This window comes from Neoarius graeffei, chromosome 14 (genome assembly GCF_027579695.1).
Source record: "Neoarius graeffei isolate fNeoGra1 chromosome 14, fNeoGra1.pri, whole genome shotgun sequence".
Lineage (NCBI taxonomy): Eukaryota > Metazoa > Chordata > Actinopteri > Siluriformes > Ariidae > Neoarius > Neoarius graeffei.
The window spans coordinates 55,097,819-55,386,176 of record NC_083582.1 but is presented as its reverse complement, the minus strand read 5'-3'; the positions used below and the strand labels follow the sequence as shown (position 1 = coordinate 55,386,176).

The following is a 288,358-nucleotide window of genomic DNA, read 5'->3' as shown; positions in this document are numbered from 1 at the left end:
GGTACAAAATAAGTAGGGCTGTCGAAGTTAACGCGATAATAACGCATTAACACAATCTCAATTTATCGCGATTAAAAAAAATAGTGCCGTTAACGCAAATTCTAATTTGGCCCTGCGAGTCACCTGTAGTTCATGTTGAGGCTTGTCGCGCGCTGCTTCAATAAGAGTAAGGGCCAATTTATGCTGACAACCTAGTCCTCGCAGATGGCGTCGCAGACAGCGTCTGCGTAGCCCCTCCACCTTCGCAGATGCTCTGCGCGCACCTCCCAAAAATTGTGACCACCGCAGAAGCCTCGCAGACAAGAGGGCTCTGATTGGTCCACTCTGCATCCACTGTACACGCACTTCCGCTTCCCTACTTTCCCGGTTTGTTTTGTTTTCACGACCGCCATTTTTAAAAACACGAGCGAAGATGGAGCAGCACTGTAACAGTTCTAAGCAAGGGTGGAGCACAGAGGATGGCAGGACAGAGATCAGGTTTCACAAACTCTTTTATTTTTACTTTTCAGTAAACTTTCACTCTCTCAGCCACACACGCACGCACACACTCCAGTCGTCTGATTGGGGAGAGAGCCCCTCTGCTCTTGCTCTCCCTCCTTAAATAGGGCACAGTCACTGGGAAGACGCACACAAACACAGGTTAATTGCCATCAGGTGTAGTGATTCTGCCACTTACCTTCCCTGACTCCGCCCTCCTGTCACAGACCGGCGCTTGACCACGCCCCCGCTGCCACATACCCCCACCGCCCGACTCAGGCCGGGCAGCCGTCCGGCCCGCAGCCGACCCCCCCCCCCCCCCCCTTGACGGGAGAGGAAGTCCGCCACGACCATCTGTGCCCCCGGCCTGTGGACCACCTTAAAATTGAAGGGTTGGTGTGCCAGATACCAACGGGTGATCTGCGCGTTGGCATCTTTCATGCGGTGGAGCCACTGGAGGGGCGCGTGGTCCGAACAGAGGGTGAAAGGGCGCCCCAGCAGGTAGTAACGGAGGGCGAGGACCGCCCACTTGATCGCCAGACACTCTTTCTCTATTGTGCTGTAGTGCCCCTCACGCACTGACAGCTTCCTGCTGATGTACAGGACGGGATAGTCCTCCCCCTCCACCTCCTGGGACAAAACTGCCCCCAGCCCTCTGTCCGATGCATCGGTCTGCAACACAAAGGAGAGAGAAAAGTCAGGGGAGTGTAGAAGTGGCCCCCCACACAGTGCAGCCTTTACCTCTGAAAAAGCCCACTGGCACTGCTCCGTCCACTGGACCGGATCTGGTGCCCCCTTTTTAGTGAGATCAGTCAGCGGGCTGGTGACGTCCGAATAATTAGGTATAAACCTATGGTAATAGCCAGCCAGCCCCAGGAACTGTCTCACCCCCTTTTTGGTCTTGGGCCTCGGGCAGGCCGCAATTGCTGCCGTCTTATTAATTTGGGGACGCACCTGCCCGTTGTCCAAGTGGAAGCCCAGATACCATACTTCCACCCGCCCAATCACACACTTCTTTGGGTTGGCTGTGAGCCCCGCTTGCCTCAGCGACCTAAGGACGGCCCTCAGATGTTCGAGGTGCCGCTGCCAGTCATTACTATAGATGATGATGTCCTCTAGATAAGCGGCCGCATAAGTGGCGTGAGGGCGGAGGACTCTGTCCATCAGCCGCTGAAACGTAGTGGGCGCCCCAAACAGCCCAAATGGAAGTGTGACGAATTGGTGTAAACCAAACGGTGTGGAAAAGGCCGTTTTTTCTCGGGATAGTGGAGTCAAGGGGATCTGCCAATATCCCTTCGTCAAATCCAGCATCGAATAAAAGCGAGCAGTGCCGAGTCGATCGAGCAACTCATCAATACGAGGCATTGGGTACGTGTCGAATTTAGACACCGTGTTGACTTTTCTGTAGTCCACACAGAACCGGACCGACCCGTCGGCCTTGGGTACCAAGACCACCGGGCTGCTCCAGTCACTGTGGGACTCCTCGACGATGCCCATTTCGAGCACGGTCTCAAGTTTTTCCCGAACCACCTTTTTTTTGTGTTCAGGTAGTCTGTAAGGGCGGCTACGCACTACCACCCCCAGGGGCATCTCTATGTGGTGCTCTATGAGGTTAGTGCGACCGGGCAGGGGCGAGAACACATCCGAAAACTCGGTCTGCAACTGGGCGACCTCCGTGAGCTGGGTCGGGGAGAGGTGGTCTCCACAGGGGACCGGAGAGGTACGTGATGTCAATGCCCCTTTTTGGACCTCCGGCCCCAGCTCCGCCTTCTCTGGAACCACCAACACCAACGCCACGGGGACCTCATCCCTCCAGAGTTTAAGGAGATTGAGGTGGTAAATTTGTAGTGCCCCACCCCTGTCCGTTCACCTCACCTCATAGTCGACGTCCCCGACTCGCCGTGTGACCTCAAAGGGACCTTGCCACTTGGCGATCAATTTAGAGCTCGAAGTGGGCAACAGTACGAGTACTTTATCTCCCTGGGTGAACTCCCTAAGGTGCGTACCCTTGTTGTACAGGCAGGCTTGCCGTTCCTGGGCCTGCCGCAAATTCTCCTGGGTTAGTTGGGTGAGCATGTGGAGTTTTGCGCGCAGTTCCATAACGTACTGAATTTCGTTCTTGCTTTGTGAAGGTCCCTCCTCCCAATTTTCCCGCAGCACATCTAGGATGCCGGGCGGCTTACGCCCATATAATAGTTCGAACGGGGAGAACCCGTGGAGGCCTGGGGAACCTCTCGCACTGAAATCAACAAGGGCTCAAGCCACTTATCACAATTACGTGCGTCCTCACTTACGAATTTTTTAATGATATTTTTGAGGGTGCGATTGAACCGTTCCACTAAACCGTCTGTTTGTGGGTGATACACACTGGTGCGGATCGGCTTAATCCCCAATAACCCATACAGTTCACGCAGTGTCCGTGACATAAATGTAGTGCCTTGATCAGTCAGAATCTCTTTCGGGATTCCGACTCGGGAGATGATGCCGAAGAGTGCCTCTGCAATACTGCGTGCTGAGATATTGCGCAGAAGCACTGCTTCCGGGTATCGTGTTGCATCGTCCACCAGAACTAATATAAAGCGGTACCCTCGTGCTGACCGATCTAATGGCCCGACGAGATCCATCCCAATTCTCTCAAACGGGGTCTCGATTAATGGAAGAGGGCGCAAAGGCACTTTTGGAATGGCCACTGGATTTACTAACTGGCATTCGCAGCATGCCATACACCACCTACGAACATCGCCGCGAATCCCCGGCCAATAGAATCGGGCCATTATTCGGGCTAGTGTCTTGTCCTGCCCTAGGTGTCCAGCCATGGGATTAAAGTGAGACACCTGGAATACCAATTCCCAGCGGCTCTTTGGAATTAAAAGCTGCGTGATTTGCTCTTTCGTATGAGTGTCCTGCGTCACTCGGTATAATCTATCCTTCATAATAGAGAAATAGGGGAAGTACGGGGTGGCATTTGGCGGGAGCGTTTGACCATCGATTACTCTCACTTGGTCAAATGCATGTCGCAGAGTCTCGTCTCGCAATTGTTCTAATGGAAAATCCGCGAGGAATTCCCCGAGAGAGAGAGGAGGAGCCTGGGGCTCCTCACTCTGATGTGGAGATGACGTAGACGGCTCTGTGACCGCTGCTCCCGCCAAAGCGACATCGGGACCTCCCCCTGCTAAATGGCAGGACCCACTCTCTACTAAGCGCATCATCAAACCCCGAAATCCTGGCCAATCAGTCCCCAAAATTAAAGAGTGGGTAAGGCAAGGATTAACCGCCGCCTTCACTATAAATTTTTCCCCTCTGAAAAAAATGTGGACTGACACCAAAGGGTTACTGTGAACATCCCCATGCACACACAACACCTTCACCCCCTGTGCTCCCCCCAATGCCTCGTTTTGCACCAGGCTTTGGTGAATTGAGGTCTGGTTACAACCAGAATCCACCAACGCCTGATATGTATCCCCTTGGATACTCACCGGTATGCGATACGCTCCGGCCCGATCGAGGGCAGCCTCTGGCGCGTCGGGGATCCGAACCACCGCGCCCACTTCCATTGCCGTGCACTGCTGTTGAGGGTGGCCCAGCTCCCCGCAGCGCCAGCAAACCAGCCCGGGCTTTCCCTCTGCACCGGTGATCTGGGGCTCACTCACCTGAGGTGGGGGAGAGACAGACACAGAAGGAAGAAATGGGAGGGCACCGCGGGTGCGGCAGGCCGGCTGGGGTGGTGCCGACCGCCGCCTCCGCGGTGGGGGAATGGGGCGAGGACGGGACACAGGAGGAGGGGGAGAGAGAGAGAGAGAGAGAGAAGAGGAGAGAAGAGAAGATGCCATCTGCTGTCCTGCTGCCGGGACAGCCGCCAAATGGTCCTCCGCCAGCTCGACTGCCTGATCCAGCGACGCCGGGCGGTAGCACTGGACCCACTCCACGGTTCCTGCTGGCAAGCGCGCGACGAACTGCTCCAGCACCACCTGATCGACGATCTCCTCGGCGTCGCGGTTGTTGGCCCTCAGCCACCACCAGCAGGCGTCCCGGAGTTGCTGGCCAAACGCGAACGGCCGGCCGACTTCCTCCAAGCACAACGCGAGGAAGCGCTGGCGCTGCTGTTCTGGGGTGCGCCCCACGCACTGGAGGACGGCCCGGCGGAGGTCCGCGTAGGCCAGCCGGCGGTCGGCGGGGAGCTGTAGCGCGGCCAGCTGTGCCTCTCCCGTTAGCAGAGGGAGGAGGCGCGCCGCGCGCTGCTCCATCGGCCACCCCGAGGCTTCGGCGACTTGCTCGAAGAGCGTGATGAACGCCTCGGGGTCGTCCTGCGGGCCCATCTTGGTGACGATGAGGGGAGACGGGCCCACGGTAGGAGCGCTGGTGGACCCCGCCGATGCGAGGAGGTGCCGGAACGCCTCTCGATCTTCTTGTTGGGCCAACACCAGGGCCTCGAACCGCTGTTCCTGCTCCTTTCGGAGGGTGAGTAGCGCCTGGTGCTGGCTCTGCTGGGCCGTGGCGAGGGCATGGACTAGTTCAGCGAACAGGGAGGACTCCATGGGGCTGTTAGGCTGCTGTGCTCCATGCTCCCGGGTTTCGGCACCACTGTAAAAGTTCTAAGCAAGGGTGGAGCACAGAGGACGGCAGGACAGAGATCAGGTTTCACAAACTCTTATTTTTACTTTTCAGTAAACTTTCACTCTCTCAGCCACACACGCATGCACACACTCCAGTCGTCTGATTGGGGAGAGAGCCCCTCTGCTCTCGCTCTCCCTCCTTAAATAGGGCGCAGTCACTGGGAAGACACACACAAACACGTTAATTGCCGTCAGGTGTAGTGATTTTGCCACTTACCTTCCCTGACTCCGCCCTCCTGTCACAGACCGGCGCTTGACCACGCCCCCGCTGCCACAAGCATGAAGAGCAGTTGATTGAGGAAGTGAGGAAGTACGTACATCTATACGACTCCAGTTCTAGTCATTATAAGTAACCGGAGGATAAACACTCTACTAACCACACCCACCAACTACTCCTAGCGATTTCGCGACTTCGCGCCCCCTTGCGTTGTGGCGGTGAATAACATCGCGCACGCCTATTACTCCCCGCTCAACGATAAATTACAACTGTCTGCGAAAAGCTATCTGCGAAAGCCTTGTCGCAAGAGCATGCAGAGGCCTTTAGTGTGAGTGATGGAGAAAGGTCTGTTAAATGGGAAGTTTCATTTCAAAAGAAGAGTGTGATTGAGTTGGTTTTGGTATGCACTTTGCAGTTCTAAAATACTTTTGTAAAGTGAGATTTCAGTATGCTGTAGCACTGTGATATGACACTAAATGTCTTTATTGAAGTCCAACTGCAATTTATTTTTGTTTGCACAGCACTGTGAAGTCCTATAGGCTGTGACTGAATACAACTCCAGCACAATTGAAGTTTTATTTCATTTTTATTTTCTTTTGTCACACATGTCTGAACTGAGACACAGTAGTATGTGACTACATGTTTTATATTTGATACTACAGCTCCCTAATCCATCACAAAATCCAATTTTGTGTTTTGTATGTTCAGTACTGCCTAGTATGTGAGCGAATAAACTCCCTTACCATTTTCTCTTGTCCCAGCAGTTTTTAACAAGTACTTTTAGCATGTGTTCACCATTTTAATTGTAACATTTCACTTTAAAAGCCTTATTAATTTACATAGATTTAAAAAATGTGATTAATCGCGATTAACTATATGAAATTCTGAGATTAATCGCGATTAAATTTTTTAATCGTTTGACAGCCCTAAAAATAAGCTTTCAGAAAAGGGCTAGTTTTTGAGGAACAAAGATGGGCTAAGGATCTCCAGTTTATCAACAAATGCATGAGAATTATTGAAATGTCTAAAAACAATGTTCCTCAAAGAAAGATGTACAGGGACTTGGATATTTCACCCTCTACATGGCATATCATCATTAAACAATTCAAGAAAGCTGGAGGAATCTCGGTGCATAAAGGGCAAGGGCGCAAGCCTAAGCTGATCACCCATGATCCTTCAGATGGCAATGTATCAAGAACCATCATTCATCTATAGCTGAGAACCATATGGGTTTGGGATTAATTTGGCAAACCTTTGTCAAGCACGACACTATGGAGTTACATCCACAAATGCCAGTTAAAACTTTTATGTGTGTTTTATCTCTAAATATCTGAATAAAAATGGTGAATGGTGCATGCTGCCTTTTTTTTTTGGGGGGGGGGGGGGGGGGGGGTACTGAAAGGGGGGTACCGAAAGGTGGTACCAAATTCAAGCTGCCACTGAATGTACGAATGAATGAATCACTTTTATCGAGAATTTCATAAACCAGTTTTACAGAAAACCAGACATAGATTTAGATCTATAATGAGTAAACCAGAGGTAACAGTGGCAAAGAAAAACTCCCTGAGATGACAAGAAGGAAGAAAAGCCAAGAGGAATCAGACTCAAAAGGGAATCCATGCTGTTTTGGGTGACACTGGATAGTTGGGTAAATCAATAATTACACTTCTACAAGGCATTCTGCAAATGCAAACACTAGTTTGGGTGATGAAAGGATATTCATTCATTTTCTATGCCACTTATACTTTGCGGCTCATGGGTGAGCTGGAGCATTGCATAAAAAGCAGAATCAACTTAGAGTAGCCAGCAAACCTAATCTGTATTTCTTTGAACTATGGGAGGAAACTGGAGCACCCAGTAGCACCTGTACAGTTAGAAACGGCAGGTTCAAACCCAGAACCTTCTTGCTGTGAGGTGACAGTGCTAACCACTGCACCACCATGCCTCTCAAAAGTATATTTATTATGAGAATATGGTCTCCTGGGACAGAGGATAATGTCTACACAACAGTTTTTAAAAATGTCCTTTAAATAGTTCTATAAATACAAAATACATTATTGCCATAAAGGGGACAGTAACAATTCATCTTAAAATTCTGTGTTATGGATTGCAGAAACTATTTTAACACCATGGCTTTCTGAACCTCCATCTAAAAATTTAGAACTGCTAGATTTGCACAGTACACATCAGCTGTCACTGGCAATCAGGAAAAGGGCTGTGTGCAAGACCTCAGTGTCCATTTTAATATTCCAAACAGACAGAAAATCAATACCTTCATTTTTCTTTTCAATATTACAGAACGAGAGAAAACGGACAAAGCCTCAACAACTCATAAAATCTGAGATTGGCTTTAAAACTCATTTGCCATTTCATCTAAGACTGAGCTATACACAAGCCTCTGGGGCATTGTTATTTAATTTTGTGCAATCACACATTTTTTCTGGTTTCATTTTAAATGATCAGGAATGTTCAGTTTGACTTGCTTGGCTCAAAACTGACTTGACCATCTATATATACTCTATCTGCTCTGTTTGTTTGGTGCTCCAAATATTCATAGCTACGGTATTTCTGTATTCAGATTTAAGCTGGGAGTTGGTGTGGCCTAAAAATGAAACATGAACTCTTCAACTATGCCCACAGAAACCCTGAAAAACACTGAAAAAATGTATAAATGCTAAAACTGTCAGCATGGTCTGTGAATTCTGACTCTGATAATTCCTCATCGAATATCACTTGACAGATGTGTGCAGGACTGTTAATCCCACTCACACAGTTTTTTTTTATTTGTAACTAACCCATGATACAGTATTTTCTTGCAAATTTATTTGGTTCTATTTCCCAAAATATCCAGGAGCCTAAACCACTGTGAGCCTGACCAAGCAGTTGCTAAAGTCCATTGAAGGTTCTCAACTCACTCATTCCCACATGAAAATAAAAACCTCTTGTCTGTGCAACTTTTTTTGCATTCTTCAGCATCCTGGGGCACATCTCTCGTCTCAACCAGATGCTCTGTGAACCTTCAATCTGAATAATGTATTTGTATTTAGTTGCATCCCGAGTATATAGTGTTAAAATTCCTGAGTAATACAGTATATTGTTTGAGGCCATGATTGATGTGTGTGTTGACATTACAAACAAGCAGTGATTATGTACCCAATCAGATGATATGTGAATGGACAGCAGAGGATATGTGACTCAAATTTGCAACATCTAACATATCCCTTCAATGATGTGGGTTATTTATTATAGTACTGAGAATTCAGTCACGACTGAACAGTTTAGAATGTTAAAGTTAAGTTAAAGTCCTTCCCATGCCGTGTGGCGCATCGGGCGGTGCCGATCTCCGTTTCCACAGCCCTCAGCCTCTCACATAGCTAGGGTTACAGTGGGGGGCTAGTCCTCTGGTAACCACGAGAGTTTACTGTAACTCCCCACTCGCATCTGTATTGCAGCATGCCTTGCCAGATGGTAGTAGGTACCATTTTTATGATGGTCTTTGGTATGACCCGACCATGAATAGAACTCACGATCTCACGATCGAGAGGCAGACACGCCATCACGGCCACTAGCTGGTGAACAGTTTAGAATAGCAAGACATTTTTCAGTCAGGCCAATAATTGTTCCCACAGCCTTGAAAAATAATCTGGTGAACAAAAAATATATTGGAAGATAACTGTTTACTCCAACTTCTAAAATGTATATCAAGTCTAAAAGGTATAGACTTGATATACAGTGGTGCTTGAAAGTTTGTGAACCCTTTAGAATTTTCTATATTTCTGCATAAATATGACCTAAAACATCATCAGATTTTCACACAAGTCCTAAAAGTAGATAAAGAGAACCCAATTAAACAAATGAGACAAAAATATTGTACTTGGTCATTTATTTATTGAGGAAAATGATCCAATATTACATATCTGTGAGTGGCAAAAGTATGTGAACCTTTGCTTTCAGTATCTGGTGTGACCCCCTTGTGCAGCAACAACTGCAGCTAAAAGTTTCCAGTAACTGTCGATCAGTCCTGCACACCGGCTTGGAGGAACTTTAGCCCATTCCTCCATACAGAACAGATTCAGCTCTGGGATGTTGGTGGGTTTCCTCACATGAACCGCTCGCTTCAGGTCCTTCCACAACATTTCCATTGGATTAAGGTCAGGACTTTGACTTGGCCATTCCAAAACATTAACTTTATTCTTCTTTAACCATTTTTTGGTAGAACGACTTGTGTGCTTAGGGTCATTGTCTTGCTGCATGACCCACCTTCTCTTGAGATTCAGTTCATGGACAGATGTCCTGACATTTTCCTTTAGAATTAGCTGGTATAATTCAGAATTCATTGTTCCATCAATGATGGCAAGCCGTCCTAGCCCAGATGCAGCAAAACAAGCCCAAACCATGATACTACTACCACCATGTTTCACAGATGGGATCAGGTTCTTATGCTGGAATGAAGTGTTTTCATTTCTCCAAAAGTAATGCTTGTCATTTAAACCAAAAAGTTCTATTTTGGTCTCATCCATCCACAAAACATTTTTCCAATAGCCTTCTGGCTTGTCCACATGATCTTTAGCAAACTGCAGACAAGCAGCAATGTTCTTTTTGGAGAGCAGTGGCTTTCTCCTTGCAACCCTGCCATGCACACCATTGTTGTTCAGTGTTCTCCTGATGGTGGACTCATGAACATTAACATTAGCCAATGTGAGAGAGGCCTTCAGTTGCTTAAAAGTTACCCTGGGGTCCTTTGTGACCTCACCAACTATTACACGCCTTGCTCTTGGAGTGATCTTTGTTGGTCGACCACTCCTGGGGAGGGTAACAATGGTCTTGAATTTCCTCTATTTGTACACTTTCTGTCTGACTGTGGATTGGTGGAGTCCAAACTCTTTAGAGATGGTTTTGTAACCTTTTCCAGCCTGATGAGCATCAACAACGCTTTTTCTGAGGTCCTCAGAAATCTCCTTTGTTCGTGCCATGATACACTTCCACAAACATGTGTTGTGAAGATCAGACTTTGATAGATCCCTGTTCTTTAAATAAAACAGGGTGCCCACTCACACCTGATTGTCATCTCATTGATTGAAAACACCTGACTCTAATTTCACCTTCAAATTAACTGCTAATCCTAGAGGTTCACATACTTTTGCCACTCACAGATATGTAATATTGGATCATTTTCCTCAATAAATAAATGACCAAGTATAATATTTTTGTCTCATTTGTTTAACTGGGTTCTCTTTATCTACTTTTAGGACTTGTGTGAAAATCTGATGATGTTTTAGGTCATATTTATGCAGAAATATAGAAAATTCTAAAGGGTTCACAAACTTTCAAGCACCACTGTACCTACAATCAGTTGGGTAGCATCTCTCATTCCTATTCTTAATTGATGAAATGTTCATCACTGGCAACTTTTATACTGCTGCCATGAAAGTCAAAGCATGAAGCCAAAGCAGAAAGTAAACACGATCTGAGCTCCACTTGTCTATGCCATAGATGCTATGGGTTTTTTTGTTTGTTTTTTCCTCCCCTGACATCTGACACAGAATATGAACAGCAAACAAAAACTTAAAAAAAAAAAGACATTGACCATTTAAAACATATTGGCATCATGTAAACAGATTCAGGTGAACCTTTCATCAAGTATGAAGTGTTTCAAAGCTTTATGTACATCCAAGTGCTGGATTAGTCTTTTTTCAATAAAGACACCCTCCTCCCAGTCAAGACACGACAGACTGACTGTCTCTGTTGAATAGCACTGTTTAATTTACTTTAAGTGGATATCAGGTTCTAAGGTGATGCGATCAGACTCCTTCGAACCTGACTGTTTCCTTGTCTGGTCATGAACTCTGGTTCATGCTGTCTCTCTTCAACTGAAATGAGAGCAAATCTCTCTCTCCCTCTCTTTCTTTCTTTCTTTCTTTCTTTCTTTCTTTCTTTCTTTCTTTCTCTCTCACACACACACACACACACACACACACCTTTCTACTCACTTTCCTTCTCTCTTTTTTGAAATATATAAATGACATTTGTACACATCAATAATGCAAGTATGCGCCTGTATGTGGATGACACCATTATCTATTGCTCTGCCCCTTCTCCTTTGGAAGCACTGGTGAAACTTCAGAAGGCATTAATAATATAGATGACTTGCAACCGTGTGATCAAAATGTGCTACGTCATGAGCGTCCGCCATAATGGTGGATATGCAAAGCAACTAGGATGGCAGCCGCTGAAAGCATGTCTGTCAACAGTGCTGAATTTTCTCAGTATGACCACAATTTGAACAGTCAAGCAAAGAATCGATACAAAGAGAAGATAGATATGTGTGGTTTTGACCCATATTATTTTAAAAAGTCAGATTTTTCTGAGGATAAGACATTTCTCCTGACCATCAAGTACCCAGATATCGCGTTCTATCTTGTTTGGCAGACTTCATGGGTCAACAAATCTCAAATGAAGGCTTATAAGTCCATGGAAGCCTATAACTTCTTTGTCTCTGGATGGGTTAATACCTTGTTAATTAAACCAGTCAATGATGACAAAGCAGTTGTACTTGCAAGGGTAAGTTAGAGTTTCTTTTGCATTTAGTTTACTTCCATGTGTAAACAACAGACGAAGTGTGAAATTTTGACAAGTCTCTAGCTTTATGGCTCACAAATCACATTTCAATTTATTTCAGATACAATTTTTCTGGCGCTCCTAGAACTGAAATGGTAATACACGTGCTAAAGTTATAACAACGACCGAGTAAACCACGACAAGAGAATGCTCATTTTATAGCAAAATTCTATCAACACGAAATAAAATTCTTCCATGATATTATTGAGAAAGCTTTTGAATCTCACCTGAGAGAAAATGATTACTGCAAACATGAGCTGTTTTGGTTTTAGTCTCTGTTAGATCAGCCCTGCTGATGTTGTTCAGCCATGCTCATCTCCTCTCCGTACTCAGAGTTTCCTCACCCTCTTTACGAATCACGGACGTAATTCTAAATAATCGGAACGTGCCCCAGTCACGAATACTGTTGTGATCACAATCATATACAGCACAAAGATATGACATAGCTAAAAGAACGCTTAAAGTAGTGGAAAAACAGTTGCACACGTGATTATGTTTTGTATGGAATGTCACTTGACCCCACATTTGTATATCCACCAATATGGCCGATATCCAGGTTTCTATTTTGCTTTGACATCACTTGCAAGTCAAGGATTGGAAGAAAATTTACTTAAATTAAAATTGTTGTTAAGTTTATATATGTTAATTACTAATTCCCACATTCAATCTTTGCCTCAAGTTACCACCTTGCAGGGACAAGAAATAGAGAAGGTGTCATCCTATAAATATTTGGGGTTTTTTTATTGGATGAAAATATTTCTTTTAATTCCCATGTTGCTAACTTGGTAAAGCAGCTTAAAGTAAAGCTAGGTTTCTATTTTAGAAATAAGGCTTGTTTTAATTTAAAAGCCAGAAAAGAACTTGTTGCAGCCACTTTTTTGTCTGTTTTAGATTATGGTGACATTCTCTATATGCATGCTGCAAAGACTGTGTTGCGCTCACTGGACTCTGTTTATTATTCCACATTATGTTTTGTATAAAGCTGGGTTTTCCACTCACCACTGCAATTTATACACTTTATTTGATTGGCCTCCACTGTCAATACATAGACAGCTTCACTGGCTCATTTTCATTTATAAAGCAGTTATTGGTTTGTTACCATCTTATTTATTCAATTTCTCACAGATAACTAACAACAGATATAGCCTCAGGTCTAACAATAGCATCCTTTTCAATGTACGGTACCAACTGTGAAATCTGAATTTGGTAAAACAGCTTTTCGGTACAATGCCCCTTCATCCTGGAATGCACTTCAGAAACAGTTAAAACTTGACATACTCATTCCACTTTCTGATTTTAAACTTTGTGTTGGAAACACTTTAAATTATTATTGTGAATGCTTATAGATTGCCATTATATTTTCCTTATTCTGTTTACTTGCTTATTTTCTTTGCATGGTGTATTGTGTTTTATATTTTAGCTAGGTGCTGCCCTTTCTTGGCCAGGGCTCAGTCAGAAAAGAGGCTTCTGTCTCAATGTGATTTACCCTGGTTAAATAAAGGATAAATAAAATAAAAAATTTGCTCTGACTTCATGCTGAGTGGCCTAGTGGTTAGCATGTCTGCCTCTTGATTGGGAGCTTGTGAGTTCTACTCATGGTTGGGTCATACCAAAGACCATCATAAAAATGGTGCCTACTGCCATCTGGTAAGGCATGCTGCAATACAGATGCAAGTGAGGAGTCAAACTCTCATGGTTACCAGAGGAACAGCCCCCCACTGTAACCCTAGCTATGTAATAGGCAAGAGGCCAATGGCTATGAAAAGGAGATTGGTGCTGCCAAACATGTCATGTATGGTGCAGGAAGGACTTTGACTTCATGCTTTCTCTAACCATGTGTGGAGAACCAAAAGAAAATATTAAAAATAATTGATATCATCATGGACAGGTCAAAATATCATCATGGCTCCAGTATTTCATCAGTGACAACTTTAATATACTTTTGTTCAACATATGAGATAACTGCCTTACTAATGCAGCATAGGTGGCACGGTGGTGCAGTGGTGAGCACTGTCGCTTCACAGCAAGAAGGTTCTGGGTTTGAGCCCTGCAGCCAACTGGGGCCTTTCTACGTAAAGTTTGCATGTTCCCCTTGTGCCTGCATGGGTTTCCTCTGGGTGTTCCGGTTTCCTCACACAGTCCAGAGACATACAGATTAGATCAACTGATAACAATAAATTGCCCATAGGTGTGTGTGTGTGTGTGTGTGTGTGTGTGTGTGTGTGTGTGTGTGTGTGTGTGTGTGTGTGTGTGAATGGCTGTCTGTCTCTCTGTGTTGGCACTGGGGTGGATTGGTGACCTGTACAGGGTGTACCCCACCTCTCGCCCAGTGTTGGCTGGGATTGGGTCCAGCTTCTCTGTGACCTGCAATGGATAAGTGGTATAGAAAATGAAAAGTAAGGCAGAATATCACTAATGTGAATATCAGTCATAATTGTGCCAGCTAAGGGACGCCTATAAATACATTTAGTTAGTTTAAACAGACTGCAGATGTAACGTACTAATTATGATGCTGGTTAGCATTTGTTATCTAATTCTATTTTAAAAATTCCTAATTTTTACATAGTTAGTATGGCTAAATTACAAGTAAACAAACATCATGTTCATGGCATAGTGAAAGTGATGATCTATGATGACAATGAAAGGTGCTTGGTACATATGCAGGCCTTTTGTTCCTCGTTAAATACAGTATTGTATAATAATAATAATAATAATAATAATAATAATAATATATACAGTGACAAGTAATTATTTGTGATTAAAATTATCTGCAATTATTGTGATTTTGAAATGATTTTAAATTCAAATTGTATACTTCCCATAACCTAGGTGACCCACAGGTATTTTTAATTCCAGTTCAATCATGAAATCCACTGAGGGTGTAAAGAAATCTGAAATATTAATATTACTGAAATACCCTTACTGTTTTGCATACCATTTATAGCACAGCAGATGATAAAATAAAATAAATACTATTTTGTGTCAGCTATATAATCCTGGTCATGTTAATTTATTTTCATGTTACTACGGTATATAGAAGGAATTATATAATATATCTACAGTACTGTGCAAATGTCTTAGGCACCCTATTTTTTTTATACAAACTTTGTTATAGATTGCTATTTTATAACTTCTACATTACTGAGTCAGTCCAAAACCATTTTAGAGTTCCAAACATTCATTTTCCAGCACAAAATTAAACGTTACAGAAAAAAGAAGTTTGTATCTGAGCAGCATATTACATAAGAGAGCACTTTTCAGATTAAAAAAGAAAACATCATGAAGGCTGCTGGGTTTTGCTGCAGAATTAAGAAGCGAGTGTGACAAAGTGTCCAGAAGAACTGTGGCTGGTTCTGCAAGATGCTCAGTAAAACCAACAGCTCATTTCCACATAAAACTGCACTCACTGTACCTGAAACTGAAATTTAAATTTTTTTTTAAGCAAAGAGTCATCTCACACCAAATATTGACTTTGTTTAATTTATTATGGCTTACTGCTGTTTATAGTATTTTTTTTAATGTTGAAACATTTAATTTCATTATTTTTAAGCCATTTTTGGACTACAGCATTTCTTTACACATGCCTAAGACTTTTACAAAGGAATTATATCTCATCTCATCTCATTATCTCTAGCCGCTTTATCCTTCTACAGGGTCGCAGGCAAGCTGGAGCCTATCCCAGCTGACTACGGGCGAAAGGCGGGGTACACCCTGGACAAGTCGCCAGGTCATCACAGGGCTGACACATAGACACAGACAACCATTCACACTCACATTCACACCTATGGTCAATTTAGAGTCACCAGTTAACCTAACCTGCATGTCTTTGGACTGTGGGGGAAACCGGAGTACCCGGAGGAAACCCATGCGGACACGGGGAGAACATGCAAACTCCGCACAGAAGGGCCCTCGCCGGCCCCGGGGCTCGAACCCAGGACCTTCTTGCTGTGAGGCGACAGCGCTAACCACTACACCACCATGCCGCCCATATATATATATATATAATGTGTGTGAGAGAGAGAGAGAGAGACCTCATTCCCTTAATACAGAACAATACAAAGTATGCACATATTTGTATTCTAGTAAAAATACCGACCAGGGTGGTAGTAATATTTTGTAATAAAACAGACAAACCATCATAGTGGGCGGCACGGTGGTGTAGTGGTTAGTGCTGTCGCCTCACAGCAAGAAGGTCCGCGTTCGAGCCCCGTGGCCGGCGAGGGCCTTTCTGTGCAGAGTTTGCATGTTCTCCCCGTGTCTGCGTGGGTTTCCTTCGGGTGCTCCGGTTTCCCCCACAGTCCAAAGACATGCAGGTTAGGTTAACTGGTGACTCTAAATTGACCGTAGGTGTGAATGTGAGTGTGAATGGTTGTCTGTGTCTATGTGTCAGCCCTGTGATGACCTGGCGACTTGTCCAGGGTGTACCCCGCCTTTCGCCCGTAGTCAGCTGGGATAGGCTCCAGCTTGCCTGCGACCCTGTAGAACAGGATAAAGCGGCTAGAGATGAGATGAGATGAAACCATCTTAGCCATTGTGCATGTATGTTTTTTTTTAATTCTATGCATTGTAGTTATATCTATGTGTATCAGTTTAATCAAAGTATCCCTCCCACACAAAGTGTTCATGATGCCATTAAAGCTGAGATGAAAAAAAAGTAGAACTAAATACGACTAAAGTGTGTTTCTCATGCCTTTAAGCACTTTGTCAAAGCAGCATCAGATTACAGATTTCATGCTTCAGTGTGACAGGGCTTTCTTTTAAAAAAAAGATTTCTGCAGGCATTGTAGGGAAAAACATTGTTGCATTTATTGAGGATCAGAGATTACAGAGTACAAAACCGCCATCATTTATTACAAACTTCCCCAGGGCTACTGGATCACATTCCAAACCTGAAAAGAGTCGGAGTTAAGGGTCCCTCCACATAAACAGACATCAGTCCACAAACAAACGTAGAAAGAGGTTAGAATCTATTGACAAACTGTTTTCCTATTCAATTAATTGAATGAGAAGAGGTATTGTACAAAGACATTTCATTTGGCTGTACATTTGTGTCAAGGAATTTGGTTTATTCTGGTTTTACATTTGAAGAAGCAAACTCAGCCAGCTTTTGATAATGCACACTGAGTTTCTTGTTATTAATAGAACGAATTGCTCCATTATTACCATGTATTCTGTTACAGTAAAACAGTAAAACTGTATTTTTCCAAAAGGCAAAGTGAAATTCATGCATTGTATCTTTGTAATATGTACTACTTGGGCAGATAAATTTGGATTCATGGCTTCCTAGTTCACAAAGCTTTCAGTAAACACACGATCAGGGTATTTGCAGTACTAATTCCTTTAAAGAAAAAATAATGGGGAAAAAAACCTAAAGGGTCTTTTTTCTGTAAACCACCTAACACATTAGAATGTGATTAAAATGTCTAAACATAGCAGGTCAGACACAGGGCCTTTTGATCCACATGGTCTTCTCTTGAGTGTTTTAAAAATAACAGTGAATTATGTTGCTCTTGGTTACCACAAGCTCATCAAAGCCTCTATAGTTATACTTAGAACTATACTGCATTAAAGACATGATCTATATTTGCCTTATTATGTTACTGTTATTTTATTTAATATTTCAACCCTCACATTTTGCATCATACACTCAGTACTGGCAAGCTGTGTTGGAACTGTTAATGAAACTTTGCACACAATTTGAGCTACTCTACATATATGCAGATGTGGTCAGAAGTTTACATACAGTGACATGAATGCCATCTTGGATATAAATGTCACAGCAATATTTGGGCTTTCAATGATTTCTCTGAACTGTTCTTTTTCTGTGGCAGAATGATTCTACAACATACATCTTTAAAAAAAACTACAATTTGGTGTACAATTTTCTTTGAGTTTTCTGAAATCAACACAGGGTCAAAAGTGTACATACAGGGTCAAAAATTTACATACAGCACACCTAATATTTGGGTAAAATGTCTCGTCACGTAGGTGGCACGGTGGTGTAGTGGTTAGCACTGTCGCCTCACAGCAAGAAGGTCCGAGTTCGAGCCCCGTGGCCGACAAGGGCCTCTCTGTGTGGAGTTTGCATGTTCTCCCCGTGTCCGCATGGGTTTCCTCCAGGTGCTTCGGTTTCCCCCACAGTCCAAAGACATGCAGGTTAGGTTAACTGGTGACTCTAAATTGACCGTAGGTGTGAGTGTGAATGGTTGTCTGCGTCTATGTGTCAGCCCTGTGATGACCTGGCGACTTGTCCAGGGTGTACCCCGTCTTTCGCCCATAGTCAGCTGGGATAGGCTCCAGCTTGCCTGCGACCCTGTAGAACAGGATAAAGCGGCTAGAGATAATGAGATGTCTCTTCGCAAAATTCACCTTGAACAAACATTTTTTGTTTACCATGAACAAGCTTCTGGCAGAATTCTGGTTGGATATTTCATGATTCTTCATTGTAGAATTGGTCGAGTTCAATTAAATTTGTTTTTTGTTTCTTGGCATGGACTCGACTTATTAGCACAGTCCATATATTTTCAATAGGATTGAAGTCAGGGCTTGTTTGAAGCTTAATGTTAGCCTGCTTTATCCTCCATCTCTGATGCGTATTTGGGTTCATTGTACTGTTGTGACTCCCAATCATATTCAAGTTTCCAATGGTTTGAGGTTATGCTGAAGAATTCTGAGGTAGTCCTCCTTCTTCATTATTCCATCCACTTTGTGCAATGAACCAGTTCAACTGGCAGTAAAACAGCCCCAGAACATGATGCTGCTACCACCACCACCAGCTGGTACAGTGTCCCTCTGTACTGTACATGGTTGTCATTGTGGCCAAAGAACTCAATCTTTGCTCATGTGACCATACAGCTTTCCTCCAGAAGGCTTTTTCTTTGTCCATGTGGTCAGTTGCAAACTTTAGTTAAGCCTGAAGGTGTCAATTTTGGAGCAGGGGGTTATTTCTTGGATAGCAGCCTCTTAGTCCATGGTGATATAAAACTCACTAAACTGTAGACAGTGATCCATGAGCTTCCAGTTCATGGCAGGGCTGTGCCATAGTGGTTCCTAGGTTGCTCCTGACCATCCAAAACAATTTCCTTTCAACTGAGGGTGACAGTTTGGGTTTTCTTGAAGCAAAGTGGCTTGGCAAAGGTGACTACACCTCCCAGTAACTTGCATACAATTGTTTGAACTGATCTTGGGATCTGCAGTGTGTTTAGAAATGTCTCTAAGAGACATTCCTGAGTTGTGTACATCTGCAGTCCTCTTTCTCAGATCTGCACTGAGCTCCTTAGACTTCCCCATTTTATTGTGTGTTGGTCAATCCAGTGAGTGCTGTAAACAAACCATTTTATGAAGGCACAGAGAAGCTACCAGCTGTAGTCAATCATAATCACTAACAGGAAGTTAGGAGGCCTTGGCCTTGGCAAGATAAGAGACATTTTGGAACTCTCAGCACCTCTGAATTAATAAGTTGTGTGTATGTAAATTTTTTACCTGTATGCATACTTTTGACCCTGTGTTGATTTCAGAAAACCCAAAGAAAATTGTGCACCAAATTCTAGTTTGTTTGTTTTTTAAAAGATATATGCTGTACAATCATTCTGCCACAGAAAAAGAACAGTTCAGAGAAATCATTGAAAGCCCAAATATTGTCATGACATTCATATCCAAGATGACATTCATGTCACTGTATGTAAACTTCTGACCACATCTGTACTTCATTCTGAATACAGGTTTGCAAGGTTTTCTTGCAGTAATTTCTGTGTTAACCTGAATGTAAGTTTCGTGTCATTATCTTGTGAAAAACACTTCTGTGACTTCCTGGCAAAGTTCTGGACTTCATTTTTTTTACTGCTGACAAATATGCCTTGGGCTGTCCTCTTTTGCTAGCTTGTAAGTTCCTGCTAATTATTCATGATTGCTAATGTTTCAACTGCTACAGATCATGAAAAGTGAAAAAGGAAAGTGGTAGTTGTTTTCAGATCGGGGAAACATGAGAAGTCAGAATACAAAATATAATCTAGTAGCCTAACTGTGAATGGTTCTTGCCATAAAAATGCTACTTAATGTTAAATATTGTGTTGATACAAAATGTATTTTCTAACATTAGAGAAAAATCCCTGACCAAAACCTAGCTAGATGATATTGGAAGAAATTGCTCAGCATTCAATAAAATAATACTATGGAGGTGTGAATCGAGATTGGGATCCCATGGAGCTTAACAGATTGTCAAGAATTTGAGAGCTTTTTACTCTCGAGTGATATTTAAGCTCAGGTGACTTTTTTTTTTTAACTTCATTAAAAATCTGAAAAAAAAAAAACCCTACTTAACTGCATTGTTTAGGCTGTCATTTTAAAAAGCCCATTGCAATGATATTATTTTTATGATGAAGTTTCCCAGTGTATGGTGACAAGCAACAAAATCACTGAGAGGCTAAGCAAGGGAGTTTTACCTGCAAACAATTCCAATATCTGCTTCAAGGGGTTCCGTTTATGTCTCACAAGCAGGTTAAAAACATCCTCATGAATCTGATCAATAGATAGATAGATAGATAGATAGATAGATAGATAGATAGATAGATAGATAGATAGATAGATAGATACATACGTACATACGTACATACATTATTAATCCCAGAGGGAAATTCAAGTAACATTTCCGCATTGCACAAGATCAATACAAAATTAAATAGCATTATACAAGGAAATTGTATTAAAAACTAAAATACCAAAGAAATAAAACATTACCAATAAGAGCAAGTAATAGAATATACAGCTCTCAGTGTGGGAGGCAAGGGCGGCTGGTGCATAAGGGCGATTGGGCGACGCACTGCCAAAACGAAAAAAAGGTTTTTTTCTTTTTTTTTAAAACAAACTTTCACCAGCGCTGCTTGAGGCCGTTTTAATCTGTCTCTGGGTATCATTGTCCAATCAGGGTGATCTTTCTTCTAGAGTATCGCCCCTTTTGGGGCGATTTCAGTCACGCTGAAAATCGCCCAGGAGTTCACTGATAGAGTCCCATGTTAATATATTTTTTTTCTCCTGACAAGGGGGGGAAATCATATACTCGAGGTTTTACTTCAACATGGTCCCAGCGCAAATCCTGGCGAGCTGGCTGCAAGGACGCCTCAGCGGTTCAATGCAATCTCTATGGGTTCCGGGGGGGCTTGCCCTAACGTGCTTACGTCACTGCGAAGCACGGCAAAGTTGCGTTCGATCCGCTCAGTTTCTGAGGTGAGATGGATGTGGAAAGCAATTCAGTGTGGTCCTTAAAAGAAGTTCCATTTAGTCAGCGATCAAATCGAGCTAAATTGGCAACAAAACAAGCTGAACCCCCTCGACCAACTCTAAACATAAAACAAATTTCGACAAAGGGGGGAAATCATATATTCGAGGTTTTACTTCAACATGGTCCCAGCGCAAATCCTGGCGAGCTGGCTGCAAGGACGCCTCAGCGGTTTTCTGCTCCCCCTGCTTACTTTTCCACCCTGGAGGTGGCTCCACGGACAACACTGCTTGGACGGTCACTGGAGTTTCGGACATGCATCATATGTCGGAGAAAATAAAAAAACATGAGTCATCAAAGAGGGCGGCACGGTGGTGTAGTGGTTAGCGCTGTCGCCTCACAGCAAGAAGGTCCTGGGTTCGAGCCCCGGGGCCGGCGAGGGCCTTTCTGTGTGGAGTTTGCATGTTCTCCCCGTGTCCGCGTGGGTTTCCTCCGGGTGCTCCGGTTTCCCCCACAGTCCAAAGACATGCAGGTTAGGTTAACTGGTGACTCTAAATTGACCGTAGGTGTGAATGTGAGTGTGAATGGTTGTCTGTGTCTATGTGTCAGCCCTGTGATGACCTGGCGACTTGTCCAGGGTGTACCCCGCCTTTCGCCCGTAGTCAGCTGGGATAGGCTCCAGCTTGCCTGCGACCCTGTAGAAGGATAAAGCGGCTAGAGATAATGAGATGAGATGAGATGAGTCATCAAAGATTCACATGGGCAGCTGCCTGAAATTTTCGGCTTTTGGGAGAGTGAACATCGCTACACAACCGGATGAGGGCTACAGGCTAGCAGTTTGCCGCCACAACGATGAGGTGAGCAAGAACAGGCACATATTAAACCGGCTCATCCAACGCGTGAAATTTTGTGGAGCGTTCGAGTTAGCTCTACGAGGCAAAGACGAAACTGAGGGCTCCAGTCACCGTGGTGTTTTTCTGGGTTTGGCTGACTATTGACTTGCTACCTAGGTCAATTTACTTCAGTCCTGTGGACATTTATGGTCTGTGTAGACATAACGGGGGAAAATTGCCCCCCTGAAAAAAAATTCAGGAGCCGCCACTGGTGGGAGGTAGTGAGGTAGTGTAGTTGGCAGTAACCAGTCACAGTGCAAATAAGAGTGTAATGAGCAGTGCAAATACTTTGTGGACAGTTACATACATGTGCAGTGTGTTTAGCGGTATATGATAGATAAAAAGCATAGTATATTACATGATAAGCATAGTTAAAGTATATATCAGTACATATAGCATATATAATAGTATGATAGTATACTATATATAATATTAAATTAATATATAAATATTAAGTTAGTATATATAGCAGTATGTACATATAATAAGTAAGTAGTACATTATAACAGTATATAATAATAAAGTATATAATAAGGTAAAGTACAACATACCGGCTTATCTACAAATATCTGTATATACCCATCTATGCAGCAGAAAAGTGCAATGGACATGAAATGGGCAGTGTAACTAGTCCTGAGTACAGCAGAGTCACAGAGTCTTATTTTTGCTGAGCCAGGAGGAGTTGAACAATCTAATGGCCCAAGGGACAAAAGACTTCCTGAATCTGTCCATGGTGCAGGGCAGGGACAACAGTCTGCCACTGAACGAGCTCCTGATGATGGCGCCGTGCAAGTGCTTCTATGCAAAGTAGCAATGTTAATAAATAAGTCAAAGGATGTAGAATAGGCTATTAATTGCAGTTCTAAGTTTCAGTAAGTTTGCGTACAAGCAGTAAACAAAAAATGTGCTCTCCATCCTACCGTACCAGTGCCCAGATATATATATATATTTATTAATTTCCTACACCAATACCCATGTGACTGGCCTACAGGCCCACGAACACCAAAATAAAAGCAACAGTGGAAAGGCACAGACAAATTATACAGGACATGGCGTATGGCCGCCATACCCAGCAACAGCAAGAAAGTGATATGAATCTAGCACTGGTCAGTATGTAGTATAAATGATGGGTAAATTGGTTTAAATAATTTATTTCTTTATATTTTGTAAAATAAAACCAATGATGTTCATAAAATCACAGGTGAATATCCCACAGAATCACCTTCACCTGCGATTTTTATAGGCCTATTTAAAGGATTTTACAAGACTAATACAAGTAAGAAAAAAAAAAACATTGTTTGCTATCAAACTCAAATGTGTTGCCAGATTAAACAAAATTCCCATCATCCAGGTTCATATGGAAACTAGCTGTCACAACTAGTCATCCATGCACATGCAGCTAAGTTCCTCAAACAATAGGACTCTGGATCACACGGACTCTGCAGCATGGCCATAAACCCTGCCAGTCCACAGAGTGTAAAATAATAATGGCAGTGTTGCAAAAAGCAAGCTGTGATAATAACAACCTCTAATGGAGCGCTCTTATCGGCATCGAATTCCAATAATGGACATCATATAAAATGTAAGTAATTACACTGTGCAAGCAGAGGGTGTCCTGGGCAAATATCATTATTATAAAATTAGAGCAGAAGGCTGGAGAGGATCATGCACACATTTGGATGGAGGGCCCTGGGGATGCTGAATGGTATAGGGTACACAAAGTACTGAGGCGAAATTCTGCTCTAGAACTACTCAACCTGTAATGACATGCCATTTCCCAAAGCTTTAAATGCAGATTAGTAGCACTACCAGACAAGCAAAAGGTCTAAGAACAGTTTCGCCCAACAGTATCTTCAGTCACAATAACAAATAAAACAGCTCCAGCCAAAATAAAAATGTGTTTTTTTCTGTGGCTCTAATTTACTAAGATTCTAGATAATATGCATTGACATGATGGGCTATGGTGTAATTGCACATGAAAAAAAGTTATTTAAAAGGATTAATTGTGTGAATTGCACTGAGGGCAAAAGCAGAAGGAGGTATGAATGTAGGGCAAATGTCTTGGATGAAACCTTTATGATAGTATTTAGTGATCATTTTAAGAAGTGTTTTGATCATTTTTATTTGCTAAGGCAAATTCTTGATTTTATTCATAATGGATTCTTATTTTGATGTTAATTGGATGCTTCCTTCATTGTAATGATGTTCCCTTAGTTGTAGTGCCATCACCTATAAAAATACCAGTACTGAAATGTGAGACATGGGAGCAACACAGTGTTTTTTAACTATATGCCAGAATGTTTTACAACCCCGATTCCAAAAAAGTTGGGACAAAGTACAAATTGTAAATAAAAACGGAATGCAATAATTTACAAATCTCAAAAACTGATATTGTATTCACAGTAGAACATAGACAACATATCAAATGTCGAAAGTGAGACATTTTGAAATTTCATGACAAATATTGGCTCATTTGAAATTTCATGACAGCAACACATCTCAAAAAAGTTGGGACAGGGGCAATAAGAGGCTGGAAAAGTTAAAGGTACAAAAAAGGAACAGCTGGAGGACCAAATTGCAACTCATTAGGTCAATTGGCAATAGGTCATTAACATGACTGGGTATAAAAAGAGCATCTTGGAATGGCAGCGGCTCTCAGAAGTAAAGATGGGAAGAGGATCACCAATCCCCCTAATTCTGCGCCGACAAATAGTGGAGCAATATCAGAAAGGAGTTCGACAGTGTAAAATTGCAAAGAGTTTGAACATACCATCATCTACAGTGCATAATATCATCAAAAGATTCAGAGAACCTGGAAGAATCTCTGTGTGTAAGGGTCAAGGCCGGAAAACCATACTGGGTGCCCGTGATCTTCGGGCCCTTAGACGGCACTGCATCACATACAGGCATGCTTCTGTATTGGAAATCACAAAATGGGCTCAGGAATATTTCCAGAGAACATTATCTGTGAACACAATTCACCGTGCCATCCGCCGTTGCCAGCTAAAACTCTATAGTTCAAAGAAGCAGCCGTATCTAAACATGAGCCAGAAGCGCAGACGTCTTCCCTGGGCCAAGGCTCATTTAAAATGGACTGTGGCAAAGTGGAAAACTGTTCTGTGGTCAGACGAATCAAAATTTGAAGTTCTTTATGGAAATCAGGGATGCCATGTCATTCAGACTAAAGAAGAGAAGGACGACCCAAGTTGTTATCAGCACTCAGTTCAGAAGCCTGCATCTCTGATGGTATGGGATTGCATTAGTGCGTGTGGCATGGGCAGCTTACACATCTGGAAAGACACCATCAATGCTGAAAGGTATATCCAGGTTCTAGAGCAACGCATGCTCCCATCCAGACGACATCTCTTTCAGGGAAGACCTTGCATTTTCCAACATGACAATGCCAAACCACATACTGCATCAATTACAGCATCATGGCTGCGTAGAAGAAGGGTTCGGGTACTGAACTGGCCAGCCTGCAGTCCAGATCTTTCACCCATAGAAAACATTTGGTGCATCATGAAACGGAAGATATAACAAAAAAGACCTAAGACAGTTGAGCAACTAGATTCCTACATTAGACAAGAATGGGTTAACATTCCTATCCCTAAACTTGAGCAACTTGTCTCCTCAGTCCCCAGACGTTTACAGACTGTTGTAAAGAGAAAAGGGGATGTCTCACAGTGGTAAACATGGCCTTGTCCCAACTTTGAGATGTGTTATTGTCATGAAATTTAAAATCACCTAATTTTTCTCTTTAAATGATACATTTTCTCAGTTTAAACATTTGATATGTCATCTATGTTCTATTCTGAATGAAATATGGAATTTTGAAACTTCCACATCATTGCATTCCATTTTTATTTACAATTTGTACTTTGTCCCAACTTTTTTGGAGTCAGCGTTGTATTTAAAAAATAAAAAAATGTAAAAAAAAATCTTCGAAATGAATATTCTTGGACTCATGTGATGTGCATACATGAGATGAATTAACAGTAGTATCATAAAAGTTTACAAAATGATAAATTTCAGTGTCTTTACTAATAACTTTAAGAATTCATATAACTTTAAGTGACTTTTCAGGACTTCTTAAAGATAACAAAATGCTGTAAAAAAGAACGTTTAAGATGTCACTTAAAGTTACTAAATTTAACATTTAAATGTACTTAGTCATTAGTACTTTTAAGAATACCAATAATTAACAATTATTTGCCAAAGGTGAAGTGAATATTGATGAAGAATAACCGAGACAAAGTTGAGGTGATACACAGGTGATTATTTTAAAAAAAAATTATTTAAAAAATCAGCATACAAATGTAATGCACACAGACTTGTGTCACTTATCTATGCAGGTCAAATAAAATACTTTGTTTTTAAATAGATAAATCGCAATTCCATCTTACATTTGAATAGTTTTAGACCAAATTTCGAGGTGATTATTGAGAAATAGTCCAAATCTCTTGACCAGTCAGCGCATGTGATTTCCTATAATTACTTCCGTATTTATAATAAAGGGTCTTAAAGTTAGTAGCATATTTAATGAATTTAAAAAAAAAGTTCAGTAAAGGTATTTAAATGTACTACTATATGTAAGGGCTGGTCTTCAAGGTAACTTAAATACACTATTCAAATTAAGGTTCTTTCAAGGTTTAGATTAAATGCAATTACAGTGTCTTGCAAAAGCATTCATTCCCCTCAGCGTGTGTCCTGTTTTGTTGCATTACAAGATGGAATTAAAATGGATTGGGGGGGGGGGGGTTGGTTAGCACCATTTTATTTACACAACATGCCTACCACTTTAAAGGTGCAAATGATTGTTTTATTGTGACACAAACAATAATTAAGATGAAAAAAACAGAAACCTGGAGTGTGCATAGATATTCACCCCCTTTTATATGAAACCCCTAAATAAGAGCTGGTCCAACCAATTCACTTCATAAGTCACATAATTCATTGATTAAGATCCACCTGTGTGCAATCAAAGTGTCACATGATCTATCACATGATGTCTGTATAAATCAACCTGTTCTGGAAGGACCCTGACTCTGCAACACTACTAAGCAAGTAACATGACAAAGTTGTGGAGAAGTACAGGTCAGGGTTGGATTATAAAAAAATATCCCAAACTTTGAATATCCCATGGAGCACCATTAAATCCATTATAGCAAAATGGAAAGAATACAGCAGGCACCACTACAAACCTGACAAGAGAAGGCCACCCACCAAAACTCACAGACCAGGCAAGGAGGGCATTAATCAGAGATGCAATAAAGATACCAAAGATAACACTGAAGGAGCTGCAGAGATCCACAGCAGAGATGGGAGTATCTGTCCATAGGACCACTTTAAGCCGTACATTTCATAGAGTGGGGCTTTATGGAAGAGTGGCCAGAAAAAAGTCATTGCTTAAGCAAACACATTTGGAGTTTGCCCAACAGCACATGGCATACTCCCCAAACACATAGAAGAAGATTCTCTGGTCAAATGAGACTAAAATAAATCTTTTTGGCCATCATGGGAAATGCCATGTGTGGCGCAAACCCAACACCCTGAGAACACCATTCCTACAGTGAAGCATGGCGGTGGCAGCATCATGCTGTGGGGATGTTTTTCATCTGCAGGGACAGGAAAGCTGGTCAGGACTGAAGGAAAGATGGATGGTACTAAATGCAGGGCAATTCTGAAGGAAGCCCTGTTTGAGTCAGCCAGAGGTTTGAGACTGGGACGAAGGTTCATGTACCAGCAGGACAGTGACCCTAAACATACTGCTAAAGCTACACTGGAGTGGTTTAAAGGCAAACATTTAAATGTCTTGGAATGGCTTAATCAAAGCCCAGACCTCAATCCAGTCGAGAATCTGTGGCATAACTTAAAAATTGCTGTACACCAACACAATTCATCTAACGTGAAGGAGTTGGAGCAGTTTGGCCTTGAGGAATGTGCAAAAATTTCAGTGGCGAGATGTGCTAAACTAATAGAGACATAACCCAAGAGACTTGCAGCTATAATTGCAGCAAAAGGTGACTCTACAAAGTATTGACTTTGGGGAAGTGAACACCTATGCACACTCCATATTTCTGTTTTTTTTCATCTTAATTATTGTTTGTGTCACAATAAAATGACAATTTTCACCTGTAAAGTTGTAGGCATGTTGTGTAAATCAAATGGTGCTAACCCCCCAGAAATCCACTTTAATTCCAGCTTGTAATGTGACAAAACAGGACAAACACCAAGGGGGATGAATACTTTTGCAAGACACTGTAAATCCACATTTCTACCTAGTGATACAATTAATGTGTTTCCAGCAGCTCTGTTGTGTCACAAAATTCCAAAAATTACTGATGGCATGCCACTACATTATTAATGATGAATTATTAATAACGTCCTTAAAGGGTCAAAACAAACTTGTGTAAATATAATATGTAATTTCTGGTCATACTAATTTGCAAACGTACGATCACAAAAAGACTTTTAGGCTACAGGAGATAATAACTAATATAATTGGTACTAAATTAATCTGTTGGCATAGACACCACCCTATATTTGTCTGAAGTTGCAGATTCCTTCAAGGAATCCCCAAGCACATAGTATTTTGCTCATATGAGCAATGCAATTCTTGATCTATCCTGTAAATCAGTAAGTCAGCTTGTGGGTTTTTTCAAGTTATCACACCTTGAGTAAATCAGTATATAGAAGAGTGTATTAGAGTACTAAATAACTAAATGTTTTTTTAAAGAACAATAAAAAAGTCAGCACAATTATAATTCTACATAATTATAATAAATCATTATAATAAAATAAGCGACCATGATAGCAGCACATGTACATTGTGAGGCTCTGCATTTCATTGGCTTTGTACTTGTATTCTGCACAATGACAATAAAGTTGAATCTAATTTAATCTAATCTAATTATACAGTTAATGCAATTGAAGATAAAACATACATTCATTTCATGCTTTTTTGCTCTGTATTCTGGATATATAATTGGTAAACATCTTTGAACATGGGCGGCATGGTGGTGTAGTGGTTAGCGCTGTCGCCTCACAGCAAGAAGGTCCGGGTTCGAGCCCTGTGGCCGGTGAGGGCCTTTCTGTGCAGAGTTTGCATGTTCTCTCCGTGTCCACGTGGGTTTCCTCCGGGTGCTCTGGTTTCCCCCACAGTCCAAAGACATGCAGGTTAGGTTAACTGGTGACTCTAAATTGACCGTAGGTGTGAATGTGAGTGTGAATGGTTGTCTGTGTCTATGTGTCAGCCCTGTGATGACCTGGCGACTTGTCCAGGGTGTACCCCGCCTTTCGCCCGTAATCAGCTGGGATAGGCTCCAGCTTGCCTGCGACCCTGTAGAAGCATAAAGCGGCTAGAGATAATGAGATGAGAAGATAAAACATACATTCATTTCATGCTTTTTTGCTCTGTATTCTGGATATATAATTGATAAACATCTTTGAACATGGGCGGCACGGTGGTGTAGTGGTTAGCGCTGTCGCCTCACAGCAAGAAGGTCCGGGTTCGAGCCCTGTGGCCGGCGAGGGCCTTTCTGTGTGGAGTTTGCATGTTCTCCCCGTGTCCGCGTGGGTTTCCTCCGGGTGCTCCGGTTTCCCCCACAGTCCAAAGACATGCAGGTTAGGTTAACTGGTGACTCTAAATTGACCGTAGGTGTGAATGTGAGTGTGAATGGTTGTCTGTGTCTATGTGTCAGCCCTGTGATGACCTTGCGACTTGTCCAGGGTATACCCCGCCTTTCGCCCGTAGTCAGCTGGGATAGGCTCCAGCTTGCCTGCGACCCTGTAGAACAGGATAAAGCGGCTAGAGATAATGAGATGAGATCTTTGAACATACAGTAAGTACCAAATTAAGATCATTCTATAAGCCATAATTCATAGCCTAAAATATTTCAGGGCACTAAAGCAGAAACCCAAACTCTCCTGTACTCATGAGTGCCCCACCACATCCACACTGACTCACATGCAATGAAAATCACCTCATACATTTCCTTCTCTTTTTTTCTTGTATTACCTGTTCAAGTTACATAAACATTGGACAATGATGCATGAAGACATGTAATGATTCAACAAGCCATGATGATTTAAAATGCTTTTTCACACACCTTCCCATAATTGCATTTACATTTATTTGACAGATGATGTATTCTCTTCATTTTGTCAATGCATTAATCCCTGAGAAAAGAAGAAAAAAAAAACTGTATGATAACCAATTTATGCCATGCATCCTTGCAGGCCATAAACATGTAGAGAAGGGGATGTGACCTCGGATGTAGGTGCCAGGATGAGGACTCACAGCTTTATTGCATCAGTGATCAAGGCAGCCGCACTAGCATTCCATCAAAGTCATTGTGCCATTATTAATTACAAGTATTTGTTTTATTAAATCATAGCCCTGAGGTATGTTGTTTGTCCCCTCAGCTCAAGTGCATCCATGCACACACCTCCGGTAAAATGGTACTTGTAAATGAAATCAGACTTAACCATGCGTTGGCTTTTCATCAATCTCTTTGTGATGGCTGCTCACCCTTGATTCATGGCTACCAACCTCTTCAGCTCCTCCCCGTGTGCTCAGATATAAGTAATGGCCTTCTATACTTAACTCCCAGCTGAGCTGTTGACCTGCCTTAGGGGCAAGCACTGAGGGACAAGGATCACCCCCAGCCATTAGCACCTATATACACGTTTATAATCGCTCAACATATACACCCAGATGCAGACCCAGCAAAATATTTTTGCTGATCCAGGTTTTTATCACAGCTTCTGCAGCACATCCTCTTTGTGGCCTGTTACAGCCAATAGGGTAAATCGTTATTTATGAGCTGAAGGCAGCTCATCAGGAAAGTTAAGAGTTTTCACAGATTTTCAGAGATTTTTAATTTCATGATTAGTGTAGTGGTGAAATGGCTTATTAAAAGAAAAAAAATTTAAGACTTTTGGACGGGGAAGTATATGTTTATTCTCCACTTCAAATTTAAAATAGACGTTTCTGCTCAGAGTCTGTGACGCTAGTTAAAAGTGGTAATGGGAAGAGAAACATGAGAATATGAAACGAACCTTTAAAGTGTCTTATTTATTAGTTATGAAGGAATCATTGCTATTGTCGTGATTCAGTCATGTTAGCTGCTTATCCAAAATTAAACAAGGAATTTTATGTTGGTGAACCTTCACAGTTCTTTTGTTGAATACCTCTGAAATATACAAATCTGAAATATATTATGACATTATAAATATATAATACGACATATGACAGATTGTGAATTAGTATAAGTGTAAGTATACATGGCAACTCACAATCCAATATGTTCATAACAGTTCTTCAAAAATTGCTTGTGATGCCACTGAATTTCCTCCCAAACAATGCTTGCTGATAAACATGATGTGTCTGATTTTATAGGTGTGATTAGTGTCCTCCGTCCAGGGGCTGCTCACAGATCAAGGCGTTGCAGGTGCTGGAGTGTGTATGTGAGTGTACTCAGCTCTGCCCAACACCCACAACATCTCTATCTGCCCAGTCGTGACACACCATTAGCATAAACAAGCGACGGTGGCCATGTCTGGCTGTCAGGGCCCTGTCAGTGGCTGCAGAAGAGACCATGGTGCATTAACCCGGCCAACTTATCTCCCACTCTGTCCTCAGAGGGGAGGATTACTGCACCAGAATTGCTTTCAGGAGCCCTGTCACTCCTGGCTGATTAGAGGCCGTCTGCTCTGCCATCAGCTGGCAGACAACAGGGAATCCCGCCTGTTTGCATGGCCCCCACCTGTTGAGTCATGTCCACAGCGCTAATTGGCTGCTGTCATTATCCCAAATCCAGATAGTTGGATGTGACTAGTTGGGAACTGGCACCTCTACCTCTCTATTCATAAAGGCTGGCACTCTCTGCATACACTCAACAGGCAGGTGATACACGCTTGGCAGAATCTGGATGCTGTGCAGCTGCACCATTAGCACTTGGAGGCTAATCCATGACGAGAACCTAAAGGTCAAATGAAACTACTTTCATAGCAGTGATTCTACACCAATCACTTAATTAAGCTAGGTACAAAACCCTGACTGATATACATTTCTCTTTCAGCCAAAAAAGTACGTCCAAAGAGAGTGACACAAAGCAAATAAACCATTAACTGGGTTGTTGTAAAGTAACAGTGGGAGAATTTTAAAGGCATAATGTGACAGAGGCCTCTGTCTCCGTTCACGAGCGGCATCTGTAGCGCTGCCTATTGTTTCATTAAGCACGCAACACACGCTTGTTGTTTTCCCGTTTACACGCTACTTTCATTAAACAATAATATTACGGCTACGACAGCGGGGGTGCACACCTAAAGTTAGTAGCAGAGAGTAACATACACGCACACACATATTGCCTTCATCTTTAGTGGTTCGTACTTTTACACAATAAAATGGTCATTGTTGAATGTTGTTTGTACTTATCTTTGAGCGCTCTTTGTCTTCTTGTATTTTGTGTTTAGCGTTTCTGTGTTTGGTGGGTTGTTTGAATGGTCTGCGTAATTCCAATGCAGGGAAATGAGAGCCAAACCGAGCAGTTCAAACTTGGGGCTACTTTAGTAGTGTCTGGCCTGCGCAATGCATCGTGGGATTGGACTATACTATGGGAAAAAAGGGGGGGGGTCAGTGAATGTGTTATTTATACATGCTAGATGGGCAAAAGTGCAATAATTTTTATGGTAATGTGCAATGTTTATATGAATGTGATTATTGCTGCACATGTAATCCATTATGCCTTTTGTGACAATAATCGATTAATGTGCAGGGTTGGTATGACCCAGGGGAGGGGCTTAGGGCCTAAAAGGGGATCCTCATTCAGTGTATGAGTGAGATATGCCCCTTTTCCACCAAATCAGTTCCAGAGCTGGTTCACAACTCATTCAACTCACAAGCCAGCTGAGAACCAGTTTGCTTTTCCATAGCTCGGGAAGACACGTCAGTTACGTCGCTGTATACGTCAGTTACGTCGCTGTATACGTCATTACGTCGCTGTATACGTCAGTTACGTCGCTACGTTTGCATAAACCTTGGCGCGAATATCGAAGCAAAAACAACACAGAAGAAGCAGTAGCAGCAGCAACAACAACAATAATAATAATAATAATAATAATAATAATAATAATAATAATGGATGACTTCGCGTTTGTACAGCTGCTGCTTCTCGTCGTTTAAAAATGGCGATCTTTCGCGGTCTTGTTATTGTTGTTGGTCTTAACAACTCCACCCCCCCGCTGATGTAAGCGGTTCTTTCCTCTGGCCCAGCAGAGAGTTGGTGCTAGCCTGGAACCGGTTTTTCTGGCCCCAGAGCCAGTTCTTTGTCAGTGGAAACAGAAAACCCGGTTCCAAACTAAGCACTGGCCCCGAAACAGCCCTGGAACTGCTTTGGTGGAAAAGGGGCATGAGAGGGGACAGCAAGGGTAATGTAAATTGTGGCTCTCAAAGTTCCATATGGTGTGGACGTGCTATTTCTCCTACGTCTTTTATTATTATTATTATTATTATTATTATTATTATTTGTAATTTATTAAGGTTTTTTTTGTATTATATAATCTACCTTTTCACCGCTTTTGGCAACTTTTGCATGTTTGCCTGTATGTTGGGTGCACTGTAAATAAAACACCTTGCACTAAAGTGCTATTTGTGGCGGAGCCAGTTGTTTTGTTTTTTTTTTGTGAACCTGGACCTGGCGATTTGGCCTGTTTTACCACACATATATTGAATCAAAAATCTATAAAGTTTTTTCAGAAGATAATTATTTACTAATGAGTAAGAATGTTTCAGCAGACTATGTGTAATGATATAATGAGGGACAAATTACATTAATTCATTCATAGAAATTTCAATGGCACTTATCCATCGCAGGTTGTGGGTGAGCTGGAACCTATCACAGCTGACATTGGTCAAGAGGCAGGGTACATGCTGGACAAGTCGCCAGTCTATTATGGGGTTATCACAGAGAGACAGACAGCCATTCACACTCACATTCACACTCACATTCACACCTTTGGGGAATTTAGAAATGCCAGTTGACTTAATTTGCATGTCTTTGGACTGGGAGGAAACTGGAGCACCCAGAGGAAAGTCGCACAGGCATGAAGAGAACATGCAGACTGGCAGGTTTGAACCCAGAACCTGTTTGTTGTAGGGCGAAAGTGCTAATCAGTGCATCGCTGTGCTACCAGAACAAATTAGATTTCTAGTTTAATATAATTAAACAGTATCTTACATAGGTTATACTCGTGTTTGAGTTATTTACATATATTTATTATAACAGATGTTATGGAGCAATTAAGGCAGCTTCCACCAGTTTGCAGAGTGACACACTCTTCGCCATCACACTCAGCAAAGAATAATATCTTGAACCCATGCCACTTTTACAATTGTCTACAGTCCAGTAAAATTCATTTTGCTTTGTGCACAGTCTTTAGCCTTTTTGCACATGGTTTACTAAGGTTAAAGTCGAAGAACTCAAGTGACCTGCACAGAGTTTTAACCTCAACCCCACTGAACACATTTGGGATGACCTGGAACGCTGACTGCACCCCAAGCCCCCTCATCTGACATCATCACTGTTTTGACCTGGCTAATAATCACATGGCCATGCTTCAAAATTTAGTGGAAAGCTTTCACAAAAGAGTGAACATGATTTTAACAGCAAAAAGGGGTATGGAATGTTCAACAAGCACATGCAGGTGTCCACAAACTTTTGGCTATAAAGTGTGTCATCCTAAACATCTGAAGGATTTTAACCTTTTACTAAAACTTTCCAATGTGTTGTGTGTGCTTATTAAGCAGAAATTTTCATTTCACATTGTGAAGGGACAGACCGGAAGGCAGATGGAGGGGTTGTTTGTTAACGTACATGGATGGAATGTCAGAAGGATGCAGCCAATTTAATGCAGGCCTGATTTGCCTTAATCTGTAAGGTAAATTTAAATTAGTTTTTTTTTTCCTCTAACTGTAGGGGAACAAGCCACAGATGGATGCCCTCTCAGCAGCCAGCTGCTTTGAAAAGAACGACTTTTTAAATTACCCATAAATCACTGTCAGCACACAAGGGGCCACTGTTCCAGTGGCCAGTCAGCAGTCAGAGGAGGGCACTAAGGTGGCACTGCAATCTCACACCCTATGGCATGCCTCACTGCACCATTCCAGGTACACAAAAATGCATATAAATAGACAAATATATACACTGACGCACTGCAAAACAAATATGCACACAGTACACATATACACACATAAAGCAGTACACAAACTAGAAAATAATAAAGAATGAGCAGAAAATAAGTTAATTAATTGATTAAACATATCTTAATCAAGCTACAAAATAAAACTTAAACTTCGACCCCTTACTATTTAACTCACACACAAGCAGACGTTCATACAGATATACAAGGAGTAGAATTTAGATCTTCATGGTGAAAGCTGATTATACAACTAATTACACATGTATGCAGTTTTTAATATTGTATTTGATTGCATCTACGTGTGCTTTTCTGGAAGCCAACAAACCTCTTAAAAAGATGAACTAACTGGGGATGAGGATGAGCAGAGGCACGTTGACGTTGTCTTCTCCAGACAAGCAGATGGCAGTATGTCTCATGCTTGTATGCTACAGACTAGCTTTGTCATCATGGACATATCTCATGCTTGACAGTAATTACTACACAACAGTCTATGGCAGCCATGTTTGATTTCCCTGCATAAATTAACATGATAAAACTGGCTCCATCTAATCCACTCTGTCTAATTCTACTAATATAATTATGACATGTCTGATGCAAATCGGCAGTGCACATCTTCAGTACGCTACATCAGATATTCATGAAGCAAAAACCAAAACAGCAAACAAGGCCAGACATGCACACACATTTCCAGCTGAGTGTGTGTCTACGTGGAGTGTGTTTAGAGCGGGTTCAACCTTATGACAGGTAATTAGTCAGCTGCAGCTTTGGTGGAGTTTGAAAAGCTGATCTCCTCGTGATGAAAAGAGTTGTGCAGGAGAGAGAGCTTGGGGGAAGCCAGCCATGCCATATTCATCTGTCACACTCGCAATTAACACACTTAATTAATTGGAGAGATATCAGTATTAGATCTGTATGTGACTGCCGCTGTGTAACAACATTTGCCGCTAAAAGAAATTAAGCAATAATCGTTGATTACAAAGTAGTACAGCAGCAGATTTGATTCTTACAAATTACTATGAAACACAAGTAGGATGTTATTGTACTGCAATAGGAAGACAAGTCGTTTCCTGACAGTCTAGGCTCAACTATTCCTAATATGTACTTTATCCACTGGCCTATATGGCTATATTTTTTATTCATATTAAACTCAAATACAGCTGGAATGGAACATGCTATAATTGATATTCATTTCTGGTCAAATGATTACTTTTAAATTACTCTAATATCATGCTATTAGTACTGAGAGATACGTCCTCTCCCAAACAAGCAAATATGAACACACTATGTCCTAAAATTCTGCACTTCTCATGAAGCAGTTTATGCCTGAGTCATGCCATTCACTCTCGGAAATAAAGGTACCAAACTGTACTCCTTTTTGGCTCTGGGGTGGTTCCATCAAGAATGCATCTTTTCTTTTATACCTTTAGTATGTATTGTATAGGTACATCATCCATCCATCCATCCATCCATTATCTGTAGCCGCTTATCCTGTGCAGGGTCGCAGGCAAGCTGGAGCCTATCCCAGCTGACTATAGGTGAGAGGCAGGGAACACCCTGGACAAGTCGCCAGGTCATCACAGGGCTGACACATAGAGACAAACAACCATTCACACTCACATTCACACCTACAGTCAATTTAGAGCCACCAATTAGCCTAACCTGTATGTCTTTGGACTGTGGGGGAAACCGGAGCACCCGGAGGAAACCCACACAGACACGGGGAGAACATGCAAACTCCACACAGAAAGGCCCCCATCGGCCGCTGGGTTTGAACCCAGAACCTTCTTGCTGTGAGGCAAAGTGCTAAGTACTACACCGCCGTACCACCACTCCAATTCACAATATGGTCATTCTGAACATCCCTTCAACACACTTTGTTTGACTATATATACAGTTATAGAAAATGAATTATTCATAAATCTCACTATCCAGCATTGTATAGAAAAGGATACGCTCCCTTTGGAGTCATCTCAAGGTTTCTTCCTCATGTCACTCCATGTTATTGCTGCCTCTGGATTTCTTATTAGGGGAATCTACATCTATGCTATACAATTAAAATGCAATTTGGAAAAAAAGGAAAAGAATATGAGTATGAATATGAATAATAAATGTATAGTCTAGAATATACATGTACCATTCATACATTGGTTAATTGTGCATGAGAGTTTCCTTTGCGCGCAGATGAATTTGGGTTGGAAAAAATATTGATCAAGTCCTCAACTTAACAGGAAAATGCATTTTAAAATCTCAGCTGTGTGTTACAGGTTCAGGGTGGTACTTCAGGGATATTATCAAATTGTCGCCTTCATTCAGCTACATTAATACAGAGGGCTTAATTTGCGAGAGCACTGTTATGAGAAACATAAACTTTCCACTCAAACCCATCTGTGCCAGAGAAGAAGTTCCACCTGCTCATATGTGCAAAGCAACCCACTGGTTCTATTCTAGTCGATAATTATATTCAGTCTAGTGTTTTTAATAACTCTTTATTTCTGCAGACCATGGCAATGACTGTATGACAACCTACAACTATAGGCTTTCCACTTCACATCAAACTATAAACCCTTCAATCTTTTAAACTATGGCCTCTGTTATCCCCAGATCTTTAACCAGGTTAATATAAGGCACTGGAATTATCAGAGGCTTACCTTGTGTGTTACGAAGTGTTTTTTCAAGCCTGTAATAAATGTGAATCTTTGACATAGGCTCTAGTAGTATTTGCAGCCTTACTCAGAACAGAGCTTTATGATGGCTTAGTTCTAACCCCACTTGTACAGAAAGACACAGACACACAATCATTTGCCAAGCTTTCGTTTATAGCACTCCTACAGATTTTTAGTTCCAACTTTAATCCAACATACCAACTGCAGTTAATCTGTCTATCTGTGCACCTGGATCAGACCTACTGGAAAGTAGATCCAGGCTGAAATACAGATGAAATACGAAACCCTTTGCAAATGATAACAACACCAAAAGTAGGCCAGTGTGGACGGCAGCGTGGGGCAATTCACCATACTCAAAGTTAACTAATTTACCTTTATTCATTAGGCAGACACTTGTATGCACTTTTATACTTTTAGACTATTCTTCAAGTTTAATTCTGATAGTCTTATTAAACCACAGCCCTGGGTATACCACATAAATATACCGGTACATCTTAGTTTCCCTTTATTATGCGGGTAAACATGAATAAGTACAATTCGTGCCAAATTTGGAAATAATAATAGTGCTAGGCGGCGTGGTGGTGTAGTGGTTAGCACTGTCGCCTCACAGCAAGAAGGTTCTGGGTTCGAGCCCAGTGACCGATGGGGGCCTTTCTGTGTGGAGTTTGCATGTTCTCCCCGTGTCTGCGTGGGTTATTTCCTCTGGGTGCTCCAGTTTCCCCCACAGTCCAAAGACATGCAGGTTAGGTTAATTGGTGGCTCTAAATTGACCGTAGGTGTGAATGGTTGTTTGTCTCTATGGCCAAGTTTACATTAGACCGTATCTGTCTCGTTTTCTTCGCGGATGCACTGTCCATTTACATTAAAACGCCTGGAAACGCCGGGAAACGGGAATCCGCCAGCGTCCACGTATTCAATCCAGATCGTGTCTGGTCCGGTGCTGTGTAAACATTGAGAATACGCGGATACGCTGTGCTGAGCTCTAGCTGGCGTCGTCATTGGACAACGTCACTGTGACATCCACCTTCCTGATTCGCTGGCGTTGGTCATGTGACGCGACTGCTGAAAAACAGCGCGGACTTCCGCCTTGTATCACCTTTCATTAAAGAGTATAAAAGTATGAAAATACTGCAAATACTGTTGCAAATACTGCCCATTGTGTAGTTATGATTGTCTTTAGGCTTGCCATCCTTCCACTTGCAAGTGGTAAGTGATATGCACTGGGATCACACACACAGCGGCTCAGTCCCGAATCACTGGTCGTGCGCTATACTCGCGCGCTCTGTGAGCTGCGCAGGGCCGGAGTGCGCACCCTCCAGAGGGCACTCGCTGTTCAGGGCGGAGTGATTTGGAGCGCAGGATGCCTGCGGAGCCGAGCGTATCCGTGTATTGGCGTTGCTGTGTGCACGCGAATCGTGTATTGGTGTTGCTGTGTGCATGTTAATCGTTTTAAAAATGTTAATCTGATGATCCGCTGATACGGTCTAATGTAAACCCTACCTATGTGTTAGCCCTGCGATGATCTGGCGACTTGTCCAGGGTGTACCCCACCTCTCACCCATAGTCAGCTGGGATAGGCTCCAGCTTGCCCACAACCCTGCACAGGATAAGTAGTTACGGATAATGGATGGCCGGATAATAGTGCTGTCTTCATCTTTAATCTTTTTTGAAGCACACCACATACCAAGCCTGCGATCTATGAGGATTTGATAGATTTCAAAACAGCTTGATTATGATGACCATGAGTGTTCTCCTACAAACACATGAAGATTCATTATTGCACACTACTGGTTGCACACTAACTACTAGATTTCAGCCTGAGAATCCTTTTATAATGTCATCATGTGAATATGACCACATTTTATGCCAGATAAAGCATGAAGCATTATGTCCAGTGCCCATATTGCTTGTGTCATAATTTTTGTTGCTTGTTTTATATGTGATACTCTTATACATTTTTTTCCCCAATTTAGTGGGAGGATATTTACAGGGTAAAAAGCTAGTCAATTTGACAATATTTTATTAGTCATGGTTCCCAATTTAAAGCATATACGCAGAGCCATGGTCTCACTTTCGTTGATAAATGCCTTGAGACCTCACGAATGGCACAGGAATAGTTTTAAGCATTAACAATAAATTTAATAGAGTAATTTTTGCGATTAAAGTGATTTATATAGGTAGCAGTCTGAGTGAATGACCTTGACGTCTGTAACGTCACAGCAGGAAGTCTATCGGTCTCATCACCATTTCTGCTATACTAAAACACAGAGCTGACTGCAACTCTGATCTTCCATTTTGAGCCAATTTATCGCCATGCCACATAGATGCGTTGCTGCACCCTCCAGCAACACGACAGAAGGTGGATTTACGTTGCATTCATGGTCCAAGAATGCTCAAACTGCAAAGATTTGGACGCGTTTTGCGAGAAGTTCACGGACACATTGGGCGCCTATGAAGTGGTCTCTCCTCTGCTCTGCACATTTTACTGAAGACTCGTACGAGACCTCTGATCTGTTGAGGAGCGTTGGCTATAAGCCCGTATTGAAAGAGGGTGCAGTACCAACAATTAAAGAAAAAGAAAACTACAAGAAAAGGAAAGTATTTATTTTATTTTTATATATTTTTTTAAAGCAAAGTTCAGTTGCACCAGTCCTCCCAGAATGAGCTGAGGGTTGTTGCTAAAACCCGGGATGGAACGGGATGGGACAGGACATATCGCTCGGGCAGTGACCTCCCCGCGGTTGTTGCTAAAACTGGTAACGTCCCGTTCCATCCCAGGTTTTAGTAATTGCCTGAGCAGTAATGGCGGAGTACTCAGTATGGACAAAATAGAGAATGAATGGACCAGCCATCTTATTTCTCATCTCATTATCTCTAGCCGCTTTATCCTGTTCTACAGGGTCACAGGCAAGCTGGAGCCTATCCCAGCTGACTACGGGCAAAAGGCGGGGTACACCCTAGACAAGTCACCAGGTCATCACAGGGCTGACACATAGACACAGACAACCATTCACATTCACACCTACGGTCAATTTAGAGTCACCAGTTAACCTAACCTGCATGTCTTTGGACTGTGGGGGAAACCGGAGCACCCGGAGGAAACCCACGCGGACACGGGGAGAACATGCAAACTCTGCACAGAAAGGCCCTCACCGGCCACGGGGCTCGAACCCGGACCTTCTTGCTGTGAGGCGACAGCGCTAACCACTACACCACCGTGCCGCCCACATCTTATTTCTAAACTGGATATTGCTGCCATCTCACCCTTATGTGGAAGAAGTAAATGAACAGAGAACTGAAAGAACAACTGAAAGTCAGATTGTTTCAAAACAGTTGGCCACAAGATCGGCCTTCAAGAAGCAAGAACACAGGCGGGTAAGCGCCAACTCTCATGTGGATAAAAAAGCAACAAAAACAGCATGTTGTTTACCTGCATTTAGATTAATGCATGTAACTTGTATTCTGTGTTTAAGTTACCGGTATAAGATTATTTAATTTGTTTCAGAATGTGATTGCCTCAGTTCATCTGATTATTTAAGTAGCCTTTTATGTTTTATCAGTGAAAATGCATGCATGTACATGTATGTTGCAGAAGTTATAACACCTATCCTGTTTTAATGAGAGTCAACCCACAATCAGTGAAGTCAAATCAGTCTTAGTTGAACAAGTCGGTAATGGTATTTCTTATTTTCACCATAAATTATTATTTATATGACTTTGGTCTATAGCTGTAAAAGGCCTCGGCCTTAAAACCGGTTACCACTGTGATGTCACGGACTCAGGCATGGCTGGCTCAGCACATACATGTCAACCTTTGGTCAATCAAACCTATATAACCAACCTCCAAAACCCGTATTTCCCTTATAAAATCTGTATAAGATGCAAATTAAAATAATTTACTTAAAATTTGAATGATAATTAACAATGATATATCCCAGTTACTTTTTATTCAATATTAATAACAATAAACCTTCAGAATGAATACAAAGCTCCAATGTTTGACAAAAACACAAAGTGTTATCAGCTTAGTTACAAAGGAAATACTTCGTTGTTTGGAGACAGGTTTCACCGAGCGGCTATTATGCACGAGACTTCATATTAGCCACAAAGTCAGGAAAATCTGTTCGTAAAATTACGTTATAATGACCAAATACAATGAAAAGTATTTTTCCAGTCTTACCTGTGAAAGGTAATCCCATGTGATCTCGTTTGGACGGTAAACCTGTTGGTACAGTTAAACGCAGCACATGAATGAGGCATCTTTATTCTCGGCTACTGTTTAGACGCTATACCAGAGACGGTTGAAGAATCTCCACTTTGCCACATCCAATATGGCGGCGAGGATGATGTATGATTCTACGCAGAAGGCGGCGTCTATGTTTATATGTCTATGGGCGGGATTCTCGCAATGCGGTGTGCGCATGATCAAAAGTGGAACGAAGTCTCGCTACCACAAGATAACGAGCGATTTCATAAGACTCTTCACTGGCTGTCTGTGGTGTACAGTGCATTTGTAAATGTTATGCGCTCTTTTATCATTGTGGGAATTGATTATAGCTCTAAATAAATATTGAAGTTTTTTTTAAAGAATCCGTATAACTTTATTTATACGCCCGTATACTACGTTTATTGAATCAAATCCGTATAAAATACGGACATTCCGTATAGGTTGACATGTATGTCAGCAGGGCAGCTCAAATGCCAACTTTGCAGTTGATTTTAACTCTCAAAAATATATTGTAAGATTGTGTGTGTTCTCGTGCATAGCTGTACTGAACTTATGACCCTTTCACACCCTGGTAAACGTGCATAATCGCGAGAACATACTCTTTTATTTTCTCTGTACCTTCTAGTTTCGCTGAAACCACATTCCTGGTTCCTCCTGTTCTAGGGGGTGTATGGTCTGCTCTTTCATGTATAATAAAACAACTCCTTATATGGTGAGTTGACCTTGTGCCCCCGAGCCCCTTACTTATCTTGTCACGCAAGCTTCTGATGTATATAAACCCTGCTCTCTCTGTGTATCACTGAGCAGTGCTTGATGAATAAACCAGATTGATTTAACTCGTGTGGTTTGTTTCAACCCTGCTCCAGAGCGCTCTTACGTCAACGCATCTGAACTGAGACAGACACAGGTTCTAACAATTTGGTGACCCCGACGTGATACTCTCAATCAGGTAAGACATGTTTGATTGACTACCTGGTTGGCAGTAGTTTCGTAGTGTCCTACGGAGGACAGTTTTCCCTGGTTCGAGTCCAGGAAGAGCGCGCTATACAAATTTGTACTATATTTGTTGTCTGTTCCTCTTCAGATCCGTTTGTTGTCATTGTACGATGGGAAGCTCGTTCCCTAAGCCTGCGCCAGGGGAAACCCCGGCCGAATGGATGACTAGGTGCGGTTTCGCTTATTATGTTTCTCCCTGGCTCGATAATTTGGCAGGTTGGACCGAGGCCAACCCTCAAATTCCTTCATATCCTCGCCGAGGTACTTTCGATCCTGGTTATCTTGCATCGGCCCATCGCATGATTTATGAGGGATTAGGGGACCCCGGATGGGATCGCCCGTATATGCGGGAAGGATATGCCAAATGGTATGATATGAAGAAGATTTGGGATAATTTTAAACAGGCTTATACTCCCCGTTCAGTCCTGAAATCCATCCCGAAGCCTCGGGCTGCACCTGTCACCAAGGAAACGGAGGAGGCGGCGCTAGGAAAATCCAAATCTCATTCTGCTCCTCCAGCCTCGTTAGATAGTAAACCTCCACCTTATAGTAAGGCTGGAAAAATTACTGGTAAATCGCCGTCAGCTGCAAAAACGATTCCTAAAATTTATCCGTCCCTGGCTGCTGTGTCTGCGTGCCCCCCCCCCACGGTTGACAGAGGGCAGCGTCCCGGAGGGATAAAGGGTGCGCCTGCATCAGCCAAGAACGGCAAAGACGAAGAAAGTAGTGACGATACCGATGATGACACTGATGATGACGATTGGGATAATCCCGATGGTGTGGGTCCAGACGCCGGCTCGCGTCCTTATCCGCCACAAAACGCTGCTTGTGTATGGGTTGCAAAGCGCAGTGGTATTGATATAACTCCTCCGTCCCCGTCGGCTCTTAAGGACATCATCTCGCTTCTTCCGTCACCCGATAAGCCCTTGCTTTTTGTTGATCAGTTAATTAATGTTTCTCGTAATTGTCAGCTTACGGGAGCTGATTACCGGTTTATTCTGCAAAATAAATTAGGAGGCGCATATGATGAGACAGCCCTGTTAGAAAACGTTCAGGTTCTCGCCCCCGTCAATGATCAAGCTGAAAATATTAAGGAAGAGTATGAAGGGGATGACGGTCGCCCGCGTCGGCGCACCGTGACTACCTTCTTTTGGAAGGACACGCCGAACGCACTGCAGCAGCTTCGTGAGCAATTGACGCGATACCTGCTCGCCTTAAAACAAGCAAATAGAGACCTGTCACAGGTCACTAATTGCAAACAGGAGCGTTCTGAGCTGACGTCGGCTTTCTGGAAGCGCTTTGGGGAAGTTTGGCAACATTTGGGAGGTCTCGAACTCAATTTGGCAAACCCGAACCCAATGTTCTTGTCCACCTTTTTGTCTAATTGTCGCCCCGAAATACAGAGCGTTTTAAAACATCACTGGAGTGACCGGAATAATCTGGTCCTCCGCCAGGCCGGGGAGCGAGTACGCACGCTGGAGAGCGATGGTCTCCTAGACTGTAAGATGAATAAAGCATGTTTATCTGTTGTGCCGGGCGGACGGGTGGATGGCCGACAGGAGAGGGGTCGCCGAACGGGACCGCGCGGCGGGGGAGGGAGGAGAAATGGAAAGTGCCACTATTGTGGAAAAGAGGGGCACTGGATAAGAGAATGTCATGCGAAACAGCGAGATGAGCAGGAACGCGAGAAACCCGTCATGCGCGCCGGTTCAAGCCCCACAGGGCAGAGAGATCCTGCCCGCCCATAGGGCTGCCCTCAGAGCGATGAAACCCCGACCGTTGCTATGTTAAATCTTTTATTCAGCTCCCCTCTTAACGAAGATCTTCCCACTATTGTTTTATGCCTGGCAGGGACTGAATATCCTTTTTTACTCGACACCGGGGCTACCATGTCCTCAGTGGGGAGGAAATATGCGGGTCCTTTATCTACACGGTCTGTAAGCTCTGTGGGAATAGAAGGGGTTCCTTTCCATTCCAGTTGCACGCCCCCCCTTTCTGTTACTTGTGCCCTTGATCCTTTACTGAAGTTTTCTCACTCCTTTGTTTGCATGCCTGATTGCCCTTTTAATCTTTTAGGTCGCGACCTCATGAGTCTTCTCGGACTCTCGATCTCCTTTAGCGGCTCACACATGATTGTTGATACTCCGGACGGTGCTCCGCCTGATGTTTTTGCTCTATCCAGTTCTGTGCTGCCACATAACATTCTGAACGCTGCTTGTACGTCCCAAGCTTTTTCCCCTGTTCTCTCTGCTCTTCCTAACACCCTGTGGGCGGATCATAAGGATGAGGTGGGCTTTGTTAACTGTACCCCTTACGAGGCGGTCATTAAACACTCTTCGCCAGTATATGTAAAACAGTACCCCCTTTCCCCAGCTAAACTGTCTGGCATTGATGATGTTCTGTGTTCTCTCCTAGAGCAAGGTGTGGTTGTTCCCTGTGTCAGCCCTTATAACACCCCAGTGAATCCGGTGCAGAAGCCCAACGGCACGTGGCGTTTCACCCAGGACTTGCGTAAGATTAATGAGTTAATTATCCCAGTCGCCCCATTAGTTCCAGACGTTCCCTCTCTTATGGCCTCGATTCCGTGTGAACATGCGTTTTTCTCTGTGATTGACCTCTGTTCTGCCTTTTTCAGCGTCCCTGTGGGCCACGACACGCAGCCCCTGTTCGCTTTTACGCACAGGGGAAAGCAGTACACATGGACCAGGTTACCCCAAGGATATGTCGATTCCCCCGCGGTTTTTACAGCCGTAGTGAGGGACGCCTTGGCCGGTTTGTGCCTCCCCTCGGGCTCCTCCGTGCTCCAATACGCGGATGATCTTCTGGTAACGGCGGAGGACGAGGACCTTTGCGCTAAAGCCACACTCGCTCTCCTCTCTCTTCTGGCGCAAGAAGGTTTCAAGGTCTCACGAACTAAGCTTCAGTTCTGCCTCCCCACTGTTCGATATCTGGGTCACGATCTCTCCCAGGGCTCCCGCAGGCTCAGCCCCGAGCGTGTGCAGGTCATCCTAGACACTCAGGTGCCTGCCACCAAACACGCCCTCATGGCTTTTCTGGGACTTATCAATTACTGCCGCCAGTGGATTCCTGACTGTTCCACCTATGACAAGTGTCTGCGCTCTGCAATTCTGCACTCGGACCCTTTGACTCAGCCCTTGGTATGGTCTGACGAGATGCTGACGGCCTTCAGGGCCTTGAAACAGGCTTTATGCTCGGCCCCTGCTCTCGGACTTCCGAATTACCGTTTGCCGTTTCATTTATATGTGTGCAACCAGCAGGGAACTGCGTCTGGGGTTTTGGCGCAGGAGCACGGGGGGGGTATGCGGCCTTGTGCGTTCCTCTCTAAAACTCTTGATTCTGTGGCACAGGGTCTCCCTGCTTGCCTCAGGGCGGTGGCTGCATGTGCTGTCATGGTCACGGACGCTGAACGGCTGGTTTTGTCTCACCCGCTCGTTCTCCACACCTCACATGATGTAGTGCACGTTTTAAAGAACCTCAGTACCCAGCATTTATCTGCGCAGCGTCGCTCTGGATACGAGTCTATTCTTTTGGCCACCGAAAACCTTACTGTTAAGCCCTCCTCCTCCTTTGATTCTCTCGCGCACGCGCTTCAGCGCCTCCTCAATTCACAGGATGATTTTCTTCCTTCTGAAACACACGACTGCATTTCTAGCATTCTTTTCGAGACAAGTATCCGCCCCGACTTACGCTCCACCCCGTTACTTTCAGGTGATTCGCTGTTTGTGGACGGCTCGTGCTCACGCCCCTCTGACGGCGTTTTCGTGTGTGGTTATTCTGTGTGCCGCCTTCCTGATGAAACTGTTGAAGCTTTTTCTCTTCCTTTCTCCTCGGCTCAGGCTGCCGAACTATACGCTCTAACCCGTGCATGTGTTATTGCCCAGGACACAGACGTCACTATCTACACTGATTCACGTTACGCTTTCGGCGTTGCTCACGACTTTGGTCGGATTTGGGCTTCGCGTGGGTTCACCACTGCAGACGGTAAGCCCATTTCTCATTCTTCGCTTGTTACTGATTTAATCACCGCCTGTCTTCTCCCGCGCTCTTTAGCCATTGTTAAGACTCGTGCTCATTGTATTGGGGACTCTTTTGAGATCAGGGGAAACTCTCTCGCCGATCGCATTGCCAAAGCCGCGGCTGCCTCCGGTGTTTTTCCGCCTTCGCTTACTCTCTCCCTGGTCTCATCCAGTCGCATGATTAGTGCCGTTCTTCCGGACATTGACTTGATCTCCCTCCAGGCCTCCGCTTCGGCCTCAGACAACCATTTCTGGGACTCATGCGGCGCGCAGCCGTCTGAAGGCGTTCGGATCGATGCTCAGGGCCGCCTTTGTTTGCCTAGACATTGCACTCCATTTCTCGTCCGCGAGTTTCATGGTCCCACTCACCGCGGACGAAGGGGGGTAGTGGAGGATTTATCCAAAATATTTTGCATCGACAAAATACACACCGATGTACATCACATTCTAGACAGATGTTTAACGTGCGCCCAGAATAATCCATCTAAACCAGGCGCGGTACATCAGCACCTTCCCATACCTGACACGCCGTTCCAGGAATGGCAGATTGACTTCACTCACATGCCAAAGCAGGGCCCCTTTAAGTATCTTTTGGTCATGGTCGACAAATTTTCACGATGGGTGGAGGCTTTCCCTTGCGGGAAAGAAGACGCTCGCACGGCGGTAAACAAATTGACGCAAGAAATCATTCCGCGTTATGGTCTCCCGGTAGGGATAGACTCTGACAAAGGGACGCCGTTCACCTCTAAGGTGACCCAAGAACTATGTAAGGACCTAAAAATCCTTTGGCGATTCCACATCCCGTACCATCCACAATCCTCCGGCATTGTGGAGCGCGCAAATAGAACAATCAAGGGTAAGCTGCGCAAGGCAATGCAAGAAACCGGCACTAAAAATTGGGTACAAGTTTTGCCTTTAGTTCTCGCTGACATGCGAATGACCGCTCAAGTGGCCCTCGACAACCTGTCTCCGTATGAGCTCGTGATGGGCCGGCCTTTTCCTACACCCTGGCGCAGAGGTATGCAGGCTATAGGAACGAGTGATCTTGATGTACATCTCAGTGAGTACGCCGTGGGTCTCATGCGGGTGTTGGATGAGTACTGGACGAGACTAAATTCCAAGAAGCCTCCCATTCCTGAGGCACCCACTCACCCCTTTGAGGTAGGGGATAAAGTGTTGGTAAAGAAATTCGCTAAATTAGGCGCTCCTCTAGAGGAACCGCCCTACAGTGAACCCACGGATGTGCTCGCTGTAACTCGAACGGCTGTACTAACTGACCTTTTTCCACAGTGGATTCATGCCAGTCGAATAAAGAAGGCTCCAATGTAATAGAAATCTATATTGTTGATGCTTAACAGGTTTTTGTGTTTCAGAAAGTTGCTGTGACAATAGCTGACGGCCTTTTCAGGGATCCCCTTTCCAGCATCCGGAGTGATCCGGTTTCGGCTGATCTACAAAGAGGGGATGGTCGGTGCGTCCCGCAGACTTCTGAACTGAGGAATCTGGAAGACACGTGAGCCTGGGCTACCTTCAACTATCTACATCCTGTGGACACAGAAAGAACAAAGTCAGTGACCAGTATGACTTTCCTTCTGGTATTGGTCTTAGCGCTTGGAGCAGGGAATCCCGCTCAAGCCAGCCACGAGGACAACGTTTTTTGGCGATTTGCCAATTGGACTGCTAAACAACATACTAATCAGTCTTGTTATGTCTGTCAATACGTTAGAGTCTAAATTGTAGTTATACTCTGTAAACAAAGTATAAAAGAGGGGATTGTAAGATTGTGTGTGTTCTCGTGCATAGCTGTACTGAACTTATGACCCTTTCACACCCTGGTAAACGTGCATAATCGCGAGAACATACTCTTTTATTTTCTCTGTACCTTCTAGTTTCGCTGAAACCACATTCCTGGTTCCTCCTGTTCTAGGGGGTGTATGGTCTGCTCTTTCATGTATAATAAAACAACTCCTTATATGGTGAGTTGACCTTGTGCCCCCGAGCCCCTTACTTATCTTGTCACGCAAGCTTCTGATGTATATAAACCCTGCTCTCTCTGTGTATCACTGAGCAGTGCTTGATGAATAAACCAGATTGATTTAACTCGTGTGGTTTGTTTCAACCCTGCTCCAGAGCGCTCTTACGTCAACGCATCTGAACTGAGACAGACACAGGTTCTAACATATATATATATTTTTTTTATTCCCATTTACGCAGCATACAAGAGTCAAGGATGGAGATACTATCCACTCAGAAATGTATTTAAAAATAAAGGTTCTGTGTATCTGCTTTAAGGTATGAAGCTACAGAAGAAAAAAAAAACTCTTGACCATGGAACCTTTCTAAAAGTGTATGATGTCAACAGCTCAGCTAATCATTTATCTTAAAAAAAAAAAGAATAAATGATTAGTTGAGACTCTGGTAGTTGTTACTGTGTACTTTTTCAAACCCAGACGTTCATTGTTGATATTCAGTGTTACACTATTGCTTCTTAATTCTTTATCTTCAAGAGTCTCATGTTTCTTAAGATCAAGACCTTAAGATCAAGATCAGAGGTTTGTCTTCAGACTGAACATATTCAAGGTCACCACAGTGTGTTTATTCTCAGTTTGATTAATAATTTATGATAAACATATTACTTTTTTCTGGTGAATCTCTTTGACTTGGCTTAAGTTCTCCACTGGGTATTTTACAATAATTTCATCATCAGTTTGATATCTATTACATACAACATTTCCGTATATATTTGCGGACAAGGAGTAAAATGTACAGTCAGGTTCATAAATGTTTGTACATTGATGAATTTATTGTTATTTTCAGTGTTTATCACAGTATTAGAGTTAAAATTAAATAATGATTATGAGCTCAAAATGCGGACTTTCAGCCTTAATTCAAGGGTACGGATGGATTTGGCATTTGAATGTAAATACCCAGGATTAAAGAGGAAAGTATGGATTTTTAACTCATATTTATTGTCTCTCATCTCATCTCATTATCTCTAGCCGCTTCATCCTTCTACAGGGTCGCAGGCAAGCTGGAGCCTATCCCAGCTGACTGGGCAAGAGGCGGGGTACACCCTGGACAAGTCGCCAGGTCATCACAGGGCTGACACATAGACACAGACAACCATTCACACTCACATTCACACCTACGCTCAATTTAGAGTCACCAGTTAACCTAACCTGCATGTCTTTGGACTGTGGGGGAAACCGGAGCACCCGGAGGAAACCCACGCAGACACGGGGAGAACATGCAAACTCCACACAGAAAGGCCCTCGCCGGCCCCGGGGCTCGAACCCAGGACCTTCTTGCTGTGAAGCGACAGCGCTAACCACTACACCACCGTGCCGCCCATATTTATTGTTTACAGCTAAAATAACAATAACTAATGTTATTAAAAACAATGACAAAAATGTGTAAATATTTGCAGACCTGACTGAATGCTTCATGTAACAAAATGTTAAACTAGTAGTGGCTGTAGGCCATTGTAAATTCCTGAGATACTGTTTTCATTACTATATGGTTACAGGTCAGTAACTTTAATATCTTATACACTCCTCCAAACTTCCAATGTGATCAAAACAGAAAGCCTTCTCACACTATGAATTAATTAAATAAATATATCACTTTTTTGTTGTTTGTTTCCTGTGGAATCTGCCAAATATACCATTAATTGTCTGTACTTCTCACATTGTAAATGTATTTTAAAATGTTATTCACTTGAACTGACACACACCGGATTGAGTGCAGGCCAGCGCATACATTTCACCTGGACATTTTTTTTCCACAGACCTGATTTTAAATCACTATTGTATCCAGAAAATAAATGCAAAAAAAAGCTTTTTATCATGTTACTTTGCCAATCATGATGCTCATTTGTGCAGAAACACAAAAGAAGACATTTTATATATATATATATATATATATATATATATATATATACACACACCAATCAGTCATAACATTATGTCTTCTGACAGGTGACATGAATAACACTAATTATCCCATTACAATTGCACATGTCAAGGAATGGGATATATTAAGGGCTCATTTCACCGAGTACAATCTGGAAAAATCGCACGCGACTATGATCGCAGCTATGTTTTCCCCGTAGTCGCAGGCAAAATCTGTGCTACCTAAACCCATTATTTTCTGTGTACGCTCTATGTTCGATGTTATCTCGTTCGACCTTCTATGTGTACGCTCTACCTGCGTCCTATACGCTCTGTAGACGCTTTACATACGCTCTACTTGCGTCTATCCACTCGATCTGATGCGATTTTAACACGACCAAGGCTCGTTCTGTTCGACCAATCTGCGACATAGCGTCAATCTCTCGGCGATCTATCCTCGCAAGTGCGCGACCTCGGCCGATCGAGGCTCAATCTTGGCCGATCTAGCTACGTACGAGTTGCAACATACCCTCGATCAATATGATTTAGCAAGCGATATAAACGTTCTAGCCTCGCTCTGGATGCTCAATTCTCGAGCTTTTCTAGACAGATTCTCGCCTGAGCTACGCGCAAATTTGTCACGGTCGCCCGGATTTGCGTGCGTCCCACTGTGACCGTATAAAAAGGCCTGGCGATCGGTGGCCGACCATCAGTTTTTGACCAGCCTCCGAAGGGACAACATGGACCCAATCGCTCTGCATCATGCTATTGCACCCTATTTATATGACGTTCAGTAGGCGTAGCTTATGCGCCCTATTTATGCACCCTATTTATATGACATTCAGTACGTGTAGCTTTAATAGGATTAGGCGAAGGTAGGTCGCAACTTAAGTGATGGTCGATCTTTATTGGTTGAAGTAGGTCGCACCTTAATCCTCTTTAGAATCCAATCGTGGGAAGAATAGGGAGCGTATGGGTCTAGGGAAGGTCTGGGACAGGTTGCGTGGAGCGAGGCTTGATCGCAAAAGAGTGAAGCTAGATCACACGGATCGAGTGAGTGTCGAGGACGGGCCGAGCAGCACAACCATGCGCGCAATCAGTTCTCGCTCGAGAAGACTGAGCATCGCTCATCCCCGTTCTAGCCTCGATTGTCTCTCGACCAATGCATCCTTTCCTCGACCTTGTTCGCTCTTTCGACGCTTTCTGTGCGACTTTTAGGTCGCTCAGTTTTTTGACATGTCAAAAAACCGAGCTACGATCTCTTTGTCAGGGAGACCATTCCTCGACCATGTGCAACCACGGAAGACCAAGGCGTGACCAACCCTCGGTCAACCGTCGACTGCATACGACCTGTGGCGACCAAGCCACGCTCTGAGATTGCAGCGCATCAGTGAAATGACCCCCTTAGGCAGCAAAAAAAAAAACACCCAGTTCTCAAAGTTGATGTGTTGGAAGCTGGAAAAATGGGCAAGCATAAGGATCTGAGCAACTCTGACAAGGACCAAATAGTGATGGCTAGACTGGGTCTGAGCATCTCCAAAATGACACATTTTGTGGGGTGTTCCCTGTATGCAGTGGTTAGTACCTACCAGAAGTGGTCCAAGGAAGGACAACCGGTGAATTAGCGACAGGGTCATGGGTGTCACATGGGGCATGAAGGCTAGCCCATATGGTCCAATCCCACAGAAGAGCTACTGTAGCACAAACTGCTGAAAAAGTTAAGGCTGGCTAAAACAGAAAGGTGTTACGTTCTGCTGAAAAATAGTACACCATTAGGCCTATAATTATCATTTGGATTAACGATTTGATTTGGATGTTTTACATTTTGAATAGAGAAATGGAAAATCGGGAAAAAATTCCCCAGTGAAATCAAAAACTAAATCTGATCAGTCTTCATTATACCAGTATGAATCATTGTTCTCATTTCCTTTTAAGTCAAGCCAAGTCAAAACCACACCAGAAACATCTGTACAAATAGGAACACCACTGACATGCTATCTAAAACACGTACTGAAATATCAGAATGTCAACAGCAGTATGTCATGAGTCATTAAAAATGCAAAACTTATATAATACGTGCAGTGTAGGTGTTGCAATAAAACTACCGATAAGTAAATGTGTGTGCCACTCTGGTGTGCAGTAAAATATGCAATTCTTGTAATAAATAATCAGCTTGAGTTCCTACAGTCTGTCATTCAACATAGTCAAATACATAACCTGCTATATTGCCCATGTCTGTCAAGCCTAGTCAATACCCCAAAAGTAAATACCAAAGTATGACCAACAAGCAAAAGTAAACAAAAAGTCTCTTGCTCATTTTCCTCCTAGCAAAACATGTCAGCTTGAAACAAATCCAGCTGTCTGACAGTTCTATGGCCGTGTGATCATTTTACTGAAGATAGTGTCTTTTGAATGGCAAGGCCCCTAACACATTCAAGGCTTCCCTTTGAAAGGTTTCAAAGTGGTCTCACGTTGCCATCACAAATTCCCGCAGTGAAGACAGGAAGAATGCTGCTGTAAACAAAACAAATGTCAGTAATCTGTAATTGAAGATTTGTAGCCTAGAACCAGTTAAGTATGCCATGAATACTACATTCACAATGTCTGGAGTGGCATTGAGTGGATAAGCATCAGTCTCTGTTTCCTGTTTCTCATCCACATCATTAGATATATTATGTAAGGCCTCACTAATTTGTGCATAATGTCTCCAGAGTGTCTTGGCTGACTTGGCTCAAGTGCTCCACTGAGGAATTGATTGTGAATTTGTGCTATGCCAGATAGTGGATGTAGGCTGTTCTCACTATCCCAGGATACGTGTGATGTTTGTGTTAGTATTGGAAAACCGATTGGATTTTGCTGTGGCTGATGAAGAATGAGGCATATGATGAGACATCTAATTTTAGAAAATCTCATCTCATCTCATCTCATTATCTCTAGCCGCTTTATCCTGTTCTACAGGGTCGCAGGCAAGCTGGAGCCTATCCCAGCTGACTACGGGCGAAAGGCGGGGTACACCCTGGACAAGTTGCCAGGTCATCACAGGGCTGACACATAGACACAGACAACCATTCACACTCACATTCACACCTACAGTCAATTTAGAGTCACCAGTTAACCTAACCTGCATGTCTTTGGACTGTGGGGGAAACCGGAGCACCCGGAGGAAACCCACGCGGACACGGGGAGAACATGCAAACTCCACACAGAAAGGCCCTCGCCGGCCACGGGGCTCGAACCCGGACCTTCTTGCTGTGAGGCGACAGCGCTAACCACTACACCACCGTGCCGCCCATTTTAGAAAATACATTTCACTAATATTATGTGGAAATGTTTTATTTACGTTTGTATTTATTTACCCTTTAACTTTTTAACCTTGTCTTGGTATCTGCTAGGATCAGGCTGGTAGTACCCGAGTCCGACTCATGCCCTAATTTTAAGGACTCATGACTTGAGCACTGATGACTCGGACTTGGACTCAGACTCATGCATTAACTGCATTCGGACTCGTAAATTGGATACAAGGACTCCGATTTTTTCTTTATTTTTTATAACATGCCATAATATTTTGGCATAAGATATTTATGTACTATATCTACATTAATTTTTATGCTAATTTTGTGCAAGAGAATCCACGTTCACTTTTTCATCCGTCATGTTCAGGAACAAACTAACATTAATGGCACAAAAATGCCTGGAGAGAACACCCCTAGGATTGTCCACTTTGCTTATACAAAACTTCTCGTGCAGTGGGAAAAAATGCACTGCTACGGTATGTGTTCCACATGTAGAACTATTGAGGAGATGATGGGGACAACCTCGAACTTCAATCGTCATTTGGCAAGACTCCACCCAGAGAAGTAAGTGACATGCTATGTTCATTGCTCTGTTGATAGCAGGGTTTGCTTGCTGACCGATGAACTAGCTAGTGTTAACCCTCTCTCATGTTATTTGCCCTGTTGATAGTGGGTGGGGCTTGCTGAGTAATGAACAAGCTTTTTATTTGTAGCCTATTAACTAAAATGGGGCAGTCAAGCAACAACATTAGTCCAACATAGCAGCAGAGACAGTTCCACATAAAGGTAGCAACAGCCACTGCCAAATGGTGCAGTTGGAGTCTTGTTCGCAGACTCGACTCGGACTCGACTTGGACTCAACTTGAAATTTTCTTTAATAACTTGGACTTGGGGCGGCACGGTGGTGTAGTGGTTAGCTCTGTTGCCTCACAGCAAGAAGGTCCGGGTTCGAGCCCCGTGGCCGGCGAGGGCCTTTCTGTGCGGAGTTTCCTCCGGGTGCTCCGGTTTCCCCCACAGTCCAAAGACATGCAGGTTAGGTTAACTGGTGACTCTAAATTGACCATAGGTGTGAATGTGAGTGTGAATGGTTGTCTGTGTCTATGTGTCAGCCCTGTGATGACCTGGCGACTTGTCCAGGGTGTACCCCGCCTTTCGCCCGTAGTCAGCTGGGATAGGCTCCAGCTTGCCTGCGACCCTGTAGAACAGGATAAAGCGGCTAGAGATAATGAGATGAGACTTGGACTTGAACACTGGGGGCTCGAGACTGGACTCTGTCTCGAGGTTTAGTGACTCAACTACAACACTGGCTAGGATCATATAATTAAGGGCACAGTTTCACAAACGCAGATGTAAAAATGGTCTGTCTAACGATGTTTAAATTGCTATCTTGCTAAGTGTGCTTTCATCATAGAGTAAATGTCATGCTTTAAACTGGCATGTAAATTTTATAACACAATGAAATAGATATAAGCCTAATAGATTCAGTTTGTAAACTGAATAAATGCTATCTGTCAGATTATCCATGATGGACATGCACATTCCTTTACTGTACATCTGGGAACAGACAAACATGTAATGTTTAAATACTCAGCAACTAAATGTAAAAATTATGCAACAAAATATGTATATTCTGTTTCATGTCCTGTTCTTCTATCTGTTTTCAGTCACTAACCCTCCAACACTGTGCTTTTTGGAACACTGCTTAGATATGAAACTGTACACATTATACATTACATTGGATATATATACTGTAGATAGCAGATTGTTCAAATACTCTGTAAGCACGACAGACAAACAGTTGTTTCTCTAGTTGTTTGTGGATTGCTGTTAAAAATATGTCAGCCTGTGCTATTAAGAGTAAATAAGTGTTCTGTTGAAAAAACGGCTTGTGGAAATTCTTAAACCATTTGATATGTCTACAAGGGCACAAATAATCCAAAATGTTATATTTTCTATTTTGCTTTCTCCTCAACTGAGTAAAGAAAGCTATCATTAGCTGGCTAGCTAGCTTTGTCAATTGCTGTTTATTATACATGTTTCTATTTTGTTACCGTAGCTGTCTGGCAAAGTACCATTTACAATTTATCCTGAGCATTTGATTGTCAAACTCAGTTTCTGCCTGTGTCCATCCATCCATCCATCCATCCATCCATTATCTGTAATGGCTTATCCTGTGCAGGGTCCTGTGCAGCTGACTATGGGTGAGAGGCGGGGTACACCCTGGACAAGTCACCAGGTAATCACAGGGCTGACACATAGAGACAAACAACCATTCACACTCACATTCACACCTACGGTCAATTTAGAGCCACCAATTAGCCTAACCTGCATGTCTTTGGACTGTGGAGGAAACTGGAGCACCCGGAGGAAACCCACGCAGACACGGGGAGAACATGCAAACTCCACACAGAAAGGCCCCCATCAGCCACTGGGCTCAAACCCAGGACCTTCTTGCTGTGAGGCAACAATGCGAACCACTACACCACCATCTGCCTGGGTCACATCAACATTTTTGTGAGACAATAAAGGGCCATAATGTAAAGCTATAGAGATCTTGCAGTCACGTGACCGGAAAGTACACAACCACCATTGTGTCGGTCAAAAACACCGCTGAATATTGCTGCACTCGTGTACAGAATGGATCAATTTCAACCGACGGACTACACGGCTCATTTTTCTAATGAACAGATAACTAGATATATGTCTAAAATAAACGATTACAGATTTGTGACCCTTATGGCTTTCCGGACAGAGTTTTCACGACCGGATTTTGAACTGCCAGCAGAATACCCGGACGTGTATGATTACCTCATCAACTTTCTCTCGCTGTTCAGTGGTGAAGCACTGCGTGCTTATAAATCTCTGGACAGTTTTCTTTACAGAAATTCAGGATTTGTCAGCGACTCAGATGTGGCATCTTGTAAACAAGAAAATGATCCTCACTGGATGGGTAAGTCACTTAAGTATTGAGTACTATAGCACTGACCAGCCGATTATAGAATAAGGTAATTCCAAATCGTCCGTGTTGTTTACATGGATCTGGCGTTGGAGAGGTAGAGGCTTGGCAGTGGAGATTTGAGTAGCTGTTTTCTGAGCTTAGTCAACAGGCCGGCTCTGCCTGCAGCCTCGCTTTTGCTTCGGCTCCCGGCACCGCCTCCTTCGCTTTGCTTCCTATAACAATCCACGGAGACCCCGCTGGTCTCTCAATCTGGTCTCGTCCGGAATGTTTTTTTTTTTTTTTCTCGTCCGGAATGTTGTGCATGCGATGGAAATCGCTACAAACCGTCATTTTCTGCTGGAAACCAATGTCCAGTAAGTCCATACGGTTGTAGTGGATATTGAAGTCCGGTACAGACGAACAACATGCAAAAATACACACAAAAAGCATAAAAACCATGCACAGGTAGGGAGAGCTTGTAGCCGCAGCCGTTGTAGTAGAATTGTATATAGTAGGGTTTTCCAGAAGAAAAGGTAGAAGTAAAAGCAGAAGTAGAACTAGAAGTAGAAGGCGGAATATGGCGTTTGACCGACACGATGGCGTCTGTCACAATCTGGATCGGCTGTGACGTCACATGCAAGTGCTCCATTCTTTTGTTTTCCTTTGGCAAGGCCATTCAAAACACATTATTGATTTGATTGCCTAACATCAATAACCTACTGTAAGCAGGGTTGTGTGGGGCAAATGAAATAGGACAGAAGGTTGTGTTTGGGCTGCAGACCTTTTGACACCCAGTTTGACACTCTTAGAGCAGCACTTAGATATATTGGAAGCTTACATATATTTAATACAACCGGTACAGTATATGCTATTGGACATTAAACTTACATCTTACATTTAATACAAAGACTTCATACTGTAAAAGATCAAAAGATCAGGCTAGCTACGGTATTATCACACAACTAGCTAATGGCTTACCTGGACCTGTTTTCAAAGCTTGGGTGTTGAACTACAAAATGTTGATCTCTCCATGGGTTTTGGCTAATATAATTTGCAGATCATTATCATTCAAATTCTTTTGAAGCATTTCAATCTGAAGACTCTTGATAAATTGGGCCAGGGACACTCATCTGTCTCCACTGTCTGCTGACTAAGCATTTGGCCCTTGAAGTATAGAGTTTTGGCAGGAAACTGCTTTCTTTTCATTGCGTCTCAGAAATGAATTATTTAAAATTTGCACATACTGTCTTAATTGGCTTACAGTCTTCTGGCAGTAAATACATTATTCATTTTCCCTTTTATAATGATGACCATAGATAAATGTAGCAAAGCTGATTTTTTTTTTTAAACAGAAGTAAAAGTTAAAATACTATGTACACAAGTTCTGTAAGGAGAGTACATGTAGTGTTACTTGCTACCCCTGGACATATTTAGAAAATGCATTTCACATTTGCAGTTCTCTGACTTGTGGATAGATAGATAACTCAGAAGCTCTGAGGTATTGGATGGACAAGTAACTTTTACTTTATGTACATATTCAAAAGCTACACACACCTGTGACTTTAACAGGGACACCAGTATCCCCACTCCTATGTAATTATCCAAACATCCAATCATGTAGCAGCATTTTCATAATTGCTGCTATTATTATTATTATTATTATTATTATGTCAGAGAGGGATTGGAGGCAGATGCACGTACAGATATGTGGTGCTATATTAACAGCTACACACAAGCACATCCAGAACTTGGTTCAAGAACATGGTCAAGAGCAAAATCCAAAAATACAAAATACCAAGAACAAAGTAAAAACTAGATAGAACTCGACGCCAACGGCGTCGATGGGGATGCCTCCGCCTACACACCTACAGTACACGCCTTATTAAGTTGTGATTTGGGGATGGACATTTGACCTCACAGTAATCGTGACCTGGTGAAATTACTTGTATCAGCCTTGGAGACATTGTGTTCACAAGGTTTTTGGACAGACATTTGACCTCACAGTGACCTTGACCTTAGACCTTTTGATCTCAAAATCTAATCAGTTTATCTTTGTCCCCAAGTCCACAAATGGTGAAAGTTTGGTGAAATTCCTTTCATTCGCCTTGGAGATATTGTGTTCACAAGGTTTTTGGACAGACGTTTGACCTCACAGCGACCTTGACCTTAGACCTTTTGATCTCAAAATCTAATCAGTTTATGTTTATCCCAAAGCGCACAAATGGTGAAAGTTTGGTGAAATTCCTTTCATTCCTTGGATATATTGTGTTCACAAGGTTTTCGGACAGACATTTGACCTCACAGCGACCTTGACCTTAGACCGTTTGATCTCAAAATCTAATCAGTTCATGTTTGTCCCAAAGCGCACAAATGGTGAAAGTTTGGTGAAATTCCTTTCATTAGCCTTTGAGATATCGCGTTCACAAGGTTTCGGGACGGACGCACACGCACGCACGGACAGACACACAGACAGACGGACAACCTGAAAACATAATGCCTCCTGCACCTTATGGTGGCGGAGGCATAATGAGAAGATAAACCTAACAGTCTATGTCTTGGTTCCACGAAGCAATAGTTAACTATGTGTGAATGCAAAGTGCTTAAATAGTCTCTTCCTGTGATTGCGAGCAGGTATGCATAATCATGGGCATTGTAGTCTGTGGCATCCATGCCCACAGGCCATGGTGAACATTAGGAAACACAGTCCGGCAGCACATTCCGGAAGCATAGCTCAGAGTTGTATTTTGACAGCACAGTCCAGAAGCGTAGCTTGGAGGTGTATTCCAGCACCATGCAGTCTGACACCGATATGCAGGTCCCCCCCTCTAAGGCACAGCTTCCAAAGTTCCTACCTTGAACATGAGGGGGATAGCAGACCACTGGTGAGTACACCCTGCAAATTCAGCCATGGAAGTAACAGACATGACGAGGCCTGAAAGGCAGGGTGGGCAGTCGATTACATCCTTGCCAGTATTCAGAGTTGAGATGGGTCGGACCTCCGTCTCAAGCATCACCAGAGTAGGTGCACCTAGCAGCTCGGGCCATATTGTTGGGGGCTGCCGTATCAGGCTTTGGTGTGGGTGTGGCATCAGGGGCCATCACATCAGCTTCTGGCATGGGCATGACATCAGGGGCCATCACATCAGCCTCTGGTGTGGGCATGACATTTGGCATAGTGTTTGCACTGGTCACCTCCACCCCCCAAAAAAAATAATAATTTTGGGAGCCGCTCTATGAACTGGCTCAGTACGACACTGATCTGGTCAATGTCCCGCTGCTCCTCGCAGAGCTACCTTTACTGAACCAGGAAGCACCTACAGAAATCTGTTGTATTCACTTGTGCTGGTGATGTATTCTGTCAGAGAGGTGCTCGAGGCACAGTCGCTACCAGTGGCGGCTGGTAGTCTTTCAAACAGGGGAGGCTGGTCGGTTACAATATTTCCAGATTTTAAAAGAAAAAACACATCAATTTTGCCCATACTCTTGCCTCTGATCTGGCTGATTGTTGGCAGGTCACAAACTGTGAAATAACAGGTTCTTTTGGCCCATTAGCCTACTGTCCAATATACATGATGGTGGTGTTGGGGGGGGGTATATTTTAACATTTTATATTTTAAAATTGTGGCATGTTGTTTAAAAATTGACCTCGGCTGTGTTTTTGTTTAAAAATGTTTTCCAAATTGTAGCGGTGTTTAATTCATATCCAGAAAAACATATATTCCAATATAATATACTCAGCATGAACATTTTAAATAGATTCTATATTTTTGGTCCATCCATGACATATTACTAAAGTAGCCTATTTACTGTTGTTGATGTGGGTCACTTGCTGTTAGCCAATTCACTTTCTCGTACCAGGAGAGCTGAAAGGAACGAGTATTATTCCCTACCTTTTTCACCAAGTCAATTTGAGGCGTTGGTCTACCCTGCTCTTTAATTTTAATTTTTTCCTCAAAAGGAAGACTGGAAAATGGCTTCGCCAAAATTAAATCAGCAATGCTTGGCATCCATGTGCAGCTTTCTTGCTAGCTGACTAGCCCCCTCAAGTTCAAGTTCAGTCACTCAAATAAACAAAATTTCTGGAACTAAGATAGCAAACTTGACAACACTATATTTACACTTTATTTACAATGAAAATATATACAAACTAAAAAAGCTGGTAGAAACCGTATGTAATGAATGAAATCGAAATGTAAGCTGATCTCTTACAATACACCACAGCACTTGCGAATCCGCATGGGACTGAACTGATGTTGCCAGATACTGCTGACGTTATCCAGCCCAAAATATGTTCAAAACCCGCCAAAATGCACTTAAAACCGTCCAATTGGGAGGGAAACCCCCAATCTGGCAACACTGTCCGCTGCCTGTCTATAGTTGAAACGAGCTGTCAATCAAAGAAAATATCCGGCCGCTTTCACCAATCACCAGTCTCCTCGCGGAAACTGCCATGTCCCTCCCATGTGAGGCTCGGAGTCCGTGGGCGGGTGTTTTCGCAGTACTTGTCCAATAACCGTCTTGCATTTTGAGATTGAAAAGCGCATAGCTCCCAAATGCCATTGAAGTCCATTGAGGCTGGGAGTCCGTGAGACTCCGTGGGCGGGCATTTTCGCAGTATTTGTCCAATAATCGTCTTGCATTTTGAGATTGACAAGCACATAGCTCCCAATCCACTGAGGCTGGGCTGCATCGCGCTGTCACGAGGGGGAAAAACTCATGCACACATTACGCGAACGGGGGAAAGTTATAACGGAATGATTTCGCACTGTAGTTGGGTTGAGCACATATATTTCTATGATTCTGGATCTGAAATAGCAATGTTATAAGGTCGGCTATAACATAAGCCTAGCACAATTCATCCTACACGATGTTCGTCATTTTTAGAGGAGGCTGAGCCTCCCTCGTTGTCTTAGAGCAATCGCCCGTGGTCGCTACATGCCCCAATACACAATCCTCCACAGTCTTCTTTTCCTACAAGTTATGACACAAAAAAAATCCCAAAACTGGGGGTTTCCCTGTTAGAAGTTATGTATTTCATAAACTGCTAGCTCCATGGCCAGTCTACCAACCTTTTTTTTAATCATGAATCAATAAAGGTTACTTGGCCCAACATGTTATTCAATTCAAGTCGATAATATTGATCCAAACGGTCGACTTTTTTTCAACTAAGAAGAAAACTTCCAGTCTACTCCACCAGCACTGCCATTTTGGAAATCACATGATGCACTGCTGCACACTGATTGGTTGAAAAGTGAGTGACATTGAATTTGTCTGCTAGAAACCATGCAACCATGTTTTAAATGTGAACTGTCAAAATGAGTAACAAAAACAGGACTAAAGGCTCACAACACACCATGTTATTGTATGGAAGACTTGGAAATCAAACAAGTAGTTCACAAAGTCTAAATTTATGATACACTATGTGGCTTCAAATCATTATTCTCAAGTTTATTTTGGTGCGCTGATTGGGGGATACTGATAGGTAAAACAGCACAGCACGTAAGGTTCACGAACACTGTTCGAGCTTTGGCCAGTCTGGTAGCATCCCCCAGCATTAGATATGTTGGTGTTAGTATGGTTAGTATGGATATTTGCTTAGCATGATACTATTCTGAGTTGTGTGCAATACTCGTGTAAACCTTAACTTGCAACATGAAAAAAAATGGGAACAGGTCTCATGGCTAACAGGAAAACAATGTCTCAGGCTACCATGCAAATAAATAAATTCATCTCATGCCAAAATGTGGGGGAATGTCAGTCTTTGTTTATCTCTTTTTTTAATCTCCTTTTTAATCCGTTTTTATTCAGTCTTTGTTAATCTCTCTTTGTTAAATGTCAAATAAGCCTTGAAAACTTGCAACTTTGCAAACTTATCTCAGCTAGCTTGTAATAAATTACACTGCCTAGTGTATATGTGCCCAAGGTATATGTGCAAAATGTGCCTATATCATGTCAATTAGACACATCGTCCACATTCAGATGCTTAGCAAAGAATGTATATGGCCTGAAAATGCAAACACGTTATTTCAGCAAGACTAAAACTTTATTATTTTTGTTGTTAGTGGTAATTTCCGATATCACAATAAATAAACGCAGTCATATTTGTGTGAAATCCTGTAATATTACTCTATCTTGTTAGTCGACATGTTCCTTTTGTGGCTTCTGCTAGTTCCGTGCCCTTCACCTTTAAACAAATGTGTAGAGCAAGACCCATTTTTGAGTACAGACTCCAGTGCCTTCAACATACACACTGTCTTGAGAAAAATTCTGCCATAACATTGTACAATCCTGGGAGATGAGTTGCTCTCATTTAGAATAGATGTGGATGGGCCCACGTGAAAGGGTGGCATGGTGGTGTAGTGGTTAGCACTGTTGCCTCACAGCAAGAAGGTTCTGGGTTTGAGCCCAGTGGCCGACGAGGGCCTTTCTGTGTGGAGTTTGCATGTTCTTCCCGTGTCTGCATGGGTTTCCTCCGGGGGCTCCAGTTTCCCCCACAGTCCAAAGATATGCAGGTTAGGTTAATTGATGGCTCTAAATTGAGTGTGAATTGTTGTTTGTCTCTATTGGCCCTTTTCCACTACCCTTTTTCAGCTCACTTCAGCCCGACACAGCTCGTGTTTCGACTACCAAAGAACAGCACGACTCGGCTCGCTTCAGCCCTGCTTAGCCCCTAAAACTCGCACCGTTTTGGAGTAGGGCTGAAGCGAGCCAAACCGAGCCGAGTGAGGCTGGGGGCGTGAGCAGACACTCCCCTGTGCACTGATTGGTGAGGAGGAGTGTCCTCACATGCCCACACATGCCCCGCGAGCACGCTGGGATCTGTAAACACCGTAAACCCGGAAGAAGAATAATTACGAATTACGAGAATTTCTGAAGTCTTATGTGCCTCGCCTCATCTATACGCTCTTGCCAGTATCTGTTGGCGTTGTCGGTGACTACAAGCCACAGAACCAAGACCAGCAACACTAACGACTCCATGTCCTCCATGTTTATTGTTTACTATTCGGGGCGTGAGACTACCGCTTAAAAGATCACTGATGTCACTGTTTGCGCTGCTTAACGACATCACGTGATGTCCACCCACTGTCGCTAACTCCACCCAATGTGTCCACCCACTTCCAGCCAGCACGGTTCAGCGCGGTTGTAGTCGAAATGCAACTCCAACAGCCCCGCTCAGCTCGACTCAGCACGGCACGGCTCAGCCCGACTCAGCCGCATTTGTAGTGGAAAAGCGGCATATGTGTCAGCCCTGTGACTTGTCCAGGCTGTACCTTGCCTCTTGCCCATAGTCAGTTGGGATAGGCTCCAGCTTGCCCACGACCCTGCCCAGGATAAGCAGGGTTATGGATGGATGGATGGATGGATGGATGGATGGATGGATGGATGGATGGGCCCACAGGAGGAGATTGCATGGCAGAGCAATATTGGTGAACCAACAAGAAGAACAAATTTCCAGCTAGTTGCTGTTGTGTACCTTACACCAGAAAGCCATGGCACCACAGGGCTTCTAGAATTCTAGCAAGCCTAGGAGATTTGCTGATGTAGCTACCATCATCAGTACTAGCATACTGACAAGGTGAGGTGTAAACAGTTTGAAAACACTCTTGGTGCTAGGGAGAGTCTGAAGGGTAGGGTTTTGAATTGGAATGCCTATCCTTGAAAGAAGCATCTCTCTTCCAGAATAATGGAAATGTGAAAATAGGTTGCAACACTCTAGTAGCTTGGGGAATGAGGAACTGGGAGACAGGCTTCTGACAACACAACGTACATTTATTCTCAGGTTACTTTTGCTTTTTCAGTGACTTTATCTCAGCACGTGCATTCGCGTGCACACACACATGGTGCCAGGTTGCTCAGCTCTCTCTCTGGTTACCAGCTTCTGCCTGCAAGAATACAAGAGACACACATAAAATAAAATTGCCAGTAATTAGACACAGGTGAAACTCATCACATGTTACTTGTCAGTTCTACCTGTTGGTTCCCTGCCCACAACCTACAGTGGTGCTTGAAAGTTTGTGGACCCTTTAGAATTTTCTATATTTCTGCATAAATATGACCTAAAACCTCATTAGATTTTCCCACAAGTCCTAAAAGTAGATAAAGAGAACCCAGTTAAACAAATGAGGCAAAAATATTATACTTGGTCATTTATTTATTGAGGAAAATGATCCAATTTTACATATCTGTGAGTGGCAAAAGTATGTGAAACTTTAGGATTAGCAGTTAATTTGAAGGTGAAATTAGAGTCAGGTGTTTTCAATCAGTGGGATGACAATCAGGTGTGAGTAGGCACCATGTTTTATTTAAAGAACAGGGATCTATCAAAGTCTGATCTTCACAACACATGTTTGTGGAAGTGTATCGTGGCATGAACAAAGGAGATTTCTGTGGACCTCAGAAAAAGCGTTGTTGATGCTCATCAGGCTGGAAAAGGTTACAAAACCATCCCTAAAGAGTTTGGACTCCACCAATCCACAGTCAGACAGATTGTGTACAAATGGAGGAAATTCAAGACCATTGTTACCCTCCTCAGGAGTGGGCGACCAACAAAGATCACTCCAAGAGCAAGGCATGTAATAGTCAGTGAGGTCACAAAAGACCCCAGGGTAACTTCTAAGCACCTGAGGGCCTCTCTCACATTGGCTAATGTTAATGTTCATCAGGAGAACACTGAACAACAATGGTGTGCATGGCAGGGTTGCAAGGAGAAAGCCACTGCTTTCCAAAAAGAACATTACTGCTCGTCTGCAGTTTGCTAAAGATCACGTGGACAAGCCAGAAGGCTATTGGAAAAATGTTTTGTGGATGGATGAGACCAAAATAGAACTTTTTGGCTTAAATGAGAAGCATTATGTTTGGAGAAAGGAAAACACTGCATTCCAGCATAAGAACCTTATCCCATCTGTGAAACATGATGGTGGTAGTATCATGGTTTGGGCCTGTTTTGCTGCATCTGGGCCAGGATGGCTTGCCATCATTGATGGAACAATGAATTCTGAATTATACCAGTCAATTCTAAAAGAAAATGTCAGGAAATCTGTCCATGAACTGAATCTTAAGAGAAGGTGGGTCATGCAGCAAGACAACGACCCTAAGCACACAAGTCATTCTACCAAAGAATGGTTAAAGAAGAATAAAGTTAATGTTTTGGAATGGCCAAGTCAAAGTCCTGACCTTAATCCAATCGAAATGTTGTGGAAGGATCTGAAGCAAGCAGTTCATGTGAGGAAATCCACCAACATCCCAGAGTTGAAGCTGTTCTGTACGGAGGAATGGGCTAAAATTCCTCCAAGCCGGTGTGCAGCACTGATCAACAGTTACCAGAAACATTTAATTGCAGTTATTGCTGCACAAGGGGGTCACACCAGATACTGAAAGCAAAGGTTCACATACTTTTGCCACTCACAGATATGTAATATTGGATCATTTTCCTCAATAAATAAATGACCAAGTATAATATTTTTGTCTCATTTGTTTAACTGGGTTCTCTTTATCTACTTTTAGGACTTGTGTGAAAATCTGATGATGTTTTAGGTCATATTTATGCAGAAATATAGAAAATTCTAAAGGGTTCACAAACTTTCAAGCACCACTTTGGAGGAATTTTAGCTCATTCCTCCATACAGAACAGCTTCAACTCTGGGATGTTGGTGGGTTTCCTCACATGAACTGCTCGCTTCAGATCCTTCCACAACATTTCAATTGGATTAAGGTCAGGACTTTGACTTGGCCATTCCAAAACATTAACTTTATTCTTCTTTAACCATTCTTTGGTAGAACGACTTGTGTGCTTAGGGTCGTTGTCTTGCTGCATGACCCACACCCGCTGCCACATAGGTGTTTCAGAGGTCCACAACTATGAACAACTGTTGTATCTGTTGCAAAACTAAAAGGAAAGTATTCATGAACTGGTTTTACCCTCCCAGATCAGGAATTGAAAGGAGACCATCCTTTTTCTGAAAAATAAGTTGAAGAAAACACTTTATTTTGAACCATGAGATATATGTTTCCTTTGTTGAAAAGGGAATAAAGTTTCAGATACAGGGTAATACCTTTTTGTTGGGACCAATGGATTGATGAGGCATCGATCCCTAGAAAGTATGGCAGCAGAAGTGTTATATGTGTGTATTACGTCATTGTCATCAGAACTCACTGAACCGATGTAGTCATTGTCCAATGGCATTTTAGCTGTAAAAATGCCTCATTGCAACCCCCTATCTAAAGGTAGTTTGATGTAGGTGGACCCCCTCCAAGCAGTGGAACATGGAAATGAGGTGTGGCATTCTACACAATGACAGTCCATTTAGCCATGCTGGATTTTTGATGTCAAATTTTTCCTGCTCCTATCGAGGGCCTCTTTGGTGGCAGACCCAAAGAGTGACCACAGCAGAGAAGGCAGATTCCACAGGGATAATTTGGTTGCATAAACATAGTTTCTGAAATGCCAACCACGCATGACAGGGGGTATTAAACGAGTTACGAAAGAGTCACCCACTGGCCTGGCCCAGGTGTCTCAGTATCAGGAGTGATCTGTCAGTCAGTCCCCTTACTGAGGGATCAACAGCTTCAGACTGAAGGGACTATTCCAATGCTATCAGCAGAAAAGCTATCATATGACCAGTGTGTGAACATGGTCTTCACCTGTGCATCTGCACTCAGTACTCATATGGCAGTGCAAAAAAGTGTATTTTCTGTTGTTGGTTACAATGCATCATCCAGTCTTACTCAAACCACAGCTTGACTCAATATGACTGCCAGCAGTATTTTTAAAGACTGCCATAGACTTCGACAGTATAAAGTTATACAATATAAAAGCATAAAGTTGACATTGGTGGCTTAATTAGTAGGTAATTATTCGTCTAAAAGAGCCTCTCAGATGCCTCTTTAGACAAAAAATGCTCATGCTACTCTGAGAAGTGGATAGAAGGATGCCTGGATTTTAAGCTATAAGGAGGTTTCTGTTGAGAAGCCTCAGGCTTGTATGGTCTCAATTCCTGTATCATTGATTTCAGCTGAGCTATGCCTGCTGCCAAGTTCTTAATTCCTCTTGAGAGTAATTCAGGCTGTTTTCTAGGCTTCTTGTTGTGCTTGCTGGTCATTGCTGGGCCTGGGCCTTTGTGACCAGCAAGCTGTTTTGACTGAGGGATTTGGGCCAGATTCTACTCTGAGCCAGGATTCAAATCTGCCAGCCAAGTGCATCATGTCAACATTGGCATCACCATGAATTCAATGCAGGGAATGTGCAAGTCAGACACAGTGTCCTTGAGATGATCAAGTCCAAGGCAGGGAGTACATGCTGGTGCCAATCATTGCCTTCCAAGAGATTTATACACTGACTACAGACACACAAGTCTTTTAGCATGGTTATTTATGGCTACTCAATCAGTATATCATGAACTATGGGAGGGATCTCACCCAAGTGTAAAGAAAAAAATGTACATTATGTGGAGACAACATGTACTAAGCATTAGCAAGAGTCCAACGAATTTTAAAGGTTCAGCAACGGACAGTGCATTGTACGGTATGTCAAGAGAATACTACTCAATACTAATCCTTGCAGGCATCAACCTCTAACTTTATATTTACAAAATGCAGTTGGTCAGTAAAACTTGAAAATTGTTTCTTTGTACTTTTGTCTGTATAATAAAGGTTTAATAAATAAAGGTTTGTGTGAATCAACAAATCACAGATTTTTTTTTGTTTTTCTTGCATTTTGGAAAATATACAAACTTTTCTGGAAATGGAGGGAGTACGGTATGTTTGTGTGTGTGTGTGTGTGTGTGTGTGTGTGTGTGTGTGTGTGTTCACATATGCATATATACGTACATACATACAGTTAGGTCCATAAATATTTGGACAGAGGCAACATTTTTCTAATGTTGGTTCTGTACATTACCACAATGAATTGTGAACAAAACAATTCAGATGCAGTTGAAGTTCAGACTTTCAGCTTTAATTCAGTGGGTTGAACAAAATGATTGCATACAAATGTGAGGGGCGGCACGGTGGTGTAGTGGTTAGCGCTGTCGCCTCACAGCAAGAAGGTCCTGGGTTCGAGCCCCGGGGCCGGCGAGGGCCTTTCTGTGCGGAGTTTGCATGTTCTCCCCGTGTCCGCGTGGGTTTCCTCCGGGTGCTCCGGTTTCCCCCACAGTCCAAAGACATGCAGGTTAGGTTAACTGCTGACTCTAAATTGACCGTAGGTGTGAATGTGAGTGTGAATGGTTGTCTGTGTCTATGTGTCAGCCCTGTGATGACCTGGCGACTTGTCCAGGGTGTACCCCGCCTTTCGCCCGTAGTCAGCTGGGATAGGCTCCAGCTTGCCTGCGACCCTGTAGAAGGATAAAGCGGCTAGAGATAATGAGATGAGATGAGATGACAAATGTGAGGAACGAAAGCATTTTTTAAACACAATCCCTTCATTTCAGGGGCTCAAAAGTAATTGGACAAATTAAATAATTGTAAATAAAATGTTCATTTCTAATACTTGGTTGAAAACCCTTTGTTGGCAATGACTGCCTGAAGTCTTGAACTCATGGACATCACCAGACGCTGTGTTTCCTCCTTTTTAATGCTCTGCCAGGCCTTTACTGCAGCGGTTTTCAGTTGCTGTCTGTTTGTGGGCCTTTCTGTCTGAAGTTTAGTCTTTAACAAGTGAAATGCATGCTCAATTGGGTTGAGATCAGGTGACTGACTTGGCAATTCAAGAATATTCCACTTCTTTGCTTTAATAAACTCCTGGGTTGCTTTGGTTTTATGTTTTGGGTCATTGTCCATCTGTATTATGAAACGCCGACCAATCAGTTTGGCTGGATTTGAGCACACAGTATGTCTCTGAATACCTCAGAATTCATCCGGCTGCTTCTGTCCTGTGTCACATCATCAATAAACACTAGTGACCCAGTGCCACTGGCAGCCATGCATGCCCAAGCCATCACACTGCCTCCACCGTGTTTTACAGATGATGTGGTATGCTTTGGATCATGAGCTGTACCACACCTTCGCCATACTTTTTTCTTGCCATCATTCTGGTAGAGGTTGATCTTGGTTTCATCTGTCCAAAGAATGTTCTTGCAGAACTGTGCTGGCTTTTTTAGATGTTTTTTAGCAAAGTCCAATCTAGCCTTTTTATTCTTGAGGCTTATGAGTGTCTTGCACCATGCAGTGAACCCTCTGTATTTACTTTCATGCAGTCTTCTCTTTATGGTAGATTTGGATATTGATACGCCTACCTCCTGGAGAGTGTTGTTCACTTGGTTGGCTGTTGTGAAGGGGTTTCTCTTCACCATGGAAATTATTCTGCGATCATCCACCACTTTTGTCTTCTGTGGGCATCCAGGTCTTTTTGCATTGATGAGTTCACCAGTGCTTTCTTTCTTTCTCAGGATGTACCAAACTGTAGATTTTGCCACTCCTAATATTGTAGCAATTTCTCGGATGGTTTTTTTTTTTTCTGTTTTTGCAGCTTAAGGATGGCTTGTTTCACCTGCATGGAGAGCTCCTTTAACTGCATGTTTTCTTCACAGCAAAATCTTCCAAATGCAAGCACCACACCTCAAATCAACTCCAGGCCTTTTATCTGCTTAATTGAGAATGACATAACGAAGGAATTGCCCACACCTGCCCATGAAATAGCCTTTGAGTCAATTGTCCAATTACTTTTGGTCCCTTTAAAAACAGGGTGGCACATGTTAAGGAGCTGAAACTCCTAAACCCTTCATCCAATTTTAATGTGGATACCCTCAAATGAAAGCTGAAAGTCTGGACTTTATGTCCATGTCCATTATATACCTATAACTTGAATATGTTTCAGTAAACAGGTAAAAAAACAAAATTTGTGTCAGTGTCCAAATATATATGGACCTAACTGTACATACATACATACATACATACATATACACACACTATCCATATTCACTGGATATGAGCAATCGCGTGCTCTGATTGGGTACTCTACTACTAGGCTATCAGCTCATATAAAGTAAGTACAGAAAAACAAAATGACAGAGCATTTTGCTCAACCAACCGAGAATGAAATAAAAACTCTACTTGAAAAGAAAACACCAAAAAATACAAAAAAGCAACAAAATATGGAAGAAAAGTATTTGATGGTAAGAACGTCTCTTTTCTTATTTTTCAAGAATTATTATTATAGCATTTTTCACAAATTGCTACTGTCATTTTGCTAGTTTGTTTACATTCTAAGCGGAAATAATTTTGTTGGATGTTTTGTATAAAGTTTTTATTTAGTGAATTTGCAAAAAGTAAAAATGCCCTGTTTCTCAAAATCCAGTGAATGTCAATATAATAAAACAACTATTCCTGTCAGTCTCATCATACATAGCTTACGTCCAACTCGGCGCTACACTTCTCATCAACTATCAGCTGATGTACGACTTGATTTCATGGAATAACTATATATATATATATATATATATATATATATATATATATATATATATATATATGGGTCCGTCTCAGAAACCGGTCTCTCATTTGGGACGTTATAGTCAAAAAATAAATTTTCTAATTTTACTTTTTTTTTTTTTTGCATTTACCTAACACTCAATGTTTCTTTTGCCATGTTTAATAAGAATAAAGATAGTATCTTGCGTTATCTGGCCTCCACTGTGGAAAATATTTTTGATTACAATTCAAATGCTTTTGGAAAATTGATTTACATATAAAATAACTACATCATGAAGAATTAAAGCCCCTCCTTCACAGATGAGTGAAAATATTGAATAAATTTCCTCTTTTTGATTGCTTGGGCTAAAAATGCCAAGTTATGATGACTGAGTTGATTATTCACTTAAATATGAATAATATGATACATTTTGGGTATTTGATATGGCAAAATAGGACAATAGGACACAATGGAAAAATCAAGAACACACCGGAAAGATGAGAACAGCGGCGGTGGTAAAAGAACAGCGACTGTACCGGCTGAAGGTCGCGCGGGTCTCTGCTGCGGCGCGTGAGCAACGGGACATCACTACCGCACCGGACGGAGCGGGGGCAGGGCAAAATGACTGGCCGTAGATTCTATCAAAAGTTCGATCTAAATTGACCATGGTTGCAAAATATTGGTCAAAAATATGCAAACACTACGAAATATGAAAGTAAGATGAAAAAGAAACATTCTATTGCCTTATACTGCAAGACTAAAACAAAATAAAACTGTCAAAACTCACCTTTTCAGTGATAACATCTGAACAGATCACTCGCGTAACAGAAAGACCGCAAATGGAAGCGCGATCAACTTCTAACTGTTGGAGTGGAAAATTCCATTCTACACATGCAAATTGTTAATGTGTGTCCTTCCCCGCACACAAATAACACGCTACGGTAAAAAATAGACCACGACTCATTTTATAGCTCAGAAATTCATACAAGACCAGCTACCATCGTAACATATTCTGTAAGAAACATATTCTATACCTAACTTTCAGCTTTCGTTTTAAAAAACAAAATCGCAGATTTATAACTAAATTTTTATATGGCGTAGTGATTTTAAGTTACTACTTTTGGTGAGGTAGTGACCTTGACCCTGAGGCTTTCCGTTTAGATCCAAACACACGATCGTATTGGTTTTGGGTCTGCGGAAAATGGAGTTACAACGGTGATCAAATATTTTGCATGATGTTTTATTACGGTTATGATTATTCTGTGAGCGCGCCAATCCTTAGGTGTATAAAGTTACAACTTAAACTACAATTAGTGATAACTGTAGACTTTTCAGTGGACTACAACCTTTTTAAGGGAATGCGATGTAGTCAACTATTTATCATGTCCCAGATCAAGCTGCCATTTTTCCACAAATTTGCAGATTTTTTGCCAAATTCTGAAGAGTATTCACATCAAAGATTTAGTTTTATCTGTATTATTTCTTTCATCATTTTATTTCAAATTAAAACCAACATCACCATTCAAAACCGTATAGTTTATTGACTGTGAGTATATTTAGTGGGGTACCCCCAAAGTACCCAGTTTCTGAGACAGTATATATATATAAAACATTCACTCCAATGACATCACTCCCAGTGTTTTCCCATTGACTAGATACATGTTGTCAAAGTGGCGATCCGGTTCAAAATTAAAATTCTTTTGATTAACTTGCAGGGGGTTTTGAATATTTATTTATTTATTTATTTATTTATGTGGATGTGTCCATATACAACCCCGATTCTAAAAATGTTGGGACAAAGTACAAATTGTAAATAAAAACGGAATGCAATAATTTACAAATCTCAAAAACTGATATTGTATTCACAATAGAACATAGACAACATATCAAATGTTGAAAGTGAGACATTTTGAAATTTCATGCCAAATATTGGCTCATTTGAAATTTCATGACAGCAACACATCTCAAAAAAGTTGGGACGGGGCAATAAGAGGCTGGAAAAGTTAAAGGTACAAAAAAAGGAACAGCTGGAGGACCAAACTGCAACTCATTAGGTCAATTGGCAATAGGTCATTAACATGACTGGGTATAACAAGAGCATCTTGGAGTGGCAGCGGCTCTCAGAAGTAAAGATGGGAAGAGGATCACCAATCCCCCTAATTCTGCGCCGACAAATAGTGGAGCAATATCAGAAAGGAGTTCGACAGTGTAAAATTGCAAAGAATTTGAACATATCATCATCTACAGTGCATAATATCATCAAAAGATTCAGAGAATCTGGAAGAATCTCTGTGCATAAGGGTCAAGGCCGGAAAACCATACTGGGTGCCCGTGATCTTCGGGCCCTTAGACGGCACTGCATCACATACAGGCATGCTTCTGTATTGGAAATCACAAAATGGGCTCAGCAATATTTCCAGAGAACATGATCCAGAAGCACAGATGTCTTCTCTGGGCCAAGGCTCATTTAAAATGGACTGTGGCAAAGTGGAAAACTGTTCTGTGGTCAGAGTAATCAAAATTTGAAGTTCTTTATGGAAATCAGGGACGCCGTGTCATTCGGACTAAAGAGGAGAAGGACGACCCAAGTTGTTATCAGCACTCAGTTCAGAAGCCTGCATCTCTGATGGTATGGGGTTGCATTAGTGTGTGTGGCATGGGCAGCTTACACATCTGGAAAGACACCATCAATGCTGAAAGGTATATCCAGGTTCTAGAGCAACATATGCTCCCATCCAGACGACGTCTCTTTCAGGGAAGACCTTGCATTTTCCAACATGACAATGCCAAACCACATACTGCATCAATTACAGCATCATGGCTGTGTAAAAGAAGGGTCCGGGTACTGAACTGGCCAGCCTGCAGTCCAGATCTTTCACCCATAGAAAACATTTGGCGCATCATAAAACGGAAGATACAACAAAAAAGACCTAAGACAGTTGAGCAACTAGAATCCTACATTAGACAAGAATGGGTTAACATTCCTATCCCTAAACTTGAGCAACTTGTCTCCTCAGTCCCCAGACGTTTACAGACTGTTGTAAAGAGAAAGGGGGATGTCTCACAGTGATAAACATGGCCTTGTCCCAACTTTTTTGAGATGTGTTGTTGTCATGAAATTTAAATCACCTAATTTTTCTCTTTAAATGATACATTTTCTCAGTTTAAACATTTGATATGTCATCTATGTTCTATTCTGAATAAAATATGGAATTTTGAAACTTCCACATCATTGCATTCCGTTTTTATTTACAATTTGTACTTTGTCCCAACTTTTTTGGAATCAGGGTTGTAATATAAAGAATATTACATGGTTGTGCAAAAATATAAAGTTTATCTTCTCATATTGAAAAATATTTCACCAGTTTGCTTCGCTCACTCATTCACCACTCGAAGATAAACTTCATATCTTCACGCCAGCACGGTGGTGTAGTGGTTAGCGCTGTCGCCTCACAGCAAGAAGGTCTGGGTTCAAGCCCCGGAGCCCGTGAGGGCCTTTCTGTGTGGAGTTTGCATGTTCTTCCCGTGTCCGCGTGGGTTTCCTCCGGGTGCTCCGGTTTCCCCCACAGTCCAAAGACATGCAGGTTAGGTTAACTGGTGACTCTAAATTGACCGTAGGTGTGAATGTGAGTGTGAATGGTTGTCTGTGTCTATGTGTCAGCCCTGTGATGACCTGGCGACTTGTCCAGGGTGTACCCCGCCTTTTGCCCGTAGTCAGCTGGGATAGGCTCCAGCTTGCTTGCGACCCTGTAGAACAGGATAAAGCGGCTAGAGATAATGAGATGAGATCTTCATGCCACCGTGTAATATCCTCTCTCTCTCTCGTATATATACAGGGGGCTGCAAAAATAGGTATACAGTAATGGAAAGCAAAATGTTAGTATTAAATGAAACCTAGCATTTTGTAATACTGGAATAATCCTTACTGTATGCCTACTTTTGCAGCCCCCTGTGTGTGTGTGTGTGTGTGTGTGTGTGTGTGTGTGTGTGTACACACACGTCCATTTCAAACATGTATAGCAAACGTATGTATGTATTTAAAATCTTGTCTTCTTTAAAAAAAAAATGTTCATTCTAAACGTAGTGAACACTGCCCTCTGTTGGAAATTCAGCGACCTCAGCCTTTTGGCTCCTTTTAGGCACTGAAAGATTCCCCAACTTCACAGACTGATGAGTTAATTTATATCTTATTTCTACTATAGATTTTCAATCAAAATTTTTATGTTATTATGCCATGTAAAGATTTGCTATTTCTTCTTCCCACCTCCCCAGTTTATAACAGCAATTAACACTACATCCCACTATTATTATGTATGTTATGTTTACATTGCGGGCGGCATGGTGGTGTAGTGGTTAGCGCTGTCGCCTCACAGCAAGAAGGTCCGGGTTCGAGCCCCGTGGTCGGCGAGGGCCTTTCTGTGTGGAGTTTGCATGTTCTCCCCGTGTCCGCGTGGGTTTCCTCCGGGTGCTCCGGTTTCCCCCACAGTCCAAAGACATGCAGGTTAGGTTAACTGGTGACTCTAAATTGACCGTAGGTGTGAATGTGAGTGTGAATGGTTGTCTGTGTCTATGTGTCAGCCCTGTGATGACCTGGCGACTTGTCCAGGGTGTACCCTGCCTTTCGCCCGTAGTCAGCTGGGATAGGCTCCAGCTTGCCTGCAACCCTGTAGAACAGGATAAAGCGGCTAGAGATAATGAGATGAGATAATAATAATACAAAAAGATCTAAGGATAAAACTTTATTACTCATATTAAACCTGAATACATTTGCTGGGTAAAGTACTACGGTACTCTGGCTTGATCTTATGATCTTATACTGGGTTTATTAAGACAGCCATCTTTCCTTTAGGTACATATCGATTGCCCTTGTTGATTAATTTCTTGAAACTGTTGATGCATTTAAAGACTGATACACCTCACATACATGGAGCTGCAATTTATGTGTCCCTTTGCTTGTTTTACAGTACACAGTTAAAAGGTCTTTCCCCATAAATCTTTTCCCACATTAATGCTAATTTAATATATAATCTCTTTTTTCCAAGGTGGCTAAGTGTAAAATAAAAAAAATATTGAGAAATATGCTATCTATATGCTGTACTATGTTTTGTTTTGTTTTGTTTTTGTCACATTGTTTCGTACATTTAAATATCACAACACAGTGCACATTGTACATTTAACCCTAAATGAGAAAAAGTTGGGACAAAATGCAGTGAATTCTAAATTTACTTTGAGTTGTATTCCATTGCAGACAGTATGAACCCAAGATATTTTATGTTTTGTGTGGTCAACTTCATTTCATTTTTTAATATACATCCTTTGCAGTATTTCAGGCCTGTAGCACATAAAAATGTAAAACAATTAAATAATGATGCGATTTAAAACAGGTGATGTCAACAGGCCATTGTATTCCTGATTTGGTAGCAAATGAGTATCCAGGAAAGGCCAAGACTTTGAGGAGCAAAGATGGGCGGGGATTTCAAGTTTATCAACAAATTATTGAAGTATTTCAAAACAGTGTTCCTCAAAGACACACAGGAAGGGATTTGGATATTTCACCCTCTGTGGTGCATAATATCATAAAACAATTCAAGGAATCTGGAGGAAGTTTAGTGCACAAAGGGCAAGGGCGCAAGATTAAGCTGAACACCCATGATCTCCGATCCCTCTGACAGCACTGCATCAAGACTCATCATTCACTTATAGCTGATATAAACACATGGGCTTGGGATTACTTTGGAAAGCCTTTGTCAAGCACTAGAATATGATATTACATCCACAAATACCAGTTGAAACTTTGCTTTGCAAAAAGGAATTCTTATTTGGGCGGCACAGTGGTGTAGTGGTTAGCACGGTCACCTCACAGCAAGAAGGTTCTGGGTTCAAACCCAGCGGCTGGCAAGGGCCTTTCTGTGTGGAGTTTGCCTGTTCTCCCCGTGTCTGCGTGGGATTCCTCCGGGTGCTCCAGTTTCCCCCGCAGTCCAGAGACATGCAGTTGGGTTAATATGGGACGGCCTTGGGCTGAGGTGCCCTTGAGTGAGGCACCTAACTCCCATCTGCTCCCCGGGTGCTGTTAGCATGACTGCTCTGGGTATGTGTGTGCGCTCATTGCTCGCGTGTGTGTACGTGTGTGTTCACTGCTTCAGATGGGTTAAATGTAGAGAGGAAATTTCACAAGTGTGTGATGAATAAAGTTGTGCTTTCTTTCTTTTTCTTTATTTTTACTGTGTCCAGAAGCACTGTCAACTTCTCAAGGCTTGGAAGCATCTGGAGGCATGAGCCATCACACAGTGGAAATGTGTATTGTGATCAGACAAATTAGTATTGCAGGTCTTTTTTGGAAGAAATGGACACCGTGTGGCCTGGACCAAAGACAAAATAGACCATCCAGACTGTTACCAGCAACAAGTCCAAAAGCCAGGGTCTGTCATAGTATGGGGTTGTGTCAGTGACCTTGGCAAAGGCAACTTGCACTTCTGTGATGGCAGAAAAGTATACAAAGATTTTGGAGCAGCATATTCTGCCTTCAAGCTGACAGCTTTTCCAGGGACATTTCAACAAGACAATGCAAACCCACATGCTGCAGACATTACAAAGGCATGGCCATGGAAGAAGAGGGTGCATGTCCCCTCTGTCCCCAATAGAGAATGTGTGGCGAATTTTACATTACATTCCAGGCATTTAGCAGATGGTCTTATCCAGAGTGACATACAACAACAACACAGTGCTCCTGGAGCAGAGAAGGTTAAGGGCCTTGCTTAAGGGCCCAGCAGTGGCACCTTGTCAGTGCTGTGACTTGAACCTATGACCTTCAGATTAGTAACCCAGAGCCTTAACCATTGAGCCACCATTGTGAAAAAGAAAAATATGAAAACCATGACCCTGTACTGTTACACACTTTAAGACCTGTTTCATTCATTCATTCATTATCTCTAGCCGCTTTATCCTTCTACAGGGTTGCAGGCAAGCTGGAGCCTATCCCAGCTGACTACGGGCGAAAGGCGGGGTACACCCTGGACAAGTCGCCAGGTCTAAGACCTGTTTGCAAGAAGAATAAGAACTGAAATGCTTCATCACTTGGTGTATTCAGACCCTAATATCTTTTAATTGTTGTGAGAAGGAATGGCAACATTACAAAGTGTTAAATGCTTTACCGTCCTTTATTTTTTTTTAAGGTGTTGCAGGAATCAAAATTGTAATTTTTTTTTTAAATGAATGCGCTAAAACACCAAATAATGTGCTTCCCAACTTTTTCTGATTTGGGATTGCATAACCTAATAATTGGAATGAGTCTTTAATTAAATTTTTAGGTGGGTTATTTCAAATCAGATACAGTTTGTGCTGGAGTAAACTGTCTAATAAGCATGTTCAAATATTCTGTATCAGATGCACGTTATCACTGTAGTACAAAATCGAACGAAAACATTTGCTTCAACATTACCCGAGTTATAAACCTGCAGAAAAGTGCTGAGTGAAAACCGCCCTGTTATTAACCTCTGATATACCAGTTGTGATAAGATAAACTGAGGTAATCGATTATAAAAGTCAAGGTGAAGTGAAATATCATAAAGTGTCAGAAAGACTGGCAGCAGCACAAAGAACTAAGCACTTAGTGTACCAGAAGTCTTATAGCCATGTTGTTGACAATAAGTCTTTGGCTGTTTGCAGTTTCTCCAGCTCTCTTTGCTCCAGTCAAAGAACTCTGTACAACAGGAAAAAACAAGCTGCTACTCATCTCCTTTGACGGATTCAGATGGGATTATGACCGAGATGTGGACACACCAAATCTCGACAAGATGGCTCAAGATGGTGTAAAAGCTACTTATGTCACCCCACCCTTTATAACAATCACTAGCCCGAGTCACTTCACTCTGCTTACAGGTGAGTGAAAAAACAGAATAGCAGAGCAAGTAACATCATGAAAGGATGTACAGAATGGTGTGTGTGTGTGTGTGTGTGTGTGTGTGTGTGTGTGTGTGTGTGTGTGTGTGTGTGTTTATGCAACTCTCAAGCTATTCAATTTAAATTTTAAAGAAAAAGTTAAAGAAAAGCTTTACTTTTATTTTTCTGTTTAAAGGACTGTATGCACTCCCTGAACCGTAAACCTTCTGCAAAACCAACACTTGGATGACCATTAAAATTTTCGTTCAGTTTTATGTGCTGAAAAACATGCCATTTTGTTTTGTACATTATGTAAGCTGACGCCATCAGAAAATAAAAGGTACTGCCTCCTTGTTTAAAGTGTGAAGTTTCTTTAATTGCCACAGTATTTTAAAAAAAAATACACTAATTTGGCAGTTTATTACCTTTATATACTACTTGTACTTTTCATACAAGCTACATCGGGGACATGGAGAGCCAAAACCGTGACATAAATCTCTATATGTCACTCGTGAGGAAATCAATTAATTGTTTTGATAAATTTGGGTACTTTTTGTTTGTGAATGTGTCTATATAATAAAAAGAACATCACAAGTTGGCTTGAAGATATGAAGTTTATCTTCTCGTGTTGAAAAACTCACATTTTTTCAAATGAATTACATCGCAGACCTGAGTGACAAATTTCCTGATTTTTCACTTCGATGACGTCACTTCCAGTGTTTTCCTGCTGACTAGATGTGCATTGTCAAAATGATGAACCAGTTCAAAATTTTTATTTTTTTGATTAACTTGCATATTTTTGGTGGATGTGTCTATATAATATAAAGAACATGACATGGTGTTGCAAAGATATCAAGTTTATTTTCTTGTGTTTAAAATATTTTCATTCACTGCTCAAAAATTAACTTCATATCTATATATACACATATATACATATCATATATATATATACCGTACGTACATACAAGATGTGTGGATTAGGTCAACTGGCTACTCTAAATTGCCCATAGTTGTGTAGTTGTGCATGTGAGTGTGAATGGTTGTTTGTCTCTATATTAGCCATGTGGTAGACTGGCAACCTGCCAAGTGTGTACTTCTCACATGAAGTCAGCTGGGATTACCAGCTTCCCTGTGACCCTGATTGATAACTGGTATAGATAATGGATGGCTGGATGGGCAAAATTTATCATATTTCTTTTTACTTATCTGTATAGGACGTTATGTTGAGAATCATGGAGTGATTCACAATGTATGGTTCAACACCACCACTCAGGAGAAGAAGCAATACTACCATGCACAGTTTGTTGATGACTACTGGGACAATGGCAGTCTACCGATATGGATTACAGCTCAAAGACAAGTAAAGAATCACTTAACCAGCTAGAACATTTACAAAAGATCCATTTGGTGTTCATTCTGTAGGTGCAAAAACTTTATTCTAGGTTTCAACGTTTCACTGAGGTACTTGAGGTGATAACTCACTACATGTAGATTTGAGGCAGTTTACCAAAGCTTTCATAATTTTCAAATATTAAAAATGTTCTTGCTTTATTGCCACAGTTACCAAGTTGACTAACAGTGAATTGTCTCATTAAACATCTTAGCTTTTCCTTGAAAACTCACCTTTTTTTTTTTTCCCCAGGGCCTGAAAACAGGCTCTTTACATTTTCCAGGCACGGCTGCCGAATATCAGAATGAGAGGGTGAATGTGAGGGAAGTGGAACCTCCGTTTTATAACTACACCAATGAGGCAGATTGGAGCATGAATGTGGACAAAGTGATGGGTGATTGGTTTAAAACACAGGATCTGGAATTTGTCTCACTATATTTTGGTGAACCAGATCTGGCAGGCCATAAGTATGGACCTGACTCCCCAGAACGGCATGATGCAGTCAGGAAAGTGGACCGCACCGTTGGCTACATACGTGACGCTGCGCAAAAACATGGTCTTGCTGACCGCCTGAACATCATCATCACTGCTGATCATGGGATGACTACTGTGCTGAGAGGGAATGGAACAAAACAGATTATTCTTTCCCAAATCCCTGGCTTCTCATTTCAGGATATTAAGTTCCAGTTGTTGGACTATGGCCCTAATGGGATGCTCTTGCCTAAAGAGGGTATGCTGGAAAAGGTTTATCGTGCTCTCAAAGGTGCCCATCCTAACCTCCACGTCTATAAAAAGGAAGACATGCCTGGTCGTCTTCATTATTCAAATCATCCACGTATTTTACCACTCGTTCTTTTTGCTGACCCAGGATATGTAATCAATGGGGTGAGTGTTTGGATGTATTGGAAAATATATATTTAGATTCTTTCAGATGTTTGAAATCTATTCACAAGTTTATACTTCATGAACCATCTTTTGATCAAATCGTTTTTCAGTTTTTTCCAGTTCAGAACAATAAAGGAGAACATGGATTTGATAATCTAGCCTTAGACATGAAGGCTTTCTTCAGGGCAGTGGGGCCTGACTTTCACAAGAACCGGGTAGTGGGACCGTTTGAGACAGTTCATGTTTATCCCTTAATGTGTCATCTACTAGGAATAAAGCCTGAGGTCAATGATGGCTCTCTTGATAAAACCAGACATCTTTTAGTCTCTGGTGGGCAACAATGTGCCAGCAAAGGTGGGTTTGGTTTGATTTAAGACCTTTTTTCTTTACTACCATTGATAATCAAAGGACACCAGCACCAAAAGGTGAACCCTGACGGTATCATATTGAACTTTGGTTATATCAGATTAGATCCATCTCTGGATAAAAATCAGACTATCTTGACAGGGTGGTGGTGGTGTTCTTTTTGTAGATTGCACAAGATTATTTATTGTCAGTAGAATACATTTATGAAATATTGTGGTGTGGTGAATGATTTCCACTTTATTTTAGTCAAGTCAGTATATTAGAACAAGACTGAAGACATCAAAACACTGAAATAACATATAGAACATATATGGAGTAAAAAATATTCTTCATATTTTAGATTTTTCAAAGTAGCCACCGTTTACCTTGATGATGCTTTGTACATTATTGGCATTATCTTAACCAGCTTCATGAGGTAGTCACCTGGAACGCTTTTCAATTAACAGGCGTGGTTCGTCAAAAGTTAATTAGTGCAATTTTTTACCTTCTTTATGTGTTTGAGACCAAACGGTAAATAGTAAATAATAAAATGCAGTAAATAGCCCTATTCCACAACTGTATTAATCCATATTACATCAAGTCTGACAGTACATCATTACTTTAAGACATGATGTGTCTTATAATGAATAAAAATAAAGAGAAACCTTTGAACTAGAAGGTGTGTCCAAACTTTTTCTGGTACTGTATATGGTATGGAACTGTATACACTGTATAACTTTATTCAAACAGCACTGAATGTCAACATGTGCTGAACATACATTGTCTGATGTCTAGCATCCAATTTGTCTTTTTTATCAGAACCATACCCGATGAGTATTGTCATTGGCCTAGCTACAATGGTCGGGTTTCTGGCAATTGTCTTCATCGTTGTTTCTGCTTGTACTGTCAACAAGCGACACAAAACAGATACAAGGTAAGTAGATCACACACTTACATTTATTATAAACCAATCAAGATACAGTTTGAAAACTCACCTCTTTCCCTCCTTTGTTTCCCTAGGTATGATCTCAAAGTAATATCTGGAGTAAAAATTGATTCAAAGCAAACATCAGTGTGATTATCATTCAATTACGTTAGAATGTGAGCGACAAAATAAGAAGACCACCATGTTGCATGCTAACTATTTGACTGGGAAATCAGTATCATCATTTACAATAAATGAAATTCCATTATAGTTAGCTTGTCATACCATCCATTTTGTAAACAGTTTAATGTATTCTTCTAACTAATATTAATTTATGAATTGTCTGTTCATCAAATTTGATTATGGTAGAACAGAAACACTAAATATTGTCAAGATACCTATTAAATTCTGCTGTTTGTTCCCAAAATAAAAAAGATGTTACAAACTAAAGATCATTTGGATGTTTAATCGGATATAATAATTCATGATCAGGGCAGCACGGTGGTGTAGTGGTTAGCGCTGTCGCCTCACAGCAAGAAGGTCCGGGTTCGAGCCCTGTGGCCGGCGAGGGCCTTTCTGTGCGGAGTTTGCATGTTCTCCCCGTGTCCGCGTGGGTTTCCTCCGGGTGCTCCGGTTTCCCCCACAGTCCAAAGACATGCAGGTTAGGTTAACTGGTGGCTCTAAATTGACCGTAGGTGTGAATGTGAGTGTGAATGGTTGTCTGTGTCTCTGTGTCAGCCCTGTGATGACCTGGCGACTTGTCCAGGGTGTACCCCGCCTTTCGCCCATAGTCAGCTGGGATAGGCTCCAGCTTGCCCGCGACCCTGTAGAACAGGATAAAGCGGCTAGAGATAATGAGATGAGATGAGATGAGATGAGATGAGATGTGAATTGTATCAGGTTTGTGTTCTCGCTCTCTAGTGCCATCTAGTGGAAATAGTAACTATAACCTAGCACTAGCTTTCCACAGAAAAGCTTTAATTTATGTATATTTTAAAAATAATAAATAAACAATTTTTAAAAATTTGTCTAAATACAAAATTTTAACATTTAGAAACATCTAAGCCACATCAATGCACAGCTCTGATTCTTAAACTTACCTATGTTGTGTTTAAAAAAAAAAAGGCAGTTCAGGAGGTGTAAATGACTGACAGAAGTTATCATTACACAAAGCTGCAGATTCAATGATTTATAGTGAAATCCTGTCCAGTCATGTGGAATTTTCCCAAAATAAGTTTATGTAAACAGCTCATGACAAAGAGCCACTCAGAGCAGCCTGGTATGCATAAACAGTTTGAACAGTGCGCTGCAGTGTAACCCCCATTTGGACACGGACACACACACACACACACACACACACACACACACACACAGGCACCCGCCAGAGTAGAACAGAGTCAGTCTGGAAATGTGTAGTCTCCCCCTTGGCACATGTGCCAGACTCCAATCCATCTTTCAGTGCAACAACATCTCTGCTTCTATACATGGCCTATAATTAGACTTAGTAGCTGCAGCAATCTGATTTCTACCTGTAGCTTGACCCTTTTCAATATCTATAACATAGTGGGAGATACCACCTCTATTGCTCTTATCTCAGTCATTATAAGTGTGTATGCAGTGCCAGATCTCAGCCTTGTGTTAACTGTCTTTGTAAAGCTGTTATGACTGTGAAGTCTGCCACTGAACGTCATAACGTAAACAAAAGGGAATTTCGCTCTGAAGCCCTGGATGAGAGAACAGCACGTTTACACTATGACAACAATCCGACACCAGACTGGGACACACTAATATTCTCCCGACTCATCCATCAACTCTGACAGGACACGTCAAACATTCCCATTCTTTGGATCCTTTCTCTCTCTCTCTCTCTCTCTCTCAATGTTCTTTTGCTTTTCTCTTTCCATATGTTGATGTTGAATGCCAGATCTGTCATGAAGTATCACCTACTTCTAAGAGACTAAAAAGCCTTCTGAAACTTTCACGCCAGCATGGTTTCGAGCCTGAGTAGACTTGTAGTCTACCTTTCTCACTACAGCTTCACAAATCTGACCTTATAGAATATACCATTCGCTCATCTTTCATTGATATTTATTATATCACACGTCAAAAAGAAAGGAGACAAAGCTCTGGGAACCCAAGGTGCTGTTTGTTCATGTTAAAGTGTAATTTACAATTTCACTTACTGGGAATATGTGCATTTCCCATGAGCTGGGTGTCTCTAAAGTACTGTGAATCTCAGGGTAGATGAGGTTTGAAACCATGTGAGCTATTTCACAGGAACTGGCCAGGATGCTTTGGTGGTCTTGGTCAAACGCCATGTCTGCCAGCAGCCTTGTCCTGCGGGGGCTGACAAGAACCGTGTCTCCTTGCACTCGGGTGAGAGGAGCTTGTGACGGCAGATTTACTCCAGCAGTCTTGCCAGCCTGGCTGGCCGCGGACACCACGACATACCTGTCAATGAGGTGTCACTGTGTAGTGCGCCTGCAGGGCTTTCTTTCTTCTGTGGCTAAAACCACGGAAAAACTGACTCGACACCTCCACATCCACACACAGCATGTGTGAGCTCAGTCCCGTCCCTGCCATCCTGCCCAGGCAGTTATGGCAAAGGCATGCCTTCAAGCTGAAACAAGGCGTTAATCCATGATAACTTTTCCCCATGCCAACATGTGGGTGCAGGCCTCGCCCCCGCTGCCTGGCCCTCTCCTGCCAGCCTGAATAACTCTACCATAGCTGCAAGATTTAGGAGGTAATATCGACTGACTGTGTGGGGGGAAATGGTCTCAGTAGGAGGTTATAAATCTTTTTCTCTTTTTATTATGACAGACACAAGACTTAAAATGCTTTGTGCCAGCCGGTCCATGAGAAGACTTTAATCTGCCTGAACATATCCATATGGATAATAAGAGATGCAATTCAACACTAGACTGCCAGCTGGTGACTGCTATGACGTTTAAAGTCTAATTCTTTCAAATCTCGAGGTAATTTTTTCCCCATGCATTTAAATTTTCAAATTCAAACATTTCAAAACTAATCCCTCACACAAGGTTTAGAGATTGGCACCTCAGCTGAAGTAATCTAAGATTTCCAGCTTTCTTAGTCACTTTGTATAATTATACTTCAGAGTGTGACATTTGCTATTATTTTTGTCTTTGACTCCACGTATCAGATTCTTGCATTGCCAGTGCTCTCAGAATGATGTATATGTATGATGAGCACATTAGAAACTCTGTGTTTTGTGTTCAAGTTTAAAGAAGTGATGCACCTAGTAGACCACACAAAGATGCCTTGTTTGTGTTGAAATAGTAAAATGCTAGTGGCTGCTAGAAGCATGTTTGTTCTCTAGTGATTGCGCACATAAACTATTCAAACACATGCTAAATACTTCTGTAAATATTTTATTGCATGATAAAGTAGAGAGAGAGAGAGAGAGAGAGAGAGAGATGAGTTTGGAAAATGCTGTCAACTACAAATCTACAACAAAACAATGTCTTGCTTTTTCCACTCTCATTTTCTCAAGCTGGTCTCTCTCTCTCTCTCTCTCTCTCTCTCCTAACATATTTCATCTGGTTGTTAATTTTGTCAAATTTTAGCATCAAGTTAATTCAGGTAACTAAAATTAAACATGTAGGCTATGAGCCAAAACTGAGCACTGCTGAGCTCCTCCATCCAATACATTCACTACATAACCACTAGGGGGCGCATTGTCATTGACATAGATGGGAAAGCAGATTACAAAAGGCATTTTTGATTATTGTCTTTATTTTAAAATAACTATAATTATTAGAGGGGAAAAATAAGGACATTAGCCTCAAGAGTCAATGCTCATGATATTAATGAATGTCATATAAAGACAATAACGGCAAGGCTTTATTGGTATGCATTTAATGTCTTTCATCAACAGGATTGTAATTCTTTTTTTTGACAAGGTTGGATCACTTGCACAAAGTGTATGCTGAGACATGTCAGAGGTGTCAGAGGGCTCTGTGTCAAGATTCCTAAAAGCCAAAGCTATTCGAGCAACTAGATAAACCACAGAAACACTGAGCTGTCTTGTTTGATTGGTTTTGTTGGCTGTGAAAGACTTAGGGATAAAAAGGGGATTAAAATAGATATATTCGCTTTGAAAACTGTATAAGTAAATTTTATACTGTCTCTATCCATCAAACCGTGAAACGTTTACTTTGAAACATACACAACACAGACTCTACATGCCAATATTCTTTATGACTGTTCTCTTCTTCCATTACTCCACATGCTGGAAAAGAGCACCGTCTCAGAATGTATAATCAGAAGTTTTCATATAAGGGCATTTTAGAAAGTGGTCTATCATTCTTGCTGAAACACCTAATTTTATACAATTGTAGACAGACAGAAACTTTCATTTGCACCCACACCCACAATGCATGCTCTCTCTCTCTCTCTCTCTCTCTCTCTCTAATATAGTACAGACAGCAGATATGCACATACACACTTACACATAATACAGAAGTGGCGCCACAGTCTGCTGGGTGCATTTATTATGGATCAGCGCTGCCAATACTTTCAACACCAGTCCAGCCTTCTCCAAACAGCTACAAGCTGATACATGATGGATCTCATTCCACCACAGATGACTGATGCAGACAGTTCCCATGTGTTCTCTGCCAATCCTGGAGTACAGCAATCCTCACAGTCCAACACCTGAATCATCCGAATGATGAATTTGGACAGGGAACAGAGCAAGTTGAGATTTTGACCTGAGACCCTGAGGCTTTGGTTTACTGCAGATTTCTCTCCTGAATAAATGTAATTTGTTTCACTCCATTATAAATTAAGCTCATATGCCTTCTGAAGTAAGCATACATAACCGCGAAAACCTGGATCTGTGAAGCTCCATCCAACTTGCATTTTAAAGCAACTTCTGATAAAATGTCAAAAATTATTGTGCAGCAGACAGCTGGAGGCTTGGAGAAATGCTATGAGTGAAGAAGGAAATCTGTTGCCAGTGCTGTAGAAATTATCCTAGGGGTACAAAAGGAATAGGTGGAATGATGGCATGCAGCCCACACAGGCCTGGCCACAGGGAGAAAATTACAGGGGGAAGCTGCCAGTTTCTGCTGCCATAAGCCAGACAGAACAAAGGGAGATGCAGCTTGTGGTTCGATTAAGCCAAATTGACTCAAGCATAAGATTTTTTTTTTCTTTCTGAGAATAGAAATGGAGAATTCTTGAGTTGATGATAAATAAATATCCATGCTGTCAATCTAACATGCAGAGAAATTTCAGACTGTTTTTTTTTTCCCCTAGCTTACTGATTGATGTTAAATTAAGTATACAAATCTGATGTTAGGTATGTCGTAACATATTCAAGCATCATTAGATACATTCTGTGGATGTTTTATATATGTTCAGGATATAAAATAGTTATATCAGACCCCTTTGCTAAATTAGTAACTGATAATTGACTAAATTATCAGTTTTAGTTCTTTTTAAATCCATCTTTCATTATGATAGACATTCATGCCAGAAACATGTTCATCTCTTCCAGCCATTATGACCTGGACAATTCATCCTGGGGAAAACTGTCTTACCGGTGAATCAGATGCAGAGTAATCTCATCCATGACCACACTGAGCAGTATGAGACGTTTGAGTGGCAACCATTTTTAACACCTGTGCACTTCTCTGATTCATTGGAAGAAAATGATAACCTCGCGCATGACTTATCCAAATGGCAGCTCAGGCCAGTGCCAGTTTAAAGGTAGACAGCCTTTCAGATTTTTCAAGTGTAGGTCATAAAAAGAATTTTCCCTGACACCCAATTATTTTTGTTTAGTGGACCGAAAGCTACTGAATTCCAATTGCAGACTTCCAATTTTATTAGTTTTTTTTTTAAATAGAACAATTAATGGGGCGGCACGGTGGTGTAGTGGTTAGCACTGTCACCTCACAGCAAGAAGGTTCTGGGTTCGAGCCCAGGGGCCGATGGGGACCTTTCTGTGTGGAGTTTGCATGTTCTCCCCGTGTCTGCGTGGGTTTCCTCTGGGTGCTCCGGTTTCCCCCACAGTCCAAAGATATGCAGGTTAGGCTAATTGGTGACTCTAAATTAACCGTAGATGTGAATGTGAGTGTGAATGGTTGTTTGTCTCTATGTGTCAGCCCTGCGATGATCTGGTGACTTGTCCAGGGTGTACCCCGCCTCTCACCCATAGTCAGCTGGAATAGGCTCCAGCTTGCCCGCAACCCTGCACAGGTTAAGCAGTTAGAGATAATGGATGGATATAACAATTAATGAATTTAGAGCCACGTGGCCCTAAATTCTCTGCTATTTTTTCCTGCCTCACCATGACCCAATTCAAGATACTACATCATGCATCATGTGGTGGGCTTTCCCTGTTTGCGCAAGGCATTGTGGGGTACAAATTTGAAACAGGAGAGGAAAATGGAGGACGTGAGTGTGCGAATGAAACGTGAAAGACTGACTACAGTAATGGAAAGTGAGAAGAAAAGACGTTATGTTGCGAAGGAAAAAAAACGCAGGACATTGTGGATGCCAGCTGCTGTAAAACCCAAAAGAAGAAGAAGAAGAAGGTAAACATGCACATGCGCACATGGAGTTCCTCTGTCTGCTTGACTGCGCGAACCAAGCGATTTCATGCACATTATTTGCTAGTGAATCCCCTCAAATTAAAACATTTCCCAGCCACAGAATTGCCTGATGTTTTGTGAGATATTACAGAAATATACATATATCACAATGACCAAATTTCAGAGGGAACTAAATTTCACCGATTTTATGAAATCAAAAGGCCGTCTAGCTTTAAAATGCTAGGGAGATAAAGCATTCGTTACTGTCAGTAAAGTTCAAACTACCTGCTTCTTCATTACAGTACTACTTAATACCTGGTCTACTAACTGATAGTCCAGTTTACTACATGATATTCTGGCTGACTAAATGGCATTCTGGTTGACATAAGTATTTTAATAATGTGATAAGATCGTAAAAAGCAGACATAACTGTAAATACCTCTAGGTCATACAAATGTAAGTGGTAGAGTGCATAAATAGCTCATTAAAAATGATCTTTTATTATGATACACCAGACTGGCTCTAATTATTAATCAGAAGGAAGGTAGTTATTATACTAATACACAATAATTGAGGGCCTTACTGGAGCCCAGGAGGCATGCATTGTACATATGCTGCTCATCAGAAGCTTTTATTATAATACAGTATTCTGTGTAAAGACCCTCGTGACTGAAAAATAGCTTGTATTGATGCATGTTTCTTCCCAAGACTTGCATGACATATGGGTTATAATTAGTTTTTTGGGGGGTTTTCTCATTCACCACATGATGCTCTGACAATGCATCCCACCAGCTTTCACTGGTGGGTGCAAATATATACTTTTTTTTGGGGGGGGGGGGGGGGGGGGGGTAAAGTGGTCTATTTTCTCCATTACTCAAATAAAAATTAAACATCAGACTAATGATGCAAAGCATGTGTTCTAATTGGCTAGATTTTCTCATTTGGCCGTCTTGAGATCTACCCGTGATGTAAGTGCAAAGGTTAAATTTCATTCAAGGTTTATTACAGTTCACTGGCTTTATACAAATTTTATAAAGGCCTGGTAAAGCTGGTAAAAAAAAAAGGAGGTGTAAGCTTTGATAGCTTAAAATAAACAATATACGATATACCAGTCTTTCTCTCTCTCTTTTTTTCTTTTTTTTTTAGGCATCCACATTCTGGTATCCACATTCTAGGCGGAAAGATATTTAGTCTAGTTACTAAGCAACAAACACCAGCAATAAGAATAAGAATCCGTTTTGTTGCCAAGGCGTGGCTGGAAAAATCCAGTGTGAAAGTTTAAAAGCAGTGATTTTTACCACTCTGGCATGGTGAAAGTGAAATTGTGGGTGGCCGAGCAAGCCCTCCTCATGGTTGAGGCCCTGACACCTGATTGTTAGTGATTCCGGATAAATGCCAGTGTCTGGGTGGCATGCTGTGGTTTAATGATACAGAGCGTTCTCTTATATCACCAGGAATGAGATGGTCTCAGAGTGGGGGAGACACGGTCTCTAAGAATCTATCAGCATTTAGCTTAAGGCTGCAGAACTTAATGATACCATTGTTCGGAGGGATTTTTAACGCTGCCTGCTAATGTGGAACAGCGTAAATTACAAATGACGAATCAGTAATGCTGCACTGATAATCAGCAAGGGGGGAAAGGGGTGCAATTATAATAGAAGATGGTTATTAAACAGCAGACTGTAACCTTGTGATCTTATTATATGGGGTAGAAAGAAAGGGTGATATTTATAATGCAGTAAGTTATGAAGAAGAAAAGATCTAACAGCTAGCACAATCTCCTGTGCAAATCTGATGAGGGCCGAGATGCTTTTGGTCATTAATAAAATGAATTAAAAAATAATTTAAAACATTGTTTATGATTCTTGATTTAGCTAAATATGTTTGTAACCCATGAGGCCAGTGCACATTTGCCAGTTTTTTTTTTTTTTTTTGGCATCATGTACACAAAGAGAGGCAGTGTTTCTCACTCTGCATGGGGGAAATTTAAAGTCTGTTTTGAAAACTGCCAAACACCCACAGCGCACTAGGCCATGTAACATAGTCCCGAGCATGTTATGACTACCCTCTCAGACGACTATCAATATGTCAAACTTGCAACAAATCACTCAACAGCATAGTTTCATCACTTCTCAAACTGTATGCATGGAAAAAATTAAGCTTATCATTAGGCTAATATTATTTTTAGGACTTACATTGCTTTGATACTAATCCCTCCTAATTTAAGGTTGCTTTAAAACGGACTGGACTTATACAGCAGCACGGCAGCCTTCTTTCGGCTTGTCATATAAGAAGCTTTAAAGTTAATCGATAGAGAAAGAAACTCTAGTGTCTTCATTCTTCACCAGGGTCAAGTTGTTCTTTTCATGCCAATAGACTTTAGGCTGCAGACAGTGCAAGAATGTTTTTACATGTGATCATTCATCCACTATGTGTTTCAGGCGCCACACAGATTAAATGAAAGAATCTGAAAATGAAGGTCTTTAACTTTTAATCCTTTTACAAAGACCCTTCAGACTGTCTGAGGATGGATGGCGTCTGTGTGGGGGGGGGGGAAAAAAACCCCGAAGCCACTGATCCACTCCTTCTTGGGCATAAGAATTAAATCCTAACACCTAGACATGTCACTTGCTCAGTAGCTTTGACATATACAGTAGTTCAAGCAGGCTGAATCATATTAAAATCAAGATATCAGATTTCACATTGGCAGAAGTACATGGCGTTTACAGAAATGAATGACTTAACAGACCAAAAAACAAAATAATAAAAAAAAAAACAATAATGCAGTTTAAGTGGTTTTATTTCTTTGGACTACATGGAAATAAAGAATAAATAGGTGTTTCTCTTAATTTACAGGTTTATGATTATTGCCACTTTATTTATATTCACAGCTGTAACAATTAAGCTGTAACAATTACACCGTAATTCATACTTTATTTGAGGTCTATAAAAAACGTACATGGGTGTTTTTTTTTCCGAACAATGGAAAAAAAAAACAAAAGCTTACAATTCCTTCAGTAAAAATGTCTTTTCATTTTTCGCAGAGCGAAATTTTCTCCACATAAATACATTAACCCAGAGTATGCTCAACAAATACAGTAGACGCCGGATATAAGTAAATACTGACCTCTTTTACAAGGTATAAACAAACAAACAAACAAACAAAATGTTAAAATAACACCACATATACATCGCAGAGACATTCCTACACTTCAGGCAGTGCTTGAGAGACAGGGGAACCCGCGGCTTCAGGTCGGACAGGAGCACTTGCACTCGGATATGACTGGGTACTGCACGGGGATCCATGTGCACTTGGATGTGCGCCGGGACATGCAGTGCCAGCGCAGCAGCGTGAAGAGCCCAGACTTGGAAGGTTTACACATCATGCCCTCGGGCACTGAACACGATCGCTTGGTCAAGCAGCTGCCCACTTTGACATAGCGTGGCCAGAAACGGCTGCCCAAGTCCTGCCACGCGTACACCACTGGACAAAACGCGTACGACCAGAGCCACGTCTGGAGGCGCCTGCGCAGCTTCTTGTTGTGTTTCTTGGCGTCGTGGGCCGTCTCGAAGTCCAAAGCGCGGATCTCTTTGGGCATCGGACGCTGCAGAAACTGCTGTCTGAACCCGTCAGTGTCTGTCGCCGGGTCTTCACGTTTCTCCTCGGGCGACACGACGGACATGAAGCGCGCGTCGAAGTGCGCACCCAGCATGCTGCGCAGCTCCGTCTCATTCAGGTCGCGCTCTTTGGGGTCGAGCACGGGATCGGGGTCTTCCTTGAGCACCACGACAGGCAGGCTGTCGCTAGGGATAGGACGGAGGAGGTAGTGCATTGATGTGTGGTGCTGACACGAGCCGCCTTCTATCCGGAAGCCGAGAGCGAAAAATAGCACGCACATGGCTAGAAAGTGAGGCACGTTATCCATGTTATCCATTTGATCTGGCTGGCGCGCGGGTGTAAATCCTGGAGGTGCAAGCAAAGCGCCAAATTCCTGATCCTGGCTCTGAAGCACGATTAAACAGTGTCCTGCGCTTGAGAAGTTCGGGTTGCTGCTCCACGCGATTTGGCAGGAGGACACGCAGTAGGTCAGTGCGCATCCACCAAGTCACCTAGTTGAAGGTCATGCCAAGCGCCAGTGCAGTAGGAAGCGCATGGCTCCGTGACACGGCGCGCGCTCGGCGCTCAGCTCCTTGTTGCTGCGTCCGCGTGTCTCCGCACCGCCCCGTGTCCGCATGGTGCTTCCTCGCGTCGCGTCGTCCAGCGCCCGACTGAGAGTCGCCATGGCTCGTCCGATTTATGCTCGCCGCTTGTGATGTAACGCAAAAAAGCCCAGTGTGAATGCCGGGGGTTTTGCCAGGGCTCCCCCAGCGCCTCCTTCTCTCAGAGGGAGGGGTGGATGGGATTATGGAGGGTGCGTGCGCACGTCATTATCACAACCTGCACCACAACCTGACACCTAGGAAAAAAAAAAAAAGAAAGACTTGAAGGGTCTCATGAAATCAGCATTTTTCTTGCAAACAAACAGGTCATCATGCAGCTAATCTGAATTCATGAACTCATCCATTGACATTTTAACACCTGATACAGAGGCACAGCAAGGATTCAATTTATCTTCTAGTTTTCTATAACTCTTCTTCATCCATCCATCCATCCATCCATCCATCCATTATCTGTAGCCGCTTATACAGGGTCGCAGGCAAGCTGGAGCCTATCCCAGCTGACTATGGGTGAGAGGCGGGGTACACCCTGGACAAGTCACCAGGTCATTGCAGGGCTGACAAACAACCATTCACACTCACATTCACACCTACGGTCAAGTTAGAGCCACCAGTTAGCCTAACCTGCATGCCTTGAGCATTTTTTAACAAATGGTCTCCCAGTGGCCAGATTTGGTCTCCTAGTCAATGCCAAACCAGCTTCACTAGGAGACCAAATTTTAAACCGAGTTATGTCTTATCATTTGGTTCATCTCATCTCATCATCTCTAGCTGCTTTATCCTGTTCTATATAGCTGGAGCCTATCCCAGCTGACTACAGGCGAAAGGCGGGGTACACCCTGGACAAGTCACCAGGTCATCACAGGGCTGACACATAGACACAGACAACCATTCACACTCACATTCACACCTACGGTCAATTTAGAGTCACCAGTTAACCTAACCTGCATGTCTTTGGACTGTGGGGGAAACCGGAGCACCCGGAGGAAACCCATGTGGACACGGGGAGAACATGCAAACTCCACACAGAAAGGCCCTTGCCGGCCACGGGGCTCGAACCCGGACCTTCTTGCTGTGAGGCGACAGCGCTAACCACTACACCACCGTGCCACCCTGATCATGAATTATTATTATTGCGACGAAGACCAGATGCCTTACGGATGATATCAAGTGCAGGCGTATGAGGTGGTTGGGGCATGTCCTCCGTATGGAGCCTGACCGTACCGCCAAGATAGCCCTAAGGTGGACTCCTCCTGGAAAGAGAAAACCTGGGAGGCCAAGAACAACATGGCGTCGCACAATGACATCAGAACCCGCGGAGAACCATCTTACCTTAGGAGAGGCACAACATAGGGCTAGGGATAGGCTATGGTGGAAGCAGTTTGTGGCGGCCTTATGTCCCACCAGGGACGAAGAGGCATAAGTAAGCATGTCTTTGGGGGAAACCAGAGCACCCGGAGGAAACCCACGTGGACAACATGCAAACTCCACACAGAAAGGCCCTCGCCGGCCACGGGCTCGAACCCGGACCATCTTGCTGTGAGGCGACAGTGCTAACCACTACACCACCGTGCCACCCTCATTTGGTTCAATCAGTTGCAACTTATTAACCAAGTACCATGTAAGTATACATTTAACAAGGAAAACTTGGCACTGCATTAACTATGTTGATATTATGCTGGCTGAAACGAGGATTCGCAATGTGGCAATTTGCATCACAGAATATGCCGCAGCGGCGCAGCCGCATGGACTCTGGGGCCTGTGATTGTATTGCCCAGACCAGTTGGTCTCCTAGTGGAAAATCCTTAAAAAATGCTCTGCTTTGGACTGTAGGGGAAGCCGGAGGAAACCCACGCAGACACGGGGAGAACATACCGTACAAGCTCTACACAGAAAGGCCCTCACCGGCTGCTGGGCTCGAACCCAGAACCTTCTTGCTGTGAGCTGACAGTGCTAACTGAATTGACTAGATGTGCTTTGAAACAACACTTCTGCCTGTGCACAAGACTGAGCAAGAACTGCAATGGTCATGAGGGCATGCAGGGTTAAAAAGGTTCTGTGTTTGGAACTCCTGTGGGCGGTGTTTCCGATATTCCTGTATTCCCTTTAATGTCTAAATTGACCTTGGAGTAATTTTCTGGCCTAATACTGTGACAATATACGTCCGGCGCCAGTAGGATGTGAGGTCTTACTCGAGACAAAGGAAATGGGGTGAAATTATGTTTCCAAGATAAGAGTGCCAACCAACTGTAGTGACAGGGAGACTGGTGGCCCCTTGCCCTAAGGCAAATACTGCAAAATAGTTTGAACTTTAGTTGGATAAGAATCAAAAGTCCGTCAATGAACAAAGACATATTCTACAGGTTGATTATCCAGGTCATTTGCTAAAGTTTAACATCAAGCATCTTTTAAAAACTAAGTGAACTCTGTAGTCCCGTTAGATGCTGTAATAATTCTAATGTGAAAAAAAACTACCATGATCGTTACTGTAATTTTTTCCACCATAAACAACGATACTTTAATATAATGATAGATTGGATCATTTTACAATCCAGCTGTACAGTAGGTCATTAAATTGGCTGCTGTCTGTTTCGGTTAAGGGTCAAACATTGCATTATTTAATTCTGCATCCATATATCACTGACAATGCTTTCATATTTAGCACTACTCTGTGCTTCAAATTTTTACATTAGCAGGCCCATTATATTTTGACTTTAATAGAAATATCTGGGGGCGGGGGCTTGAAATGTACTCATAATGAGCATCAGTGGTCTCACACACTCCATGCAAAGTGCTCAGTGCACTCAATCTTACTGATGGATCAAAAGGCCCTCCCAGGTTGAGGCACAAATATTCCTGATTCTTTCATGATCCAGCTAGATAAAAATGTAATTTGTTTTTGTTTAATTCCTCAACAAGACCTTTGATGATCTAACAGGAGGCCAATTTGAACGCTCGATTTACACGCTATGGTTTCACTGTAGCTGGCTTAAGGTCAGTTCAGTCTTAAATGCAAACATATACACAGACTCTCTCTCCTTCCTGATCTCTTTCCCTTTCTCGTTCAGTTTGGACACTTTTTTTTTCCCCCACCTGATATCATCGAGTCAATTCATCAGTCATGGACGTATCGCATCATCACCCAAAACTAATTTAGACTAACTTATACCAGAAATATTACACCACAAATCATAAAAAAGGTCCAATTTATTTATATTTTTATTCGAACATAATACATTTAGAAGTACCAACATTCATAAATCGATTCCTGTCAAGAAAATGACGAAGGAAAAGTACTGTTATAAGAGATTCTCTTTTTTTAAGTGATGCCAGACAAAGAACAATTCATAGCATATCTACAATGAATTGGTGATTTATTTTTGTTTATAAGTACATAAATACATCTGCCACATGGTCAGATTCAGTTGCATTGCAAAAGCTAATGAGTAACAATAGAAACATGGATAAAAGACAATAACTGTCAAAAATATGATACACAAATATATTATTCAGGTCAATAAATGCATAATTCAAAAAATATACAGATATGATACTCTTCGATGCTTTTGGCTTGCTGTGTGCACAGTATAAAGGTATCATGACAAAGACGTAGCATTTAAACTTATCTGGAGTAACAATTATTTCAACAATATTAATTGCAGTGATTTTTTTTAATTTTATTTAAACGTTTTACTTATTAGGGAACAGGCAAAACACATCCTGTAAATTGTCAGGGTTGAGTCCAAACACACACACACACACACACACACACGATAAAGTAGTGCATTTCATCATTAGTTCAACTGATATCACTGTACAGAACTTGGAAGGATGAAACAATTTCAATATCTTTAAAAGGACAGAAGTGCAGTAGAAACGTTTTTGTTTTTGAGGAAACAATGGTGCAAATACATACTTGCAATACACTGTAACATCAGCAAGTCATAACAGTACAACAGACAAATTCACAATGTTGCTCACATCAGCTGCCCTTGCTGTCTCTTTCATCCTGACAATCACTTTATCTCCAAATACTTCAATATGCAGCATCCAGTCTATTCTACATACCCTTATTAAAGTGAAACTGCATGGATAAGCCATTATAAATTTACAGAGAGGTACATCGTGGCTGAATGTATACAATCCCTCTATCAGTGCAGTACTGGATCCACAGACAGCATTGTTTTTAAGAATATAATTGTCCATATACTTAAAATCTCTATGGCTTTGAAGACACTAAGAGTCATTTATCCTTTATAACCGACTACGACAGTCACAAACAGCTATCCAAAAAGTGGTACATACCCTTCATATAAAGTGGTACAAATGTCCAGTACCAAAATTAAAAACAAAACAAAAAGGTGATACTTTTTTTTTTTTTTTAAACCAGGGCTAACAGGAGAACATCAAATTTCCTTGCATTTGCTGCACAAAGGGTGTAAACAGGTCTCTAAAGTGCACTTTTTTTTTTTAATATGTGCCTGTTTATAAAACATGATGAGTGGTTTTGAGTTGTATTAATGCTGGCGAGTTAGCGATCACCTGAAGAAAAACTTCACACTGTTGGTTAGCACTTCAGATCACAACAAATGCACACCCCAAATCATACGGTAGAGGTAAACAACATGCAATTCGAGCCATTTGTTTGTCACGGACCTCTGCCTCTTCATTAACTTTAGCTTCTGAAATAAATTGGACAAGTTAAAAGCTTCCAAAACGGGGAACATATCCCACACTGCATGTTTCTAAAGGATTGTCACTCACTCATACCTTCTAGAGCAAGTCATTTCAGATCCTTTCTAAAGATGATTTGATAGTTAAAGATTCAGAGCCCAGGATCACTTTCCATGGCTTATAAGTATTTGGAAGCCAGACTTTAGTAATGTGAACTGTTTGTTGTTATTTAGCACCATCAGGCCATGACAAAATTGGGGTTTAATTACAGTACCAGTCAAAAGTTTGGACACAGCTTGTCATTCAACGTTTTTTCTTTATTTTTACTAATTAAGAAACACTTCATGTCTTAAAGTAATGATGGATGTCGTTTCTCTTTACTTAGGTGAGCGGTTCTTGACATAGTACAGATTATTACAGTTATGGAATCAGGCTATTTACTGTGTTTTTATTATTTACTATTTACTGTTTGGTCTCAAATGCATTAAGAAGGCCAGTAATTCCACTAATTAATTTTTGATGAGACACACTGACGAGCTGGTTAAGATAATGCCAATAGTGTGCAAAGCGTCATCAAGGTAAACACTGGCTACTTTGAACAATCTAAAATCTCATCTCATCTCATTATCTGTAGCCGCTTTATCCTGTTCTACAGGGTCGCAGGCAAGCTGGAGCCTATCCCAGCTGACTACGGGCGAAAGGCGGGGTACACCCTGGACAAGTCGCCAGGTCATCACAGGGCTGACACATAGACACAGACAACCATTCACACTCACATTCACACCTACGGTCAATTTAGAGTCACCAGTTAACCTAACCTGCAGGTCTTTGGACTGTGGGGGAAACCGGAGCACCCGGAGGAAACCCACGCGGACACGGGGAGAACATGCAAACTCCGCACAGAAAGGCCCTCGCCGGCCACGGGGCTCGAACCCAGGACCTTCTTGCTGTGAGGCGACAGCGCTAACCACTACACCACCGTGCCGCCAGAATCTAAAATATGAAGCGTATTTTGTTTTTGTAAAACTTTTTTGTTTACCACATAATTCCATATATGTTCCATATGTTATTAGCTAGGCGGCACGGTGGTGTAGTGGTTAGCGCTGTCGCCTCACAGCAAGAAGGTCCGGGTTCGAGCCCCGTGACCAGCGAGGGCCTTTCTGTGTGGAGTTTGCATGTTCTCCCCGTGTCCGCGTGGGTTTCCTCCGGGTGCTCCAGTTTCCCCCACAGTCCAAAGACATGCAGGTTAGGTTAACTGGTGACTCTAAATTGAGCGTAGGTGTGAATGTGAGTGTGAATGGTTGTCTGTGTCTATGTGTCAGCCCTGTGATGACCTGGCGACTTGTCCAGGGTGTACCCCGCCTTTCGCCCGTAGTCAGCTGGGATAGGCTCCAGCTTGCCTGCGACCCTGTAGAACAGGATAAAGCGGCTACAGATAATGAGATGAGATGTTATTAGCTCATCCGGCTGACAGGCGATGAGCTTATGCCATCATGTGTTGTCTGGCATCTGTCCGGCGTCATCCACATTTCATGAAAATCGCTTCTTCTCTCTCAATTCTTCACCGATTTTTATTCTTTTTGGCAGGAAGGTCGGTCTGCCCGGGGTGCATATAGCTTCTACCCAAATTTACATAATTGCAATTAATAATTAAGATATGGAGTAATAAGCACTAATGAGCAATTTCCATACAAATTGCTTCTTCTCCTTCAATTCATCACCGATTTTGATTCTTTCTGGCCTGAAGGTAGGCATACCTAAGGTGCATATAACTTCTACTCAGATTTGCTTAATTACAATTATTAATGAAGTTATGGACTAATTAAGCCTTAATGAGCAGTTCAACAAAAATCACTTCTTCTCGGTCAATTTCTGGCAAATTTCTGGCCCTAGGGTGTATATACTGTAGCTTGCAACATTTATTGCACAAGGTGGCCCACTTCAGATCGTTCCTTTTGAACTAGATGGGGTCGGAGTGCACTATGCCACCACTGATGGTCTTGTTTTATAGTTTTGACGTCTTCAGTATTGTTCTAGAATGTAGAAAACAGTCAAAATACAGAAAAACCTATGCATGAGTAGGTGTGTCCAAGCATTTGAAAGGTACTGTTTATCCGATACTAATACATTTTTCAGGTGAGACTTTAGTGTATGCCAATAGGAAGCAAACGTATACCTGATTAACTCACAGGCATATGTTTATACCTCAGATGTAAGAACTAAATCTGAAAGCCGATTCTAAAGACTGGGAGTTAAAGTACTACTTTTCACCTGTCATATCAGTCTCTGCAGAGGCAGTTTCAAGTTCAAAAGTTAAAGCAGCATGTTATTTCATGTTGCATTAATAGTAAGTATATTAACAGTCATAGCCACTGTTTATGAGTCCTACAGAGTTGACCAGCAACTTGTTTTTTTCTTCCTGCACATTCTTTTAATGGATTTTCCACATACTAGAACACGAAGAGTCTACATGCCATAACTGTATTCACTTAGAGGCTGTCTAGTGGCAATATGATAAAACACATCGACATGACATACAATAACACAGGATGGCTCGTTCTAGAGAGTGCTGCTGAGTATGTCAGAAACCAGTTCATTGGTTTGGTCGTCCGAGTCCGCTTCCTGAGCTGCCGTCCCTCCTGCTGCAGCTCCTTCATGTGCCTCATCCTTTTCATCTGGCCATCGAGCACCATCTCCACTCAGGTATGTCTCATTGCATGACTCCACAAAGATCCTGTGCACAGTGCATTTGCTCTCACTCTTATTTTCCTTCCAGTTGTCCATGCTGTAGGAGGAGCGTGGGAAAGAGACAGGGAGCTCTAGAGGCAGGTCCAGCTCGTTCTGCCGGGTGTAAATCCCCTCTGAAAGTGAAGGTGTCTGGTTCTCACTCTGGACCCTCAGCCAGCGATGTGTTCCACTGAAGCAGCTCCTCTGGGGCTGACTCCTAGAGAGCAGCTTGCGCTTGTAGCGAGACGTCTTTTCTGATGATCTGCTGGAGTAAGAGGACAGGGACAGTTCCTCCAGGTCTTTAGTGAAGGAGTCAGTCTCCAGTATTGGCTTAGAGCAGGCGCTGGGTTTGAGGTCGTGCATCTGCAGGACGTCAGGGGCGCTGCCGCTCAGTGTGTGCACAGCCTGATGGGATAGATCCTGGGCTGAAGAATAAACCAGGTCTAGATCTCGTGGGCTCAGAGCATCACTGGAGTCATAGTCGCTGTCTGTCGGGAGGAAGACCTCAGAGCAGCCTTCTTCATCAGAGACTGCCTGGGAGTCTGGAATGAAAAATGTGCTGATTTTTAAAAAATATATATATATTTTCAATACTTAAAACTATAGTTGCCCATAAGTGCAGAACACATTAACAAGCAAAAAACAACAGCAAAATCATGTCAAACTTGAAGCCTGTCGAAATGAACTTGAAATGGAAAAGGAAAGTCTGTATTGAACATTGCATGCTTGTTGTGACTGGTTACAGAAACCGCGGAAAGTTTACAATTAAAGGAAATATGCGCATAAATAAATCAACTAATGCTTTGTGCTCATCTTTTATCAAGGGCATTGCTATGATATTTAAAATATGCTAGCTACTTGGTATGATGTTAACTATGTGTGTGTGAACACTGAAAGGCCACCTAAAGAAAGAATTAGGGTACGCTGACACTTGCACGATTCCGTGGCATGCATTGGCACGACTCGAGTCGTGCCAGTGCGCAAACTAGTCGTAAACTGGCGTGAAGTGTGCGTAAACCCGTTGTGACTGCGTGCCATGTCGGGACGAGAATTCTGAAATGTTCAAAATTTTGGTCACGACAAAATTTCGCGATCGGGTCGTGAACTATGCGCAAACTGTTCATGATCTCGTCGTGAACTCGTCGGGACGATGCGGGAGGATGCGTGCCAGTGCGTGGAAGTGCGCGCCATGCCACGACTGTCACGAACTGCCACGAATAGTTCACGAACAGCTCACGTCGAGTTCACGAGTAGTTCACGACATGTTCACGAATTGGTGCGCGTCGCAGCGTGGCCGTGCCTTCCCACTGACACGGTCACGCATTGATGGCACGAGCAGTTCACGACTAGTTTACGCACTTCACGAACAGTTTGCGCATGGCATGAGCAGTTCACGACGAGTTCACGAGCAGTTCACGACTACTGCGCGACAGTGGCGCTCGCGTCGGTGCGGGGGTATATATAGGGCTTCCCGGACACTTCTCGCCATTCGCAATTTTTTTTCTTGCTTTTTTTCTTTAATGTCTTTTATTTTCTATTCCTTCATGACTTTTTTTTTTTGGGGGGGAGTTTTGTTTCTTTTATTTCAAAAATGGAACAACTGTGGATGCAGCTCATGAAGCTACTACCATTCTTTCTTGCCAAGGGACAGCACCAGCAGAGGACATGTAGTAATGTGACAAGTAGTCTCGCCGATCCTTTGCATCCTTCTGGGTATGATGGCCGGTTAGAGGCAGCAGCCCCTGCAGGTGTCGGTCAGTCCTCCATCCACCAGGGATCAGATCATGTGTGTCCGGATCTTCGCGGTCCACTTCTGAAATTGCGTGTGGGTATCTGATGAGGATGAGGTTGTGCATGACACAGGCGTGCCCAAGTCGGCACGACACCGTCCGAATTGCGCAAACTCGTCGTGCCAATGCGGGAAGTGCGTAAACTATGCGCAAACTATACGTGAACTCGTCGTGCCAGTTCGTGAATGTGGACGGGCACGCATTCGTGAACTCGTCGTGAACTATGTGTGAACTAGTCGTGAACAGTGCGGGAGCCTCCCAGTTCGTGCCCCAAAATGGCACGACTTGCCACGACAAAATCGTGGCCAAAAGTCGTGCAAGTGTCAGCCTAGGGTTACTCTTCAAGATAATAACAAGTAACTTCATATTAAATTGTTTCACTAGGCTAACTAGAAAGTGGAATTCTTTTTCCTGAGCTTACTTTAAAAGTTTTCACCTTTGTGATTTTTTTTGTTTTGTTGTTGTTTTTTCCAATTTGATGTTGTAATTTTATTTTGGTCTGTTACTAATTCGTATTAGAATGCATTAGTTTGGCACAATGTAACTTGCATAAAGTCTCTGGTAAGATGTCTCATTAAAGGCTCACCCTTCCCAGAAGCCTCTATGCTAAGTCACGAATCATCATTTTCATTGCCATCGATATTCCATTGTATTTCATTTGAAAAACAATCCGCAACAACGTGGATAGGCCATAGTTCATACACCGTAACATGAAATTGAAGATATTTTGTCAAAGTAGTTAAAAATACACGGACTTTCGATTTCATAAAATCAGTGAAATTTAGTTCCTCTCAAATTTGGTCATTGTGATGTATGTTTATTTCTGTAATACCTAAAAAAAAAACCCATGTCATTCTGTGGCTGGGAAGTTATTTAACCTGAGGGGATTCCCTCGCAAATAATGTGCATGAAATCACTCACTTCGCACGGTCAAGCAGACAGAGGAAGTCTGTTCACGCATGCGCACGCTTACCTTCGGCAGCTTCTTCTTCTTCATCTTTTGGGTTTTACGGCAGCTGGCATCCAGTGTTGCATTACTGCCATCTACAGGTTTACCTTGACTGTGCATTGACAGTTCCATCATTCTGTCGCTAAATGAACAGCTGATCACACCGAGGTGCTCGCTGAGCGCTAATATTTATTAGTTTGGTCCTGCGTTTCCTTTCCTTCGCAACATAACGTCTTTTCTTCTTGCTTTCCGTTACTGTAGTCGGTCTTTCATGTCTCATTTGCACACTCACGACCTCCACTTTTCTCTCCCGTTTCAAATTTGTATCCCACAATGCCTTGCACGAACAGGGAAAGCCCACCACATGATGCATGACGTAGTACCTTGTATTTCATCATGGTGAAGCAAGAAATAATAGTGGAGAATTTTAGGGCCATGTGGCCAAAATTAATTAATTGTTCTATTGAAAAAAACCCTAAAAAAACTACTAAAATTGGAAGTCTGTAATTCGAATTTAGTAGCTTTCGGTCCACTAAACAAAAATAATTGGATGTCAGGAAAAATTATTTTTGACCTAAACTTGAAAAATCTGAAAGGCAGTCTAGCTTTAAATTCTTTCAACTGATTAATTCCATTATCGTATGGTTATTCCATTGTAATGGATCAGAACTGGCCTTGGACATCTTATAAATATTGGCCATATTGTGTTCAAACTTGTGTGCTTTTTATTCGTGAAAGTTTTCTTGTAAAGGCCTGGTACTCAGCTAGGTGAACCCAAATGAAGAGAGCTACAGTGGCGCTTGAAAGTTTGTGAACCCTTCAGAATTTTCTATATTTCTGCCTAAATATGACCTAAAACATCATCAGATTTTCACACAAGTCCTAAAAGTAGATAAAGAGAACCCAGTTAAACAAATGGGACAAAAATATTATACTTGGTCATTTATTTATTGAGGAAAATGATCCAATATTACATATCTGTAAGTGGCAAAAGTATGTGAACCTTTGCTTTCAGTATCTGGTGTGACCCCCTTGTGCAGCAATAACTGCAACTAAACGTTTCCGGTAACTGTTGATCAGTCCTGCACACCGGCTTGGAGGAATTTTAGCCCATTCCTCCGTACAGAACAGCTTCAACTCTGGGATGTTGGTGGGTTTCCTCACATGAACTGCTCGCTTCAGGTCCTTCCACAACATTTCGTTTGGATTAAAGTCACGACTTTGACTTGGCCATTCCAAAACATTAACTTTATTCTTCTTTAACCATTCTTTGGTAGAACGACTTGTGTGCTTAGGGTCGTTGTCTTGCTGTGTGACCCACCTTCTCTTGAGATTCAGTTCATGGATGGATTTCCTGGCATTTTCCTTTAGAATTCGCTGGTATAATTCAGAATTCATTGTTCCATCAATGATGGCAAGCCGTCCTGGCCCAGATGCAGCAAAACAGGCCCAAACCATGATACTACCACCACCATGTTTCACAGATGGGATAAGGTTCTTATGCTGGAATGCAGTGTTTTCCTTTCTCCAAACATAACACTCCTCATTTAAACCAAAAAGTTCTAGTTTGGTCTCATCCATCCACAAAACATTTTTCCAATAGCCTTCTGGCTTGTCCACATGATCTTTAGCAAACTGTAGACGAGCAGCAATGTTCTTTTTGGAGAGCAGTGGCTTTCTCCTTGCAACCCTGCCATGCACACCATTGTTGTTCAGTGTTCTCCTGATGGTGGACTCATGAACATTAACATTAGCCAATGTGATAGAGGCCTTCAGTTGCTTAGAAGTTACTCTGGGGCCCTTTGTGACCTCGCCGACTATTACACAGCTTGCTCTTGGAGTGATCATTGTTGGTCGACCACTCCTGGGGAGGGTAACAATAGTCTTGAATTTCCTCCATTTGTACGCAACCTGTCTGACTGTGGATTGGTGGAGTCCAAACTCTTTAGAGATGGTTTTGTAACCTTTTCCAGCCTGATGAGCATCAACAGTGCTTTTTCTGAGGTCCTCAGAAATCTCCTTTGTTTGTGCCATGATACACTTCCACAAACATGTGTTGTGAAGATCAGACTTTGATAGATCCCTGTTCTTTAAATAAAACGGGGTGCCCACTTGCACCTGATTGTCATCCCATTGATTGAAAACACCTGACTCTAATTTCAGCTTCAAATTAACTGCTAATCCTCGAGGTTCACATACTTTTGCCATTCACAGATGTGTAATATTGGATCATTTTCCTCAATAAATAAATGAGCAAGTATAATATTTTTGTCTCATTTGTTTAACTGGGTTCTCTTTATCTACTTTTAGGACTTGTGTGAAAATCTGATGATGTTTTAGGTCATATTTATGCAGAAATATAGAAAATTCTAAAGGGTTCACAAACTTTCAAGCACCACTGTAGCAGAGTAGCCGTTGTGTCCTTTCAAACCCCAGTGACCCATATGTAAACAAAAATAATGAATTGGATTCTGGGAAGAGTGAGCTGGCTCCTTTAAAATACTTTAATTATTAAACACCACTACAGATATGATAACAAACATGCTTTACCTTCTGTAGCCTTTCTTCTTAACTCAGGTGAGGGAGAGGGAGTAGGAAGGTAGTCTGCGCTGGAGGAGATAGAGTCATACTTCTGTGGTACGGATTCTGAGCTAGCATCAATCAGCCACGTGATGGGCACACCGCCCAGAGGCTGTTTATAGCGGGCATACTGCAGGGCATCAGTGATCCACCGGATATCTCGCCACATCTCATCCATTTGCTGTGAAACAACACATTAATAATGCCGTTGTGAAAAGAGAGGTTTCATTCATTGCTCTTCTAGCTGTGCTCTGATAGAATCTATGACTCGAAGAGAAAAACATTTTCTGTGATGCTTATCTGCAGTTATCCGGAGTTAGTATGTAGTGTGCAAAAACTGCATTAAAATGGCAAGTTGCAGCGAAAGAAATCGATGCCATGACAAGACCTAAGAACGAGACAGGACGACCTGACAATGTGTGATGTGCAGATGTCGAGTCATAAATGTTTTCAACCCTCAATACGGTGAAAGCAGATTCTCTTTCCAACTTTATATACACTACCGTTCAAAAGTTTGGGGTCACTTTGAAATGTCCTTATTTTTGAAAGAAAAGCACTGTTCTTTTCAATGAAGATCACTTTAAACTAATCAGAAATCCACTCTATACATTGCTAATGTGGTAAATGACTATTCTAGCTGCAAATGTCTGGGTTTTGGTGCAATATCTCCATAGGTGTATAGAGGCCCATTTCCAGCAACTCTCACTCCAGTGTTCTAATGGTACAATGTGTTTGCTCATTGCCTCAGAAGGCTAATGGATGATTAGAAAACCCTTGTACAATCTTGTTAGCACAGCTGAAAACAGTTTAGCTCTTTAGAGAAGCTATAAAACTGACCTTCCTTTGAGCAGATTGAGTTTCTGGAGCATCACATTTGTGGGGTCGATTAAATGCTCAAAATGGCCAGAAAAATGGCTTGACTAGATTTTCTATTCATTTTACAACTTATGGCGGTAAATAAAAGTGTGACTTTTCATGGAAAACACAAAATTGTCTGGGTGACCCCAAACTTTTGAACGGTAGTGTATATTTTATACTATTAATCTTATTTTAGTGGAAAACTTCTGACATTTCTTCAATGCCACATAAATACCCTCGCTTATAAAAATGTCATCTAGAAGCTACTAATTGTCAAAGTCTTGATTAGATGCCACCAAGATATTAAATTTGAGTGCCTTAGAGTGGCTCTTTGAATCTTCAAAGTTTAATAAAGCTCAGTTCGTGCTAAAATAAAGTGAGAAGCAGAATGTGTTTTCAATCAGAGCTGTTGACTTCCACATAGTGAATCTCCTCAATTCCCACTTTCATATTTTCCATTCTTGAATCTTACTACGCAATTGTATTTACAAGGAACTCATTTCAGAATGGCGAGGAAAATGTAGAGAAAAAAAAAAGTCAGGGGAGATGAAAAAAACGCTGCAATTTGAGCTCCTCCTTGCAAATGTCATGTGAGATTCAACTTATGAGAATGAGGTTTGACACCAGAGGATGACTGCTTTGGAAAATATGCTGGGGCTCTGATGACAAAAGGAGGGACTAGAATACGACAAGTGAAATAAAATGGAAGGGGCAGCTTTCACTAGCGAGAGAACTCAATTCAACAAATCAGCGTTCATTTTGATGTTGGCTTGGAGATACTACAGCAACTTATAAGGGGAAAGTACTCAAAGGATGGCGTAGTCCATACAAGAGCATTAATTCACTGTATTTTAGAATAAGGGTCGTTTTTAAAAAAAAAAAAATCTATTACTAACTTACTACGATTTCTGAACCGTTTAAGATTTTCCAAGCATTTCATTTTTCTTTTTAACCTGATTTCACACAAGTCATGTCCGTATCACTGACTTGTTGCTGACTGGAAATGATTCAGAGATTGCAAAGCTTCCACACATTAAAAGGCTGCACAAGAGTTTTAAAAGCTACGATGATCAATAACAATTTTTGATGATTTAGTGAATGACACAACGAACCTCTCCCAAGTAAAATAGCCAGCCTTGTAAATTAAGAGAATGTGGTTCCTACTTAAGAAAAGAAATATGTCACGGAACCTTCATCTGTAAATGACACGATATGGCTCAAATATTTAAAAAGTGTATGTTTTTGTGGCCAATCTGTATTAGTTCCTTGACAGAACCTGACAGTGGAAAAATCCATCTCTCATACAAGAGCAGAACCTTAAGTGCTTTGCGTTAATGTGCCATTTTGACAGATATGGCCCTTTTTTTTTTCATGCTCCTCTGTGGAACATTAAAATGTTTATGCTAATTGGTGCCACATTGCGTAGCCACACACAGGCCACGCAGTTCCTCACATTGATCGGTATTCTTTCTCTCCCCTCACCACTCTCAGGCAGTGTGTAATCTGCGGTCAGTGTACCACTTTTTTCCACAGCCTCTTGGATCCGACATCACACAAACACTCTTGTGGTTTTGTGGTCAATCTCAATTAATAGTCCAGACCGTGGTGGCGAAGAGGGATTATTTCAGCCCAGTGCGCTGAACAGACAGCTCTCTTTCAAGTCCTGTACTGAGACTCTGTTAAGCTCGTATTGAAATTTCTACACAAGAAAAACAAGCCATTTTACAGTTTATATGTCTAGTAGTTATACTTTACAGCATCAATAAACTATTCTAATTGGATTATTAGCTTAAGTTGTTTTTGTAGTTTGGCATTTCGCACACTTCGGTGTGTCTGGGAATACGTGTAAGAGCCATCACCACTGTGTAACAAATCACATTTCGCTCAATCTCACTGTTGGTGTTGAAGTCATAGATGTGTGATAAAATGATGAAAGTGCAAAACAACAAGCAAACAAACAAAAAACATTAAATGACATCTGAATGTGGTGAAGTCCAGTGTGCAGAAGTACGGGTAATACCTGAATATAGTCAAGTATATGTTGGTGTCTTTGTTTAGCAATGGACAGTTCAGTATCTGTAATGGCCTCTCTCAAAGCCTGCTGCGTTATCAAGGCGTCCAGGTCGAGCACAGAGGACAGACGGCAGTACAGGCTAATAAACTTCTCCTTATATGCACAGAAGTGAACTGAACACAGAGACATGGAGAGAGGAAAAAAAAAAAAAAAGTAATTCAGTAAATGTTGTATTACGTAATATGTAATAGCCAGCCACATCAGAAATCTCAGTTTATTTAGTCAGTTTTATGCTGTGAAAAACAAATCCTTCTAAATTATCTTGTGAAGACTCAAGCACGTTAGGAAGCTATAATTAATATACCACAGACACCGATGATTCTTTGAAAAGTCTTCCCTTAATCTCTTGGTGGTCTACAAATGTATTTAGACGTAATCTGCTCCACAGGATCACATTTCAAATAACTGTTCAAAACCGTCCAAATAACATCAAACCGTCAGCTAAAGAAGTAACCGAGCATTCTAAATTACAAGCACGGCTTTGCACATCAACAAGATTTGCTTCTTCGCACAAATTTACAGGCTGATTGAAATAAAAATGATTTAGTGGTGTTTGCACAGATCTGGTTCAATTACAATATCGATTACTTGCTTAACCTTTCTTCATTTTTACCCAGTCTGGAATGGGAGGGGGTATTTGGCTAGCCGCAAAGCAGACTTCTCCCCTGCTGGCGTGTGTATTTGTGGGTCTGTGTGATTTAGTGAGGCTCCACTGGGAGTGTGATTGGACGCAGAGGAGGGGCTGGGGGGTGGTGGGGTGGGAAAAAGGAATCTGTGGATTTTATAAGGCCAACTGAGCTAATATTGTAGAGCTTGAAACAGAAGCCAGTGTACCGAGCTCAAACATTTGAAGAGGGAGGTTGAGGAAGCCCGAGTGGGGTGTGTAGGGATTGGCCTGGCCTGGGGCAGTGCACACGGCGTCTGAGGCAGGCAGCAGCAAAAGAAAGGACACATTGTGACCCAACTCGAGCACCTCCTGTGTGTAGAGACGGAAGTGCTTAGCCTGTTCAAGAAATAGACACACACAAAGGAACACACACACACACATTTCAGTTTAAATGAAACAATGGCAGGCCATTTTAACTTAGTGGCCAATAGAAATCAGAGGCAATGCTTTTCAATAAACAGTGGTGCAATGGGATGAGCTGAATTTAACACAATTGTTGCAAAGATAAGTGCGATTCAAAATATTTCCTAGATATTCCTGTATTTTTATACTCAAAGCGTTACATATACATATGTGTTACATTACCCTCCAACACGGTCTATACGCACAGTGTAGTGTATAAGATTTCATTTCCTTTTTGGTTATTTATTCCAGTGTGATCAAGTGAGAAAACAATGCCTAAATGTCAGCTTCAGATGAATACTCCAGTGGTTTTCAGCTTAATCTCTATTTACCACATCTGAAATATATGGTTGATGATCACAAACAGGAATTTTAACACATTACACTGTACCGAGAAAAGAACCAAAAGGACATTTACTCAAAACTCAGTGATGATGGAAGTCTGAGGGCAATAAACAGTTTTGGGAGACATGTGTTGTGGAATGTGTTCATAAAATATTCAATAGTCTGTGTTACGATCTAAATTTGCAAATTAGTCATTCTTCAGAGGAAAGAACTTGTGTTTATGCGTTACTCAATGTAATTGTGTGGGACTGATAGCACACATATTAGATGCCAAGAAACATTGCAGAAACCTCGAAAGACTTTTCAGTGCATTGTTTCCATTTGTAAAAGTTTTTTTTTTTTTCATGAAAAGCTTCAGGGTTACACATTTTAAATGCCTACTGATGAAGTAAAAACTGTTGTGCATTTGGTTATGGTGAATTATAGCTCATCACATTTGTGATGAGCACAAGTCTAACCTTTAGTGATTCATTGGTTGGTTAAAAGCAATGTGGTGACCAAACTTATTTGCATAACGTTGAGCCTTTCTAACCCTTTGCTGCTGCTGTACAAGTGCCAGATTTTTCCACACTGCACGTGCCATACAGTGAGCTCTCCAGTGGCGTAAACAGCATGCAGGTTGGTGAAATTGGACATGGACGCATACCAGTAGGCTTCCATTATAGGACTGCACGAAGTAAACAGATTTTATGTTCTCTTCTCAGTACAGGGACGCACAGAAATTCTTTTCAGTGGTAACTGCACACATGCTACAAATGTGGTAGATAGAGTTTAGATTAAAAATTCTGAAGTATTAAGCAGAAGTTAGAAGGTAAGAAGCTATAAGGTACTGTATATATGTGTATACACACACACGGGCTGCAAAAATAGGTATACAGTAATGAAAAATAAAACGTTTGCACAAAACATTAGTATTAAATGAAACCTAGTACCACTATAATACTAGTAATACTGGAATAATCCTTACTGTATACCTACTTTTGCAGCCCCATGTATGTACGTGCATACATATGGTTAGTCAAAATGATGTTAACACTTAAATGGTAGAAACCATTTATTCGCAAAACATACAGTACATCGTATGTGCAAGATGATTTACAGGACGGTCTCAACCTGTTCGCCATCGTGTTCAACACACGAAAACCAGCGAGCAATGGTATCATTTAACGCCCGGACACACATTTCGCGGGGAATAGATGATACCACAGTCTTTATTCTGTGTCCTTGAGGTCATTGATATCACGAACTTTCCTGTTATACACGTGCTCCTTCACCATACCCCATCACCAGAAATCATAGGCCGTCAAATCAGGGGAGTGTGGAGGCCACGGCAATGGTGCACCACGACCTATCCATTGACCTGGAAACGTGTGGTCGAGAAAAGCACGAACAGTACGGCCAAAATGCAGTGGTGCGCCATCCTGTTGGAAATACCCTGCCAATCGTATCTGTAGTGGAAGTTCATCAATGCCGTACTGCTGCACCATCTGTAAGTAGACGTCTGACGTCACTGTCGGGGTGTCAAAAAAGTAGGACCCAATTACGCCAGCAGCGGTCACGGCGCACCACACATTCAGGAGAAAAATAATCCATTAGTGTTAACGTAATTTTGACTAACCCTGCATATACACTACCGTTCAAAAGTTTGGGGTCACTTTGAAATGTCCTTATTTTTGAAAGAAAAGCACTGTTCTTTTCAATGAAGATCACTTTAAACTAATCAGAAATCCACTCTATACATTGCTAATGTGCTAAATGACTATTCTAGCTGCAAATGTCTGGTTTTTGGTGCAATATCTCCATAGGTGTATAGAGGCCCATTTCCAGCAACTCTCACTCCAGTGTTCTAATGGTACAATGTATTTGCTCATTGCCTCAGAAGGCTAATGGATGATTAGAAAACCCTTGTACAATCATGTTAGCACAGCTGAAAACAGTTGAGCTCTTTAGAGAAGCTATAAAACTGACCTTCCTTTGAGCAGATTGAGTTTCTGGAGCATCACATTTGTGGGGTCGATTAAATGCTCAAAATGGCCAGAAAAATGGCTTGACTAGATTTTCTATTCATTTTACAACTTATGGTGGGAAATAAAAGTGTGACTTTTCATGGAAAACACAAAATTGTCTGGGTGACCCCAAACTTTTGAACGGTAGTGTATATATATATATAAAAAACACAATACCTTACAACTTCTTACTTTAGAACAATAGCCTTTATTTGTTACATGCACACTCGAGCACTGTGAAATCCATCCTCTGCACGTAACCCATCCGAAGCAGTGAACACATGCATGTACACACAACAAGTGAGAGCAATGAGCACACACACATACCCAGCGCAGTGGGCAACTATGCTACAGCGCCCAGGGAGCAGTTAGGGGTTAGGTACCTTGCTCAAGGGCACTTCAGGCTAAGGCCGCCCCATGTTAACCTAACTGCATGCCTTTGGACTGTGGGGGAAACCGGAGCACCCAGAGGAAACCCACACAGACACGGGGAGAACATGCAAACTCCACACAGAAAGGCCTCTGTCAGCTGCTGGACTCGAAGCCAGAATCTTCTTGCCGTGAGGCGACAGTGCTAACCACTACACCACCGTGCCACCCACAAGTTCTGTTTAATATGCAATATATAATTGGTGAATGGTGTGGAAATTGGAGCCTTTTTATACATGGTGTCTCCCAATTACTCATCAAATTACTCATCGGTCCGGAAGCGCCAACATTGCTAGGAAGAAAATCCGAGCAGGCAGAGTGGAAAAACTGACTTTTACAAAAAATAAATTAAATAAATAAATATATCCAAGAGTATGTTGTTGGATGGGAATTTTTTTTTTTAAAGATGTGCTCCAAGCAACAATAAGAAAACACTGAGACATAAGCTGGTTTGAGCACTACTTAATAATAGTAAGCTCCTCATTTTTTTAACAACCAAAGAGACTACAGTCACGTCTTCTTTTTTCTGTGTAGCTCAAACGACTGAGGCCGGTGAACTGACAGGTCACAGTTCACCTATGAATGAATTGAAACCAACCACAACTAGTGAATTCTACTTTTCATTTCAGTAAATTGGCTTTAGCGTTGGGTTTACAGACTGCTATTTCAGCTGAGTTGTGTAGTTTACATGCGTGTCCTTGATCACCAAGAGGTCAGAAATTGCAAATACCACCATTAAACCATGGATGTTGGCACCTTTGTAGTTCATTAGGGGACCAACAAAGAAATAAATTTGTCATGTTGCAGTTGATGAGTGCCTTCAGTCATTCATTGTGTAACTCACACTGCATTCACCAGAGTCATAACCATTCACAAAGTTATTTAAACTTCATCACGATTAAATTATTATATGTGCTCCTGTGGTGTATATTGATCTTTTGAAGGTCACCTTTTTGTTTCGTACCTGGTGCAGAGGTAGATTGATCTGGCGGAGCAGATTCTTAATGGCTGTCTGGAGCTCGCAGAAGAGCAAGGGAGCGTTGCAGTCTCCTGCCTGACCTGCACTTTCCACATCCTCAGGGCCAGACAGAGTATTCAGCCATTCCCACTCATCTCTGGGTGGGAAGATATGGCACTCAGTAAAGACACATACACACATGGAAAAACGCTATTGACACATACGTCTCTGCTGAGGTGCCCACTATACCCTGTGCCACTCCGCACTCCCATTATATGACGGCGGAGTTTCCAGAAGAAAGTGAGCAGTTAAGGAGCCACACCAGCTCCTGATATGCAGAGCGAAAGCTCGGAGAGTAAGTAAAATGCCACCAACCACCAGACACCCCATTATTTTCAGTCTGAACGTTCTTAGCCAAAATGTGGGAAAGTTCCATCTATGCCACCCTCACACCGAGCAGGATGCTTTACAGAATTTAAAGAAAGGCTGTGTGAGAACATGTGGATGCCTGGAGGGTAACAGACAGCTCATTCTTATAATCTCTAACATGCAAGGCATTTAACAGTGAGAATACTACCACTTGGCATCAAAGAGGTGGGAATGTCTGACATTTGAGGAAAAAAAACCCTGCTACTGCTTCTGTTCTTGTCTAAAGTTTGTGTCTCATCAGCACAGCCAGAGGCTGATAAGCCACAGATGGTGTAATAAGGAGTGTTTTGGTGTAGCTCATAATGATAAATAAGTGTCTGGGGGCTAAGATGGTGGAAAAAAGAGAATTTCTTTGCTCCAGAGATTTTCCTCGAGCCGTGAGTGGGCATCATCCTGTGTGAGCCTCCTGCTAGCTTCCACGCTCCGGCCCCATAGTAAATTTAGTTTTACTACCACACTGAGCGGCAGGATAATGCTCTCCCTGTCTGGACCTACCTACTGGGGTCAACAACATGACCTGAGATGAAAATAAATAAATAGCTCCTTTACCGAACAAAAACAAACAGGAGTTTTGTTTTGCTCATAAAAAATGACCACGTCAAGAAAGTATGTGCTCCTGCGGTGAGGGGGAGCATTCTATGACAAGCCAGCGCTTTAACATATTTCAATATTTCATCTTTACAGGCACACGCACTCCTCGTTTATGCAACGTACCAATGAGGAATCTGTTTGTCCAGTCCTGCGTTATACATCGTGTACAGCTGGACTTATTCATCAGACATACACATATCTCTTTTGGGTGTGCAAGAATATTACACTTAATACATCAGAGGGTCATTTATTAATCTGATCATAAACTCCCTGAATTTGTATTCTGTCTGCTGATTCCAAAAGTAAATGGTTATATAGATTTTTTATTAGTTACTGCCAATCCTGGCAAGCAAGAGCATCTCACTTGCCACTCGTGGCAAGATATATAATACCTGCGTGAGGAGTGCCATGATCTATGCCAGTGAGTGCTGGCCCCTGAAGTCCAGTGACCTGAAAAGGCTGGAGCGCAATGAACATTGTATGCCGAGGTGGCTGTGCCACATTAAGCCCGAGGACAGAGTGAGTACCTCTGCCTTACGGGAGACACTTAAGCTTCAAGACCTGGCTCTCCGGCTGAGGTGCTTAATGTGGTGCGGCCACGTACAGAGAAGCAATGGGTGGACGGGACAGATTTTGGATTTCCAAGTTAGAGGAAATAAGAAGAGGGGTAGACCCCGTAAGACCTGGGGTGAGCGTGTGACAAAGGATCTCAAATGCCGCTTTTCCACTACCAACGCGGCTGAGTTGGGCTGAGCCGTGCCGTGCTGAGTCGAGCTGAGCGGGGCTGTTGGAGTTGCATTTCGACTACAACCGCGCTGAACCGTGCTGGCTGGAAGTGGGTGGAGTTAGCGAAAGTGGGTGGACGTCACGTGATGTCGTTAGGCGGCGCAAACAGTGACATCAGTGACCTTTTAAGCGGTAGTCTCACGACCCGGAGAGTAAACAATAAACATGGAGTCGTTAGTGTTGCTGGTCTTGGTGCTGTGGCTTGTTGTCACCGACAACGCCGGCGCATAAGGCTTCAGAAATTCTCGTAATTTGTAATTCTTCTTCTTCCGGGTTTACGGAGTTTACAGATCCCAGCGTGCTCGCGGGGCATGTGTGGGCATGTGAGGACACTCCTCCTCACCAATCAGTGCACAGGGGAGTGTCTCCTCACGCCCCTAGCCCCACTCGGCTCGGTTTGGCTCGCTTCAGCCCTACTCCAAAACCGTGTGAGTTTTGGGTGCTGAGTAGGGCTGAAGCGAGCTGAGTCGCGCCGCTCTGAGATAGTCGAAACGCGAGCCGTGTCGGGCTGAAGTGAGCTGAAAAAGGGTAGTGGAAAAGGGCCATAAGTGTCAGGTCTCAGAGCTGTTGAGACTAAGGAGCGACAAGTATGGAAGAGGGCGTTACGTCACCATGCAACGTCAGACCCGCTAGGAAGTGGAAAATGTGACGTTAAACCGGATAGTGAGTGAGTGAGTGAGTGATGGACCTCAGCAAAAGGCAGAAAATATGGAAATACGGTCTTAATATTGTTCATGATTATAATACCGAATGTTATCATCAATGTCATTTCATTTCATCCATCCATACATCCATTATCTGTAGCCGCTTATCCTGTTCTACAGGGTCGCAGGCAAGCTGGAGCCTATCCCAGCTGACTATGGGCGAGAGGCGGGGTACACCCTGGACAAGTCGCCAGGTTATCGCAGGGCTGACACAGAGACAAACAACCATTCACACTCACATTCACACCTACGGTCAATTTAGAGCCACCAATTAGCCTAACCTGCATGTCTTTGGACTGTGAGGGAAACCGGAGCACCCGGACGAAACCTACGCAGACACGGGGAGAACATGCAAACTCCGCACAGAAAGGCCCTCGCTGGCCAGTGGGCTTAAACCCAGGACCTTCTTGCTGTGAGACGACAGCGCTAACCACTACACCACCGTGCCGCCCCATTTCATTTCAATATTGATTTTTTTTCTGAAGTGCATTAAAGCCAGGTGCATACTTCACAAGTTTCAATATGTTAGAATCGCTGACCTGTTCACACTACGTAACGTGATTACTCGCATAAAAAGGTCACACAGTAGACAATCTTTGACTGCAGACGAGCGCACTGAATTCTCAAATCCCACTTTCTCAGAAAAATAACTGCAAGAACTGTGTATAATGTGATTGTCAGTATTTTGTACGGAAACAAGAAAAAAGAGGCGAAATAGGAGAAAAATATGGACGAAATATTGGTTGAGGAGAAGCAGGCAGAAAGGAATGTCTGTTCTCCAAAAAGAACTGGAGGTATACGACAAAAAAAAGTAGCTATTTTTATTCTGTGCTTCACCAGGAATCAGGTCGTGTTTGATTTTATTTTTGCTGTTCTCCACAACCGTTTGAGTGTTACATACTAAATCATTTCTGACAGAAGGCATTATTCCTGTGCTTACATTTTGCCTTGCCGTCCCACACAAATAGATGGATGATAAACTAGACTCTGGGATCAGCTTTGCATTTCAGCAGACGAATCTGATTTCTTTTTGGACAGTCTTGTTTCTCAGCTCTGTTCTTGCTACTAATCCCAGAGGGGCTTACATGATGTGATTCATTGCTGAGAAAATTAAACATACTTGAAAAATTTGGAGCAAGTGGTGAACACTTGCAGACTGAGAAAACCATGTTGCTGAACTGTTCACACTACATGAGTGGTCTCTGCAGGAACGGAGCAGCAAGTGGTCAGCTAGCTGTGGGGGGTACGCCCCAAATTATTCAACGACTGGGAAAGTGGTGACGACAGTCACGTAGTGTGCACTAGGCTTCAATGCAATCACAAAAGAGATCAATGTAATCAAGATAAAAAATGAATAAATTATCTCATCTCATCATCTCTAGCCGCTTTATCCTTCTACAGGGTCGCAGGCAAGCTGGAGCCTATCCCAGCTGACTACGGGCGAAAGGTGGGGTACACCCTGGACAAGTCGCCAGGTCATCACAGGGCTGACACATAGACACAGACAACCATTCACACTCACATTCACACCTACGGTCAATTTAGAGTCACCAGTTAACCTAACCTGCATGTCTTTGGACTGTGGGGGAAACCGGAGCACCCGGAGGAAACCCACGCGGACACGGGGAGAACATGCAAACTCCACACAGAAAGGCCCTCGCCGGCCACGGGGCTTGAACCCGGAACTTCTTGCTGTGAGGCGACAGCGCTAACCACTACACCACCATGCCGCCCTGAATAAATTATATTTATGAGAAATAAACAGGTTTGAGTGTGAAGTATGGATGAAATACGGAGCTAACCTGGAGACATTCCAGTTGTCCCGTATCCTGGAGTGGCAGAGCATGCTGGGTGTTCGCTGTGGCACCAGCACTTTGATCTGATCCACAGAGCTGCTGAGCTTTAAGTAGCCCAGGTACAGGCCTGGAGACAGATGGTGCTGACTTCGCCGCTGATACGCCAAGATATCCTGTTTACACATTGTCCATATCCGTGTCCAGCATTAATAAAAGTTTAGAGTAATCAACTCTAGCCATGCTCAAGCTTCAAATTAGAGGGGTGCAAAAACAAAGTTTTCTTCGAAAAACAATATTGCTACAGCAGGAATTTCATCTAACCCCATTTAATCCAACAGTTATTAAACAGAGTCAAGTGGTACCTGTATGGTGATGAGCAGAATATCCAGGGCGTAGGGCTCTTCAGGGGTGGACAGAGACTTTCTCTGGCTCTGAAGTTTGGACACCTGCATCCACTTTCCGTTGAAGAAGGAATAAGAGCTGTCCATCTCCCTGACGGTCACTAACAGTACATTGCCATGGCGGTCTTTAATCGGCTCGTAGTGGACACGGCCCAGGTTGTGCGTGCCCAAAAGGTTCTGTGTGGACGAAAAGATGCACAGCTGTGATTATGAAAGCTTGTACTCTCGAATATTACAATACTGGCTTAACAGTGCTCTCATGTGCTCCGTGGGTCTGCAGTGTTAACAAAGTGAGTATAAGAGTGCAGTAAGAGTCAGCTCTTAATCATGAGTGGCTTTGGAATAAATAGCACAAACTGGTAGAGAGCAGCAGCTATAATTGCCTCATTTCACACAGCATGTACACGCAAACGGCACAGCCATCTACACATGTACACCAAGCAAAAAAAAAAAAGTTCAAAATTTCTCACTGTGGCTCTTCAAACTCAATTCAATTACTGTGTTGTGAGCGTAGAATTTCATTAGGCTAATTAGATGTTAGAGAGGCTAATTGAGGGCTGGCAGACCTGTAGCTGGCCGGTGGCAGCCAGCATCTTCTGCCTGGACTGCAGTGTGGAAGAGGACGAGGCGGAAATAGCCATGCTCTGCCGGAGCCATCGGACATCTTCCCACATACACGAAAGCTGTAAAGCATATGCACAGTACTATCATTGGAAAATTGAATGCGCTACCAATAGAACTTAGTTTTGCTATGACAGATTTAGTGGAGGAAACGTATAATCATGATAAATCAGTGAGCAGAATGGAATAACACACATTAATTTACTTTAATATGATCGTTTAAAAATAGAATAAACCTTTGCGGAATATTTTGACATGTCTATCATTGTGAAATAATCCATGCTTATAAAAATACCAACAAATGTGCCATTACTTAACTCGAGTCATTCTGCTCCTTCCATTACCAGGGCATAGCGGTCAGCTGGAGTGTTTGTCATACCTTGGTAAACCACAGAAAGTCCTGCATGAGGGAATTGCTGTAGGAGTCCTCCACCTCCACGATGGGTATCTGATCCTCATTAGTCACCAGTAGACTGTCCTTATGATAAAACACTGCGGCTATGTAGATCCCCCTAGAGCCCGAGCGAGAGCGCACAGTCGGTGCATGAGGGATTACCCAGAATGACAGAAGGCAGTAACACATCTCACCATAAGTGCTGATTTAAGCACATAAAGTATACTGACCTTTTCAGAGTTTTGACAAATTTTGTGGAGGAATGAAAAAGATGTTTCAGGCTTTTAGAGACGGACTGCTTGCGACTGGGGTTCTGCAGCTTTGACGTGTCTGAGAGGAAAAGGTAAGTAAGGTCACTGCTCGTACACTCGAACCAGGAACAGACTGAATCAGAAACGCGAGACCTTTTGAAAGCAAAAACGTTGAACTGAACAATAAACAGGAGCACGATATGTAAGAAGGCTGAGTATCTTATGAAGCTGCTTTTGTACATTTTGCGTGCTGCTGTTACGAAAGACAAAAGCAAACATGTCTGGAGGCCGACTAAGACAGCACGAGGTGTGCGTGTGTTTTTCGTGAAACAGAAATGGGTGAAACAGAGGTGCATCGTGTGTGTGTGTGCCTCAGGGCTGCTAAATCGAGCAGGTCAGGAGGGACATGCCACAGAATGAAGTATTATCTACAACTTTCGAGCTGCGTATCTCCTGCTTCAAATGCAGTCCTATCAGTGGTCCTTTCAGTGATGCCTATCTTCAGACGACCCTGTTTTCATGAAATTAAGCGTCACATAATTGCCCCCCGTGTAAACAGTACGGCAGACTGAACAATTCTGGAGGCTGAGAAGCTGTTTACAGCATGCAAGTGACCATCAGTAAGACCCAGTCACCGCAAGACTAATCACGCTAGCTCTAGTCTTGCTGTCTCCATCGGAGGGGGAGGACAAGGGGAAACTTTCCATTTACACATCGCTATGAGCCAGCATATGGACTTGTATGGAATACAAGCCCCAAAAAGGCTTCATTACGTCTATGAACTTGGTGTCATAATTAATTCAAACAAGGAAACTGGACAACTGACATTTATTTTAACAGCTCGATTTATTTGCTTTAGATGTAAGAGCAGAACATATACCATCCTGAGACTGCTACGGTATGGAATTTATCCATATGTGACACTACAGGCTTTATGTCCAGCACATGAGAAAGCTGTAGTAAATTAATGAAAGGGAAGCTCATAAGGTAGTAAGCATGGCTACTGCTGCTGCCGCTGAACGTGCTGATAATTCGGTCTCTGAATTTGTATTTCTCGCTCTGGAGGTTAACTGACTTTGACAACTGGATTATACGACATGAGTGCACTGGCCTCCTGTGCCGCCAAACTGTCACCCCAAATAAACATAGAAATGCATTTTCATTTATGAAAATAAAAAAAAAAATGGATCAGGTTTGATTAATGACTTGGCAATCCATCTGTCTGCTCTACCTACCATGAAAAGAGGTGAGTGGGAACGTGTGTGAGCTGAGTGGAGTACTGCTGGTAGCATTTCTCCATTTTCAAAGTCATTTAGTAAAGGTCAGAACAGGCTTTTTAAACATATGGGAAGCTCACAAGCTCATCCATAATGGCCACTGCAAGACTTTCCAGGCGCTCGCTCGCAGCAGCAGCAGCTTATAGCTGAGGAGGCATGTGTGTGTGTGCGTGTGTGGGTGTCACTGTGTCTCATGTGGAACACAGAGCGCTGTGTGTAGCACACACACCCCTCGTTCTGTGAGCACCCTCTCAGCTCCACATGTACACATCATAAATTAAGATAACCTCCCCTTAAATGAGCAACATTTTTTGCCGTGGTTTTTATAGTGGTGGCATTGTACCAGCGCTGATTAATTTTGTAGATTTATTTTCAAACACCATCTCTCCAAAAATAAACTGAGTAAGTACAGCAACGTCTTCCAGCATGTGTGCTTGCGAGCACAGGACACACACACACACACACACACACACACACACACACACATACGCACGCACACTCAGTGAGACAAACAGACGTGAGAGAGTACTGTGTCTCGAGCACTCAAATTCAGACAGCTCTAAAAGCTTAATTCTACTTGAAGCGTGAACGTAAGAGGGGGTTTTCTGTCAGACGTAGTGGGAGTCGATTTTCTGTTTGTCTACATTTCAGTGCAAATCCTTAAACCTCACGAATTGTGATGGGGGAAAAACACTTACCATAAACAACTCTCAAATAGACGTTTTCTTCGAGAATCAATTATCCAGTATAATGTTGTTTGAGACTCTGGCAGCCATCCCCCCTGACATCATTGACTCATGTGTTGACTCATAGACAGATGAGTGATGCAGACTTTTTTTTTTTTCTTCTCACTCTTCCCCCGCCAGTGGCGGCCCGCATAGCTGCCTAATGAAGTTGGTGTTTGTGAGCTCTGAGCTACTGTCAGCACAGTGAACAACACTCCTCTATGCCCCTCTCACCGACTTCTGGATTAGGGAGTGGGCGACAGGCCAAAGTTGGCACTGCGCTTCTCACGTATAGACAACATCCAGCCTCCCTAATCTGGAAAGGTGTTTGCACTCTGATTTACAAAGCTACAGTATGCAAGCTCAGCCACAAAAACCTGTGCAGTCCAAAATGGATAACTGTATTAAAAGATTATTTATGTACACAATCTCCTGAACTCTGCTCCTGTCTCTCCCGGCAGGTCCACTCGAGGCTGAGAGAGCACATTCACACTGCTTTGGATGCCTAAAGCGCAGAGTGAAAACATTTTTAGCACGCTTCATTTTTCCACTTTAATACCAAGTTAATCTAGCGAAAGAAGTGAGGCTTAAAGAGAAACGAGACAAAGATGAAGCGACAGAAAGCGGTCCTCGTGTACTGAGCAGAGAGAACTCTGAAAAAAAGAGTGAGAGTCTTATGAGGCTTATAAAGAAGAGATGAAAAACACAATAAAAAAGAAGAAAGGAAGGGCTGAGGAACAAAAAAGCTGGGTGAAAAACACTGAAGCATGAGGTCATTTCTGCATTTACCATCTGAGCTCTTCAAACAAATGGCACTCCTCTTATAGCTGCAGTACAATCAAAACACAACAGCAAGGACATGTGTCTGTGCAACCACGATTTTCTGGAACAGCGTGGGAGAGCAGGCATTGTAAGGCAAACTGCAGCCAGCACTGGTATATTTTCTCGTGAATGCAAAACACTGGCTTCAACAAAATATTCATCTTTGGAAATTATAGAGTCTTATGTAATCATCTTTAGAATACAACATACAAAAGGACTAACTTATGAAACAATGCAATCCAGCACTAGTTTGTCTCGAATCAAGGTCTCGATCAAGTCAAGTCAAAGTCCCTCTCATGCCAGAATCTGGTCTTCCCAGGCAGTCTCCGGTCTCAGTACTAGCCAACTCTTTAAGGCGCATTTGCTGCGGCGCCGATCTCCATTTCCATAGCCCTCAGCCTCTCGCCTATACAGCTAGGGTTACAGCGGGGGACTAGTCCTCTGGTAACTGCCAGAGTTTGACTTCCCCACTCACATCTGTATTGCAGCATGCCTTGCCAGATGGTAGAAGGTACCATTTTTATGATGGTCTTTGGTACGACCCGACCGTAAGTAGAACTCGCAATCTCCCAGTCCAGAGGTGGACACGCTAACCACTAGGCCAACTCGCGGTTAAGGTCTCAATAGTGAAATTTCAGAATGTCAAAGCTACCTACATGAGTCACTTTGGATGCATTTCACCTAACATATGTACATCTGTGCTTGGCATTTACTTATGTGCTGATGTTTTGAAATACTGTAAGTCATATTTTGTGACATTATTAACTTACAAATTCTTGGGATCAACAAATCAGTGCGTCTAGACTTGCATTCATTCGTATTGTGATAAACCATACTCCTTTTCTTATCACTTTCACAGTAACTGAATATTATGATAAATAAATAACTGAATACTAGAAGGCTACTTGGGATAAAAATATATGCACAGTCGCTACACGCCCCAATGCACAATCCTCCTCAGTCTTCTTTTCCTACAAGTTATGACAAGGAAAAATCCCCAAAGCTGTAATTCATGAACAGTCCACTCCATATACAATCTGTTGGCCTCCATTTGATCACAAAACAATAAAGGTTTCCCGAATCAACATTTTGGCAACTTCAAACCAATACTAGTGTCCCCCGCTGCCGATTTTCTGAATCGAGCCGAAAAGTTTGTCTACTCCGCCAGCGCAGCCATGATTGAAAATCATATGATTGCATTCCTGCACGCTGATTGGCCAAAGCTCAAAACAGTGTTTGTGAACCTTACGCGCCGTGCTGTTTTACCTATAGACTTTGTGAACTACTTGTTTAATTTCCAAGCCTTCCATACCATGATACGGTGTGTTGTGAACCTTTAGTCCCGTTTTTGCTACTCATTTTGACAGTTCACATTTAAAACATGGTTGCGTGGTTTCTCACAGACGAATCCAATGTCACTCACCTCTCAACCAATCAGTGTGCAGCAGTGCATCCTGTGATTTCCAAAATGGCAGCACCGGCGGAGTAGACTGGAAGTTTTGTTCTTAGTTGAAAAAAAACCCAACCGTTTGGATCAATATTATTGACTTGAATTGAATAACGTGTTGGGCCGAGTAATCCTTATTGATTCATGATCAAAATAAGGTTGGTAGACTGGCTGTGAAGCTAGCAGTTTACGAAATACATGACTCTGAACACAGGAACCACCAGCTTTGGGATTTTTCCGTGTCATAACTTGTAGGAAAAGAAGGCCGAAAAGAATTATGTACTGGGGCATGCAGCGACTGTGGGTATATGTGGCCAAGCCACATATTCAGATTTGCACCAAAATCTAATCAATCAATTGTTTCTTAGCCCATGGCCCACCTTTCCTCAAAATTTCATCAAAACCTGTTCATTACTTTTTGAGTTACGTTGGGAACAGATAGACAAACAAACAAACAGAGGTGAAAACATAATCTGTAATAAGCTGAGAATTTACCGGGTTAACCAGATTTTAAGGTTGACTGAAACTCAGATATACAGTGGTGCTTGAAAGTTTGTGAACCCTTTAGAATTGTCTATATTTCTGCATAAATATGACCTAAAACATAATTCTAAAAAAGTAGATAAAGAGAAGCCAGTTAAACTACTGAGACAAAAATATTATACTTGGTCATTTATTTATTGAGGAAAATGATCTGATATTACATATCTGTGAGTGGCAAAAGTATGTGAACCTCTAGGATTAGCAGTTAATTTGAAAGTGAAATTAGAGTCAGGTGTTTTCAATCAATGGGACGACAATCAGGTGTGAGTGGGCACCCTGTTTTATTTAAAGAACAGGGATCTATCAAAGTCTGATCTTCACAACACATGTTTGTGGAAGTGTCATGGCACGAACAAAGGACATTTCTGAGGACCTCAGAAAAAGCGTTGTTGATGCTCATCAGGCTGGAAAAGGTTACAAAACCATCTCTAAAGAGTTTGGACTCCACCAATCCACAGTCAGACAGATTGTGTACAAATGGAGGAAATTCAAGACCATTGTTACCCTCCCCAGGAGTGGTCCACCAACAAAGATCACTCCAAGAGCAAGGCGTGTAATAGTTGGCGAGGTCACAAAGGACCCCATGGTAACTTCTAAGCAACTGAAGGCCTCTGTCACATTGGCTAATGTTAATGTTCATGAGTCCACCATCAGGAGAACACTGAACAACAATGGTGTGCATGGCAGGGTTGCAAGGAGAAAGCCACTGCTCTGCAAAAAGAACATTGCTGATTGTCTGCAGTTTGCTAAAGATCACATGGACAAGCCAGAAGGCTATTGGAAAAAGGTTTTGTGGATGGATGAGACCAAAATAGAACTTTTTGGTTTAAATGAGAAGCGTTATGTTTGGAGAAAGGAAAACACTGCATTCCAGCATAAGAACCTTATCCCATCTGTGAAACATGGTGGTGGTAGTATCATGGTTTGGGCCCGTTTTGCTGCATCTGGGCCAGGACGGCTTGCCATCATTGATGGAACAATGAATTCTGAATTATACCAGCGAATTCTAAAGGAAAATGTCAGGACATCTGTCCATGAACTGAATCTCAAGAGAAGGTGGATCATGCAGCAAGACAACGACCCTAAGCACACAAGTTGTTCTACCAAAGAATGGTTAAAGAAGAATAAAGTTAATGTTTTGGAATGTCCAAATCAAAGTCCTGACCTTAATCCAATTGAAATGTTGTGGAAGGACCTGAAGCGAGCAGTTCATATGAGGAAACCCACCAACATCCCAGAGTTGAAGCTGTTCTGTACGGAGGAATGGGCTAAAATTCCTCCAAGCCGGTGTGCAGGACTGATCAACAGTTACCGGAAATGTTTAGTTGCAGTTATTGCTGCACAAGGGGGTCACACCAGATACTGAAAGCAAACGTTCACATACTTTTGCCACTCACAGATATGTAATATTGGGTCATTTTCCTCAATAAATAAATGACCAAGTATAATAGTTTTGTCTCACTTGTTTAACTGGGTTCTCTTTATCTACTTTTAGGACTTGTGTGAAAATCTGATGATGTTTTAGGTCATATTTATGCGGAAATATAGAAAATTCTAAAGGGTTCACAAACTTTCAAGCACCACTGTATAACTATTTGATAAGCATCAAGAAATCCTTGTATGAGCAACCTTCAAAATGGCTTGATGAACATATTTTAGTAAACAAGGTTTTTGGTGGGGCGGCACGGTGGTGTAGTGGTTAGCGCTGTCACCTCACAGCAAGAAGGTCCTGGGTTTGAGCCCCGTGACCGGCGAGGGCCTTTCTGTGCGGAGTTTGCATGTTCTCCCCATGTCCGCGTGGGTTTCCTCCGGGTGCTCCGGTTTCCCCCACAGTCCAAAGACATGCAGGTTAGGTTAACTGGTGACTCTAAATTGAGCGTAGGTGTGAATGTGAGTGTGAATGGTTGTCTGTGTCTATGTGTCAGCCCTGTGATGACCTGGCGACTTGTCCAGGGTGTACCCCGCCTTTCGCCCGTAGTCAGCTGGGATAGGCTCCGGCTTGCCTGCGACCCTGTAGAACAGGATAAAGCAGCTAGAGATAATGAGATGAGATGAAGGTTTTTAGTTTGATCTCATACACTTAAAGAGAACTCTAACACAATATAAGCAAATTAAAAAAAAGAAATCATTACTTCATAAAACTGCATGTGATACTAAAGCACACACTAAGACCACACAAACAGAGCTCTTAGCTCAGACCTCAGACAGAAACCTAAAACTATTAAATCATTAATACCAGCAATTATGACAAACAAAATGTGTTCATGCACCAGAGCACACACAATGTGGAGGGATTGTTTGAGTCAGTGAGTGAGAAAGAGACAGAAAGAGCTCTGCGCATGTACTATGAGTAAGAGAGTCTTTAGGCGAGTAGAGTGTGTGGTGGGAGTGTGCGTGTGTGTGTGAGTTTGTACCTCCACAGCTGTAGTGTTGGTGTGTGGCGCGGACCTGCTGGAGCAGTCTTTCCATGGCCTCAATGTGCCCTCTCCTCCGGGACTCTCTACCATCGCTCTCCTTCCAGTCTGACACACACACACAGAGTTCATATTACACCTCACAGATTTTGTTATTCTGCCCCTGAAAATCCATCTGCCCTTTTCATATAAACAGTGTTTAAAATACACACTACCACAAAAATGTAAAAAAAAAAAAAAAAAAGGTCAGGAACTTTTATTGTATATTTTTTTAAAAATTAGTATAGTTTGCTTTTTAGTTTGGGTGTAAAAATGTTTGTTCGTCAAAAAATTAACAATTTTCAAAATTGCGGGCAAACTGTTGATCTGATGCCAACTTACTCAGTCATTAAAACACAAAAGAACTGCACCAAATACAGAAACAGCATCTTGTTGGCAAACACTATGAAAGGCTCTCTGTGAATTAGTAAATGCAAATGAGGCAGCCGTGCACAGAAGCGCCCATGAATTTGTTTAAAGCCTGGCTAAAAGTGGATCATCCAAAACAAAATTAGCATAATGCCTCATTATTTGAGTAACTGGATTAAAAATATGAGTAGAAACATCTGAGCTGGACTAAAACGAGACATTTGCACAGATGCACATCAAAATAAACTGCCTGTATATTACGTTTCACTCTGTCGCTCTGTCCACACGAGAACAATTATCATTTGTTCTGTAAATAGAGAGATTGATTGGACTTGATGCAGGCTTACGCCTCATGCCAAATTAATGTGAACATAAAACATCAGACCACCAAATCAGATTTGCCAAGTAATGTTTAAAACCCAACGAGACCCTCGGGATTTGCAGCCCACAATTTAGAAACAGTACTTTAAGAGACGAATGACGACACGTATGTGCAATGCAAACAACATTAAACACTTTTTTAATCATTAAGTGCGAGAGATCATGTTTTCACAGTTGGGTTTTTAATAAATAAAAAAAACTGTAGCGATACAAAACATTGTTTATACAGACAAATCTTAGCACTCAGTGAATTTTCTCATGAACTGTTTGTCATCTGCTAATGCACAGCTACCCAGATCTAATAGCACTGGCAAATTTGCATATTGGTTTGAGTGCTGCTTTTAAAGCAGCACCTCAAGGCCAAACACGATGAATAGCAACAGCAGTGTAAAGCAAATAAGTCATGACCGTCATAAAATCGCAGCAGTTCTAGGTTCAAGCATATATAGCAAAAACCACCTACAAACGTTCCTCTTTTCCTTACTTTTAATTATAAATGCAAAAGTACGCCAAAACTGTGTCCCACTCAAACTGACATACTCCATCATATCGGAGTTCTTCGTGATTGTGTCGGCTATCTATCTGCACAGACAGACATCACGGCAGTAAACAAGTGTTCACTTACTGGAAGGAGCAGCACAAGGGGGGTGAGAGAGTTTTGATGGCCCCCAGCCCTTCATGTTGTAGGCAGATACACGAACATAGTACTGCCTCCCCTGCAACACACACATACACACAAGCACACGGTTCTTTCTTCAGCTGCATTAAAAATACATTAGAATATATCGTTTGGGATTTTTAAGTGGCTCTAGAAACTGCTAATTATATTACTCTTTATAAGCTTTGCGATGCAAATTTGGACAGATCCCCCCCAAATTTATCCCCAATTTAGTCATACATGCGCCCGATTGCATGGTGCACACTGCAAAAAACTGAAAACTGAATTTGAGGAGAAAATTCCTTAATACTAGTGAAATGATCTTGCTGCATGGACAGATAATTTTACCTGACAAGACATCTTGGAACAAGTTGGTTACAATCTAGAACTAGGTTTAATACTCTCAGAGTTGGCCTTGTATTCTTCTACACTGCAAAAATGATATCTTAACAAGTTAGAATATCTTGAATATAGTTGAAACGGCGGCACGGTGGTGTAGTGGTTAGCGCTGTCGCCTCACAGCAAGAAGGTCCAGGTTCGAGCCCCGTGGCCGGCGAGGGCCTTTCTGTGTGGAGTTTGCATGTTCTCCCCGTGTCCGCGTGGGTTTCCTCCGGGTGCTCCGGTTTCCCCCCACAGTCCAAAGACATGCAGGTTAGGTTAACTGGTGACTCTAAATTGACCGTAGGTGTGAATGTGAGTGTGAATGGTTGTCTGTGTCTATGTGTCAGCCCTGTGATGACCAGGCGACTTGTCCAGGGTGTACCCCGCCTCTCGCCCGTAGTCAGCTGGGATAGGCTCCAGCTTGCCTGCGACCCTGTAGAACAGGATAAAGCGTCTAGAGATAATGAGATAGTTGAAACGATCGAGCATTTCCTATTAGAAGAATACAAGACACCAACTCTGAGATGATTAAAAATAGTTCTAGATTGTAACCAACTTGTTCCAAGATGTCTTGTCAGGTAAAATTATCTGTCCATGCAGCAAGATCATTTCACTAGTATTAAGGAATTTTCTCCTCAAATTCAGTTTTTTACAGTGCGGGAAGGACTTTAGACTTTTTTTTTTTTGAGTCACACATACATCCCACCCACTAGCCAGATCTCTTCTATCACATAACAGCTACAACTCCTGAAGGGTGACAGCTAATGCTGTCCAGGCTTGACTCTTATTGACAGGGGAGAGCGGAATCATAGACTCTTATCTACCAATGGCTCTGACACTCTTGCAGTCTCCCTTAGACCGTTGTTCTGCTCAGCAGCATTAATTTTACGCTGCAAAAAATGATCTCTTGTTGAGAGAAAATATCTTTAATATGGGTGAATGTATCTATTATTTCTGATTAGAAGTTTACTAGAACTCAAATATAAGATTATTTAGCTTACTTTGAGACGCTTTTACGAATTTCAAGCCTTAAATTTTCTTATTCTATTGGCAGATAATTTTGCTCATTTTAAGCATTCAATTTTAGAAAGAAGCAAAATTATCTGCCAATAGAATAAGAAAATTTAAGGCTTGAAATTAGTAAAAGCGTCTCAAAGTAAGCTAAATAATCTTATATTTGAGTTCCAGTAAATTTCTAATAAGAAATAATAGATAAATTCACCCATATTAAAGATATTTTCTCTCAACAAGAGATCATTTTTTGCAGTGTAGCAACTAATCTGGATTTGGTTTTAGTCTTGCCTTGCGACTAAAAATAAGAATAATTTAATCACATTTTAGTCATTTGAGACCATATTGAGAGCTGGCACGTTCAAAAGATACATAATCATTTACACTGACAATGCATTCTCAGTACTCAGAGGCGGCTTATGCAGGAGATTAAGTTGACTTTCTGGGTGGAACATTACAATTATTAAAATGGCCTGTGTGTAGTTTATGTATCTGAGGTTGCCAAATGTTTCTTGAGTACATGTGTCTTTTTCAGACACGAGACAGGGTTTTTTCAATAGGGTTTAAAGTATCACTTTTAAACACAAACACTTCTTTTAAGCCTGGGGGGGGAAAATGCAGACTGTTGAAGCAGATCACATTCAGATAAAGCTGTATGTTGAAACTGGACAGGGCACAAAAAAAATATTTTTTATTCAGTGGACTGACAGGTGATTGCTCACTCAATTTAACATGTTCACAAGATACGAAATGGTAGTTATGAAACTGCACACTCTAAAAATTGTGGGGTCAGGTTTGCTGCTGCTGTGTCACTGGATAGAACACAATACCAACGGGTGAGAACTAATGAGTGAGAGTTGACGGCTGAGATGAAGAGAGTCTGTAAATTAATTTATGATTTGTGTATATATATATATATATATATATATATATATATATATATATATATATATATATATATTAGGGTGCATCAGTTGCCCTCACTTTCATAAAATCTGATGCGTTTTTGTTTGGGTGTTCCTTTTCACCAATAAAGACATACTGTAAAATTTTTTGACCATATTCAAAAGTCTAATGGTGGCACCATGAGGTTCACTTTTTGCCAAAAAACGCTTATTTTATGTTTTCGGGCAAGGTTTGAATCACAATGTTGGACTCCATTTATTGATTTCTTGTGACCCAGAGATCATGTTAAGAACCTTTGCAAGGGATTGAGAAGCATTAATGTGATTCATAATACATTTGTATTGTTTAAAAGTAGTTGAACAATGATTCAATGAACAGCTAAAACTCAAACTGTGCTTGATAATATATTTAGAATATGTACTAAAAATGTGCATCTAAGATATTTGGTATACTCTATAAGGTGCCATAATGTTTCATGAAAAGTGATCGAAATTTTGTCATAAAAGTCATAAAATAGCAGCTTTTTCCATAACTTTGAGCTCCTGGTGCCACCATTAAACTTTAGAATTTTGTCAAAATATTTCACCCAGTGTGTTTTCTTACCAAAAGGAACATAAAAACAAAAATGCATCATGATCGGAGGAACTTTTCATTTTTAGGGGGCAACTGATGCACCCTAATATATATTAGTATTTTAACTAGAAAGCTGAAGTATGTAAACATTTTTTTTTTTAAACTAACTCACACAAAGGAAAGGGACAACAGCCCGAAAAAGTTACATAATATATTGCTGTCAGTTTAAGAGGGTTCAAGGCATTCACAAAGCTTACTCATATTTTTGTTGCATCCTTAAATCTGTAGTACAAGCAAATGTAATCAGAGATACAGTGTACACAAGGACATGTATTGGAACTAGGACTGGGCATTATGACAATAACATTTCTATGACACACAATATACAGTTTTATGAACAATTTCCCGGGGGAGGCATAAAAAAAGAAAATGATCTCATCTCATTATCTCTAGCCGCTTTATCCTGTTCTACAGGGTCGCAGGCAAGCTGGAGCCTATCCCAGCTGACTACGGGCGAAAGGCGGGGTACATCCTGGACAAGTCGCCAGGTCATCACAGGGCTGACACATAGACACAGACAACCATTCACACCTACGGTCAATTTAGTCACCAGTTAACCTAACCTGCATGTCTTTGGACTGTGGGGGAAACCGGAGCACCCGGAGGAAACCCACGTGGACATGGGGAGAACATGCAAACTCCGCACAGAAAGGCCCTCGCCGGCCATGGGGCTCGAACCCGGACCTTCTTGCTGTGAAGCAACAGCGCTAACCACTACACCACCGTGCCGCCCCAAAGAAAATGATATCCACAATATTTCAGAAAAGTGGACTGTGACATAATTGATCATGATATTGATATATTGTCATATCGCTCAGTCCTAATTTGAACTTTTTTTTTTTGCTTATTTCAGTTACCGTTGTAAGGCCTGTTATTGTGCATTTAAGACACTGTAGATTTTCAAGGATCAGTTCTCCAGCTAATAAAGAGAAGTCCTTCAGACAGCTCCACTCCACTGCCAAGAATCCATATCATAGAACAGAAAACAAGTAAGAACAGATTAACCCGAGACAAGAAAAGGGGGGAAAAAGGATCAATATAATTTTGCATCAACAGATACAGAAAAAGAGCAATGTGCTGAACAGTAATATGGGTTATTTTGCATAAATGTATAAAAATGCATATACAATATACAGAAAAAAAATCTATTGTGGTGTTTGTTCGTTTGTTTTTATTCTCCCCTGATAACCGGGTTGTGTTGTTGCTACAGATTCAAGATGCAGAAAAGGGAATTCTCACCTTTATATCTGGTGACTACAGCTGAATTCATGCTGGCTGGCTCCTGAAATGTGACAGTGAGAGATGTGTTGCTGCTCACAGTTAAACGTACAGCTGTCGGAGCCTCTGGAGCCTCTGTGAGAGCCAAATATCAAAGTCCAATAAGAAACATATTTAAAATAATTATCAGGGACCAATTCTAACTTATGAAAGGAATGAAGCACAATCAAATCAAATCAAATCAAGTTTATTTGTACAGCGCTTTTAACAATAAACATTGTCGCAAAGCAGCTTTACAGAATTTGAACGACTTAAAACATGAGCTAATTTTATCCCTAATCTATCCCCAATGAGCAAGCCTGTGGCGACGGTGGCAAGGAAAAACTCCCTCAGACGACATGAGGAAGAAACCTCGAGAGGAACCAGACTCAAAAGGGAACCCATCCTCATTTGGGCAACAACAGACAGCCTGACTATAATATTAACAGTTTTAACAGGTATAACCCTCAACTGTCCTCATGGGGCCCGTCCTTCACAGGAGTGGGGCCAAATAGCAGATCCACCTTCTGGCATGAAGCTAAGCTCTTCCTGGTTTACGCACTTCCTGTTTCCTGAGTTGTTCGCGCCGAGTCCTTTTTCCCGCGAGTGCCGGCGTTAATTACTAATCCTTTTTTAACTTTTTTTCTATAAATAAATTTCCAGTATCCTCTTCATTTTTACTATACTGTCGCTTTCATTTTTCTACTTTTCACTTTCGCTTTCCTTTTTCCGTTTTTTTCCCTGTTTTTTCTCTTTCTTTTTTCGGAAGAACGCCGAGACCGGAAACTTTCTTTTTCTCTCCTCCTGTGTAAAGTCCACAAGCGGAGGCCATCTGATCTGTTTTAATATCAACAGATCTTCATTTAAGGTACGTGAATCTTTTCATCATGGCACACCTTCAGCCTGTTCAGTGTGCTGAGTGCAGGATGTTTAGTCATTCTTCCTCCGTCACTAGCGATAGCTCTGTTAGCTTTACTTGTGATAAGTGCAGATTAGTTAGCTCTCTGACGGAGAAGATTACAGTGCTAGAAGCGCGTGTCCAGGCTTTAGAGCAGGTTAGTGAGCGTGAGAACAGTGTAGTTTCTGTTAGGGAAAGTCTGGACGCCCTAGGTGGAGTTAGCAATCCCCCAACTCGGGCATTAGAGCCCTTACAGCGGGGCGAATGGGTGACGGCTCGGCGGCATAAGCATAGAGCCAAAGCTACCGCTGAGGCTCGCCCACGGGAGCACCACTCCTCTCCGCGTCACGTGTCGAACAGGTTTGCTCTCCTTAGTGATGCACCCACTGAGAAACCTGAAAGAGCTCTGGTTATAGGGGACTCTATCATACGGCACGTGAAATTAGCTCAGCCTTTAGGGGCACCAGCAGCTTTAGTCAGGTGTATACCGGGAGCCAGGGTGCCGGACATAGCAGGTAATCTTAGGGTCCTAGGCAAGCACAGGTTCTCAAAGATAGTTATCCATGCAGGAGCTAATGATATACGCCTTCGTCAGTCTGAGGTTACTAAGAGTAACTTTGTAGAGGTGTTTAAATTAGCGAAGGCGATGTCCGATGCTGTAGTATGCTCTGGCCCCATCCCAATGCGGCGTGGCGATGTAGCTTACAGCAGGTTATGGTCGCTGAACTGCTGGCTGTCCAGGTGGTGCTCTGAAAACAGTGTGGGCTTTATAGATAATTGGGCTAATTTTGAGGGCACTACTGGCCTGTTAGGGCGGGACGGTATCCATCCCACTCGGGAAGGTGCTGCTCTCATTTCCTGCAGCATAGGTCATAGTCTCAGAACAGGCCTAGTTAATTTCTGACAATCCAGAGCCAAGGCCAGGGAGCAGACGAACAGGCTAAACCGACTGTCTGCTAGCTGCACAGAGTCGTCACTCAGGGCCCACTACATCGAGACTGTGTCTGTTCCCCGAGCTCAACAAAAAGGTAGAAATTTTCAGAGAGTTTGTTCCAGTAACCTAATCAATATAAAATTAGATCAGACTGACTGTACAGCTGCTGCCAGCACCTTTGATCTAAAGGTGGGGCTATTAAATATTAGATCTCTTACATCTAAAGCGCTAATGGTTAATGAACTCATTACTGATCAGGAGTTTAATGTACTGTGTTTAACAGAAACATGGATTAAGCCAAATGAATATATAGCATTAAATGAAGCGAGTCCTCCTGGATACAGTTATATACAATGGAATGTGCTGTTAGAGGAAAATAATCAACAATAGGATGGCGCAATGAATGAAATGGGTGGCCATTAACACTTCAAATTTGATTATTTTCTCATAACAGATTCTAATAATTTTTTTTTAAATTTATTAAATCACCAAATGTCATTCTCGCCCATAGTCAGCTGGGATAGGCTTCAGCTTGCCTGCGACCCTGTAGAACAGGATAAGCGGCTACGGATAACGGATGGGTGGAAGGGTGGATGGATGGATCAAATGTCATAATTGTTAACCATTTATAATTTAATGTTGTGGAATGTCCACAAAACAAGTTTGTTCCAATTATCACTTACAGTGGTGCTTGAAAGTTTGTGAACCCTTTAGAATTTTCTCTATTTCTGCATAAATATGACCTAAAACATCATCAGATTTTCACACAAGTCCTAAAAGTAGATAAAGAGAACCCAGTTAAACAAATGAGACAAAAATATTATACTTGGTCATTTATTTATTGAGGAAAATGATCCAATAATCCATATCTGTGAGTGGCAAAAGTATGTGAACCTTTGCTTTCAGTATCTGGTGTGACCCCCTTGTGCAGCAATAACTGCAACTAAACGTTTCCGGTAACTGTTGATCAGTCCTGCACACCGGCTTGGAGGAATTTTAGCCCGTTCCTCCGTACAGAACAGCTTCAACTCTGGGATGTTGGTGGGTTTCCTCACATGAACTGCTCGCTTCAGGTCCTTCCACAACATTTTGATTGGATTAAGGACAGGACTTTGACTTGGCCATTCCAAAACATTAGCTTTATTCTTCTTTAACCATTCTTTGGTAGAACGACTTGTGTGCTTAGGGTCGTTGTCTTGCTGCATGATCCACCTTCTCTTGAGATTTAGTTCATGGACAGATGTCTTGACATTTTCCTTTAGAATTTGCTCGTATAATTCAGAATTCATTGTTCCATCAATGATGGCAAGCCGTCCTGGCCCAGATGCAGCAAAACAGGCTCAAACCATGATACTACCACCACCACCATGTTTCACAGATGGGATAAGGTTTTTATGCTGGAATGCAGTGTTTTCCTTTCTCCAAACATAACGCTTCTCATTTAAACCAAAAAGTTCTATTTTGGTCTCATCCATCCACAAAACATTTTTCCAATAGCCTTCTGGCTTGTCCACGTGATCTTTAGCAAACTGCAGACAAGCAACAATGTTCTTTTTGGAGAGCAGTGGCTTTCTCCTTGCAACCCTGCCATGCGCACCATTGTTGTTCAGTGTTCTCCTGATGGTGGACTCATGAACATTAACATTAGCCAATGTGAGAGAGGCCGTCAGTTGCTTAGAAGTTACCCTGGGGTCCTTTGTGACCTCGCCGACTATTACACACCTTGCTCTTGGAGTGATCTTTGTTGGTGGACCACTCCTGGGGAGAGTAACAATGGTCTTGAATTTCCTGACTGTGGATTGGTGGAGTCCAAACTCTTTAGAGATGGTTTTGTAACCTTTTCCAGCCTGATGAGCATCAACAACGCTTTTTCTGAGGTCCTCAGAAATCTCCTTTGTTCGTGCCATGATACACTTCCACAAACATGTGTTGTGAAGATCAGACGTTGATAGATCCCTGTTCTTTAAATAAAACAGGGTGGCCACTCACACCTGATTGTCATCCCATTGATTGAAAACACCTGACTCGAATTTCACCTTCAAATTAACTGCTAATCCTAGAGGTTCACATACTTTTGCCACTCACAGATATGTAATATTGGATCATTTTCCTCAATAAATAAATGACCAAGTACAATATTTGTGTCTCATTTGTTTAACTGGGTTCTCTTTATCTACTTTTAGGACTTGTGTGAAAATCTGATGATGTTTTCGGTCATATTTATGCAGAAATATAGAAAATTCTAAAGGGTTCACAAACTTTTAAGCACCACTGTATATGTTACAACAGCTACAAACCGCAGTGGCACGGTGGTGTAGTGGTTAGCGCTGTCGCTTCACAGCAAGAAGGTCCGGGTTCGAGCCCCGTGGCCGGCGAGGGCCTTTCTGTGTGGAGTTTGCATGTTCTCCCCGTGTCCGTGTGGGTTTCCTCCGGGTGCTCCGGTTTCCCCCACAGTCCAAAGACATGCAGGTTAGGTTAACTGGTGACTCTAAATTGACCGTAGGTGTGAATGTGAGTGTGAATGGTTGTCAGTGTCAGCCCTGTGATGACCTGGCGACTTGTCCAGGGTGTACCCCGCCTTTCGCCCGTAGTCAGCTGGGATAGGCTCCAGCTTGCCTGCGACCCTGTAGAACAGGATAAAGCGGCTACAGATAATGAGATGAGATGAGCTACAAACCGCCATTCCCTCACCAGCTTCTCTTTTTTTTCTCTGTCTTGAAGTTAATATGACAAAAATGCAGCTGGTCATGTTAACAAGAGACGAAAACACAAAGTCCTCTATTCTGAAGTCTTATCTGTGGTGGAAAGATGATTGACACAGTCCCGACACTGGAAATAAAAACATCCTTACAGAAAGCTTCATCATATTAAAAATGAACAGCTTTTTTTGTTAAATATCATCAACACATTTAGTATGTTTATTCTCTCTCTCTCTCTCTCTCTCTACGTGGAATACCACTGCAGTGACGTGGACGCTCTGATAGCTCCAGCCATCAAAGTTTCTAGAAAAGAATTACAGTAATGGTTTCCTGTTGCCTTTTACTGGATTATTATAGAGGTTTTCTCCTCTCGACCATTGACACATACGGACAATTTTGAGTAGCCAGTTAATCTAACCACTCGTCTTTGGGGGAAACCAGAGCACCCGGAGGAAACCCACGCAGACATGGGGAGAACATGCAAACTCCACACAAAAAGGTCTCCGTTGACCGTGAGGTTCGAACCCAGAACCTTCTTGCTGTGAGACAACAGTGCTAACGACTGCACCGCTGTGCCGCCACATTTATTATACCGTATAGACTATGAATAGTCTGCTGTACAAGTCCCCGTGAATTAGCTGTTACTATAGAAACGATAACGTATTAGGATAAGCTCATTTGCCTCAAAGCTGACACTATTGTCCGAGCTGATGTTTTAGAAAATGAATCAACACTGTTTGACCAATCCGTATGGAGAATTCAATGGTGCTGTGGTATAAAGGCAATTAATATCCACAAGATCAGTTAGCATCTCATCTCATTATCTCTAGCCGCTTTATCCTGTTCTACAGGGTCGCAGGCAAGCTGGAGCCTATCCCAGCTGACTACGGGCGAAAGGCGGGGTACACCCTGGACAAGTCGCCAGGTCATCACAGGGCTGACACAGAGACACAAACAACCATTCACACTCACATTTACGGTCAATTTAGCCCATGTTTACATTAGACCGTATCAGCGGATCATCAGATTAACGTTTTTAAAACGATTAGTGTGCACACAGCAACACCAATACACGATTCGCGTGCACACAACAATACCAATACGCGGATACGCTCGGCTCCGCAGGCATCCTGCGCTCCAAATCACTCCGCCCTGAACAGCGAGTGCCCTCTGGAGGGTGCGCACTCCGGCCCTGCGCAGCTCACAGAGCGCGTGAGTGAAGCACAGTAGCAGTGTTTTCGGGACTGAGCCGCTGTGTGTGTGATCCCAGCGCATATCACTTAACACTTGCAAGTGGAAGGATGGCAAGCCTAAAGACAATCATAACTACACAATGGGCAGTATTTGCATCAGTATTTGCAGTATTTTCATACTTTTATACTCTTTAATGAAAGGTGATACAAGGCGGAAGTCCGCGCCCCTTTTTTCAGCAGTCGCGTCACATGACCAACGCCAGCGAATCAGGAAGGTGGATGTCACAGTGACGTTGTCCAATGAGGACGTCAGCTAGAGCTCAGCACAGCGTATTCGCGTATCTCAATGTTTACACAGCACCGGACCAGATACGATCTAGATTGAATACGTGGACGCTGGCGGATTCCCGTTTCCCGGCGTTTCCAGGTGGTTTAATGTAAACGGACAGTGCATCCGCGAAGAAAACGAGACAGATACGGTCTAATGTAAACGTAGCCTTAGAGTCACCAGTTAACCTAACCTGCATGTCTTTGGACTGTGGGGGAAACCGGAGCACCTGGAGGAAACCCACGCGGACACGGGGAGAACATGCAAACTCCGCACAGAAAGGCCCTCGCCGGCCACGGGGCTCGAACCCGGACCTTCTTGCTGTGAGGCGACAGCGCTAACCACTACATAACATTTTATAATGAAATGTTACCAGATGATAGGCTTGAAAAACACCAGGACAAATCAGTGTGCACGTGTTTGATAAGTTTCGTTGATTTATTTGGGGGAACTATGCTCAGGAAAACACGCAAATCTGACCAATGCTTGAGACATAACTTAAGAAAGAACTAACATGGACAAAACCAACAGAACATCTGTTGTGTTGTTTTATGAGAACATAGAGATAAATAGGATGTTGCAGAAAATCGTTACTGTATTCAGCAGCAATTAACTACAAATCTAATAAACAGAGGAATGCTTGATATTGACTCATCCACAAATCTTGCCGTTGTGGTGACAGATTAATGCCATCATGTTTGAGGTGAAGTGGCAGCCATCATGAAGGTATCTGGATTTGTATGAACTAAGCATTATGGTTTGTGCTGGGAGCGTGTTACTATTAGCAACCACATTATGAGAAGCCTATTTTGATAGAGACTAAGTTAAATTTCAGAAAGTGGATGCATAAAATGCAAACATGTATGACTATTGATTGTGTTTTCCTCTCTACTGATTACAGCAGCAAATAGAAAGCTTTTAGTTGTTCATGGCTTCCATTTTCAGTTTGAAAAATAAAATGAAGTTTGTCAATGGAAAAAATTGTCCATTCGCATGCTTTCAATAGTCACAATTAACAGCGATTTTTCCATCCAGTGTTAAATCAGCATTTGGAAATTATCACAAAGACCATGGGAATAACTCTTGCTACTTAAAAGATTACAGTCCTCTCTTCTTCCTCGGTATCTTAAGCCGTGATCTGGTCTCTTTCTCGCTGCGTTCGCCGAGCTATTTGTCACCCAGGGCACAATGCGCTATAAATGACGCCATTCTGCTTGGTTGAAACACTTTTCATAGCCTTCTTTGAGAATTGGGAAATCTTTCGGTAATCTCTGAGAGGGTCTGTGCTTGTTTGATTTGTAATAACTGCCTTGGCAGCCATTTACACGGAGATGACCACAAAAGCAAGCTGATAGAACAAGCATGCAATTTGTCATGAGTGTGTGCTATCCCATCAAGGTTCAAGGGCTATTCGAGGGAGTTAGACTGCTCCTGGGTAGCCAGAAAATATGCTATTAATACACTGCTGCCAGTTTGTTATAACCACAATTCAAAATGAGCCATGGCAAACAAATGAAACTACAATTACATAGGTGGATAAGATTCTGGGTCAGTGATATTCAACAGTTGGAATCTCATCTCATCTCATTATCTCTAGCCGCTTTATCCTTCTACAGGGTCGCAGGCAAGCTGGAGCCTATCCCAGCTGACTACGGGCGAAAGGCGGGGTACACCCTGGACAAGTCGCCAGGTCATCACAGGACTGACACATAGACACAGACAACCATTCACACTCACATTCACACCTACGGTCAATTTAGAGTCACCAGTTAACCTAACCTACATGTCTTTGGACTGTGGGGGAAACCGGAGCACCCGGAGGAAACCCACGCGGACACGGGGAGAACATGCAAACTCCGCACAGAAAGGCCCTCGCCGGCCACGGGGCTCGAACCCGGACCTTCTTGCTGTGAGGTGACAGCGCTAACCACTACACCACCGTGCCACCCCCACAGTTGGAATCATTAGGGCTAATCATAATCCACATACCAGAGAATGTCTGGGTGTGTGTCGCTATCCTTGTCAGAGTTCTTTAAAAACACATCATGTCCATATTGTAAAGCTATGTAAAATTCTGTTATTACAACAGGTTCAACTCTTTCAGGTTTATAAGCACTTTTAGTATAAATACGCAGGTGATTAGAGAAAATCACGCACACTGATCAGTCGAGAAATTCGGACTATTTCACGATAATCACCTAGAGCGACATGGCAAAATGGCTGCCAAACACTTTGTCACTGTAAATGAGGAAGAATTACAAGGTATGAAAGAAAATACTATTCCTAAAAGCACAAAAGATGCTACGAAGTTTGGTCTAAAACTACTCAAAGGTAAGATGGAATTGTGATTTATTTTATCTATTTCAAAACAAAGTATTTTTATGTGAGTCGGCATAGATAAGTGATAAGTCTGCGCTGCTCCTTTATTACATTTGCATGCCACTTTTGAAGTTTGAAATAATTCTTTAATATGATTTTTTTTTAAATCATACCTTGGATTTGTCTTCGTTATTATTCACCGATATTCACTATGCCTTCTGTGAATAATTGTTAAGTATAGGAGAATGTGATTAAATCACTCACGTGCGTGCTCAAATCCAGTGCGCATGCGTTTGTAGAGCTTGCATCTCCACTCCCAGGCCTTGAGCTGCTTCTCCTTGTCTGACGTCTCCAGACTGAGGCTCTCTCTCATCACCTGCGTGGAGAGATCGCTCGCTCGCCTCTGAGCTTCCTGCACCAGTGCTGAGAGATGAGCCTCACGGCTTTCCTGACTCACAACTGAAAAAGACACAACAACTCAATCAATCAAAGTTCTGGCCGGGATTTCACAGAGATATTTTCAGTGCGTTTTCTACAGTGTAACTCATTGTTTATTCCACCTCAGTGTCTACCCATCACGTTTTCTTTAGAGTGTCTGATTTTTTTTTTTAGGTTTTTTTGTTTGTTTGTTTTACACACACACACAAAAATATAATACCATGGTACTGGGATCATGATGCTCCATACAAGGCATACAACTCTATAAATCATGAACAGAAGTTTCAGAAGCGGCACTTCATGTAAATTTTAGTCCACTGGTAGAAACACAACCATTTAAAGCCTTCTATATAAACAGTTATTTTAATATAAACAATGCAACATTATACCGAATATACTGTATGTATTGTCCTGTATATATGTATTATAATGTATCTAATTATAAGATGTAAAATGTTTGCATCATAAAACCTGATGGGGCATGCTGTTATAGGAAAATAATCAATGAAAGTGTGGTGTGGCCGGATACAAAGGAGAGCCATTACCACCTTATAATGTATTATTTTCCAATAACAGCACATCAATAAAGTGTTAATTAACCAACAGTTAGAGTTTTTCCATTAATCTAAGAACAAGACATACTTCTTACTTGTTTAAGGCTTTGGCACATCAGTAACATAAATTAGTTCCTGTTATCACTTATATTGTAATGGTTATAGAAAAGTTGTTCTCTCATCAGTTGGCTTTTTTTTCTCGAAAAAAAAAATGCAAATTGTCATGGTCCTGAGAAAGTTAAAAGTTTCAGATTTTCCTCTGATTGTTAAAAAGAGCTGACGCTGGAAACACCTCCAAAAATATTAATTGTATCAACAATTAGGCCAATTTTTTTTTTTTAATCAGTGCATGTGGAGTGTGCGCGCCATACAAATCCCTACCAAAGTTGTTATGACAGAACCAATAACATATTTTAGTTTTGGCCAGGCTACAGCCCGAACTGATAATCATATCATCAGTTTTTCTTTGGCTAATCAGACACAAGGTACGCCACCACACTTGCCGGAGTAGTTGGGGATCAGGTGCCTTGCTCAAGGGCACTTCAGCCATTCCTGCTGCTCCAGGGACTTGAACCAACAACCTTTTGGTGCTAAAGCTGATTCTCTAACCATTAGGCCATGACTTCCCCAATATAACATATTAAAAAGAATATATTAATTGAAGGGCGGCACGGTGGTGTAGTGGTTAGCGCTGTCGCCTCACAGCAAGAAGGTCCGGGTTCGAGCCCCGTGGCCGGCGAGGGCCTTTCTGTGCGGAGTTTGCATGTTCTCCCCATGTCCGTGTGGGTTTCCTCCGGGTGCTCCGGTTTCCCCCACAGTCCAAAGACATGCAGGTTAGGCTAACTGGTGACTCTAAATTGACCGTAGGTGTGAATGAGAGTGTGAATGGTTGTCTGTGTCTATGTGTCAGCCCTGTGATGACCTGGCGACTTGTCCAGGGTGTACCCCGCCTTTCGCCCGTAGTCAGCTGGGATAGGCTCCAGCTTGCCTGCGACCCTGTAGAACAGGATAAAGCAGCTAGAGATAATGAGATGAGATGAGATATAAATTGAAACCTTGCGACTGGAACGACTATCAAAGTTGTGCTCTTCGGCATCGCTAGGCTAAAGCTCCCCCAAAACATGCTCTAGCCCCTCCCCCAAACATATGTGCCTCACTAGTGTAAACTTCAATTATTTTACTTTAAAAAATATTTTATATAATTTGTTATTCAAAAATCTAATTGCAGTTGTTCCAGTGAACCCGTGAGAAATTGATTTTCTGTCTTAATTTTGATAGATTAATTTCTTTAACAGTAAAACTAATCACCACAAACAACACAGAATTACCACAGATAGACCTTCACAAATGAGTCTCCTTCGTGACCGGAATTGTTAACACAGACCTGGCATTCAGAACACTGAGTGAATTGGAAGGCTATCTATTTAATTTCTGTGCCGCGTATAAAGTATGGATATAAAGTATACTATGAAGTAGTGATCCTTTCCTTTTATCACAGTTCATGTAGGATATGGATAAGCTGCAATAGTAAATACTTAAGTTAAAATGTCTACCTAACGTTGATTTGTGGCAAGATCTAGCCTAATCAATTCTCATTTGCCGTTGTTTATTAGCCTACTGCTAAAGAAACATTACCTTGCAAGATAACGAGAGAAGTTTTTCACATAAATGAGTCTTGTGTAGTAATGGCTGTGCTCACAAATAATCTCCCTTTTGAAGCCTCAAATCCTAAATTTTCTTGATGATTAGATGGATATGTGAACATTTTTCAGTGCCAGCAGCTCTGTGAAAGGCCGGTCTGGTGAGAAAATGTTGCCGGTTCAATCGAATATTGAGAATTTAATGATTTATTACTCATCCATAGAGTTTTGGATTATGTAAGATTAATTATTTTAATTCCAGCAAGTGATTAGAAGGAAAGAGAGGAAAGGGAGACTGACAGCTAGCCAAAAGGAGCAAGTCTGATTGATTATAGTGGTAGTATAATAATAATAATAGGCGGCACGGTGGTGTAGTGGTTAGCGCTGTCGCCTCACAGCAAGAAGGTCCGGGTTCGAGCCCCGTGGCCGGCGAGGGCCTTTCTGTGCGGAGTTTGCATGTTGTCCGCGTGGGTTTCCTCCGGGTGCTCCGGTTTCCCCCACAGTCCAAAGACATGCAGGTTAGGTTAACTGGTGACTCTAAATTGACCGTAGGTGTGAATGTGAGTGTGAATGGTTGTCTGTGTCTATGTGTCAGCCCTGTGATGACCTGGCGACTTGTCCAGGGTGTACCCCGCCTTTCGCCCGTAGTCAGCTGGGATAGGCTCCAGCTTGCCTGCGACCCTGTAGAACAGGATAAAGTGGCTAGAGATAATGAGATGAGATGAGAATAATAAATGTAAGGTTTCTAGCTTTCATTGGGACTTTTTGTCATTTAATGTACACTTTACGAAGAATGTAAAGATCTTGCAGATTTGTGCTGACAAGGGTTACCTTGAAAATGTCAGTTTTGTTCCACTTATAATTATGCTCTTTCTGATTGAACCAACTAAGGCTGAACAAATCTGTTGGCTGTGTAAATATCAACATTCTTAGGACCAGTAACTTGCATAAGAAAGGAGATATTCTTGGTCACAAAGCCTTTGCTCTGTAGCTGTTGTAAACTGATGGATAGTATTTACCGTATATCAGTAGATCTGTGCTCAATAGAAATTACAATGAGATCTCCTGTAGGTTCTTACTGTATGCGCTTTACTCTAAAAGTAAAGACATGTACTGATGTTAATTTTTATCCGTAAGGATGAAGCATGCCTTTCTGACCAATCAGAATTGAGAGTGCTGTGACAGAGGGATTAACAATTATTTTGGCTTCCACTTACTAGACCATGGGAAAAGGCAACATTTCTTACCTTCAATTTTTAACCAATGGTTTGCCTTTGTCAGTGCCAGATAAAAACATACCATCATTAATTGTGAGTGACAGTTCGTAAATGCAGCATAAAAATGAAAAATCAGTCACAGGAGATTCTATGGGAAGCTAGGGGTTAAGAATGATGGAAGGTAATTGATGTTAGCTGTCAAAATCTGAACAGAAACTTCAGACTGACTTTGTGTCAGGCAAGACAGCTATGTAGCTACATCACATCACATCACTCAAACTAAGAAGGTACTACGTTTGGAGGTGAACCAGGCTAACAAATGCCTGGGCTCTTCCTTTTCTCTCCAGTACATCTATGATGGAGTTTTAGGGAGGAAAAAAAAACCCTAAACCTAGAACCAAATTCAGATCTGAGTGTTGGATGTCACTGTCTATTGGGACAATTTGTTGCATAAACAAATAATAATTAGCTGCATAGATATGTAAATCTGATCCATAAGCATCCCATGATGGTTGTCAATATACAGTACATATGCATTATACGGTAAGGTAGAAATTTATTTTAGAATTCTCCCCAACTCTAGAGTTGGGGAGTAAGATTAGTCATGATCTGGTGTCCCTGAAACAGGAAGGGTCCCGACAGTGGCACCATTCCTTGTTGCTGGGGTGGTACTGTCACTGATTGTACGTTTATTCTACCTTTAATACATACAGTGGCGCTTGAAAGTTTGTGAACCCTTTAGAATTTTCTATATTTCTGCATAAATATGACCTAAAACATCATCAGATTTTCACACAAGTCCTAAAAGTAGATAAAGAGAACCCAGTTAAACAAATGAGATAAAAATATTATACTTGGTCATTTATTTACTGAGAAAAATGATCCAATATTACATATCTGTGAGTGGCAAAAGTATGTGAACCTCTAGGATTAGCAGTTAATTTGAAGGTGAAATTCGAGTCAGGTGTTTTCAATCAATGGGATGACAATCAGGTGTGAGTGGGCACCCTGTTTTATTTAAAGAACAGGGATCTATCAAAGTCTGATCTTCACAACACATGTCTGGGGAAGTGTATCATGGCACGAACAAAAAGAGATTTCTGAGGACCTCAGAAAAAGCGTTGTTGATGCTCATCAGGCTGGAAAAGGTTACAAAACCATCTCTAAAGAGTTTGGACTCCACCAATCCACAATCAGACAGATTGTGTACAAATGGAGGAAATTCAAGACCATTGTTACCCTCCCCAGGAGTGGTCCACCAACAAAGATCACTCCAAGAGCAAGGCGTGTAATAGTTGGCAAGGTCACAAAGGACCGCACAGTAACTTCTAAGCAACTGAAGGCCTCTCTCACATTGGCTAATGTTAATGTTCATGAGTCCACCATCAGGAGAACACTGAACAACAATGGTGTGCATGGCAGGGTTGCAAGGAGAAATCCAGTGATCTCCAAAAAGAACACTGCTGCTCATCTGGTTTGCTAAAGATCACATGGACAAGCCAGAAGGCTATTGGAAAAATGTTTTGTGGATGGATGAGACCAAACTAGAACTTTTTGGTTTAAATGAGGAGTGTTATGTTTGGAGAAAGGAAAACACTGCATTCCAGCATAAGAACCTTATCCCATCTGTGAAACATGGTGGTGGTAGTATCATGGTTTGGGCCTGTTTTGCTGCATCTGGGCCAGGGCGGCTTACCATCATTGATGGAACAATGAATTCTGAATTATACCAGCAAATTCTAAAGGAAAATGTCAGGACATCTGTCCATGAACTGAATCTCAAGAAAAGGAAGGTGGGTCATGCAGCAAGACAACGACCCTAAGCACACAAGTCATTCTACCAAAAATGGTTAAAGAAGAATAAAGGTAATGTTTTGGAATGGCCAAGTCAAAGTCCTGACCTTAATCCAATGGAAATGTTGTGGAAGGACCTGAAGCGAGCAGTTCATGTGAGGAAACCCACCAACATCCCAGAGTTGAAGCTGTTCTGTACGGAGGAATGGGCTAAAATTCCTCCAAGCCGGTGTGCAGGACTGATCAACAGTTACCAGAAATGTGTAGTTGCAATTATTGCTGTACAAGGGGGTCACACCAGATACTGAAAGCAAAGGTTCACATACTTTTGCCACTCACAGATATGTAATATTGGATCATTTTCCTCAATAAATAAATTACCAGGTATAATATTTTTGTCTCATTTGTTTAACTGGGTTCTCTGTATCTACTTTTAGGACTTGTGTGAAAATCTGATGTTGTTTTAGGTCATATTTATGCAGAAATATAGAAAATTCTAAAGGGTTCACAAACTTTCAAGCACCACTGTACATTCTTACCTAGAAAGATGCAGGTAGTGTACCTTTAAAGCTTTCGTCTAAAGAAATTAGAAATTTATTCAATATCTTATTGAACAAAGTATGTTTAAGACATTTTGCTTTGGTTTTATATAAGATCTAGGTTGGATTTAAAAACATTTTCAGAGTGGTTTTCATAGCGTAGCCTCTGCCATGACTTTGAAAACACCATATCAGGCATATGAATTTGATGGCCTCCCAAGGACAGACAGTTTCCTCTGAGGACAAATTCAACTTGCAAACTTTCTAGTCACTCTCATATGTGATGAATATGATCTGAACAGTTTTCAGACAGCTATTCAATATCTTCCAAATACTTATGCCTTAAGTGCACTTTTAAAGTGGGTCCATTTGTTCTTTCATAAAAATTGCAGGAGAGGAGTAAGTAAAAGGGTTACTGCTACTGTATATTACTTCAGATTCGATAAACATTTCAGGTGGGTTAACAGGTTAAACAAACCTGAAATCCCCTTTTATTGCAACAAAATAACTACAACATGCTGGTAGGGCAAACCAAGTTATTCGACTATAATACACTGGATCCTGGGGTCTAGTCTAATTCAAAATTATTTTAATGGCCAAATTGTGGTCCTGAGGTAGATGACAGAAGCACAGCTCAGGAGACCAGAACATGATTAGATAATCCATCATATACAGTAAACATGCTTATTAGGAAAATAAGCCAAGGTTTATGAGCTTCTAGAGTGCCAATAAAATCCTTAAAATAATTTTCATATACATCGGATTAAGAGATAACTGCCATAACTGAATATGAATGAGCAACAAAGCAATTATGTCTCCATTAATCACCACAATGCTGCAGCTTGTCAAAGCCAGTGTCCGTGTGGATGTATTTGAACTCGTTTGGGAGTGGTGAGCTAAAAAAATGAACATACTTGGTGGTAAGCTGAAACACACAGCACTGTGTTTGGCTGTATAGATTTGTCATGGTAAAATGAATGCTGCCTGGCCAGTGCTCCTCGTAGACTGAATACTACTGCATGGTCTTTCAGAGCCTTAGTCATAGACCATGACAGCAAAATAAACAAATAAATACATGGCCGAAGAAACCCTCTTTCACTGTAGCTGTTCTGCTTGGCCCAAACCCCTTGAGACGAGAGCTCTCCAGGAGAAATGATAAAGTAAGTGTTGTCTTCTCTGAAAAAAAAAAAAAAAAGAAGTTGGTGGTGGGGAGAGAGGTGGGGGTAATAAAACGAACCAGCCCTACTTGGGGGTCCATGGCACAGTGAAAGAGCCAGCAATATTAGCAGCCTTGAGGTGCAATTTCCTGTTCTATGAAGATTGACATCTGGCCACTACGTGTGGTTAATTGAACAAACTATAAATTTAAGCGCCAACTATGCCAATAGTGGCTTGTTTTACACAGTTGGCATTGTCTAGAAGCACGGATCGTCCTAAAAATAGACATTACGGCGACCCACTGAAGGCCATAAACATGCTTTAACTTCAACCTACGCCTGGACCTCCAAACTGTAAGGCGTCTGGTTGATTGATTTACTTGGCACTTCTGGCTTGACATAAATATAATGCAGAAAGCCCAGAAGGGGAAAATGCGGCAATGTTTATTTTCTGTTTGTTTACAAGGATCGAATTGTGCCACGGTGAAATGTTTTGAAATTTAACTGCCACCTGGGTACAATAAATCACTTAGTATAATTACCCTGGGTTACATGCATCACTGGAAAAGTTAAACCATTAAATGACAAACCTTGTTAAGATTTTTCAGGAGGATGCTGTGCGATGTGTCCCCTTGCCACCCTCATGTCCAGACGGCAGCACAGTGCTCTCTGTCTGCTCTCAGACAACATTTGGCTTTTTCTTGCTCCCACTGATTCAAGCTCTTGTTTCTTATGAGACTTTTTTCCTTTCAGAGGTATAGGAGGTAAGAAACACCTGTTTCTATTGCCAACTGCATGCAGAGATGAATATGCTATTGATTAGGTGGAGGGCCCTGGGCGCAGAACAGAACCGTTGCTGTCTGCGTGTACACTGCATTCTGTTCATTACTCTCTGTATTCAATACATGAACTTTGAATTTCATAACCATGAAGATTTATTGTGGTTTCACAACACCACCAAATCTTTTCTGTTTTCATGAATTCTTTCACTGGAGCTTAAGTGAAGAGAAATGAAGCAATAACCCATTGCTTCCTGTTGTTATAACAGTTCAGACTGTTCAAATTCCAGATTTTAACTGATTTCTTCCATCTGTTTTATTTATATATCTCCCAGCTTATTTTTAACCAAGCACTTTAGTCATGATTGAAATGGTTATAATAGTCATTTGACTTGCCATTTTATAACATAGCTATGACTGTTTATGACAGCTGTCATGGAAACGTTGACTTATTTGAGTGTTGACCTGCTTGCTGCACAAGCCTCCAAACCAAAGTGTGAGAAAACATCACACTGCCTCCGTCTATGTACACCTGTTTTCACTGTAAACTGCTTGTCAGTTTAGTGAGGCCTGCTTTTGGTCTCAACATTAAAAATCGACATTTTGACACAAGACAAATCTCCTCCATGATGATGAATTATAGACCTTCAATCTCTGAAGGCTTTAGTGGTAATCCTCATTTGAGTCTACAGATCTAGATACACTAAGCCTGGTTGGGTTTTTAACTCAATTTTAACTGTGATGTCAAAAACTTCTTATAAAGCCCCAAAATACTGTAGATCAACAATCAAAGATCTAGATGGCTGAGTGCACAGTGAATTTCCAACTTTGTGTTTCTTAAAGCTACAACCAGTGTTGTAGCCGAGTCACTAAACCTCGAGTCCAATCTCCAGTCCATCTATCCATCCATCATCTGTAGCCACTTATCCTGTACAGGGTCGCGGGCAAGCTGGAGCCTATCCCAGCTGACTATGGGTGAGAGGCGGGGTACACCCTGGACAAGTCGCCAGGTCATCGCAGGACTGACACATAGAGACAAACAACTATTCGCACTCATATTCACACCTACAGTCAATTTAGAGCCACCAATTAACCTAACCTGCATGTCTTTGGACTGGGGGGGAACCAGAGCACCTGGAGGAAACCCACGCAGACATGGGAGAACATGCAAACTCCACACAGAAAGGCCCTCGTCAGAACACCACTCCAACCGCACCATTTGACGGTGGCTGTTTTAGCACCATTAACATTAGTTTGTTCCTGAAAATGACGTATGAACAGGTGATTGTGGATTCTCTTTGTCAGGAAGTGCGAAGTATTCTGTCAGAGATGGTTGGGAGATGGATGCAAGTGCAGAAGGTGTGTTTATTAATACAAGTGAAGACAGGTAAACAATCCAGAATGGCAGGCAAAATCGTAAAACAGTGAAACAGGCAATAGGTCGAACGACGCACAAACAGGCTATCATAGACTCGGCAGAATCACAGACGAGAAACAGGAAATCAGGGATCAGGAAACCAAACAAGGAAATAAGGTTCGGTAATGTGTCAGCAGCACAATTCAATACTTCGCAAAGTAAGTGTGTTTTCACAGTTTTTATATAGGTGTGTTGATTGCGCCTTAATCCTGTGCAGGTGCGAGTTGTTTACGGAGCACGCACGAGAGTCCGCTTGGCACGCGCGCTGTCCGGAATGCACCCGTGAGTCTCTCTGATGCACAGGCCAAGGCGCACAGGTGTGACACTCTTACATGAAATTAGTAAAAAAATTAATGTAGATATAAATATCTTATGCCAAATTATTATGGCATATTACAAAAAATAAAGAAAAAATCCGAGTCCTCGTCTCCAATTTCTGAGTCCGAATGCAGTTAATGCACGAGTCCGAGTCCAAGTCTGAGTCATGAGCGCTCAAGTCCAAGTCAAGTCATGAGTCCTTAAAATTAGGGCACGAGTCGGACTCGAGTCTGAGTCGTGGACTCGAATACTACAAGCCTGGCTACAACACAGCAAAGCTACAACACGTGCAAAATGCAGCTGCTAGGGTTTTATACCATGTGCCTTGGTTTCGTCATATAACGCCACTTCTTTATGATTTGCACTGGCTTCCAGTTAAGTTTAGGATAGATTTTAATATTATTATATCACTTTTAAGTGCATTCGTAAAATGGTCCCAAAGTATCTTTCTAGCTTGCTAACTTTCAAGTCCAACTCGGTTTATATCCAACAATAAGTTCTTCCTGTCAGCGCTGAACTTTAGAACTCTGCCTACTCTCAGTGATGGACCCTTTATGGCTGCTGCACCGAAACTATGGAACTCTTTGCCATACGATCTCAGATGCACCACTGATTTTAATGTTTTCAAGAGTAAGCTAAAAACAGTCCTTTTCCGGCAGGCATTTGGATGAATGAACTCATTTTTCTATTTTTTTTAATGTAGGTTTTTTTTAAGATATTTTTTGGGCTTTTTTCACCTTTATTGGATAGGACAGTGTAGAGACAGGAAATGAGCAGGAGAGAGAGACAGGGAGGGTTCAGGAAATGACCGCAGGCCGAAATCAAACCCGGGTCCCCGGATTTATGGTATGGCGCTTTATCCACCTGAGCCACGACGCCCCAATGTAGGTATATTTACTTTTATACATTATTATTATTAACTATATTTAGTAAGTTGTTTTAGTTGTTAGGTGCTTTTGAAAACTGTATAGTTGAATTTGTGCGGTATATTAATAATAATAATTATTATTATTATTAAAATGAAAACCTCCATGCTCAAACACATTAAATATGTTTAAATTGAAATATTTGTGATGTTCTTAAAGATTCTGATGCATAAATTTGGTAGCTGGTGCTCTAATTTCATTATTCCTGTGAGAATAAAGAGATGTTGGTTGCACAATTACAGTGGCATTTAATAAGAAAAAAAAGTCAAAGACTTCAAACATACAGGATATTAGTTAGGTTTTACAGCCCACTCCTAAAGCAAAAGAGCAAGAGCTTCTTTTCTTGGTCATCATTTTCCAGTGAAATTCAATGTCATATTAATGTCAAATTCAACGTAGAAGCTCCCAAGTAGTGCAGCAGAAAAGCATTTGCCTGATCATTCGGAGATTGCTAGTTTGAATCCCAATGATACCACAGCCATCCATAGCTGGGAGCTCAAGAGAGCAAAATTGGCCTGTGCTTCCAATGTCAATTACAGCGACGCTAGCCAGTGTCTATGAACTCATGCGTATGGAAGTGGGCAGATAGCATTGTCCTCCGAGTATGTTACGCCCCCTAATGTTGCATAAGCAGCAATTCGAAAAGATGCAGTCGGTGTCACATGCCTCAGAGGAAGCATGTGATAGCCTTTGTCCTCCCTGGTCTTAAAAAAAAAAAAATCAATGTAGAATAATGTAGATGTTAGACTCAAAGCTCCAGACGCAAAGGCAGGTGCACTGAGTGATGGCAGAAACACAGCTCAGTGGCACTGACAGCGTATTAACATCACCCTGATCTGTTTAAGCAGAGGCAGTGAGAGAGCTGGACAGAGTAAAGGATTTAGGTATGAAGGAAAGGCTAATTCTCATTATAACAAATAGCATTGTGGGTAATATACGAAACGGTTAACCAATGTGAAAACAGACCAGGATGTCACAGAATAAAGTTTAAACTAAAAAGGCCAACTCAGAATTTCATTACACAATACAGTGGTGCTTGAAAGTTTGTGAACCCTTTAGAATTTTCTATATTTCTGCATAAATATGACCTAAAACATCATCAGATTTTCACACAAGTCTTAAAAGTAGATAAAGAGAACCCAGTTAAACAAAGGAAACAAAAATATTATACTTGGTCATTTATTTATTGAGGAAAATGATCTGATATTACATATCTGTGAGTGGCAAAAGTATGTGAACCTCTAGGGTTAGCAGTTAATTTGAAGGTGAAATTAGAGTCAGGTGTTTTCAATCAATGGGATGACAATCAGGTGTGAGTGGGCACCCTGTTTTATTTAAAGAACAGGGATCTATCAAAGTCTGATCTTCACAACACATGTTTGTGGAAGTGTATCATGGCACGAACAAAGGAGATTTCTGAGGACCTCAGAAAAAGTGTTGTTGATGCTCATCAGGCTGGAAAAGGTTACAAAACCATCTCTAAAGAGTTTGGATTCCACCAATCCACACTCAGACAGATTGTGTACAAATGGAGGAAATTCGAGTCCATTGTTACCCTCCCCAGGAGTGGTCGACCAACAAAGATCACTCCAAGAGCAAGGCATGTAATAGTCGGCGAGGTCACAAAGGACCCCAGGGTAACTTCTAAGCACCTGAAGGCCTCTCTCACATTGGCTAATGTTAATGTTCATGAGTCTGCCATCAGGAGAACACTGAACAACAATGGTGTGCATGGCAGGGTTGCAAGGAGAAAGCCACTGCTCTGCAAAAAGAACATTGCTGCTTGTCTGCAGTTTGCTAAAGATCACGTGGACAAGCCAGAAGGCTATTGGAAAAATGTTTTGTGGATGGATGAGACCAAAATAGAACTTTTTGGCTTAAATTAGAAGTGTTATGTTTGGAGAAAGGAAAACACTGCATTCCAGCATAAGAACCTTATCCCATCTGTGAAACATGGTGGTGGGAGTATCATGGTTTGGGCCTGTTTTGCTGCATCTGGGCCAGGACGGCTTGCCATCATTGATGGAACAATGAATTCTGAATTATACCAGCGAATTCTAAAGGAAAATGTCAGGACATCTGTCCATGAACTGAATCTCAAGAGAAGGTGGGTCATGCAGCAAGACAACGACCCTAAGTACACAAGTTGTTCTACCAAAGAATGGTTAAAGAAGAATAAAGTTAATGTTTTGGAATGGCCAAGTCGAAGTCCTGACCTTAATCCAATCGAACTGTTGTGGGAGAACCTGAAGTGAGCAGTTCATGTGAGGAAACCCACCAACATCCCAGAGTTGAAGCTGTTCTGTACGGAGGAACGGGCTAAAATTCCTCCAAGCCGGTGTGCAGGACTGATCAACAGTTACTGCAAACGTTTAGTTGCAGTTATTGCTGCACAAGGGGGTCACACCAGATACTGAAAGCAAAGGTTCACATACTTTTGCCACTCACAGATATGTAATATTGGATCATTTTCCTCAATAAATAAATGACCGAGTATAATATTTTTGTCTCATTTGTTTAACTGGGTTCTCTTTATCTACTTTTAGGACTTGTGTGAAAACCTGATGATGTTTTAGGTCATATTTATGAGGAAATCTAGAAAATTCTTAAGGGTTCACAAACTTTCAAGCACCACTGTAAATATGTCACTAAAGCACACATGTTAATTGTAAACATGGATATGCAAGTGGTTCAGAGTGGATTTTCCTTTAACTGGATGGCATCCTGTCGGTGTAGGTGCTTAAAACTCTGTAAAAACACTCAAATCAGTCTGTACAAGTGTCTACTATATCTGTCGCTCAAAAGGCAAGCTAGTTCAAATGAACTGTACACTGTTACCCATTTTCGACCAACAGGGAACGGGTTCTTGAACCGGTTCAGTTCAGGATTCTTTGAACCTCGGTGCCAGCTAGCAAACCGGCCCACGTTTTCATCAATTTTGAGCGGAATCAAGGATCCGTTATGAACGGAGGATGTTGTACAATTCACTATGGGAGTAAACAGTAGTAACAAGATGTCAGAGCACATTGACTACCTGTAAGCTTTTGTTCTGTTACTGCAAATATTTTGCAGATATTTTCAGTCCATTTTTTTCTGAAGATGTATCCTTTTCCATTACGTTCTCCATTGCTTTATTCTGCTTCCTCGTCAAACTAATAACACGCCCACTGATATCATCATGGTTTGAGCTGGAAAAATCAGCTATATTTTGCTTCCAGCTGGGAACCAACTTTTCAGGTTCTGAACCAATTTATTTTTGATCAAAATGCTCTGAACGGTTCAAAATTTGCTGCGCAAACAAGAAAGGAACCCGTTCCCTGTTGCTCGAAAATGGGTATGTAAACATTACTAGCCATGCAGGAGTACTCACAATGTGGGCTTTCCTTGGCCCCTGCTTTGAGCAGCAGCTTGGCTATTGGCACATTGTTGGTCATGATGGAGATGTCAAGCGGAGTCAGACCTTCGCTGTTGGGTGTATTGAGATCCAGTTCATCTGCTGTGTACTGGAACAGAAGAATCTGTACAGCATCCAGATCTTGCTGTTCCACAGCCTCGAATAGAGCCTCACTGCTCTGAATATTCTACAGAGACAAAAAGCAAGCTTAAAGTGCCATTCCACCATTGGATGTATTCTTTGGCATAAAATACAATATATTTTGACAACATATATAAATGGTATCACTAGATAGAGAAATCTTTTAGCTTCAAAATGATATATCAAACATAATTTTTTGACAACGACAAGTATATTAATTTTGCGACCAAAGTCACCTACCCTTTTAATTTCCGCGCGTGATGTCATCGGCAGGTTCCCCTTCTTGTGTACCACGTGACGTGTGACGTGGCACATATTATCAGCAATGGCGGACAGAACGCGATAAAAATAATACCAATAAATCTAGCTAATACCAATAAATCTAGCTAACTGAAAGATTAACTCAAAATTTTTCGCAATTTTTTTGGCCCCCATATACGAGGAGAAATGACTCTCTCACTTTGGGGGTTTCCTGGTCTAAAAATAGACCGACACGTGGTACACAAGAAGGGGAACCTGCCGATGACATCACGTTTCACTACCGCACGGAAATTAAAAGGGTAGGTGACTTTGGTCGCAAAATTAATATACTTGTCGTTGTCAAAAAATTATGTTTGATATATCATTTTGAAGCTAAAAGATTTCTCTGTCTAGTCATGTTGTCATAAAATATATTGTATTTTATGCCAAAGAATACACGGAGTGCAGAATTATTAGGCAAGTTGTATTTTTGAGGATTAGTTTTATTATTGAACAACAACTATGTTCTCAATCAAACAAAAAGACTCATAAATATCAAAGCTGAATATGTATGGAAGTTAGAGTGGGGTGTTTTTAGTTTTGGCCATTTTAGGAGAATATGTATGTGTTCAGGTAACTTTCACTGTGCAGAATTATTAGGCAACTTAATAAAAACCAAATGTGTAGCCATTTCACTTATTTATTTTCACCAGGTACACTGATATGACAACTCCAGATTTGCAAATAAACATATCTGACATTCAAACACAAAACAAAAACAAAATCAGTGACCAATATAGCCACCCTTCTTCATGAGGACACTCAAAAGCCTTCCATCCACAGATTCTGTCAATTTCTTTATCTGTTCACGACCAACATTGTGTGCAGCAGCAACCACGGCCTCCCAGACGCTGTTCAGAGAGGTGTACTGTTTTCCCTCTTTGTAGACCTCACGTTTTATAATGGACCACAGGTTCTCTATGGGGTTTAGGTCAGGTGAACAAGGGGGCCATGTCATTATTTTTTCACCTTTCAGACCTTTACTGGCTAGCCACACAGTGGAGTATTTGGACGCATGAGATGGAGCGTTATCCTGCATGAAAATCATGTTCTTCTTGAAAGATGCTGACTTTTTCCTATACCACTGCTTGAAGGTTTCTTCCAGGAACTGGCAGTAGGTCTGGGAGTTGAGTTTGAGTCCATCCTCAACTCGAAAAGGTCCAACAAGCTCGTCTTTGATGATACCAGCCCATAGCAGTACTCCACCTCCACCTTGCTGGCGTCCGAGTCGGAGTGGAGCTCTGTGCCCATTACTGATCCAGCCACAGGCCCATCCATCTGGCCCATCAAGAGTCACTCTCATCTCATCAGACCACAGCACCTTAGAAAAATCAGTCTTAAGATATTTCTTGGCCCAGTCTTGACGTTTTATCTTGTGTGCCTTACTCAGTGGTGGTCGTTTTTCAGCCTTCCTTACCTTGGCCATGTCCCTCAGTATTGCACACCTTGTACTCTTTGACACTCCAGGAATGTTACAACTCTGGAATATGGCAGAACTGGATGCTAATGGCTGCTTGTTAGCGTCACGCTTGATTTTCCGCAGATCATGTGCAGTTATTTTGCGCCTTTTTTTCCCCACACGCTTCTTTCAACCCTGTTGACTATTTGCAATGAAACGCTTGATTGTTCGGTGATCACGTTTCAACATCTTCGCAATTTCAAGAGTGCTGCATCTGTCTGCAAGACATCTCACAATTTTATACTTTTCAAAGTCTGTCAGATCTCTCTTCTGACCCATTTTGCCAGAGGAAAAGAGGTTGCCTAATAATTATGCACACCTGATATAGGGTGTTGATGTCATTAGACCACACCCCCTCTCATTACACAGATGCACAGCACCTGATATACTTAATTGGTAGTAGGCTTTCAAGCCTAAACAGCTTGGAGTGGGACAACATGCATTAAAAGGATGTTGTGGTCAAAATACTCACTTGCCTAATAATTCTGCACTCAGTGTACATCCAATGGTGGAATGGCACTTTAACAAGTCTGATATTTGCTCTATATTTCTATATTATAACGAAATACAGCACAGTCCACTACCAGTCCTATCTCAAAAAAAGATTACAGCGTTCTCCATTACTATAGGTCAAAAATGTTCTTTACTACTAAAATCAGTATCAGTAACGTTAAACGAACAAACATTACAAATTAAGTAAATATAGTGATTTTGTCACTGTTTTGAGCAGACATTTATCAATATTTCAATTGAATGTCATTACTATTTCAAATAAATGCTCCAATATTATTGGCGCCCTTCATGAAAACAAGCAAAAGGTTTATTAGAGGGTTTTTTTGGGGGGGGTGTGGGGGGTGTCAATATTTTGCAACGTATATTTTCCAGAGAAAACGTTACTATTAAGCTCTCAGGAGAATGATTTAAAGCAAAGGTAATCAAATTCTCTTACTGTTTGGTTGAAATGTTATAGAATTGTATGTAATATTTATTTCAGACACATTAAGTTGACTATCTGAAGGTGATAAAGTGAGCAGGCTATCATGGCCTGAGTATTACATAATCTGAGAATGTAAGATAATGTAGTATGTACGTAAAGGAGCTCAATTATGAACGAACATAAACTGAAGAACACTTTATTGAGCCTTAGGAGAGTGCAAGGAAACTGCTGCTATCAAATGTGTGAAAAGCCCATTTCTCGAGCAGCTCTGAAACTGACAATCAATAATCAGTGACATTTACAAATGGAGTAACAATTGGTGAAGTTATAAAACATCCATAAATGACTAAGCATATATTTTCTGTATGTGGGAAAAAAAAACCACAGTTGGAAAGCATCCAAGTCACGACAAGCATTTATTCAAAAACCCTTAGTGGTGTCGCTCACCGAGGCTTTGCGGATGCGATCTGAGCGGCCAAAGAAGTAAGCATCCTCAAAGGACGAATGGCTGCCCTTGAACTTTTCAGAGAGGTTCCGGTAAAGGCGCTTGGCTGCATTGGGGGAGACAGGAGCAGCCCCCTTCTTACTGTGGCTCAGCTGGAGATTCTGCATCTGCTGGGTCATACTAACACAGAAGCTCCTGGAGGAAGGAGAAGACAAAAACTTTTACAGGGAGCACCATTACTGGTAGACACAAAGGTCCTGTTTATTGCTGCACAAGTGAATTCAAAGCATGCATCCTATCTCATAAATTCTCTGACTTTTTTTTTTTGACTAGTGGGCATTAAGTTTTAAAAATGGTTGATTTCATTGAATCTTTCAAAAATTCATGTTTAAATATATGCACGAGTTTATAAAAAGAGTTTATATTCCTGTCACACTTGCTCCTCACCATATTGCATATTTATTCTATGATTAGAATGAAAAAAGTTTATTTCCATTAAACAGACTTCATATACTGTAATAGCTCAATGTCAAAAACATATCACGCCATAAAATCCACATGATTATCAGTCACTTGCTTACTTGTCTTATTTACAGTTCAAAGGAAGGTTCTGTTTCATCTCATCTCATTATCTCTAGCCGCTTTATCCTTCTACAGGGTCGCAGGCAAGCTGGAGCCTATCCCAGCTGACTACGGGCGAAAGGCGGGGTACACCCTGGACAAGTCGCCAGGTCATCACAGGGCTGACACATGGACACAGACAACCATTCACACTCACATTCACACCTACGGTCAATTTAGAGTCACCAGTTAACCTAACCTGCATGTCTTTGGACTGTGGGGGAAACCGGAGCACCCGGAGGAAACCCACACGGACAGAACATGCAAACTCCGCACAGAAAGGCCCTCGCCGGCCCCGGGGCTCGAACCCAGGACCTTCTTGCTGTGAGGCGACAGCGCTAACCACTACACCACCGTGCCGCCCCAGGTTCTGTTTCATTTTATTTTATTAAACAAATTACTTGTCATGCTGAAAATATTGTGAAGTCCAATGAAACAGCCTTGGTGTATGAAATATCCCCTCAGACCTAATAAAAGAAAGAATTCATCTTCCTAAAAAAATAAACAAAATACACTATAAGGAAGTCAGTGTACGATCGTATTACCTCTGTACTGAATGAGCAGTAATAAGCAACATTACAGTACATTACAGGCATTTAGTAGACGCTCTTATTCAGAGCGATGTACAACATACCCAGAGCAGCCTGGGGAGCATTTGGGGGTTAGGAGCCCTGCTCAAGGGCACTTCAGCCATTCCTGCTGGTCCAGGGAATCAAATCAGCAACCTTTTGATCCCAAAGCTGCTTCTCTAACCATTAGGCTGTGGCCTCCACCAATAATCAGGGAACGTAGCAGGCAGTCTCTCTCTCTCTCTCTCTCTCTCTCTCTCTCTCTCTCTCTCTCTCTCCAAAAAAATCAAGGTTTTAAAAATCATTTACAGAAACGCCAGTTTCACAGTTGAGTGGCCTGGGCACACGCCATCCTAAGATAAAAGTGGTGTGACTATATGAGGAACTAAAAGACAGCAGAGGCATAACATTGTCAAAATTAAAATAAAAAATAAGAAAACCCTCATCATGATGCAAGTAAACAATAAAAAGTACCGACTAAGTGAATTCATCCAAACTGTCCTCCGTTAAGATTGACATTTTCCCTTGAAAGTCATTGAACCACAGGGTTCTGGATGATATTTCTCACTGGGCAGTCTATAATCCATTCAGATATGACATGACAGCAGTATGCCATTTTTCATTGCTTGCACCAAGTTTTTGCAAGAACACCCACACAGCGCTAATAATACATGCTCAACAGTGCAGGAGCACAGCCTCTGACACTAGCAAGTGATTTAGAGAATGCCTTGAGAGTTCTTCTTTCCTCCATTCTATGTTCGAGTCTGACTTTTTCCGATAACCCAACTCCATTAATGAAAATATGTAAGCCAGATGAACAATTAGTGGGTGCAGAGTGACAGCGTGGATCTTACCTGGGTTAGATAAGGTCAGTCAATTTGAAAAGGTGTCACAGAAAACAGGAGACAGGGAGGAGTCAGGAGGTGAGAGAAAACTCACCTGTCAAGGCTCTGTGAGCTCCCTGGAGAAACACTGAAGAAGAGAAGCGGCCGAAAGTCCTTGATCAGTGCGGCATCTCTCTGCCTTTGGTTGAGTCTCTGAGCCAGGCGAGAAATCTTGCTCTCGGATCTGACAAGACAGCAAGGAGACAAGCGCGGGTCAGTCTCTTGGACGTTCGGGGTTTAAGAAGAGCCAAGCGAGTCTGAAGACCCTGTTCCTCAACGTCAACAGGGAACACCTGGTGGTCACAAACGCACTCCTATCCATGCGCATCTCACCAGAGAACTGGCTGGTTAATGCGCAGAGACAGGAGCATGGAGAGGAGAGATGGCGGAGGGAGGGAGAGTGAGTGAGAGAAAGGAAGAAGAGGAAAAATAGAGAAAAGGAGGGAGGGGAGGAGAGGTGCATTCTGTCAGCACTAGGATGAGTAGCGCAGAGACAACAAAAGCACTCAGGCATTTACAGCAGGGTCCCACTGAGCATGCTCACAGCATGTAGTGGTGAGAGGGGGTGGTCATGAAGAGAAGAGAACCTGTTGTTCTTCCTCTCATCACTTGTGTTCTCTGCAGTGTCACTCGGCTGCAAAAACAGGCATCAAGTCGCTTAAGAAAAAGTACTTGACTGTAGCTGTCATTGAGACCTGAGAGAGGCTCATAGGTCACAGACACCAGAACAAGTAGTAAACTCTCGCTCTCTCTCTCTCTCTTTCTCACACACACACACACACACACATACAGAGATCATATGTTATGAATCTCTATAAATCAAGAGCAAGCTCAGTAAATTAATATCTCCGTTGTAACCAAAGACTGTATTGTATTGATGCAAAACAATACGATATGTACTCCAATGAACTCTAATATATTCAGCTTAATGTTCATTTCTTTACATTTAGGATCCAAATAACCGGCCGATTTGGCAGGAAAACTTTCCCTGCTCATCATCCTTTTATTAAAAAAAAAATGATGTGTCTGTGTCTACTACTATCATAAAAAGAGAAAATCTCCAGTCCTTGATCACATAAAATGCTTTTAATTCTGAATACCAAACAGCCCAAAGTGATCTGTTTTCCAGACAGTATACATAGTGCCCCTGTGCACGATGCATGGGCTAATTTTTATTGTTTTCAGTGGCCACTGGAAAATTACAGCTCCTTCATGTGATATGTTTAATGGGATAACTAATGTGTGACAAGAGGAGGATGAAAAATATAAAATCAACAAAAGCAGTAAAACATAGTGACAAAGTCATGACCTGAAACAAGCTTATGGGAAGAAGGTAAATGACACCGACTATTATTTATTTCAACATCTTACTCCATGTTCTAATGTTTCATGTCTGAAACAGAACCATTATGTGATATAACCACATCGGCTTGGGATTACTTTGGCAAAATTTTGTCAAGCACTACACTACAGAGTTGCATCCACAAAGGCCAGTTAAAACATTATTGTGCAAAAAGGACGACTTATGTTAACTGTCTCCAGAAGTGCTGTCGACTTCTCTGGGCTCAGAGGCATCTGGGATGAACCATCACACAGTGGAAACGTACTGTGATCGGAAAAATCAGTATTCCAGGTCATTTTTCAAAGAAATGGATGCCGTGTGCTCCAGGCCAAAGACAAAAAAGACCATCCAGCCTGTTACCAGCAACAAGTCCAAAATCCAGGGTCTGTCATGGTATGAGGTTGCGTCAGTGCCCTTGGCAAAGGTAACTTACACTTCTGTGATGGCAGCATTAATGCAGAAAAGTACACTGAGATTTTGGAGCAAAATATGATGCCTTCAAGACAATATCTTTTTCAGGGATATTTCAGCAAAACCACATTCTGTACACATTACAAAGGCATGGCTGTGGAAGAAGAGGGTGTCTGTCCTCTCTGTCCCCAATAGAGAATCTCATCTCATCTCATTATCTCTAGCCGCTTTATCCTTCTACAGGGTCGCAGGCAAGCTGGAGCCTATCCCAGCTGACTACGGGCGAAAGGCGGGGTACACCCTGGACAAGTCGCCAGGTCATCACAGGGCTGACACATAGACACAGACAACCATTCACACTCACATTCACACCTACGGTCAATTTAGAGTCACCAGTTAACCTAACCTGCATGTCTTTGGACTGTGGGGGAAACCGGAGCACCCGGAGGAAACCCACGCGGACACGGGGAGAACATGCAAACTCCGCACAGAAAGGCCCTCGCCGGCCACGGGGCTCGAACCTGGACCTTCTTGCTGTGAGGCGACAGCGCTAACCACTACACCACCGTGCCGCCCCCAATAGAGAATGTGTGGCAAATTTTGAAATGAATAAAGCAACGACAACCCTGTACTGTTGCACACCTTAAGACCTTTTTGCAGGAAAAATGGGACAAAATAACACCTGAAACACTTCATTACTTCTTGTCTTCAGCCCGTAAACATCTTTAAAGTGTTGTGAGAAGGAATAGCTACATAACAAAGTGGTAAATGCTTTACTGTCCCAACTTTTTTTGAAATGTGTTGCAAGAATCAAAACTGATGAGGGTTTATTTTTTTGGGGGAAAAAACTAACAACAACAAAAAAACCCCAATAAAATTCATGAAGTAAATCATCAAATAATATGCCGTTGTATTGTTTTGAGTGCACGACAGGTCAAAGATTATTTACAAATCATTGTTTTCAGTATTAATTTCAACATACTGTCCCAATGTTGTTGTTTTTCGTTGTGATATCACACATAAACTGTGGTGGGTTTCCCAAAAGCCTCTTAACTAGGACAGAGAGTGTTCATTGTGCTGCTCATGCTACCATTTAATGATCATCTTTGTGCTACGATGCTTTTGGGAAACTCGGCACTGGAAATTTGCTGACAATGATGTACAGTAACAAACATTATCCATTTGTCACCAGTGAGTTAATAACTCATTATTTGGGGCACTTGGCTATTATAAGTGCTCTGTAAACTACAACCCCGATTCCAAAAAAGTTGGGACAAAGTACAACTTGTAAATAAAAACGGAATGCAAGAATTTACAAATCTCAAAAACTGATATTGTATTCACAATAGAACATAGACAACATATCAAATGTTGAAAGTGAGACATTTTGAAATTTCATGCCAAATATTGGCTCATTTGAAATTTCATGACAGCAACACATCTCAAAAAAGTTGGGACAGGGGCAATAAGAGGCTGGAAAAGTTAAAGGTACAAAAAAAGGAACAGCTGGAGGACCAAATTGCAACTCATTAGGTCAACTGGCAATAGGTCATTAACATGACTGGGTATAAAAAGAGCATCTTGGAGTGGCAGCAGCTCTCAGAAGTAAAGATGGGAAGAGGATCACCAATCCCCCTAATTCTGCACCGACAAATAGTGGAGCAATATCAGAAAGGAGTTCGACAGTGTAAAACTGCAAAGAGTTTGAACATATCATATCTACAGTGCATAATATCATCAAAAGATTCAGAGAATCTGGAAGAATCTCTGTGCGTAAGGGTCAAGGCCGGAAAACCATACTGGGTGCCCGTGATCCTCGGGCCCTTAGACGGCACTGCATCACATACAGGCATGCTTCTGTATTGGAAATCACAAAATGGGCTCAGGAATATTTCCAGAGAACATTATCTGTGAACACAATTCACTGTGCCATCCGCCGTTGCCAGCTAAAACTCTCTAGTTCAAAGAAGAAGCCGTATCTAAACATGATCCAGAAGCGCAGACGTCTTCTCTGGGCCAAGGCTCATTTAAAATGGACTGTGGCAAAGTGGAAAACTGTTCTGTGGTCAGACGAATCAAAATTTGAAGTTCTTTATGGAAATCAGGGACGCCGTGTCATTCAGACTAAAGAGGAGAAGGACGACCCAAGTTGTTATCAGCGCTCAGTTCAGAAGCCTGCATCTCTGATGGTATGGGGTTGCATTAGTGTGTGTGTGGCATGGGCAGCTTACACATCTGGAAAGACACCATCAATGCTGAAAGGTATATCCAGGTTCTAGAGCAACATATGCTCCCATCCAGACGACGTCTCTTTCAGGGAAGACCTTGCATTTTCCAACATGACAATGCCAAACCACATACTGCATCAATTACAGCATCATGGCTGCGTAGAAGAAGGGTCCGGGTACTGAACTGGCCAGCCTGCAGTCCAGATCTTTCACCCATAGAAAACATTTGGCGCATCATAAAACGGAAGATACGACAAAAAAGACCTAAGACAGTTGAGCAACTAGAATCCTACATTAGACAAGAATGGGTTAACATTCCTATCCCTAAACTTGAGCAACTTGTCTCCTCAGTCCCCAGACGTTTACAGACTGTTGTAAAGAGAAAAGGGGATGTCTCACAGTGGTAAACATGGCCTTGTCCCAACTTTTTTGAGATGTGTTGTTGCCATGAAATTTAAAATCACCTAATTTTTCTCTTTAAATGATACATTTTCTCAGTTTAAACATTTGATATGTCATCTATGTTCTATTCTGAATAAAATATGGAATTTTGAAACTTCCACATCATTGCATTCCATTTTTATTTCCAATTTGTACTTTGTCCCAACTTTTTTGGAATCGGGGTTATAACTAGCCTACTTATAAAATCCATCCTCATGTTATTGGTACTGTATGTGTTCAGTGACAAATAGCTTTTGCACAAATTTCAGTAGCTGGCTGGCTGAATGTTGTTAATCCTGAAATAATATTGTTATCAAGGTGGATATACTGTATGGTTAGGTAAGTAGTGCCGACCCTTTTCCTATTAAACCTCTCAAATGTTTTCATAGAAATGGCTAACAGTTTGTATGAGTGCATGTGTCCAGAAAAGTTCAAATAAGTAGGTCTATGAAATGAACAGACAGGGTGCAGTGTTGGTGCTGCAGTCAGTCTCTTCTGGCCAAGGCTGTCAATCACGTCATTGCCAAGTGTATTCACACCTTCTTATGATTTAGCAGAATAAAGTACTAAAAACTAGTTTCTGGAGGAAAATAAAACAGATATCTGCAGATATCAGAGTGTAGGAAAACTAATTTTGAATTTGACACTGTAGAAGGGAAGACAGTTTAGACAAGAAACGTGACAGAAAAAAGGCTATTTTGTCATTGAAACACATGGGGATGGGTGGTGCAAAACAACTGTACTTTAGCCAGCCAGCAGGGGTGCTAGACCTGTGGTGACTTCACTTTTCAACATGATGCGCTATCCATGTTTTCTCCAGTCAGTGGTCTAGCTATTTACTTCATTTTCTGGTCAGACTGACGTGCATTAAACAATAAATTTACTCAGTGGAATCGAAGCAAAAAATATGCTCAGAATGGAAAAAAAAGAAATGTATGTTATTTACCAACTGGGAGGTCCGTATCGTGAAATACCGTGACCAAGGTCTTGAAAGTACTGATTGAGGCCCTCTGGGCCGAGGTCAGTATTCAAGTCCGAGGTCACGGTATTTCACCATACGGACCGACCTTAAGCTGGTAAATAATATATTAATTTTTTTCTTTACCAAATTCTAACAGAAAACGAGAGCGCCCGAAAGGGAAAGCCGAACCGAGCCGCCATTTTGAATCCTCATTCACGGCTGTAATGAAAATGGCTTCCTCCTCGGTATACAAGTGCACTTCCATGGCAGGAAAAAAAAAAACAAAAGCTACATTTTGCCGCCTATGTAGTCCCCTATTTATACAAAATTGAGTCATTCAGGATTCAGCCATGTTTTTGCTCGACCAAAGTTATACAGTATTATGACCTTTATATTGCATAAATAAAGCCATTTGGTGAAACTTTGAAGAAGAGATTGTACTGGTTTAAAGTTTTTACCTAACGTAATATTATGTATTAGGATAACATGGTCCAAAATGGGCCTCATTAACTAATGAGATCAAACTGTTAGCAAGTTAGAGGTTTTTAGCTTTCTCCTGAAATGTTTTATTTTGTCTTCCTCAGGGTAGTAAAACTCGCTTTCGCTGTGAACACTGTCGTTATCGCTATCCATGCTGTAAAATTAATGCTATTCTCCTGAGAAATAATATTTTTTTTCTTTACCAAATTCTAACAGAAAATGAGAGCACCTGAAAGGGAAAACCGAGCTGAGCCGCCATTTTGAATCCTCATTCACGGCTGTAAAGCAAATGGCTTCCTCCTCAGTATACAAGTGCACTTCCATGGCAGGAAAAAAAACTACATTTTGCTGCCTATGTAGTCCCCTATTTATACGAAATTGAGTCACTCAGGATTCAGCCATGCTTTTGCTTGGCGTTAGCAAGTTACAGGTTTTAGCTTTCTCCTGAAATGTTTTCTTTTATTTCTTCTTCCTCAGGGTAGTAAAACTCGCTTTCGCTGTGAACACTGTTGTTATCGCTATCCATGCTGTAAAATTAATGCTATTCTCCTGAGAAATGCTGGCAAAAATTTATAAGATTTTTGATAATCGTATAAATAAATCTTATTAAAAAAAGATAAACGTTGACAAAAAATGCTACTATGTTTGTTGTTGTGAACGAGCGAGTCACCAGAGGTCTGTAACCGGGGTCTGGACTGTAGGATTCTGGACCGCTCGCCAGCCAATCAGAGCGCAGGATTTGATGGAAACCGGACTGCGAAAAAAATAATGTTGTATTCATCAAGAATGATGCAGGTCTATCAAGATGCAGGCATAAATGTTAATGAGGATGCGCTCATCAAACATAGAAAATGAGGTTCGTTTGACAGAGAAGAGCAATGGTGAACACTGAAGAGAGTGGGTGGAAGAGGGAAAGCCTATTCACTCAAAAACAATACTTTTATTTCAATAGAATTTTTTCAAGCCCAATGTCCATGAAAATGAACAAAGCTGTTTCCACAGCTGCAGTCTAAAAGCATCTTCCTTGTAGATACTCACAAGGCACAAGCCTAATGAACTGTGACACTCATAACTGTGAGAAGGTCATGTCACCAGGGTCTCCTGTCCGTGGATGTGTTTGTCAGACATTTATAAAGGAAACAAATGTCATGACAACTACAGAACTCTGCAGCCAGAGTCCTCACCCACACTAAACGTTCGGCACACATCACCCCTATCCTCCAGAATCTCCACTAGCTCCCCGTTCTATATTGCATTCAGTATAAAATTATTCTGTTCACATTTAAAGAACTCCATGAACATGCTCCTCAACATCTAATGGAATTACTTCATCCCTACTCTCCTATTCACAGTCTCAAACCTTCATCTTCTGGCTGGTTGTCCATCCCCTAAGTTTAAATTATCCACCATGGGTTGCAGGGCATTTTGGGTTGCAGCCCCCAAGCTGTGGAATTTTCTCACTCGGTGTCATCGGGATTGTACATCTATTCCCAAATTCAAAAATCATCTCAAATCTCATCTCTCTCTGATATTTCCTCTCCTGATTACTGACTGTTCTATCTTTTTCAATGCTTTGAGCTTATCTGTTATCTTTCTGCTAATGTAAATTGTCATCTTGTTTCCGGTGTCTCCTATCTGTCGTGTTTTCTTTTAGTTGATTTGCTTCTGCTTCTGTTGTGCCATTAATTTGTAAAGTGACCTTGAGTTGGTGAAAGGCACTATATAAATTAAACTTGTTCTCGTTGTTGATGCAGTTTCTTAGAATGACAAATGCAGCACACTACAATAAATACAAAAGGACTAATCCATCTAGACAGCATAACTACAAAAAAAATCAAGTAAACTCATCTCATTATCTGTAGCCGCTTTATCCTGTTCTACAGGGTCGCAGGCAAGCTGGAGCCTATCCCAGCTGACTACGGGCGAGAGGCGGGGTACACCCTGGACAAGTCGCCAGGTCATCACAGGGCTGATACATAGACACAGACAACCATTCACACTCACATTCACACCTACAGTCAATTTAGAGTCACCAGTTAACCTAACCTGCATGTCTTTGGACTGTGGGGGAAAACGGAGCACCCGGAGGAAACCCACGCGGACACGGGGAGAACATGCAAACTCCACACAGAAAGGCCCTCGCCGGCCACGGGGCTCGAACCCGGACCTTCTTGCTGTGAGGCGACAGCGCTAACCACTACACCACCGTGCCGCCCATCAAGTAAACTAACTACACATATTTAATGAGATTGGAATCCACCATGGTGACACGGTGGTGTAGTGGTTAGCACTGTCACCTCACAGCAAGGTGGTTCTGGGTTCGAACCCAGTGGCCGATGGGGGCCTTTCTGTGTGGAGTTTGCATGTTCTCCCCATGTCTGCGCGGGTTTCCTCCGGGTGCTCCGGTTTCCTCCACAGTCCAAAGAGATGCAGGTTAGGCTAACTGGTGGCTCTGAATTGACCATAGGTGTGAATGTGAGTGTGAATGGTTGTTTATCTCTATATCTCAGCCCTGCAATGACCTGGCGACTTGTGTAGGGTGTACCCTGCCTCTTGCCCATAGTCAGCTGGGATAGGCTCCAGCTTTCCCATGACCCTGCACAGGATAAACAGTTACGGATAATGGATTGAATGCACCATAGCACCAACATATACAAAACATACACTCACCGGCCACTTTAATAAGAATTTGTTCTTGATTCTAAGCTTCCTGTTCTTGGCTGGCAGGAGTGGAACCCAATGGGATCTTCTGCTGCTGCATGCTGAGATGCTTTTCTGCTCACCATGGTTGTAAAGAGTGATTATATGAGTCACTATATCCTTCCTGGCAGCTCAAACCAATCTGGCCATTTTCCTCTGACCTCTCTTCTCAACAAGGTGTTTCCACCTACAGAACTGTCGCTCACTCTATGTTTTTTGTTTCTCACACCATTCTGTGTAAACTCTAGAGGCTGTTGTGTCTGAAATACTCAAACCAATCTACCTGGCACCAACACCCATGCCACAGTGAAAATCACAGATCACAATTTTTCTCATTCTGATGTTTGAAGTGAACATTAACTAAAGCTCTTGATTTGTATGTGCGTTATTTTATGCATTGTGCTGTTGTCAAGGGATTGGCTGATTAGATAACTGCATAAAACAGCAGGCGTATGGGTGCTCCTAATAAAGTAGCCGGGGAGTATCAATATGTTAAGTGATACTAAGATAGTGAGATAATTTTTACTTATGTCTTTTTGAAATCAACCCTGAATACTCAAATACGACAGCTGCTTTCTGCTTTATATCAAGTCTACATAGTGTAATTTATAAAATTAGCCACTATTGTTGATTAGTAAACGGTGAATCAAGCAATGATACTGCATAAAAGCAGTTCTTTGATTTGTGCTTTTCTGGTCTGTGTAAAGCTATAGAATTACAGAAAACACACACACATTTTATATATATATATAACGAATAGAATGAATAGAGTATAATATATGTAGAATATGTTATATGACGCAGTGTAGCTAAAGCAATGTCACTAGTAATCAAGAGTTGAAGAGCGACAACAAAACAAACAACTTATTTTGGACCACTATAGTCGGCTCAGAACTTGTACGTCTGCGAAACAGCAGAAAAATCTTCAAGTTTTCATGAAATGCATAGTGAATAGTACTGTAAAGCAAAGCTGGCAAAAAAAGAATATTTTAATATTGATCATTCTTGTGAATTAATTGGCATGTAATTACTCAATTTAAATGTGGCTTTTTGGGGGGGTGTTTTATTTTTTATTTCCAGTATTACAAAAATTGTGTATCTGTGAAGAATCTCAGTCATCCAGGTACATAGTAATCTGTGGTTGGTTGAAGAGAGCAACTGGACTTGCTTGAAGATTCTTGAAAACGTTTCGCCTCTCATCCTAAAGGCTTCCTCAGTTCTGTCTGACTAATAGGGAGTATCCAGTATTTATCCTCTCATGGATCATCATAGAATCCGAATCAGAATGCTGATGGCTGCATTGTAGGTGGCTGATAAGATGTCATAGACACCCACCTCTGTTCAATGATGGTCGTTCCAGGTTGACAAAAATGAACGATCCTCTCTGGCTAAGGTGGGGTTTACATTAGACCGTATCAGCGGATCATCAGATTAACGTTTTTAAAACGATTAGTGTGCACACAGCAACACCAATACACGATTCGCGTGCACACAGCAACACCAATACACGGATACGCTCGGCTCCGCAGGCATCCTGCGCTCCAAATCACTCCGCCCTGAACAGCGAGTGCCCTCTGGAGGGTGCGCACTCCGGCCCTGCGCAGCTCACAGAGCGCGCGAGTGAAGTGCACGAGCAGTGATTCGGGACTGAGCCGCTGTGTGTGAGATCCCAGTGCATATCACTTACCACTTGCAAGTGGAAGGATGGCAAGCCTAAAGACAATCATAACTACACAATGGGCAGTATTTGCATCAGTATTTGCAGTATTTTCATACTTTTATACTTTTTAATGAAAGGTGATACAAGGCGGAAGTCCGCGCCGTTTTTCAGCAGTCGCGTCACATGACCAACGCCAGCGAATCAGGAAGGTGGATGTCACAATGACGTTGTCCAATGACGACGCCAGCTAGAGCTCAGCACAGCGTATCCGCGTATTCTCAATGTTTACACAGCACCGGACCAGACACGATCTGGATTGAATACGTGGACGCTGGCGGATTCCCGTTTCCCGGCGTTTCCATGTAAACGGACAGTGCATCCGCGAAGAAAACGAGACAGATACGGTCTAATGTAAACTTGGCCTAAGATGTCTGCCAGTTTTCTGGAAGTCCTCTCATACTCCCGCACCAGTCGAAGGGATCTCATCCCAAAGTGCGTAGAAACATATCTGTGAAGAATCTCAGTCATCCAGGTACATAGGAATCTGTGGTTGGTTGAAGAGAGCAACTGGACTTGCTTGAAGATTCTTGAAAACGTTTCGCCTCTCATCCTAAAGGCTTCCTCAGTTCTGTCTGACTAAGCAAGTCCAGTTGCTCTCTTCTACCAACCACAGATTCCTATGTACCTGGATGACTGAGATTCTTCACAGATATGTTTCTACGCACTTTGGGATGAGATCCCTTCGACTGGTGCGGGAGTATGAGAGGACTTCCAGAAAACTGGCAGACATCTTAGCCAGAGAGGATCGTTCATTTTTGTCAACCTGGAACGACCATCATTGAACAGAGGTGGGTGTCTATGACATCTTATCAGCCACCTACAATGCAGCCATCAGCATTCTGATTCGGATTCTATGATGATCCATGAGAGGATAAATACTGGATACTCCCTATTAGTCAGACAGAACTGAGGAAGCCTTTAGGATGAGAGGCGAAACGTTTTCAAGAATCTTCAAGCAAGTCCAGTTGCTCTCTTCAACCAACCACAGATTACAAAAATTGTGGAATTGTGATGAACAATGTAACCTTTAACTTCTTGTTACTCTACTGTCATTCTCCTCTAGGGCTAATCTTGAATGATTATTTTCTGTTACAATAACAACATATTTAAATTACATGTCACACAAGTGCCGGAATCCACCTGAAACTCCACTTCCCATAACACACCATGGCCTACAAACATGGCCACCACAAACTACAAACCCCAGCACAACACTCGACCAGCACGTTACTCACCTGACTTCTAACCATGTATGCCTGTTCCCAATCACACACCCCATATATAAACCCTGAGGCTGCGCTCGAAACAGACGGTTGCTGCCTTGTTGTGTCGCTGCCATAATAGACAGGTGTTTCATAAGGCAGGACTTTCAACTGAAGGGATCTTCTAAGGATGCTAGTTTGGAAAGACCTTTTAGTATAGTATTTATGGTAACATGTGATGTCAGCACACCATGTAACTAAACCAAAGAGTTAACAAGTTGACTAACAGATGCCTCAGAAATCATATCAAACAGCTTAATTTGGTGACAGTCACGGGATAATAAGATCGTGTAATGTTTATTTCTTGGCAACTTTTTTAAAAACACTAAGTGAAGTAAAAGAAAAACAGCCCAAAACTTATACACTACCGTTCAAAAGTTTGGGGTCACTTTGAAATTTCCTTATTTCTGAAAGAAAAGCATTGTTCTTTTCAATGAAGATCACTTTAAACTAATCAGAAATACACTCTATACATTGCTAATGTGGTAAATGACTATTCTAGCGGGCGGCACGGTGGTGTAGTGGTTAGCGCTGTCGCCTCACAGCAAGAAGGTCCGGGTTCGAGCCCCGTGGCCGGCGAGGGCCTTTCTGTGCGGAGTTTGCATGTTCTCCCCGTGTCCGCGTGGGTTTCCTCCGGGTGCTCCGGTTTCCCCCACAGTCCAAAGACATGCAGGTTAGGTTAACTGGTGACTCTAAATTGACCGTAGGTGTGAATGTGAATGTGAATGGTTGTCTGTGTCTATGTGTCAGCCCTGTGATGACCTGGCGACTTGTCCAGGGTGTACCCCGCCTTTCGCCCATAGTCAGCTGGGATAGGCTCCAGCTTGCCTGCGACCCTGTAGAAGGATAAAGCGGCTAGAGATAATGAGATGAGATGAGATGAGACTCTTCTAGCTAAATTCTATTAAATGTCTGGTTTTTGGTGCAATATCTCCATAGGTGTATAGAGGCCCATTTCCAGCAACTCTCACTCCAGTGTTCTAATGGTACAATGTGTTTGCTCATTGCCTCAGAAGGCTAATGGATGATTAGAAAACCCTTGTACAATCATGTTAGCACAGCTGAAAACAGTTGAGCTCTTTAGAGAAGCTATAAAACTGACCTTCCTTTGAGCAGATTGAGTTTCTGGAGCATCACATTTGTGGGGTCGATTAAATGCTCAAAATGGCCAGAAAAATGTCTTGACTATATTTTCTATTCATTTTACAACTTATGGTGGGAAATAAAAGTGTGACTTTTCATGTAAAACGCAAAATTGTCTGGGTGACCCCAAACTTTTGAATGGTAGTGCATTTTTATACAAAATCAGTTTTCTGTTAAGTTTGGTCCACCAACCTTTTTTTTTTTAATTTCTTCCATTGCATGAGGGAGCTGCCACATAGATTTATGGGTAATAGACAACATCAAGGAAACATTTATGTTGCCTTCAAATGGGGCAGTTTGAAGGCATTTTAAAAGACAAGAAACAAGAGTTCAATCAGTTTCAAATGGTCCTTGATGCCTCGCTGTCTTGTTAGACATCCTCCTGAGACAGCAGTTTCCCTGTTTTGAACGCACCCAGACTCTAATATATATTCTTTACGAAGTAATTCTCAGTGTACGATTACCTGACTTACCAACTCTTGCGTTCTTTATCATATTACTCTGGTTTTTGATCTGGTCTTTTTTTGGATTTCAGATCTGCCCATATTATCCTGTTTGCTGATCACCTGACCTACTGCCTGTATCTGATTACAATTCTGCCCCACCATTTGGAACTGCTTGCCTGTGTGTTTTAATAAAACAGCAAACCTGCATCTGTCTCCGACTCAGTCGTCTGACACATATTAAGCATTTGAGAAGGACTTTATTTTAAATAATAACACAAGAAACTTGAAAATTGTGTATTTAAATCAATCAATCAATCAATCAATCAATCAATCAATCTCTCTATCCATCCACCCATTATCTATATCGCTTATCCATCAGGGTCGCGGGGGAAAGGGGGAAGCTGGAGTCAATCCCAGCTGACTTCGGGTGAGAGGTAGGGGTACACACTGGGTAGGATGCTATCTCAGGGCTAACACAGATGAACAACCATTCACACTCACATTCACACATCCAGTTTGAACCCAGAAAGGCCTGTGAGGTTTGAACCCAGAACCTTTTTGCTGTGAGACAAAAGTGCATGCTCCAAAATTTGCATACACCAGCTAATGTTCTAGCCCAGGCTAATATTACTTCCGCTTTCGGCACCAGTGGCTGCCTAGCTCCATCTTAAATCAATAAAGTATCTATCTATTTATCCATCTATCATGGCCCAGCATGGCTGAAACGTCAACACTTCTGCAGGTATTGTAAAGACTGAAACAATGACAAACTCACCAGGCGTCCTCCTGGAACAGACTGCCACCGAGCCATAGAGTTCATGGAAGGCGCTCATGAGAGCTTCAGAGACATGGCTTTTGACCAGAATGAGCTCCTATACATCAGGACCTTAATAATGCAAAATCATCTTCTGGATTTTGCATGCATACCTATGAAAATTATCTGAGGAAACTCACCGGGGGATTCACCAGCCATCCTCCCCGATGCAAAGCAAGGCCAAGCTGTAGAGCTCATGGATGATACTGCGGCTTTTGACTGATGCTCCCCGGCATACTTTTCTCCAACTTGCTCTCACTCAGCAGCAAAATGGCTGAATTGACACTACTGGCAAGAATGACAAAGGACCTTTCTCCTGCTTTCTGCCTGAGTGAGACATGGTTAAATGAAATTGTTTCTGACACCATGGTAGAGATCCTCATCTTTCACTGTCCAGAGAGCAGATTGTGACCCCACTCTCAGTCAGAAAACCAAAGGCAGAGGTAAGCAGCTAGCCATGCAGTATCTAGCCGTGATTTTATCTGCTTTTTGTTGGTTGAAGCCAGATCATCTTACATCGAAAGTTTCATAGTTAGCTAACAACCTTATATTGCTCTAGAGATCAAAAGCAAGTGGCTAGTGTGGGTCAGCTACAAGCAAGCTCCAAGTAGTGCATAGTTAACTAGAAAGTATGATGGCCTAGCTTATGTACGGCACATGGATGATCCCTTTTATTGTCCTGCCTGTGTCCCATTCAAAGAAACAGGGTGTGGGGTCATATAAATCTACTGACATGTCAGTGCCAGATGGCACTCCAGGGTCACATTTCTGAAAGGCATTCTCTAGATCACACCATGCCCGTGGACACGGTCTCCACAATCATGCTCTAGTGACACACAATAGCAGCAAACCAGCCAATCAGAGCAGAGCTCATCAACATTTTAATGAGCACACCAAGAATAAATTTTAAGAAAGGGACTATAGCTTGCTTCATTCTTGGGCCAAATCATAGGGTTATAAATGGGCATGCAAAACCCCATCTGGGCATTTTTCGCCCTGACCAAATTCACATAACTTTTATTTAGACATCAGAGAACTATTTAAAATGCTGAATAAATGCATTCTATGACACCTTTAATGGGTATTCAGTAGGGCTGTAACGATACACCCAACTCACGATTCGATTCGTATCGCGATTTTTGACCCACGATTCGATACGCCCACGATTTTTTTAAAAAATGTTTTTTTAAAGTAGTAAATTTGACTTATTAACATTTACTTACTTACATTCACTATTTAATAACAAATAATTCAGACCACTGCAGAGAATGAGTAATATGTATGCAAAAATGAACAAATGTATATCCAAAGATTGTTTTATTTCTCAAAATAATACTGTTGAGCCGGAAGCTCTGTTTTTTTCGGTTCTGAAAAAGTCATTTTTCCAAATCGTGTAAATCCGTTAAGATTTTTTTTTGGGGGGTGGCTCTCTCACTGTCTCACTCTCATAGGGCCAATGATTTTCTGTGATCGCGGAAAACAGATGGAAATTACGGAATTTTTATGGTGAAACATTGCTCGCGTGTCAAAATATAACTACCGCAGAAGGCTTCCGCCCAAGCAGACATGCCTTCAGTGTTGCCAGATATTGCTAACGTTTTCCACCCCAAAATATGTTCAAAACCAGCCAAAAAGCACCTAAACCCGCCCAATCTGGCAACACTGCATGCCTTTCCGGTCAAGTGATTGTGATTGGCTTGTGGCACACCTAGCCAGCCAATGAGCTGCTTGTTTACAGATTCGCTCCCCGCGTCGCAACCAGAATGGCGACCGCTTAAAAGAAATGAATGCTCTGCCAGTGGCGAGTGTGGACGTTGCGTGACTCGCAGAAGATTGTCGCAGGTCGGCGAAAAAACGACTTACTAATAGATATAAAAAAATAAAAGTAATTTAAGTAAGTTTAAAATGTAATTTAAATAAAAAGTAAAGTATTCATAAATTGAAGTTTGGAAGCGCCTCTGTTTTTGGGCTGAGGAGAAGTTTGAAAGGATGTACCGCGATTCTGCCTTCTTGTATCGCGATACGGATCGTGGCTCTGCGTATCGTGATTTCGATTTCGATACGCATATCGTTACAGCCCTAGTATTCAGTAAACCTTAGTGAATCATAACTTTAGAGTGAGAAATAATGAAAAAAAATACAGACAGGAAATTCCTTTATACACAATGTTATCACCACAAGCTTCCCAGGATGCCTTCTGTGTGCTGAGGGGATAGAAATTTCAGAACAAAAGTAATACGGTATGTTTCTTTAAAAATCTACGGAAAAAAAAAAATCACCAGTCTAAAATGGCACAGCACATAACAATAAACCTGTTACGTATATGAGACTGCTATCTTTGACACCCACTATATACATGAAAAGCATTTTGAAAGACAGAAGTAATTAACTTCAGTACTCCAAGTGCATTTTCCAGGCCAGTGCAGGGTTTCACTCACACCTACCGGTAGCAATAATTTTGGAGTTGTTAGTTTACCTGCACAGCATGTCTCTAGAGAGTTAGAAGAAACCAGAGTATCTAGAAGTAACCCATGTGGACACCAGCAGAACATGCAAACCTCCACACAGACAGTAACCACAAATCAAATTCGAACCCTGGCCCCTGCACCTGTGAGGCTACCCTGTGCATACCCATAATGCACGTTCAGGTATTAGTTCTGATGTTACATACAGTAAATTGCTGATGAATGGCCATAAATTTGAAACCTGATCTTCTTACAAAAAAGGAACGTACGGTAGATTTACAATATCTATGAGCCTTTATGATGAAAAACACACACTATGTGTTCATCCTATTCCATGTTTAAAGAGTAAAGCAAGCAGATCCATTGCATGCCTTTGCATCATACAAAATAAACACTGCATTGTTTTTGCATGCTGAGAAACTGGGTTACAAAATTTAATGCAGACTTCAATCAATCTAAAACATAGAATCTTGTCAACTCAAATCTAATTCAGAGCAAATATCATGAAGCTGAGAAAGAATGGTGTATTAAAGGTTGTATACAGTTATTAAAAATTATACCAAAAAAATATTCACCCCTTTGAAAATTTCCACATTTTGCAACTGCTGTTACCACCTGGAATTCAAATGGACTTTGTTGCATTTTTTTAAACCATGTCTAATGTTTGAAGTTGTAAAATATATACAGTATTGTTGTTGGTTGCGCAAGTATTCATCTCCCTGGGTCAATACTTCATAGACTCACCACTGGCTGCAATTTCAACTGCAAGACTTCTGGGATACATCTTTTCAGCTCTGCACATCTGGATCGTGATAATTTTACCCATTCATCTTGGTGAAATTGCTCAAACTCTGTCAGATTGATTGGAGACCACTGGTGAACAATAACTTTAGTCTTGTCACAATATTCTCAATTGGATTGAGGTCTTTCAAGAGCTTTGACTGCGTCCTTCTTACACATCTACGTTCTTGGATTTCAATCACTCCAGTGTAGCTTTTTACAGTATTTTTAGAGGTTTTCATCCTTTTAGAAGGTGAACTTCTACCCCAGTGTCTTGTGGACTAGAACAGATCTTCTTCTAAATTCCCTTGCATTTGTCTTCATCCGTCTTGCCCTGAACAGTTTCCCAGTACCTGCTGATGAAAAGCATCCCCACAACATGATGCTACCTCACCATGTTTCACTATAAGGATGGTATTCTCAGGCATTGGGTTTCAGCCAAATGTAACACTTTGTGCCAAGGCCAAAAATTTCAGTTTTGGTCTTATCAGACAAGAGAACCTTTTCCATGTTTGCGGAATATCCAAAAATATCAAATTCCTTTAGGCAAACTGTAAACAGAATTTCATACAGGTATGTCTATCTTTTTTCCAATAATGGCTTTTTTCTTGGCACTCTTCCATGAACACAAGCTTTACAGATTGTCCGGCCTATGCTTGTCCTGTGAACAGCCCTTTACATTTGACCTGTGGATCTCCTCAGCTATCTGTGAAGGTTCTCAGTCATCCAGGTCATAGTAAACTGTGGTTGCTAAAGAAGAAAGCAGTCCAGTTGCCTTCTTTAGCAACCATAATCTCCTCAGCTACTTCAGAATTACATTTGTCCTCTTGACCAATGCTCCCCTTACTGGCTATTGGTGGACAGAGTTAGACAGAGTTGTGGTTGTGCCATATTCTGCCACAGTGTGTTCCACAGGATGTCTAAAGACTGGGATATTATGATAAGCAAACCCTGATTGATACATTTTGAGCTTTGTCTTTGATCGGCTTTCATAGGACCTTGGTCCTTCATGATGCTGGATATTTAGGTATGTTCTCTAACAAACTCTAGGGCATGCCAAGAACAGGTGCATTTATACAGAGATCACATGACACTTTAACTGCATACAGGTCAACTCCATTTAAATAATTATGTGACTTTTGATGGTAACTAGTTGCACCAGAAGTAATTTAAAGGTTTCACAGCCCTGGATGTGAACACTTTTGTACGTGAATAATTTTGCAAAGTATATTGATTTCCGGGGCGGCACGGTGGTGTAGTAGTTAGTCCTGTCGCCTCACAGCAAGGTCCGGGTTCGAGCCCCGTGGCCAGCGAAGGACTTTCTGTGTGGAGTTTGCATGTTCTCCCCGTGTCCGCGTGGGTTTCCTCCGGGTGCTCCGGTTTCCCCCACAGTCCAAAGACATGCAGGTTAGGTTAACTGGTGACTCTAAATTGACCGTAGGTGTGAATGTGAGTGTGAATGGTTGTCTGTGTCTATGTGTCAGCCCTGTGATGACCTGGCGACTTGTCCAGGGTGTACCCCGCCTCTCGCCCGTAGTCAGCTGGGATAGGCTCCAGCTTGCCTGCGACCCTGTAGAACAGGATAAAGCGGCTAGAGATAATGAGATGAGAGGAGATATTGATTTCCCTCACTTTAGAAATTATGGGCTATTTTGTGTAGATTTATGACATACATAAATCTATACAAAATAGAGGTGTGTGAATACTGAGGGACACTATAATGACATTAATAAGGTACATCAATAAGGCACTGTAATGCCATTCAATTGTATAAGAGAGACTGATGTGAAGGCAAAGTTTGGAAAACCAAAACTATCTTTGTATCACTCTCATGGAAAACACCTGTATTGCTTAGACAGAGTGAGATATTTTCCCTCCTGGCATCTCAACCGCCATCACATATATTCTGATATCTTCTATTTTAATTCAAACTGCTTTCACATACTGACTTGCACCATTTTCTGCAAATGACACCATGCTGATAAAGTGTCAACAAATGCAATAAGGGAAAGAAAATGGTAATTCACTTTGCTTCCAGCTGCACAAACTTAGTTTCTGAGTGGAAAGATTCCCTTCTGCAACACACCTTTGTACTGCATACTGTGCTGAAATGAAAGCCAAAGAACTTGATTATGTGTTCGTGGGGCTTAAATGCAGCTTGCATTGAGTTGATCTCCATGGCAACACCACTAGTGCTATATTTCTTAAAAGCTATCAGGGGCTCGTCTAGCTGCAGGCACTGCGATCTGTCACAATGGGGGGAAAGTGTTCAAAGCCACTTGCCTCTGCAGCGCCATTAAACCTGCATCTGGAATCAGGCTTTTGCTAAAACCCAACACACATATACAAATAACTACTTAAATACTACACAAAAAGGTTTTCCAAGATCACATCCTCTAAAGCTGGCACTGCCTGAACATTCCTACAAGGACCACAGGTGTAACTCACACCAGCATAAATTCATAAAATACCAAATGATGGAATGTGTCAGAATAGTGTCCAGTGATTAGGGCTTTTATTTTATTTTTTATTTTAATTTTTAGCATCAACCAAGGTTGGCTAATAATTGCCTCCTGTTGCCTTATATGACTTCTGTGAAAAGTTTCACTAAACATAGGCCAAAGCCTGCAGCTGATACCTGGAGGGGGTAGGTGTCTGAATTCATCGATATAAAAATAGGTAACCTATGGGTACATGTGGCTACTGCTTATAAATAAAATTGCTTTCTGATACCATGTCCATACAGTAAATATAGCATATATATTTACTCTATGAGGCAGTAGCCACAGAAATGAAACATAATCCAAAAATAAACAATTTAAAACATCAAGTGCAAAATATACCAAGTGTCTTTACTTTATATTATTCTACTCTTACCTCTTACAGTTTTCGAAACTGAAACCTCCAAACTGAGGTTGACATACACATGCTGTCGCCATGACCAAAACTCTTATTTCCAGGAAAAGGCCCAGCGCTAGAGCTCAGTGGTCTCAATGCTCTTTTCGACAACTTCCCGTAACAACTCAGAAGTACGTCACATCTACATCACACATGGGACCACTGGCTGAAGAAGGCAAGGAAAGGGGGACGACGTAGGTATATTTTAAAATAGGAACGCGCGTTCTCTCGGTAATAAACAAACATGTCTGAAAGCTATTTCTTTAGTCTAGTCCATTTATTTCGAATGGTGAACCGAATTGTATACACTCACAGGCCAATTTAATCGGAACATGTGTATGCGCAGTGTGCGATTATTAGAATCATTCTTACAGCATGATGACATAGTGGCTACAGCCTCTATATGAGGCAATAGCTACAAAAAATGGTCCATTATCTTAGAAAGATGAAGTCTTCTCCCAAACTCTATATTTAACATAAATTCATTTTCTCTTTTTTTTATGCAAGTGATTCAAGGGCCTGATGGAGCCAGCAACCTAGATGAAAAGTGACCCATGGCACAAGGCATATTACTATTACATAACAAAAAATCAATAATGACTAATTTGACAACAACATTATTTAATTAAGTCCAAAAAATATGCATTAATGGCTGTCTTAAATGCATCCATATTTGGAGCAATGGGAAATACAGATGTTGGAATTGAGTTCCACATTCTACTTGTTCTAGGAATATAGTCAGAGAGATGGCGCTTGGTGTTAGACTTTGGTATGTTCACAGCATATGGGTGGCCACTCACAGTCGATTGAATTACTCTTCCTCTAGGTACACCCGTAAGCAATATTCTGGTCAGCTCGACAGATGGTTGCAGGAAGTAATGACAGTAGAAAATACACAGTGAAGCAATGTTTCTCCTGTGCTCCAGTGGGAAGATGCCCACTTTACAGGGGTCATCAATGTTTACAAGGCGGAGAGCTTTCCTCTGCAGCCTATCTAATAACTTTAGTACCGTGGTACCTGCTCCGCTCCATATTGGGGAAGCACACTCCATGAGAGGTCGAACATAAGCCTTGTAAATGGTGATGCGAGCTTGTAGGGGAAATAGATTTCTTGTATAACCCAAGACATATATTCTCTTTGCCATTTTTTGGTGATGACTAATACCGTATGTTCCGAGTCCATGACAGGGTGTTAGTGATGGTGAGACTGAGCAGGGTTATGCTCTGCACAGGTTTCAGCTTACTTTTCAGAAAAAAAGAGAGGACGGCAATTTTGGAGTCACTTTCTGCTAATGATCATCTCCTCAGTTTTACTTGCATTGACACACCAGTTGGAAGCCACTTTTCAGTTTCATCTAAGTCACCTTGGGGACTCTCTGAAGGTTAAGGTTTTTTTTATTTGCCATTTGTGCATAAACCAACAGTTCAGACACATTGGGATTTTTGTGCAGGGCTCTCAGTCAACAGATTAGAAAATAAAACACTATACAATACGTTGGGGGGGGGGGGTTATATGCTCAAAATTTTAAATACAAGTGAGCCATTCCACCGAATCGGTGCCATTTCCGTCCCTAGAAAATTATATGTATAAATGCACATAAAAGTGTACTTTAAAATACATTTCCTTATTACGCAGAATGTCCTGCACATTGATCTGATTTCAAAGTTAAGATATATAATTGTAAGGATGAATAAAAACTACCTAAAACACTGAAAAATAGCATGTGTTACCTGTCCCCACACTCTAACTTTATACTTAACTATGAAATATTATGATTAAAATCCTTCAGAAACAGTATTTCTTTTGCACTGTTGTGTGACTCCATATCCTATCCATGGTTTAAATATTTTTTTTTTCATAAGAAATCCACAATATCTTAGTTAAAATACACATTTTAGTCATGTTCCTGGGTTTTCACTCAGTCCTGTTACCCAAACTTACAGTATTACCCCATCTGACAAATTTGGAACATTCCATAAATCACATGCTCAACAGGAAGTTACATCAGTTGTGTCTTCTGAAGGCCATGGGAAGACCAAAAGTTAGTTCTCTCATTTACTTTTCTGTATATCTGACGATTGTTTAACTTTGAATGATAAGGTCAATGTCAACATACTGTCCTGTTACTTAAATTATTTCTTAGATGATATTTGTTTATTTTAAAAATACAGATTTTTGGTAAATCACTAGAATGTGCCAAGTGTGGTCATGCTATTAGCGATGACACCATGTGGCTTAATTCCATGTATTAGCTAATCCTAGGCTAAAAACTCAGTCCTGTTACTTTCAGTCCTGTTACTCATATAAAAAGAGTATGCAGCCATCTTTGACTTCCAAACCTTGTAAAAAAATAAATAACGTAGCCTGAGGTTGACCAATATGCATTTTGAATAGTTAAATGTGTGTGTTATTATAATCAGTGTTGAAAAGATGTAACAAATTAAGTTTAATCTGGGAGTGGTACAACAAGCAAATGGCACCCATTCAGTGGAATGTCCCAAGTATTAAACAGAAGGAGAGGGCAAATGTTAAATAACATTAATAAAATAAAAGGCTAGTCCTGAGTGCTGTTCCTGGATTATTAAAAGAGGGGAAAGTTATATGGAAATATTGCACATTTTGGGAAGGGAATGAAAGTTATGTGGGGATATTGCACAGTTAAAATATTGCACATTTATCAAAGGGTATATGACACAATCTTGTTTCACAGATAATAGTATATCACATACTATTGCATATGACAAGTGAAGTGAGGTAGTAATGGTTATTGTTACACTTATTCAATAATTTTGTTTTGCCATCAGTCTGACTGTGGCAGGGAAGAAGCTGTTGAAGAACCGTGTTCTATGAGTGATGATGCTGTCCGATCTGCTGTGTCTCAGGTTGTACGTGCAGTGTTTGTGTCTGAGCAGAGAGTAAGCTGGGTGGAGTGAGTCTCTGACGATTTCCTCTGCTCTTTTCCAACAGCGCTGCACATACATAGAGTCCATGGAAGGAAGTTTTGTCCCTATGATCCTCTCTGCAGTCTTTATGACTCTTTGCAGAGCCTTCCTCTCTGCCTGTGTGGTGTTACCATACCAGACGGTGATGCCTGCGGTGAGGATGCTCTCTATCAGTCTTCTGTATGCCAGGGTGAGAGGGCAATGGTTCAGACCAGCTTTCCTGAGCAGCCTGATGAAATAAAGCCTTTGCTGGGCTTTTTTCACTGTGGCTGTGGTGTTAAGAGTCCAGCTCAGGTCAGATGTAACCTGCAGCACCAGGAATCTGAAGCTGTCGGCCCTCTCCATTCTCCATCTCAGTCCCTTTAATGATAAGAGGCTGTACAGGGGGAGGATTCTTCCTGAAGTCCAGTATTATTTCTTTGGTCTTGTCTGTGTTGAGGATGAGGTCGTTCTCCTCTCCGTAGACAAGAATGTTGTTTACCAGGGTCCTGTACCCTGATTCGTCTCCCTCCTTGATGAGCCCCAGGATAGTGGTGTCATCAGAATATTTGATGATGGTGTTATCCTGGGTGGAGACACAGTCATGGGTATACAGGGTGAAGAGTTTGGGGCTAAGGCAGCAGCCCTGTGAGGATCCTGTGCTGACTGTGAGCTCAACAGACACCTGTCCTCCCATTCTCACCACCTGTGGTCTTTCTGTCAGGAAGTCCAGAATCCAGTTGCAGGTGGGAGTTGGAATGCCAAGGTCTGTAAGCTTCTCGATCAGCTTGCCCGGGTGGATGGTATTGAAGGCAGAACTGTAGTCCAGAAAGAGCATCCTGGCCTACGTTCTGCTGCTTTCCAGGTGTTGCAGAGTGTGGTGTAGGGCTATTGCTACCTATTGCTACTGACCAATTGGGGCGGTAGGCAAACTGAAGGGGGTCGACAGTGTCCGGGACCGTGTGTGTGAGGACTAGTTTTCCTAGGCACTTCATGGCGACTGATGTGTCACTGGCCTGAAGTCATTTAGGGTGGACATGTCTGGTCTTTTGGGGACTGGTATGATAGTGGAAGATTTGAAAATATGGGGGACTACAGCCTGGGATAATGGCAAGTTGAAGATGTACCGTAGCATACACACCAGCTAGTTGTTCCCCACATGCCTTCAGAACTTTGGGAAGGACTCTGTCAGGTCCCACAGCCTTGTGGGGGTTCACCTTCTTCAGAGCCTTCAGGACCTGTGTGTGTGTCACCTGAAAGGCAGTGTCTGTAGGGTCACAGGGGGCTTTTGAGGATGTCTCCATATTCAGCCTGTCGAACCTGGCGTAGAAGGTGTTAAGGCTGTCTGACAGGGTGGCATCTCGGGGGTCTGTGGTTGCTGTGGTTCTCCTATAGTTTGTGCCACATACATGTTGTGGTTGAGGTAGTAGCTTTCAAGTTTTTGGGAGTGAGCCCTTTTTGCTGCTCTGATGGATTTCTGCAGCTCGTACCGGGCTCTCTTATACTCCACTTGATCTCCTGACTTGAAGGCCTCCTGCAGCTTCCTGATTTTCTGTTTTATGTCCCCATTAAACCAGGGTTTTAGGTTGGGGAACATACGCACAGTCCTGGGAGGTGCACATATGGACGTGCACCAGCTGATGTAGTCGCTCACAGTCTCTGTGTATTCGTGGATGTCATTAGTGGCCTTTTTGAAAGTGCTCCAGTCTGTGGCCTCTAAGCAGCTCTGTAGGCTAGCCTGTGCACCTTCAGTCCAGGTGTTAACAGTTCTGACTGTGACTGGTTTTGTCTTGAGCCTTTTGTTATAAATTGGTTTGAGACGGATTGCTAGGTGGTCAGACTTTCCAAAATGGGGTTTTGGTTCAGCTGAGAAGGCATTTCTGATGTTGCTGTAGCAGTGATCCAGTGTTTTATTTCCCCTGGTGGGGAAAGTCACAAACTGATGCAATTTAGGCATGTTTTTCCGGAGATTGCAATGGTTAAAATCTCCCAGAATAATGACAGCAGTGTCAGGATACGTGTTTTCATGCTCACTGATCATGTCGTGTAGCTCCTTCAGTGCAGCCTCCTCCTTGGCAGAGGGGGGGATATACACAACACTCACAATGATGCATTGCAGTTCTCTGGGCAGACAAAATGGTCTTAGCTTCAAAGTCAGATATTCCACATTTTCAGAACAAGATTTTGAGATGATTTTACAGTTGGTACACCAGGATTGTTTGACGAGGGCGGCCATTCCTCCTCCACAAGTCTTGCCGCTTTCCGCAGCGCATCGATCCTCTCTGAAGACCGTGTAGCCATCTGGTGTTATTGTCTCATCAGGTGTCCTCTCCCCCAGCCAGGTTTCACAGAAACACAATATGGAGCAATCCTGAATGTCCTTCTGTGTGGAAATCCGAGCGTGGAGTTCGTCCATTTTTTTTTCCAGAGACTGAACGTTTGCAAACAATATAACCGGGAGGGTTAGCCTTCCATTGCTAACCAAGCGCCGGAGCCTTCGCTCAGCTCCTCCCCATCTGCCGCACCTCCGCTTCGGCCTGTTGTTCTCAGGGGAGCTCCCTGTCGGGGGCCGGCCTAGCGTCGAGTCAACATAGCATGTTAGCTCAGGGTAGGATTCCAGCGCGCTCTGGTCGAAAAGTCCTAAATGACTCCGCTCTCTCAGCTGTAATAAGGTCGCCCGATCATAGAAAACGTTAGCAGAGCGTGTCTTAACTCGGCACAAAAAAGAAAGAAAGAAAAGAAGACAAAGAAGTAACTTGACTCCGAGAGCTCCGCGATGTCAAGATGTGGTTCTATGACCCAGATTTTTTTTTATGACAATGTGGAGTGTAGAGTCATTTCCAAATAGATGCCAATCATTTTCTAGTTGTGAAGCCAAGTCATATACGTACATTAAGAAGAGCAAGGAGCTGAGTACACTCCTTTGAGGGACACCAGCAAATAAGGGACTTGTTGAGGAGATATACCAATCAAGTACTACAGCCTGCTGCCTGTTGCATAAAAATGAATAAATCCAGCCATGCAAGTCTCCTTGAATACCAAATGACGTCAGCTTTGCCAGAAGACCACGTTGCCATACTTGATCAAAAGCTTTCCTGATGTCAAGGATAAGGACTCTGATTTCTTGCTGGGAATCGAGGGCATTATTCCACCACTGAGTGACGTAAGAAAGCATGTCCACTGTGGATCTCTTTCTCACAGAACCCATACCGTGTGTCACAAAGAAGATGGTATGTGTCAAGATGTTTTTTGATGTGGTCCGAGATTAGGCTTTCTTGCAAACTATGGGCAGGAGAGATATTGGTCTGTAGTTTGAAGGGTCTTATTTGTTTCCCTTTTTAGGCACAGTTATTACATGGGCAGTTTTCCAGTCTGAGGGAACAGTCTTGGTGTCAAGAGAGTTCTGGAATAACTTGGCAAGTACTGGAGCAAGTTCAGTACACAGTACATTTGCAGAAAACCCATCAGGGCCATTGGTCTTTGTATTATCATCAATGTGAGTATTAGCAGCAAATACACTGTTCAACAGCTCAGCCTTGTCTCTGGCGTCATTGAAGATTTACCCATCCTGTATAAGTAGAGAAACGGCAGAGGTTTTATTGCCATCGGTCACAGCTTTGACAAGTTCCCACCACTGTTTATTGTCTGCTCTTTGGAGTTTCACTTCAAGATACTGAGAGAACTGCAAGCAACCTCGTCACATGGTACATTGGCATTCAGACTTTGTTTTCATGTACAGTGCCCATGAATCTTTTGTACAATCTTTTTGCTAGTTTTTGTAGACTTTTTGCTTCCTTTGGACTACTATAGACCCTTTTCAGTCACGTGACCTTCGTAAACGCGACCACCATTTTGGACATGTAGCGGACTTCGGCTCGAATTGGTTTGAATGCGAGGAAGGCGACAAACGGAGAACATACAAGAAAAAGGAGCGAGATGCAGAAAACACCTTCGCTATCCAGCGACGTAGGGCATTTACAGGGCGAGCAGAGGGAGAGGTATTTTCAAAAATTGAGGTTAGCAGGCTTAGAGAGCGACGTTTATCTGCTTCTGCCTGGATTGTTTACAGACGTACGGAAGTACACGAAGCCCTCGTCTTTACCTGACTTCGGCCCACATGATCTTTATACCTATGTCGTTAAAAACCCATTGCCATACACAGGTATTGATCTGAAAACTCTTGTTTTGAACACTTATTTGTAGGCAGTGCTTAATTTGTAAAGTGGGAGGTCCCGGAGCGCAGAGGATGAGCGGCTCCGGTGCGGAAAAAAAGAGGGGGGAGGGGGGCGCGGCGCTGCACTTCTGGGCATGTTTTGCAATAACACTGCAAATTAAGTTCATCTGCAGATATTTTGTGGATGTCGTTTCATGAGAGAAATCACCAACAAGACAGATATCAAAATCAGACATTAACACTAAATAAACTTGCATTTTTTTATTTAATTATTTGGGTTTGTTTGTTTTTTTGTTACATAGTCAAAAGAGGTGTCGGATCACCGGATCCAGTGTAAATAGCTGCCGGAGCCAACGCCCGAGGTTCCGGAGCGCGCTCCGGCTTGCTCCCCCTCAAATTAAGCGCTGTTTGTAGGACACTGCCTCTGATCTGTCCTACAGTCTACCAACAACAAAGGAACACAACGCTAGCTAATGTTGTTAGCTAATGGCTACTACAGAAGAACAAAGAGGTTACAATGGGTTATTTTAGCCTATTTGGTTACACACTCGCCGCCACAGAATGTTAACAGCAATGTAATGCCTTTTCTGGGTAATTTTATTCATCTTACCTCTAACAAAGTGGTCACTGCACAAGCGCTGGTATGCCGAGGGCTGCCAATCTTTCCTGTTTATGGCCGCTATCCATCTTCTCCATCGGTCAGCATCTACCGGGATCCGATAAAATGATAACCCTTGCCTTGTTTGTTGATGGTTACTACATCCAGGTGCACAACAATATAGTGGCATGATGGAAGTCTTGCTGAAAATAAACACTTTCTTTGCTGCCGTTCCTCAATGCTGGCTGTGGTAAACTACTGGTAGTACATGTCCAAAATGGCGGCCGCGTTTGTCGTGACATCATGTGAAAAGGGTCCATACAGCACTGCTCATTAAACCAAGGTTTGTCAGAATAATGATGCTTGTTTATCTTGGCTGGAATAAAAAAGGCCATGGCATCAGTAATGTTGTCCTTCACACAGGACCATGCAGTGTTAGCATCATGCTCCTTGGATAGGAAAGTCCAGTTTACATCAGCCAGGTAAGAGCACATACCATTCCAGTCGGCTTTGTCATAGAGCCAGACTTTGCGCTTGCTGGGTTTACTTGGTGTCGGAAGTCTATATTTAGCTACAGATGATACAACAGAGTGGTCAGGAGAACCGAGAGGAGCACTGATGGTGAAAACGTGGTTATGTGGGGATGTAGTGAGGAAAAGATCCAGTTTAGAACGGTTGCCATCTTTCCAAATCCTGGTAAGTTCAACAAGTTGGTGGAAGTTATGAAGTACAGCAAACTCAAGTATGCATTCACCATGGCCATCAGTCTTTTTGCTACCCAACCATTCTTCATGGTGGGCATTCATGTCCCTGAGAACAATGATTTCAGTTCATGGATGAAGTTCTTGAATAACATCAATTTTCTCTGACATTACATTGTAAATGGAGTCATCGGCAGATGGAGGTCTATAGACACGCAACATAAATACCAGGCACCCTGGAAGCTGGAGCTTAAGGCACACCACTTCATGCTGTGGGTGTTCAAAGTCAGACATTCTACTACAAGTGATGGTATCATTATAGTAGACGATGAATCCACCCCAACTAGTCATCAGGCTGGTCCTGTCTGAAGAAGGAGTAACCAGGAACTGCTAGTAGCTCTTCATCTACCTTGCTATTTAGGAAAGTTTCAGATATGCAAAAGACGTGAGGACGGGATGTGATAAAACTATGTTCAAGGTAGTCCCAAGTTGTGCAGAGTCCCCTGATATTTCTAAAGAATGTTGTGAATTGATTCTGACCTGGTCATGGATTTGGGTGAATGTCTCCACAGACAAGTGAAAGAAACATAAAAGAAATCAGAAGTATAAGCACAATTTGGTTTTCATCATCAATCCTAGTAATTATCAGCAACAAATAATCAGTCCATTTTGAGGCTATTCTTACATGTGATATGACAAGAAAGTAAGAGGACTTGGGCTGTCAACCCAAGCCAAATATGATCAGATGCCAAAGCCCCTTGCTCCTAGGACTGAAACGGGGTTGCCCCCTTCACAGTTCATACGGATGCAAGCTAGGGTTATCATCCCCCAGAGGGAGCCTCGCTGGCTAGGAATCAGAAGATTCTTAACTTCCCCTGTCCTCTTCTTCAGCATTCTTCGACAGTGATTTTAAATGTGTATCAAGATAGGTGGCGGCACGGTGGTGTAGTGGTTAGTGCTGTCGCCTCACAGCAAGAAGGTCCGGGTTCGAGCCCCGTGGCCGGCGAGGGCCTTTCTGTGCGGAGTTTGCATGTTCTCCCCGTGTCCGCGTGGGTTTCCTCCGGGTGCTCCGGTTTCCCCCACAGTCCAAAGACATGCAGGTTAGGTTAACTGGTGACTCTAAATTGACCGCAGGTGTGAATGTAAGTGTGAATGGTTGTCTGTGTCTATGTGTCAGCCCTGTGATGACCTGGCGACTTGTCCAGGGTGTACCCCGCCTTTCGCCCGTAGTCAGCTGGGATAGGCTCCAGCTTGCCTGCGACCCTGTAGAACAGGATAAAGCGGCTAGAGATAATGAGATGAGAATGAGATCAAGATAGGTGTGACAAGCAAAGTTTCGCCCTGACACTTGAATAGTATCCAATAATCACCCAGTTTGATCTGTGAGAGGTTTTAGACATAATTGCATTAACCATTTAGGAATTACAGCCATTTTTACATAGTCTCTCCATTCTCACAGGCTCAAAAATAATCAGACAGATAAGTTTTAGTTTCAGTTATGGCCTGCTTCCTTGTTATTTCATGACGAATTAGATGAATGTTCTGGAGTTTATTCCAAGTGTTTGGCAGCTGTTCATGAGAACTCTCAATATGAGGGACAAAGAAATGTTGAAGCAAGTGAAGGAGGCCATCATTAACCCTTTCACGACTGCAGACCAGTATTCTGGTCTCATTGTAGTCGGGAAACTCCTGTGTATGAACTTATGCAGTGAAAAAAGGATTAAACTGAAGAAACAAAACAGACATATCACAGAGATAGCAGAAACTTTAGGAGTGGCCAAATCAACAATTTGGTACACTCTTAAAAAAGAAGAAATGTACTGGTGAGTTCAGCAATACCAAAAGGCCTGGAAGAACACGGAACATAACTAAAGTGGACGATCACAGAATTTATTCCTTGGTGAAGAATATCCCTTCACAACATCTAGCCAAGTCAAGAACTCTCTTGAGGACATGCTTGCCAAAGTCTACAATCAAGCCTTCATGAATGTACAGTAAATACTCAAGATATCTCAAGATACAAACCACTGGTCACACTCAAGAACATAAAGGCCAGGTTAGACTTTACTAGAAAGACTACCCAGCTCAGAAACAAAACAAGATTAACTTGTACCGGAATAATGGGAAGAGAGGAGTATGGAGAAGGAAAGGAAGAGCATCATCATCCAGAGCATACTACATCATCTGTCAAACGTGGTGGACATGGGCATGTAGGGTGTTTATTGAGGAGGTGACTGCTGACAGAAGTAGCAGGGTGAATTCTGAGGTGTGCAGAGCTATACTTTCTGCTCAGATTCAGTCAAATGCTGCAAAACTGATAGCACACCACTTCACAGTACAGATGGATAAAAGCATCTCATAGAAGCAATCCAAGAGCTTCTTAATGCAAAGTAATGGAATGTTCTTAAAGGCCACATCAACCCAACTGAGCATGCGTTTTACTTACTGAAGGCAAAACTGAAGACAGAAAGATCCACAAACAAGCAAAAATTGAAGGTGACTGCACTAAAGGCCTGGAAAAGCATCTCAAAGGAGGGCCCTCAGCAGTTGATGATGTCCATAGGTTCCATGCTTCAGCCAGTCATTGACAGTATTAAAAATGTTGATTATATTTCTAATTATGTTAGTTTGCCCAATTATTTTTGAGCCTTTGAAGATGGAGGTACTATGTAAAAATGACTGTAATTCCTAAATGGTTAATGTAATATTTTTGTTAAATGGCTTGAATTAAAACTGAAAGTCTACACTTTGATCACATCTTGACTGATTCATTTCAAAATCACTGTGGTGGTGTACAGAGACAAAATTATTAAAATTGTGTTGCTGTCCAAATACTTATGGGCCTGACTGCAAATGATTATATGCTTTCTATTCTTCTCCATGTCACGATAGTGACAGTCATGATACACTATTGAAAATGTTATTTAAAGCACAGCAAGATTCAAGGCTTCAAACTTGAATGTAGAAATTACATCGATGAAAAAAATGTATTTTACTTTTAGGTTAAGACAACCTGGTTAAGAACCTGTATATCATGTACATATTTACATCCAATGTCAAAGCTTAAATAAAAGGGGAAATATCAGACAGATGGATTTTTGGTCTGCAACCCTGTACAGGATAAGCGGCTACAGATAATGGATGGATGGATTTTTGGCTTTCATCTGATTATGGACTGCTAAGGATGTCAAAATGATCTTAGATAAAATTCATAAATATTGAATAGACCGTGTAACCTTGGGTCTATTCTTTGAACATAACATGCTAGGAAGTTGGGGTAATAGTCATAACATTTTGCTTAACTTTAAAACCCACACATAAACCTTTACAACCATCAGCAAGAAACGGTGTTCTTGAACTATGAGCTATGCTTGTTTTTTCTTCTCCCCAATCTGATTCAACCAAACGCAGCACATTTACATTTGTACACATGTACATTTGCTAGAAATAGATTTTCCTCCAGCTCATTTCAAAAGGGTTTTCAAAATGATGTTTTATTCGGGTTTTGAACCAGCACTTAACCAATAAAAAAGAAAAAGAAAATCTCAATAGCATGTACCCAATAGCAATTCCATGCATAAGAATTCACCCTTGGTCTCTTTGGTGCCTCTCAGACTAATACCTTGATTGACTTTTGGTAGACAACCTCCTCAAGGCAGAACTGCAATTCTTTCCATTTTCAATAATGGTTTGTTAGTGTTAGTGAGAACATTTCAATGTTTTGGATAGTTTTATAAGCAACCATGATTGATAGTTTTCCAGAGCTTTGTCCCTGACTTATTTTGATAGATACTTGGTTTTCTCCAACAAACTCTGGGGCTTTCGAAGAACAGGTGTCCATATATTGAGATCATATTAATTACAGACAGGTCAACTCCATTCAAATAATTAAGATATGACGTCTGATGGCAACCAGTTGCTCCAGTTGCAGTGATGGGTGAACACTTAAGCAATCATAAGTATTTTACATTTTTAAATATTTAGCATAATATATTGAAAAAACATATTGATTATTCCTCTCACTTCAATTTTATGGTCTATTTTGTATAGCTCCATGACATCTTCATAATCCCAATAAAGTCCATTTCAGTTCCAGGATGTAAAACGTGCAAAATATGTAAAGTCCGAAGGGGATTGAATACTTGTGCAATACATTGTATGAATTCTTGTTTGTTTAACATTTTGGAAGATAAAAAGTATTGTTTACTGCTACAACCATTACCTTATCTTTGTTTGTTAGGAATTCGAAGCTCAAAATGTTTCCAGGAGCTCGGAATAAAGAGATAGTCAGTTCTGCCAATCAGCTCCAAATCAGGCAGGAAATAAGTTCCTCTGTCTGGCCTCAGCCTCAGCTTACTGACTGTGCTATTGACTGCTAAAGCTTGGCCTTCCTCCCTAAACTACAAGATAATAGCTAACAGAGGTTCATTGATAGAAAAGAATGAACCATTTGTGGGCTGAATTTTTGCCACTAGTCCCCTGTTGCACTTTGGTTGGATGACAATTGTTGTTTTAACCTCATTGATAAGATAAACAGAGCAATTCCCAGTGGACACCTTCTAAATGACTCCATTAATCAACTTACACAACCTCCTCTGAGCTAGAAATTGTTCCACTGTGACTTTAGACATTTTTCTTTAGATAAGGGAGAGCGGGGAGACTTGGGACAGTTTGTATTCCCATAAATTAATTTCAACCAGTCAGGTTTTTGATTACATCAGAAGTTAGATGTTGCCGGATAGAGTAACCTACTTTCTTTGGACACTGCAGTAAGGTCTGTGCAGTTCAATATTTTTGTCAACCAAAACTTGTATTTTCTACTTCACCTCCACCTCCATTCTATAGTGTAATGTACGCTGCCGAATTCAGTATGTTAGGAATTAAAGTCTGTAGCCTAGAGTTACCAGATATAGTATTATTTATTAAACTTAAAGGTGGGGTACGAGATTTTGGAATAACGGTTCCCGCAAGCCATATTTTGAAAAGAAACATGCCCGCCCTCGCCATGCTCCCACCCCCCGTGTCTCCACCCCTTTGCTGTGACTGCAAAATCAGAAAAGTCACTCGTTTTTAACTCGATCTAGTGACCTCATTTTTTTTACACTACAGACAAAAAAATTACATCAGTGTGCTCAGGAGAGCCTTGTGGCACTCACTGTGAAAGAATTTTGTGAATATCTCCTTCCGTTTTCGTGTAAATCCCCGTTGTTTGGAAGCGCACTGAGAAAATCCTGTGCTTTCTGTGTGACACTCTGCTCGCAGCGCGCGGGTTGGGGGAGGGGCTGCTCTCTCTCTCTCTCTCTCTCACACACACACAGAAGGGACGGGCTGCTCGCGGGCTTCAGTCTGATTGACGTGTCAGTATCCAATCATTTTGAGGTGGTACCTCGATATGATTGGATGGCGTTTTTCCTTTATTTTACACTGTAGACTGGATTAAAATATTTCGTTTTTGGGTCAAACCTTCTATTGTACTGCTTGCAACATGGGTGTGAGGAGCTTTTCAAGCAATATGATAAAAAATACTCCTGAAAAAAATCTCATACCCCACCTTTAAATTCTGAGGAAAAAACATTTAAGAATTTTTTTTTTCAAAATGGCCAGATGGGGAGAGTTGGGACAGTTCATCATATTACAGGTTTTTTTTTTTTCTTGAGGTTTACAAATATTAAATTGTTTACAAATCTTTGTTAATAATGAGTGAGTGTACCTGCATGAGGATTAAACTGATTTCATTCCTTCTTGAGAATGAAACAGTTTTGTCTAGTCAGGTTTTGGGTCAACTGACATTTTTCTATTACTGTACCATACAGTTATAAGTTTTGATAATAAATAAAACTTAAACATGTAGGCCTAGGTATTTTATTTTTGTCCTACATCTCCCCTCAACGTCTCATGTCTCCCTACAAAACAACTGAAAGCCAGTATATGTGACAAGCTGAGAAACTAATGTCGTGGTAAGAGGGTATAGTAAATACTCTCTTATGCAATATGAATGTGACGCTACCTGCGAAGAATTTCACACAATCTACAAAAGCTACAAACCTGTCCCAAGTCTCCCTGCTCTCCCTATACTGGGCAAAGCAGCAATGAATATAGCAGAAATTAAAAGTGAATATCCGCAAACAAACAAACAACTGCAAGTGCAATTTCATCATACAGCATTATTAACCCTTTGAGGTCGAGCGCTTCACCAGCGAAGCTCGACAGGTTTAGAATGAGGAGGTCGTGTATTTAGTTAAATATCTTTGCAAGTTTATTATACAACCATGATAAACATATTGATAGAAACTTTACATGTTCCTTTGTGCCCACTGCCAATTAATATTATAGTTTTTAAATTACCTAAATTAGAAGAAACATAAAACTTGTCACCATACTCAGTCACAATGGAGTCGGAGCGCTGAGCGCGCAATCACGCGTTCATACAAGATTATTCACACGGTAACAGCATGATAATCACTTTCATTCTTTCGGTTTCAATTGTTTTCTCTTTTGCAGTGGGAACATCCACCATAAACAGGATAAAATCTGTCAGACAGAGTTTAGGTTATTTGGAGGTAAAACTTGTTGTGAGACAGCATGCAGATTTTATGTGCTTCGGATGATTCAGTACAGCGACTCAATTCATGATTCAGGACAGCGATATGGTTCAATCTTGAGAACTGCAACACTGATGATGAATGGTGCCTTTTTTTTTTTGTACTTCGACTCAATCCAGCCAAAGATCAACTCAAGTAAGTGTAAGTGTTCTATTTCTGATGAGCAGATCGGTTGATATGCGTACGCTGTAGTGCATACACAAGAAAAATGACTGAGCAATTTTTTTCAGAATTAAAAGTATTTTCCTCAAAATAGTTAATTTTGCTCTATTTTGAGTTTAGAGAGTAAAATTTGGAGTTGGACTGGGAGCAAAATTACAGAATAATTGTGTAACAGAGTTGGTTGTGGCTCTGAACTAAGTAAAATAGTACAAGAGTTAATTTCAAGACACACTGAAAAGAGTCAAATACCAAAATAAAGTCAAATCCCAGATAAATGAAGCTGTTGTAAAAAGCAGTTTTAGAATGGTATTGGAATGTGTGAAAAAAAAAAAACATGACCTTACCCATTGTGACTTGACCTGATGGGATTAAGAATTGGCAGTGGGAGGGGTTTTCACTCTTCTCATTGAATGAATGGAAACTTTTTAAACTTCTCATTGAATACCCTTCCCACTGCCAACCCTTTAGAAACTTTTTTGATGGCCAGTTAATTGTCCAAATCAATGGAGCAAATTTACCAGTAAGTTTTTTTGCTTAATACATTCCTAAGGTGGGGTTTACATTAGACCGTATCAGCGGATCATCAGATTAACGTTTTTAAAACGATTAGCGTGCACACAGCAACACCAATACACGATTCGCGTGCACATAGCAACGCCAATACACGGATACGCTCGGCTCGGCAGGCATCCTGCGCTCCAAATCACTCCGCCCTGAACAGCGAGTGCCCTCTAGAGGGTGCGCACTCCGGCCCTGCGCAGCTCACAGAGCGCGCGAGTATAGCGCACGAGCAGTGATTCGGGACTGAGCCGCTGTGTGTGTGATCTCAGTGCATGCCGGGCATGCGCGTCACTTACCACTTGCAAGTGGAAGGATGGCAAGCCTAAAGACAATCATAACTACACAATGGGCAGTATTTGCATCAGTATTTGCAGTATTTTCATACTTTTATACTCTTTAATGAAAGGTGATACAAGGCGGAAGTCCGCGCCGTTTTTCAGCAGTCGCGTCACATGAACAACGCCAGCGAATCAGGAAGGTGGATGTCACAGTGACGTTGTCCAATGACGACGCCAGCTAGAGCTCAGCACAGCGTATCCGCGTATTCTCAATGTTTACACAGCACCGGACCAGACACGATCTGGATTGAATACGTGGACGCTGGCGGATTCCCGTTTCCCGGCGTTTCCAGGCGTTTTAATGTAAACGGACAGTGCATCCGCGAAGAAAACGAGACAGATACGGCCTAATGTAAACTTGGCCTAAGACTGAACAGAATCACCTCAAGTGACCAAAACGGTTCGTCACAATGGGTAAGGTCATGTTTTTTTCACACATTCCAACACAGTTCTAAAACTGCTTTTTACAACATCTTCATTTACTGTATCTGTTATTTTTTAAAAAGTACAATCATGACATACATACTACAGAGATATTATTGTAGCTCAACTTGTGCTGAATACAAAAAAGTCATACGAGTTTGAAAATACTGCTTAGATTTGTTGAAATTGACAAAATCAGAGCATACCAAAATCAATAGCCTACCAGAAAACACCCTCAGACCCCAGAGGGTTAAAATATTAATGTTAAGTAATTATGCTGGTGTTTAATATGTCTTGTTTTGGTTTGATGACTCTGTCACGTTTTTCTTTTGATTTTTGAAATGTGGTGTCACATGGACAAATGTACTGTATATACATGCATGTATGTATCTTGATGGAGAAAAAAAGAAAGACAAAGAAGTACAAATGTCTTTCAAATTGTTAGAGATAATTTACCTTAATACTGATGTAGCACTGTACAAATAAAATGCTTATATAGAACAAATGACAGGAAAAAGAAAGAAGAAATGGAAATAGAAAACAGAAACAAGTTGAGAGTAAAACAGGAAGGTGATGATGGATATTCCTAAAACATCGATCCATCCATCCATCATCCGTAACTGCTTATCCTGTGCAGGGTCACGAGCAAGCTGGAGCCTATCCCAGCTGACTATGGGCGAGAGGCGGAGTACACCCTGGACAAGTCGCCAGATCATCGCAGGGCTGACACACAGAGACAAACAACCATTCACACTCACATTCACACCTACGGTCAATTTCGAGCCACCAATTAGCCTAACCTGCATGTCTTTGGACTGTGGAGGAAACCGGAGGAAAACCACACAGACACGGGGAGAACATGCAAACTCCACACAGAAAGGCCCCCGTCGGCCACTGGGCTCAAACCCAGAACCTTCTTGCTGTGAGGTAACAGTGCTAACCACTACACCACCGTGCCACCCTCTAAAACATCAAGAACAAACTAAATTTGGCAAATTATTAACAAATGTTTTCTATCGGCCAACAAAAAAGTCCACTTGAAGATCTATTTATAATGAACTTGCCTCAGAATTAGCCGATTGTTTTTTTTTTATGTATAAATTCTCACTCAAGTTACGTATTGAATAATATCAAGTGCATGCTCATGTCTATATTAACTTATGTAAACTTATACAGTTTTATGGTAGATATGAAATAACTAAATATGCTGACAGTCCAAAAACATTTCTTACAGTCTGTGCTATTTACCCTTATTCTGAAACTTGTGCAATGGAAAGAGCATTACAGTACCTTGCCTCTTTCAACAAAGATCTTTTAATAATGCATTTTGCTGTTTTCCTGAGTGACTCTCATAGGTTTTACAGGGCTTTAGAAAGTAAACAAACCAGCAAAAAAAACTTACTTTTTATGAGTTTCGTATCTTCCAGTCTCCCCGAGGCTCTGCAAAGGAAAGGACAAATAATAACGGCTTTGACACCAAGGTGCAGAGTACGTTCATATATTTAGCAAAATATATATTATTTATATCTTCATTTATTTAAAAAATGGACACTAGTATAAACAAGATGCATCACTGTCGATCACCAGAGAGTGATATCATCACATTGACAGCACGACAGCAGGACTGGTGATAGGGTAACAAGTACAACACAACCATTTGCATTACATTTTTCTAATTACAGAATCAGTAAAGCAATTGCCTTCATTTCTATTTTAATTAATGCCTTTCCATAAACACTTCATTTTGATAGACACTTCCACCAGTTCATCTAAGAGCGTGTCTCAGTGTACTTAAGAATGGCAGCTGCACTGTTGTTATAGCAACCTTCAAAAATGATATTGGGAAAATTCCCTTCCTGGTGGAGCAGTATTTCTTTTATCTTCCACGTAAAGTCATCTGCACCCATTGCGTGAGTCATACAAGGATCTGGGTTTTGAAAGACTTGTTGTTGTTTCCCTCTAGCTAAGAAATATAGGCTACTTATGGAAACATTAATGTAAATCTTTTTTGAGGGTTTCAAAAGCCAGACATAAATGTGTGTGGAATAACACTTTTAGTGTAAGCATTTGCACTGCTTTTTTTCCTGCATAAACAGAAATCAATATTGAATGAACAATAAGGGAGAGCTATTTGTACCAGACCAATTTTTTTTTTTTAACCAAGTATATGCAATACATGCACTCTCCGGCTTCTTTATTAGGAACACCCACACACGTGTTGTTTTATGTAGTTATCTAATCAGCCGATCCCTTGACAGCAGCACAATGCAAAAAAATCACACACGTACAAATCAAGCGCTTCAATTAATGTTCACTTCAAACATCAGAACGAGAAAAATTGTGATCTCTGTGACTTTCACTGTGACATGGGTGTTGGTTTGAGCCAGATGGACTGGTTTGAGTATTTCAGAAACTGATGATCTCCTGGGGGTTTTACGGTTCTGTGAGTCAATACGTCTTGTGGATAAGAGAGGGCAGAGGAAAATGGCCAGATTGGTTTGAGCTGCTCGGAAGGATATAGTAACTCATAGCAACTCTTTAAAACTGTGGTGAGCAGAAAAGCATTTCACCATGCAACAGCAGAAGACCACATTGGGTTCCGCTCCTGCCAGCCATGAACAGGAATCTAAGAATCAAGAACAAGTTCCTATTAAAGTGGCCGGTGAGTGTATTTAGCAATTATTTCCAGATTGTAGCGCAAAACATGAGGCAAACATGTCTCACCTGTCCAGCGTACATTCACTAACAATGAAACAAAAAAAATGTAAGTGATAAAAAGCCAAGTGATTGATCTGGCACTCAGATGGGTCTTAGGAAATGTTAAGAACTCCTTAGGTGCTTAGATGGACTGTCCACTTATGCATTTACACGTGCGTGCGCACACACACACTCGACTTCTACAAGAACATGTTTTCAAAAGGTGAACACTACATGCTGAAATGTCTCATTTTATCTTGACAAGCAGACAAAAAATATTATTTTTGCTCAAGGTCTCCTCAGATGGAGTGATGCATTATGGAACGATATACAATGCTGCTCAGACTGTACAGAAATCGGTTTCTTCTGAATAAAACATTCACAGCTGTGCTTAAGTATCGGAAATAATGAGTGTTACTCTGAGTGTTATAATGTCTACATATGAACTATTTGTGAGCGAACACCATTTTCCTTAAGGATCTTGAGCCCTTTTAAGTGATTTCTGTTTTCACTCAGGACATTATGAGTTCAGCTAGAGACACTATACATTACTGAGAGTAAAATAATAATAATAATAATAATAATAATAATAATAATAATAATAATTAATAATAATAATAATAATAAAGCATGTTGGAAGATTTTTTACATTTTAACATTTGCAATAAATATAACATTCATCATTTGTAATAATGTGCACTGTATGCAAAACCATCTCATAACTGTACTCAAACAGTTAAAACATACCCTTTATAATGAAAAAATAGAATGAAATTAAACAATGAACTCTGTCCAAATCTGTACACTAAAATTCCACTGAAGAGGATACAGCAAGCTGAACAGCCACTTTATGAGGCTTTGCTGTGTGTAATAGACAGTATAGCTATCGGCATCCTGGTGATTTTACTTAAATGTCACACTCAGGATGCTGTTGTCTGGAACATGGCACAGAGCTGAACTCATCTGTGCCTCTTCTTTAATGTCAGTAGACCCTTCACCAAGCATGACGCTTCTAGGGAAACAGCTGTCCATCCCCATGGGTCCACTCAATAATTGCTTTCGTCAGGAAGGGCTCCTGCACAGTGAGCGTCATTCCAAGGAACACTTTTAACCCTTAAAGGAAATACGCAGAACCTTTATTTTTAAATACATTTCTGAGTGGATAGTCTCTCCATCCTTGACGCTTGTATGCTGCATAAATGGGAATAAAAAATATATATATATTTTTGAGTTAAAATCGACTGCAAAGTTAGCATTCGAGCTGCCCCGCTGAGCCAGCCAGCCTTGAGTGGGTGACGTCACAGTGGGATCCGGTGCTATAGACCAAAGCCAGACTTGGCAGGCGAGAGTGGTTGCAATGGCCTCTTCATTCAGATTTATTGGAGGTTCTTCGGATTCCACAGATAGTAATACATCTGACTGTGATAGTCCTGAAATTGGAGTGTGTGTACATGCTACTGCTATACACGTAGAACCGTATCAGTTCGAACCATCGGAAAGTGAATCCGATAGTAACACGTCGGCCACAGAGGCCTCCACCTTACGAAATAAAGCCAGAGAACAAAGCCATCTAGAGAATTGAATGGCACTGAACTGACAGTCTCATGTGACTCTCATTAAAACAGGATAGGCGTTATAACTTATGCAACATACATGTACATGCATGCATTTTCACTGATAAATCAGACGAACTGAGACTATCACATTCTGAAGCAAATTAAATAATATTATGCTGGTAACTTAAATACACAATACAAGTTACCTGTACATGTATTAATCTAAATGCAGGTAAACAACAAGTGTTGTTGTTTTTGTTGTTATGTAACCAAATAAGAGTCGCATCTTACCCGTCTGTGTTCTCGCTTCTTGAAGGCCAAGCTTGTGGCCGATTGTTTTGAAACGATCTGACTTTCAGTTCTTCATTCATTTGCTTCTTCCACGTAAGGGTGAGATATTGCTGCTGAGGCAAGCATATCCAGCGGGAGAAAAAAAAAAAAAGCATATCCAGCAGAGAAATCTGACGACTGGTCCACTCATTCTCCATTTTCTCCATACTGAGTACTCCGCCATTACTGCTCGGCTCACACTCTGGTGAAACTGAACTTACTTTCCTTTTCTTGTAGTTGTCTTTTCCTTCAATTGTTGGTGCTGGACCCTCTTTCAATACGGGCTTATAGCCAACGCTCCTCAACAGATCAGAGGTTTCGTACGAGTCCTCAGTAAAATGTGCAGAGCAGAGGAGAGATCACTTCATAGGCAGCCAATCCGTGAATTTCTCACAAAACTCATCTAAATCTTTGCAGTTTGAACATTCTTGGGCCATGAATGCAACATAAATCCACCTTCTGTCATGTTGCTGCACCCACCAGCAACACATCTACGTGGCATGGCGATAAATTATCTCAAAATGGAGGATCGAAGTTATAGTTACAGTGGTGCTTGAAAGTTTGTGAACACTTTAAAATTTTCTATATTTCTGCATAAATATGACCTAAAACAACATCAGATTTTCACACAGGTCCTAAAAGTAGGTAAAGAGAACCCAGTTAAACAAATGAGACAAAAATATTACACTTGGTCATTTATTTATTGAGGAAAATAATCCAATATTACATATCTGTGAGTGGCAAAAGTATGTGAACCTCTAGGATTAGCAGTTAATTTGAAGGTGAAATTTGAGTCAGGTGTTTTCAATCAATGGGATGACAATCAGGTGTGAGTGGGCACCCTGTTTTATTTAAAGAACAGGGATCTATCAAAGTCTGATCTTCACAACACATGTTTGTGGAAGTGTATCATGGCACGAACAAAGGAGATTTCTGAGGACCTCAGAAAAAGCACTGTTGATGCTCATCAGACTGGAAAAGGTTACAAAACCATCTCTAAAGAATTTGGACTCCACCAATCCACAGTCAGACAGATTGCGTACAAATGGAGGAAATTCAAGACCAAATTGTTACCCTCCCCAGGAGTGGTCGACCAACAAAGATCACTCCAAGAGCAAGGCGTGTAATAGTCAGCAAGGTCACAAAGGACCCCAGGGTAACTTCTAAGCAACTGAAGGACTCTCTCACATAGCTAATGTTCATGAGTCCACCATCAGGAGAACACTGAACAAATGGTGTGCATGGCAGGGTTGCAAGAAGAAAGCCACTGCTCTCCAAAAAGAACATTGCTGCTCATCTGCAGTTTGCTAAAGATCACGTGGACAAGCCAGAAGGCTATTGGAAAAATGTTTTGTGGATGGATGAGACCAAAATAGAACTTTTTGGTTTAAATGAGAAGCGCTATGTTTGGAGAAAGGAAAACACTGCATTCCAGCAAAAGAACCTTATCCCATCTGTGAAACATGGTGGTAGCAGTGTCATGGTTTGGGCCTGTTTTACTGCATCTGGGCCAGGACGGCTTGCCATCATGGATGGAACAATGAATTCTGAATTATACCAGCAAATTCTAAAGGAAAATGTCAGGACATCCGTCCATGAACTGAATCTCAAGAGAAGGTGGGTCATGCAGCAAGATAACAACCCTAAGCACACAAGTCGTTCTACCAAAGAATGGTTAAAGAAGAATAAAGTTAATGTTTTGGAATGGCCAAGTCAAAGTCCTGACCTTAATCTAATCGAAATGTTGTGGAAGGACCTGAAGCGAGCAGTTCATGTGAGGAAACCCACCAACATCCCAGAGTTGAAGCTGTTCTGTACGGGGGAACGGGCTAAAATTCCTCCAAGCCGGTGTGCAGGACTGATCAACAGTTACTGGAAACGTTTAGTTGCAGTTACTGCTGCACAAGGGGGTCACATAAAGGTTCACATACTTTTGCCACTCACAGATATGTAATATTGGATTATTTTCCTCAATAAATAAATGACCAAGTATAATATTTTTGTCTCATTTGTTTAACTGGGTTCTCTTTATCTACTTTTAGGACTTGTTTGAAAATCTCATGATGTTTTAGGTCATATTTATGCAGAAATATAGAAAATTCTAAAGGGTTCACAAACTTTCAAGCACCACTGTAGCTCTGTGTTTTAGTATAGCAGAAATGGCGATGAGACCGATAGCCTTCTTGCTGTGACGTCACAGATGTCAAGGTCATTCATTCACTCAGACGGCTACCTATATGAATCACTTTAATCATAAAAATTACTATATTAAATTTATTTTTAAGGCTTAAAACTATTCCTGTGCCATTCTTGAGGTCTCAAGGCATTTATAAACAAAAAGTGAGGCCATGGTTCTCTGTATCTACTTTAAGCTGTCTATATCAATTTTTCATCAAATATAAAATGTGCATCTCACCAAACATGTATCTCACTAAATAGATCTTACCTTTATCAATATCTTTTTTTCTTTTTCTTTATGATTAAGAATATTAAACAAACATGTATACTACTAACCATGGAGATAAATGGTTATAAATACCCCCCCCCAGCCAATTTTTCTCCCCAATTTGGTCCCCTATTAATTCCCACCCACCAGCCAGCTCTCCACTATCATAAAGGAGGCGCAACAAAGTACTAATTGTGTGGGTTTTTTTTTTTTTGATGATTCCACAATTTTTTCCCCAATAATTATTGAGTGATTCCATAATATTTTTTCCTCTACTTGATCATGAAGAATAATATGCCATTAATTACAACAATTTAATTTAATTTGTTTGAGGTACATCTTACAAAGCCAGAATGTTTAGCTGTTAAACAAAAATAGTTTTGTGTTGTTTTCTTTTTCTACAAAGTAAAAAAGCTTAAAGTGCCATTCCACCATTGGATGTATTCTTTGGCATAAAATACAATATATTTTATGACAACATGACTAGACAGAGAAATCTTTTAGCTTCAAAATGATATATCAAACATAATTTTTTGACAACGACAAGTATATTAATTTTGCGACCAAAGTCACCTACCCTTTTAATTTCCACGCGGTAGTGAAACGTGATGTCATCGGCAGGTTCCCCTTCTTGTGTACCACGTCACGTGTGACGTGGCACAGATTATCAGCAATGGCGGATAGAACGCGATTTCCACTTGTCGATTGCTGTGCCGATATTCACCATCGACCGTCTCCATTTTCCTTCGCTTCTTTTCCGAAGCTGACAATCGCGTTCTATCCGCCATTGCTGATAATCTGTGCCACGTCACACGTGATGTGGTACACAAGAAGGGGAACCTGCCGATGACATCACGGTTCACTACCGCACGGAAATTAAAAGGGTAGGTGACTTTGGTCGCAAAATTAATATACTTGTCGTTGTCAAAAAATTATGTTTGATATATCATTTTGAAGCTAAAAGATTTCTCTGTCTAGTCATGTTGTCATAAAATATATTGTATTTTATGCCAAAGACTACATCCAATGGTGGAATGGCACTTTAAGGAACATTCACCAAGGATAGTGATTTTTTTTTTTTTGCCAGGGGTTGTATAACACATGTAATAAGTGATAATTACTTTTGTATAGGACATTGAATGTGACTCATTCATTCTGAGCACAGTCACATGCCCCGTTATAAAAGGGTGTACACACTTATGCAAGCAGGTTATTGTAAGTTATTTATTTGTCTTTTTTTCTGTAAAACCTTTCTATTTGTTCTATTGTGTTGCTATCTACAGTACTGTGGAAAAGTCTTAGGCACCCTATTTTTTTTTTAATACAAATTTTGTTATAGATTTTTATTTCATGACTGCTACATTATCCAGTCAGTACAAAAACCTTTTAGAGTTCCAAATGTTCATTTTCCAGCACAAAATTAAATGTTACAGAAAAAAAAAATGTTTGTATCTGAGCAGCATATTACATAACAGAGCACTTTTCAGATTAAAAAAGAAAACATCATGAAGGCTGCTGGGTTTTACTGCAAAATTAAGAAGTGAGTGTGACAGTCAAAGTGTCCAGAAGAACCGTGGCTGGTTCTGCAAGATGCTCAGTAAAACCTACAGCTCATTTCCTTATAAAACTGCACTCACTGTACCTGAGACTTTTTTTTTTTAAAGCAAAATGTCATTTCACACCAAATATTGACTTTGTTTCATTTATTATGGCTTACTGCTGCTTATAGTATTTTTTTTTTAATGTTGAAACATTTCATTTCATTATTTTTTAAGCCATTTTTGGTCTACAGCATTTCTTTACATTTGCTTAAGACTTTTGCACAGTACTGTATATCGCATTAAAAGATCTGGTTTCATTCTTTACATCACAAAATCCTACAATTTTAAAAGGGGTGTTTAGACTTTTTATATCCACTGTACATTAGAATGGTCAGGCTTGCACCAAATTAATGAGATATATTTCCCAATCCAAACCACTCATGCATTTGAGTCCTATAATTTGTGATTTGGTGACTGACACAAAGCTGTTGCATTAAACAAAGGCCTTAAAGTCTGCTATCTACAGACTTGCAATGTTTTGCATAACTTGCAGAGAGTTCCTCTGTTTATCATCAGATCAGTAGCAGATATCAGCAAATGTATTGAATAAAAATGGGAAAAAAAAATATGATTGGTGCATCCTTAGCAACAGTAACTAAAGATATCAGGCAATAATTATTATTTGCAAAGGCTAAATCTAAATTAATGTGGCTAAATGGCTGTAGCTATATTGTACGAGCTCTTACTAATTTATTTTTGCTCTTACGTAATGTTCATTAAATTATCCTCCTTCAGCTTTAATAAGACTGGAGGTGCCCTCTAATGAGATTACAGTAGGTATAATTCTCCTGCATCGATTCATGTAACGTCTAACAAGCATGGGTATCCAGGGTAATTCTGGAGGAAACTGTATGAAGAAACTGAGTTACTAAGTCTTTTGTACAGTGCCCTATATAGTTGTAGCTCCCTTCATGAAAAAGAACAACTTGGGTCTGCTCAAATGGATTTCTCTCTGAAAACCTGTGGTCTGATCTGAAGTCATGTTCAAACTGGGAGACCGAGATCATCATTGCCAAATATTGCTTTTATATTTTCTGCAATGGTGTGTATAACCAAAAAGTTCAAATTTGGTCTCATTTGACTACAACACACAACTTTAGTTGTAATGACACTTGGTAAAGTTCATATGCTGCATTTTATGAACTGTTTTCAGGAAGGGTTTCTTCCTTGCAATGCTTACAAACAGCTGTACTTCATTATGAAAGTGACATTTAACATTTGATTTTGAAACTCGACAAAAATAAGCAGCGACTAAACTGGGTGGGTTTCCCAAAAGCCTCTTAATGCTATAAGTGTCTTAACTAGGAGAGAGAGTGTGTTTATTGTGCTGCTCGCTCTACCATTTAATGATGATCTTTGTGCTGCGATGCTTTTGGGAAACCCATCCCTGTGCATTTCAACAACTGTGATCTCTTTTTTCTTTTCTTCACCGTCCTCTTCACTGTATTGGGGAACAATGTGCTCATGGGTCCAATTCCTGGCAAATTTCTAACTGTTTCAAATAGGCCTTTAGGTATGGCCCTAATTGTGCTTAATGGTACTTTAACTACTTATGTATTTTAATATCCATTACATAACTGTGCATGTAAGGAACCTTTTTTGGTCCCAGGGTAACAGATGACAAATTAATTTTACATGTATTTAACATCATACTTAACTGGCCATTATTTCTTGGTTCCTGGTTGGTAGAGTAGTAAGGGTGGGGTTTTTTTTTGTTGTTTTTTTGTTTGTTTGTTTTTTGGGAGGTTAATTATTTTTCCCCAAAAATTACTTTGCTAGCATTTGCCTGAAATGGATTATTATTAGGCATAAGTTATTACTGATAGTATAAAGAGTATATATTATTTACTGACACTACACTCACTTTTTTTTCCACTGGGGGGGGGGGCACATTGTAAGTTCTAGTCATTTTGTCTATAAGGACATGCTTTTGTGTTCAATTCATCCCATGGGAGCTCAATTGGTGAGAGGTGTTGAAACCATAGCTAAACACCAATAAACCAATATAATGATGTGTTAATTGTTGGCAAACTGGCTTAATTAAAGAAGTGTCTCATGACGATAGATTCTGATAGGGCATAATGACATAGCCTCAAACAAATTTAAGGCGAGAAGCTATGACTTTTGTTATAAGCTACTATCAAGTGATTTTTTTTTTTTTAGAGTAATTCCATTAATTAGGAGGATGAGAGTCAACAAGACTTGAATGAACTTGAACAAACTAACTACGTACACCCATCTTCAGTGAGTGAACAGAAAGATGTAGTCTGGTGTAAAAGCCAGCGGCCCTAGCATTGATGAATAGCCAAACACTCGTTTATTTCAAATTAAGCATCTCTGACATAACACTGCCACCTCACTGTTTAATTGGCCCATTTGTATTCCGAAGAAAACCCTTCTTGATCTTTCAGATTTGCAAATTTTTCAATAATGGCTTTATTGAAATAAGACATCATAAATTTATAAGCAGTTGGTGCAACTCTGATGGTTTTTGGGTGCTAATGCTCGAACCCCAAAGACCCATTAACAACCTTGATAGTTATGTATACTATATGACAAAGTTTGTGGACACCTGAACATAAAACCCATATGTGCTTTTTGAACATCTCATTTCAGATTTTGTCCCCCGTTTGCTGTAATAATAACCTCCACTCTACTAAGAAGGCTTTCCACTAGATTTTGGAGCATGGTTGTGGGGATTATACCCATTCAACCACAAGAGCATTAATGAGGTCAGGCACTGATGTCGGGCGAGAGGGCCTCGGGTGCAGTCGGTGTTCTAGTTCATCCCAAAGATAAAAATAAATTAAACTATGACTATGTTTACATGCACAACATATTCTAGTTTTTGCCCTTATTCCAGAAAAGATATATTTACATGCAGCTGTGCATATTCTGTCTAGTTGATTTGTGTACAATGCACAGAGCTGACTGTAAACAGGCAAGAGGTCAAGTGTCGCAAACTGCCATAAAAACCCCAATTGAGACGCCTATCCGAATGCACTGTATACATGTCCAAATAATGCTCCTAAAGCATGAATAATATTGGCATATTCCACGTCTTAAATTCTGGCTAAATTCAGAATGAGGCTAAATTCGGAATATCTAAATGGAATATGCTGTTTACACGACCCATATCAAATTCTGAATATCGTCATATTCAGAATAATCATGCAATATTAGTGTACATGTAAATGTACTGAATGTTAGATACAGGAAATGTGGTTTCGATTGCCATTATTACAATGAGCAAGACAGACACTGAAAAGCTATATTGATAATGGCTGGTCTTTTGCCCCTCCCCCAATCATTACAAAAACTTTCATCGTGTAAGCATGGAGCAGTGTGATATCTTCTCCACTGGGCCTCTGTTAGCATTTATTGTACTAACCCCATTTCCAGAAAAGTTGGGATATTTTCCAAAATGCAATAAAAACAAAAATCTGTGATTTGTTAATTCACATGAACCTTTATTGAACTGACAAAAGTACAAGGAAAAGATTTTCAATAGTTTTATTGACCAACTTAATTGAATTTTGGAAATATAAACCAAGTTAGAATTTGATCCTTGCAACACACTCAAAAAAGTTGAGACAGAGGCATTTTACTATTGTATTACATCATATTTCCTTTTAATAACACTTTCTAATAATATGGGAACGAAGAATACTAATTGTTGCAGTCTTGCAATTGGAATTTTTGTCCATTCTTGCTTGATACAAGACTTCAGCTGCTCAACAGTCCGTGATCGCTGTTGTCGGAGTCTCCTCTTTATGATGCGCCATACATTCTCAACAGGAGACAGATCTGGACTGGCAGCAGGCCAGTCAAACACACACACTTTGTGTCTGTGAAGCCATGCTGTTGTAGCCTGTGCAGAATGAGGCCTGGCATTGTCCTGCTCAAATAAGCATGGACTTCCCTGGAAGAGACATCACCTTGATGAATACCGTATGTCCCTCTAAAAATCGCAATATATGCCACAATATATCAATGGTGCCTTCAAACACATGCAACTCATCCATGCTGTGGGCACTGCCCCCCCCCCATACCATCACAGATGCTTGCTTCTGCACCTTTCTCTGATAAACTGGATGGTCGTGCTCACCTTTGACACTGAGAACCCGATGTTCAGTTTTCCCGAAAACAAGCTGAAATGTGGACTCATCTGACCACAGCACACGTTTCAACTGTCTTTCGGTCCATCTAAGATGAGTACGGGACCAGAGAAATCATGCGTAGAATTGATGAATGGCTTCCTCCTTGCGTAATACAGTTTCAGGTTGCATTTCTGGATGCAATGGCAGACTCCGTTAAGTGACGACAGTTTTCCGAAGTACTCCCAGGCCCATGGTTCTACGTTTGTCACATTAGCATGACAGTTGCTCAGGTAGTGCTGCCTGAGGGCTCGAAGGTCATGCACATTCAAGAGTTGTTTCTAACCTTGCCCTTTATGCACTGAGATGTCTCCAAATTCCCTGAATCTTTTCACAATATTATGTACTGTAGATTTTGAAAGACCTAAAATCTTGCATTCAGAAATGTTCTTTTTGAATTGACTCATAATTCTCTCACGAAGTTTGGCACAAAGGAGTGAGACACGACTCATCCTTGCTTATAAAGACTGAGCCTTTCGTGCATGCTCCTTTTATACCCAATCATGTTACGCTTATTAACCTGTTTATTGTGGAATCTTCCAAAATGGTGTTACTTGAATATCCTACATACATTTCAGTCTTATTTTGCCTCTGTCCCAACTTTTTTGTGTGTGTGTTGTAGGGCTCAAATTCCAACTTCGTATATATTTACAAAATACAATTAAATTGGTCAGTAAAACTATTGAAAATCTTTGCTTTGTACTTTTGTCAGTTAAATAAAGATACACATGAAGCAACAAACCACAGAGTTTTGTTTTTATTGCATTTTGGAAAACATCCCAACTTTTCTGGAAATGGGGTTCGTATTTCCATTTTTTGACCATTACATGCAATAATATCTCTGAGCTAGAGCTGATTGTGCAACATCTAGAAAGGCAACCGAATCAGTGGAACATCAGCTTATATTTGTCAAATAGCAACTTTTTTTGTTTGTTTTTACATTGTAGGTCAATCTAAATAGATTAGCATTTCGACTGAATTTAAAATGTATGGGGTTTTAAATGAGAACTATCTGGAGATTAATATTTGTTGAATGGCTGATATATTGTTGGGCTCTACCTCAACTGTCCCCATATACGCCCCCACTTCTTAATTGTAAAATTTTAAATATCACTTTATTGCTTCTATACATCTGGCTTGTAGTGTGCAAGTATCCACAAATACAATATATACTAAAACACCACTTTCGCCACTGGTAACAGCAGGTACTTTTGTGCCTACACTTTCCCCTTATACAATGGCGGTTAAGTCAGGCTCAGTCACAGCTGTGCACACTGTGGCTTGATAATAAATGGCACGAGCAAACACTCACATTGATGGCTTGTACACTGCCTGAGACAAAGTTAAAGGATTTACCAGTACTGAAATATCTGCTCAAGACACACATTTGGGATTAGGGAGCTCACAAGTAAAACAGTGTTTCCATTTCCCTTAATAAACACGTCACTTAAAATCCTCAGCAATCCCGCCTTTCACAGCACAGTCTGCATTTATCAAGTCTGAGTAATGATTGACACAGTTGCATTCAAGATTAAAAAAAAAAAAAAAACTCTCATGAAGCTCGCTTCCTTTTAGGCCCTGTCCACACGGCAACGGATTCAGGTGAATCTGATAAAAATGTTTATCGTTTCGGCCTGGCGTCCACACGGCACCGGCGTTTTGGGTGCCCCAAAACGAAATATTTTGAGAACGGGTTCCAGAGTGGAAAAATCTGGCAACGGCGCTGTTGCGAAGTCGTCTGGATGAGTAGAACGGATTTGTTTACGATGACGTCACAACCACATGACTGTCAGTGCTTCACGCCGGGTAGAAGTGTAACGAACTCGATGCGAGTTGTCAACAAATCCTGTAACTTGGTTCATGAAACGCGCTTACAAAATATTTTCACTGTGAATATTTATTGTGTAATGGTGCAAAGTGAGAGACAGAGAGAGTGAGAGAATAGCCCTTAGGGCAGAGTCTTTAGTCCAAACACTGCGGAAGTACTGAGTATAACCAAACCGCGCACCACCCGTGCACTTTCCAAAAACAAAAACAATCCCGCCAGCAAAAATAGGAAAAAAAAAAAAAGGAGCGATCTCACCTCTTCAGATGTTGGTTTAAGTCCGACAATACATTCCTCAAAAAGGGCGTAGAAGAACAAAGTAATCCATCAACGTGTAGCATTCAATTTATTCCGGACCATTAAAGAATTCTGGAGGATATCAGAATGTTGGCGTACCGGCTTCCATCTACCCCCATTCATTCCTCTTTCCGCGTCTTTCGTTTTACGCTACTGATTAATAATCAAAACTTTATGTGGCTGATGCTACAGAAGAAGGGGTTTATGCGCATGCGTCCTACTTCTTCTATTGTTCTGGTGTCTCCGATGGGACCGTCTTACAGCGCACGTAGAGGTGTGGCATGTGTATTGCATCGTTTTCAGCAAGCGTTGCGTTGCAATATGTACCTGATATTTTACTGATCCGTTGCCCATGTGGACGCGATATTTAAAAAAAAAAAAATCTCGTTGCCGTTGTCGTGTGGATGTAGCCTTAGTCAGGTTTGTCACTTGTCAGATCTGATCACTTGGGAAGAACAACGTGTACTGATTACTGTCTAATAAAAACAAACTTGGATGATGCAACAACATCACCACCATATCTGTAGATACTGTGGATGCACATAATATAATTTGTGTATACCGCTGATTTAGCAACAGAATGCGCTTGGCTATTCTTTGGAAAAACAATCCTTTATGCTTGCTGTAATGAGGCTACTGCATGTTGACTCTGTTTTATGAGCTTAATTGATCATATTCATAGTAAACGACTGGAATGAGGTGAAATCAGCAGAGCTTGGCAGAGCTAAACTGGACTGAAATAACCTCTTTCCACAGATTAGGCTACGGCCAGCTTCGAGCCGACTGCGAGACAGTCCAGGGCTCCTAGAACTTCTCACTTCTCTGTGCTAATTTAAACAAGGGTTTTATTTTTCTATTTGTCAGTGAGCTAAACTGTAGCATGGTTGTTAAACCTCTCCCAGACCTAATTAAGAGAGCAATGCTAGCATTCATAGGTGAGCTTGCGCTGCTGGACCAGGAGGAGGGGGGGCGGCGTGCTGATGCCTCTGGCAGTCCCGCCTGGCAGCTTCCAACCCGTATGGCTGCAATATTAAGTGACTGCTGAAATTCATGGCCTGCATAGCTGTTTTATAAGTGTAGGCAACAACCTGATTGAGTTTTTAAATACAGTGCAATACATTAGCAAATTGTACAGGTTCATAATTCATTAGACTGTTGTCATATCAAGAGCACCCAAGATTTTGTTGGAAATTTTTTTTTTTAAATATGCCGTTCGGGGAGTTTACCCAGGTGTCAGCACACATTTACAGTGGTCACGGTGTAGACTGTGATCATTCAGATGACAGTCTCAAAACAATAACAAAAATTATATTTTGCAAATTTGCAATATTGCTTTCCCAGTGGGAATGATGCTATGAAAAACATTTTGACTCCTGCTGTGAAAAGCAATAAAGATCACCGTGCATAAGCAGGCTGTACCTGATGGGATACTCAAATGTTAATGGATACATTTCACTTGTATAAAGGCCAGTGTTTAAATATACTTGGAGCACAAAGGAAAATTAACTGGAGGCTTAGAATTAAAGCTAAAAAATAAAGCCAAATATTAATACAGTCTCAGCCTTAAGTAAAGTCTCTATAGATTTCCGAGCTTAGTGAGACGCTCTGCCTGAGGCTTTATATTCTTTATGTACTAAAAAATTTCACACTAAAAATGTGTCTGAAAGGAAAAACTGTCATAATCTCTTTCTCATTACTCTGACGGTTAAGAGATGCATTTGGTGCAACGTGGCTCTAAAATCATGCAGTTCTTTTCTTCTGTCACCTCGGGCCAGACAACAGTTCCAGCTCGTGAGCAGTGAGAGGGCAAGCTTGCCCCCTTATGGTGTTTCCAAGAAATAAATTTTACACAGTGTGTCTGAAGCCTCACAAATCAGACGAGTCCACATTCTCCAAAAGCAAATACATTTAAAAATGTTGCTTACAGATTAACAGCAGGAGGGTTTTCACTCAGCGTTTGACATAGTGAACGGAGTTGTATAAAAAAAAAGAAGGAAAAAAGAAAGAAAAAAAACTTGGTTGCTTGGTTAGAGTGATTCACTGCAGCATGCTCTTTTAGAAACCACTGTGGAAGAAAGAGGACAGGAGAGAAGACGAGAGAAGAGGAAACCTGAAAAACCTTGGCAGGGATGCAGAGCTCGTGTTGGCTGGAGGTCAGGACAAGGGGTAGCACATATACTGAGTAACCACTGCTGGTGAACATAAAGCACAATAAACAAATTACTGACAGTAATGCAAGCTAAGACAGTGAAGTAACTTCAAGTGCCATGATAACTGCACCTCAGAGAGAGTGACGGTTCTTAAAACTCACACAGGCAGGCGCTTTGTAAATCAGTCAGCACTTTCATCTCGGTTAAAAAAAAAAAAAAGAGATTGCTGACAGACCTTATGATACTGTTATGTAAATTTCCTCACCAATATGTCAGCACAATATACAAAGTTGACATTTATCCATGCTCTGGTGGTTTTGGTGGAATCATATATATGGGTCTGTCTTAGAAACTGGGTACTGTGGGGGTACCCCACTAAATATACTCACAGTCAATAAACTATACGGTTTTGAATGGTGATGGTGGTTTTAATTTGAAATAAAATGATGAAAGAAATAATACAGATAAAACTAAATCTTTGATGTGATTATTCAAAAATTCTGCAAATTTGTGGAAAAATGGCGGCTTGATCTGGGACATGATAAATGGTTGACTACATCGCATTCCCTTAAAAAGGTTGTAGTCCACTGAAAAGTCTACAGTTATCACTAATTGTAGTTTAAGTTGTAACTTTATACACCTAAGGATTGGCGCGCTCACAGAATAATCATAACCGTAATAAAACATCATGCAAAATATTTGATCACCGTTGTAACTCCATTTTCCGCATACCCAAAACCAATACGATCGTGTGTTTTGATCTAAACGGAAAGCCTCAGGGTCAAGGTCACTACCTCACCAAAAGTAGTAACTTAAAATCACTACGCCATATAAACATTTAGTTATAAATCTGCGATTTTGTTTTTTAAAACGAAAGCTGAAAGTTAGGTATAGAATATGTTTCTTACAGAATATGTTACGATGGTAGGTGGTCTTGTATGAATTTCTGAGCTATAAAATGAGTTGTGGTCTATTTTTTACCGTAGCGTGTTATTTGTGTGCGGGGAAGGACACACATTAACAGTTTGCATGTGTAGAATGGAATTTTCCACTCCAACAGTTAGAAGTTGATCGTGCTTCCATTTGTGGTCTTTCTGTTACGCGAGTGATCTGTTCGGACGTTATCACTGAAAAGGTGAGTTTTGACAGTTTTATTTTGTTTTAGTCTTGCAGTATAAGGCAATAGAATATTTCTTTTTCATCTTACTTTCATATTTCATAGTGTTTGCGTATTTTTGGCCAATATTTTGCAACCATGGTCAATTTAGATTGAACTTTTGACAGAATCTATGGCCAGTCATTTTGCCCCGCCCCCGCTCCGTCCGGTGCGGTAGTGATGTCCCGTTGCTCGCGCGCCGCAGCAGAGACCCGCGCGACCTTCAGCCAGTACAGTCGCTGTTCTTTTACCACCGCCGTTATTCTCATCTTTCCGGTGTGTTCTTGATTTTTCCATTGTGTCCTATTTCGCCATATCAAATACCCAAAATGTATCATATTATTCATATTTAAGTGAATAATCAACTCAGTCATCATAACTTAACATTTTTAACCCAAGCAATCAAAAAGAGGAAATTTATTCAATATTTTCACTCATCTGTGAAGGAGGGGCTTTAATTCTTCATGATGGAGTTATTTTATATGTAAATCAATTTTACAAAAGCATTTGAATTGTAATCAAAAATATTTTCCACAGTGGAGGCCAGATAAAGCAAGATACTATCCTTATTCTTATTAAACATGACAAAAGAAACATTGAGTGTTAGGTAAATGCAAAAAAAAAATAGTAAAATAAATTTTTTGACCATAACGTCCCAAATGAGAGACCGGTTTCTGAGACGGACCCATATACACACACAAACATATAATAACGAAATGGCATCAGGAACGGCCCTAAATAAAACTAGCAAAGGCTTTTTGCTAGTTTATTTTATATATATATATATATATATATATATATATATATATATATATATATATAAAAGAGAGAGAAAGGGAGCAAAGATGATTTCAATAATAATGAAATTATATGTTTCTACATTTTAAAAAAAAATCAAAGATCAGTAAGCAGTAATACATGAAAAAAGTCAATATTTGGTGCAAGACAACCCTTTGATTTAAAAACACAAAACAAAAAAAAACAGCAGTCTCAGGTACAGTTAGTGCAGTTTTATAAGGAACCGAGCTGTAAGTTTTACGGAGCATCTTCCAGAATCAGCCGCCGTTCTTTTGGAAACTTTGGACTGTCACACTTCCTTCTTATTTTTGCAGCTAAACCTTCATTATGTTATCTTCATCATGTTTTTGTCTAAAAAGTGGTCTGTTATGTAATATGCTGCTTTCTTTTCTGACATACGAACATTTTCTGTAACATTTAATTTTGTGCCAGAAAACTAATATTTGGAAATCTAAAGTGCTTTTGTACTGGCTCCATAATGTAGAAGTCATAAAGTACAAGTCGATAACAAAAGTTATAGTTTTAATATAGAACAAACTAAAAAAGTAAGTAGTATAGTACAAACTAAAAAAAAAAAAAAAAAAAGGTGCCTAAGACTTTTGCACAGTACTGTATATATGGATGAGTAGTGGAAATAATTGAGAACTCATTTAAACTTCATATTCCAACTAATAAGCTTGCTTTCTCCAAGGTTCACTTTTTAAATCAATAATATTTCGTTGGCCAAAGCACATCTGCAAGTATCAGTATAATGAAACAGTTTTCTCAGAGCTGGAATGGAATAACTGGATTTCATGCTCTCTGTCTCAAGCCCAGTGCAGTGTTTCAGTGTTTTCCTAAAGCACCTCCAGCAAAAAGCTGAAGACCATAGCCAAGCTCCAGAGCAAAAAGGTGGACTAAGGGTGATAAATCACTGCATTATACACATCACGGCATATTACCTCTGTGTATGTGGTGTCATTCACGTCAGCACGTTTCTCTACAATTAGCCTTGACACTGATGTGATTGTATTCAAAACTCACCTGAGGGCACGCTCGAACCATAACATAGACTTTACAAAAACAGTAACAAAGTACAGATTTGTTGGTTTAAATAACAACTGGAGCACAGCCTAATAACTGAGGAGAGAATGGCTGTTATTGTGCTGCTCAAGATTTCAATATTCCTCTCAATAGTCCATAGCAGGTGAGAGCCGTAACCAGGCTATTTCATTACAGGGTCTTGGGGTGCTTGCTAATAAATAATAAATGGACCGATAGTTACACAGAAAATCACACAGAGACCTTGTAAAAAAAAAATACAATTTAAACAGAATTGAAATTCCAAAGATTTTACTTTTCACGGTGGTGTTGGCCATTACAAAAGACCTCTCCTGTGCCAATTTCCATTGACTCAATCATGAGAGGTAGAGGTGGAAAATGCTGGAATATCTGCCACTGTGTTTTCTCCGGCCCTGCAGTTATAAAGCCTGACAGCTCATCCAGAATAGTATTTCGAGAATGGCAAACAAAACGGAGGTAGTGGTCTGTGCTAGATTTACCTTTTTTTCACATCACTTCTCAGAAATCCTGCTCTTTGGCAGAGGCACAAGAATCAGGCACGCTACTTTATTACGACACACTTCATGATGCAGAGTAAGAAAAGCAGAGTACAACGGCAGCACCAGGAAACCGAATATCTGGTATGACAACTGTGTAAATATGCAATTACCAAGCATATATTTTTGAAGACTCTACAGTGCTCAGATCCTATAAGAAGAAAACGTCAGGTAATGACTTACAATAAAAGGATATTCCAGACTTGGAAATCATCTCCAGCTGCTCTGTAAATTCTTATTCACTCTTTCCGAATACGCTCCTCGAACCTTGAGTGTTACGGTTTCTTCGGACCTGTCTCTGGGGACAGTATGCTTTCCTGAGACATGTGCCGGGGCAAAAGTCTCATTTCCATTTGTTTGCAAAACTGACTAAGATTGTAGAATGCAAATCTCTAGTTCATATACACGCCGTACCAGCCATATAAATAGGTACCCCTGTTTATTCACGCAGTTATCCAATCAGCCAATCAAGTGGACTGTGAGGAATCTGGGGCTACAGTGAGCGCAGGTTCACTAAAACCGGCAGACGATGTTGTTCTTATCTGCAACTGTCCAGTCATGTTGTGCATTCTGAGATGCTTTTCTGTTCACGACACTAGTAAAGCATGGTTATGCAAGTTACCAAAGACCTCCTGTCAGCTTGAGCCATTCTGACTGCTTTCCTCTGTCCTCTCTCGTCAAGGCTCTTCTGAACTGCCATTTACCAGATGTTTTTGGCATCATGCTGTGTAAATTTTAATGACTGCAATGTGTGAAAATTAGCCGTTTCTAAAATACTCAAAGCAGCCCATTTCTGTCACCGAGATCACACTTTTCCTCATTCTGATGTTTGATATGATCATTAACTGAAGCTCTTGACATGTATGTGCAAGATTTTACGCACTCTGCTAATGTGTTAGGAAATCTTTGAGCCGACTGCCATTTTAACGCTGCCTTTGCTAAACTGGCTCTTCACCCAGCGTGGCTTAAAAGTAAATAAAAAACATAAATTTTTCACATACTTTTGGTAAAATACATGGTGCTTCAAAAAATTTTATATTATTTGAAATGTAAATATCCCAGAAACTACATAGTCCAGGCAAATGAAACTGAACAGGCTTAATGTTGAGCAATATAAGATTTATTCCTCAAAATTTGAATGAGAAATTTAAAGGTCCCATGGCATGAAATTTTCACTTTCTGAGGTTTTTTAACGTTAAAATGAGTTCCTCTGACCTTCTTAAGTCACCCCAGTGGCTAGAAATTTCATAATGTGTAAACCAAACTATGCCCAACATTTGAGAATGGCGCGTCAAAACGGCGCGTTGATAAGCTCTTCTCTTTACTACGTCAGCAAGGGAGATGATCCCCACGCCCCCCCTCTGGATTCCCACCCACCATATGGATTGCCCCACCCAGTTGTAGTGAGGAGACCATAGAGGACACAACAAGATGGCATCACCTAAGCGAGCGAAACATGGAAATTGCGCTGTACATGGATGTGACAACACAGAAAAGAGTCTGTTTTTACTGCCGACGGGGGAGCCCCTGAAGACGCAGTGGCTTAATTTTATTTACTCCAATAATACGCCGTCGAGTCTACCTAAGACGGTGTATGTTTGTCGGAAGCATTTTCCTGAGGAATGTTTCCACAACTTGGGACAGTACAGGGCAGGTTTTGCACATCAACTGTCACTGAAGCCTGGGTCCGTACCAAGCATCCCTGCCGCATCAGCCACGAACACCGAACAAGTAAGTGTATAACTGTTAAGTCGTTTTGCCGTGTTTTAAAATCGGTGCGTTTGCAATGACTACTTTAGCTGTGCAGCTAACCGCTTCCTGCAGTTAGCCAGGTACTCTGCGCTACCTCTGTTATAATAGCCAATCAAAACAGTTTTTACAAAGACACCCACATTCTTTTTTTTAAGTCACTCGTTCATTTTATTTGTTTGTTTGTTCAGTAAAAACCCAAACATTTGTTGAATTTATTTTATTTCCTCGCGTCGCACCTTAATGATGTCAGTGCGCGGTATTTTTCCCTGATTCTGGGCCGGGGTGTCTTGAGTGGCAGAGCAGCTCCATCGCTGTGATCCATTGAAAGTCAGCCCTAGATCCAATCTTTTGTCGGGAGCCGAGGTCGTGCGGGCGGCCCTCCAGCGGCACTGGCCGCCCGTGGAGGCAGCGGTTCTCCCAGGGGCGAGGAAACGGCAAAGTCCCCACTCCTCCATGGTAAAACTGCTCAGTTTTACCATGGGCCTCAGGCTGAAAAAAAACCCGACAAAGTCCCAGTTTTACCATGGGCTCGAGTTGTATCATTTTTTTTAGACAGGGCGGACGGACCAGGGCATTCGCCTGCCTGGCCGTGCCCGACGAGGAGCGCTCTCGGCCGGCTTGGGAGGCAGATGGCAGCCCCTCCCCCTCCCCCCATGGCACGCCCCCACCCTCTACCCCTTCCCCGCCTCCTGCTTCTCATTAGCAAAACGACACACTGGGAAAAGCGCTGAAATGGGGCTTTCTTCCAGGAGGCTATATCTACGTTCCGAGGGTTCATTTCGAGAAAGGCTGCAGATATAACATCCAGAAGCCTCCACGATCCCGTTTAAAGCATCAACAAACCACCATGCCATGGGACCTATAAAAAAGGTATGTGGAGTCCATGAACGATTTCACAAATTTTCAATATGCACGCCGCCTGAGACACAGACAGCCTTCCTCTTTGAGCTTTTTGTGCCGTGTCCAAATCTGCATTGCAGTTGGTGCATTTTTAGAGAATTCTCTCATAAATGCACGCTGCACAGTCTTGTTCGACTGTGTTCGAGCGTACTCTAACACACAAAACGCCTTTTCTTTTCCAGCGAATGGCATTTCTATACCTAAAAAGATAAAAACAAAAAACATTCAACATAAAAATTTGGCCTGTTTCCACACAAGCTGTTCAAATTTGAGGTCAATTGAACGAGAATTGGCAAAGTTATTAGCTTGTGAAATGATCAATTTTTTTGAAACACTCATGGTTTCAGTCGAAGGGTCATCACTGAAGTATCATCACTTATTGATCAGTTTCCTAGAAAAAGCATAAAAGCCTCTAGAATTTAAGCACTGTCCAATGAACCTGAAAAAAACAAAAGGCCTTTTCATGATTATAACGTTGATGATATGGTTTTATCAGCTTTTTACACTGCGCAGCATGTTTATCTCACCTTGCAGATGTGCTTCTATCAGCATATTTTATGCATTTTAATGTGCAAGATAACAGCCCGTTATTAAAGCATTATTGAAGAGGTTTGTATCTTCAATGAAGGATCATACTTTCAGTTTAATATTCAAATGTAACATTGATTTGCCTTGAAAGTCTAATGTACTGTGGACTGGATCATACTAGAGTAATGCAACCTAATAAATATTCACTCGTAGGCTGGGGGGAAAACACTAGCCTAGCCTTTTATAGATAATGGACATTATAGGTACATCTGAAATTACGGCAAATAGATGCAGATGGGACTCGTCTTCTCTGAAAAGTACGGAACATTAAGGCCATTCCACAGTATCCTGCTAAGTAGTCCTCAAAGCACCACGCACTGACTCACTAGTGTAGGATACCAGTTGAGTGTACCATGTTTAAGGGTAAAATGACTAGTGTTGTTATAAAACTCCAGTTTTATAGGGGCTGTGCGAGAGTAAGACAACACCTCAGAAACGACAAAACCCCTAAAGTCAAGAAATTAATAATCCTTCTACAAAGGAGTACGAGTTTATAGCTGTATTTACATGTTTCGAACAACATATGATATAGTGTAAATATACCAGTCATAAGAAACTGGCAGGAAATTGAATACTATCACATATTGTGTAAAGTCTGTCATGGGGGAGTGGCTGTGTTCCAATACCTTCTGCTAACCAGAATAACAGCAAGTGTAATTTATGCCAGCTCAGATTAGTCATTTACAATTATCTCTCTTTTTCTCGAGTTAATTCATTAGCCAGTCACTTGCTTTATGAAAACACATTTTTGTCATTCTCACTAAAACATTTTCATCCTACTCACGTAGATGTTTCTGACTTTCTTCTTTCCTCTCTCCAGGCGGCTCAGCAGTGTGCCAGGCTCTGTGGGTGTCCGCTGCAGCAGGCTGTCATCCACCGACACACACTTCCTGAGTGCCGCTCTGTCCCCCCTCAGCTCTGCACCAGGCGTCGCAGACTCGTAAGGTTTAGGGACACGTTTCACCTGCGATGCACCAGCCGCTTCTCCTCGCTCATATTCACGCAGCACTGAGCCTGAGAGAGGAAAACAGACACCTCAGGTGATAACTGACACCCAGAGAAAGGATGGATGGGGGGGTGCATCAGAGAGAAGCACCGAGTGAGCATAGGAAACCTCGGGAAGCACAATAATTATTACTTTCACTCATGGGGAGACTCATAATAAACTAGCTGTCAAAACGACCACTTGACTCATTTCCTGTCTTAGTCCTGATCATTTCTAAACAACTCTTAATGACTCAGATTGCATCCCACTACTTCCTTTTGACAGTTATTTAATTCTCTTGAGCTTACACTAATAATTGTATGACAGAGATGAAAGCATGCATCTGGTGCACAACAAACAAGTGCTAACTCCGAGACTATTCCAATAAATTGGAAGAGATGTGATAAAATACTACATGAAGCCAGCTCACACTTTTCTGCATAGCCAAAGTGGCATCAAGAAAGTAAAACTACATCATAAAAGCTGCACCTTTTGGAAGGAAAAAAAAAAAAAAGCATTCAACACACAAAGTAACATTACTTGTATTTAAATACAATAAAATGCTTTTTGTCTTGCTTAAATAAAAGAAGAAATAAGAGCAGTAGCTTTTGTTCAAGTAAAATTAAATACATTTAAAGAAAACGAAATAAAATTTAATTTTCCCTCATGGGAACCAGACAAATATTCCACACAAGTCCCCCCCCGCCACACACACACACACACACACACTTGTCTTGCTATCCTGGTGTGAACCTTCAACTGAAATAATTATTCCTGCAACGAATTAAACGCTGTGTCTACTCCAAAATTTAACCCTAACTTTAATCTTAGTAACCAAAATTAAACCTGTAACCCTTTGTTTTCAAATGAATACGTTTTTTTTGGTAAAAATGTTCCCCAGCATGCTGCACCCACATGTGCACGCGCACACACACACAAAATGTACCACTACACCTCCAGGTGAACGGGTGTCTTGTTTCCTCGTATTCATTCCTGCCATCTGCAATGCTGCAGTAGATCAAGTTCATCCTTGTGACTATCTAGTCAGCTAGTACTGAGTCACTGGAAGCCACAGAATGTTTAATCAGCTCAACAATTAAAACTGCATGAGACTTTTGCATGTACTGTCTTCCGGAGAAAAGCTATTATGGGAACAGGAATGGCCTCTGAGACAGAACTCGGTGATGAGACACTGCAGTAGTTGAGAAACAGAAAGCTAAAGTAAAAACTAAGCAGATTCACTATACAATGAAGCTCAGATGTGGCATTACTGGCATTTGTTTAGCCCACTTTACTTCGGCTTGTGTATGAACATTTCTTTTTTACTGCCTCTTTGTACTTTTGTTCAGTGCTGGGAACAGCTCCAGTGCGGGAGGCTTGTGGTATCACAGTCATACTTTAGAGAACATGTTTGGAGCGTCTCTCCTGTGGTTCATCACTATGGTGACTTTAATGGCGATGGTGGGGGAAGAGGCAGAACTGTGGATTCATATCATGTATCCTATTGTGCTGGATCAAGTTGCCTCACTGGAGTAGGATTCCTGTTGAGTGCTCGTGTGAGGAGCTGTGTCATTATTTTCTCATTATGAACATGCATCTTCTCACACCATCTGTTTTATTGGATTAATCATATGCAGTTCTGCGTTTTTGTTTCAGACAGCAATGGCACTTCATTCACCAGTTTCATTTTTATTTGTCTTTTATGTTTGGTTCAAGGTTCTTTATTTGTCGCATACATATTTTGTACATGTGATGTACTGAAATGTTTTTCATGAGTTCCCACACTGCAACAGCACACAGAACACACACACACATACACATATATATGAGTGATTCCACGCTTATGGGTACTGAAATGGGGACATGAACTTATTCACCTAAAACCATTTCTTTTTTTACCATCAGGTCACAAAACATGTAATCTTTAATGAATGATATGTTATCTTTTAACTTTAATTTTCTGAGATGTAATAAAAACATATTTATATGCCAAAGTCAAACCTATGAGTTCCAAAATGATGTCTGTTACATTACTTCTGTTACGATTGTCCATCTCGCGTCTGTTACAAATTAATTACAATCTAGCTATATACCATGTTAATCTTGTTGAAAGAATGTGTATGTTTATTCTACTACACATGTTTATTAATTATATTTGCTAAAACATCACCTTCCTATGTTTCAAAAAGTAATTCTACATTGTTAAAATTGAGAATATACATGTCCACAACACTTCTGTTACGTTCTGACTTTGGCATATAAATATGTTTTTATTACATCTCAGAAAATTAAAGTTATCTTTTAACATATCATTCATTAAAGATTACATGTTTTGTGACCTGATGGTAAAAAAAAGAAATGGTTTTAGGTGAATTTTTAAAAATAAGTTCATGTCCCCATGAACTCTCACAGCTAGTACAGTGTCCCTCCTTACATGGTGGTCACTGTGGCCAAACAACTCAATCTTTGTCTCACATGACCATACAGCTATTCTCCAGAAGGCTTTTTCTTTGTCCGTGTGGTCAGCTTCAAACTTTAGTTAAGCTTGAAGGTGTCAATTTTGGAGCGAGGGGTTATTTCTTGGATAGCAGCCTCTTAGTCCATGGCGATCTGAATTGTAGACAGTGATCCATGAGCTTCCAGTTCATGGCAGGGCTGTACCATGGTGGTTCCTAGGTTGTTCCTGACCATCCAAACCAATTTCCTTTCAGCTGAGGGTGACAGTTTGGGTTTTCTTGAAGTGAAGTGGCTTGGCAAAGTGACTACACCTCACAATAACTTGGATACAATTGTTTGAACTGATCTTGGAATTTGCAGTTGTTTAGAAATGGCTCCAAGAGACATTCCAGAGTTGTATATATCTGCGATCCTCTTTCTCAGATCTGCACTGAGATCCTTGGACTTTCCCATTTTACTGTGCACTGGTCAATCCAGTGAGTGCTGTAAACAAACCCTTTTTATGAAGGCACAGAGAAGCTACCAGCTGTAGTCAAACATGATCACTAACAGGAAGTTAAGAGACCTCGGCCTTGGCAAGATAAGAAACATTTTGGAAGTTTCAGTACCTCTGAATTAATAATCTAAGTGAGCGTATGTACATTTTTGACCATCTGTATATATAAATTTTGACCCTGTGTTGATTTCAGAAAACCCAAAGAAAATTAAAATTTGTGCACCAAATTCTAGCATTTTTTTAATTAAAAAATGTATGCTGTACAAATCATTCTGCGACAGAAAAAGAACAGTTCAGAGAAATTACTGAAAGCTCAAATATTGCCATGACATTCATATCCAAGATGACATTCATGTAACTGTATGTAAACTTCTGACCACAACTGTGTATGTGTGTGGATATGAGACAGAAATGTTCAAGCTCACTCATTCAGTTGCTGGATTACCAGAGGGTAGAAACTCCTCCCGAGTCTCTCTGTGTTGATCATCAGGATCTGGTAATGCTTCCCTGATGAGAGCAATGAGAAGAGCCTATGACCAGGGTGGTAGATGTCTTTAATGATTTTACTGTCCCTGGTCCTGTATCACTGGATGTAGATATCTGTGATGCAGGGGAGAGAAGTCCTGATGACTTTCTCCGCTGCCCTCACCACTCTGGATAGTGCCTTTCAGTCCTGGGCTGTGGTGCCTCCAAACCAAGCTATGATGCTCTCTGTCAGAAGACTCTTCACAGCACCAGAATAGTGTACTGTACCTTGTGGGAGATCCTGAACCTGGGTAAACATCGGAGGTGATAAAGGCGCTGGCACACCTTTGTCACCAAGCTGTTTGTGTGTGTTGTCCAGGAAAGGTCTTCTGTGAGATGGACACAAAGATATTTAAAGCTGCTACACCTCTCAACTGTGGCCTCACTGACCATCAGGGGGCTGTAGTCCCTCACCTGCTTCCTCCCATAATCAATGATCATCTCCTTAGTTTTGGTGATACTCATGGAGAGATTGTTAGTGCATCACCATATTGGAGCTGTGTTTGGCCATGCAGTTGCTGGTGTAGAGGGAGTAAAGCAGGGAGCTGAGGACACAGCCTTGGGGGGCTATCGTGCTAAGGGTGAGCCTGGAGGAGATGTGATTTCCTGTCCTGACTACTCAGGGGCATTCTGTCAAGAAGTCTAGGATCCAGATGGAGGAGCTCAGCCCTCAATCCTGGCATTTTTGCAGAGGTTTGAGGAGGTAATGGTGTTGAAGGTGGAGCTGTAATCCACAAACAACATCCACCAACAGTTCCCTTGTCTCTGATCCAGGTGAGAGAGAACAGTGTGTAGGGTGTAGGTGATGACCTCATCTTTCAACCTATTGGTCAGATATGCAAACTGCGATTGATCCAGGCACCTGGAGAGGGAGGAACAGATGTAGGCTCTGACTAGTTTTTCAAAGAACTTCATGAATGAATGAATGAACCCTTTATTGTCACTAGTCACAAGTACCAGCGAAATTGACCATCAACCTGTCCATACACACAATTGACAGAGGGGGAGTAGACAGGACAGGAAGACAGGGATAAAAAGAAAAAAAAAAGATACAGAGTAACATGAGGAGAGGGGAGGAGAAAAAAAGCAACCCCCACACTATGCTCCTGTGAGGAGTACAGTGTGGGAACATTAAAAAACACCTCAGCACATAAGCACAAAATAACACAAGTACACTTTACAACATGAAAACTCGGGACTTGGGGGGGGGGGCGATCAGGGGTGGGGGGGAAGGGTGGAGGTAGAGGTAACCCAGCACAAGCAAGCAGCCGTCCGGTCCTGCAGCCATGATGGCGCTGGTCGCTGACAAGCGCACCCGCCTGTCACACTAGGGATAAAAGCGGCGACCGTGGGAAGTGGGGGAAGGAATACGAGAGTGCCTAAACAGCAGCGTTCTTCAGGGGAGTTGTTGTCCCAGCAACGGCCTTGGCCAAGGCCAGTGCTGGCTGAGGGAGCCGAAAACAGATTAGATTGGGATTGTTTGGTCTTAGGGCGAGTAGACGCATTCTTTTACACGACTTCTCTGTTTGTCCATTCTGGTCTCCGAATCAATCCATTTTCCTTTGCAAAGCCAAAAGCTTCTCCATGATGTTATCCATGTTGCGGTTCAAGTTCTGAATAGCCACAGTCTGAGTGCCGACAGCTCTGCCCACTGCTTCAATCATGTCGGGCAGCTTTATGGGGCTTTGGACAGCTGTCACCATTTTCTGATTTCCTCGATAAACCAGGGCAATGCCTAAGAAATGCCCTGGAACACTCACTATGGAAGTGAGTGTTCCAGGGTGATAGTCATTCAGGAAGGCAGGGCAGGGGCTTTTGGGGACAGGAATGATGGTGGAGGACTGAAAACGGGTGGAAGCAACACAACGAATGAGAGAGGGGTTAAAAATGGTGGTGAAGACTGGTGCTAGATGGTTAGCACAAACTTTTATCCCTCACCCTGGGATGTTATCTGGGCCGCGTGCTTTTCCGGTGCTAACTTTGCTTAACACATTCCTCACATCCACTTCTGAAATGACTAGTCTTTCCTATTCCCCAGCTGAGCTTGAATTTTCATACTCATTTTTTTTCCCCTCTGGTCTGTGCTGGTGCAAGTAAATTCAAACCATAAATATTCACTAGCGATGGTGGCACTGGCATTGTTTATGGTGAGTTGCTTAGGTTTGTAGTCTGTAACAGATTGTATGGTCTGCCACAGATGCCTGGAGTCTGCCAGCTCAAACTAGGTCTCGAGCTTGTCTCTGATATTCCTTTTGGTTTCCTTCATCATTCTTCTCAGGTTGTAGGAAGCCACTTTGTATTTGTCCATGTTGCTGGTATGCAGCCCTGTGTTGTAAGCAACTGTTTGTGTGTTCAGAGTCTTGCGCACAGATGTTCCGCAGTACTCAAAACTGGATCTAGCAGTAAAAGTTATTTCTTAACTGTTGCAAAGTCATTGCGATGTTAATATACACTAAAATAACATATTGCAGATATTATAGAATTATATGTTGTACAGTGCTGCCTAAGATTTGTTTCTAAATTAATTTAAAGCCTCAGTGCATAGAATTCTGTGATTATTAAGTCAGGGGACAAAAAAAATACTTCATAATACAACATTTCTAAGCTGTGTGAGTCACCGTGATAATCCTGTGATAGTAATTCACAGTCAGTGACGTCTTGTGGTCTCAGGTATGGGGTAGGTTGCCATCATGCCCCAACTTAAGGTTCAAAATTGTCCAAAATGACAGACAGGCAATCAGGTGAGAGCAAGAGAGAGTGGAAGTCAATGTACAACCCCAAATCAGAAAAAGTTGGGACGGTATGTTTAAACTGAAATTAAAATGGAAAACAATGACTTGTAAATAATCTTTGACCTGTACTGTACTCAAAACAATACAACAGCACATTATTTGTTGCTTTACCTCATGATTTTTTTTCCTCTCAAAATAAACACATTTCAATTTTGATTCTTGCAACACATTTCAAAAAAAGTTGGGACGGTAAAGCATTTACCACTTTATAATGTTTCTATTCCTTCTCACAACATTTACAAGATGTTTAGGGACTGAAGACACCAAGTGATGAAATGTTTCAGGTGTTATTTTGTCCCATTCTTCCTCCAAAAAAGGTCTTAAGGTGTGCAACAATACAGGGTTGTCATTGCATTATTTGTTTCAAAATTCGCCACACATTCTCTATTAGGGACAGGGACACCAGGCACCCTCTTCTTCCACAGCCATTCCTTTATAATGTGTGCAGAACGTGGTTTTGCATTGTCTTGTTGAAATATCCCTGGAAAAGGTGTTGTCTTGAAGGCAGGATATGTTGCTCCAAAATCTCAGTGTACTTTTCTGCATTAATGCTGCCATCACAGAAGTGTAAGTTACCTTTGCCAAGGGCACTGACACAACCCCGTACCAGGACGGACCCTGGCTTTCAGACTTATTGCTGGTAACAGTCTGGATGGTCCTTTTTGTCTTTGGTCCAGAGTACATGGCGTCCCTTTCTTCCAAAAAAAGACCAGGAATACCGATTCATCTGACCACAATACATGTTTCCACTGTGTGATGGTCCATCCCTGATGCCTCCAATCTCAGAGAAGTCAACGGCACTTCTGGACACAGTTAACATAAGGCTTCTTTTTTGCACAGTAAAGTTTTAATTGGCATTTGTGGATGTAACTCTGTATTGTAGTACTTGACAAAGGTTTACCAAAGCAATCCTGAGCCCATGTGTTTATATCAGTTATAGATGAATGATGATTCTTGATGCAGTGCTGCCCGAAGAATCAGAGATCACAGGTGTTCAGCTTTGGCTTGCGCCCTTTCTTTTTACAAATCAAAATTCCTCCAGATTCCTCGAATGGTTTAATGATATTATGCACCATAGAGGGTGAACTATCCGAAATCACTTCATATCTTTCTTGGAGGAACATTATTTTTAAACATTTCAATAATTTTCTCATGCACTTGTTGACAAACTGGAGATCCTCAGCCCATCTTTGCTCCTCAAAGACTAGGCCTTTCCTGGATACTGATTTTGTACCAAATCATGATTACAATCACCTGTTGGCATCACCTGTTTCAAATCACATCATTATTGAATTGTATAGTATTTAATTATTACACACGTGCGTGTGTGTGTGTGTGTGTGTGTGTGTGTGTGTGTGTGTGAGAAAGATTATTTAATAACCACCTACAGCTCAAGCTGAGCCACATACCTGCTGAGAAATGACTTGACAAATGCAAACTTACAACATACCACATTTACTGGACTAAATTATTGGACTAAAAGTCTCTTTGGCAGATGTACTATTGTATAATACAATACACTGAATGATCATGTGCTTCCAAATTACAAGTAATATAAAAGTCTTTGTGTTTCAATGGTGTGTTTCTAATGAAAATGATAATTCCTCAGAGATTAAATGATCCATAAACCAATACCACAAGCCTAAAAGGAAATTCGATGAGGAAACCTTTGTTCATGCTGACTCTGTCTACCCAACGCAGCCAAGATAAAGTAAGAGCAAATTAACCACAAAATCTCTTATATTCCTATGTGCAAGTCCAAAAAGTATTCTAATAAAGCACATGTATTACTTCTGAGCTTCATCATCATCATCATCCCAAAGAGTCCATAAAGAAGGTGATTTTATAGCTGCCCGTGTACTCATAAAATAAGCATCATCTGATCACATCCTGCTATTGAGTAAGCCATTAAGAACGCTCCTCTCACTTACACCCCAGGGCTTTAGGCTAATATAGAAAAGCAAACAGATAAAAAGAACTGAACAAAGTTATAAACAGATGGTAGTATTAAATCGGTATTACTGGATGACTAATAATCCGGTACATGGTGCAATAATAGCTATTATTACACATACAGGACACTTTTTCCATGGAATAAAAGCATGTATTCTATTCCCTTATAGCGGGTTTAATTCATTTGGTTTGATAGCATGCAATATTGTTAGCATATTGCTTATCCTACATGTATTACGCCACTCTGCCCAATGGAGAATGAGCATGCAATATGGTTTATGATATTCCATGTTGTCAAGACAATATGACATCACACGTTGGAGCTGATGTGAATATCCTACGAGAACATTTCCTGCTGCACATGCACAGAAGCATTTCTTTGTTCGCCGGGAAAGAGAAAGACACATTGAACACCCAAAAGGCTACCAAATCGTCATTAGATATTCTTCACATATATTTACAAGCAATGGCGAACCGTTACTATTAGAGCTCGGACTCCAGCTCAGTCCAAACTTAACCATCTCATCTCATTATCTCTAGCCGCTTTATCCTGTTCTACAGGGTCACAGGCAAGCTGGAGCCCATCCCAGCTGACTACGGGCGAAAGGCAGGGTACACCCTGGACAAGTCGCCAGGTCATCACAGGGCTGACACATAAACACAGACAACCATTCACATTCACACCTACGGTCAATTTAGAGTCACCAGTTAACCTAACCTGCATGTCTTTGGACTGTGGGGGAAACCGGAGCACCCGGAGGAAACCCACGCGGACACGGGGAGAACATGCAAACTCCACACAGAAAGGCCCTCGCCGGCCACGGGGCTCGAACCCGGACCTTCTTGCTGTGAGGCGACAGCGCTAACCACTACACCACCGTGCCACCCAAACTTAACCAGACACACCAAAAAAGCAACAGGACAAAGGATTTTGCAAGGGATGAGCGGCAGGGTGCCAGGTAGCTCCATTGTGTGTCGTTGTTGATGTTGATTTTACAACCCCGATTCCAAAAAAATTGGGACAAAGTACAAATTGTAAATAAAAACGGAATGCAATGATGTGGAATTTCAAAATTCCATATTTTATTCAGAATAGAACATAGATGACATATCAAATGTTTAAACTGAGAAAATGTATCATTTAAAGAGAAAAATTAGGTGATTTTAAATTTCATGACAACACCACATCTCAAAGTTGGGACAAGGCCATGTTTACCACTGTGAGACATCCCCTTTTCTCTTTACAACAGTCTGTAAACGTCTGGGGACTGAGGAGACAAGTTGCTCAAGTTTAGGGATAGGAATGTTAACCCATTCTTGTCTAACGTAGGATTCTAGTTGCTCAACTGTCTTAGGTCTTTTTTGTCGTATCTTCCGTTTTATGATGCGCCAAATGTTTTCCATGGGTGAAAGATCTGGACTGCAGGCTGGCCAGTTCAGTACCCGGACCCTTCTTCTACGCAGCCATGATGCTGTAATTGATGCAGTATGTGGTTTGGCATTGTCATGTTGGAAAATGCAAGGTCTTCCCTGAAAGAGAAGTCGTCTGGATGGGAGCATATGTTGCTCTAGAACCTGGATATACCATTCAGCATTGATGGTGTCTTTCCAGATGTGTAAGCTGCCCATGCCACACGCACTAACGAAACCCCATACCATCAGAGATGCAGGCTTCTGAACTGAGCACTGATAACAACTTGGGTCGTCCTTCTCCTCTTTAGTCCGAATGACACGGCGTCCCTGATTTCCATAAAGAACTTCAAATTTTGATTCGTCTGACCACAGAACAGTTTTCCACTTTGCCGCAGTCCATTTTAAATGTGGGTGGTAAAAGAGAGCAACTGGACTTGCTTGAAGATTCTTGAAGACGTTTCACCTCTCATCCGAAAGGCTTCTTCAGTTCTGTCTGACTAGTAGGGAGTATCAGGTATTTATCCTCTCAATGGATGAAAAGCTCATCTAAGGTGTCGTTGAGTCATCCTATTGGTGTGGGTCACTGATACTCCCTACTAGTCAGACAGAACTGAAGAAGCCTTTCGGATGAGAGGTGAAACGTCTTCAAGAATCTTCAAGCAAGTCCAGTTGCTCTCTTTTACCACCCACAGTTACTATGACCTGGATGACTGAGAATCTTCACAGTCCATTTTAAATGAGCCTTGGCCCAGAGAAGACATCTGTGCTTCTGGATCATGTTTAGATACGGCTTCTTCTTTGAACTATAGAGTTTTAGCTGGCAACGGCAGATGGCACAGTGAATTGTGTTCACAGATAATGTTCTCTGGAAATATTCCTGAGCCCATTTTGTGATTTCCAATACAGAAGCATGCCTGTATGTGATGCAGTGCCGTCTAAGGGCCCGAAGATCACGGGCACCCAGTATGGTTTTCCGGCCTTGACCCTTACGCACAGAGATTCTTCCAGATTCTCTGAATCTTTTGATGATGATATGCACTCTAGATGATGATGATGATATGTTCAAACTCTTTGCAATTTTACACTGTCGAACTCCTTTCTGATATTGCTCCACTATTTGTCGGCGCAGAATTAGGGGGATTGGTGATCCTCTTCCCATCTTTACTTCTGAGAGCCGCTGCCACTCCAAGATGCTCTTGTTATACCCAGTCATGTTAATGACCTATTGCCAATTGACCTAATGAGTTGCAATTTGGTCCTCCAGCTGTTCCTTTTTTGTACCTTTAACTTTTCCAACCTCTTATTGCCCCTGTCCCAACTTTTCTGAGATGTGTTACTGTCATGAAATTTCAAATGAGCCAATATTTGGCATGAAATTTCAAAATATCTCACTTTCGACATTTGATATGTTGTCTATGTTCTATTGTGAATACAATATCAGTTTTTGAGATTTGTAAATTATTGCATTCCGTTTTTATTTGCAATTTGTACTTTGTCCCAACTTTTTTGGAATCGGGGTTGTAAAAGTAACTCAGTAAATTATATAGGTGAATGAATACTTAAGTCTGAGTGAAAAAATACTGTGGCAAGCACTGCGTGAAAGAAGAGTCTGGAGACAGAGAGCTTAGTTTCTCGGTCGTTAGCCTGTGCTACTTGCTCTCGATAGCACTGGCTTGACTGTTTTATTCGCATGTGCCATCACTGCTGATGAACACTACACCGGATGGAAGGTGACTTCACTGTTGCACTGTGGTGCCGACTCGCAGGTAAGCTAGTGTTGGCTTTTGAGAATGCTGATATGATGATATGAAGAGTGTGTGCATGTAGTATAATAATAATAATAATAATAATAATAATAATAATAATAATGGCTTTTTTCCTGGTATAATCAGATATATTCCATTCAGCTAGCATGATGTTCAGTATCATGCTAGCTGAATGGAATATACCTGATATACCAGGAAAAAAGCCAGCCAATATTATTTAAATACACATTGTAATTTTGTGATAATATACATCAAATAAGTAATTTATATACTTGGAAAAACCCCAAAAGCCCAAAACCACAATCTCATAAGATTGTGAGCATTCTGGCAACACAGTTTGACAAATGCAAATTATTAGACCAAATAAACATACTCTGGCAAATTGTGGCAAAGAACAGAAATAACCTGATGCCCAGATCTTAAGTCTGCCTCTCCTATAACTGTGCTATGGATTCATTTAATTGAACACTGTAAAATCACCACCGATCAAAAGCAAGGTGTCAGCGGCCATTCTACCTGATGTCGCGGGCGTGTGTGGTTAATCATGCCCACACAGTGTGAATGATAAAAGACATTTTTATAGTGGAACATAAGCCAAAGGAAGAAGCAGCAGGCCATCTACTGCCCTGCAGCATTTCCCTGTGCCAGAGATGGACAGTAATGAAGTACTGTACTTAAGTACACTTTGAGTATCTGTATATCACTTAAGTATTTTTGATTTTTTTTGGAAACTTACGACTTTAACTTCACTACATTTGAAAGGCAAATATCGTACTTTTTACTCCACTACATTTCTATCAAGGTCCTCGTTACTCGTTACTATGAAGCAGCTTTGAAAGTGTATGTTTTTTCTTTTCTTGTCTAAAACGCGATTGATTTTTTTGCAAGTGACACTGACACAGCCTATCACTAATCACTAGGGTCATGTCACGTCCATAGACTGTATAAAATCAAGTTCAGTGATTTTCTCAGCAGCGATATTTGAACTCAAATCAGTTGATGGCAGAATGGAAGGAGGCGGTTCTTCTGGGGAATGCACGCACCCGTGGCCATACCTAGAATCCTTGTTTCAGTTTTCTGAAAGGATTAAAGATTCGTTTCGTTTTAAATGTTTGCTTTGTTTAGCTAAAACGAACCACATCACAGCCTACAAAAACTCACCGTCCAACCTGCGGAAACATATTCAGGTATGTAAACGTTTTATTCCAAGAGAAAGCTTGCAATGAAGCTGTCTGTGCTTTTAGAGCGAGCGGTAACGTTGCAATAGCGATGCAGTCTGGTTAGTCAAATGACTTTCTATATATGACTTGATATATTTTTTACCATATTAACATGCCATTGTGTGTTATGCCTGATGTAAAGACTCTCGTCTCTGCGAGCCTACCACACAGATTTAATACTTGTCATTTTTAGGGCATACCGAACAACGTGTTTTCTTTCTCTCTCTCTTTCCCCCCCCATCTGTCCCTCTGAGTTACATGTTGATCCTGGGATTGAGATGCTGGCCTCTTCTGCCCCTCGGACCTGCTTGATCCATCCTGGTGCCCTGTGTCTGGTCGGAGTTTTATCGCCCCACTCCTGTGAAGGATGGCCCCATGAGGACAGTTGAGGGTTATACCTGTTAAAACTGTTAATATTATAGTCAGGCTGTCTGTTGTTGCCCAAATGAGGATGGGTTCCCTTTTGAGTCTGGTTCCTCTCGAGGTTTCTTCCTCATGTCGTCTGAGGGAGTTTTTCCTTGCCACCTTCGCCACAGGCTTGCTCATTGGGGATAGATTAGGGATAAAATTAGCTCATGTTTTAAGTCGTTCAAATTCTGTAAAGCTGCTTTGCGACAATGTTTATTGTTAAAAGCGCTGTACAAATAAACTTGAAACTTTCTATGGATTTGCATGCCAAGTTGCCGTAGCCTTGTCCACGGCTAACATTAACACATAGCTAGTTAACTTGGACACTGTTAGTTAGCATGTAAAAATGGAGTTACACTAACATGAATAATGTTAACTTATCTGAAGTCCTTTCAGAAATACGGTTCAGCATAATCTTGCCAAATAAACAATGTAGAAATCTTTCTTTTCTAGTAACGTTAGTTACCCAATATGATTTTGGGTTTGAAAAGAGTTTGCAAGCATGTGAGGTGGAGCGTCACTGACTGGCTAGCTTCACATTAAACCACCATGACGCACAGCATGCATTAATTTTGTGAATTCACAAAATAATCCAGCGGGTTGCTTCAGAGGCATGAGGTATTATAAGCGTTGTGTCAATAATACAGCAATGTCTCATCCGTACTGTAGGTCGCGTTAACCGACAATTGTCCGTCATTGACGGATTTTTTTTAGCTATGACGGAAAAATCTGAAGGCCATCGGTCATTTTGACGGATGTTTACCGTTACCATTACCAATAACAATAATAGCCTAATAATAACAATAATAAAACATAATGAAACACACAATTGAAATGATTGGCAAGTTGTGGCAGAGTTTTCTTACATACAGTATACATAGTCTTCACTGCCGTCACTTTCAATCTGAGCCGACGTTGCGGCAGTCTTGATGTTCAGTGCATAGGCTACTCATGTATACACTGTAGCCACTGCGCAAGGCTGTTCCCCCCATGGCGCTCCTGACCGCGCTCTGACTTTTCTAACCACTAGCACAGTGAGAAGTTTCCCTTCTCTGCAGAAGACACGTCATTTTTTCTATTAAAAAAAGAGATGCATTGGGTTGTTTGTGTCGTTTCCCTGCCTGTACGTCTTAATGCAATAGTGCTCATTTAGGCTAGTTGTTTTCTTGTTTTTAAAATGAAACAAATGTTTATTAATTGTATTCTTCCCCAGCAAGCTTAGGAACATCACTGCTCGAATATCTGCTAAACTATCATTTTAATGAGAGCACAGGTAGACAAACTAACATTTAAACATAACTTCGTTTTATTTAAGACCTTCCGTGTCAGGTTCCAGGCTCCGCCGAGCCGAGACGCGGGGTGCAGCTGCACCACTGGTGCAGAAAGACGGCATGCTGCAGGATTTCCTCCCTATGAAGAGAGTACTAGCAGGGTCGGGAAATCCAACTTTCAGAGGCTCTTGCCGGCTTCTGATCACTTCCCTGGGAGAAATGTTTCCCGACTTCAGAACTTTGGCTGAAGTGGCGCTGGTTATTCCAGTCTCCAGTGTCGCAGCAGAGCGCGGGTTCAGCCTTCAGAATAAAATTAAAACGTCAATGAGAAGTCGTCTGTCCGAGGCAAAGACGCAAAATTTAATGACAATTGCCTCGGCAGCAGTCTCCATTGACGACTTTGATTATGCACAAGCGAGCTCCCAATTTAAATCCATGCGGGCCAGAAGGAAGGTTTGAGCTCACGCAAACAGGTCAAATTAGATTGTCACTTAAATCGTTGTAGTTGTAGTTCATATTTTAACTGCAATTGTCTTGCTACGTTGTAAAATAACATTGTTCATATGCCCGTTAAGACACAACAGCCGCAATGTTTTTAGCGGAGGGAAAATGGGTTCACAAGTGACCGAACGTCAGAATCTCTGTTCATCTTTTTGCATCATAAATACATAAATACATGATTAAATAATACAAGCTTGTTCTGTGAATTAATTTTTAAATGAAAATGAGTCCATGAAAACACAAGTTATTAAATATATAGCATTTACAGCCTATATACATTGTCATTTAAAAGTTAAAATAAAATGACAGGTAATAATGGACAATGACGGAATTTTTACGACCCTTTCCGTCAAAATGACGGACAATGAAAAAGTCTAACGCAACCACTGGTCTCATCTCATCTCATTATCTCTAACCGCTTTATCCTGTTCTACAGGGTCGCAGGCAAGCTGGAGCCTATCCCAGCTGACTACGGGTGAAAGGCGGGGTACACCCTGGACAAGTCACCAGGTCATCACAGGGCTGACACATAGACACAGACAACCATTCACACTCACATTCACACCTACGGTCAATTTAGAGTCACCAGTTAACCTAACCTGCATGTCTTTGGACTGTGGGGGAAACCGGAGCACCCGGAGGAAACCCACGCGGACACGGGGAGAACATGCAAACTCCACACAGAAAGGCCCTCGCCGGCCACAGGGCTCGAACCCGGACCTTCTTGCTGTGAGGCAACAGCGCTAACCACTACACCACCGTGCCGCCATACAGCAATGTGTTGACAAAAAATGTACTTTTAATACTTAAGTATTTTTAAAACGCAAGTACTTCAGTACTCTACCTTAAGTAAAAATTTGACCGGACAACTTTCACTTGTATCGGAGTAACATTTGACCAGTGGGATCTGTACTTTGACTTAAGTAATGAAGTTGGGTACTGTGTCCACCTCTGCCCTGTGCTGACATGATTAAATGGAACTCAAGAGAGTTGCAAGATGAGAAAGTGAATAGTTCAGTCTGAAATCATCTCTTCAGGAATGTAAACACAGCTTCCATCTTTTCCTGTGCACAAGCACAAATGCTACAATGCCCTCTACAGGATAAGTACAGAATGGGTACTGAATGAAACAGAAACTCATTACTCAGTGGACTGAAAATCCATTCTGGCCAAAATCAGGCAGAGGGTCACAATATTACATATCATGGGATTCTAAAAGTGCTTTATACTGTAAGAGCAGCAGAACTCAGGCTCCCAGCTCTGTCTCTAATATGGGCAATACATCTGCTGGTAGTGGAAGCATCAGCGCAGGAGGCAGATCTGGAAGGATCTCTCATTATTCATATTACGGGCGGAGCTGTCAACCCAAGAAACTGTATTTGTTACACTACAGACGCTTGCTGCTACGCTTATATTCACCATTTGCCTCTGTCAGAGGTTTAGCACGGTATGTTATAAAGCTTTGCTCTCTGTCATCCTGATATGTCATTCATGTACAATGTAAAGTTTATGTGTGCTGTTTATTGAGTATGTTTTGTTTATGTTCTGTGCATTGGTTGAACTGTGGTTTAGCACGAGACTTTAAGTGCAGAAGCTAATGGTGCACGTTTGGCTAACTTGTAGAGGTTTGCACCCTTGGCTGAGTGGAGCAAGGTGAGTAATATTCAGAGCATAGTATGTAAACATTACTCTGAAAAATTGTGCATTTGCTTACAACCATGTTACGTTAATTATTTTTGTTGTTTTCTTTAGTTTTTATGGTGCTCGGTGTCCAGTGTCTGGTGTTTGATGATATACTCATGTTCAAGAGGAATAAAATGCATATGGACCTGTCAGAGACTCTCTGCTGTTGTTCCTAAAACCAAGGGCTGCTACAGCGTTAGAAAATAATCCCACGTTATTTTTTAAAAAGCAAATTAAAAATAAGCGCTGGATAAAAATCCATCTATCCAATGCAAATAAAAATACAAATTTACGGTGGTCAAGTGTTGATGAGATACGTACATTGCCTTGCACTTACGATTGGGTTCTCTGTGGTGATGCATGTACAACCCCGATTCCAAAAAAGTTGGGACAAAGTACAAATTGTAAATAAAAACGGAATGCAATAATTTACAAATCTCAAAAACTGATATTGTATTCACAATAGAACATAGACAACATATCAAATGTCGAAAGTGAGACATTTTGAAATTTCATGCCAAATATTGGCTCATTTGAAATTTCATGACAGCAACACATCTCAAAAAAGTTGGGACAGGGGCAATAAGAGGCTGGAAAAGTTAAAGGTACAAAAAAGGAACAGCTGGAGGACCAAATTGCAACTCATTAGGTCGATTGGCAATAGGTCATTAACATGACTGGGTATAAAAAGAGCATCTTGGAGTGGCAGTGGCTCTCAGAAGTAAAGATGGGAAGAGGATCACCAATCCCCCTAATTCTGCGCCGACAAATAGTGGAGCAATATCAGAAAGGAGTTCAACAGTGTAAAATTGCAAAGAGTTTGAACATATCATCTACAGTGCATATTATCATCAAACGATTCAGAGAATCTGGAAGAATCTCTGTGCATAAGGGTCAAGGCCAGAAAACCATACTGGGTGCCCGTGATCTTCGGGCCCTTAGACGGCACTGCATCACATACAGGCATGCTTCTGTATTGGAAATCACAAAATGGGCTCAGGAATATTTCCAGAGAACATTATCTGTGAACACAATTCACCGTGCCATCCGCCGTTGCCAGTTAAAACTCTATAGTTCAAACAAGAAGCCGTATCTAAACATGATCCAGAAGCGCAGACATCTTCTCAAAATGGACTGTGGCAAAGTGGAAAACTGTTCTGTGGTCAGACGAATCAAAATTTGAAGTTCTTTATGGAAATCAGGGACGCCGTGTCATTCGGACTAAAGAGGAGAAGGACGACCCAAGTTGTTATCAGCGCTCAGTTCAGAAGCCTGCATCTCTGATGGTATGGGGTTGCATTAGTGCGTGTGGCATGGGCAGCTTACACATCTGGAAAGACACCATCAATGCTGAAAGGTATATCCAGGTTCTAGAGCAACATATGCTCCCATCCAGATGACGTCTCTTTCAGGGAAGACCTTGCATTTTCCAACATGACAATGCCAAACCACATACTGCATCAATTACAGCATCATGGCTGCGTAGAAGAAGGGTCCGGGTACTGAACTGGCCAGCCTGCAGTCCAGATCTTTCACCCATAGAAAACATTTGGCACATCATAAAATGGAAGATACGACAAAAAAGACCTAAGACAGTTGAGCAACTAGAATCCTACATTAGACAAGAATGGGTTAACATTCCTATCCCTAAACTTGAGCAACTTGTCTCCTCAGTCCCCAGACGTTTACAGACTGTTGTAAAGAGAAAAGGGGATGTCTCACAGTGGTAAACATGGCCTTGTCCCAACTTTTTTGAGATGTGTACACCTGGGGAGGTGTTCCAGGCATGTCCCCCCGGGAGGAGGCCCCGGGGAAGACCCAGGACACGCTGGAGGGACTATGTCTCTCGGCTGGCCTGGGAACGCCTCGGTGTTCTTCCCGAGGAGCTGGCCGAGGTGTCTGGGGAAAGGGAAGTTTGGGCTTCCATGCTTAGACTGCTGCCTCCGCGACCCGGTCCCGGATAAGCGGAAGAAGACGAGACGAGACGAGATTTCAAAACAAAGTATTTTTTGTGACTTGGCATAGATAAGTGACACAACCCTGCACCACACAGTTATTATATTTGCATGTCGCTTTTGAAGTTTGAAATAATTTTTAACATGATTTTTTAAAAATAAATCACCGGTGTATTTATACTAAAATAATTATCTGCCTCAGGCTCAGGGAATATTGGTGAAGAATAACCTCGACTTCGTCTCAGTTATTATTCACCAATATTCACTTCACCTTCAGCGAGTAACTGTTAAAAGGCAAGCCTATCTATGTATGCATTTCAAGATAATGGCCAGCTTGCTGTACATTATCCTGCTTATTACATGGCTACTTAGTAAAGAAATCAATCATTCGACTCAAAATAGTGATCTAAAAATGATTTTATTGATTTAAAACTGATTTCCTTTCTTCTGCTCATGACATGGTCCACAGCAACGATCTGTTACACATACGCTAACCGTAGGAACGATCTGTAACAGACCATCAAATGGCGTAACTGACCAATCATAATTCAGTAATCAAATGAGCCATGTAATAATGATCTACAGTGGGGCAAAAAAGTATTTAGTCAGCCACCAATTGTGCAAGTTCTCCCACTTAAAAAGATGAGAGAGGCCTGTAATTTTCATCATAGGTACACTTCAACTATGAGAGACAGAATGGGGGGAAAGAATCCAGGAAATCACATTGTAGGATTTTTAATGAATTAATTGATAAATTCCTCGGTAAAATAAGTATTCGGTCACCTACAAACAAGCAAGATTTCTGGCTCTCACAGACCTGTAACAACTTCTTTAAGAGGCTCCTCTGTCCTCCACTCGTTACCTGGATTAATGGCACCTGTTTGAACTCGTTATCAGTATAAAAGACAACTGTCCACAACCTCAAACAGTCACACTCCAAACTCCACTATGGCCAAGACCAAAGAGCTGTCAAAGGACACCAGAAACAAAATTGTAGACCTGCACCAGGCTGGGAAGACTGAATCTGCAATAGGTAAGCAGCTTGGTGTGAAGAAATCAACTGTGGGAGCAATTATTAGAAAATGGAAGACATACAAGACCACTGATAATCTCCCTCGATCTGGGGCTCCATGCAAGATCTCACCCCGTGGGGTCAAAATGATCACAAGAACGGTCAGCAAAAATCCCAGAACCACACGGGGGGACCTAGTGAATGACCTGCAGAGAGCTGGGACCAAAGTAACAAAGGCTATCATCGGTAACACACTACGCCGCCAGGGACTCAAATCCTGCAGTGCCAGACGTGTCCCCCTGCTTAAGCCAGTACATGTCCAGGCCCGTCTGAAGTTTGCTAGAGAGCATTTGGATGATCCAGAAGAGGATTGGGAGAATGTCATATGGTCAGATGAAACCAAAATAGAACTTTTTGGTAAAAACTCAACTTGTCGGGTTTGGAGGAGAAAGAATGCCGAGTTGCATCCAAAGAACACCATACCTACTGTGAAACATGGGGGTGGAAACATCATGCTTTGGGGCTGTTTTTCTGCAAAGGGACCAGGACGACTGATCCATGTAAAGGAAAGAATGAATGGGACCATGTATCGTGAGATTTTGAGTGAAAACCTCCTTCCATCAGCAAGGGCATTGAAGATGAAACGTGGCTGGGTCTTTCAGCATGACAATGATCCCAAACACACCACCCGGGCAACGAAGGAGTGTCTCCGTAAGAAGCATTTCAAGGTCCTGGAGCGACCTAGCCAGTCTCCAGATCTCAACCCCATAGAAAATCTTTGGAGGGAGTTGAAAGTCCGTGTTGCCCAGTGACAGCCCCAAAACATCACTGCTCTAGAGGAGATCTGCATGGAGGAATGGGCCAAAATACCAGCAACAGTGCGTGAAAACCTTGTGAAGACTTACAGAAAACGTTTGACCTCTGTCATTGCCAACAAAGGGTATATAACAAAGTATTGAGATGAACTTTTGTTATTGACCAAATACTTTATTTTCCACCATAATTTGCAAATAAATTCTTTAAAAATCAGACAATGATTTTCTGGATTTTTTTTTTTCTCATTTTGTCTCTCATAGTTGAAGTGTACCTATGATGAAAATTACAGGCCTCTCTCATCTTTTTAAGTGGGAGAACTTGCACAACTGGTGACTGACTAAATACTTTTTTGCCCCACTGTATAACCAATGCTGAAATATAACAGAAGCAATAGTAAAATGCAATATAACTGAAAAAATAGAATAGAACAGAATCTATATACCATATAGAACTGCAAACTAAATGCATTAGTGATTAAAAAAAATAACCAGATATATTGGCCAGTACATAAACAGCTGGAAAAATGAGATAATAAAAGGGACAATGGAATAAACTGATCATTTCTGGACAGCCTAAGCCACTCCACGTTGGCTTCATACAGTGTTTTTTTTTCTTAAAACCTTCACACTAAGCCACAATCCCCCAAAGAGGATGTAGCAGTTCAACTCCCACCTACTGCATTACATTACACTGAGTAGCAGGAGATCGAATACCCACAGGCCTCCTTCATAAAATGTTTATTTTAATGCTAATGCAGTATGCCTATAGTGTTAATGCTCTCTCAGAGAACCCAGATAGCATAACATCAGCACTTAACAAAAAGTATAAAATGAGCATAAAAAGCTCCAGGGCTGTCGTAATCTTGCTGAGGGAACACTAGGTTTGTTTACATTATTTCACTACGGCAACACATTATACGCATAATGCCGTCAGGTTTTTGGTGTGTCAAATGAATCAATGCATCAGTGTAAGACCACATGTACGGTATAGACTACAATATATCTATTAAAACCTCCATGACAGTTATGTTTTCCACCCATGCACTGGCAGCAGTGTTTACAGCACTGACAGTCGCTTCCTGCCTCACTGCTCCACCCATAATGAGAATGATAACAGAGCTGAACAAGGGAGGCTTGAAGTGGAGGCGATCGGTTTGCTTTCGGCCCATTGTCACTAGCCGCTGTTGTTTTAGTTGACAGTTTGTTGACAAATCGCTCATTAAGGCATCAAAAAGCTTTGACATAGCAATTTTTAAAGCACTAATTAACAATGCCTGCAGGTGGCTACCATAAATACAGTGTACAATTAAGAGCCATTTCCTTGTCCAACTCAGGCACTAATGACAGGGTCACCTCTGCGGATTGGGACTTTAACTGCAAGCATGCTTGGCCTGGTTTCCACCATGTTATAATAAAGCTGTTGGTACGCACCTCCACAAAGGCTTGCCATGCAGGTCTTCCCAAGCATCCCATGTATAAATCTACACATTTTTGTCATTTTTTTTCTTTGTTTGAGAGTTGAGGACACTGCCATGAGATTCCATTCAACAGTGCCCTCCATGATTATTGACACCCCCCTTGTAAAACGATTATGCCCTTGTGGTGTAGTTCAAACTGAAGAACATACAGTATTCTTTCTAAATGCCCATTGACGGCAGATATCAGAGGATTCAGATATGAACTTTTCGAACGTTCATGATTTTTTTTTAAACTCTGATAAAGTAAGTGTGCAAAGTATGTGCGAATTCCATGAAAAGGTATTAGTAGGGTTTCTCGTGACCCCAGCATTTTCTTTTGAGTAGTAGGGCCCAAGGTTTTATCTTGCTGTCTAGCCTTAAATCCTATGAAATTCTCCTGTTGTAGGTTCATATTTGTAGCCCTTGAGATTTTTTTTTTTATTTTATTTGCGCTTATTTCCTCATCTTAGCTTGATTATTTTCTTTTTTTGGTAAAAGCTGTATTATTCATGTTTTTGTCTGCCCTGCTCACTGTACATATATTGGATATTATAGAAATAAACTAGTAGTGGTTAGCGCTGTCGCCTCACAGCAAGAAGGTCCTGGGTTCGAGCCCCGTGGCCGGCGAGGGCCTTTCTGTGCGGAGTTTGCATGTTCTCCCCGTGTCCGCGTGGGTTTCCTCCGGGTGCTCCGGTTTCCCCCACAGTCCAAAGACATGCAGGTTAGGTTAACTGGTGACTCTAAATTGACCGTAGGTGTGAATGTGAGTGTGAATGGTTGTCTGTGTCTATGTGTCAGCCCTGTGATGACCTGGCGACTTGTCCAGGGTGTACCCCGCCTTTCGCCCGTAGTCAGCTGGGATAGGCTCCAGCTTGCCTGCGACCCTGTAGAAGGATAAAGCGGCTAGAGATAATGAGATGAGATGAGGAATAAACTAATCTAATCTAATTTAAAGATTAGTAGAAAGGATTAGAAAAAAAATCCACCTTTTGGTGAAGAAGCTTCATCTCACAATGAGAAAAATCTAACCTTTAATTGAAATAAATTTATTCAGAGAAAAACTCATCCCTCATCAAGAAATAATTATTTTCAACAAAAATACATGTGCCACTATTATTGGCACCCCTGCATTGAATACTGTATACAACCTCCCTTTGCCAGTAAAACAGCACTGAGTCTCCTCCTATAACATTTTATAAGGTTGGAGACACAGAGCAGGGCATCTGAGACCTTTCCTCTTTATACAATCTCTCCAGATCATCCAGGGTCCTCGACCCTTTCTTGTGCTCTCTCCTCTTCAGCTCACCCCACAGGTTTTCAATGGAGTTCAGGTCAGGGGACTGAGATGGCCATGGCAGAAGCTTGATTCTGTGGTTAGCTAACCATTTTTGTATTGATTTGGACACATGCTGCAGATCATTGTCCTGCTGGAAGCTCCAGTGACAACCTAGTTTTAGTTTCCTGGCAGAGGCAGCCAGTTTGTGATGTAAAATGTCCTGGTATTTCATGGAGTCCATGATGCCATGTACCCTAACAAGGCTTCCAGGGCCTTTTGGAGGAAAAACAGCCCCAAAACATCACAGAATGTCCACCATATTTTACAGATTTTCTGATCGGGTTCTTTTCATTATAGCCATCCTTCTTTTTACACCAAACCCACCTTGAGTGTTTATTGCCAAAAAGCTCAATTTTTGTTACATCAGACCAGAGAACATGGTCCCAGTCAAAGATGTAGTAGCATTTCATAAACCTCAGGTGCTGATGTTTGTGGTTAACTGACAGAAAAGGCTTTTTTCTTGCATACCTTCCAAATAGGTGGCACGGTGGTGTAGTGGTTAGCGCTGTCGCCTCACAGCAAGAAGGTCCGGGTTCGAGCCCCGTGGCCGGCGAGGGCCTTTCTGCGTGGAGTTTGCATGTTCTCCCCATGTCCGTGTGGGTTTCCTCCGGGTGCTCCGGTTTCCCCCACAGTCCAAAGACATGTAGGTTAGGTTAACTGGCTACTCTAAATTGACCGTAGGTGTGAATGTGAGTGTGAATGGTTGTCTGTGTCTGTGTGTCAGCCCTGTGATGACCTGGCGACTTGTCCAGGGTGTACCCCGCCTTTCGCCCGTAGTCAGCTGGGATAGGCTCCAGCTTGCCTGCGACCCTGTAGAACAGGATAAAGCGGCTACAGATAATGAGATGAGACCTTCCAAATACTAATCTACTGACATGGAGGTGGCATCGGATGGTGGTTTTGGTGAATGGAAATGCCAAGATTTTACTTTTTCTTGTAATTCACCAACAGTGATCCTTGGGGATTTTTTTTCTGCCTCTCTTACCATCCTCCAACTGTACTTGGGTTCTCTTCCAGGCAAGTTTGTAACAGTTCCAGTTGGTGTCCACTTTTTCTACTGCCCTAACAGTAGAAATGGACATTTTCAGGAGCGTTGCTATTTTTCATAACCATTCCCTGACTTATGAAGGTCAACACACTTCTCCCTCGTTTGGTCTGTGTGTTCGCTTATCTTTCCCAGAATGACTAAGGGAATTTGGCCTCTGTGTCACCTCATATTTGTACCCCAGTTAATCAGGAAGTCATGGATTACAGCTTGAAAGTTCCTACACACTCCAATCAACTCATAAATGTACAATTTAAATAAGAAACATGCTAGTTACATTGTATTCACTAAAATTTTCAGGAGCGCCAATGATAGTGATACGTGTTTTTGTTGAAAATAATTATTTCTTGATAAGGGATGTGCTTCTCTCTTAATACATTTATTTAAATTAAAAGTTGGATTTTTCTCATTTTTTCAGTGTGAGATGAAGCGACTTCACCAAAAGGTGGATTTTTTATAACCCTTTTTACTAATCTTTACAAGGGGGGCCAGTAATCGGGGAGGGCACTGTAGTCAACATCCAAGTTTAACTAAAGTCATTTAATATACATAGATACTATGCAAGCTTCACCCGTTCTCCATAATTTCCACTTCCCTTCTCACACACTACTTATTCAGTGCACTTGCATGCTTCAAATCAGTAGCCATAATCATCAGATATATTTATTTACATTAGCTGTTGTTGCACAGTGGTTCAGCAGCAGGTGCACAGACTTTTTTTTTTCACAGCACAAGTAACTGCATTACCTGTTTGCATTTACATAGTATTTATTCCATAAAAAAAGTTTGACAGGACAATAATCATCAAATGATAATTTATTAATTTATATTCGTAAACCAATCATAATTTTTTTTGTGTGTTAATTAATACAGTATCACATAAGTCAAGCCCCTGTAAACATTTAAATTCCACTGCAATCTCAAACTTGCCATTATTAGTTTGCAATCTGTGAGCTGTGGCCCCCTAGTGGGTGATGGTGATACTGCAGGTTGGGCCATCGAGATTTTATATATATATATAAAAAAAAAAAAAATATATATATATATATATATATATATATATATATATATATATATTAAAAAAAAAATATATATATATATATATATATATTTTTTTTTTTTTTTTTTTTTATTTGTGGCCATTTTACTTACACACACACACACACACACACGTTGTATATATATATATATATATATATACATACACACACACACACACGGGCGGCACGGTGGTGTAGTGGTTAGCGCTGTCGCCTCACAGCAAGAAGGTCCTGGGTTTGAGCCCCGGGGCCGGCGAGGGCCTTTCTGTGTGGAGTTTGCATGTTCTCCCCGTGTCCGCGTGGGTTTCCTCCGGGTGCTCCGGTTTCCCCCACAGTCCAAAGACATGTAGGTTAGGTTAACTGGTGACTCTAAATTGACCGTAGGTGTGAATGTGAGTGTGAATGGTTGTCTGTGTCTATGTGTCAGCCCTGTGATGACCTGGCGACTTGTCCAGGGTGTACCCCACCTTTCGCCCATAGTCAGCTGGGATAGGCTCCAGCTTGCCTGCGACCCTGTAGAAGGATAAAGCGGCTACAGATAATGAGATGAGATATATACACATACACACACACACATATATCGTGTGTGTGTAAAATACCCACTATATATAGTTTATAGATAGACAATATGTTTAAGGCTTCTGAATATTATGAGTGTAAAGAAAATCTAGGAGTCAAATATTGGCTCAGATTTGTGAAAAGCTGATTATAGAAGTCTTTTCCATATCTAATTTATTTTTCCAGGGTTGAGTGTGATGGGAAAAGAAAAAACAAAAAAAACACCAAGACATACACAAAGGTTTGCTAACAAACTGGCAGCAAAACAGTCGTATTTTATTAAAAAAACTATGAAAAACTGAGCTTGATAATACTATTATATGATGTCTAAAGACAAGTACAACTCAACGCATAGGCATACATTTAGATAGGGATGGTACTATGTGTCCTGACCAATTTTCAGGAAAGCTAACATATCCCTACCAACATTTAGGCCTGTAATTGTGGCTAAAACTGAGGCTTTTTTTTTTTTTTTCATTCCATCAGGCCCTGATGTGTGCTTCATACTCAGCCAGACAGGATTAATGGTCCGTACAATCTGGCTCAGCACACTCTGTATGTTAGGTTACTGTGCATGAACAGAGTCGCTCAGTACCACCTCGTCCTCATCAGTGTACTAGCTATTGATGGAGACAGTTGATGGATGGAGAGTAAGTAGTTTGGTTATAATATAAGAGTAAGATATGGTTTGTCTTTTTTTACATCATCTTGTTAACTGAAACAAGGTAGAGAAAAATATAACAGACTGCTTTCCCTTGTGTTATCATCTAGAACAGGGCTTTTCAAAGTGTGGGGCACGCCTCCCCTAGGGGGCGCCAGAGTTCTTCGGGGGAGCGCAATGTGAGGAAAAGTAAACCAGAATAAGTTACTATTGCGGACATTTCGCGAACTTCAGCTAGCCTTTGCCAGAGACAAAATGGATCGATTTTTAGTACCTAAAGCTACAGTGAGTGAGGAGACAGAGTCTGGGCCAAGCAAAAAAAGAAGGAAGTATGACCATGATTATTTAAAGTTTGGATTTTCATGGACTGGATCTGAAGATGCTCCACTGCCACAGTGTGTTGTCTGCCAAGAGGTGCTAGCTAACGATGCTAGGAGATGTTTAAAATGTGTAAAAAAGATGTTTTCAAAAAGCACAGATGTTTAAAATGTGTAAAAGAAAAAAAATAATGTGTACAAAAACCATTTTTTTTTAAATACGAATGGAACATTAAAGGAACAGTCCACCGTATTTCCATAATGAAATATGCTCTTACCTGAATTGAGACGAGCTGCTCCGTACCTATCCGAGCTTTGCGTGACCTCCCAGTCAGTCAGACGCAGTCCGACGCGCTGTCACTCCTGTTAGCAATGTAGCTAGGCTCAGCATGGCCAACGGTATTTTTTGGGGCTGTAGTTAGATGCGACCAAACTCTTCCACGTTTTTCCTGTTTACATAGGTTTATATGAGCAGTGATATGAAACAAGTTCAGTTACACAAATTGAAACGTAGCGATTTTCTATGCTATGGAAAGTCTGCACTATAATGACAGGCGTACTAACACCTTCTGCGCGCTTCGGCAGCGCATTGATATCTGAGCTCCGTATCAATGCGCTGCCGAAGCGCGCAGAAGGTGTTAGTACGCCTGTCATTATAGTGCGGACTTTCAATAGCATAGAAAATCGCTACGTTTCAATTTTTTTAACTGAACTTGTTTCATATCACTGGTCACATAAACCTATGTAAACAGGAAAAACGCGGAAGAGTTTGGTCGCATCTAACTACAGCCCCAAAAAATACCGTTGGCCATACTGAGCCTAGCTACATTGCTAACAGGAGTGACAGCGCGTCGGACTGCGTCTGACTAACTGGGAGGTCGCGCAAAGAGTTTGGTCGCATCTAACTACAGCCCCAAAAAATACCGTTGGCCATACTGAGCCTAGCTACATTGCTAACAGGAGTGACAGCGCGTCGGACTGCGTCTGACTAACTGGGAGGTCGCGCAAAGCTCGGATAGGTACGGAGCAGCTCGTCTCAGTTCAGGTGAGAGCATATTTCATTATGGAAATACGGTGGACTGTTCCTTTAAGTATAGCAACAACAAAAATTCTGGTGGGGGGGGGCGCTGTTTATTTGCTCTATGGGGGGGCTGACTCTCCCACACTTTGAAAACCCCTGATCTACCGTAGAATAAGCTAAAGGCATGTTTATATGGGTGTAAGCTTGCTATCTAGGTAGCTAATTAAATTAGCAAGCTATGCCAAAAGTTTTTTTTTTGTTTGCTTGCTTTGTTTGTTTTTGTAGGTTTTTTTTTTTTTACATTAATCCTGATTCATATGATGGTCTCGCTTAAATAAACCAATTTCATGCTTGTTTGTATCATTGTATAATGTTATACAGTGACTTAGACAAACATTTTTGTAAATAGCTGATGCTAGCTTGGTAAATGGAAAATGGTTTTGTTGGTCAAGTTCTGTTCGGGATATGCAGTCATAGCTACCTAATGCTACCAAGGACGTCCATCTAACAGTAAAGGCATAGTAAAGTATCCTTAAAGTGAAGACACATGTCTTTTTCTGATGGGTGCCCAGGTTGTGGCATACCTGAAGCATTCCAGTGCAGGCCTCCGGGACTGGCAGCAAGACGGCGGCGCTTCCTTATACTCGCACTTTCCTTACAGGAGTGTGTCCCTGGCTTCGGAGCTGGAGTGGAGGAGGTCTGCGGGGCCAGAGGGGTCACAGAGACTGGCACAGTGGGGGAAGGTGGCACATGACAGCTTTCCCTTTCTAGGGAGTGGTTCAGATAGACTGACTTCCTCTCAGGGGGCCTGCTGGAGAAACAACATTTACGAGTTCAGCAATTCTGCTATGGAATATAGTGGTAGCTCCCTAGATAGAAAAAAAAAACTGTCCTGAAAACCTGCCCTAAATATGTGAACAATGCAGTCAGAAAAAGGTGTGACGTACGAAATGTATAAGCAGTGGGAAGGTGGCATATTAAATATTTTTGCAAAAATGAGAGACAAATGAAGATCCAGGGCGGCACGGTGGTGTAGTGGTTAGCGCTGTCACCTCACAGCAAGAAGGTCCGGGTTCGAGCCCCGTGGCCGGCGAGGGCCTTTCTGTGCGGAGTTTGCATGTTCTCCCCGTGTCCGCGTGGGTTTCCTCCGGGTGCTCCGGTTTCCCCCACAGTCCAAAGACATGCAGGTTAGGTTAACTGGTGACTCTAAATTGACCGTAGGTGTGAATGTGAGTGTGAATGGTTGTCTGTGTCTATGTGTCAGCCCTGTGATGACCTGGCGACTTGTCCAGGGTGTACCCCGCCTTTCGCCCGTAGTCAGCTGGGATAGGCTCCAGCTTGCCTGCGACCCTGTAGAACAGGATAAAGCGGCTAGAGATGATGAGATGAGATGAAATGAAGATCCTGATTAATCATTTGATTTTCCCACAGCATCCAACATCTACAGTGGTGCTTGAAAGTTTGTGAACCCTTTAGAATTTTCTATATTTCTGCATAAATATGACCTAAAACATCATCAGATTTTCACACAAGTCCTAAAAGTAGATAAAGAGAACTCAGTTAAACAAATGAGACAAAAATATTATACTTGGTCATTTATTTATTGAGGAAAATGATCCAATATTACATATCTGTGAGTGGCAAAAGTATGTGAACCTCTAGGATTAGCAGTTAATTTGAAGGTGAAATTAGAGTCAGGTGTTTTCAATCAATGGGATGACAATCAGGTGTGAGTGGGCACCCTGTTTTATTTAAAGAACAGGGATCTATCAAAGTCTGATCTTCACAACACATGTTTGTGGAAGTGTATCATGGCATGAACAAAGGAGATTTCTGAGGACCTCAGAAAAAGTGTTGTTGATGCTCATCAGGCTGGAAAAGGTTACAAAACCATTTCTAAAGAGTTTGGACTCCACCAATCCACAGTCAGACAGAATGTGTACAAATGGAGGAAATTCAAGACCATTGTTACCCTCCCCAGGAGTGGTCGACCAACAAAGATCACTCCAAGAGCAAGGCGTGTAATAGTCAGCGAGGTCACAAAGGACTCCAGGGTAACTTCTAAGCAACTGAAGGCCTCTCTCACATTGGCTAATGTTAATGTTTATGAGTCCACCATCAGGAGAACACTGAACAACAATGGTGTGCTTGGCAGGTTTGCAAGGAGAAAGTCACTGCTCTCCAAAAAGAACATTGCTGCTCGTCTGCAGTTTGCTAAAGATCATGTGGACAAGCCAGAAGGCTATTGGAAAAAATTTGTGGACGGATGAGAACAAAATATAACTTTTTGGTTTAAATGAGAAGCGTTATGTTTGGAGAAAGGAAAACACTGCATTCCAGCATAAGAACCTTATCCCATCTGTGAAACATGGTGGTGGTATCATCATGGTTTGGGCCTGTTTTGCTGCATCTGGGCCAGGACGGCTTGCCATCATTGATGGAACAATGAATTCTGAATTATACCAGCAAATTCTAAAGGAAAATGTCAGGACATCTGTCCATGAACTGAATCTCAAGAGAAGGTGGGTCATGCAGCAAGACAGCGACCCTCAGCACACAAGTCGCTCTCCTAAAGAATGGTTAAAGAAGAATAAAGTTAATGTTTTGGAATGGCCAAGTCAAAGTCCTGACCTTAATCCAATGGAAATGTTGTGGAAGGACCTGAAGCGAGCAGTTCATGTGAGGAAACCCACCAACATCCCAGAGTTGAAGCTGTTCTGTACGGGGGAACGGGCTAAAATTCCTCCAAGCCGGTGTGCAGGACTGATCAACAGTTACCGCAAATGTTTAGTTGCAGTTATTGCTGCACAAGGGGGTCACACCAGATACTGAAAGCAAAGGTTCACATACTTTTGCCACTCACAGATATGTAATATTGGATCATTTTCCTCAATAAATAAATGACCAAGTATAATATTTTTGTCTCATTTGTTTAACTGGGTTCTCTTTATCTACTTTTAGGACTTGTGTGAAAATCTGATGATGTTTTAGGTCATATTTATGCAGAAATATAGAAAATTCTAAAGGGTTCACAAACTTTCAGCACCACTGTATGCCAGTAAAGTCTGCTCTAAAACCATTATGGAAAGATACTTTATCTCATCACTCCACTAAAACCCTAATGAGTTTTTAGATTTCTGTCCAAATTTTCAAACCTGATGAATGTAGAAACCACATGCACTATCCTCCTTACACGAACCCAAAATGAATAAATGCAGACTACAGTTCTGGCTTGAAAGATAATAACCTGAAATCTTTACATTTTTACCCTGAAAGATAAAAATCTCAAAGTCCTTGTCTGTACCTGCTAACTGGAAGTGTATAATTTTGGCTTTTCCATGATCCTCTCTTGTATGACTTCTTTTTTCTTCGGAGTAAAAACTCAACTAGACGCTCCACTGTAAACATGCTGCCCATGTAGCTGCGAATCCTTCATTCATCACCTCTTGAAATTTAAATCATTAAAACTTCTCACAACACTCCTCTAGTTATCCTATATTCATCGTCGATGTGGTGCCAGAGTATTTGTTCAGAACTCCCTGTGTAGTAGCTAAAACACGAGGTGGTAAAGAACCCCTGGTTAAAAGCAGCAGTAGTGCTCTCTTGTGTTCAGTGTCTATCATAAATATTGAATTTCACCTGCAGCGAAAGTGTGCCAACAAAGAACACACAAAAGCCACGCCAGTCAATCAAGAGTCAAGTGTTGCGTGTATCTGATCGTGAGTGAGCTGGTTCCTGATCACCTGAAGCGAGATATGAGAGGTTTCCATAGTGTACTTTTGTTCCCATTAAGAGATGTAATACCACCTACTGTATATGGTAAGCTATTCTTTCCACTGAATCCAGTCAACAGCTCAGTCATGGTCTCCTAGAATTATGAATTCTTTTTCAAGTCTCATTTTCCTTCTAAAAGACCTCAAGATGAATTTGTGGGAGAGTTGCTTAGACTCCTGAAACAGATATCCTTTATTTAGAGTACACTCCTCCAGTGACCAAAACTGGCAAAATTAGCATTTGAAGGGAAAGTAATACTATGTGCCATGTTCGTAGAAAATTTTTCCATATCAGTGCAGAAGCAAAGCTTCTATAAACAGGAAATTAAAGTGTTAAGCACATAAAGAACCACTTAGCTGTTATGAACATATTAAAGTGCCATTCCACCATTGGACGTATTTTTTTGGCATAAAATGCAATATTTTATGACAACATGACTAGACAGAGAAATCTTTTAGCTTCAAAATGATATATCAAGCATAATTTTTTGACAACGACAAGTATATTAATTTTGCGACCAAAGTCACCTACCCTTTTAATTTCCGCGCGGTAGTGAAACGTGATGTCATCGGCAGGTTCCCCTTCTTGTGTACCACGTCACGTGTGACGTGGCACAGATTATCAGCAATGGCGGATAGAACGCGATTGTCAGCTTCGGAAAAGAAGCGAAGGAAAATAGCAAGTGATGCCCAAAGGAGACGGTCGATGGTGAATATCGGCACAGCAATCGACAAGTGGAAATCGCGTTCTATCCGCCATTGCTGATAATCTGTGCCACGTCACACGTGACGTGGTACACAAGAAGGGGAACCTGCCGATGACATCATGTTTCACTACCGCGCGGAAATTAAAAGGGTAGGTGACTTTGGTCGCAAAATTAATATACTTGTCGTTGTCAAAAAATTATGTTTGATATATCATTTTGAAGCTAAAAGATTTCTCTGTCTAGTCATGTTGTCATAAAATATATTGTATTTTATGCCAAAGAATACATCCAATGGTGGAATGCCACTTTAAAGCAGTGCTTATCCTCTGCTATTTTCTGAATAGCCCTTTATCTCATCAGCTCATCTCATCTCATTATCTGTAGCCGCTTTATCCTGTTCTACAGGGTCGCAGGCAAGCTGGAGCCTATCCCAGCTGACTATGGGCGAAAGGCGGGGTACACCCTGGACAAGTCGCCAGGTCATCACAGGGCTGACACATAGACACAGACAACCATTCACACTCACATTCACACCTACGGTCAATTTAGAGTCACCAGTTAACCTAACCTGCATGTCTTTGGACTGTGGGGGAAACCGGAGCACCCGGAGGAAACCCACGCGGTTACGGCGAGAACATGCAACCTCCGCACAGAAAGGCCCTCGCCGGCCACGGGGCTCAAACCCGGACCTTCTTGCTGTGAGGCGACAGCGCTAACCACTACACCACCGTGCCGCCCGCCCTTTATTCTATTATTAAAATACATCCCAAGTTAATTTACATCAAAAGATATCTGCTTTTTTTCTTTGCAACATTAATCCTGAGATATACCAATTGGTGACAAAATATAAAGTGGGGGCTGTGACTAATGTCTTTCTTACTTACAGCATACTGAATCCTGATCACTAGAACATTATACAGGGGAGAGTGGGAAGACCTGGGACACGTTTTCAGCTTTTGTAGATTGTGTGAAATTCTTTGCAGGTAGCGTCACATTCATACTGCATTAGAGAGTATTTACTATACCCTCTTACCACGACATTAGTTTCTCAGCTTGGCACATATACTGGCCTTCAGGCTTCACTTTCTCTCACATTATTTTTTTGTGGGGAGACATAAGACATTGACAGGAGACTTGGGACATGGTGGGGAGACATGGAACAAAAAAAAGAGGTTTAATTTTTATTCATCATCAAAACTTGTAACATATGAACTGTATATGAACACACAATGCTGGTACAGCGATAGAAAAATATCAGTTTACCAAAACCTGACTAGACAAAACAGCTCCAGTCTCAAGAAGGAATGAAATACAATGAACACAAACTGTACCAAGTCTCCCTGTCTCAAGTCTCCCCGCTCTCCCCTAGTGACAGCCTTATCACTAACCATTCAACAATGTACAGTAATATCACTGAGGGGTCTGTTAATCTGCTTTGAGACTATCGGTAATGTAAAGAGTGTTCTACAAATACATTCATTCACCATGCATTCATTTTCAGTAACCACTTTAGCCTGATCAAGGTTGCAGCGGATCTGGTGCCTATCCCAGGAACATTTGCCATGATGAAGGAATACACCCTGGAAGGGATGCCAATCCATTACTGGGCACTGCACGCATACATTCGTACCCTCCTTTACACCTAGGGCAATTTTAACTTCCACTTACTGGCGTTTTGGGAGGGGGGAGGAACCCAGAATAATCTAAAATATACAATTCTATTAAATTATCTCATCTCATCATCTCTAGCCGCTTTATCCTTCTACAGGGTCGCAGGCAAGCTGCAGCCTATCCCAGCTGACTATGGGCGAAAGGCGGGGTACACCCTGGACAAGTCGCCAGGTCATCACAGGGCTGACACATAGACACAGACAACCATTCACACTCACATTCACACCTACGGTCAATTTAGAGTCACCAGTTAACCTAACCTGCATGTCTTTGGACTGTGGGGGAAACCGGAGCACCCGGAGGAAACCCACGCGGACACGGGGAGAACATGCAAACTCCGCACAGAAAGGCCCTCGCCGGCCACGGGGCTCGAACCCAGGACCTTCTTGCTGTGAGGTGACAGCGCTAACCACTACACCACCGTGCCACCCTATTAAATTATATTCTCTAAAAGTTGAAACTTTTTGGATGATTGAATTTCACTTTCCTTTGAACACTAGCTGATCTGTACGAGTCAGGATTACCTCCACCAACTTTGCCTCTTCCCTGCATAACTCAAAAAGTAGTAAACAGATTTTGATGAAATTTTGAGGAAAGGTGGACCATGGGTCAAGAAACAATGTATTAGATTTTGATGCAAATCTGGATATGTATGTGGATCCAGGATTTTTTTTGTTTCCTGTTCCCAACATAACTCAAAACGTAGTGAACAGATTTTGATGAAATTTGGTGTCCAGATTTAGTATTATCCTCGGTTCAAGCGATTTGATTTTGATATTGATAATATGTGGCTCGGCAGAGGTATGCACTCTACCATGTTCCCTTCTAGTTTTGTTACTGTTTCGGGATCCAACAAAAAAGGCAAACTGCCCTTGAATTCCACCATAAGGATTCAATAATGACATCTACTGGACACACATAATACTGTACCGATGGACATTTTGGGTTTTTTATTTCTTTAAATACAATAAATTCAGTAATCATTCAAAACACCATGCTCTACATAAATCACTGCAAAAAAGTTACAGTACAGTCAAAAGTTTGTACACCCCTAATCATTCATAGGGTTTTCTGTATTTTGACTATTTTCTACATTGTAGAATAATACTGAAGACATCACAAGTATGAAATAACATATGGAGCATATATGGAATTATGCCATAAACAAAAAAAAAAAAAAGTGTTAAAAAAAACAAACTATGTTTCATATTTTAGATTCTTCAAAGTAGCCAGCGTTTACCTTGATGTCACTTTGCGCACTACTGGCATTATCTTAACCAGCTTCATGAGATAGTCACCTGGAATGCTTTTCAATTAAAAGGTGTGCCTCGTCAACAGTTAATTAGTGCAATTTATTGCCTTCTTAATGCATTTGAGATCAAACAGTAAATAATAAATAATAAAAATACAGTAAATAGCCCTATTCCACAACTGTAGTAATCCATATCGTGTCAAGAACCGCTCAGCTAAGTAAAATGAAACGACATCCATCATTACTTTAAAGACATGAAGTGTCTTTTAATGAATAAAAATAAAGAAAAAACATTTAATTAGAAGGTGTATCCAAACTTTTGACTGGTACTGTCAATGATATGACTAGAAAACAAAACATAGGGAAGAAACAGAGCTGAAAATGAAACCGAAGTAGAAAACCAAACCTCATTCGGTCTTGCTAGATACCAGCGGACAGCTTGACAGCTTTATCATGCAAACATGAAATGTGTACATTCTCTAGGTCCCTTACCTGGTTTCAGCATCTCCAGAGTCACTATCAGTAGACTGTGGCGAGGCAGAGCAGGTCGAGTCCAAGCTCCTGGGCAGTAAGGTTGATGGCATGCAAAGCCACGACTCCAGATCCATGAACTTTGAGTAACTCAGCATTTCTAAAACACTGCACACATCATTTACAATAATAATAAAATTATCTTTCTAAACAAGTGGTGGCTTATAACACTAGCAAGAAACGCTTGACATGCTTTTAGCCCATTTTGCTTCAGCTAAAATCATGGAAGATAACATCTAAATGCGCATATTTCTGAAGTGAAAAGTGGTTCACACAGAATATTCCCAAAATAAACACGAGCTCATTATTTTGCATCTGGTTAACTAATACAACTGAAGCAGCACACACGCATAAAGGTAGGTTACAGAAAACAGGGATTCCCACCTGTCCTCTCCTATGCCTGGAATTTCATCTTTCTCATCCGCCGTGTGGAACACACAGGATGCACGTGATTCCCGCGGAATCAAGAGGCATGTCTTCTCCGTCTCATAAGCCATGTTGAACCATCTCTATCCATGCACCAAAAGAACAACAACATTGGACTGTGGAAGATTTTCCTGGTTGCAGAATGAACCATTACATACTTCCTGGATTTATATGTAACCACTGAGTTAATATGCATCTGTAGGTGTTTATAAGAGGCTATGGATTTTACTGTGCACAAACTGTTAATGGTGCAAAGACATATGCTGTGTACTGAAGAATAATAAAGCATATCTTCAAGAGTGTGCAAGTTTAATGATATTTTTTTTACAGTTGACACAGAAGTTAAGCGTTACACTCTGCTCAGAAGGGAGTGTTTGAGCGTTGGGCTGATCTGTGACTCAGAGGAAAGCTGACACAGTCAGTGCAAACAAGGAAGAAGACAGCACCCAGGCGAGGAAAAGGCAAATACACACACACACACACACACACACACATATCCAAAACAGAAGAGGATAGAGACACTTCATAGACACTCTCTTTCTCTCTCTCAAGAACACACACACACACCTCTTTCTCTCTCTGTCTCACACACACACACCTCTCTCTCTCTCTCTCTCTCTCTCACACACACACCTCTTTCTGTCTCACACACACCTCTCTCTCAACACACACACAGATCTCTCTCTCTCTCACACAGATCTCTCTCTCTCTCACACACAGATCTCTCTCTCTCTCACACACAGATCTCTCTCTCTCTCTCACACACAGATCTCTCTCTCTCTCTCACACACAGATCTCTCTCTCTCTCACACAGATCTCTCTCTCTCTCACACAGATCTATCTCTCTCACACAGATCTCTCTCTCTCACACACACAGATCTCTCTCTCTCTCACACAGATCTCTCTCTCTCTCACACACACACATCTCTCTCTCTCACACACACAGATCTCTCTCTCTCACACACAGATCTCTCTCTCTCACACACACAGATCTCTCTCTCACACACACACAGATCTCTCTCTCTCTCTCTCTCTCTCTCTCTCACACAGATCTCTCTCTCTCTCACACAGATCTCTCTCTCTCTCACACAGATCTCTCTCTCTCTCACACAGATCTCTCTCTCACACACACAGATCTCTCTCTCACACACACAGATCTCTCTCTCACACACACAGATCTCTCTCTCTCTCACACACACACACACATCTCTCTCTCTCACACACACAGATCTCTCTCACACACAGATCTCTCTCTCACACACACAGATCTCTCTCTCACACACACACAGATCTCTCTCTCTCACACAGATCTCTCTCTCTCTCACACAGATCTCTCTCTCTCTCACACAGATCTCTCTCTCTCTCTCACACACAGATCTCTCTCTCTCTCACACAGATCTCTCTCTCTCTCACACAGATCTATCTCTCTCTCACACACACAGATCTATCTCTCTCACACAGATCTCTCTCTCTCACACACACACAGATCTCTCTCTCTCTCACACAGATCTCTCTCTCTCTCACACACACACAGATCTCTCTCTCTCTCTCTCTCTCACACAGATCTCTCTCTCTCTCACACAGATCTCTCTCTCACACACACAGATCTCTCTCTCACACACACAGATCTCTCTCTCACACACACAGATCTCTCTCTCTCACACACACACACAGATCTCTCTCTCTCACACACACACACAGATCTCTCTCTCTCTCTCTCTCTCTCTCTCACACACACACACACACACACACACACAGATCTCTCTCGCTCACACACACACACACCTCTCTCAACACACACACAGATCTCTCTCTCTCTCTAACACACCTCTCTCTCTCTAACACACACACACCTCTCTCTCACACACACCTCTCTCTCTCTCACACACACACCTCTTTCTCTCTCTCTCTGTCTCACACACACCTCTCTCTCAACACACACCCCTCTCTCAACACACACACAGATCTCTCTCACACACAGATGTCTCTCTCTCTCTCACACACACACACACACCTCTCTCACTCACACACACACACCTCTCTCTCAACACACACACAGATCTCTCTCTAACACACACACACACCTCTCTCTCTCTCAACACACACACAGATCTCTCTCTCTCTCTCTCTCTCTAACACACACTCTCACACACACACACCTCTCTCTCTCTAACACACACACCTCTCTCTCTCTCTAACACACACACACACCTCTCTCTCTCTCTCTCTCTCTCTCTCTCAACACACACACACTCTCACACACACACCTCTCTCTCTCTCACACATTCTCTCTCTCACACATACACCTCTCTCTCTCTAACACACCTCTCTCTCTCACACACACGCACACCTCTCTCTCTCTCTCTCTCTCTCTCACACACACACACACACACCTCTCTCTCTCTCACACACACACACCTCTCTCTCTCTCTCTCTCTAACACACACACACACACACACTCACACCTCTCTCTCTCTCTCACACACACCTCTTTCTCTCACACACATTCTCTCTCTCACACACATTCTCTCTCTCACACATACACCTCTCTCTCTCTAACACACCTCTCTCTCTCACACACACACACACCTCTCTCTCTCTCACACCTCTGTGTGTGTGTTACCATATCCTCATGCTCCTCATTCATCCATCTTTAACTCGCGCGTCCCTGAGGATTATCTTCGTGCTTCTAGTTTTTCTGTTTTGGTTACAAAAAGCACCACTACATTCTATCCTAAAGTGTGTGTGTGTGTGTGTTATTCTATCCGTATCAGCTGCCGTTTTAAAACACTATAATTCGTTCTCGTAGCTTCCATCCTTCCTTGGTGAAGCTAACTAGGCTAGACCTCCTTTGTTCTCCAGTTTGCCTCAAACTCCAAACATCTGCATTCACTTCCCGGAAAGTTAGTTTGGCCTGAGCTTCCCGCCGCTCATCATCCGCACGGAACACAAGCGAAGCCAAAGAAAAGCTGCGCGTCCTAAAGTGGAATGTGGAGAAAGAGAGAAAACGTTGTAGACTGGACAAAACTCACCAAGTAGTCGGTATCAGGAAGTGACCCAATCTCTGCACCGTCTGTCATCTGGCACTGATTCTCCGCACCGAAAATAAACCTTTCTTTCCCTGCCTAGCGGACCTTCTCCATCTCCCCCAGCGGCTCTCTCTCTCTCTCAGCCGCCTAAAGGCTGCCTTTTACAGCTGCTTTCAAATAATCATTTCGTTTCGAAGGGTTAGCGAGAACCCAAGCTTCAGAGAGGACGGGCGCCTGAGGGAAGACCGCTTTGGACAGGAAATATTTCTGTAGTTGCTGAGAGAAAATTGCGAGGCTGCAGTAATTAGGCCGCGGAGTGAGATAAACACCACATCTCAGGAGGCATCTCCCAGACTTCAGTGCTCCAGCCGCCCTCTTCTCAACCACTTCACTAAGGATCATAAACTGATTAAGCTGTACTGTGGTGAAATGGGAATGGATCTGCAGAAATGAAATAACCCCACATGGCAGATTCAGCCTGGCTCAGATACAGAATCATATGTCTAAGTGTGAATTAAGCAGAGAAATGTGAATCATTGGCAAAAGTATAACTTATACACATATTCAGATCAATATTAACACTAACGGTGAGCAAGTCCTGCTGAAAAATTCAGCTGAGACATTTTTTGCCAGCTGGTAAGCAATCCGGGTGGCACGGTGGTGTAGTGGTTAGCGCTGTCGCCTCACAGCAAGAAGGTCCGGGTTCGAGCCCCGGGGCCGGTGAGGGCCTTTCTGTGCGGAGTTTGCATGTTCTCCCCGTGTCCGCGTGGGTTTCCTCCGGGTGCTCCGGTTTCCCCCACAGTCCAAAGACATGCAGGTTAGGTTAACTGGTGACTCTAAATTGACCGTAGGTGTGAATGTGAGTGTGAATGGTTGTCTGTGTCTATGTGTCAGCCCTGTGATGACCTGGCAACTTGTCCAGGGTGTACCCCGCCTTTCGCCCGTAGTCAGCTGGGATAGGCTCCAGCTTGCCTGCAACCCTGTAGAAGGATAAAGTGGCTAGAGATAATGAGATGAGATGGTAAGCGATCCATCTTCTCTGGCCAATTACTTGACTAAACTGCGGTGGGTTTCCCAAAAGCCTCTTAACCCTAAGAGCATCTTAACTAGGAGTGAGACAGAGAGCATTCATTGTGCTGCTCGCGCTACCATTTAACGATAATCTTTGTGCCACGATGCTTTTGGGGAACTCAGGCCTAGGGTGGGTTTCCCAAAAGCTTCTTAACCCTAAGAGCATCTTAACTAGGAGAGACAGAGAGAACGTTCATTGTGCTGCTCGCGCTACCATTTAACAATAATCTTTGTGCCACGATGCTTTTGGGAAACTCAGGCCCAGGGTGGGTTTCCCAAAAGCCTCTTAACCCTAAGAGCATTTTAACTAAGAGAGAGAGAATATTCATTGTGCTGCTCGCTCTACTATTTAACGATAATCTTTGTGCCACGATGCTTTTGGAGAAACTCAGGTCTAGGGTGGGTTTCCCAAAAGCTTCTTAGCCCTAAGAGCATCTTAACTAGGAGAGAGAGCATTCATTGTGTTGCTCCCTCTACCATTTAACGATAATCTTTGTGCCACGATGCTTTTGGGAAACTCAGGCCTAGGGTGGGTTTCCCAAAAGCCTCTTAACCCTAAGAGCATCTTAACTAGGAGAGACAGAGAGAACGTTCATTGTGCTGCTCGCGCTACCATTTAACGATAATCTTTGTGCCATGATGCTTTTGGGAAACTCAGGCCCAGGGTGGGTTTCCCAAAAGCCTCTTAACCCTAAGAGCATCTTAACTAGGAGTGAGAGAGAGAGCGTTCATTGTGCTGCTCACTCTACCATTTAACGATAATCTTTGTGCCACGATGCTTTTGGGAAACGCAGGCCTAGGGTGGGTTTCCCAAAAGCTTCTTAGCCCTGAGAGCATCTTAACTAGGAGAGAGAGAATATTTATTGTGCTGCTCGCTCTACCATTTAACGATAATCTTTGTGCCACGATGCTTTTGGAGAAACTCAGGCCTAGGGTGGGTTTCCCAAAAGCTTTTTAGCCCTAAGAGCATCTTAACTAGGAGAGTGAGAACATTCATTGTGCTGCTCTCTCTACCATTTAACGATAATCTTTGTGCCACGATGCTTTTGGGAAACTCAGGCCTAGGGTGGGTTTCCCAAAAGCCTCTTAACCCTAAGAGCATTTTAACTAAGAGAGAGAGAACATTAATTGTGCTGCTCGCTCTACTATTTAACGATAATCTTTGTGCCACGATGCTTTTGGGAAACTCAGGCCTAGGGTGGGTTTCCCAAAAGCTTCTTAGCCCTAAGAGCATCTTAACTAGGAGAGAGAGCATTCATTGTGTTGCTCCCTCTATCATTTAGCGATAATCTTTGTGCCATGATGCTTTTGGGAAACTCAGGCCTAGGGTGGGTTTCCCAAAAGCTTCTTAGCCCTGAGAGCATCTTAACTAGGAGAGAGAGCATTCATTGTGCTGCTCGCTCTACCATTTAACGATAATCTTTGTGCCACGATGCTTTTGGGAAACTCAGGCCTAGGGTGGGTTTCCCAAAAGCTTCTTAGCCCTAAGACCATCTTAACTAGGAGAGAGAGTGTTCATTGTGTTTCTCCCTCTATCATTTAGCGATAATCTTTGTGCCACGATGCTTTTGGGAAACTCAGGCCTAGGGTGGGTTTCTCAAAAGCCTCTTAACCCAAAGAGTATCTTAACTAGGAGAGAGAGAGAGCGTTCATTGTGCTGCTCGCGCTACCCTTTAACGATAATCTTTGTGCCACGATGCTTTTGGGAAACTCAGGCCTAGTAAAATGGCTAGAATCCGGCATTATCCCAGTTCCAAAGAAGGGAGATCTCACAAACCTGTTCTTCTATAGAGGCATATCGCTAATACCAATAGCAGCCAAAATGTACAACAAACTCATTCTGAACCGATTTATACCACTGGTGGACCCGCTTCTCCGCATGAATCAGAATGGTTTTAGAACAGGAAGATCTGCAATCACCCAGATACTAACTCTTAGAAGAATAATAGAGGAGATGAACAGGTACAATATGGATGTCGTTGTCTGCTTTGTAGATTTCAAGAAAGCCTTCGACTCCATCTGCAGAGAGACCATGTTTGAGATACTTCCCCTCTATGGAATACCTGACCATATCGTGATGGCGATCCGGGCACGTTACACCAGCACCAAAGCCTCTGTCATCACACCTGATGGTGAGACCGACTTCTTTGATATCCATGCCGGAGTGCTGCAAGGTGACACACTGGCTCCATTCCTTTTCATCGTCGTGCTTGACTATGTCCTCCGGATATCCAGAGACATGCACCCTGAGAGAGGCCAAGCTCGAAAAAGCCGCAGGCATCCTGCCGAATTCTTCACTGATCTCAACTATGTTGACGATATAGCAATTGTCTCGGAACATGTTAGAGACGCGGAGTCCCTTCTTCAAGCGCTTGAATCATCAGCCTCCCTAGTAGGTCTCTACTGTAACAAAGCTAAGACGGATTATATCTCTACTATCGCAGATACCACAAGCATCTCCTGTCTCTCTGGTAAGGAAATAAAGCTCATTGATGATTTTAAGTACCTCGGCTCCTACATAATGGACTCATATAAGGATTTTAAGACTCGTAAGGCACTTGCCTGGAAGGCGTGCAACTCCCTCGACAAGATATGGTGCTCGAATTTGGAAAATAACCTGAAAATCCGCCTCTTTAAATCTGTTGTGGAGCCCATTCTCCTCTATGGAGCCAAGACCTGGACCCTCACAGTACAACAACAGCAGAGACTGAACGGTAACTATACCAACTTGCTACGCCAAGTTCAGAATATCCACTGGTCAACGCATGCTACGCTGCAGGAGATTTACAGAGACCTGTCCCCAATTTCTACTCGGGTTAGGCAAAGGAGGCTGAAGTTCGCTGGGTACTGCTACCGTGCCAAGGATGAAGTGATCTCCCGACTGATACTGTGGAGCCCAAGCCGGCTCTCTGTGAGGTCATGAAAGCTAACTTTCCCTGCCACCATCACAAGGGACTCGGGAATACCTTTGCAGGATCTTCCATCCACAATGGCCAACCGAGAGGTGTGGCGAACTGTTGTATGCAACATCTCGGCCAAGGCCGAAGGATGATGATAATTGGGAAACTCAGGCCTAGGGTGGGTTTCCCAAAAGCCTCTTAACACTAAAAGCATCCTAACTAGGAGAGAGAGAGCGTTTATTGTGCTGCTCGCTCTACCATTTAATGATGATCTTTGTGATACAATGTTTTTGTGAAACTCAGGCCTGATCAGTAGGTCTTTGAGACTATAATTGCCTTACTGTTGTGCTACTTCCAATATAGTATTAGGAGCAGTCATTTAGAAGCTGTTTTATGCAAACTGTACACCAGGAGACTTTTAAAAGACAAACGTCTGACACCCTCTCACATCTAAACACAATGTGTTCTTCATCCCAGACTATGATTTTGCCAAGACTGGGGATATTGCAGGGTCACGATTTCCAAGATTGCAACTAGACACCTTCTGAGAAATGTTCCTGTACCCACTTTACTGCTTATTGTTTGGTGCTGGAGAGAGTGCACCCACTGGTTAGTGACAATGTCCCCATCACTGTTTGCATGAGCCAAGACTAAAAACTAATGAGAATGTTAAACACAGTTGATTTTATCAGAAATATACTGATTTTTCATCAGGGACAACATGTTTATTTAGTCAAATGGTGTTTTGTTCTACTATTATTAGAGGGAGGAGCAGTGGGGGCAGAAGTATGCCACTAGGACACAGGCCGAGGTCTGATCAGCCTTGGTCGGGTCGCCTGGAAGAGGATATCTGTTGTAAGACCCGAAACACCCAATGACTCCAGGAAACAACACTGATGATATGTGTGCATCAGGGGATGCTATGGAGAAATTATTATTATTATTATTATTACCTCCACCAGCTTTGTTGGAGGTTATGTTTTCACCTCTGTCTGTTCCCAATGTAACTCAAAAAGTGCAGATTTTGATTAAATTTTGAGGAAAGGTGAGCCATGTGCCAAGGAACACTTGATTTGATGCAAATCTGAAAATGTCTGTGGATCCAGGATTTATTTATTTATTTATTTATTGTCTGTTCATAACGTAACTCAAAAAGTAGTGAACTGATTCTGATGAAATTTTGAGGAAAAATGGGCCATGGACCAAGGAAGACTTGATTTGATGCAAATCTGGATATGTTTGTGGATCCAGGATATCTCATCTCATTATCTGTAGCCGCTTTATCCTGTTCTACAGGGTCGCAGGCAAGCTGGAGCCTATCCCAGCTGACTACGGGCGAAAGGCGGGGTACACCCTGGACAAGTCACCAGGTCATCACAGGGCTGACACATAGACACAGACAACCATTCACACTCACATTCACACCTACGGTCAATTTAGAGTCACCAGTTAACCTAACCTGCATGTCTTTGGACTGTGGGGGAAACCGGAGCACCTGGAAGAAACCCACGCGGACACGGGGAGAACATGCAAACTCCGCACAGAAAGGCCCTTGCCGGCCACGGGGCTCGAACCCGGACCTTCTTGCTGTGAGGCGACAGCGCTAACCACTACACCACCGTGCCGCCCCTGGATCCAGGATATTTATTTATTTATTTATTTATTCAGTCTGTTCATAACATAACTCAAAAAGTAATGAACTGATTTTGATGAAATTTTGAGGAAAGGTGGGCCATAGGCCAAGGAACAATTGCTTAGATTTTGATGCAAAGCCGAATATGTGACTTGGCAGAGGTATGCACTGTATCGAGTGCCCGTGTAGTTGTTGTTGTTGTTGCTGTAGTAAAAACTTTGGTGGTTCCCTGAAGGACGAGTCTTTTCTATCATTAGTATTTGGAAAAATGAACATGCAGTACCATTAAACTCATTTGAAATAGATAATTGGACCTCAAAGACACTGTATTTTGAAGAAAATAAAATACATTTCTTGTTTCTCTCACCGGGAAAGCTTCAGTCTGACAGGCAGGCTGTGAATTGCTTTTGTGAATAAAAGTGAATTAAGATCATGTTTGGACGCGTGTAGTGACTTTAAAATTAGGTATAAATTTGTCTAATTGCTAGTTAAAATGACCATTTTCTTTTGCCTAATGATTTACTTTAGGTTGAGCTTAAACTTATCCTCATTACAGAAATGAAAATATTGCTTGATTGTTCCTAAGAGTGTTGGATTTACATGTTCTGGAAATAAAAATTGCAAGGAGTCAAATGATTGAGAGACAGCATCTGTTCCCATGTTATACATATCTCTGTGATATCAGGAAGTTTATGGAAAGAGCCACCTGCACGTTGCATATGGAGTTTACACGAATGTAGAATAAGAGTCAAATTAGAGCACAAAAGCAACAGGAGCAGGGAGAGGATGAAAGAGTCAGACGGCATAGGACATCTGTCAGTAATCCACATCACGGCAGAGTTTCCAGGACACTGTGTGACCTTTCAGCTGTGGCCCAATTATTTGTTTTGCTTTCTGGGACTGTGTGGCACCCTGCAGCTTGGAGCCATGCGTCTTTCCTGTCTCACAACAGTCCCCATTAACCTGGTGTAACAATAAAAGAAGAAAGTCTTATTGTATTTTTCCAAAGTTTTCGACGAGAGGTCCAGTAAAATGTTACTGTAGCATACTCACTGCACTTACATTTCTTGAAGAGATAAAGTATAGCAGAAATTTGTGATGAGATTGTACTTAATCACTGAAACCTGTCACTCCAGAGTCTAATTATGAAATAATTATAAAACAATCATGCCTAGTGATCCGGCATCCCATCCAGAGTGAATTTTCCTGCCTTACACACACCCAGTGTTCCTGGGATGGGTTCCAGAGCCATCACGACTTTGACCAAGATTAAGCGGTTACTAAAGATGAATGAATTTTTAAAAATGGTTGAAGTTATTAATTAACCTCGTTTGCTGCATATATGCTGGTTATTAGGAAAATGTGATGTGCTATATGCAACGTGGTGGTGCAGTGGGTAGCATTGCCACCTTGCAGCTCCAGGGTCCCTGGGTAGATTCTGAACTTAGGTTACTGTGTGAGTGGAGGTTCTGTTTCTTCTGATTTATGAGCATATGGTTCACAACTAAGAAGGCTGTAACACTATATATATAATATAGTGTTATATATACAACCCCAATTCCAAAAAAGTTGGGACAAAGTACAAATTGTAAATAAAAACGGAATGCAATAATTTACAAATCTCAAAAACTGATATTGTATTCACAATAGAACATAGACAACATATCAAATGTTGAAAGTGAGACATTTTGAAATTTCATGCCAAATATTGGCTCATTTGAAATTTCATGACAGCAACACATCTCAAAAAAGTTGGGACAGGGGCAATAAGAGGCTGGAAAAGTTAAAGGTACAAAAAAGGAACAGCTGGAGGACCAAATTGCAACTCATTAGGTCAACTGGCAATAGGTCATTAACATGACTGGGTATAAAAAGAGCATCTTGGAGTGGCAGCGGCTCTCAGAAGTAAAGATGGAAAAAGGATCACCAATCCCCCTAATTCTGCGCCGACAAATAGTGGAGCAATATCAGAAAGGAGTTCGACAGTGTAAAATTGCAAAGAGTTTGAACATATCATCATCTACAGTGCATAATATCATCAAAAGATTCAGAGAATCTGGAAGAATCTCTGTGCGTAAAGGTCAAGGCCGGAAAACCATACTGGGTGCCCGTGATCTTCAGGCCCTTAGACGGCACTGCATCACATACAGGCATGCTTCTGTATTGGAAATCACAAAATGGGCTCAGGAATATTTCCAGAGAACATTATCTATGAACACAATTCACCATGCCATCCACCGTTGCCAGCTAAAACTCTATAGTTCAAAGAAGAAGCCGTATCTAAACATGATCCAGAAGTGCAGACGTCTTCTCTGGGCCAAGGCTCATTTAAAATGGACTGTGGCAAAGTGGAAAACTGTTCTGTGGTCAGATGAATCAAAATTTGAAGTTCTTTATGGAAATCAGGGACGCCATGTCATTCGGACTAAAGAGGAGAAGGACGACCCAAGTTGTTATCAGCGCCCAGTTCAGAAGCCTGCATCTCTGATGGTATGGGGTTGCATTAGTGTGTGTGGCATGGGCAGCTTACACATCTGGAAAGACACCATCAATGCTGAATGGTATATCCAGGTTCTAGAGCAACATATGCTCCCATCCAGATGACGTCTCTTTCAGGGAAGACCTTGCATTTTCCAACATGACAATGCCAAACCACATACTGCATCAATTACAGCATCATGGCTGTGTAGAAGAAGGGTCCGGGTACCGAACTGGCCAGCCTGCAGCCAGATCTTTCACCCATAGAAAACATTTGGCGCATCATAAAACGGAAGATACAACAAAAAAAACCTAAGACAGTTGAGCAACTAGAATCCTACATTAGACAAGAATGGGTTAACATTCCTATCCCTAAACTTGAGCAACTTGTCTCCTCAGTCCCCAGACGTTTACAGACTGTTGTAAAGAGAAAAGGGGATGTCTCACAGTGGTAAACATGGCCTTGTCCCAACTTTTTTGAGATGTGTTGTCATGAAATTTAAAATCACCTAATTTTTCTCTTTAAATGATACATTTTCTCAGTTTAAACATTTGATATGTCATCTATGTTCTATTCTGAATAAAATATGGAATTTTGAAACTTCCACATCATTGCATTCCGTTTTTATTTACAATTTGTACTTTGTCCCAACTTATTTGGAATCGGGGTTGTGTATATATATATATATATATATATATATATATATATATATATATATATCTTTAAGTGGAATGCAAATTTACTTAAAGTTCAGCATAGCGAGGGTTAATGTATCCAGTCATGAGGTGAGGAGACAGGAACTCCCTCTTGCTCTACTGATTCCTCATTTCAGACTGAAGATTCACATCAGAGACGTACTACCCCATAAAAGACATGGTAAGTTAAACAGTGAGATTACTTAATGCCTAAACTAAAAGATTTTACTACAGAATAGCAAATACTAAGTTAACTGTACTCTTCCCTACCCTCGACCCTGCAGCTAGCCTTAATTTTCTATTTGAGCTATAAATATTGTGAAAATGAATGCAACTATATAACACCTAATTATTGCTATTACATTTTATTATTATTATTATTATTATTATTATTATGAAACAGTTGAAGTAAGACCCCAAAATCTCCCCTTTCTACAGACCTTCCTTTGCCCTTCCAGATGCTGTGATGGAGAAAAGTAAAAGTGCAACTGAGTAAAGCTTTAACTGCTTGAAGTAAAATCACAGTGCTCTGAATATCTGTGGTTCTACAGCCTGAAACATGAGTGCTGAGTGTGCAGCGAGGACAAACTCCATCTTAGACCAACATCTGGAGCTGACAAACATCACTGGAGGAACAGAGGGCTCCTGCTATCGTTGTACTTTACCATTCAGCATTGTGCTCCTGATGATTGGCACTGCAGTTACAGCCGTAGCCTACAGCTTCAACCCCCATGGTTCCATCATTTCCATCCTGGGGCTGGTGCTGCTATCCAGCAGTCTCCTGCTGCTGTTGCTCGGCCTCGCTGCACTGCGCTGGAAACTCAGACAGGGCAAAAAAATGGACAGACATTCAGCAAGTCAGTGCAATCTAGTGGAGAGCCTGAGACCCAACTGACAGACAGACAGACAGACAGACAGACAGACAGACAGACAGACAGACAGACAGACAGACAGATAGATAGATAGATAGATAGATAGATAGATAGATAGATAGATAGAGTTCCACATATAAAGCATAGAGTATAATTAATTTAAAAAATGTTTTGCTCGAGAGCTGTGATACATTCTTAGTGAGCAAGGCAAACGTTGCAAATTAGTAGGCCTTTTTTTTTTTGGTCTGGGATTTCAGCCAAGACAGCTGTAAAAACAAATGCACAGATGTTTTAAGTATTCTGGTGAGACAGACTAGATACCGTGCAAGCTGTCATGACAAAATTTTATATCAAGAAGTATATATCATGAATAAAATACATTTTATAACACTGAACTGTATTTGTACAGTATTATAATAAGACTGTATGTAGCAATGTACCATTTTAACATTAATCACTTTATATTTTATTTGACTTTATCATGCAATTCATATTTTATATTTATTTTAGTAGAATGACTAATCGTGTCTAATCTGTATTTATAACAGTTGTGTATATATATATATATATATATATATATATATATATATATATATATATATATATATAAAACATAGACACGAGTGTCGTATTTTTCATACGAGCTAAAGCCGGGACATTGAGAACTACAACCATGACATAATTTTCCATATGCCACTCATGAGGAAATTTATTCATTTTTTTGATAAATTTGCATACGTTTTATTTGTGAATGTGTCTATGTAATAAAAATAAAATCACACACTGGCTTGAAGATATGAAGTTTATCTTCTCATGTTGAAAAACTCATATTTTTCATCCAAAATACATCGCAGATCTGAGTGACATATTTAAATAATATTGGCTGGCTTTTTTTGTGGTATATCAGATATATTCCATTCAGCTAGCATGATATTGAACGAGTTGAACATCAGTTCAATATCATGCTAGCTGAATGGAATATATCTGATATACCATGAAAGAAGCCATTATTATTATTATCTCATCTCATTATCTCTAGCCGCTTTATCCTGTTCTACAGGGTTGCAGGCAAGCTGGAGCCTATCCCAGCTGACTACGGGCGAAAGGCGGGGTACACCCTGGACAAGTCGCCAGGTCATCACAGGGCTGACACATAGACACAGACAACCATTCACACTCACATTCACACCTACGGTCAATTTAGAGTCACCAGTTAACCTAACCTGCATGTCTTTGGACTGTGGGGGAAACCGGAGCACCCGGAGGAAACCCACGCAGACACGGGGAGAACATGCAAACTCCGCACAGAAAGGCCCTTGCCGGCCCCGGGGCTCGAACCCAGGACCTTCTTGCTGTGAGGTGACAGCACTAACCACTACACCACCGTGCCGCCCCGTATCCAAACTCACTTTCTAAAAAAAAAAGAAATAGAAAAAAGAGAACTAGAGCCTAGACCAGTGGTTATCAACTCCATTCCTATCTTCATACACAATTCTGTCCCAGTCCTAATCCAGCATAGATTAATGTAGTTTATTAAGTGACGCAGGTGGATTTAGCTTCCTCTGTAGGAAGATAGCTTTTGTAGAGCCAAGTTGGTGACCACTGACCTAAAATCTTTAATCTGTCACTTTACAGTATATATGCAATGGCATATGTGACCCACCAATATGCACTCATGTGCAGACATATTGTCAGAAGAGCAACACAGTCCAACAGATGCCACAAATCATGTTCCTTTCTCATAGTTTCCCATGTTCAGTTGTCATTAAGAATTATCTTGTCATTATTCATTATTCATTTACAGCTTCCATAAGGATACTCTCTGAAACATAAACTCCACAGTCAGATATAAAGTAAATAATAGTGCTGTGCACTTTCATTTTTTATTTTTCATAGCAAACTCCTAATTTATGTTTTTGCAAAAGAAGACATATTCAAACTCTAATATATACTGTACGTAATGCATGTGTACTGAATATTTCAACTGACTAAAGTGAAAACGATGCTACTATAAAGGTGTTATATCTCTACATCTGCATGTGATTTGTCAAAATTCATCCTGCAGCATGCATCCATCCATCCATTATCTGTAACCGCTTATCCTGTGCAGGGTCGCGGGCAAGCTGGAGCCTATCCCAGCTGACTATGGGCGAGAGGCGGGGTACACCCTGGACAAGTCACCAGATATATCACAGGGCTGACACAAACAACCATTCACACTCACATTCACACCTACGGTCAATTTAGAGCCACCAATTAACCTCTTTGGACTGTGGGGGAAACCAGAGCACCCAGAGGAAACCCACACAGACACAGGGAGAATGTGCAAACTCCACACAAAAAGACCCCGTCGGCCACTTGGCTTGAACCCGGAACCTTCTTGCTGTGAGGCAACAGTGCTAATCACTACACCACCGTACCACCTGCTATCTAGAGTAGATAAAAGTAACCAGTCAATTATCTAAGTGATTAGTCAACCATTTGAGTTATGTTCTGTAGAAGTCCTGTATGAGAACTTCTCAATAAAACCCTCAACCATAGCACATGTGATGGTATGCATGTCACAGTGGCATGTTAAAAGTTACTAACTTCCATAGGAAGGATGCAAATTACAGCAGACTTCAGAAGGTCCTGGGAAACTTCTTGCTGTGAGGTGACAGTGCTAACCACTACACCACTGTGCCGCCCATCTGCAGCATCCAGCTGATAAAATTACAATGAAAGCTACAGTCATTAAAAGGATCAGGATTTAGGAGTAGCACTGAGGATTAAAACCTTTTCACTGCAAATCTCCATATATAGATGGCCCTGCTGTTGCTCTCCGGGATATTTCAGCAGAGACACAAGACGATGGTCTATGGTGCCTACATTTCTCTCAGAGCATGGCGTGAGGAATGAAGCATTGCCATGGGTTTTATGGAATTATACCTGGAGATTGACCCAGTCACTTTAAACCTCATTATTCTCATTGCTAGCTACGTGATCCTGCTCCTGGTCTTCCTCATCTCTTGCGTCCTCTACGACTGCCGAGGCAAAGACCCCACTAAGGAGTATGATTCAGAGCCTCTGGCCCCACAGCAGCAGGCTCCTGTTCAGCTTGTGGCGAACTCTCCACCATCTGCCCAGTATAACAAGAAAAACAACAGTGGCGTCAACAGCTATGTGCCACCCACCCCTGATACACAACAGAAGAGGAGCACACTGGTATAAAATACTGGTCAGCAGGTCTCATGGATAGCAGAAGATACTGAGTTTCTGTCTGTCTTTATTTTTTTTTTCCTTATAACTTTCCAAACTGGGCAATAATTCCCCAGCAACCAAGCCTAGAAAGGTAAGGCACGGTCAGTTTAATATGAGTCTTTACATTGTAAACATATTATACATTCATTGCATTCATCCTGAAATCAAAATGAGTACGGAATCCAGAACATTTAAAGCTTTAAAGTAGTGTATATCATTTTGGTTATTTTCTGGTCCCAAACATCTACCGTGAAAATCCATTTTCACACCTCTGATTCTTGTTACCAAGACCGTGGCTGTTTTTAAAGAACACGTTACATGCATACTTCATAAAATGGATGATATTTGATTGGTGATTTTGACAGCATTTGCTTGCCATTATTCTGGAAGAGCCATTAGAAGCAGGCAGATTATCTCTAGCTGCATCACATCACTATTGCATCAGCTGTCAGCACTGTTCTCATTACACACACACACACACACACACACACACACACACACACACACACACACACAGGTATATACTTTGTCTTAATGCTTTTACAATTGCTATATCACTACAATATTTCCCACTCATTGTCAAATTTCTTTCATAACTTTTTTTTTTGCAAACAATTTATGAACACTACGCTTCAAATATCATAGGGCTTTGTGTGATTTTACAAGGTTTCATAAAGTTGTGGTCATAAATGCCATCATTGTCTTTAAATCCTAACATCCTTCTTCTCATATGTACCTTTGAAATCTTTATATTGTAAATGATGCAGTTCTGTTGCATTTAAAATTGAATTAATGAACAAATGAATTAATGATTCATTCATTCATTCATTAGTCACAATCATTTTTATCCGACATCTAGGACAAATCGCCCATAGTCAGCTGGGATAGGCTCCAGCTTGCCTGCGACCCTACACAGGATAAGCGGCTACAGATAATGGATGGATGGATCTAGGAAAAATCATATGCTTCAATATATGATTTGATTACACAACAAAGCTGGGAGCGTGGAAATATTTAAAGTATGATTAGGCCCTGGTCACATGACAGCTCATGATGGATTTGCGAATATGTGGCGATGAAAAATTGGTACGCCACCAATCATGTGATGCACAGCGAATGTTCTCCGAGGTTCACAAGTTTTTGTTTTGTTTCGTTTTGTTTGTTTGGTGCGTCTCCACCTCGTGAGTGGCCAAAAGCGTCGTTAGTGGCGATGTTTTCATTGGCAAACTAAGCGGCGAATGCTCACAAATGAGTTCGGGAATACTTCCCAAAGCACAGGGAACCTTCACCGAGCCTCTTGAGATGTATTTGTTTCAAATCCATATCCCTGATGCACACACAGGCCTTGGCGACACAGCAGTGAGGCATAGCCTAAACTTTGCCCAGACTTGAAGTTCATTTACATTCGGCGATCCTTCACCAAGGCTCGTCATTGGTTGGGCGAAGGATTCATGAATATTTGGCAAATGTTTGGCAATGGTTAGAGGATGCATTTGTGATTGTTGCTGATTGGTTGGCGCTGATGTCATGCATTGCCGAAATCTTTTTAGCAAGGCATCGGTGATCATTCTCCTGCCAGATGCTGATACATATAAAACCCTCAAGCATTCTTCCAAGGAAAAATGCCAATTCTTGTCAAAAGAAAAGGGCCAAGTGCTCGCTTGCTGTGTGACCACAACTTTTAGCTCGCCTGTACAAAGTACACATCGCCATGCATTGCCACCAAAATGCCTCATTTTCATCGATAGCCTACCGCAAAGCATCGCGAGCACAGCCTTAGGTATTCTCTTTTCATATCCAATCATGTTACTGACCTGTTACCAATTAACCAAATTAAGTTGTTTTTTAGTATTACTCAAGTTTTTCAGTCTTTTATTGCCCCGTCCCAACTTTTTGAAACGTGCTGCTGACATCAAATGCAAAATGAGCTGACATCAAATGCAAAGCATCGCGAGCTGTAGTGTGACCGTAGCCTTAAGTATTCTCTTCTAAGCCTAATGTCCACTTTTTTGGTCCTTTTTTTTGGTCTTGTTTCCTGCTGTTTGATCAGACTTTGAAAATGACATGATACTACATACCCTAAGCTAGCTGCAGTTGTAATGGTTTGCTCATAAATGCATTCATTTGGCATAAATATGATGGTTGTTGTAATAAGTTGGTCGTTATTCCTCATGGGTACATTTTTTTTTATTTTGGCATACACTATATTGCCAAAAGTATGTGGATACCTGACCATTACACTTCTATGTGCTTCTTAATCATCTTATTCCAAATTCATGGGCATTAATATGGAGGTATCCCCACTTTGCTCCTCCAACAGCCTTCAGAGAAAGATTCCACTAGATTTTGGAATGTGACTGTAGGGATTTGCCCATTCAGCCACAAGAGCCATTCAGTGAGGTTGAAGTCAGGGCTGTGTGCAGATCATTTGAGTTCATCCAGTCCTACTTTGGCAAACCATGTCTTTATGGAACTTGCTTTGCATGCAGGGACATTGTCATGCTGGAACACATTTGGGCCCCTTAATTCCAGTGAAGGGGAACCTTATTGATACAGTTTGCAGACTTTGTAGACAGTTATGTGCTTCCAAGTTTGTAGCAACAGTTGAGGGATGGCCTATTTATGGTTGTGATGGTCAGGTGTTCACAAACTTTTGGCCATATGGTGTATTAATTAAACTTTAGTAATGTTATAATGACTAGCTGTCACTTATATAAATATAATCAGCATAAATATACTTCATACCAGTACTTTTGTAATTAATGCAGTTTTATTGGTTACTTTAGTCCTGCTGTTATTTAATTAATTTACTAATTTTGTCAAACATGTTAGATGAAAAAATGAGATTGATCTGCAATTTTCTATTTAATACTTTAATCAGATTTTGTAATTTTATCAATTATTTTTGACATATGATTTAATGATTTATATGTTGTCTAAGAATGAGAAATGAATGAATGAATGAATGAATGAATGATCTAACAGTGTCCAGCAATCCTGTGGACGAATACAGACAAAATGGGGTCATAGGGGAATGGGGAAAACAAAAGGGTCACAAACAGACAAATCACATTGGAATTCAAAATCTCATCTTCGTATGTACAACTTATTGGACTCCATCTCTAAAAGGTAGCAACAACTAAACAACAGGAGGATATGGCACAGATGTTTTAAAGATTTATATGCATGTCAAATAAGGCTTTAAAAAATGTACAGTATCTTTTTATGTGGGGCGGCACAGTGGTGTAGTGGTTAGCACTGTCACTTCACAGCAAGAAGAAGGTTCTGGGTTCGAGCCCAGTGGCCGACAGGGGCCTTTCTGTGCGGAGTTTGCATGTTCTCCCCGTGTCCGCATGGGTTTCCTCCGGGTGCTCCGGTTTCCCCCACAGTCCAAAAACATGCAGGTTAGGCTAATTGGAGGCTCGAAATTGACCGTAGGTGTGAATGTGAATGGTTGTTTGTCTCTATGTGTCAGCCCTGTGATGACCTGGCGACTTGTCCAGGGTGTACCCCGCCTCTCACCCATAGTCAGCTGGGAAAGGCTCCAGCTTGCCCGCGACCCTGCACAGGATAAGCGGTTACAGATAATGGATGGATCTTTTTACATCAAAAATTTGGGGTGAGCGGTACGGTACCAGTCAAACGTTTGGACACACTTACTCATTACTATGTACTGTATAATCAGATGGTTTAAGTTTGGGGATGCATACGACTAATAAAAACTGCACTTTATAAAAGTACATATGTAATAAAACATAATTTATCTGGGGTTTTTTTAGATTTTTTTTTGGCACCAATTTTAGATAATTATTCAAATAGCATTTGATGTCATAAATACTGTAAGGGGGGTTTACAAGGTTTCAGCACTATCACTGACCAGGATAACCAGGGTTACTGAAGATGAATGACTAAATGACCATTTTAGTTAGCTGCTCCACCCACTTACCCGTACATATACTGCTTCTATGTTGTTGTTGTTGTTATTGGGTTTTTTTTGCTAACCTTTCCAAATTTTTTATTTTTTTCCCAAAGGAATATTATCCATTCCAATATTCATAACTGCTTATCCTGTGCAGGGTCATGGGTAAGCTGGAGCCTATCCCAGCTGACTATGGGCGAGAGGCGGGGTACACCCTGGACAAGTCGCCAGGTCATCGCAAACTTTGTAATGGAAATACTCCAGTTACACAGCATTGTCATTCAGATCTTCAATAACAAACTAAAATGTCAAATGGTCATCTTTTCTCTTTTCTAGGACCATCTATAATCCACAATAATAATGCTTATAGATTCTAGAAAAGGTGTGAGCCTAGCTTCTGGGCCCAGAGGCTGAGATCATCTGACGACCCTGGCTGGACAAGAAAAATCCTAAAGAGAAGGCATGGCTGAGGACCTGCACCGTGCTGGTGTCTGTGCTTGCCAATAAATCTTTTGATCCATATCAGGATAAAGTATGTCACACATGTGAGATGTCCTAGTGTCCTGATGACGGCAGTAGTGTCCTTAGGTTAGAGATTTTGAATACCTGATGTGTAGTGATATTGGAACACCAACTTGAGCGCTTCTGGATGCCTCCAACTTGCTTTGCTTATTACAACCATCAATGCTACTATGATTGCCAACTGCTCAGACACTGCATTAATAAAAGTGAATCGTATATAAAATATGAAAACATATGCAATATGCACAGAAATGGACTAGACGACTTTACAGTAATATATACAGTACATATCCTAGTATCATAATTACACATAAAATAAATGTGTAAATTAAAATAAAAATATAAACAAATGAATAAACATTGCTGAACTTACAAGAGAGTCACTCATTAACTCAGTGAATGAGTGAATTACTCAGCTAACAGACATTATTATTTTTGAATTACTACATTATTATATCCACATTCACTGGATATGAGCAATCGCATGCTCTGATTGGCTACTCAACTACTAGGCTATCAGCTCATATACCGTGAGCAGACAAAAACAAAATGGCGGAGCGTGTTGCTGAACCAACTGAGGACGAAATAAGAATTCTACTCGAAAACAAACCCCCCAAAAATACAAAAAAAGCAACAAAATATAGAATGAAAGTATTTGATGGCTTTTTTTAATTTTTCAAGAATTATTATTATATCATTTTTCACAAATTATTACTATCATTTCACTGGTTTGTTTGCATACTTCAACTTTAAGCATTAAAATTTGCTTAATGTTTTTAGACTGATTCAAAAGCTCAAAGAAGTTTGAAAATTATATCACTGAAATGTCCAAGAAAGAATTAAATGAATGTCTAAAGCTATTCTATACCTCGGCACAACAGCAAGACACACTTTCTACAAAAAAACAAAAAACAAACAAAAACAAAACACTAAAGTCAATTTGTGCAGCCATTGACAGGTTTTTAAGAAGCCCACCTGAGCAGAAATGATTTTGTCGGATGTACCGGTATTGTACAAAGTTTTTATGTATCAAATTTGCAAAAAATAAAAATAAAAATGTTCTGTTTCTCAAAATCCAGTGAATGTGGATATAATAAAACAATTATTCCACTCAATCTCGTCATACATGGCTTATAGCCAATTTGGCGCTACACGCCTTGTTGGCTATCAGCTCATGTATGACTCGATTTTGTAGAATAATTGTTAAATATTCATGTACATCTGTGCAATAATAAAATTAGAACCTCTGTTATAACTGTGTCAAATAATGTTTCATCTAAACAGCTTAGATGGGCACTTGGTAGAGTGTATACCTTCTCCAAACCACATATTTGGATTTTCATCAAAATCTAGTCAATTGTTCCTTGGCCCATGGTCCACCTTTCCTCAAAATTTCCTCAAAGTTCATTCACTACTTTTTGAGTTACATTGGGAACAGACAAACAAACAAACAAATGGAGGCAAAAACATAACTTCCTCTAACAAAGTTGGCGGAGGTAAACATGAGCAGAAATGATAAAATATTTTTGGTCAGAAGCAAGGAAATGGGAAAAACAGAATCGAACGACTTTATAATTCCCTTCTTTGGCAATTTTTGGGTTCACAGTTAATGTCCAGTGAACAAATAGAAAACTTTTTTTTTATATATATAACCCTGATTTATACCGTTAACAGACATTATAAATTTAATAGCTAAAGTTATAACTTATTAGTAAGACCTGTATCCAAGATCCTACAGGAAGGTGAGTCTGCCAGTGAATGGAAGTGTATAGCATGCTTAAGAATAAGGTACACAGCTGAAGGAGATGATGGTGGAAGGATAGTTTTAGAGAGTATGAGCTGGCTAGTAGTTTCGGATGCTGCTTTTTCCAAGCAGATCCACAAGCAGGCTTGGCTCAGCATGGGATTAACAGCAGATCCCATCTGCTCTCTCTGCATTTGCAAATGGCTTTATATAACCTCATGTCTATTTGATAAATGCCACAGAAATCCCTGTAATATGTCATCTGTGTTAGTATGGGGTAAATGGTCATCAAGGCCACACCCAGAGGATGGCTTCACAAATAAACACACATGACAGCTGCTCTGATCACGTCATTGTAGCACAGACATAACAGTAGACCCGGATCCTGAACCTGGACAAAGGGAGAGAAAGAGGAATGGGAGGAAGATAGAACTTAAGAGAGGATATTATAGATTTAAAGGAATATATTCGTGTGTGTGTGTGTGTGTGTGTGTGTGTGTGTGTAGGTAGGTAGGGGCAATACGTCAGCCATGCTAAAAACATTTCCTGTGAAAAGTGGAGCTGAGCTGAGAAATCCTACACTCCATCCATACCATGAACAAAATGTTGCAGGTGTAAGTTTATACATATGGTATTTATATATAAATACGACACAGTTACACATAGTGACCTAAAGGTTTCCAGAGGCAGCTGCTCAAGGGGAATCCAACCCTACATCAGAGTTTCTTCTTTACAGAAAATGTTACTCATCTGGAAAGTTCGAACCTTTGACCATCGAAAGAACCCATAAAGGACCGATTCTGACTGTCAGTATAAATGAATTTCAAATGCACTCACAGTATAAATGATCCTGCTTAAACTGTATACAACTTCTCAGTTCTCTGTATCATATCACAAAACTCCCACTCTATCTATCTATCTATCTATCTATCTATCTATCTATCTATCTATCTATCTATCTATCTATCTATCGATTCATGTAGTCAGTTTGTAGTCTAAATAGAAGTATCGTACCTACTTCAATTCAGACCCAAGCTGCTTGATGATCAAGGACATTAAAGACATATTTTATCCTCTTGACATGACAGACATGATGATGAAAAGAACAGTCAGGAGGTGGGGGTTGGGATCATGGTGATATAAGCATGTGACATTTTAAATCTCTGCAACCTCCAAACAAGAAAAAGTTCATTTTTGAAGAAAGGATGCTCTCTAGTGGTTAGTTCCAGGTAAACCCTAAACTGAGAAACTTTCAAAAGGAACAGTTGCACAGATGCAGTATAATAAATAAATAAATAAATAAGTTTAATTCTTTGCAAATCTTTTTCACCTCTCAAACACTTCACTTCATCTTTTACCATATATTTACAATAAATATAAAATATGCATTTATGTACTGTTTATTTTTATTATAATTTAAAAATAAATAAATAAATAAATAAATAAATAAATAAATAAAACAAAACTTTTTGGGAGCTATGTTAAGAAATTAATAATAATAATAATAATAATAATAAAGTGATTACATATTATTAATATTACTATACACCTAATATATTATGTAAACCAATAATAGAGCTTTCAAAGAAATAAGCCTGAAATAAATCCCATGTCTGAAATATGCCTTTAATCAGAGAATGACTGTTTTTATGTATATTTTAGTGACAAAAAGGAAAAAAAAAACACATTAAAAGACTGATATTTAGGCTCTAATTAAACACAAAAATAAGACCACAAATATGTTTGTTAAGAATTTATTTTGATCATGATTGTGGGCAAGAAAACAGGAAAAAGAAAAAAAGAAGTCAACACAGTAAACAGACAATAAAATAAACTTTAAAGCCAATAAATACTCTACTGAAAATAAACATGCTATAATAAAATTTTATATATCATAAGATCTTTTCACAGTCAGCATTCACTGCTTTCACCAGTATAGCAAACACATAATACCATCCTTCAAAACAAGTCATTTCACCAGCAAGAAACACTGCAGACTGCGTTTATCCTAACAATAGTATGGACAGCGGAAAAGAGGGGAAAAGACCTTTCACCTTTCAGTGGTGCATAAAAATAGATTCAGTAAATAACAGACGGATGTTAAATGCAGAAATAGCTTTAATGCATTAGATAAATAGATTGGATTATACTTCACTAATGCCCATGCAAAATTCCAGCAAGCTTTACAGCACTTTAAATTTTTAAAAGCTCTTTTTTTTCCATGTAGCAAATACCTTTTAAAACACATCTTTAGAGATTCATAGGAAAATACTGTACAAAACAAGAAAAACTTTGCAAAACCTTTAAAACATTTCACTTTAATACAACATTACATAGACATTTTCTTTCTTTTGGTCTGGAATAGAGACTGATAGTTTATTCAGACACAGAACATGGCCTCACATTTACATTCTGATCACACTGCTCCAAATGCAACCAGAGTCTTTATTATTATTATTATTATCAATCACGTTTCAAACACATTGCCATTCTCTGTGTGGAATGACTCGTGCTAATAAAACTTGGCAGTGTCATTTACCTTTACCCCAATCAACAAAATGTCCCAAATACTAACTCATTCATGTTCAGTATAGAAGCCAATAAATTTATTGCCACAGGTATAGTGTTATAATTCATCCCATCATAACTCAACTAGAAAAAAAGTAAAGATGGGTATCAAAAACATAATGTAGCCAGAAAATGAAGTATTTAAGATTAAAGATCAAAATATGGTCTACGCATTCAAAAAACATGCTGATGTGAGAAGTTTGATGGCTATACATTTAACACAAATCCCAGTCTAAAGTAAACTGGGATATAAAAATGGTGTGTAACAATCATGTAACAGCTTACAGAGTCAAATAGTTTAATAAAAAAACCTGTCATATTAAAAAAGCGTATTCATAAATACTCCTTTTTTAAAATACTTTTTTTCTATAATGTATTCTCTCTGTGAAAACAGCAGGCCATTGTAGAGACACTTAAAACAAATACTGTATGAGGCCAAAATGTATATTTTGCTCACCAGATTTAATACTGGAGGGCTGACTCACTAATCATATAAACCCTGCAAACTGAATTTAACAATAAAAACTGTAACAATGGAACTACTATGATGAACAAAAATGGGTTTTTTTGTACAATTAAATGCTACAACACTCCTAAAACATGTACAGAATACATGAATAAGAAAGAAACATTCCTAGGAGCATAAAACATCTCTTAAAATAATAATTAAAAAAGGCTGGCTAATAAACTGTAATTCAAACATGACCTCACACTAAAACAGAATTCTAAAGTGCCAAGAACAGACAGAGGTGATGGTCAACAGGTTTAAATGTCAAAAGGGCTTTGCACCGTTCCATCGTCCTTCCTATTACACCAGCCTGTAGGCCTCACAGAGTGCCATGCTGAGCTTCGTATTTTGCTAGAATATTCTTACAGCGCCCAAGCTCCTTCCGCAGATCAGCCACTTCCTGTCGGAGAGCCGAGTTCTCCTTCTCCAGGAAACCGGCGCGGCTGGCAATCTGGTTCTCTTTCAGGCGCCGAGCGTCCCGCGACCTCTTGGCAGCCATGTTGTTCTTTCTGCGCCGTGCCCAGTATTTTTCATCCTGAACATATTTAATGTGAAATAAATTAAATGCTGCTGACCTTCCAATTAAAATGACTCACTTATGGAAATGTCTCAATGACCATTAGCTTTGTTTACAACAGGACATTTTGAAAGGAATATGACCAGGACTATTTTAAATCGCTTATTTATGATCATTAAACAAGCAAATGTATAAACACAAACATTAATGTAATTTCAGACAAACAAATGAACACATTTTTATGCTGCATGCACTTTGTCAATTTAATGATAAAACTTAAGATATTTTGATGCTGCTATTCTTACCATGTTGACACAATTAGCAGATTAAGTCACAGGGGGTTTTAAGTTGCCATTGGTCTTACTGGTATTGTGCTTGTTAATTTTATATGACTCTCTGCGTACTTTGTATCACTGAAGTCTCATATGCTTTGTGATTCTTGTTCACACAATCTGCAAGCAACTGTAAGCAAAATAAAGTTAATTCTAAGTTGGTTGTCTCGAAAGCACAGTGTTCAAGCACAATCCAATACCACTTTTAGGTTCAGGTTTTAATGAGACAGTGGGTATTAAAGAATTATCCATCTGTGTGTTGACTGTAAAACCTTGCATGGATCCACTTTTACTTGGACAAATTAAAATGGCAAATCCTTTAATCCGAACCGCAGAAGAACTAGTGTGCTCCATGAAAAGTAGGATCACATGGGTTTAGCAACAATAAGGACGAATGAATGAAGTACTGGACATAAGCTTCTTAGCAAAAGATGCAAATGACATGGGAAGTAACAGTGAGAATAAGGGTAAGAGCACACCCTCTGGGCTCTCTCTCTCTCACACACACACACACACACACACACACACACACACACACACACCAAAGAATAACCACTGCAGCTGCACTGTTACCTTAATGTCATCAGGAATGAAGACTTTGCGTGCTTTTTTGATGACTGGCTTTGGTTTAAGCTCTTCCTCAGAGAACCTGCACTTGCGCGGGTCGAAGGCTTCCTGGCCTGGCACGCTGGACAGAGCCAAGTCTGTTGGGTCAGGCTTATAGCTCATCAGCACTTGGATGGACTCTGGGTCAACTGGGCTAGGAGTGTTGCGTGATGAAGGCAACACTACACATAAAATGAATGTTTAATACAAAATTAGAGGAAGTTTATATAAAAAAAATCATGCATCTAAAATATAGACATAGATGACTTTTCAAATGAACGTGCACATATATTGGGATAAGCTTGTAGTGTCAGTACTAATCCACTAAGTGGCAACAAAGCACACATATTGAGAAGACATTCAACAAAAAGCAGAAGCAGTATCAGCTTAAGCCATAACTGCATGCCAATTACAGGATCTGTTCACCAACCAATAAAATTAAATCATGTTTAGCAATTTTTCATCACTCCTGGATCATGCATCTTACAGTATTTATGTAAAAACTGTGTATATGAAGGGCTTTCCATGTTGGCTCACACTACTGACAGATATGAGTCACTTAGAAACACAAACAACCTTCAAGGCAGAAAGAACCAATCTGACCAAAAATATGTGGCGATCATTTATAGTTATAAAGGACACGAGAAAGCAAAAGTCACCCAGTTTGTAATTTCTCAAGCAAAAGATTCAAAGTTGGCTAGTGTCAAGTTGGATACAAACCTCCACCTGTACACCCTAAAGCACTATTTTATGATCGTGTTTTGAAGAAGAATAAGAAGGAAATGCCAAGAGAAAGGTGCCTTAATGAATATGGTGGATTATGAAGCAGAACACAGCCTATACTGCTGGTTTGAGAAGCTAGTTTTCCAGTAACCTTATTGAGATCAATACTAGAAAGTACTAAAAAATATATGCTGCAAAACAAGGTACAGTTTTGAGCTGTTAACAAAACCAAGCCTGTCTCTGTTTAGGTGGTAGGGGGTAAAAAGGAAACAGCAGAAATAATAATAATAGTAATAATTAATAATAATAATAAAGTTAGTCATCTTCAAAAAAAAAGCTAACCTGATATCAGATTACTGTATACATTATCCAGACTGGTTAAAAAAAACGTTCTCGGAAACTAAATAACATTAAAGGACACTTGTAATGCTGTGACACACCTCAAAAGCTAATCATGTATTAGGCCAGCCCACATATAAACCCTTAATGACTCCATTTTGGACATATGGTGCACTGCCTAGAATGCAGCAGCTGCCGTTTCATTCCTTATATAGAGTTCTGATGAGAGTACAGAGTCATCTGCATTTGAGTTTTCATTTGTGAAATAGGAGTGTGTCATTGAGCTAGCATCAAACTGATCACAAGCTCAATGTTGGCCATTTGGCATCATATAGATCATATTTTAAATGAATTTGAATGACAGGTCAGAGGGGTAAAGTGAATCAAAGTGATTTAAGTGCTTGAATTTGAATTGAAGAACATGCAATCCACTTGCATGCTCATGTTCAAGCAATTGGGTCGTCACGTTTTCACACACGCTGACTGACAGAACCAGGAGTGTGTGCTCTAGGTGCTCACTGTAGCTGCTATGTCTGATCTGGATACTACATATGACACTAGCTCATTACAGTTTTAACTTTTGTTTAAATACAGTCAGTATTAGACTCTGGCCTCTGTTCAGGACTTTGTATGACTGCTTTGATGAATGTTGTACTATCGCACGTGTTATAAACTTCATAAGTATATTTCACAAGTTTCAAATCTAAAAATTGATATCTAGTCACATTACTTTTCTCGTTTCTTGTTTCATGTTACATTACAGGCATTTAGCAGCCGCTCTTATCCAGAACGACGTACAATATACCCAGAGCAGCCTGGGGAGCAGGTAGGGGTTAGGTGCCTTGCTCAAAGGCACTTCAGCCATTCCTGCTGGTCCAGGGAAACAAACTGGTGACCTTTTAATCCCAAAGTTTACACTATAGAGAAATCCTGTATCATTTTTGGTGTTGAATTTGGTATCTGTGGTTCAGGATTACACTAGTGGATTGTTTGGTTACAAATGGTATGAGGAAATTACTACATATTAGTGATATATCTGCCAGCCATTTCTTATTCAGAGATGTGGACAATTCAGAGATGCTTTATACAAATCCTAATGCTATGTGGATTCATTATAGGTCACTTCTTATATTATATTCATTAATTAGGTTCATTCTGACATAGCGTATAGCAAATTGCTTCTGTTCTGGCATAACAATGCTTATACCTGTTCGTGTGGGACTCTGGAGGCAAGGCTGAGGGACCATGCTTGTGTGGATGGAGGTGTTGACTCTACTGCTGAGGTCCATGACAGAAACGGTGGTCTGCTGCTGATGCTGCTGCTGATGCTGCTGAGGACACTGGCTTTGCTCATGTTGTGGTGGGCTGGACGGAATGCCATTTTCAGACAGAAACTCTTCAAGGTCCATGTACTCCAACTGAAAATTATCGCCATCATAAGGCAACGTCTTATCCCAAAGTACTGGGCCCAGGAAGGCGGACTGGGGTACATTCCTCTCTTCATCCAACTTCTTCTCCTTGTCATAAACTGCAATGTAAATTAATAGCATAAGCCCAAAGCTGACTACTTTACTGTTTCGTGTAGCAGTGGTTGGATTATGTGTAGGCTATATGTTAGTTGCTTGGTTCTTATATATCTCATTGCTCTGAGTACAGTATTTTATTTGTGAGGTTATCAAGCTGCTGATCATATTCCCAGACTGACTGTAAACACAAAGTGCACTTTGCCTTGGTTTTGGCACGAGTTAATCAACAATGGGATGAAAAAAAAAACCTAGAAAACTTGCATATACATGCATGCACTTCATTTCATGTTTACTGTAGCAAGGTTATTATATTTCAGACAATAGTGAGAAAATGTTTTACCTTCTTCGTGGTGCAGTGGGAGCTTCATTGGATATTCGAGAAGAGATTTGAGCACTCCGTAAGTTGGAGGAGGTAGAAAAGTGGGGTTCATGGTCAGAGGTCTGGACATGTCAGTTGTATTCCGTGCAGGAGGCAAAAACAACAACAACAACAACAACAACAACAAAACAAAAACAAAACCGAGAGACGAGCTGAAGAAAGTGCACGAGCCGCTCTGCAAAAAGCACAAGAGCTGAGAGAAT

The 288,358-nt window shown here is 41.5% G+C and overlaps 7 protein-coding genes across 10 annotated transcripts in view; 4 read left to right on the top strand and 3 right to left on the bottom strand.

The window, feature by feature from the left end:
- The first annotated feature begins 45,775 nt into the window (after positions 1 to 45,775).
- Positions 45,776 to 49,171, top strand: LOC132898456 (protein NYNRIN-like). Its single transcript, XM_060940067.1, has 2 exons — positions 45,776 to 47,121; positions 48,530 to 49,171. The coding sequence occupies exons 1-2, from the start codon at positions 46,164 to 46,166 to the stop codon at positions 48,550 to 48,552; spliced, it is 981 nt and encodes a 326-aa protein (XP_060796050.1). The 5' UTR covers positions 45,776 to 46,163; the 3' UTR covers positions 48,553 to 49,171.
- A 30,141-nt stretch (positions 49,172 to 79,312) lies between these two features.
- Positions 79,313 to 83,257, top strand: LOC132897635 (ectonucleotide pyrophosphatase/phosphodiesterase family member 7-like). The gene is made up of 6 exons (XM_060938872.1): positions 79,313 to 79,559; positions 80,774 to 80,919; positions 81,202 to 81,834; positions 81,945 to 82,188; positions 82,999 to 83,113; positions 83,200 to 83,257. Exons 1-6 carry the CDS (start codon positions 79,313 to 79,315, stop codon positions 83,255 to 83,257), a joined length of 1,443 nt encoding a protein of 480 aa, XP_060794855.1.
- A 9,274-nt stretch (positions 83,258 to 92,531) lies between these two features.
- Positions 92,532 to 94,004, bottom strand: nog3 (noggin 3). Its single transcript, XM_060939026.1, has one exon. The coding sequence runs from the start codon at positions 93,603 to 93,605 to the stop codon at positions 92,919 to 92,921; it is 687 nt and encodes a 228-aa protein (XP_060795009.1). The 5' UTR covers positions 93,606 to 94,004; the 3' UTR covers positions 92,532 to 92,918.
- Positions 94,005 to 99,974: 5,970 nt separating this feature from the next.
- ankfn1 (ankyrin repeat and fibronectin type III domain containing 1) lies at positions 99,975 to 261,816 on the bottom strand. Of its 4 annotated transcripts, none has more exons than XM_060940063.1 (24): positions 261,586 to 261,816; positions 258,512 to 258,636; positions 258,089 to 258,235; positions 250,778 to 251,004; positions 222,291 to 222,520; positions 199,058 to 199,095; positions 161,139 to 161,267; positions 159,012 to 159,204; positions 155,704 to 155,914; positions 141,819 to 142,013; positions 133,166 to 133,279; positions 132,784 to 132,881; positions 128,963 to 129,053; positions 127,549 to 127,656; positions 120,300 to 120,399; positions 120,055 to 120,187; positions 119,621 to 119,737; positions 119,016 to 119,231; positions 118,660 to 118,826; positions 114,339 to 114,504; positions 110,375 to 110,543; positions 109,487 to 109,653; positions 106,579 to 106,789; positions 99,975 to 101,831 (listed from the first exon to the last, which is right to left on the bottom strand). In XM_060940063.1, exons 1-24 carry the CDS (start codon positions 261,631 to 261,633, stop codon positions 101,122 to 101,124), a joined length of 4,110 nt encoding a protein of 1,369 aa, XP_060796046.1. In that variant the 5' UTR covers positions 261,634 to 261,816; the 3' UTR covers positions 99,975 to 101,121. The 4 variants fall into 4 exon arrangements, with proteins under 4 accessions (XP_060796046.1, XP_060796047.1, XP_060796048.1 ...); XM_060940064.1 differs by having other exon boundaries at positions 114,354 to 114,504; XM_060940065.1 differs by lacking the exon at positions 261,586 to 261,816 and adding an exon at positions 261,160 to 261,556.
- A 9,103-nt stretch (positions 261,817 to 270,919) lies between these two features.
- Positions 270,920 to 271,255, top strand: LOC132897797 (transmembrane protein 100-like). Its single transcript, XM_060939025.1, has one exon. The coding sequence runs from the start codon at positions 270,920 to 270,922 to the stop codon at positions 271,253 to 271,255; it is 336 nt and encodes a 111-aa protein (XP_060795008.1).
- A 2,884-nt stretch (positions 271,256 to 274,139) lies between these two features.
- On the top strand, positions 274,140 to 274,442 carry si:ch73-256g18.2 (small integral membrane protein 36). The gene has a single exon (XM_060939024.1). The coding sequence runs from the start codon at positions 274,140 to 274,142 to the stop codon at positions 274,440 to 274,442; it is 303 nt and encodes a 100-aa protein (XP_060795007.1).
- Positions 274,443 to 282,395: 7,953 nt separating this feature from the next.
- Positions 282,396 to 288,358, bottom strand: part of hlfb (HLF transcription factor, PAR bZIP family member b) — a 6,152-nt gene continuing 189 nt past the window's right edge. Inside the window, exons 1-4 of the mRNA XM_060940062.1 lie at positions 288,117 to 288,358; positions 287,458 to 287,778; positions 285,156 to 285,370; positions 282,396 to 284,268 (exon numbers count right to left, since the gene is read on the bottom strand). The exon at positions 288,117 to 288,358 is cut by the window's right edge and continues 189 nt beyond it. Coding sequence (XP_060796045.1) covers positions 284,053 to 284,268; positions 285,156 to 285,370; positions 287,458 to 287,778; positions 288,117 to 288,225 — 861 coding nt within the window. The 5' untranslated portion in view covers positions 288,226 to 288,358 and the 3' untranslated portion in view covers positions 282,396 to 284,052. The remainder of the gene's footprint in view (positions 284,269 to 285,155; positions 285,371 to 287,457; positions 287,779 to 288,116) is intronic.

Coding starts and splice junctions, on each gene's coding strand:
- LOC132898456 (XM_060940067.1), top strand. CDS start 46,164: ATGGCTTTTCTGGGACTTATCAATTACTGCCGCCAGTGGATTCCTGAC. Junction 47,122..48,529: donor TGGGTTCACCACTGCAGACG/GTAAGCCCATTT, acceptor TTTGTGTTTCAG/AAAGTTGCTGTGACAATAGC.
- LOC132897635 (XM_060938872.1), top strand. CDS start 79,313: ATGTTGTTGACAATAAGTCTTTGGCTGTTTGCAGTTTCTCCAGCTCTC. Junction 80,920..81,201: donor GGATTACAGCTCAAAGACAA/GTAAAGAATCAC, acceptor TTTTTTCCCCAG/GGCCTGAAAACAGGCTCTTT. Junction 82,189..82,998: donor GCAACAATGTGCCAGCAAAG/GTGGGTTTGGTT, acceptor CTTTTTTATCAG/AACCATACCCGATGAGTATT.
- nog3 (XM_060939026.1), bottom strand. CDS start 93,605: ATGGATAACATGGATAACGTGCCTCACTTTCTAGCCATGTGCGTGCTA.
- ankfn1 (XM_060940063.1), bottom strand. CDS start 261,633: ATGACAGACGGTGCAGAGATTGGGTCACTTCCTGATACCGACTACTTG. Junction 199,096..222,290: donor AGAAAGTCAGAAACATCTAC/GTGAGTAGGATG, acceptor TTTCCTTTGCAG/AGCCTCGGGGAGACTGGAAG. Junction 114,505..118,659: donor GACAACTGGAATGTCTCCAG/GTTAGCTCCGTA, acceptor CTTCCCACCCAG/AGATGAGTGGGAATGGCTGA.
- LOC132897797 (XM_060939025.1), top strand. CDS start 270,920: ATGAGTGCTGAGTGTGCAGCGAGGACAAACTCCATCTTAGACCAACAT.
- si:ch73-256g18.2 (XM_060939024.1), top strand. CDS start 274,140: ATGGGTTTTATGGAATTATACCTGGAGATTGACCCAGTCACTTTAAAC.